The following is a 252,069-nucleotide window of genomic DNA, read 5'->3' as shown; positions in this document are numbered from 1 at the left end:
TTGGTTTGCTTTCATAACGTTGAAACAACGCGTTGATTTCAAGTTGATTTTCCGTTAGTTTTGAAAGAATGACGCGTCTGACGTTGGTTCAACGTTAATTCGATGAGCAAAACAATGTCAGATCAACGTTGTTTCGATGTCATATTTCCACGTTGATTCAATGTCAGTTTGCTATCTGGGTCCGGTTCGAAGTAAACAAAGCGCGACACTCGTTCATTCAACAGTTGACAGTCATTCAAGTTATAGCGATCCAAACTAGCTAACGATGTGGGAACACAACCTCAACGAAATTAAATTGAAATTGAAATAACAGTACCTTTACCCTCCGCAGTAATTGGTTGGGAGTATTATAATAACATTATTAATAATCAATACTCATCAAGGCATGGTGACAGACAGTTGTGTGAGCTGACAAACAATTAAAATAAAAAATACACACTTAGTTATTGTGCTTTGGAGTTTATTCAAAATTATAAATGAATGTGCTACTTGAATACATTAACTGACACATTTGGTATTCTGTCAACTGGGTTTGATCCTGAGTTTAGGTGTAACATCAGTAGCGAACATCCAATCACATGCTGATAGAGTTTATAGAATATTAAAGGGGTCATGAACTGGCTTTTAAAATGTTATTATATTGTTGTCTGAGGTCAACTTAAGACGTTCGCTTGGTTTTTGCATTCAAAAACATCAAAATGAAAAAGTAATAGGCTATTTTGTACCCAAGTTGTGAGCCTTCCTGAAAAAACGGTCGGTTTTTATGGGCGTGTCGCACTGAAGACTTGGAAATAAACGCCCACTGCTGTGAGTGGATAACAGTTTTGCATATTATAATGAGTTTCACTCACCCGTCGGTGTACGTGGGGGAAAACGTCCAATGTTGTCAAATGGCAACCGGATTCGCCCATACATGTTCGACCCAGAGTCCGTGTGTTGCACAATTCCTGTCAGATCCAATATAGACGGCACCGCACCGTTCTTTACTCTTAATCGGTCTGCAAATCCAGTCTTGTTTACAAAACAATCCTCAGTGAAATGAAGCGAACAGACGACGATGTTTTACCCTCACCAGCTGGAACCTCATTAAAAACAAATTTTATCCATTAAGTCCTAATCCAGAGGAAGCTTATGCAGCGACTGTCTTCTTCTACAAAGGCACTGCAAAATATTCTGTATTGCTCGGTAGAACGATCCGTTTTGTCATCACGAGGTAGCATGTATGTTAGGCTACTTAGCTATGCGTGTAATGCGCGAATCGGTGGGCGGGGCTAAACCGGCCGTGTTGAAGTAGGCGTTGATCTTCTTTTAACCCCTTCGACGTCATAGATTCCAACTTTTCAAAACGAGACGTTTTCAGAGGCTGGTGTAAATAAAAGCTTTTATTGGACTAACAAGGACGTTTTCAGTTCTGAAACTTACAGGATATAACTCTTATAATATGATAACCTCTTAGATATCAAAAGCTCAAGGAAAATTTGATTTCACAGATCACCCCTTTAAGAATTTAAACAAATGTACACAGGAAGATTCGTCGTCTTTTGGGAGGTGATGGAAACTACAGTCGTTGGCAGGATCACTCTGATTTCATTTTTAGCTTATGTTCAAAACAATCACGTTTAAGCCACTGAATTAGTTTAGTCCGGTTAAACGTACAACCGCGAACAGCACATGTTGTCCCTGAGCTCCGTAACGACATCTCTCATAAAGATTTGCGTCTTTAAATAGTAAAATAATTCTCCGAAAAACAGCTAGCCTCTTCGCTAACTAACACACAAAATACCATTGGAATGCTACTTCCGCCGCCTTGCCGAAAGTTTCACCCACTTTATTTTTTACAGGAGCGCCCCCCGGAAACTTGTGGATAGTGATTTCCATCAGGATTGGAGCTAAAAAGAAAAGTGGATCTCGATGGCCAGAGTTGAGTAGGTTTTTGGAGGTCTGATGTGTGGTATAATAAAGTGGAGAAAAGTTCAAACTGCTATGTTTATTATTTATTCAAACTGCTACCCTTACACCTTGAAGGTTAAGTTCCCCTGCGGGCTGTTTTCTCCAATACCGATACCGTGACTAAGCGCACTTTGCGCACAAATTGTCTATGCACGCGCGAGGTGGATCTAGAGGATTATGCGCATGACTTAAACGCAGGCAGACACCGCAACAGTAACTTGTAGCCAGGTATATTGATCATTAAATCAGAGTTTTGTTGTCTTGAATGAGTCATTCAGTCATTTTCATTCATTCATTGATTTATGTCACTTAAGTAATCTAAAAAAAAATAAAAATAAAAAATAACCCCGAAAGCGGCCGCTTAGTTGAGAAGTTCGCTTATGCCTCGGGCCGGCTCTGAACTCAACAGACTCAGTGCAGTGGCTCAGTTGATAAACCGTTGGGCTTTAATCAAGAAGACCTGAGTTTAATTCCCATTCTTGCTTACGTTAAATTGTTGTGATTATATCAAACAAAGTGGCCAAAACAACATTTCTTCAACCCGGTATCACGACAAGACGTGAAATAATCACTTTGGTGCACTTTTGAAAACGCGTAGATGTCACGGTTTAAACTCCCTCAAACGTGAAACTTACACTTAAACTGAAACTATTGGTTTTCATTAAACTGAGAAAAATGGAATTGTGTTTTATTGACGATTACTGAAATGGTCTAATATTTAAAATGCAAAAAACATTTATTATTTTCAAGATGAAAAGGATTCATTTGCCTCGATCCACGCTGAAAAAACGTCTAAATGTCACATTTTTAATGAAGCAGCCTAAATAGTCCACTTTGGAAAATGTGTAGATGTCACGGTTTAACCCCCTCAAACGTGAAACTTACACGTTTGCGTTAACACGCTCCATTGGAGAGATATCCGGATGTTTATTCGCCTCTGCCATAACGACCTATTGGTTTTCATTAAACCGAGAAAATGGAATTTTGTTTTATTTACGATCACCGAGAAATGTTCTATTATTTAAAATGCGGGAAAAAAAAAACAACAAAAAAAAACATTTATTATTTTCAAGGTGAAAATGATTCATTTGCATGGATCCACGCTGAAGAAAACGTCTAAATTTCAAATGGCACTTAGAGGCTTTTGCATCTGAACTCTTCATATATATATATATAATATATATATATATATATTATTTTCAAGGTGAAAAGGATTCATTTGCCTGGATCCACCCCGAAGAAAACGTCTAAATGTCACGCTTTTAATGAAGCAGCCTAATGAGTAAAATGTCTATTTTTCCGGCGTCCCCCAGCTCCTCGTTTAAGCAAAAGGTACGCTAAAACAACGTATTACATCGACGTTAAACCACGTTAACGATTTCTAAAGGATCCTCATCTAACTGACGTTAAAGGGTACCCTAAAACATTTGATGTTGACGTATGGTCAAAAGCGTCAGTTAGATGACGTCTTGGGATGAGAATGTGTTGCCATAGACTACCTTGTTTTGGCTAAATATAAGAAAATCCCAGAATGCACTACAATGAGCTAATTAGAAATTATTGCTTTCAAATGCTGTGTTACCCAAAACAATAGCATTGATAAAAATGACCCAATGTAATTATATTTTACCAAATTTGTGTGTAGTATGTATTTTTGTGCACATTGTGTCGTTAGCTTAGCAACATGTTAATTGTATTAGAATCACTTGAAATGAATCTCCTGTGCACTTCACATGGAAAAACTTAATTTACATAACGCCCTGAGTCACAGCCTATGAAGACTTCCAATTCAGTCATTTGTGAGGTTTTCATTTTATGTAGGTTGCTCAGCATGCTAAATTAAAAGGTGTGACACGTCAAGCCAACAAAGAACTAGCATTGACAAAAGTTGACAGTGTTGTCGCCTCACATCGTCTGCAACCGAGTCAAGAAGTTCCGCTTGAACCCACCGCAAAAACTACAGCCAATGGCCAATCAACACGTACATTATGTTCTGCATGAGATGAAATATGAGCAGGTGCCAGGAGTCTGTCTCTGTCATTCAGAACGGGGAATCAGAACTAGTGCCAAAGGTGCAACACACACCATCAATTCTGTGATTCTACTGATCCTGCTTTGTAGCCCATTACAGGCGGAGAGAAAATATCAGCACAAGTGCTTTCCGAGAACAGGGGCTTCACTGAGGTGGGAACTCATTAGCACATCATAGGCGGTTTTGATAAAAAGGTGTGAATGAGAACCAGAATGTACCAACCCAATGAGGATTCTTCTTTAAATAGACAGTTAATTATAGAGACTGATAACATACGTTAGCATTATTCATAATGGAATAAAAAAAATGCATGAGTTCACTCAAAAATGGACATCATTTACTCACCCTCTAGTCATTTCAAACCTGAATTATATATATTATATAACATTAATTTCTTTCTTCTGTTCTTTTTTGTCCAAAACATTAATAAAAAGTCGATAGGGTTCAAATGCTTTGTTCTGGACTCCATTGACTTTTTTACTGTTTAGACAAAAACAGTTCAAACAAATAACGGTAACAATTAACAATAACATTAGTTAATGTATTAACTAACATGAACTAGCAGTGAGCAATGCATTTGTTATAGTATTTATTAATATTAATAATACAGCAGTTGATTGTTTGTTCATGTTAGTTCACGGTGCCTTAACTGATGTTAACAAATACAACCTTTGATTTTAATAATGTATTAGTAAATATTGAAATTAATATTAACAAAGATTAATAAATTCTGACATACACTGTAAAAAAATAATGCTGTAAAAAAACGGTAAACTACTGGCAGCTGTGGTTGCCAGCATCATACCGTAAAAATACAGTTACTGTTTTTGAAATTAACAGCTAAATACCGTATTATCAGCTACAGTATAAAACTTTAATTGAACAGCTATTTGCTCTAACAAAAACAGTAACACACCGACCGTATAGATACGCTATGATGCTGGCAACTACAGCTGCCAGTAGTTTACTGCTTTTTACAGGATTATTTTTTACAGTGTAGTATTGTTCATTCTTAGTTCATGTTAACTAAGGTAGTTAACTATGTGAACTAATGAACCATTGTAAAGTGTTGCCCTATAACTTTTGAGTTCTGCAGTGCATAAAAGGAAGTCATACAACAGGAATGCCATGAGAGTAAATGATGACAGAATTTTCATTTTTGGGTGAACTATCGCTTTATATTTTCCTGTCTTATTTTCCTTCAGCTCGACGGATGCTATCAGCATCATGGTGTCCCGATGATGTCAAGTCAAGTCAAGTCACCTTCATTTATATAGTGCTTTTAACGGTATAGATGGTTTCAAAGCCGCACAGTGATAATAGGAAATTACAGTAACAGAGATTGTTTTGACTTGAGCTCTAGAATAAAGTTATTGTTCAGCTAAAGTTAGTTTTTATTAATTAATTCACTTCCTTTGCAAAGATAATTAGTTATTAACTTAGTCGCTAACACAACACCGTTCTAACAGAAAACACTCAACGCGCTCCGACCCGCTCATTTCCACAAAACAGTGCTTGGTGGCTCAAGAACGCAAACCATGACATAGAATTCAAAGTGCAAGCATTGAACAAATGTAAAAAAAGAGTAAGCCCACGAGAACGCTGACGGCGTGCACATGAGCATCACATGTTTAGTTTATAGGTATGCGCATTTGAATATATATGTGCGCAGGCGTGTAGTCAACAAACTACTTGTCTGGCCATAAAAATGTATAATAATTAATTATTTATCACTTTCGCATAGCGGAATTATCCCGACAAAGTTTTATCTGTACAGTGGTAAAGGGAAGGGAAGGAGGCCTTCACAAGGGAGAGACTAGTTGACACTTTCAGGTCCAGGCGCAGGTCCTTCATCAGATCTGGATACGGCCTGGATCTGGCGGACTGCGATAAACTTCGGATTAACAGAGAGACAAATATTAGTGTAGACGCCATCCTTCTTATGATGTAACGAGTAAATCAGGATTTATGGGGAGTGTTCCCGGTTCCGGATGACCTAATCTATGCAGCCCAACATTGAATTATAGAAGTCTATGTGTATGCTAGCTCAGTGCTTCCCGGACAATGTTATTCAAGAAAGATACACAGTGCTGTAACTTCCACAAATCCAGATCCACATAGGGTCAAGTGCACTTGTAAGCACTAAATGGCACACAGGAACATGTCTGGTACCCTTTTAGAGAATTACGGTAGACGTGCTTCAAAGAATTTTGGCTCTACTTGAACAACCGTTTTCCAGATAAATCACACAGGGCTGGTTTTGATCTGTGGCACCAAAAAGCCCCGAGCTCACGTAGTCTGCTTCTTAGCACAGACTATTGTAGCTTCATGATCTACAAGGCTGTTAGTGAATCAGATACACTAGAAGCTGATATGATGAGGTGTGGGAAATAACAGCCAAATGAAAAACAGCTCTTCGCCAGGAACAAGAATCGCCAGCCAGGTTTCCCAGACCCATTAAGAGCATCTCAAGTGTTCTGACAGAACTTGGTTTGAACAAACAAGCTTCCACCAACACCCCAGATGGTGTTGCTGGAGACACAGCACCCATGCTGGAGGCATGTCATGGAGGAATTTTGCCCTGAGGCTGGAGGGTCATATCATCAGCAACTGCTATCTGCTCAGCTCCTTCCAGAGGCTCTCCCAGGTTCGTATCCCAGCTCTTTTCCCACAGCTGACTGCCATATTGCAGCACTTTAGAGAAGATCAAAGCCAAATGGCTACTGAGCCGACAAGCTGGACAGCATCAGTCTTGCTTCACATTAACAGAGCATGCTCTTACCTTGCTTTCTCAACGTACTGTACACTGGGAAACTCCATTTCATAAGTGGCACAAAAAGGTTCAGCACTCTAGTTAAAAGGAAAGTTCGCCTAAAATAAAATAAAAATCAGACCATTTTATTCCTTTCATGCGGTTTCAAACTTATACTCAACACAAAAGTAGAATTCATAGTTATGTCTGTTAAGCTCCAACAAAACAAAATTAGACCATATGATTATATTCCAAGTCACAAACCATGTAATTATTCAATGATAGGTCCTTTTCAAGTACAATAAATATAACTTGAACTATACAATTCCAATACTATGAGAATAGGGAAGTCTACACAACAAATATAACAGTATAGAAACAGAGAAACAATATTGTTGGAATTACTTTCAGAACATTTTTTCTAACCAATAAATGATCAAAACATTGACAACCAGAATCCATCCGACTGAGGTAGATGGTATAACTGTGGAATGCGCATATAATAAACAGAATGTCATTGTCTGTTGGTGTGGATGCTAATAGTTGTGAGTTTAGTTATATTTGTACTTATCGCTCTTGGTGTCAATGCCAGAGATCTCAAATTAAATATGCTGCTTAAATGGCACAAAAATAGTTGATTTGTAGGGTTGGAAATTAATAGGCTTGGGGTAAAAATGCAACCAAAACGAACAAAAATACCCTCAACCTTCAAGGGATGGGGGCCTGTATGCCTCCTGTATGAGTTCTTGGTATCTAACAATCACAACTGAAATCCATTGGAAAGGACTTTAGGTAATAAAATCTTCAATTACTAATGACAAAGACACACAGATCTGTGAAAACAACTAAAAATGCTGTATTATGTTTGCCAGACCAATAGTTGACGAGGTCAGAATTTGAATTATTTGGCAATGATGGAATCTGGCGTATGTAAGAAAAAAAGCCACAGAAGAACCGCTTCATGTCTGAACAGCATGCAGTTTTGTAGATGAATCCACATTTTTACCAAATCAGTTGAGTGAATGATTCAATGACCCATTCATGAAGACAGTAAGTTGCTAGTGAATATTTTATATTTAGAATGTTATAATGAAATATTCATTGTAAATGTTGTGTAAATGCATTCATGCCACCTCTGGGCTTATTTTAATTTACTAAGTTTAAGAATTTTACATTTATTAAGGGTTCTTTTAATAAGGTTAGAACAATTGTCTTTAAAGGGAATGAAAGTGGGAAATTTAAGCACCTCTAATTGGAAAAGTTAGTTTCTGTCACTGCTGGATTGACTCTAATGCATCTTGTGACCATTTATGTCAAATCTGACATGGCACAAGCAAAGGAGCCTAAGTTGATTTGAGAGCTGCAAGTGGAATCAGATGTCTAGGAAGGTCTAGACTGCTCTTGTCCATTCAATGAGAATAAATAGTGACTATGACTTGTGGACTTTATTTCAAGCCTTAGTTTAGTCAGTTTAGTTGAAGTGCAGCATATTCCAGAATTAGAAAATCAGACTATTTTCATAATACATTTTTGTATTCACCACTCACTTTCATTGAATGGAAAGGATCAGCCTACACATTCAGCTTGCTAACTCCTCCAAACATGGCGAGATCCAAAAATGTGCACGTGCATCGAAACCATCCGCTGTACCAGGTCACCTTGATGTCTCTCATTTTTGATGATATGTTTTACTGACTTTGAGAAGAGTGCAGGTAAGTAGATTAACTGTACTGCAAATCAATAACCAATCACTTAGCCTGAAAGAAGCACGGTAAAAAAAGGCCCGGAGAGGGTGAAGGACCCTAATGTCTTCCACTCTAAGCACATGCTGCTAATGGAACAGACGGGGACAGTAGGAGATGAAGAGGACCTGTCGTCCTGAACCCTCCTTACGCCTTTGTACTACTACTCTAACTCTTCAAAAGTAGACTGGGGATTTCTGAGAAACATTTAGGCTACATTGCCATTCTGTACATGTTATCACATAAAAACTTAGACCATTTGTAGCAGACCAGTGTGTAGCATCTTTGTTTGGATTGTGATTAAAATGCAATGGTTGTCTTCAATTTCAAATGGCTACAGATATATTTAGTTTAAAGCCAGTTTGCCTGTTATAGAGCAAATAGACAACAAATAAATTTGCCTTAACAAAAGGGTTGAAAACGGCAATCAGGATCAGCCAATTTGCTTGAAAAAAAATCTGAATCCGACAAATCATGAACGGTGCATCTCTAAAAAAGGAGAAAGTAAAACACATCTGGCATTAACAAACACAAAACCATTGAAAGCAGCTGGCTGAAATCGATAAATTGCTATGGGAGTAAATATGGTTGGGTTTGATGTTAAAATACCAATGTAAACACTAAGCGGAGCAGGCCTATTTTTTCTTTTTTGGTCCTGACCAAACGAACCAAGCAAACCGAACTACAAGCGTGAATCTATTGTGAAGTTCGTTTCCAAAATAAAATGACTCTAAACTGATCTACTATTGTGGGAAAAAAAAGTCGCTGAGGAACCAATGTGCCGTTACCCATCCCTAGACTAAACAATGAACTGGAGAAGACAGTTGGGAAGCACTGCAGGGGGCTGGATGTCCCTGAGTGGACATGAACAAAAATGTGTGGAGAGAAGCTGGCAGTGTACAAATTAAGGTGTTTCTTCCACAGCCAATAGCAGAAAAGCAACCAGTTGTTTCCTGACCATCAGCCTTTGACCCGGGACTCGGTCCACTGCACGCAGGCTTACATACTGCTGAGACTTTTCTGCCCGAGAGAACTATGAGGTTCAAATGAGGGCTTGAAACCCTTTGACGAAGATCCTTGCATGAAGGTTTCAGAGGTCAAATCCCATAACATTTCTGGTATTGTGATTTCACATTCATTTAAAAAAAACAATTATACCCAATAGCAAGTACTCAGTAATCTTGAAGAGACATCCACCAATCACAGAAGTCATGTGTATGGCTGCAATAGAGCTCAATTTTGACTGCCCTCTCAAGTACCATATATTGAATATTTTGCAATGAACTTCAAAAACATCACATTTTATACTTCATCAACAACGAATATCCAATACTTTGCAAAATATTTTATGCTTCATGAGATCAGTGTTGTTATTGTTCATTACTCTAGGGCTGTCAAACGATTAATTGCGATTAATCGCATCCAAAATAAAAGTTTGTGTTTACATAATATATGTGGGTGCACTATGTATAATTATTATATATATATATATATATATATATATATATATAAATACACACACATGCTTGTATATATTTAAGAAATATTTTCATGTATATACTGTATATAGATTGATATATAATTTATATTATATATAAATATAAATATTTTATACATAAATAATATTTTTTTCTTAAATATGCATGCATGTGTGTGTATTTATTTATATACAAAATAATTATACACAAATGTAATGTTGTGGTTTTATTCTAAGACACCGTTGCACTCTCTATATAAATCTACAAAAGGGGCTTTCATAAAGTGTTCAAATAAATGTTGCCATTCTAGACTGCATATTCCAGCTGGCATGTCACGAGATAGGAAAACAATGATAGTCATTAAGGTAAACAATGTGAGAGAAGATAAAGGATCCACACCTTTCACAAGCTTCCAATCCAGACACAGCATTACCAGCTTTGAGCTTGTGTCCATGGCATCCCAGTCAAACATTTGTGTTGACCTCATCTCAACCTAATGACAATAACACAGCAAGAGAACAGCTGAAAAATAGCTCATGCATAGTATAACAAATGCATTTCTCAATAAGCAAGTGATGTTTCATTGCTACCAAACTGTAGCACTGTGCTTGTTGATAACAAACAAAAAAACCTATAAGAGGTCTAGTTGTTTTTAATGATTGACCCCTTATGGAGATATCTAGAGTCCAGACTTATACAAGCACCAGTCATGGTTCAGTTGTCCATCTGGAGCAATCTGGGCAACATTGCCAAGACAATGTCAATCATATGATTTTCTGTCTTCAGCAGAACACAAAACAAGTTAAGAACCGTTTCTGTGCGATGAAACACAATGGGGTCCAAAAGAACACAATGTCGTACAAAGAAAAATATGTACTTACATTATTGTGTTCATGTTTGTGGTGAGCAGGACGGCCGAGGGACGTGAGAGAAAGTCGCGAGGCCGGTGGTGCGATTGCTAATGAGCAGCACCTGCGAGGCACACCAGTCTCGCATCTCTCACGAAGGAGCGGAGGCATAAAGGGGGAGCGACGGAGTGGATGATCGAGAGAGGAACAGGCCTGCTTTTATTTGTATTTTATATTTTATTTGGTAAGCCAGCAGTCGTCCGTGAGGGGCTGCTGGCTGGTATTTGTTTTATTTTGGGTAGCCAGCAGTCGTCCGCGAGGGGCTGCTGGCAGGTAATTTGTTTGTTTATTTTGTTTAAATAAAGTTTTATTTTATTATTATTATCCGGTTCCTGCCTCCTTCTTCCCTGAACTTTGTTACAATGTTGTTTTGCAAAACTCTTGTGCTGCTATTGAGCTGAGATACAGTTAAGGTTAGAAATAGGTTAGGCGTTATGGGTAGATTTATGGGTAGGTTGAGGTGTAAAGGCCTTAACACACCAAGTCAACGGTCGGGCTGTCGTTGACCATCTAGATTTTGCTGTGTTTTTACAGTCAATGGTTACTATTGGCTCTATTTTTGATGTTGAATCACTTAGAAAAAATATCTTCTTTTGGAAAAAAAGAAAGAAAGATTTGGAACAACTTGAGGGTTCTGTGTTGAGAATTGAATATATATATATATATATTGTGAACTATCCATTTAAACTAATATATCCAAAAGCCCTCATCAGGAACTGGACAGTCAAACTAATTATCTGCTGGGTTTGAGTGAGAATGGTAAAACTGATGACACCGTTTCCCCACGCAACACTCTATCTCTATCTTTGGCGAAGCCATGAAGAAAACGTCAGCGTTCAATATGTGAATTACTGTTGTACTTCAAACATCTCCTCTGAGGAAGCACACTGATATGTTTTTCAAAAAGGTATGAAAATAAGAAGCAGACTAGCCCATTTCCTCCCCGGCAGTCTAGCACCCCTCCTGAACGTGGCCTCTTGAATTGTCTGAGACGTTAAAGGGACAGTTCACCCAAAAATGGAATTTCTGTCATTAATTACTCACCCACATGTCGTTCCAAATCCATCAGACGTTCGTTCATCTTCACAAATGAAGATCTTTTTGATTAAATCTGAGAGATTTCTGTCCCTCCATTGACAGGTACGCACACTGACACTTTGATGCTTAAAAAAAAGTTCACAAAGAGATCGTAAAACGAATCCATATGAATTGAGTGATTTATTCAGAATTTTCTGAAGAGACTCGATAACTTTATATGATGAACAGATTGAATTTAGGCTTTTATTCACATATAAACATTCCTTAAATCACACATCAGTTGTGGTAAACGGAAGCTCAATCATGTTCACTCGATGTGCCAATGGGGTTCATTCTTGAGTTACGCAGCACGTTTGAGCTTCAGCAAGAACCAATGAGGTTCATTCTCATGTTACGCAGCAAGTTTGAGCTTCAGCAAGAACCAACGGGGTTCATTCTTGAGTTACGCAGCACGTTTGAGCTTCAGCAAGAACCAATGGGGTTCATTCTAGTGTTACGCAGCACATTTGAGCTTTAGAAAAAACCAATGGGGTTCATTCTCATGTAACGCAGCAAGTTTGAGCTTCAGCAAGAACCAACGGGGTTCATTCTTGAGTTACGCAGCACGTTTGAGCTTCAGCAAGAACCAATGAGGTTCATTCTAGTGTTACGCAGCACATTTGAGCTTTAGAAAAAACCAACCCGGTCTCATCCCAAATCGTCATATAACTGACGTTTTGGGACGTCTTTTGACCATACGTCAATATTCGCCTTTTTAGGGCCCCCTTAAACGTCGGTAGATGAGGTTATGGGATCCTAACTCTACCCCATACCTAAACTTAACCCTAAACCTAACCCGTCACCTAACTGACGTTAAAGGTAAAGCGTCACTTGTATGACGGCCCGGGATCGCCATCTACCGACGTTTAAGGGGGCCCTAAAAAGGCGGATATTGACGTATGGTCAAAAGACGTCCCAAAACGTCAGTTATATGACGATTTGGGATGAGACTGTGTTAAAAAAACCAATGGGGTTCATTCTCATGTAACGCAGCATGTTTGAGCTTCTGTAAGAACCAATGAGGTTCATTCTAGTGTTACGCAGCACATTTGAGCTTCAGAAAAAAACAATGAGGTTCATTCTCATGTAACGCAGCATGTTTGAGCTTCAGCAAGAACCAATGAGGTTCATTCTCGTGTTACGCAGCAAGTTTGAGCTTCAGCAAGAACCAATGGGGTTCATTCTTGAGTTACGCAGCACATTTGAGCTTCAGAAAAAACCAATGAGGTTCATTCTCGTGTTACGCAGCAAGTTTGAGCTTCTGTAAGAACCAATGAGGATCATTCTAGTGTTACGCAGCAAGTTTGAGCTTCTGTTCACGTTAAGGTTTTCGGCACGTACAAAAATCCGCGTGCAGTATACCAGAAGTAAACATGGGAGACACAGCACAGCATACTTTTGTAACGTTACCAGCATCAAAGCGCAAACACAGGTAAAGAAATCGCTATCTGCCCCGAACTATTCATTATCCGCGTGCTGCTGTTGTTGTTGTCTTTGGATACAGGAAGAAGAATCGGAAATGTTCTCCGTTCATTGTTCTCTCTCTGTTCATGCATGTAAACTGGTTATTCCTAATGTTTCAGAAACCCGAATAATGACCTTAACCCAAACATAACCCGAAAATTGGCTGCATGTAAACATAGTCATAGAAACTAATGAATAATCCATGAAAGAGACCCTGGTGTTCATAACTGGGGTTCAAGTCATTTTATCACAATGTTCAATCCATGTTGAAGAATTAAGATTGCTTCATTGGTTAAACTGGTGCCAGACTCAAATGTACGTTATGAAATAAGATTGGAGTAAAACATGAAGCCTAATGCTAAATGTATACATGTACGACACGAGAACGTTTTTATATTTGATAATTAAACAGCACAATATAACAGTTGGAGTATATAACAATTATGAGTGTTTAGTCTAATATGGTGATTATTATAATGTTTAGACCTGTATTTACTGTTAAAAACTATGTTTGTGGATATCTGGTCCCATGTACGTAGATATGTATACTATGGTAAAAATGTTTCATAGATTGGAGCGGCTCGATCGCTTCAGTAAATGTTCTCTGCACAAGCTGTAAGTTTGAGTCACTCACGCTGTGGTCCAAACATTAGGCTTCATGTTTTTACGCCAATCTCATTTCATAACGTTGTAACAATGTAAAGCATATTGTTGATGTTTCGTCCTTACTAGTGAATGTGCCATTACTGGTTATCCGCCGTCATTGGTGTCCCTGCTTACTAGCCTGTGCGTTCACGACAGGCTCCGCTGTGGAGGGAGGGCTGTAGCGGAGAGGAATCTGATGGACAACCCGGAATTGAAACCTCTGTTATATCCTCATTTACCTGGAGAAAATTATTTGCCATCCACCTCTTGATATCATCTACACATCCCAATAACACATCAAATGAAGCACTGGTGCCAAGCCTTACTGGACGGTAAAGCTGAGAATCGTCTGCATAACAGTGATATGGAATTTTGTATATCATATAAAGGGAAAACAATAAAGGTCCCAAAATAGATCCCTGGGGCACACCAAACAAAACAGGCACAGATGACGAGGAACAATTTCATAAATTTACATAAAAAGTATCTTTTTGAGGTAGGAAGCAAACCATTGTAATACAGTGCCATTTATGCCTACCATACATTATAGACCATTTCACAAGATGTAAACAAGACTGGTCCAGAAGCACTTCCTGTTTCAGTTTGTAACTGTTTTCTTTATTTCACATGTAAAGAAAACATCTTAAAGATGTTGGTTTAACTTTTTTATTCAGTTTTAAATGTTCTGTTGGTTGTATTTTATCCCAGCTTTTATGTAGTGTTAAAAAACTGAAACAGGAAGTGCTTCTGGACCAGTGTTGTTTACATCTTGTGAAATGGTCTATAGCCGTTCAAGAAGAATGTTGTGGTCAGTGGTATCCAATGCAGCGCTCAGGTCCAACAGAACCAGCACAACACAAGAGTCTGAATCCAGAGCAAGCAAGATATCATTTGTAACCTTCAACTGAGCTGACTCAGTGCTATGTAATGTTCTAAAGCCAGATTGGAACATGTCCAAAATATTAAAAGAATTCAAATAAAACTCAAGCTGTGAAAAAACTACTTTCTCTAAAAGCTTAGAGATAAAAGGCAGTTTAGAGATCGGTCGATAGTTACTGCATATTTCTGGATCAAGTTGAGGTTTCTTCAACATAGGTTGCACAATTGCGTGTTTAAAATTAGCTGGAACGACACCTTTGGTAGGACTCCTACCATAGGACTAATGATAGAAAAACATCCTTAAAAAGACAGGATAATATCTAACTTAGAACCAGAACACTTCATAGTAGAGATGACAGTATGTTTTGGGTCATTGTCATGCTGAAAGACCCACCCACAACCCATCTTCAGTTTCGGGTTGAAGGAAGGAGGTTCTCGGTGAGATGAGTTGATGCCAAAGAGCTTGAATTTGGTCTTATCTGACCACCGCATTTTCTCCCAAGCCTTCTCTGAATCATTAGATGTTTTTTGGCAAACTTCAGATGGGCTTGTACCTGTGCCTTCTTGAGCAGGGGGACCTTGCGGGCACGGCAGGGTTTCAATACTTCAATACAGCGTAGTGCATTACCAATGGTTTGCTTGGTGACTGTGGTCCCAACTGCCTTGAGATCATATACAAGCTCCTCCTGTGCAGTTCTGAGATGATCCTTCACCTTTCTTGTGATCACCCCTACCTCATGAGGCGAGGTCTTGCATGGCTACAGACCAAGGGCAACTGATTTTTCATTTTGTATTTCTTCCATTTATGAATCATCACACCAACAAGTCTCCTCACCAAGTTTCTGCTGATAGTCTTGCAGCCCATTCCACAATTCACAGGTCTACAATCTGGTTCCTGACGTTTGACAGCTCTTTGGTATTGCTCATGGCGGTGGAGAGGTTGGAATGGAAGATACAGATTCTGTGGACAGGTGTCCACTGACATTACATTAGGAGTACTTTCTTAAAGTGACAGGGCTAATCTGTGTTCTACATGGGCACATAACCAATCAGTGGCAGGCAGAATTCTTGCTAGTTGGTAGGGGATCAATTACGGATTTCACTCGATCAAATGCTACCGTTTATACAATTTACAACCTTTATAGAAGTTTTTTTTTTGATTGTTTGGATGATATTTTGTCTTTATCCTTTAAAACAAACCTACCATAAAAATTATAGACCTTTCATTTCTTTGTAAGTAGGTGCAAACAAAGAAACAAAGACACCTACATCTTGAATGTCCTTGAGGTAAGCTAAAACATATCAAAAATTAATTTCAAAGTGAACTATCCCTTGAAGTAAACTGTCATGTACTATTTAGCACTTGCCTAATCCGCAGTGTTTGCAGTCCACAATTCACATTAACATTTAACCTAATTAAATGTACGCTGTTTCGAGCTGAATTCACTTTTAGTTGTTCCTCTTTTATATGCATCATTTTAAACTGAACTGTTGTTTAATGTTTGAAGTCAACATTAAGACAGACCCTGTTTTCTTTATGTTCCCGGTGTTGTTGTGCATGGTTAATTGATTTTGTGTTCCTAATCGTTTATCAGAAAGTAAAATCTTTTATTATGAAGGGACTTTTTTTTTTGTTTGGCTGTCATCACTGAGCAAATCCAATTTCCCACCAACCACCTGACTCCATTCTGGTATAGGTAAACGCCCACTTTTTACAGTCCAATCAGTCTTCCTGATTTATAAAAATCAAGTTCTGTAACCCCTGTTCTCTCTCTCTCTCTCTCTCTCTCTCTCTCTCTCTCTCTCTCTCTCTCTCTATATATATATATATATATATATATATATATATATATATATTTATATATACTCCATTTACTTACATTGAATGGACAAAAACACTCAGATGGCCACTGGTAAAGACATTCATTGGGCATCTCATTTAGAATCTGTCACTTGAATCTATCAGTAGCAGCAGGGGTGATGCCAACCACAGCGTCAGTGAGTGAAATCTGATAGTGTGTAATGACTGGACCATCAACAAAAACACATTAATTTTCCCTCCTATATCTGCCCGACTTTTGGATCCACTGTGCATTGCGTGAAGACCTTGGTACTGGAGGAATTTGACGAGACCGATCTGGAATGAATATTATTTCCCCAAAATTGAAAAGCATAGAAAGGAACCAGTCAAAACAATAAATTAAGCCCAAGTCTTCAACCAAGACCAAGGTTAAACTCTAAAAGGAAACCTCAAAAATATTTTACCTCGGACTGAACGACATTTTGCATTGAATTACATCCTGGATGGTTGTTATCTAACCTTGCAGTCTGCGACTGGAATAATATTTCCATTTAAGGCCTGCCTGAATGTATTCTGTGGGAGACTAGCGAAACTTGGGGGCAAGAAAAAACCCTGGACAAATTATTAACAAGTAGCTACAAAGTTTATGCCACATTTACATTCTACTATTAGTGTCTTACCTTAAAAATTGTTCTCATAATCAAATCATGTTCTTCTAATTCTTCTGAGGTAAATACAATCTTCAAATGCGACGAAAAGCAGAGCAGGACTGCTGAGTTCGCTGATTCTTTGTTTAGAGGCGATGAGGGCGGTAACAGCTCTGTGCTCCTCCGCGTGGATCATTTGCATATGAACAGCTTGTGCGCGTGGTCACATTAGCGCTAATCAGTTCGGCCTGGAGAAACTGTACATGTCGTTGCTTTCATACAAATTACTTAGAGAATATTTGTTTTTGATATGATTTACGTAATTTAAAAATGGAGACTTCAAGCTTTGTAAAGACGAATGTTTCATGTCACAGTGACATTCGACACCGAGTTACAGGTCATATTCTGTCACGTTTCAGAATGAACTTCACATTGAGAGAGAAGGGAGAACACGCATCATGTTTCATTTCTTTATTTTACGAAAAACACAACATTTTGTTTTTATTATTATATACAAATAAAAGAAGACATCTAAGAGTTTTGAATAATGTTTAACACTTACCTGTATGACAAAAATAGAGTTATTTGAGTCTATTTTGTACTGATAAGAAAAAAGTGAGACAATCTCGCCAGGGGGATAATGTAGAGTGTGTATGTGAAGTTTCCCCACAGATATTTTTATATAGCATGTTAAAGTTGTCACTTTTTGGGGGTGAGCAAAAACGCACAGTTTTTGTCAGTCCCTTTAAATGCAAATGAGCTGCTGCTCCCGGCACTGGAAATTTTAAAAACTTTTATGTACAAACCGGAGTCAGACAATGATGGAGAGACTCAAGCAGAAGTGACTACATGTAGAAAGTATTTCTGAATGGTTAGCAGATTACTTTATGTAGCTTATGCGTATTATAGTTATCTTCTACTCATTGATTAGTCTAGTTACAATCAACCACCTTTTTAAATATCTTCTTACTAACACATATTATTTGGAAAGAGACAACATTGAGAGTGACAACAGATAAATTATTCATATATGTTTTATGCAAGTAGTCTTTTATACTTTTATGAATTAAATTACAATTTCATTGTATGTTTTGGCCATATACATATCAGCAACTGCACTAAATGGCAAGATTTTTCTGACTATTATTCCATATGTCAGGCTTTACAAGGTTAATTGAATTAAATTGACAGCCCTAATATAAAGCCATGAATAGGAGTACTGATGGAATTCAAGCAACATTTCCACCAGATTAAGCCACTGAAGTAGAACTTGGACACGCCCCATTTTTTCAAAACCCCATCGTGTGATCAGAGAGAAAATGACCAGGCTATATAAAATAAAGGACAAATCTTTGTAGTAAAAGTTTCAAATGAAACCCAACCTGTAATAAGGTCATCTGACAAGTCATTTTCCTTCAGCAGAGAGGCCAAAGAAAAAGGGGCAAGTGGGAACAGAACGTTTCTTGGCTTCTCCGGGGGATAAAAGCAGGAAGGATTTCGTCTTGTTCTCGTACAGGGGAAAAAGGATTAAGTGATCTATTTATAGTACTCATTCACAAGGGCACAGGCAGATAGTGAGCAAGATAATGACATTACTTGTCCATTTAATCTCCCACAGTCATGTGACCAGCAGTAATGATGGCTATTTTGTATCTTGGCCAGCAATAAATGTTAAGTGTTGCTATGCACGAGTGACATTGTCTTGTCTTCTCTCACCTTAGAGTCCACCGTAAAAGCCAATATTCATGTTTCTTGCCAAAGGAAAGGTGAACAGAGTGAGTCTTTCGCACCAAAAACTCAAAAAGGTGCCACATTACTTTAATATTCCTACCAAAATCTCGCATTTTAAATGGTTAAACTGGTTAAACACCAACATACCTACTTGTTAATGCTTCTTACAGGACTTTGTTCTTACCCATTGTCAATGAAATGCATTCAAGGAGCCTATAAAATCTAAATGTTTTCACTTTTAGCCTACAGTATGTTAGCTATTTATGTTATTTACAATTTTAAACTTAAGTAAATGTAATGTATGTGTAAAAACTGTACTATAGATGGAATTTCTCTAGAAATGCTCAGTGGTGCCACTTCTGGATCTCCAGGCCCCCGCAAAAGAGCTGATATGAATTAACACATTGAAATAGAACTCAGAATGAGGTTAAATATAAAATGCTTGATCAAGGTCCAAACAGGTCAAACACATTCTCAGCACCAATGTGTGACATCCTGGTTCTTTGTGAAAGGATATGGAAGTCAAAATCATGATTGGTTGATTTGGTGGAAAATTGGTGGAACAATTTAATTGAATGAATTGAGTCATGGGAACAAATTCTTAAAAAGCTCTTCAGTGTGTATTTCTTGCACCAATGATAGTAATAAATTGTCACCAATAGAACTTGGTCAAAGCACTAACATATATTTAATATTTTCACAAATAAATGATGTTGTTTAGTCTAATATAATTCATTTATTTGACTATGATTATACAGACATCATTATGTAGTCTTTTGCACTGAAAACATTTTTGTTATATTGTAGATAAATAATCGTATGATGGATATCTCGCACCACCTACAGTATATAGACATCATCTCCCCTTCCATACATCCAGCATAATTTATCAGATCAGTCTTCCGACGAGTCTCTGGTGTAGAGATGTGTTGAAAATGGCAGACCCAGTCTCCCTGTGACAGAGGCACAGTAGAGCGAGTCAGAGCGCTAGAAGCTGCACTGGCTTTGGTGCGCCTCACCTGGTTTTAGTTTGCAGCGGCTTTGGCCACGCGGCTCTTATGGTGTAACATTAACTCTCCTTCCTGTTCCATATGAAAATTTAAGCGTGATCCCAGAGGAGCAGTAAAAGGTTGCGCGCTGGCCAAACCATGCTGCTGGTCGCGCACACTCGTGGTAGATCATTTAGACCAAACCACAGTCAGCCGACATCATCAGGAACGCCAATGGACTCGGCTCTTCGGTAACAAAATACGAGACCGATAGGAATGGCAGGAAAAACGATAGGAACTGTTTATTATCTTGCCACCGTTTTATACAAATGGGAGGGTTTTTTTGGTGGGAGAATCGAGTTATGATTCAGACTGTATTTTTTGGAAGTACGGCTGCAGGACGAGTCAAGCGTAACTCTGGTTTACTTCACTGCGGTCATGTGCGTCTTGCATTACTCCTGTTATTTAATGGACAGGTTGAACTCTGAGCTTTGTACTTGCTCGATTTAGGGCAGATGTGGAGTGGATCTACCCTTCGCACATTTTCACTGCTTCTGCAGAAGAGCTCTTTTTTACGATGGCAGTCATGCCTGTGAGATGAAGTAGAGATAAGAGACGCTAATATTATGTCATACGGCGGCATAGAGCTGGTTATTGAACCAATTAGATGGAAAATGAATAACTCAAACAGACGTTACACGTATATATACAAATATGCATACAAATATATCAGATAAAAAAAATAATAATATAATTTTTTTTCTATATTAATTACCAAAAAAATGTCTGTATTTAAACTATATTTTTAGATTAGTTATATTGTATAGAACCAAGGATTTTTTGTTGTGGGTGTGCCAGTTGGGATACAGGATTTGCAATATGCGGTGAGTTCAATTAAACGTCTATTTTTTTTTTTTTTTGGTGTCATTTGTGAGATGAAAGAATTGTTTCACGGCATGTTTTGAGGTATCGCAAATATTCTGGTTAGAGTAAAATAAGGTCATAATAACGTGATGAAACGACCAATTTAAACACCTAATGGATGGATTGATTTTTTTTTTAATCAAAGCATGTATTGTCACAGGCCTGTGTCTAACAAACTCTATTATAATCAGTGTAGACACTGTCATACACATTTATTTTTGCTTTGCGATAAACAGGGCCTGAAGTTAATTTTTTCGGCCACCGGCCACTGTGGCAGGTGGATTTAAAAATTCACCTGCCACAGAGACTTTTTACCAGCCATTTTTTTTTTTGCCTCATAAACGTAAAAAAAAACAAAAAAAAAAACGGGAATTTCACAATATTGTTCTTTAACTTTTAAGAACACACATTTAAGTGCTGTCAAGTAATAATAACTCTAATAACATACATTTAAAAAAAAATCTTTTTATTCATTGATTTTGACAGACACACGCACACAACATATATAGTATAGGCTATAATATACTCAACAGATAGACCTACCGCAGCTCGTAAACAAATCACACGTGGCTGTGTTGATGGCGGATTTAGTCACGTACAGGTCTTACTCTTAACAGCTTTTAGTTACAGCGTTCAGGAACGGTTAAATATGAACTAAATTAATACTGTTATTACTGATAAAATTACCGGGTACCGGACATTTTCTCACCGGTTCCCAACTCCCAACATGCACAGTTGCACACGCACACACATCTGTGCAACTGTCATTGTACTTTAACCTACAACAGCGACGCATTACATTATCTCATCCCATCTCATCAACAGTTTAATACTTGCACACGTAGTCAGAAAAAGAGCCTCATCTTCTTTCTGATCGCATGAACGTTACGAAACAACAGTCGCTGTCATAAATCAGCCGCTCACGAACCTTGCCATTGCCGCCGATTGTTTTTCTCATCCTCATCTTTTTGTTGGCTGTTTGTTTTGTTTCAGCTGGCCTCTTTACCCCAGTAATGTGCCGCCACATTTTAGCTAAAGTCCAACGCAATAGCGGACTTCGTTGAAATGTAAAAATCCTAATGAATCACTCAATTCTCATTGGCTACCTGCCAATGTGGCAGGTAGATTGACAGTGTTACCCGCCAATAGCAAAATTCACCCGTATTGGCAGGTGGTCGGGTGTTAATTTCAGGCCCTGGCGATAAATAAGTGTGAAATAATAAATGCTCAGGGTAGAATCTAAAATTTTATATCAACTGACGGTCACCTTACTCCCTTTGTATTGGCAATGGCAATCAGCTACTGTATGTGACTTTACGACTTTATGATGAACTGGTCTATGTAGATTGACAGTGTATACTTACAAACACGGTTTCCCCAAACCAATTGTGTGCAAGTGAATTCAATCAATGTGTCAGATAGGTCACGAAGTGAACAACAAAGCCTAAACATTAGAAATAAAGAATTTTATTACTGAGATGAAAATCTACACTCATTTTGAGAGCATGATCAAACCTGTCTATGAAAAGGTTTTTGTATGAAGATGCAAAAAATGCACTAAGGACTGAGCAGATGGTGTTGCTTTCCCTCTGTGGGTTAAAAACAGTAAACGCTAGCCATCTTCACAAGTATATCCAGTATTAGTAGGCAGGAATGAATGTCTTTTTAATAAAAAGGCTGAAAAGATGTCCCATTCACACTGACAGAACATCAGTTAATACGATTCCTCTCAGGAATGAATGCTTTTCCCCCTGATGTTGTGTCATTTCTAATGGCCAGACTCATTCCAGACGGGCAGTTTGAGGCTTAAGTAGCTGTAGTCTCACCTCCTGGCCTTCTTCTCTTTCATGAGTTTTTTGCTCTCCTCACGTCTCCTCTTGTTGACAGGGTTGCGTGGATCATAGATCTCGAATGTGTCTTCGTCTTGCATGTTGGCATCTTTTACCTTTCTGCTTTGTTCATCAAAGTGCAGAACATGGGCCAACCTAAATCACAAGGGGAAACAGAGTTCAGTTCAAAAGAACAGCAAAGCGCAGCTCACGGGCAAATAAATCATCAGAATCAGACTGGGAAGTTCCCAGTGGAAAAGATCAGATCAGAGATCTGACGAGTTTACTAACAGCCTGTTTCACAGCATCATTTTTAAAAGGCATAACTCATCCAAAAAGGAAAAAATTCTGTTATTTGCTTCCATTATGAATGGTGCCCGCCAAGTGAATAAATAAATATATTATAAATAAGAATATAACAGTAAATTACACAAATAACAAACAAGATAAATGTTTGCTCTTTTTAAGCGATATCAAATGTCCAGAAAACTAAAACTGGTTTTCTCTGGTTTTCTGTAGAATCAACACAGACTGATCTCATGAAGTAGCGTGTGTATGACACGCCAATTCACATTTCCATTTTTGGCGAGCTATCAAGACGCATAATCGCTTTTCAGCGTGTTTATGAACGCCGTTGACTAACGTTATTACTGTATATATAAATATATGACTTATACCGACCTAACCGTCACTGGGGTTAATGGCATTTATGACTGTTCCCTTACCATCCTAGGAAAAAAAAGATCGCTCCCCAGATGTAGATGTACATTTTGCTTCGTTTCGCACAGACATTTGACGGCGTGTACAGACACGCAGAATCACTCGGACGTTAATGGCGTAGACATACACGCATACACACGGATAGCTCAAAACGCATAGAGATAACACGCCACTTGACCCGAAAGTGGCGTTTATGTTTACGCAAAAGTCATGATGTCATGTTGATCAACAAGAGTATGTCAAAGCCAAAATGATCAATCCTACTAAGACGTGTCTTCAACACAGTAGCATTTTGTTCATTTTCCAGCTGTCTTGAGCCTACAGGTACTTACAAACGTGCTGTTTTCCAAACCAATTAAGTTTAAATATCGCTGCATGGCCAATTCTAAAGATCATAGGTCATGTCAATTACACTGAAACAAATACTAACCCCCAATTCTACCATAAACTCTAAACTTAACCTTAGTTTTGCATTGGGGGCACATCCTTTGCCTCAATCAGACCCACTCACGATATTTCTGAAGCATGATTGATCTTCAGCTTCTGCCTCGACAGTGACACCCCTTGTAGGAGGTCTCAATAATCCAGCACAGATGCATTTCTTCAGTAATGCTCTTTGCCTCTCTCTTCACGGCACGGCTGGAGAGGTGATTGGCAGGCAGACTAACATTCCGGGAGCATTCCTGAGTGCCAGCATCAGAAAGAAGAGCTCACAGCTGGCTAAAGTCCCTTCCTGAGGACTCCTGAAGACTGCAGCCCAATCCAAGACACTGTTTACACTAAGCCAACAGGTTTCTGAACACAGAACTACAGTTCTGTCATATCTGAGTGGCCTTCTAAGATTTCAGAAGTCCACGCTAAGATATTTATAGGAATAGAACATACTGTAATCATTTTGTCACTCCAAGCCAATATGCTTTATTTCTTCTTTGTCTTTACAATCTAAGTAAATGGGTTCCAATGCTGTTTTGGCACCGTATGCGCAAAAATAAAGGGTTTTTTGTTGACATTGAAGGCTCATGAAGAACCTTTAACATCCATGGAACCTTTCCATTCCACAAAAAGTTATTTACAGTGGAAAATTAGATTAGATTTGAAATGCTCTTTTGACTAAAAAGTTCTTTGGAGAAACTAAATTAGTTCTATTCCATCACTGCAAAAAAACTCTTTTGGAATATTTATTTTTGGATGTACAGGTTTGGAACGACAGGTTTGAACTTTCATTCTGTCCGAGGTCATATTTAGGGGATTGTTTTTGGAGCAAGGCTAGGATGAGGAGCAGATGCACACATCTCACCCCTTGCTCTGCTGACCTACATTTCATTCTGAGATGATGGCTACTGAGGAACTGTCTGAATCAAGACATGGAGAGTGCCTCAAAGAAATGTCAAGAAGGGTGAAACGGGTCATTGTTATACATCATGGACATGGCTGGATGGCTCTCTGGGGTCTCATCTGAACAACAAAAAAAGATTTGAAAGGAACTGACATTCCACACCTGTTTGAGCTATTCTGGTGAAGGTCAGAATCTCTGGAAAGACTTTATCCTTCAAGAATCCAAATCTGTGGCGCAGGTCTCGTAATGAAGGCGCTCGCCTCCAATGCCCAGAGCTGGTTTGTAAGAACAAGATGTGACGGGACTTTCAATAATTCAACGACTGACTGCCAGCAGTCATTCAATACGGTGCAACTTTTGGTGGTTTCGCAGAAGTGTGTCAGGCAGTAACTGTAGGACCTGAAGGAAGATTTTTAAATTGAGCTAGTTGTCTGAGTCAAGATGAATACATAAAGGAATGGAGAATGGAAGCGGCCTCTTGTCTTAAATTATGAGCCTTCTCGTTGGTAAGTAATCCGCCACGCTGCTATTTTGGAGCAATCGCAGAACCCCTGAATTCGGCCAAAGAGATGCATAAAGAGTCTGCGAGTGCATGCGAGCCCATTTTTAAGTGTTAAACCGAGTGTGTGCGTGCATGCTTGCATTCATTTGAAGTCCGTAGGAGATGTGACAGCTCATCTAGAATGTCATGGCTATACTCTGGCAGACCCACAGGACTCCCGTCGCGTAAGGCAGTCGGCACTGATAATTTGTCTAGCAGTCTCAGTGATGACAGCCCGTCGGACTCCTCGCCTAGAGTTATGGCTCGCACAAAAAAATCCCACCGTTTGATTGGGGCTCTTATCAGGGAGGGGCTCCCGCCATGATGCCGAGGCCCTCGGAAGCCTCTTCCTGAATTTATTTTTCTTTCGCTTTTGCATAAGAGGGGGGAAGCAAGAGGGGAGGCCTGGGCGAAGAGGGGTTTTTGTAGACGCAGACACAGATGGAATAGTTTACAATCTGGCCCAGACTTGACTTCCAGTGTCTGACCTGTTGTAACCCATGTTCCGTTCGTGGGGTGCACCAGGCGTTCAGAAAGTGGTACAGACTTCCCACTGCTGTTTTTCTAGCACTGGGGGCCTCCCGTCCCCTCCTCCGCCCCAGAATCAGTCCTGAGACGTCCTAGCGTCGTGGGGGTCCTTAGACGGTAATGACGGTCTATCCAGAGGACAAAGTAACTGATAGGAAACACATAGGAGCTCAAGCTCAGAAGATGGCGCCCCTTTTACCCTTACATGTGGTATTTGTTGGAGCATTTGAGTGAATATATTTCGACGAAGACTCGAGGTCTTTGATGAAAAGCAAATACGAGAGAAAAACACACCGTGTCGATTCATTTCCCTGCGGTGGCTTGCAGCGTGAAGAGGGAGGACGACGGTCCGACAGATCTTTTCGCTTTATCCTCAGCATTAACACTGATAATTCATCAAGCATAAAGCCATTAGTCACCGCTGAGGCATGCACTCGACCACATTCTTTACATTTGATTGTGATTTACGGTTTTCCTGCGAATGCGTGAAATAAAAGCAGTGGACGTCTACCAAACCGTTAAGGCCGCATCCAAACACTTGCAGTGGAAAACTACCCTGGGTTTGCAATGGACTGTATCTATATATGGATTGGGCATACCCAAAAAATAATACCCCAAAAAAGCAAACTGCTGAAGCTATACGTTTTAACGGAGAGCGAAAAAGCAGAATGATTTACCAGTCTGCTTCCCGTAATCCTCAGAAAAACGAGAAGTGCCGCCGTGTGACGCATTGGTCATGGCAGGGCTTCAGAAATAAAGCGTATCTATGAATCACAGTAATGTCCAATCACGTTGAGAGTTCATTAAATAGAAAAACACATCTTTCAAACTATGTGGATGAGCAAAATCAGTTTTTAAGTGCCTACTGCCATCTCAGAGGCTGTACTTACAAACACATGCATCTTCATCACATATGCTAGGGAGATTATGGAGAAAACAGAATCAAACTGAAACATCTCTAATTGATATTCTATTTGTGTACTTAAGCGCACAATCAGGGCCATAACTTTATGCCTCGCATGCAGCATTAAGATGGATGCTCCCTGGAGCCTGATTCGTTTTGCAGCATCATAAATGTTATCCTGGCCAAAGAACTCAGCTGTCAATAACACCCTCGGCCCAACATGGAAACGTTCCCATCAGATCAGGACAAAAAATAATAATCTAGAGGATGCCAAAAAGAAAAGCTAAGCTGTGTTTAGTCTTCATATTTAAAGGAGGGCAAAACTAAAACCGAACAGACTTAATATTTGCACAGTGAGTGGTGTGTGTGATTTAGTGATCTAGCACTGCTGTGACATGGTAATTATTTCATTTCTGTCTTCATAATCTCGTAGTATGCTGTTGGATTGGAATTTTCCAGTGACACACAGACAGCTAAGGCAGTTGTTACAGCTCACAACATATAATACTGCCTGACACAGTGCCTAGTTGTGAGTGATACCGTGAAAACAAATAGTAGGGGAGACCGGGGTAAGTTGAGCCACTTTTCACATCTAGGAGAAAATGTAAACAAATACTTGATTTTGTAGACAGATGTCTGCTACAGGAAAGCATTAATAACAATGACCTAAAAATATAAAAGTGGTACAGTGCCACAACTTGTTAGGGGTAAGCTGAGCCATTGGGAGCCATCTCATTCTTAAGTACTATTTGTCTGCACATTATTTGCATTTTCATAAATCATCCAGAAAAAAAAGGTTATATTCATGTAGTAAAAAAAACAAAAACAAAAACAAAAAAAAACATTTTTTAAAGCCACTGGCATGGCATTTGGAAAAAAAATTAATCAATAGTTCATGGTTAAAAATCTAGCCAAAAAAATTACACGATTTTAAATTATGGAAATTCACTAGGAAACACCATATATATATACAGTATATATATATATATATATATATATATATATATATATTGCAATAACAAATAAATCTTGCATCACAGGCAGTTGGATATGAGGGGATCTTTATAAATATAAAGAAAAAAGTTTTCTTGATATAGGGCTGCTACATCTTACCCCGGCTTTTCGCTGTGGATTTAATAGTGCTGCAAAAGTCAAACTAGTATGTGTCATTGGGAGAGCATAGACAGAACACACACAAAAAAAAACATCGGATTCAGCAGTGACACAGTGACAAGATTAGTTTTCAGAGCAGGGGATAAGAGGACACATGGGCAGATGGTCAGTGCTGGCTTGGTGCTGGTGTAGATGAATCCTGTTGGCCATCACAACTTGGCTCGGGAAGCAAACCAAAAATTGGTCTTCAAAGTGAAGCTAGAAGCCCAAGAAAGTCTCATTGATTGTGCTGATTAAAAGCCTGTTAGGGACACCAGCACACCCATATCCAAAACATATGCTGGTGGTGTTATGGAAAATTCCAACAATGGTTCATCGCCAAGCGCTCGTTCCGCTGGCACCCGTAATGAGCGTCTGCTAAAAAGACAGCACGCGTCTGACTGCAGGTTGACGTGCCCCGTCTGGTGTACGGGTGGGTGTGACACGTTCCATCTGGGCACTCGGTCTGCTGAAGCAGTTATTTACTCAGTTAAGTCAGCTGAGAAAACTACTTCTCCACAAGTGGCTATTGCAGTGCAGCAAAAACAAACACTGCATACTGTTCTAATGGTGTCAGTGCACTCCAGAGCCAAACGCATTACTTGGCTGGAGAGCAAGGTGGTTCAGGCACACTTAAGGCCAGCAGCTGTGCCTGATGTGGAGAGAGGTATGAACGTTTTGCTATGTTAGTCCAAATAAATAGCTCTGCTACCTTAATGTGAAACAGTAGCTGTGCATTAAGACAACCAATGAGGCGCGAGTTATTGAGAATGCATTTGATCACAGACAACTGCAAGTCAATTAGTGCGTTAAACCTCTGTAGGAATGGGGAAATACAGCGTACAGAACTGACTAAAATCCACTCACCAGCCCTTATCGTCTTCCTCGCCCAGTTCCTCCATGTTTTCCTCTGGAACACTTGGAGTCTCCATGATCGCAGATGATAGTTTGGTTTTGAAGCTTTCCAAAAGGGCAAGTGTCTTTAGAGGCAAGAGAAAGTACGTTATTTTGACTTTTAAAATGATATGATAAAAAAAGTATGATTCATATGTATGAGGCACTATATTGTGTAATAGTTTCTATGGAACACAAAAAATATATTTTGAAAAAAGTTCAAAAACTTCAGTGTCCAAACAATGAAATTCAATAGACCCTAGTGTTGTTCTGGACCCCATTGACTGTAATTGTATGGACAAAAACAGCTGGAACAGGCAGTCATGAGATCCTTAATCAGACTCTGTACATTATCAATAAATAACTAATTTCTCTGTTTGTCACAAAAAGTATGACTTTGGAGAAATTGGAATAAAGTGGGCCCCAATATTCTTCAGAAAATCACCTTTAGTGTTGCACAGAGTCAAACAGATTTAGAAACTGAAATCACATACTTCCCTACTCTATAGTAAGCGAAAAACTGTATGTTACAAATAACTTAATCCGAATTCAAAGTTCTACTAAAAAAGGCAAAAATGTTCCGCTATTTCCAGTGAGATTCTGAAGTGTGCATTCGATGGACGCTTAAATATCCCATGAGGCCACGGGACAGGATTTATGAATGGAGGTGAAGCGAAGCAAAGCAACTGGTAGGTCACATGATAATGACCGAGTGGCGTACGTCTGGATTAAATTCACACTACACACACCCATACTATATAGAACATACTTTTTTAGCAGTTGTAAAGTTAATACTAATTCAAAATAACCTACTCAAAAAAGTATGCGATTTGCGGAAGCAGCCATAGTGTCTTAAAGCAAAAACCCACCTGAGCCTCTCGACCAGAACCCTTCTTTAGTTTCTGCTTCCTTATTTCCTCATATTTCTTCCTGCTCTCCAGGTACTCTGTCATCGCCTCATTGGTCGGCTCACTGTCAACTTTGAGAAGGAAAGAAGAGTGATCACAATCTAGATAAGAGAAATTAACTCAATCTGTCAATCTGTCTATTAGTTTAGATTTTATATATTTATATATATATAGTGTGACTAATACACACTATATATATATATATATATATATATATATATATATATAGTGTGTGACTAACTTGAAAGGATTTACATGAAAAAGAAAAACAGCTGAATTCCAGAGCAGAAGTTATTACTATCATATGGACATAACTATACATAAAGTTTATACTGCTATAAACTTAGATGAAGATGACAGCTCCTTTGGGCCGATTCCTTCCAAGAATAATCGTATCACCAAAGCCAAAATGTAGGTCCTAAGACCCTCATCAGTGCAAAGGGCAAAATTTATGACTTTTGCAGTCCAAATGACTTTCTGTGCTATAAAGAGAGGGATTTTATTCAAATTATAAGGAAACACATGTGATATATATATATATATATATATATATATATATATATATATATATATATATATATATATACTGAAAGGATTACACAAATGAAATGGGGAAACATATCAAAATGTGTTTATGTAACGCTGAGGCCAACCCATTTTTCAAAATAATCACTACAAAATTAAGAAAAAAGAGAAAAGCAGAATGTATGCATCTAATAAAATAAAAGTTCTGCCATTTTTTCCATGATATTATAACAGGTATATTTGGTGGCAATTTGCAGCATACAGAACCATTTAAAAATTTGGAAACATTACATTTTTTTAATGCTCACCAAGGGTATTATTTAATGAAAAAATACATTAAAATATTACAAAATAAACTATTTCTATTTGATACATAAAACTGGTTTATTCTTGTGATCAAAGCTGAATTTTCAGCATCATTCCAGCTTTCAGGGTCAGTGATCCTTCAGATATATGATGAATTGATACGCAGAACACATTTATTATTATTATTATTATTATCAATGTTTTAAACAGTCATGCTGCTTAATATTTTTGTGATATAAAAGTTAAAAGGTATATAAAAGGATATAAAAAGGTCAATCATAAACAGCTTCCTGTAATAAAAAGCATTTTAATGCTGTGTTTTATTAGATTTTAAACCCATTGTTCCACAATTCAATATTTATGTTAATCAATTTACAGGTTTTTACCTGTAGCAATTCTACAGTATTTTACCATTACAGTTTTTTTCAAAATTGTAGGTGAATGGCTGAATGTTTTACTACATAGACTTTTCTGTCTTATATAAGAAAAAGCAAAAAAAAAAACTGAACCCTGCAAGAAGATAAAAGACAATGTCTTTTAAAATTCTCTCCTAATTATACCTACCAATTTAAGAAGTGCCTAAAAATAAAGTATGTTCTATTAATTCCACGCTAGAATTGCAGGAATTGGAAAAGTCAATAACATCAAGGCTGGGCTGTTGACACTGGTGTCTACAGGCATTAATGTGCCACTGCAAACCCCATGCTCAGACGGCTGGCACTGATGTCACAGATTGCCCCGCGGGTACAGTGCCTCTTTCGACTACACCTGCCCTCGTGGCAAATATGACTGAATGCTTCTCCACAACAAGCTCAAGGGGAACAAACTACATCAGACGGGCCCTCCAACATTTGGGTGATTTATTTCATGTTAGCACTGTCATGTAACGAAAAATCTTTTTCCCCTCACAAATGGAACGCTTGTTTATTCTTCGTATTTATGGTGCAGTGAAAACCGCATTGGAGAGAGGCTGGAAATTTGTTTTTCAGCAACTGAGAGAGCGTGCCATGCGTTAGTCTGAGAGCCACTGACTGTGTTTGAAAATGTTTAGTCTGTGGCATGAGCTAATAGAAAACTAGAAAGACAGAAAGAAAGTAATGAGCCAAAGACTATTAAAACACATTAACTGTGTAGAAAACTGAACACTCTACCACTTTTCAAATCTATAAAAAAAAGCCAGGGCTGCCAATTTGGGATGAAAAGCATGTTTATCGTGGCCGTAGTTTAAACAGTGAAAGATACAACCTTGATAGGACTGAAATAAACAAGTATTAAAACAAAGTACAAGAACTTTGACATTCTTTGAGCAGCTTGTCTACACTGCGCGTACAGGCCTATAAATCATAAAAAAATATTGCTGCAATAGTTTTAACATTTCTGTTATGATACACTACTGTTCAAATTACCGTTTGGGGGTAAGACTTTCAAATTTTTTTTAAATTCTACATTTTTTTCAGCAATAATGTATTAAATTGATCAGAAGTGACAGTTAAGACACAATAATTAAAACTGTTCCAAAACTCCTTTTCTGCGGTATCGAAACACCAATATCAGCTGCGCGTTCATGATCTCTCCTCCTGTCACTCATAAAATATTGCTTGTATTGCACGTAATTTTTTCTCACTCCAAAAGCGTGAGCAATACTGATCTATATAAGTGAAAAAATTGAAGAAAAATTTAAGTTTTTTTGTGGCTTACTGCACTTAAACGGTCAAATACATACAAAATTATGTCAAAGTACCTGTCTTGCAGAGTTTTCATGTAAATATGGTGAGTTTTGGAACGTAAATAGATAAAGATATTGCATGTTGTGTAACAGTATCCGTGCACGAGCTCTTAAAGTGACAGCAGCCTAATAAACCTGCTGCCGTCTGTCATGTTAATCAGAGAACAAAAGACAAAGAAAATCACTCGCTGCTCTTGACTGAATAACTTTAATTGTAAGCATTAATCTGTATTTCAGTTTTACAATGAATACTATCCAGTGTTATTTTACATTTGATTAGCCTAGCTGTACCATTTCTTACCTGAATATATTATATACCCACCTGAAAAATTTAAAGCTGTTTATTTAATATCTCTCTGTATTCTACAGTATTTATTTGTGCTATCTTTGCAATTACTTTATTTGTTCTTATTTTATTACTGAGTGTTTATTGGTCTATTTTTTGTTTTTATGTAGTTAAAAAAATTCAAATAAAGCCTCCCTTTGCTGCGTAAGCTATAAAAACAAAATTAACCAAATTATCAAAAAATTATGAGATGATAAATTATCTGTATGGCAGTTTTCCATGTGGTATCGAAAAAAGTATAAAATATAGATATTTTTCAAGGTATCGTATCGAAGTTGAAGATTCCAGTATTGTGACAACACTATTGGGACGTAAGATGAGATCATTTCAAACTCAATTGACAAAGCTTTTTATTCCAGCCCAAGATCATTGTGTGGCACAAAAATAAGATGCAGCTGACAATCTGTCATCGGTCATTTCTATAGTTCAATTATTAATTAAATTGGTAATTAAAAAAACACTAGGTAATTTTCAATATCAAGAAGCCCCTTCCCCCTTCAAAAAAGGTGAGATGAAGAAGCTCCAATTTAATTTGTTAAGGTAATTGAATTGATTGCTGTTATTAACTCTAAAACAACCTTTTAAGTCAAGACAAAAGCTGAATTATTGTGGAGTTCTTAATAACTACAGAATGAATCCCCAGAATAATAATTGTTAGATTAGTCGCTTATTCAAAAAACCCTAGACACAGCTTGAACTGGATCCAATTTACATGCCTGGCAGACAAACATCTCGTCCTTCAGCTGAAAATATTTCTGTACGAACTGGACGTGTAATGTTCAGGTAGAGTGGAACTTAATTGAGTAACTAAAGTTTGAGTGAAACAGGTTATTTGGCTGTCATTAGCTACTCAAACCATGCAATTACTCATTTACAGAGGTATTCAACGTATGAATGCCACAAATTCAGAGCAGTGATCAAAATCATCTTTTCTAAAAGTCAGCGCCGATAACAACCCTTTTCTTGGTGATTTATGTGAGCAAAAAGTGATGCCTTCCACTAGGCTTGCTCAACGCTCGCGCTTCGGCCCAGCTGCAGGACTGCTGAATGATGGCACCCTCAGGGCCCACAACAGCAGCACACTCCATCTACTCCAGCTGCTGCTGCTAAGTACTGTCTTTGAGTTTGACGGCTATTCTAACAACATTCCATCCCTCTCCTGTCACTCGGGCCGAAAAGAGCAACAAATCAAGCAACAGGAGGTTGATGGGGACGACTAACACCTCATCATTTGGGAGGTGGATTATTTCCCCTTTGCTGGTCAGGAACGAGTGGATGGATTCAAGGCTTCTCGAAGCTAACTGTGGTCCATCAGTCTACACTTAGCATCTTCAGAAGCCCAGCACAGGAGGATGGGAGTTTCTGCGAATAATTAGTCTGTGGATTTCAATGCTAAAGGTTTGAACTGAATCAGAAAAAACACACTAAATGGAATTAGTTAATCTAGTGTGCATTTGACAATTAGGATTTACAAGTATTTTTGGTAGCTTACATTTTTTATGAAGGTAGTGCGTCTCAACTGTACTATATCCAAAGTCAGCCATTGTCAAAGTCAAAACTTGAAGTTCCCAATAATCTGCTTAAATAACAAAGTTACTTGTTTTCTAACCTATTTTTAATAGAAATTCTGGCACTCAATACATCCCTTATTTTCTTTAAAAAAAATTATAAGACACTTCCGATAATTGGGCCAATTTTTGGGGCATTTAAAATGAGAAATATGTTTATAATTGTATAAAACCAATTCATTCTTCTGCTGAAATATTACATTATTGGAGCTATAAAGCTTTTTTAATCATTTTTACATTTCTTTTAAGGTGTTAGCATTGCATTGCCATGGTAACATGTAAAACTGGATACAACTTTAATGTTTAATGTAATGTTTCAACAATAATGTTAGTAAGCAATTTTTTGCACACTAAATACTAGTTATACATATTGTTTACATCTTGTGGCTATACTATATATCCAGACACTTCACCACGTGAGCAAGCAGCTAGGCTCCTGATTGGTTAACGCGGCGCGAATTCACGCCAAAGTTCAGATTTTTCAACTCGGGCGGCAGACGCGTATTCGCGTCAAACGCGTGAATGCACAAATGGCACTAACTAAATCATTCGCGCTAAACGCACCAGACGCTCAATTCACGCCATTCGTGCGAACTTGACGCGCGAATGAGGCGTATTCGCGTCTTCCGCGCCATGCTCAACGCCTCATCCGCGCCGCAGGAACTTTTTACGTGCATAATGCGTCTTTACATTGACTTAACATTGAAATCATTCGCGCCTGACGCGCTATTCGCGTCCGGTCTGAACGCACCATTAAAACTGTAATTTAGATTTATGGATTGGTCGCCTTCATTTCCATTTCGCCTCACTGTAAAACAAATATCAGATTATTCCACAGAAAAAAAGAGATAATTCCACAATTAACATTATGCCACACATAATTTGTACTGAACCCTGGATATTATCTACCCAAATACACTGACAACTCTTTTGAGGACCAAGTAAAATTTGACAGTTATATAATAAAAAGGCAGAGTCGCTCGAAGTTGTGAATCTCTCAAAGTAACAAAAAACGGTGCACGCGAGTTAAACCTGAGCACTGAACACATATATTTTTGGCTTATATTTTATGCTTTTTTTTCTTTTGATCAAAAACTAAAATATATATAACTAATATATATATATATATATATATATATATATATAGGGCAGATGTGGAGTGGATCTAGCTTTCGCACTGCTTCTGCAGAAAAACAATATAGACCATTTCAAAAGATGTAAACAACACTGGTCCAGAAGCACTTCCTGTTTCAGTTTTTTAACACTACATAAAAGCTGGGATAAAATACAACCAACAGAACATTTAAAATTGAATCAAAAAGTTAAACAAACATCTTTAAGATGTTTTCTTTACATGTGAAATAAAGAAAACAGTTACAAACTGAAACAGGAAGTGCTTCTGGACCAGTGTTGTTTACATCTTTTGAAATGGTCTATACACACGTACAATTGGGCAAAGCTTTTTATTTTGGATGTTTTTGAACAAAGTTTCTTCTGCTCACCAAGGCTGCATTTATTTGATAAAAAAACCAGCAAAAACAGCCATATAGGGCCAGTTGTTAAGCTGATCGGATTTTGGTTATCGGTTATCAATTATTTGGTAATCTTGAAAACTGTGTATCTGGATCAGGGTGATCCAGTCCAATGTTGCTTTGAAAAACCGGCATAAAAGTAAGATGGATTGCCTGATCCTGGATAGGAAAAAATGGGATTTCCAAATCTGGATCATTTTGATCCAGATTAAATGTTTTGAACAACTGGCCCATAAATATAATATTTAAATATAATTACAAATTATTTTCATTTATTTAAAAAATGTAATTTATTCCTGTGATCAAAGCTGAATTTTCAGCATCATTACTCCAGTTTTCAGTGTCACATGATCCTTCAGAAAACACTGATACTTATTGGGTGGCACATCTAGTGCAAGGAAACGAATGCACTGAAATGCTTTGATAGAAAATCATTTTCTAATGTCTCTTTTTATAGGATTATGCTCTGACAATTTCTCTTACACATCAATGTGTTTGACTGACAAGGCTCCATTGAAATGAAACACCCTGTGCACACAGGCATAACCTGTATAAATAACTCGGAGTAGTAGAAAGAATGTTGCCACATCATTTAGGGTGGGTAGAAAACGGACAGTGTTTTTAACATGTCTCTCTTATTTTTGGCTCTTACAAATGACAGCCATGCCAAGAAAGAGAAAACCAGACTAGACGAACATGCTATAATTTATGTCTTGAAAACTAAAGTGATGCCTGTCGAAAATAATAATTCAAAAAGGTACAAATGTCTTCTAGTTTGCTTGGTGAATTGCGGAGGAGACAATTGGCTTCTTCCTAAAATAAGATACCAGATGCCAAGAGAGCGGGTTGCTGTTATTAGAGAGAAGGGAGGAATGTGTTTGCTTTTGGGACTGAATACAAAGCTGGAAGTAGCCTCTGTGGACACATGAACACTAGAGAACCGGACTCAAACCCAAACATTGAGATTAGGGGGTGGGGACAGATGTCTCGATGGCAAGAGAGCCAACTTCTGGATATTGACATAGAGATGGAAGCAGAACATCGGTGAAGCTAGTTTAAAATGCCATGATTGAAGTTCAGTTTTAGACACGGTTTGGAAGTTTTAATCTTGCATTTTGTTGAGAATGAATAACAGAGCAACCATGTTGCAGAAAACTGTCACAGGAAAAGCCTTTTAACTATTTTTTTTATACTTTACTATATTTAATTTTTTTTAATATAGCAGTCATAAATGATTGTTCAGAAAGTTAAGAAATTAGTTAATATATTTTAATAATATTATATATATATATATATATATATATATATATATATATATATATATATACACACACATTTAATTTATTAAACTATTCCCAAAGAAATCTCTGATGACCGAGGCACTCCTTAATTAAAATGTCTTTATTGAAAAAATGACATGTCCTAAACGGACAAATTTAAAACGCCCACGCGATTTCTTTCTCTATGCTGTCTCCAAGATGTCCTACCTTGGACCGAAGAGCACCCAAATCAAACTTTTTAAAAAGGAATTGAGCATGCCATTAATCTTGAATCTAAACATTATATTATTCCAACATGTTTATTATATTAAGTTTTTAAGTTGTTTATTAGTTAGAAGTAGTAGTTGTCACGGTGTGAAATAAGTGAAATTGTCAAGTTCACATAACTTATTTTTTTCTATTATATGAAGTTTATTTACTTAAATTTATTGCAACAGGTTTCCTCACTTTTTTTAGTTGTCAACTGATCACTTTTTACACAGTGTAGCAGTAGTAAAAGAAAAATAATAAATTAAGGAATGACAATTATTATAAGGAATTCCTATTATTATATCAATATTATTAAGGATTTAAAAGTAATTTTCTTCCCACCAGAGCAATTCAAGCACAAAGTACTACTTTAAAAGTTTTTAATGGTTTTTAGCTTCGACAACTTAAAAGCATGGCTGTTATGTGTCTGTCTGATGCATAGTCTATTTACACAGACAAACAGTTAAAAACAATAGAATATAAAGAGCACAAAAATGTGTCCTGTGTGAACAGCCACCGAACATGCCTCTGACAGACTGACAAATGGGGCGCTGTGGGCAGACATGCATTTCTGACACTAATTTTCTTCTCGTAAATAATAAAATCAATACAAAAATATCTGCATATTTTTCAAAGTGACTTGGGAATTTCACGTGTCTTCAACAGTTTGGCCAAATTTGTCTTTCACAGTCATTACGAAAGCCCTTTCGAAACAAAGCTGACAGTCTTAAAAATATATTCTACCTCCGTCAGCATTACGATTTGTAACACTTACTTTTTCATTTATTTCTTTTCAATTGTACTGCAAACGCAAAGGCTGGTCACTCCACATTACCCACAAAAAATGTGGATAACGTCAACACCATACTGGCACAAGTTACTGTTTAAGCGTTTTGTCAAGAAACTGTCATAGCGCCAAATGAAGAGCCAATGAGAGAATGTTTAAGTTCTTCTATTGTACATTTGCGTGTGCTATTGAACAAACTCGATTTTTTACACATGACAAGTTCTAAAACTAAGTTCAAACTAATGATTATAGGGTGTATAGTTTTACTAGCGAAACTAAAACCATGATTGCAATTCATTCCTAATTCACTGGAACATCCCATCACACAAACTCTCCAAGACAGCTCTTTGTATTTAATTGTATAATAAATACTGTCCTGCTTGATAAAGCAAGTAGGCCTTTAAGGAGAACTCCGGTCAATTTTAACATTGTGCATCTTTTTTTTGTACATTTGGAGTGCTATCATCAACAAAAACGACAAAAAAACGGTGTTCCCTACACCGCATTATCGTCTCTTTAAAAATCGCACCCTGTTGACTTCAACGGGCCATGTTCTAAACCTGCTTTTAGCCTCTTAAAGAGCCCCTATCATAGCATTTGAAATGTTCCTATTTTTGTTTTGGGAGTTCCCAAAAACAGTTTAACGTGCATGCAAGGATAAAAAACACTTTATTTGTCTTATAATATGCATTTATTTTTACCCGATATGCTCAACGACTCCCAAATGATTCGTTCGACTATTCATTTTCCCAAACACCTCCTTTGAGTGACGCGAATCTGCGGCGATTGGTCAAATGACCCAGTCAGTTGTTATTGGTAAACCGTAGGCAGAGATTGTCGGCAACGGAACGCCCATAACCAGGATTATAGCTTGTCAAGTGTTGAAAATTGTATCACATACCTCTATTTGCTTCCTATTTGCGGTCGAAGCCCACAGTAGTTGATTGTTGATCTCACTCTATATCTTTATATCATCTCAAACCTCCTCCATGTGTTCAATATCTGATTCGGATGAACTATCCATTTGAGCTGATATTCTCAGAACACCACACAGTGGTAGGTTTGAGATAATATTCACCAATGATCACGGGCGTGAACTCGACAATCGACTACTGTGGGCTTCGACCGAAAACAGGAAGCAAATACAGGTATGTGAGCTGGTTGAATTAACATCATTTTTATTCATATCTTTCACATCTACTGCAGTCAGATTGACCGTGGTTTTAGCTTACCTCAAGGGCATCCAAGATGTAGGTGTCTTTGTTTCCACACTAGTTTCAATTTAGATTAAGGTCAAACCATACTTGTCTGTCAGTCATATCATATCATATGGTCACCACCTCAAAGAGCGTGCGTGCTTCAGTCAGCACAATCGCCAGAAGGCGGCGAAGGTGATCTTTTTTTTACATTGTCTGTTGATATTGAAATAGTCTTCCATTGTGATTTCCTGTATATCTAAATATGTTTAGATCTTCACAGTAAAAGGTAACGCTTCTGAAATCTCTGAGTAAACAATGAGTGACGTACACGCGCGAAAGATCACTTGCGGCGCTTTCCGTTGCTTGCGCAGACCACAAGAGGTTACAAGAGGTAAAAACGATATAAATACTGTTTGTTTTCTCACACAAACCGCTCGTTTCGCGTCTTAGGCCATCAATGTGTACTTACATTTACAAGTCATTAAATCATGTTTAATTTGGACTTGTCTGTGCATGCTTTTTGAGGTGGTGACCTTAGACCAGCACTAAATGACTGAAAGACAAGAACAGTTTTACCTAAAAATATAAAAACTGAAACCTCTAACGCAAAAACAAAGAACCTACATCTTGAGGTAAGCTAAAACATATCAAAAATTAATTTCAAAGTGAACTTATCCCTTTAAACATGAACGGGCTGCTAAGCGTAAATAGCACATTCCAGGCCACACTGACAACAACAAGGGTGAGGGGACACACCTTTGCCCCCTGAGAACACACAATGTGAAGACAGTGATATACAACAGGGCCATTGCAAAGCTCTACAGAGGTCAAAGGTTTGTCTGCGCAAATCTCAAGCATGCAGTAATCCTCACAGGAAGTAGGGCGAAAACCCAAGAGCGCTTTCTGCATCTGACAAACAGAAAAGCTCTGACCTTCTCTGTGTGAGCTCTGGGTGCACTTTGCAATGAAATGTCTCTTTACTAATAATGGATGTTCGATTGAATGGACCCTCTAAGAGAAAACTTAAACAATCTTATGAATAGATACACCTCTATCTTAAATCCTGGGAGGATAACATATTTGTTAATTGTCTTATCTGATTTGTCAACAACATATCAAGTTTGAGGAAATTAAAGAGATTGAATGAAAACAGCAGTGTTGGGGGTAACGCATTACAAGTAATGCAAGTTACGTAATCAAATTACTTTTCAAGTAACTAGTTAAGTAACGCATTACTTTTACATTTAAAAAATCATTTTACATATCAGCTATTTTTTCAAATAAGTAAAGCAAGTTACCAGTTACTACGCAGAGGTGTTGTGTGCAAACATGATAATTGTAGATCTAGGCTAAATCTGAGCATTTACTCATTCATTTGGAGTACAGAATCTGTTTTTGTGCAAGTTACATCTCTCAAATACGCTTTTTGTATTTAATCTCACTTTTTATTAAACAATGTCTATGCTGCTGACCTTGATGATCCAATTCAACCATACAAATAACCAAAAATGACTTTAAATAAATATCATATTTGAGTTTAATTTCTGTTTTTATTGCTGATGTAAGAGTGTTGAACTTTCCTGGTCTGCGTTCTTCTGCAATCCAGTTTGGTTTATTTGAGCTAAACAGACATGAATTTGCATTTTCTTCAGCCTAACGCTTGTTATCAAAAAAAAGCAATATTTAGAATTAGCGCAATATTGTGATTCATTTACTTTTAAAACTAGCTTTCCCCAACACTAGAAAAGGGACAAAAAAGTGTATTTGCATAAACCAGCAAAGCGGCACATTTTTATGGTTATGATAAATATTAGAAAGGAATGTTGCCAAACCACAGAAACCTTTGCAAACAGGAGAATATTAGAAACTACAGTAGACTTAGATCAAATGTATTGTAATAACCTGACCCAGAAATGCTGTGATGACTTGCACTGTTTCTTCACATGAGTTTGAGAGTTTGGTTTCATTTGCTACAAATCACACCAGTAAATGAGTGAATCACACAAAAATGTGTTTAGGTCACATTTGACTTCAAAGTGAACCCCCGCCCCGCATTGTGATTATTTATACTTTATTTCTTTGTATTATTAGATTATTTTTTATATTAAGAATTCCTTCCAACACATTTTCATTAGCACAAAGAATGTAACTTACATTCTTTAGTCACTGATTACTACAACACAACTGATTTACTGTACAACACTAATAAATGTAATCCAAACATCTTTGAATAATTTTAAGCACTATAATTTTAACAATATAATGAACTTTTTTGGGGGCTGAAATATGGCATGGTTATTGATGTTCATGCTTAAAAAATAAAATTAGAAAATGAAAAAAAATTTAGGGAATGATTGCTTCAAAAGAAAGAACAATACAAATCATATGGACCATTTCACGTGAGCTTTTGCCGTTTTTAGAGCTTGGCACCCACTGGGCAAAGCTGTTTTCATTGGGTATATTTAAACTTGGTCATTTTGTGTTTTTACTGATCAAATAGCAATGGGAAACCCAAGTAAACAGCAGTCCAATCAACACCATGGGGAATGATGTAAATTGGCCCATTTTTAGAATATTCTGCAAAAATTCTTCTTTTGTAATCCAAACATTACATTGATTTGGAATGATATGGGGTTGAGTAAATGATTACCGAATGATGACTGAAAAAAAGTTTCATTGCTCTCTTTAAAATGCTCACAAAAGGTAAGCAATCAACTAGGCACGTCCAAAAAAAGGACTAAATAACATCTAGAAATGGCAAATGTTTTCCACACGCTCACCTCACAGCCAACATTCAGGCTTTCAAAACACACATAAACACAGCAGCTTCAGATTTTTTTTTTTTATATGTATAAAAAAAAGCAAGGGCTGATGTACAAAAACAAACCTCCAAAATTGAACAATTCAGTACATGCTGATTTGATTTTGGGAGAGGTTGAAATGCTTTCATTACACCATGTGTGAGAAATAAATGACGCTTTCACTGTTAAAACACTACAAAAGGAATATTTTTACAGAGCTTTTTCAAATTCTGTCAATAAAAAGACAAACAGCTGTGATTTCGTGGCACAGACACTCACCCTCAGTGACATCCTCTTCTTTTTTAACACCATCTTCTTTTCGCTGTTTGATTGCGAGTAATTCTTTCTTCAGCTGGCGAGCTTCTTTTCGCAATTCATCACTGTGGAAAGACATTCAACCGAAATCTGGAATTAATTTCCAGTCTTGGAAGGAACACTTTCCCAATAAGTCTTGCAAAATGCAGAAGGGAAAAACATGTTACGGAAGGAAAAACATGTAGCACATTTTTTCATGCATAGCAATTGAAGATATTTTCCTGCTATCTGAGATAAATCATTCAAATAAACAAAATTTTCTCAAGAACAAATTGAAATTAAAAAAAATGGTTTACTGTAAATTAGCCAACGCATCAAAGACACAAAATATTTCAGTGACATACTTTTTTTTTTTAAACGAGTCACTATTTGTCCAGTGTAACTAGTAAAAGAGCAACAAGCTCATGAAATGCTTTCTTGTTTGGTGCAAATGCGAGTAAAATCTTCTACAAGTCTTTCTTTAAGTTTTTTGTTTAAAACAAATTTAATTGAAGTGCTGTATCTATAAGATTTTGCCAGTGCGAATTTCAGGATTGTAACTATAGTCAAGAAAGAAAAAACTAGAAAAAAATGAATGTCTGCAGGGTGCTGGACTCTATCCTTTATTAATATGTATTTATTTGAAACGGTTGATATGAAAACACAATCCCCAGAACAAAACACAGGATACGAACATCTCCTTAGCTCCGGGGTTTCCAACTGATTAAGCTTCTCATTCCACAATTAACGAGGGGATTGTGTGTGTTCACATTAAACGGGAATAAAACCAACAATTATCTTAGGCATAGTGTTCCAACATGTGTCAGAAACAAATATGTGTATTAGAAGTATAAAAATCTCTAATAAATCGTGTGGCGCCTTGTTAGATCAACAGTTCAGCGCGGTGTCCAGACAGTCCAGGGTTCTGGCACCTCAAGAAGGGATGTTGTGGCTGAACCGATACACCTCAACCCTAAAGAACTCCAGCAGTGAGCTCTCATTACGGTCTTTAGCATGGCTGTGGACATAATCTGTGCTCTCAAACTGGCAACAGAAACCCTGCGGCATCAAAGTACCGCACACAAGACTGCTTGAAAAATGGAGAGTATCGATTCATGTCGACTCCAGAGCTGGTCAAAATTAGTATGAAAGCAATTTGGCTCAATTTGTGGACGTAAACTGCTGTTAATGATCATCCAATTAGAAACCGTGCAGCTAAATAAATGATCATGCGGGACTCTGTCCTTACCTAGCTCCAAGGGTAAAGATAAAGACCAAAAAAAAAAAAAAAGAGGAAAAGAAAAGGGCCTGGGGCCGCATTCATGAATATCTTCTTAAGAAAGTTAAGAAACTTCCAAAGATAATATTTATATTTCTTAAGAACTATTTAAATCGCAACTGAATGCTGCCGAAAATTGAGGTTGAAACCAAGCGAGGTTTGACTCTCGACAAATTTGACTCAGCAGCATCTTACGTCATCAGCGTCACTGAACGCGGCTTGAAAACAGAACCGGAAGACAATACAATGCTGAATAAAGTCGTAATTTTTGTTATTTTTGGACCAAAATGTATTTTCGATGCTTTAACACATTCTAACTAACCCACTGATGTCACATGGGCTACTTTGATGATGTCTTTATTTCCTTTCTGGACAAGGACAGTATACCATACATACATTCTCAATGGAGGGACAGAAAGCTCTCGGAGTCGGACTAAATCTAAAATATCTTAAACTGCGTTTCGAAGATGAACGGAGGTTTACGGGCTTGGGACGACATGAGGGTGAGTCATTAATGACATTTTCATTTTTGGGTAAACTAACCCTTTAAGAGGTTATTTAAGATGACAAAATATTCTGAATGTTCTTCTTAAGTAAGAAAACAACAAGTTAATAGTAGTTAAGAAAAGTTTTACTCTTAAGAATACAAAGTTCAACCACGAGAAGTAGGCTTGACAATGGTGGCGTCTCCATCAGTCTGTTATTTTAAGGGTTGTCTCATTCGGTAAAAAGTCCCACAATGCACCGTGGAAATCAAGGGAAGTGGAAGTTCTTAGTGGAAAAATAAATCACATGAGCCAACTGACATAAAAAAAAAAAAAAGATTGCATACCATACAGGGCCAATCTTAGCTAAACAAAACTGGGCCATTGTGCAAGGCAATTTACCTCTAGTTGCTCAATTGAAGGTTTGAACCCAAAATGGAGCAACTAGAACAAGATGACGTCCCGCTGTCTCCTGCTCCATGGTAGCTTACAAAAGAAAAAGAAACTGCAGTCCAACCGAGCAAGTGATAATCAAATTTGTTTGAACTGGTCTTACACCTGAGGTAATCTAACCCCCCAAAACCGGATCTTTTAGCCAATGCTCTTGTTCAGACAATAGAGGCAGATGTCACAGGACAACTGATAAGGACAGGCCCAGGCAGACACACACCTCCAAGGTGTGAGGTCCTCATTGATAAACTGCCAAGCTCGACTCGATGAGAGGAAGTTGCTTCCATGTGCAAACACTGCCCCCACCCACAGCTGCCTTCTAGAGAACCAAACCTTCTGGCAACTCCCAAGACAGCATCTTCTATTAGGGTATAATAATATTTTCATAGGACTTGACAGCTAAGTTTTGATGCCAGGTTCTTACATGGCTACAAAGCACAGGTAAGCTGCAGAGCCTAGGCCTCCAGCCCAAAAACACGTGAGCCATTCAAGTCTGTAACAATGACTGCCTTTGTTCCATCCATTTGCTCCTCTCAGCTGACACACGTTCTCTCCGGCTGCTCTCTTCTGTTACTCCTGTTGAACCTCGGGTCCCCAAACGCCAGGTTCCTAGTTTCTAGGCACTGTGGATGTTTTAAAGGCTAACCTTGTAGAGGACCTCTTCTAGTGTTTGGGAGCTGAGGTAAAGGGGAACCTCATGGACACTAGCCTTTGTTTGTTCTCCTCTTTAGATCCCCAATCCTGAAAAGAGTGCATCACCTTCAGTGGAGCCACTCAACAGCTGGAAATCTTGGTAGCCGGATGATTACAAAGCCCTCAGTCTTGGTTAAAGCTTACATTCTCATTTCCTACACGTTTTGTTAGTTCGGACCAATAAGGTGACACAGAGTTAGAGTACAGGTCAGGTCATCTCAGCTGGTTCAGGTGCTTAGCAGTTCACTGACTTCAAACCTGGCTAGGGTGGAAGGTGTCTCTCACACAAAACTCTTGAACGACTTTACAAGATCTGGAATATTATGGTACTCTGACCATTGTATTTTTTATGGAGAGTTGTTGTTCTGACTTGTCATGGATAGGCTTCAGAAACATGAATAAAAATGAATAGTTGGCCTACTGCTCTAATACGCTTTAAAAATTGTGTTCCTTTAATAGCTTCCATTGTGTTGGAATGAACAAATGTACATTTTGGCAAGAAAACAAGAGAGGATGTGAAGATTCCACAAGGGTGAAGAGTTATCTATTAGAGGCCTACCATTGACCCTTAGTCGGAAATGAGCAGGCCATATAGTGAAACACCTCCGACTAAGTGATAATTTTGCTTGCCTGGACATGCTACCATTTACCAAACAAGAGAGGCATATCCTAGGCAACAGCAACACAATGGGTCTCTCAGTCAGAGAGGAGAAAGCTGAGAAAAATGCAAAGAGACAGGAACACCTTTCTAATTTACTCCTCGGGGCTCAACAAATTCCTCCGAATATCCTTTTGTGGAGTCCATCTCCACCATATTGGCCATGTTTGTGAAGATATCACAATGAGATGTGTTATTATTCAGGTATTTTTTACCATGGCAGTAGAAGCTTGTGTTGCTAGAAGCGTTTGCGTTCATGTACCTGTGTAGAGTATGTTTTAGGCCTAAAGCACCAAACTGAATTTATTCTCAGGAAAAGTAAAAGGCAAACAATGAAAATTATTTTGTGCATCAAGTAAAGGACATCTCAACAAGTACAAAAAAGTAGAGCCAATATAAAGAATCGAGTAAAAGACACAAAACAACTGCCAAACAATCCGTAGAAAGCCATTTGTACGAGCAGAAAAAGTAATTGTGATCCTGGTATTTAGAAAATTAGGCAATTTGACTGAAATAGCACAGCTATTAATAAACAGCACTGCGCTGAAGAGTGATGGGCTGTTTAAAATAGCAGAGCTGTGAGATATGCCCTTGTTAGACAGCAGAGCAAGATAAAAAGGTATTTGTTAACTCTAGAAAAGAAAAGAACAGTGTGATAAAGTGTCCCTGTGATAAAAGGAGGAGGGGATGAGAGTTTATTAACGAGTGAGCTCTTTGAAGAGGAGCCAAAGTGTGCCCACTGTCTTGCGGCCTCATCAGCCAGAGGGCACAGACGTACGTCCCCCCCTCCCCAGCCAGCACAATGACAGCCATTCACCAAACCCTCTCGGGCCGCCAGCAGGGAAGAGACCATCATTTCACAAATCAGACGAGAGGGAGAGAGAGGGATTGGTGATGAAGTGCTGGACGAGACCTGACGCACACATTTAATGTCTGAGGAGTGGGGGAAAGACTTTGTCGTCACTCACGGCTCTCCAGACCAGCCAGCAATTGTCGCTCATTCAGACAATTCAAATAAGCGAAACCCGGGGAGCTCTGGATGATTTACTTTTCATAAAGAAAGCATACAAAGTGACTGGCCACAGACCAATCTTTCTCATGAATCGAGACTTCAACATTTAACCCTCGCCCCTCCACCAGCCTGCTGTCGCGGTCAAAAAAAAAACTTCTTGAGAGCGGGTCGTTTTTGATCTGTTTTTCCAAAACGGATGCGGAGTAGCTCCTCACGCTTCGCAGGAGTGGAAATACTGTACCTCAAGCTCCACTCTCTACTGATTTTGACTTTTACGCATGGTTCAGAGTTTTATAATCAAGCAGTATAATCTCAGTGTTGCGTGGAGAGGGCAAATGTTTTCAAGGTCTTGAAGCAGATGGTTAAAGCAGAGGTGGTGTATAATAATCATATGATATCACATTTCAAGGAGGATAGTGAAGAATATTAGTTTTCCAGGTCTCCCTCTGACTCAAATGTAACGTCTACCTAAGTTTTGAGAAAGGAGAGAGTTGTTGAATAACTGACAGTTCCATAATAAATATTAATGATGGGGTTGATGTGTCCCAACACATGGCATAAGGCGAGGAGCGCAGAAATGAACCATAATTCAGAAACTAAACCTCACATCTTCCAACCACTAGTTTGCTAACAAATTAATACATTTTACCACAACTAAAGGTTGTAAATGTATTTCAACAATTCAAATAAAGCCTTCCGGTGCTGTGTGCGAGCTATGACAACAGATCCATGGGGAAAACTGCCATTTAAATAATTTGTCATTATCTCATTTACAAATTATCAAAAAATTATGAGATAATAACAAATTATCTGCATGCCAATATATATGACAGTTTTCCCCATGGTATTGAAAATAGTATCAAATATCAATATTTTTCAAGGTACTGTATCGAAGTTGGAATTTTCAGTATCGAGACAGTACTACATTAAATTAAGCAATGTTTGGAGCTAATAAAGGATTTGTTGTTCTATGCTATAATGCTATAACATATCATTTCCATTGTGTATTTAAATATTTTAATCTTAAAAGGTCATGGATAAAAAAATAGTTTTCATGATCCTTTTAAGAAAGAGTCATGTGAAGGAAACACTTTTCCAAAACTTGATTAAAGGGTTAGTTCACCCAAAAATGAAAATTAAGTCATTAATGGCTCACCCCCATGCTGTACCAACCCCGTAAGACCTTCGTTATCTTCGGAACACAAATAAAGATATTTTTGATTTAATCTGAGAGCTGGATCACTCTTCCATTGGCTTCCTAAGGGACTGGCTCTTGACGGCCCATAAAGTCATTAAAGAAAATGTTTAAATGTTCCATGTGCCTACAGCGGCTCAATTATAAGTTTATCAAGCGACGAGACTACTTTTTGTGCGAAAAAAACATAAATAACGGCTTTATTTGACTATTCCATTACTTCCTTATGGGCGCATGCGCGAGAACTGAGACGAGGACGATCTCCTTCGACTTGTTACCGGCTGCTCACCGCTTAGGAGTTTTACCGCCCCCTACCGTATAAGATGATGTGCTGATATAGCTGGAAGCGCAAAACTTTCTGTTTACAAGCAGAGGAAGATGCGCGCTGTACATACGCTTTTCAATTAGCGTATTTTCCGCACTACAAGGTGCACTTAAAAGCCTTTAATCTTCTCAAAAAACGACAGTGTGCCTTATTATCATCTTATACGGCAGGGGGCGGTAAAACTCCTAAGCGGTGAGCAGCCGGTAACAAGAAGTAGTCGAATGAGAACGTCCTCGTCTCAGTTCTCGCGCATGCGCCAATAAGGAAGTAATGGAATAGTCGAATAAAGCCGTTATTTATGTTTTTTTCGCACAAAAAGTAGTCTCGTCGCTTGATAAACTTATAATTGAGCCGCTGTAGGCACATGGAACATTTAAACATTTTCTTTAATGACTTTATGGGCCGTCAAGAGCCAGTCCCTTAGGAAGCCAATGGAAGAGTGATCCAGCTCTCAGATTCAATCAAAAATATCTTTATTTGTGTTCCGAAGATGAACGAAGGTCTTACGGGGTTGGAACAGCATGGGGGTGAGTAATTAATGACTTAATTTTAATTTTTGGGTGAACTAACCCTTTAAGTAATAAACAAAGCATGATTATTTCTGGTTAGTTAATTTATAGCGTTGAACAAATACAGAGATGCTCCGCCACGTCTTAGCTCTGCTCTGCTGATCGTCAATAGAGTCTCACATGCTGAAATCTGGAGCCATCCTGTCAGACTGCCCCAAACAGGGCACACATGCTCAGCCGGCTGGAGGTCCAGGAACCTGCAGATCCGAGGCACAGCTGTCAAGAATTAGATGATCCCTTCTGGCCTCCACACAAAAAGGGCCAGTGCTTTTACTGATCCGAATGACCTTTCCCTGACAGGCTGGTGGAGCATCGGATTATGACGGATGACAACTGACAGGTGCCATTTAGAAACATTGACACTGCACACAAATGTCATCATCTTTTGTGCATAATTGCTGTTTGGGCTCTCTTAAAAGAGACATTTCCATTGTGAAGACAAACTAGAGGAGCTTGAAAAGCAGATAATGACGAGACCACATAAGATTATTCAGTGGTTTGGAGGATTCTGGTGGCTGCCGATCCACACTGCCAAATAATCCACCTCAGGATCACTACTGCGCAGACTCGGGCTCCGAACAACGTAAATGCCAATGACTGTTTCTGGGATATTTGGCTTCATTTTTCTACAGTGGAAGTAAGCAGCAATGCGCGGTCCATCTTTTTTTTATGGTCTATGGTCTGGACAAAATGTTAATGTGAAGGAAAACATTTTTCAATTTGGACTTGTTCATTTACAACAGTGAGCAAATACGGAGATGCTCAGATGCTTCTCTGCGGAATAGAGCCTAACTTGATGAAATTCATCTTGAAAGTATCCGTAGCTGGTGAAAAAAAAACATCCATCTTAAATCTAAGTTTACTTAAAAAAACTCTAAAAAGTAATTCAGGAGACCTACTGCCATAATTGAAGTGCATGGTTGCAATTTAAAAATCTATTTTGGTGATTTAATTCAATCTTATAAGTTAAGTTCTGTAAAACTCAACTTCAGTTAATTTCTAAAAGTTAATTTCTACTTTACTTTTTTGTTGTAACTACATTGGGCAGTGGAACTACAAGTTTGCCATTAAAGAGTTTCTGTTATGTAGAAGTTTCTGTGGTTACCATTGTGCTGAAGGGTAAACGACATGAAGGTAAACCATAAGTTGATGCTATAATGACTACGCTAATGCCAGTGACAAGTAATATCTTGTTCATTAAATATACATGTTAAATAAGATACTTTAGAATGTGGTATGATACCGGTGGATTTTAACTGAAATAAATAAGATTAATTGGGTCCAGGGTTACAACTCAAGTAGTTGGAGTGAATACAAATTGTTTTTTAATAATGTTTAATGTTATAAATGTTATAATAATGTTATACTTTTTATTTTAATGTTATCAATTAAGTTAATCTAGCTCAATATAGTTTGTTGGTTGAACAACCTTATTCAAAGTTGTCATAACTCAAAAGAAATTTGTTGTGCCAACATTATTTTTGGAGTGTATATGTAAATGTTATTATACATTTTATATATAATTTTACATATTACAAATATTGACATTAAAGGAGATAGATAGATAGATAGATAGATAGATAGATAGATAGATAGATAGATAGATAGATAGATAGATAGATAGATAGATAGATAGATAGATAGATAGATAGATAGATAGATAGATAGATTATTTTATTATAAATTTAATAGATACAGCATACAAAATGTTAGATAACGTTGCAAAGAAAGTTGCCAAGTACTTGTTTGCTTGTTCTTTTGCCCAAGGTTTCATAGTTTTCTTTTTTGAATTGTGGCTGTGAGGTATATCATTCGGGTTTAAATGAAAATATTAAGAGCGTATGTCTATATCCAAGAGCCATATGGAAGCACTTTGTATCCTTAGTTATGCCCTGTCTGTCGGGTTTAGTGTAAGTGGCGGCTACCATATGTCGTGATGTCGGGACTCCCATAAGCATGCTGTTTTACTCATTAATACCACCAATGATATGGACAGCGGTTTATATATTTTTGTTAAATAAAAGGTAATCAATATCAAAGGTCACTATAAATTTACGGCTAAAGAAAATGGTTTGATTGTAGAACGCCAAAAAATATTAGGATTTTCATTAACAGGAATACCAGAAGCATGCCAAAAAACACAGATAGCCAACCAGGAAATGAAATACTATCTTAAGCAGTAGACATGGATCCAGAGGAGCTAGATTTCAGCTCGAGCCTCATAGACTTATTCCAACCAACATCAGATCCTTCCTACAGCCTGTGCTTCCTTCCAGGTGACTGGCAACCAAAGCTTCTCTCTTCACCTAAAAGCTCCTGTAAGCCTGAGTGGGAAAGAGCTCTGGGCTGCAACAATGCTCCCTTTGTCTTGCACCAACACTCTACCTACCAGCCAACTCTTTGATGGCAGGCCAAGACAAACCACTGTGTTGGGTTACAGTTCTTGTAGCCAAACACCACGCTTGTGTTTAATATACTACAGTCTTTCTGCATTTTGCTTCCTGTCAATCAAAGCTGCGAGACTCGGTGGGTTTGGCCATTACTTCATTATGTAGAAAAAGAAGAGAGCATGTTTATTATGATCGGAAAATTATCCCCACACATACCGGCCGATGGTGAGATAAGGCAGGTGCGCTTCCAGAAAATGGGGCGTGATGGAAGGCTTCTCCGCCTTTAGCGCCTCAATCAGTGAGGTTATGAATCCCTTAATCCCCACATTTTCAAAGGTCACATGCTGATTTCAAGGATCACATGAAAGAGATGAAACTGTGACAATGGGTCTGATATGAGAGGCTTTGAAAAATGGGTTTTAAAGAAGATATGAAAATGAGATCCAAGATCTTTGTTGAGTAGTTTTTGCACCTTGAACTTTGACTATAATCTCCCGCAGCATTATAATATTTTAACTTTTGGTCATGCTCAGGGATTTACGGAAGCCTGGCGAGGCTATGAATTATTATTAATTTTCTTGTGATCTTGACATAACAAAAGTTACACAACTGCGCAAACAAAAGGCAATACAGGACTGAATATATCTGATGGAGTGAGGTATTTATCCACCTTACTGTGTTAGTTCACACTAGCCCAGATTGCACGTGTTTGGGACAGAGAGAGAAGACCTAACTTCGAGATCACTATCATTTGTGCAGTATTGTGTTCGTTACTAACAAGTAATTAACTTAAAAATGTTAAATGCTTGAATCAATATGATTATTTTTCTTGAAAGCGTAGGCCTATCTGTTATCGTTACGCTAACTGCTAGATGCATGACTCGTCACAGTTTCCCTTCCGCAATAGCATTCGGTGTGATTCAACGTTAAAACTAATGTTGATATCACTGTATAGTATGTTTGCACCCATCTTTACTACGCCATTTTGGTAACTGTGGCATTAGTTTCCCTCACTGTGTCGCTTTTTGTTTTTGGAAATCTGGATATTTTGCACTTCTTTTAATGGAAGAGCATGGTTTGAAGGCGGAAGCCAGTGTAACACACATAATATCAGTCTATATCACAGCCTATATATGATGAATAAAAATCACAAATTATGCAATATAATTTTGTCTCACACTGTTTTTGCTACAAAAGTGAATTCAATTTACACTTACCAGCTTAAAAAAACACAGGGACAAATATTTTGATTCAGTATTAGCTGTATTACTTAGTAATATGTTAATGATATATGATCATTTTCAACAAACTGGGGTACGGGGGTGCGTTTCCCGAAAGCATCGTTAGCCAACTATGGTCGCAAGTTCCGTCGTTATCAGCATAGTTCAACGAGTCGGTGTTTCCCGAAACATCGTTCCAACGAACATTCGCAAACAGCATCGCAAAGTTTTGTGGTTTGAACAACAGCTCTCGACCTGTCGTTAGAGGCATAGTTTCTATATTGCAAGACATTTGGACGTAATAAATCTTATCTTGAGCAAAATAAGCAAGCAGACATTCAGTACAACCAGTGCCTTTTATTTCAGAATACATACAAGTGTAATTTACGTCTTTTAGTTTGTCAAAAGATTTAAAGTACCGTGTTTGAAGAGTGCGCATGTGCGAACGTGCTCTACTATGTAAGAACGAGCCAAATATTGAGTCTGGTAATAAAGCAAAACAACTGAGAACAATTAGAAATAGTCCTCAGATGGCATGTCTGTAATTTATTTTTAAAAATCTAGCGTTAATTGGATCTCAAACAGTTTCATTAAAAGTAATTATTACTCCACCACGTGCGAAACCAACGTGGTTGAACGATACTTTGCGACAATGGGTTTTGGGAAACAGTCGTGACTAGCTAGTTGATTTCTCCAACGATGCATCGTACTATGGTAGTGAAGCAGCGAGTTATATCGTTGTACGGAAAACGCACCCCTGATTAGTAGCCGATATTACAGATTCCAACACATTAACGCAACAACAGCGTTTTGGGGGCCTGAAAACGCCAACTTTTAAAAACGGGTTTCAAAGAGCGCGTTTTTTAAAATGACACTGTTATCGTCTCTGTGTAAACTACAAAAACTTGAATTTGAGAAAACAATGACGTCATGCGCGTTCAGACAGTCTATATGCGTGTAGAGTTTCTTTACAAAGTGACATCGCCATCTACTGGCCTGGCATGAATAATCCAGCATTTTTAGTCGCTTTTGGGGAACATTTAACACTGTTGTCGCATGTGTGCAAAACCTTTCTCTTTTTTTTGTAATTGTTGTGTAACATATCCATAATATAGATGCTTTATCAGTTATCAGCCACAAAATGAAAATAAATTACTGGCTCAACAAGCATGTCAAACTGGGATTTATAGGTGGAATTTTCTTTTTTCAATAAGTAACGACATTTCAACTACCCAGAATACCTAAGTAACCCCATAGCAACATCCTAACATCATTGCAGACAGTTTTGGACAGGCAAACAATAAAATTCTCAGTCATTTCTACTTTACACATTATTAAATATAAGAAAGAACTGGCCCTTCACTGAATTAGACAGCTTATACCTTTAAGCCATCATTTGCAGTACCATAGAAATACGCTACTCTTTTTCAGGGATTCATCAACCTCATTTGTTTTAGAATTTTCCAACCAACCCTGAGCAGAGCCTCTGTTTTAGTAATTGAGCGAAATAAATGCAAGGATGAAATGAAGCATCTTTGAGCACAGAGAAAAGTCAACAATAGCTCTCTAAGAAAGCACTGCATCGACAGAGACGTTCAAACTGTTTTCAAAGAAAGAAAAATACCCCAGAAGCACGTTTACAATTAATTTCTCTAATGTAAGACAAGGTCTCTCAGGAGCAGCAGTGCTGGGGTTGCCGGGTTGGCAGGAATAAGCCGTTTTCCCCTGCTGTGGCAGAGTAATTTGATTTTTGAGTAAAAAAATCTCCTTCACCTTGAGGGACCTGGCTGTGTCCACTGAAGCAGATCCACTGAGGACGAGGAGCAACTGTGCCACAGTTCTGATCCACTGCAGGTGCCATTGGTCTTTAGAAACTTCAAGAATCAGGCGTCTGGTCAACCAGCAACGAGATTACAGTGAGCTGACTGACAAAATAAAACTCAGTATATCCAACTATTATTGTGGACTTTATGTATCTTTGCTTTGTGGCACCTGAGAAAATTTAGTGGCAAAAATACATTTGCAGTTACCAATACTAGTAATTATTGGTAACAAATAATAATTAGTAGCCAATTAGAAGTTTAACTCCCTTTAAAACTCTAAAGAAATGTCTGTTACATTTACTCAATAACAAATACTAGTAAATTACTACCTACAATAGCTTTGTGCAATCAAAGGTTATTGATATTTGGCCTGTTTACATACATATCTGTGAGAATGCTGCTCATTCTTAGATTCGATCATCACAATTTTATTTAAATGTTGCTCTTGCTCTGTATAAATGCAGACATGCGTCAAATCTGCAAAAAGTTATTTTTAACAAATGCCAAACAAAGTTTTAGCAAGAGGAGCCTGTTTATTTTGTGCCATCTGAACAAGACTACTCTAAACACGTTCCTAACAAAAGTTGTTTTGTTCGATTCTTGCCACAATTTGGCCGTCTGAGACAAATTGTGTCTGATCCTAGGCCAGAATCTGAAGTCTTTGATCACTAGTTTGACATGTTCACCGACAGCCAATTAATGACCGTTGTGATCAGATTTTTACTCTGGCAATGTCAGAAGTTTTGAGGCACAGTCCTGCAATGTGGCTTTTCTTATGGCGACCGAAATCAAATCAAAAACCAATAGGAGCAAAGAACCTGATGACAATTAGTGAGACAAAAACAAACCACCACTTGCTCCACACACATAATTTTTTTCTTTGTTTTTTCAGATTTCCTTTCAGGAGATAAGCCATGATTTAAAATTAACGCTTCAGATTGTTTGTGTTTGCTAGCCAGCATTTCTATCCCGCATGTAATTGCTGCTGACACACAGTCACTGAACGTGTCACGGATTGACCGTTTTTAACGAGTCTTGACTGCTGTAGAGTTTGACATTAAAGTCAACTGAGGTCTTACAGTGTGACATAGCTTAGCTAAGGATCAAGTCTGACAAGCAATAAAAGACTATTATAAATCCTACAGTGTGCACCCGGCTTACAAATTACTAAATATGTTAAAAATAAATATTTTGTTCATATTTTTTACTAAACTAACATTTGATGATGATTTGTGTTTGAGATTTATGTGCATCTCACTGAAATGCTTGGGTTTAATATATTTGACAAACAAGGTAATGAGTTTACCTCTAGTTTTAAGAGGCAAATCAAACTTTACGGTAAAAGAACGAGGTTTGTAGCTCCTTGCACCTATTTTAGACACCTTTTTCATTAAATGAATTTTTTAAGTTGTCAGATGTTAGTCCAGTTAAATTAATAAATTGATAGTAATAGGTTATAGAGTGGTGCAGGTATGACATCACTCTGTAGGGGTCTCTCATATAAGGTGATGTGCCAAGTTAAAAATAGTTCAACTTTTAGAAACGTGTTCTGTTCGAATCTGTCAACAAACAGTTCAGATGTTAAAAGCATTATAATCAATTTTGAAAATATAAGAGTAATTTTCCACATCCTTAATGCGTGCACTTAATAACTTTTGGTAAACATGCATTTAAATATTATAATATAAACGCTACACTAGGGTCCAACATCACTAAAGTATCACATCTTTTTTTGCAATTAACTGCATGTTTAGTGCAAAAGTCTCTCTCAGGTTGTCAGACACAATGCTTACTGGAAAAGACTATCCATTTCAAAGTCGGGATTGATCGGTGTTTAAAATCAGTCAACCAATCAGTTTCCTATTTACTGGCCATGTAGAAAATAATAAAACATTTATATTGGTTACATTTATAAAATAAGTCAAAACTTTTAAGTGTTAGATTACTTAAATTTGTCATATTCAGATGAAAAGAGAAATACTATTTTAAAAAATGCAGAGGTACAGGGCTTCAGCCCAGTTTATGAGAACACGAAGAACACATAAAATATTTTGTGACACTTATGCCAAAGGAACTCATCCGCATCCCTGGAGAGAATGTGCGACTGATCCTGCAGACCAACAGTGCCTTCTGCTGGACACACTTTAAATGCTCCATCCCATTCCTTTTAAACGCTCTATCCCATTCCTGGTCCTGGAGCATCCTCCAACAATCCTGCCTGATAGTTTCTGTTGATCCCAAATCCTTGATTAGTTGGTTCAGGTGTGTTGAAACTAAACTCTTCAGGTCGTTGGTCCTCCAGGATGTACAGAGGTAACTGAATTGAAAACCCCCAGAACACTGATGCTAGTACACCAGGGACTGCTAGAGACTTTTGACACATGTTTATGCTTCATCCTATATCTATCCCAATATCTTCTTTAAGACTGTTCATAGCTTTTTTTTAACTGCTAGTGGGTCCTACTAGAACTTAAAATCCCACTCTAGTCAATCCTTTTATCCCTTAAAACTCATCTTTGATCACTAAAATAACATATTTAAATGTTTTTTCCTTGAAAAAAATTTCTTTATGCCTTAAAATAGCTTGAATGTACACCCTTGCCACATTTAGCATACGCATTTGTATGAATATGCAAATTGGCCCCGTCTCTACTCACTCACAGCAGCTCAGAGAGCCAATGGTTGACAATCACACGTTGACCTGATTGGTTATAAGGTAGTTTGTGACGTCAGAAACACCAACGATTTCAAGCTGTGTTTTTGAGACTGTCTTAAATAAATACTCAGCAAATGATGTTGACTTGTGAATTTGCACATGGTTTGTCCTATTAAAAGCATATTAAAAATAGGGCTGTCAAACGATTAATCACGATTAATCGCATCCAAAATAAAAGTTTGTGTTTACATAATATATGTGGGTAATTATTTTGTATAAAAATAAATACACACACATGCATGTCTATTTAAGAAAAAAATATTATTTATATATAAAATATTTATATTTATATATAATATAAATTGTATATCAATCTATATACAGTATATACATGAAAATATTTCTTAAATATATAGAAGCATGTGTGTGTATTTATACATATAAAATAATTATATACAGGGTACCCACATATTATGTAAACACAAACTTTTATTTAGTTTAACAGCCCTAAAAAAAAAACACTAAATAGACATAAAAACAACATTAAAACCTTGATTTTCACCACAGGGTTACTTTAAGCCACTGTCTTTTTAACATAATGACTATGTTTATGCAACAGACCCTGGATGTCAGCTGGATCCGCGTGTTGTGATTGGTCAACTGTTTCAACCGTGAGTTTTAACACACTAGTAATTAATTCAAATAGGCCCCGCCCCTTTATTCCACGTATGCCTTGGGTGGGACTTTTTTAAATGAGGAATATTGTGATGTTGACACCATTACATGAGAACCCAACTGGATGATGACATCAGCGTTTTCTCTTACTTTCTTTACCATAATAACTTCTATTAGTAATCACCACATGACATCGCTCATTTGCGGTCAACTCGGCTCACAAACACTCACTGAAAACAAATGATTCCAGTTGTTGAATGACATTTCAGAAGTACAATTCACAAGTATTATTAAACACTGAATGTCAACTGTGCAATAAGAGGAAAGGACATTATCAGAAGAGAACCCATGGTAAGACGAATGGCATTACCTGCGAGAGGTCTTCTTCACCGTGTCTTGATTGGTCTTCTCCTCATCCGTCTTTTCTTTCTTCAGTTTCTTTGCAATGTTCTCTCGGACCTTCTCTCTCTCCAGTTCACGATCGTTGTCATCCTCCACATCATCCTCTGCATCATCTCCGCCACTTTGGTTGCTTTACATACAACAACAAAATATATAGCAGTCACACTAGGGTTATTATTGTTCACTAAAATTGGGTAGGATCATGGGATGTAGAATATGGTCAGGCATTAATATGTGCTCTACATATTTATCTACATACATACATATCTACATACATATGTATATTAGTACTATAGTACTAATAAACAGCTAGTTTCCAAGTAATATGCATGCAAATAAGCAACTAGTTAATAATGAGAATTGGACCCTAAACTAAAGTGTTACCAATAAAATATTCTTAGTGAAAAAACATGGCAATACATTATATGTCATATGATATATACGCCAATAAAATAAGTTTTAAGGACAACTCCGGCGCAAAATGAACCTTTGGTCTAATTACACATTGTTACCTAGTCAACCGTTATCTGAGATTTGTTTTCATGATTGCCGAATGTAAATAGTTTTATCTCTAAAAACAGTTTAGCCTATAACGCTAGTATAATGCTTGTATATAGGGCATAGAGTAATGACAAATAAAAATCGCTTGTTATTACCACTAACAAGGCTCAAAATAGCCCCACACCAACACGACAGCATAACAAGGGTCCCTACATTCAAACCGAAGCATTGAGAACTTTGTCAGTGTCCATACAGTTTAATAAGAAGATATTTTATAGACACAGTCAACTTCGCGAATACAGGAAGAAGCCTAGTCCCTATGAAAAATAGTCCCTATCAGTCGATCTACGAGCGCCGATCCAAGTGCGCTGAACTGAGCAGAATCTCATATGATCCGTTGTTTCCAGAAGAAACACAAACACAAACCGTTTACTTCCCTTCAATATGTACACGTAGCCTACTGTTCGCGCTCACCTTATCACCTTATTCACATCTAACCAGCGCACTTGGATCGGCGTTCGTAGATCGACTGGTCGAGACTATTTTTCCAAGATGGCTTATTCGCGAAGTTGACTGTGTGTATAAAATATCTGCTTATTAAACTGTATGGACACTGACAAAGTTCTCAATGCTTCGGTTTGAATGTAGGGACCCTTGTTATGCTGTCGTGTTACTGTGGGGCTATTTTGAGCCTTTTTAGTGGTAATAACAAGCGATTTTTATTTGTCATTACTCTATGCCCTATATACTAGCATTATACTACCGTTATAGGCTAAACTGTTTTTAGAGATAAAACTATTTACATTCGGCAATCGTGAAAACAAATCTCAGATAACGGTTGACTAGGTCAGTGTTTCCCAACCCTGTTCCTGGCGGCACACCAACACTGCGTGTTTTCTTTGTCTCCCTAATCAAACACACCCGATTCAACCCATCAGCTCATTAACCCACCTGATTATTAGCTGATGGGTTGAATCAGGTGTGTTTGATAAGGGAGACAAAGAATACACGCAGTGTTGGTGTGCCGCCAGGAACAGGGTTGGGAAACACTGGACTAGGTAACAATGTGTAATTAGACTTAAGGTTCATTTAGCGCCGGAGTTGTCCTTTAAGTTGAAGCACTAAAATCATTAAATGAATATAAATAAAACTCACTAAAACAGTGAATATGTAACGGAATTACTAAAATTAACAGTCAAAACTACCAATTTAAAATTATATATATATATATTTGTTTAAACAAATATGGATTAAATCTGCATGCTTAAGATAATGCATCATTAATATATCATGACATTATTATTGTGAAGACGGAGGGATTTGTTTCCTGACCTGTCAACGACTGGAACAGAGCTTAACTTGGGATCATCCTTCAGCAGGTCGTGACTGCTTTTGCTTTTTCCTTTCATGGTCTGCAAGAAAGGACATGTTAAAAGTTTGTTTCCCCACACGTGAATATTCACCTCCGTAGAGGAATATCTGTCACTGAACACAAAGCCCACCTGGCTGACTTGTTTGACCATCTCCTCCTCTTCCTCGGCCTCCTCTCCGAACGACAACAAGCTGAAGTTCCTGTGATAAAACCTTCCTGGTTAAAACGTCATTGTTCAGCAGCAAAATACAAAATTAAAACAAAACAAAAAATGTAATCATTAGCTTAAAAAAAACAGATCATATAATAAGAATTAACCCTTTACTTTCTGTAAATATATGGGATTTTAACATCATTTTTTTAAGTCTGACTGTTTTTGATAAGATTGACAATCAACATGATTTGATGTATCATTCATGTTTGTGGTTCAAAGTTCAGAATGATTTCTGAAAGTAATGTTCAGAGCATGTGAAGCTTGCAAGAATCACAGTAATCACTATTGTTGTTAAATAATATACATTTTTTTAAAACGAAATATAAATTTAAGCTAAAAATGTTTGAAATAATTGTTATTTTTTGTTAAAGCACACAGCAAAATAACAAAATATGACAAATAACAATAAAAATTGAATAGTAGTATAAAAATAATACTACAAGAACACTAGATGTAAGATGCATTTTTTCTCTCCCAATAGCTAATGGTTTTATTCAAGGACATACAGTTCTTGAAACTTCAAGAATCAGAAAATGAATCATGGCTAATTCATTTTTATTTATTTATGTATATTTATTATAAAAAAGAAAGAAAGAAAGAAAGAAAGAAAGAAAGAAAGAAAGAAAGAAAGAAAGAAAGAAAGAAAGAAAGAAAGAAAGAAAGAAAGAAAGAAAGAAAGAAAGAAAGAAGTAAGTGTGGCATACTTGGTGGCTTTGGACTGTGATTTCTTCCCTTCTTCTTTGTTTTTTACTTTTTTGACTTTCGTTTCACGCGGAATGATGTCCTCAAAGGCCGAATGCAAGACCTGTGTAAGAATGTAAGACCAGTCAAAGACTGCATATGAAAACAAAGGTACAATTAAAATGGCAAAGCCAATTCAGGGGACAGAAACAAACCTCTGTGGTTCGAATTTTGTGTGGGTTGAGTGGCCGTTCATCACTGTTACACTCCACAGCCGCTAACCTGAGCATGTTATACACAGTGTCTCCTGTGACCTGCAACCAAAATCACAACAGACAAACTCACACATGAGACACACAAAATAGACAACAACAAAAAACTCTGTCTTTGGCTTTACTGTTTTTTGGGTTTTTTTTTTAGTTCCTCTCTGCTTTAGCTTGTTCTGAAACTTTGTTTTGCTAGCATTTCTCATGTTTATTGATTGCTGGAGATGAATAACTTGTTGTATTCCTCATTTGTAAGTCGCTTTGGATAAAAATGACTGATAAATGACTAATTCAGAAATGTTATAACAATTTAAAATGGCTGTTTCCTATTGTAATATGTTCAAATGTAATTTATTTCTGTGATCAAAGCCGAATTTTCAGCATCATTACTCCAGTCTTCAGTGTCACATGATCCTTCATTCTAATATGATGATTTGATGCTCAAGAAACATTAATGATCATCATCAATGCTGAAAACATTGTGCCGCTTAATATTTTTATATTTGTGAAAACAGTGATACATTTTTCTCTGGATTCTTTCTCTGGTTCAAAATAACATCATTTATCTGAAATAGAAATCATGTGTAACATTATAAATGTCATAAAAAAAAAAAATTTAAATCATACTAACCCCAAACATTTAAACGGTACTGTATTTTGAAGAAAGTCCTATTATGTTTTCATTTTTGGGTTGAACTATCCCTTCAAATGGGTCATAAGGGCATAAACATAAACATCACCTTCCCAAAAATGGTGTGTTTGTTGTTAAGTTCATCAGCCCGTCCGAGAGTGAAGAAGAACTGGCTCCCGTTATCATGAGGTCCTGCGTTTGCCATAGCAACCAAACCTCTCCGGTTGAAACGTAATCTGGAGTGAAATTCATCCTGCATTGGAAAGGATAAACTGTTTAAAACTACAGTAACATTTACAATGCTTTCATGCATAATCCTATAAGACTATTACAAATCACACTGTACAACGTGGATGTAACAAACTTGGGAACGACGTGTGTAGACAGTGTCAACATCCGTCTTTGAAACTTTCTCACACAGAAATCGCCACGATTGCTCATCCTTTATTTGGCTTTGGCCCAAAATTGTACAATGTGTACCCGGCATACATACTGTAGGTCTCTAATTGTATGCATGACAAATATATTTATACATCATAGATTTCATCTTGAAAAGACCAACCTTGAAAGGGCGACCGTAGATGGACTCGCCGCCTGTTCCTGAGCCCGTCGGATCCCCTCCTTGAACAATGAAGTCTTGCACAACGCGATGAAAGATTGTGCCATCATAGTAGCCTGCAAAACAGAAGCAATGTTTATGAAGAACAGTGCAGGTATTTGATTAAAAAAACTGGCATCGTGACAAATGCCTCACATTTTATATCTGCGTATTTTAGCATATGACAACACTTACCCTCCATACAGAGCTGAGTGAAGTTCCTACATGCCTTCGGTGCTTCCTTAGACCACAGCTCTATATCAATATCACCCGCCGTGGTCTTCAGCAACACCTAGATAGATAGAAAGTTGAGGTGTTTTTAGTATGAGCTGCAAATTCTCTTGCATCATGCCTGATGTATCAAATGTGATTCAGATCATGAGAAAAAAATAAGTACATAAATAAATGTAATAAAATGTAATAAAATTGTTTCCATGGAATATTGATTCGTTGCTTGATGACTATTGCTTATATGAACAACTAAAGTGAGAAGTTAAACACAGAAGTATCATTATATTTCATTGTTTTCCATGAATATGAGTTTGAGATGATGGTAACGTTACTCACCTTTCCATTAGTGGGTGGCTCTTGAATATATATGTTGCTCATCTTTAACGCGTGTTATTATTTAGGGTATATTTCTCTCGAAACTGTTTAATTGGTTGATAGAAAAAGTAACAAATATACGCAGATATTAGAAGACCATAAGCACGTCTGATAAATATAAACTCTTCTGTTATGTTTACAAGAGCATCCTGTCATGCCGCCAGACAGTGTCGATTACTCGCTCTTCTTCGACCTTATCGCCCCCTATCGTAACGGAGTAAATGTTCATTTATCATGTCAAAGACTAGAATTCACATGAATGACAGTAAACGATGTCTTATCTTTTGTGTGTATTTTTACATGTGTTAAAACCTGCGTATAATACAACATATAAGTGTAAATTCTTGACCAGACTACTTGCAGTCGTCAGGGTGTCCGTGTTACCTTTCTCCGCGCTGTCTACTCTAGATGGACAGAGTAAAAATATTTTCTTTAATTTCTTTGTATGATTTATAAATCACTGTAGTGAATATGTTTAGGTTGTGAATATCAAAAAATAAAACGAAACAGACAGGTTTTAGATTTCGATGCGACTCAAGGCAGGTTTCGAGCTAACTCTGACAGTAACTCTAAATGACAGTAATTATTATCTTATGACATTGTGCTCTTTTTTATCTATATTTCTAGTGTGCTTACATTTAGACATTACATTATATTTGTCAAACACATTTGAGGGATTTAACGGTCTGTAAGTGGAACCACAGTGTGTACCGGATGTTTCCAATCGGAGTCTTTTACCAGAAGGATTGATTTCATGCTTTGAAAAGCGGCGGAACCTAAACAACGAGTTTCTTATTGTTTATTTTGCTCTGTTATACTTCAGACCAATAAACAGTAAAGTAACGTAGATGATGGCTGCCCAAGGTATTCATTTGCAGATATTAATGGATTGTCCGCAAGTTTTAGTCATTTGTTGTTGATATGCTTCTAGATTGTTCTAGAAAACATTACTCCTCTTCATTATAAAATTCATATGAGCTGTAGATTCACATCAAGCACATATCGTTGCATGTCAGACTTCATATTTTACACCTGTTTAGGGTTACTGTTAACTCACGATTTGTACGAATTCATTAAATATACGTTGTTTTGATGTAATGTTGGCTGCTCGGTGTTTTATAAACGGTGAGCCAGATCATTCCTGAAATGTCTTTAGATATGAGCGTTTGTGTTAAATATCGTCCGCAAACACGTTTTCTTCTAGCTGGGGTTGGTTTTAATAATGTCTAATAATGTGTTCATGAATTGACGTCTTGAGGCGATATTCATTGAATTCCCTACCTACAGGTCCAAACAAAGACAACATCAGAGCTGGTTGTAAAAGATGTGGATATCGTGAGTATGACTATCTATCTATCTATCTATCTATCTATCTATCTATCTATAAAACATATAATTTGAATTGTATTTTGCCATTTGTCTGTCTTCTACAGTTAAAAACATACATATACAATTCAAACAGTTTTGTGTGATATATTTTTTTTTTGTCTGTCTATCTGTCTGTATCTCTGTCTGTCGTTTACACATATAACATACATATCATTTTCAGTTTAGTTTGAATTGTCTTTGTCTTTGTTAATTAATGTTCAGCCTCACCATATTCATACTTTATCTCCTTTGTATCATCCAATGTTTTCATCAGCCGGACACCTTACTTTTGAATGTCGTAATTTTGTTCGCGTGGATCCGAGAAAGGACATTGTTCTGGATGTGAGCAGCACCAGCACTGAGGAGAGTGACGAGGAGGAGGAACAGGAAGCAGTCAGTAAAGAAAAGATCTTCGGCAGCAGCCAATCAAAAGGTTCCTTCACCATTTGGACTGAAAAGCTTTATATTAGGAATTTTGCTGGCACATTTACCTGACTACTGAGGCTACGTCTACATTAATCCAGATACATTTCAAAACGCTGTTTTCGTTTCAAAACGCTCTCCATACACACCAGCGTTTTACAAATGTTTCTCATCCACCATTATATTTTTGGTCTAAAACGCAACTGCTCTTATTTTTTGACGCAGGATAGCAATTGCGAGTATATTTTCTGTCATCTTTGCAGGACAGTGATATGAAGAGTGAGCAAAGTAACATATTTGATCAACTGTGTGAAAGTGTATAGCACATAACTGGCACAATAGTGGTATAAACTTACATATCTATTGGTTCATTGTTTTAAAATGCCCCAGTTTCCAATTACTCTTGGGCAAGCTTTTTCAAAAACTTTCACTGGACAAAAATGCCGTCTCAGTGTGGACGGAAGGCCAAAACGGAGAGAAAAAGATGCGTTTTCAAGTGAAAATGTATTGGTGTCTGTGTACAAGGCCTCAGATTATTGTCAGTTCTCATGATTCAGCTGTAATCATTTGTCACTGAATGATTTTCTGATTGATTGGACGTTGTTCACAGGTTCTCATGAAGATACCAGAAAAGAAAAGCATAAAAAGAAAAGCAAAGACAGATCCCATCAAAAGGCCAAAAAAAGGTACATGCATTCAGTATTTGTAGTTATAACATATATTATAACATATTTTTTGTTACGATTACAAACAACCCTTTAAACTTGAATCATAGTTGCTGTTTTTAATATTTATTTGCTTTATTATTTTATATTGATAATGATGGGTTTGTTGTTGTATGTGTACTTGTTTTTCTGTGTAAAAAAATCCAATAAAGAATTTTTAAAAAGTTTTATAATTTATATCTTTTTTTTAAGTGGCGCTCATAGTCCTTCATAAATATGTACCTACATTTTCACATATGATACATTTATCGGTTTCATCTTTAGAATAGTGAAATCACATTTTTAGAAATGTTATGTCATTATTAAGAGGGATTTGATCATGTTTATGCTTTCATAACCTCAGGTCTCACTTATCAAGTGATGAGGAGGAGGAAGTGAACAAGAAGAAGAAAAAGCACAAGAGCCACAAGAAGAAAGGAAAAAAAGAGAAAAGAGAGAAAGAAAAGAAACACAAGAAAAAGCAGAAAAAGAAAGACAGGGGGTCGTCCTCTTCCGACAGCTCTACCGAATCTTCCGACACGGATTGAAGCCGAATAAGTTCATTTATTTGAGTCAGTTACAGGACCATACAATCACAGCCAAGCAAAAAAAAAACTATTGTGACGCTGGTAAACACCTTCTGCCAGCGCCATTTGTACATAATTCTGCAACAGACACCTCTGATTGATGGGCTTTTTTTGTGGTGTTTCTGTATTTTGTATATACTTTAGATGAAATGAAAACAACCCAAAATCCGGTGAATACTTTTACCATACTTGTGTTTTTTTATAATGCTTTAGTAAAACTGCTGAAAATATGACACATTTGTTTAACAATAAAGGGTTATGGGCAATTGGGCTTTTTAAATTTATTTTTACTCTTAATAAAAAATAAACAAGCCAGAAAAATAGCTTGTTAGAGCAGTGACCGGCAGCTATATTATACAGTTTAGAAGTCATTGTACAAAATATTTCACTAGAGAATGTCACAACCAATGACCAATCAGGATCAAGTGTTCCAGGGAGCCAATGAATAATGATTTTATCTTGATGTGACCTCACAGTTTCCTCTAGTTATCTTCGAGTATCTCGTTAACTGTTTTTGCTCATATATTTATTCGATTATTTATATTATTATTTAAAGAAGTGAAATAAATAATCCAAACAGGAGGCTTAGCTTTTCTAAATAGCTCACATTCATATTTTCCTCTGCTTTAAATGCTTTAATATCCTTTATTCTGTGGGTGGAGCATACATGCATTTGAGTCCAGCCTCTTAGACTTTGCCAGGGAAGGGAAGGGAAGGAAATGACCTATCTATGTACACAGATGACAAAACTCTTTTCAATACTGACTCTCCCTAGTCAGAAATGAGTTTGCTGATTTTCTAGGTCAAGGTCAAGGTTTATTAAGCACATTTGCAAGCATTCACTACTGCCCCAAAGTGCTGTACAAGTACAAGAAATAATAGAAATAAAACAATAAAATACTCAAAAACATTTAGAAACGAATATTCCTACAGACACCAATTAATGCAATGTCACAGCTCAGCTGATATTAAACGCCAATGCAAAAAAGGTGAGTCTTTAACGGTGATTTAAAACACTTGACAGAGGAAGCTGCTCTGATACTGAGTTCCAGGGCGTAGGACCTGCTATTGCAAAAGCTCTGTCCCCTTTGGTCTTCCGTCTTGACCTTGGACAGTCTAAGAACTGCTGTCCGGTCGACCTTAGTGGTAAATATAAGGTGCTAAACCTTTTAGGGATTTAAAAACGAGCAATAAAAAAAAAAAACGGATTCTAAAATTAACAGGCAGCCAATGAAGAGACGCCAATACAGGGGTGATGGTCACTGCGTTTATTCCTGTCAATAAACACGCAGCTGCATTTTGCACTAAATGTACTTGGCGGATTGAGCACTAATCAAGACCATAATATAAAGAATTACAATATAGTCCAAATTATTTGTGATCAATGCATGCATAACCCTTTCTAGTTGGCTATCATATGTGGCAGGTACGGCTTCACCTTAAGAAGTCTGAATTGAAAGAAGCTTGCTTTTACCACGGAGCTAATTTGTTTTTCGAGTTTAAAAGAATTATCAATTAAAACACCGAGATTTTTTACCCATGAGCAGCAGTTTGAGAGTTTAGGGCCAAGAACATTGTTTAAACTTGAGGTGTCGGACTCCCCAAAAATTTCTAGCAGATTATGGGGGTGGGGGGGGGGGGGGGGGGGGGGATGCAATCAAATCTTTTGATTGATGTCTAGAGTTTATTTCCTGAGATAATTCTAAAAGAAGTCTTTGATAATGACAAAAGTCATAATATAACATATAATAACAAATAATATAGGCTATTACATTCACAACGCAGGCTCACATTTAATATGTAGGCTATAAAGTGTTCCAGTACAGCAAGTATATTTTTAAAGATTATTTTATTAAAAAATATTGTCCTCCAAATCAAAGTTATTGTGAGATAACCTATTTATCTTTAAATATTAAAATATGTTTGAAAAAAGGATTTTTGTGAGTGTATGTGAGTAAAATAATTAACTTTTTAAATTACTTAAATTGCCAAAATCGATTCTACTGCAATTTTTAAAGGGTTTGAATCTTTTTATCTTATTATAATGTCATCACTGCAGTCAGGAATAAAGTTTTTATGAGTGTACGGTGTAAAGAAAATAATTGTTTGTTTTTTGACCAAATAAATGCAATGAAGGAAAAAAAAAAACAATTTTGGAAATGAACATATTTATTAGGTGAACTTTCCATTTAACATTAATGTTTTTAATCGTTTTAGTAAAAATATGAACCCTGGTATAAACACCTGCTTATAGCAGTGTGTCCAGTGTACTCTGGATCTTTAAAAGTCATAAAAATTGCATCTCATTACTATACTCATGGCAACAGTGTTTAGTTAACTAGCAATAAATCAATTCTGAGCGTCAAATTTTACTGAGTAAACAGAATCGACAATCACAAGTCACGGAGCATATAAGCCCACTGTCTGTCACTTTAATTTTCCGATAAAAGAAATAGCAATATCCATGACCTTATCTTATAAGAATAGCTTTTATTCATATTCAGAATATTTCAATCATATAGTCTGTCAATTCAGTTCATTAACTATCATGACATTGTATTTTTCGTTCCTCTGACTGACATGAGAGGTGTGGCAGAACAGTACATCAAGGTGTGAAAGCAAATAGCAACTAATAGCAAATTCTTGGAAAGACACCCTGGCTATTAATAACCATTATCTGCTACTATACTGTTGCAGGACTTTGAACCTATAGGAAAAAGGCAATAAATATTTTGATAAAAACAAGGTAGGCCTATACGTATTGACCCTTTTCCATGCATTTCCAAGGGCGTGCCTGAATTTTCAAACCATAAATATTCGGCATCCTGAGCATTTTTCAGTGCATTGAGGAATATCCTGACTGCAGTACTGCCAAGGGGGAAGAACAAATCAGGTAAAGCTACTTTTAAATATCACCCACCTTTTGGTATTTGTAAATTCTATATTTAAATGTTAAAAAAAAACTCCTGGTTATAGGTTTGAAAAATGCTTTGGGAAAATAAAAATAAAAACATTCTAAATAAACTTGATGCCCTAAATTTCTTTACCTGTTCTAGATCATGGAGGTCACATCTCAACCTACTGCATTCGCACCCAGAGACTTTCACACGAGCTTAATGAGCTGCTGTGATGACGTGGGCGTATGTAAGTGACTCCAATGACATTAAACACAAATATATAAGTAAATTGTGAGCTATACATCTATCCTGCTAATGTGATTTACTTCTTATTAGGCTGTTGTGGTCTCTTCTGCCTCCCGTGTTTGGGCTGCTCCATTGCTAAGGACATGAATGAGTGCTGCTTATGTGGCTTAGGAATGCCTATCCGAAGTGTATACCGAACTAAATACAACATACAAGTTAGTATCTATCTATCTATCTATCTATCTATCTATCTATCTATCTATCTATCTATCTATCTATCTATCTATCTATCTATCTATCTATCTATCTATCTATCTATCTATCTATCTATCTATCTATCTATCTATCTATCTATCTATCTATCTATCTATCTATCTATCTATCTATCTATCTATCTATCTATCTATCTATCTATCTATCTATCTATCTATCTATCTATCTATCTATCTATCTATCTATCTATCTATCTATCTATCTATCTATCTATCTATCTATCTATCTATCTATCTATCTATCTATCTATCTATCTATCTATCTATCTATCTATCTATCTATCTATCTATCTATCTATCTATCTATCTATCTATCTATCTATCTATCTATCTATCTATCTATCTATAGATCGATCTATCTGGGCCTATTATTTAGTTTTAATTGAATTGCATGGTTGTGTCTCCAGGGTACCATGTGTAATGACTGGCTCTCGGCGTACTGCTGCTACTCGTGTGCAGCCTGCCAGCTGAAGAGGGACATCAACATAATGAAGAGCACTGGAGCACTGAAACCATGAGATTTGAAGGAGTTTCCGAGTTCTGCTATCTGGCCGTCTATACTAGTGACTCCTTATGCATTTCTCCTGGAAACGAAAGATCGAAGAAAGTTGAAGGATTTAACCATTTAATACGCAATGACAATGTTTTAAATAGAAAGGCTCCAAAAGTTGTTTTGTTGTTGTTGTTTTTTTCGCAGAAGATCCATTTTTGGTTCCCCAAAGAAGCTTTCAGTGAACTGTTCTTAAAGAACCATGTTTTTTGTGTGTGTGAAGAACATTTTAATAATCTATACAATAATTAATAATCTAACAATCTTTTTTTTCCACTGTAAAGAACTTTTTCTGCAATGTAAAGGTTCAATGGATGTTAAAGGCTCTTCATGGAACCATCATTGCCAATAAAGAAATTAGATTTTTAAGAGTGTATCATAAGTTTATTTAAGCCTCAATGGGCAAAATGCTCATGCTTCCACGTTCATGTTATCATAAAATGTAGCTCAGAAAAGGTCCAGTGGTGTAATAGGTTCAATAAGTATATCAAATTATTGTCAGTCATCACACCCAAGTCTCTAAAATTGGGAATGTGTTTACCAGATCTAACAGTAAAGAATACGTTATAAATTTCATTGTAAGAAAAAAAATGGAGGATTAAGAATCAACTTGATGGACCTCCAAACTCAAACCATGTGGCAGCAACAAACAGGAAGTGACAACTCAGAATAGATCCACATCTTTAATATTTGCCAGAAATGTTTTCACACATATGTCATTGACCCCTTATCCTCAGTATTTCTGACATCTTCATTACATCCTCTTATCTGTTTCCATGTCATCTTTTACTTTTATTATTTCTTTTTTTTTTTCCTTTGGGGGTGGGGGTGGGGCTTGGGGGTGCAAAAACTGGACATGACAGGAATGTCTGGAATGGCCAACATTATGGCAACACTTCTCCACATCTGTAACCTGAGTCAAAAATCAAAAAGATGAGGCAATTTTTGTTTTATTTGAATATGGTTTCATTCAAAATTTTGAAAATGCCCTGGGCAAAGTGAGAAAATGCTATTTAGAAACCATCTCTAAACTCCAATTGGTTTATTTTGTGCTGACCTTATTCCTCTTTCAGTCAGTCAGTAAAGCCATAAACATTTGTTGACACAGTAACGTCTGGGCCAAGTTGAATCCAGCAATCTGGCGTCACAGCTGCCAAAGGGGCATGTCTGACTGTGACGCATTACTATCATTATAGTCAAAAAGAAATTCTTTCCTCATTGCTGGTCTTCAATGATATTATTATGAAAGTTATGCAGATAAATTATAAGGATTTAAGTTGATTGTCATTTTGGAAGTTGTTCAAACAACAACTAAAATCAATAGCTTTGAACTTTTTAATCAATGAAAAAAATACCATGGTTTCCACAAAAAATATGAAGCAGTACAACTGTTTTCAACAATGTTAATAATCAGAAATGTTTCTTGATAATCAAATCTGCATATTAGAATGATTTTTGAAAGATCATGTGACACAGAAAACAAAAATAAATTATGCTGAAAATTCAGCTTTGATCACAGGAATAAATTAAATTATAACATATATTCACATTGAAAACAGTCATTTTAAGTTGTAATAATATTTCATAATATTTTTATTTTTTATATATTTTAATGATGATGTTTCAATTCATTTAATTAGTTTGACTATAATGATGCTGTTGTTCTTGTAAAGTCATGGTTTCACACAAGGATGGCAGCAAATGTCATCAGAGGAAGGTGTGCCTTTTAACAAACAGAGCGCGTGCTTTTAAATATTCAGGACTTTGGACCTAAATGAAGTGCAATATAAATTAAAACTAATAAAATCTACCAGTAAAATTTTTATTGATATTTACTGTAGATTTGAAGGGTGTGTCTGAACTTATGACTGTATATAAAGACATCCTGTGCCAGTTTGAGTGTGTAGAGGAGCTTCCTGATTCAACAGCAACAAAGGTACATTTAAGTATCATCTTTTTGACCAACTTTTTGGAACATGTGTATATAAATTAAGCATTCACTTACTGTAGGAGTCATGTGACTTTTCTTTACCTGTAGATCATGGAGGTCACATCTCAACCTGCAGCATTCGCATCCAGAGACTTTCACACGGGCTTAATGAGCTGCTGTGAAGACATGAGCATATGTAAGTAATTCCAAATTCCATGATCTATAAAGTCTTAAGTAGTCATAATGTGATTTTAACATCAATAATACTTTATTAGGCTGTTGTGGCTATTTCTGCCTCCCGTGTTTGGGCTGCTCAATTGCTAAGGACATGAATGAGTGCTGCTGTTGTGGCTTAGGAATGCCGATCCGAAGTGTATACCGAACTAAATACAACATACAAGTTAGTATCTATCTATCTATCTATCTATCTATCTATCTATCTATCTATCTATCTATCTATCTATCTATCTATCTATCTATCTATCTATCTATCTATCTATCTATCTATCTATCTATCTATCTATCTATCTATCTCGCAAATTAATATAAATATGCATATTTTGTTTTTGCTCAACAGGGATCCATGTGTAATGACTTTTGTGTTGGTTACTTCTGCATGGCTTGTGCTGCTTGCCAAATGAAGAGAGACATTGACATTAGGAAGAGTACTGGAGAATTCTGAGGAAACTTTCTTACATGGTGCAAAAGCGGTGAACATACTGTAATTGTTTTGTTTTTTTCCAAAAGGCAACTGAGAAAAATGCTATCTAGTAGTCTATCTACAGCACACTACCATGTAGTCCTTAATTATTGGGAAGTAATCAAACTTTATGACTTTGAAAGTATAAAGTACAGGCTGTTGCTGACATCAGACTGAAAACAGCCTTTGGACCACAGACATCATGCCACTCAAAATGGGCATTGCTCAATGCCATGCTTGCACTTCATCAGATTATGCCATGTTGGCTGTTGTGTGAAACTATGAGTGACTGTAAGTTAAGAGTCTGTCCTTAGGAGAATATGGTATAGTAATTATTTTGATAATTAAATTGTATCATTTCTGACAAAATGGTCTTTTAATACAGTTAAATTTACTGTAATGTATATTCTTAGTACAGTTACATCCACATACATTGTCTTGGTAAATCTCACTAAATTATTAGAAAAGGCATCAAGCAAACAAGTTGTAAATATAGTGTCATAAATCTGTAAATGCCTTACTATTGTAAAGTTACTCAAAACGTTTCATAAAGCATTCTAATGTAACAAATAAAATACATAAAGAAAATAATTGCTTCTTGTCTTTTTGAACATTTTCAGAATTACAGTTGTGAATGATTTTGGCTACACACTGTCAGAAAAAAAGGTACGAAAGCGGTCACTGGGGCGGTACCTTTTCAAAAGGTACACTTTTGTACCTAAAGGGTGCATATTGGTACCTTCATGGTACATATTTGTACAATTATGGTACCAATATGCACCCTTTAGGTACAAAAGTGTACCTTTTTGTATCACACTGAACTTTAGATACAGATTTCAGAGCAGATTTCACATTTTAGCAAGCAGATTCATGGCCCATCAAGCGAACAAGACCTATGGAGCGGCGGGGGAGGCGGTGTCTGCGCTGCACGCCATGGCCGTGCTTTTAGGTGATGGAGACAAAACTGTTGAAATCTCTGGATGGCGCCATCGCTGACGCCATCTGGGACCTTCGTTCAACACAGTATAGAACTACACTTAAAGGGATAGTTCACTTTGAAATTAATTTTTGATATGTTTTAGCTTACCTTGGGCATCCAAGATGTAGGTGTCTTTGTTTCCACAGTATTTTCAATTTTGATATATTTTTGGTCAAACCGTTGTTGTCTATCAGTCATATAATGCAGGTTTAGGGGGTCCACCTCAAAGAGCATGCACAGAGAAGTCAAAATTTAACATGATTTACTGACTCGAGTCGTAAATGTAAGTACACATTGATGGCCTTACACACGAAACGAGTGGTTTGTGGGAGAAAACACAGCCCATTCTCACCCCCAAGGCGTCACTTAACTGACGCCTTGGGAAGCATTTGGACATGCTTCAATATCTGACGCTTTAGGCGCCCTTTAGCGTCAGTTAGATGACGCCCTAGGATCGCGTGTACCCTACCCCCACCCCACACCTAAACCTAACCGCGTCCTCTAACTGACGCTTTCCTTTAGCACCTAAAACGTCAAATATTGAAGCATGGTCAAAGGTGACGCCTTGGGGTGAGAATGCGTTGGAAAACAAACAGTATTTATATCGTTTTTACCTCGTGTAACCACAGCCATGTCCAACTGATCTGACGGTACGGGCGCTTCGGTCTGCACATGCATTACTCATTGTTTACACAGAGATTTCTGAAGTTTTACCTTTCACTGTGAATATCTAAATATATTTAGATATATCAAAATCGTCTTCCTTTGTAATTTCCTGTATATCTTAGATCTTCACAGTATCCAGGTTTTGCTGGGTTCAAGGCTAACAGGGGGTTTGGTGAGGCAAACGGATAACGTTAAACAGCTAACAACTCTGGTAACATTAGCAGCTATTCGTTTTCAGTGTTAGCACAACTGTTTTATTTATTTATTTATTTTTATCGGACTGAAATGTTATTTCACTCTTGCAAAAAGAGGCTTCGTGTTATCAGCTAGTACTTTGCACAATGGCACAAATTCTTTGAATGGCAACTAACTTTGAACTAGCCTAAATGATCAGTCACTCTGTCATAGCAAAAGCACGAATGTTAGTTGTCAAGACGGTCTGTTGCAGTCAATTATCATGAGCAAGAATGCAAATGGCATTTGAAAATATCGACCATTAAAAATATTAAACTGGAACATGCCATGTTTAACCGCTTGGGTCAACATTAAAACCAGATGCCACTTGGATGCTTAGCTTTATGTTAAAATGATTTTCCAGCACTGCTAATAACTGTAGGTTAACATTACTCCCAATAAAGCTATTTCAAACTTTTTGGATAGATATTATAGACAATAACCTAAATTTGCTCATTACCGAGTGGGGGGTTCAATCTTGGCTGGCAGGAGCCGCTACTGGCATCTCACGTGACCTGTCAGTGGCTGGCTATAGTTGTCTGTCAGTCTGCCTTTGCCGAGTTTAAAAAACCAAAGACAAGAGGACAGGAACAAATAATCAACGTCCAATTATTTTTACAGCGGACAGATGCAGGAACACATCAACAGCAGCATCAAAAGTGGGATCCGTCAAGAATCTCACAATCAACGTTGCAGGCCGGATCTAATCAAGCAAACCCAGAGCAACTATACCCATCTTCAGACACATAGCCTATACTATTTCCTTAGAGAAGTTCAAGGAAACAGCTGACAATCTACCTCTACTTGACAAAAAAATATAAAAAGACAATGGCCCTCATTTATTAAAAGTGCGTATACCAAATTTCCAGCGTAAACCTGCCGTACACCCAAAATCACTGTGATTTTGAGATTTATCAAAGTGGAGAAGAGTCTTGCGACGGAGACTCTATCGTCATCACAGGCGGTCATCTTGTCACAGCTGATGTAAGATGAGTGATCAGCACAAACACAAATACTCATATCTCGTTGAAATCAAACGGTTTTACAAACGGTTTGGTTTCTTACAAACGTTATTAACATGGCTATAATTCTGGATGATTATTTATAGACTTAGACTTCTTTAGAAAGTCTAAGTCGCTTTCTTGTCGTTTATAACAAACCAACCCGTTTGAAAATCAGTAGAAAATTGAACAAGTTATGGTTATTTAAAAAGTACATGCACCATTAAAACTGTTACGAGTGAGCAAGCTGCCTGTGACAAGATGGCCGCCAGGTGCGGTGTCTGCAGACGTCGACCTCCATTGGCCAGCAGTGCAGACGAGACATCTAGCCTTTATTATGGATATGGATATTATTCCCTTGATTTTCTCCCCCACTTACGTGACTTGTTACAGTTTTCACAATTGTAAAGATAACAAACCCCATTCTCCGAACCAAATGCTTAACGATCTAATGAATAAATCACTCCTCCTGCAAAACCTTAAACAAGTGCAGGCAGTTAGACTTTATTTGCAAATCTCATGCATTCTGTTTGCAAAACTCATCTTTAACAAATTTTGCATTGTGATGCACTTATGTTGCAAACCAGTACAACACAACTACACTACAGTTGTCATTGTTTACACACAACGACTGGGAGTAGAGGAGGAAGAGAAGCCTACATGTAAGAAAAAGAGGATAAGGACTAGAAAGAGCAAGGTGTGTTGTCAAAGCTGGATCTAGCAAACCAGAGGGTTCATCCCTTCACCTGGCAAAGGACAGCATCGCCGTTTCTTTCGTTAGATTTGAGGCCCATGCAAATGACCCTAATGTGAAATTAAACACTACTCTATTCCATTGGTTTGTTGTATTTCACTATAAGGTTTTCTCCTTTGTCACTTACATTGCATTTTGAAGTATTATAGAAGTTTTATATAGCAGCAAGTCTGTGAAGCAAAATGGGGACAACATTGTTGAGACACAAAGAAATTTTCCCAACGTTTATTGGATACTCACAAACCATAACTATGAAAATATTAACCTCACAGGGAGAAAGGTCAAGCTTAACAGAACATTAATATGCACCAGGAGTCTTTTCAGTTTTGACCAATGAGAGGAGAGAAAGCTAAGTGATGTAGACAACAGGATGAGTGTGGATTATTGTGTCATCTGTGCCTCGATGGCTTGAGCCGTCCACTCGGGGGCTGCCAGACTGATCTTCTCCAGGAGGTTGTTCACCTGGAAGCACAGCGACTGAATCTGCTTGTCCCAGGTGGGCAACGGCTCCCGCGCTGATGGAAATAAGAGATGTCAAATGTGTAAGCCTCTTAAACTGCATTCATGGCTATGCAATCTTCATCCAACATATTCAGTCAAAAATCAAACATACTTTCAAAATGGACAATGCCATCTATCTGGTCGATGAATCCATTCATGCGGCCCTCGGTAATCATTTGTGATGCTATCTTTTCTGCCTGTGAAAAGACAAAGATATTTAGAACATAATGAAATACATAAATTATTATTAAAGCTTTGAGTTGCTCATCCTTCTCTTTCTATATACATACAGGGCCTAAAACGATCTTTTTGCCACACCTGCCAATGGCCAGTGACTAAAAATTGAGTTTAGACAGTAGTTTTCAGGCACAAAAATTGAATTAAGCAAGTAAATGTAAAATAACACTGCATAGTCATTGTTAAAGATACAATTCAGACAAAAGCAGGGGATGATTTTCTATTTTATGTTTGATTAACATTAAAGCACAGACAGAAGAAGGAATATTAGGCTGCTGTCACTTTAAGAGCGAATGCACAGATCTAATATACTGATACACATGCGTTTACTTTCTTAGCTGTTTATGTTCACTTAAGACATAGCAGACTAGTGCTGGTTACGGTTCATACTGGAAACCGGTGAATATTTTTGTTATGATGTTAATTTTTAATATACCGCTATACGTTCGTTGAATGAACCAAATGACTCAGAAAAAGATTTGTTCATTTTGATGAACGAGTTTGAACAGGAGAGTCACAAACGTGCATCAAAGAACAGAGCAAGGCGAGCATTTGAGCTTATAAAACTTAAACTTTGTCATTTATTTCTTAAATGAGCGATTGTTTCGCTTGATAAGACCCTTATTCATCGTCTGGAATCGTTTAAAGCCCTTTGAACAGTTTGCAATTTGCACTGAAACTGTCTTTTGGACCTTGGACCGTTTGGTTCCCAGTGAAGTCCATTATATGGAGAAAAATGCTGGAATGTTTTCATCAAAAACCTTAATTTCTTTTCAACTGAAGAAAGAAAGACATGGACATCTTGGATGACATGGGGGTGAGTAAATTATCAGCAAAAGTTTTTTTAAAAGTGAACTACTCCTTTAAACTTTCCTGACGATAAACCGCTGGCCCGTCAACTGTCCTGAGCGTTGTTCACGTTTCCTTACATTCATGCATTGTAAGAATTCATAAAAGCCGGCCAACTGGCGAGTGACACTGCTTCATTAACTCGCCAACACCGATTTTTACTTACATTTGGCGCTTGGCAAGTGTGAATTTTAGGCCAAATATATATATGTTGATGAACATACTTCCATATTAGAAGTTTCCTAGCAAAGTCAGTCAACACAGCTGTACCTTTGCAGGTGGAATCTCCAGAAGTGCTCCTAACTCTTCAAAGGTGATATTATTGTACAGTTTGCTAGCAGACAGCAGGTTGTGCTCAATGACTGCTCGGTCTAGGATGCTTGAACCTGAAAGCATTAGACAAGTATTAGTCATCGCCTTTGCCTAGAAAAGAACACCAATGAATTGCAGTACTAAAGTAATGATTCAGATTCCCGATCATATGTATTACCGTCGGCTGTGGTGGCTTTCTGATGTGGCATCAGCATGGCAGCAAACTCTTGCAGCTGGTTTCCCCGAATGATTCGATCCAGGTACATTTTTTCCAGGATGCCGTAGGCGGAAAGTTGCTGACAGCGCTCGTCCTTGAAGAGAGTAGCCAACATACGAGAGCGCTGCTGACCTTATGGACACATAATAACTGATTAGATAATGCGAGCTAAAATGGCTAGTCGCAGTTCCAGTAGCGTAGCATTAGTGGTGTAACACATTAACAGTACCTGCAGAGGCCAAAATAGTGCAGTGAAGTGCATGTTTCAAGGCCTCCAGGCGCTCTGTCTCATGGACGATGGATTTGTAAGAAAGCTCGTTGTAACGCTGAGCTGCCTCAATGAACTTCCTCCGATAATCCAAAACCCTGGCATAGCATACCTGCAAAACATGATGGAACATATTACAGTTTCACAATAATCATAAAGCAGCCAGATATTACAGAATCACACACTGTCAAGCTAGTAATTAAAGGGATACTACACTTTTTTTGGAAATAGGCTCATTTTACAACTCCCCCAGAGTTAAACAGTCGAGTTTTACCGTTTTCGAATCCATTCAGACGATTTTCTGATATTTAGAAGAATTTCAGTAACCAGACAGTTTCTGGTCTCATTGACTTCCATAGTAGGAAAAAAATATACTATGGGAGTCAATGAGACCAGAAACTGTCTGGTTACTGATGTTCTTCTAAATATCAGAAAATCTGCTGAATGGATTCGAAAACGGTAAAACACAACTGTTTAACTCTGGGGGAGTGCTAAAATTAGCCTATTTCCAAAAAAAAAAAATGGAGTATCCCTTTAACAGAATTTCGTATTTGCACCAATGTAATAAAAATTGTCTCAACCAAACAACCATTATAGCCAAAATTATAACTACATACGTTTTAGCATAATAATGAATTTATACTTTAATTTATTTTTTAATGTACTTAGCTTTAATTTTAATTTAAAAATGTTTTCATAGATATTATGTAAACATACACACACATACATATTTGCTGTATGTGGTTGAAATATTTTAAAAATATGACAACTGTCTTTAAATTTACTAGTAAGCATTAGAGGGAAATAAAAGCCCTTGCATAGTTAGCATGTTATAAAAGGACAACATATTGTTCGATTGATGGCGCACCTTGTAGTGAATCTGCAGCTGTTCATTGGTGGATTCGTTCTGAAGTAAAGATGCACGATTGATGTAGGCCTCTGCCTGAACCGGGTCGTCGTCCTCTAAATACAGGCGAGCGATTTTCAGGTAAGTGTCCAATTTGTAGTCCACATTGTACTGTCTATAGAATCATAAAAAAACAGATAATAAGAACATAAATACACCATTAGCATTTTGGGTGACTTGCAAATGAAATGAAGGAGCTTGAGTTTGTTCCAAGAGAAAAGTGAGCTTACTTTTGACCCGTCTCCAGCGGGATCCCCACGAGAACCTGAGCGGCGTTCCTCCAGTCCTCCTCTTTCTCATAGATTGTGGCTAGATGCTGTCTGATGGAGGCCACCTGCAAGAGCATGAGATTTGCTCAGACACGATCCAGGTGGCAGCACTGAGATGAGAGTATCTTTCAGGACACATACCTGTTCTTCAAATGAGATGACTCTGGGCTGAATCTTCTCCAGAGTGAAGTGACACACAGCCTTCGCCGTGCCTTCCTGCAGGTTTGGGAGGTGTGAGCAGAAGTCTGTCAACAGCTGTCTGGATATGACCAGGCTGACGTTCTCATTGACCACTGCGCAAGTGTGTGAAATAGAGGCACTCATCGGTTTAAACAATGTAAACAGAGCAATTCCATACAAAACCATTTAAGCGGAATCTATTCAAATTATCAGACTAGTGTACTTACTCGCTTCCACAAATGCTTTCAGTGACTCAAGTTGTTCTGCATCAGTAAACTGAAGAGCCTTCTCTAATATTTGACGGTATCTGTCAGAAGAAACACATTCATCAGTCTAAGAAAATTACTTGAATTTTTGTAAAAGAACAACCATATTTTACTTGTAAAATTTTTGGTTGGATAACAAAATAAAATAATTGATTGCCGATTTATTGCTTGCTATTTCGCTAGAGAAAGGTGTATTGGGGGCGGGGCAGACCATTTTGCAAGATGTAAACAACGCTGGTCCAGAAGCACTTCCTGTTTCAGTTTTTTTAACACTACATAAAAGCTGGGATAAAATACAACCAACAGAACATATAAAACTGAATCAAAAAGTTAAACAAACATCTAAGATGTTTTCTTTACATGTGAAATAAAGAAAACAGTTACAAACTGAAACACGAAGTGTTTCTGGACCAGTGTTGTTTACATCTTGCAAAATGGTCTTATCAATATTGTTGGACACTTATTACCAGAAAAAAAGAGCTTAAAATTTGCCTTTCCTTTGTTTCATGAAATATTCATTCATCCAACTTTAAGTGCACAGACAAAGATATAAATTACCTCAAACCTATAAGACGTTGATTAAAAGCCTCTGATTTTGATTTCATGAGATCTTTAATTTAGTAAAGTGCTTTTCAAGTTAACTTATTGCCATTACTCCAGCGGCCAGCACTTGCACAATCAATGTACCATTAAATACAATTACCATACGACTATTTTATAAATTATTCTAACAGCGACTAACCATTACCAACTTATAACGTATTTCTATTGATATCAAACACATGTAGGCATGTTGACAGGTATGCTATCATCTGTAACGTTAATGCATATCCTCACGCTAGCTAATGCTAGCCAGCTGTCATCGCATCTGCAGCATCACATCGTTCATAAGAGCTTCAACTACACAATAAAACATTCATGCAATAGACATAAAGTAAGAACCAATACTGGCAAATTACTTGAAAATACATACTTCCCAGCTAGATCTTTGTGAGACCCACTAGAGTTCATCAGCTGCGCGAGCTCCTGCCTCACGCCGGACGCCATTTTGCTCGTCAATCTCGCAACCACAACACTTGCGGCGGACCACCAGAGGGCGCCACTCAATACCGGCCTGAGGGAAACTGCACATCACATATGGACCACCAGAGGACATCAGGGTGTTTTTTACTTTTGACTCTTTTAATACATAAATAAAATAAAATATATAAATACGTTTTTCTTTCAACCTCTACCTTTACCAGACAGACTTTCAGCCAACCTAAGGTACCCCAAAAGATTTACCAGTAATGCTTTAATACATTAATACTTAAACCTAATTCTAAAATATTAAATCTAAAACTTTATTATCGTACAGTGATGAAACTATTACATTTCGTAATTCTTCTTGCAATAAATTAAAAAAAAAAATCTCTTCAAGTTTTGACTGCTCTTTAGTGCCAGACTATTCTCATTTGCAGACACCGGATCATCACTCTCCTGAGAACGAGACTTCTATTCTGTAATATTCTGTCTGAGTCCAACTTTTACAGTCAGTGCCAAAGTGCAAGTCTGCAGAGAAGGGAAACTTCAGCAGACGCAATAGAATAGAATAGAATAGAATAGAATAGAATAGTTTAAACTGTCTAAATGTTATGGCAACAACATATACTATATTTTTTATTTACACAAATATGATATAATAATATTTTATAAAAATGTTATAATTTGTCATTGGTATTGTTTTTGAAATCTGATAGAAATGGCTACATCAATATTTAAAAATATGATCAAATATATTTTAAATTATTTAAATTACAATTATTTTAAATAATATATATGGTAAAATATGTAAATAAATATATATGGTAAAATGTATCAAAAATGTATACATACATATATATATATATATATATATATATATATATATATATATATATATATATATATATATATATATATATATATATATATATATATACATGGTAAACATTTTCTAATAATATTTCATTGGTTTTAAAATATGATACAAAAGGCTGTATCAATATTTCTATTGAACCCTTTGTCGTTACACACGTTTATCCTATTTATTACTTTATGAATAAGCCACATCATAAAACTACATCATATCTTGATATGGCACGTTAACTTGACTTTTTGTATAATGTACTCGAACATTAACCCTGATTTTTATTCAGAATTAAAATAAACATGTATACATACCAATTTTTGACCACAATCCATTCAACTTTTTATTTATTTATTTTATTATAATTGCCCAAAGATCACAAATGGATACATAAGTACATTTTCAAATAAGATACAGTAAACAGAGATTAATTAAAGAGATTAAACAAATTAATTTCTTTAAAAAGTTTAATTAATACAAATGAAACATACAATACATAAATATAAATAAATAACATTAAAAACTAAAACCAGTCCATTCAGCTGTGTGCGCTCAGCACGGGCGGAAGTTGTGGCGTGACGTCATTTGTTGTTTCCTCTGAAGGCGGGGCTTGATTATGGGATGTTAGAGGTGAAATGGCGCTCGGCGCGGTATTTTAAACAATCGTCTTCGTCTGAGAGCGGATGATCGACACGATGCAGCATCGCGTTGGATGTAGCAGCGCGTGATCGAGCGGAACGCGCGGCGGATTTCAGAAGAGCGTCGCGACACTCATCACCTCGAGCAAGTGTAAGAAGCGCTTTGAGCTCGGCTGGGGTTCGCAAGGGGCGCGAGAATATGATCGCGGCTAGTGGAGTTAGCCGCGCTGCTAACAGTGCAGTGTCAGCTGATGCCCGTCCGCGTCACACACACACACAGTTGGGGTCGAAAACGATCGCTGGTTAATCCCTTCTGGGCTTCTGAGTCATCAATAAAATATAGCCAAAGGTTACCGCACGCGTCGAAGCGTTGCAGGAGTTGATAGTGGCTAACTGGTAACGTTAGCAGTTGAGGCTACTATACCTGACAGTGAGTGACAGCCAACCCGATGCGCCTGTCTGTCATACATTTAGATGGTTCACTGTAGTATTAGCACTATATATAAATGTGTGTGTATGTGTATATATATATATATATATATATATATATATATATATATTAGTGCTAATAATACTAAATAGTAGTGGCATATCTGCCATAGTGGCAGAGTGAACTATATTATTGTTATAAAAGTTTATTCAAATTTATTATACTTCACAGTTTTCTAAGCTCTCTGTTTTATATAAATATATTTGTCATTAAGACTTATAGAGTAAGTTAGTAAAGTGGCTTTTGTTTGTCTGACGAACTATTACGTTTTTATTTCACATACTTTTTTTGTACTAATGCCTTTTAATCAAAATCATAACACTAACTGCACAAGTTTTGGAATGAAAAGGTTTTGGGTGTTTTACTCGTGTGTTTGGTTATGTTTTCTTAGTCCGGGTGAATGACAGCTTCAGTCTCCGTTCATGTTCACTGGATGAAAGACGTGCAATGATAGTTACTGGTGCGGCTGTCATTCTGACAAACACTTTTTATTGTTCCAGTGAAGATCAAGTTCAAATCGAATGACGACAGATTAATAGTTTTAACTGTCAAAATCAATAATTGCGAACGTCATTTGTCTACACTTCGCCCACGTTTGTGCTCTAACTATAACAAAACAATAAATTAAGTTGTTGTTTTCTTCTTCTCCTGTTTCTCGTTTCCGAACTGATGACGAGATGAAAATGGCGGATCTTTCGAAATCCAGCCCGGCCTGAAATAGACCCTCAGCTCGTGTTAAACTCTCTCTATCAGGACTCAAACCGAGAGGAAAACACCCCAGTCTACAGTAACTTTCGTGCTGTCATCCGTGTCTTGTAAATATCGATATTTCCATGACAACGGAATAGACAGGAAAGCAGGCGCGTCGAATATCAACAAACTCCAGCTGACGCGAAACTGACTGTCTCTCATTGAAGTCACTGTTAAGGTAAAGAATTAACGCGGATTGTTATTGTCAGGCATGTAAAAGAGGCCTGCTGTTGTTCCCCACTTTTTAAAACTGCTGTATGTTGCGTTTAGCGATTAAACGCGTGCACATGAGTGTTTTATTGTGTACACAGTATCTGAAGCGCATAACTGCTGTCTTTATTAGCAGATTTTCCGTTTTATTGCTGGTTAATGCTCGCTTTGAGTGACTGCTGTGTTTAACATGTAACTGCAGGTTAGCTCTGGTGCTAGTTAGCCACATAGCAGCTGTCCGTATAAACCGCTCGCCTACACTGCGAGCGACGCGATGAACGCCAGCGGCGGCGACTGTATAGGGGATTGGAATGGGAGCGGTCGCGTCGTCTCGTGTGCGGCGTTTAGTAAACAGTGGGATTTGAATGGCCCGCCAGCGGACCTGTGCATAATATTTGTGACTACCTGTAACTATTTGTGCTGATGTGCTTGATGCGATTAGACCTGCAAAGTGCTGCAGATTTTATGCGAGAATATTGTAATGTAATGCCATGTAAAAATTCGCTATATGTAAATGAACAAAGTTGGTCATTGTTGTTCTCAGTACGGTACTTTCAGATTTCATAAATGCTGTCTAGACATAAATATAAGGCTGAAGCGGTTATGTTTATTAATACATAGACGCAGGGCTGGAATTCACTGGGGCAACTTTAGTCGGGAAGATTTTATTATTAAATCTATATTACTTTCAGTGATTTTTCAGATGATTTTTAAATATAAAATCGTCTCTAATCTATGATGGCATGATACATTTCCTTCAAACAATGCTTGCTTCAGTATCAAGACAGATGAAAAGGTCAATGAACAACCGTTATGTGTGTGTGTTGCACAAACTCTTCATTCAACAGAATCTCTGCTTGGTGATTGATTATTATTATCTATTTGATTTTGACTCCAACCCTTTAAAAACCTTTGTCCTCTGGATAAAGAAATGTTTTGGATGTCAACCTCTCAGTTTAGTGCTTTAAAAATCAATAATTATTAAACGTTTAAAGGTGAATCCAGTTTTATAGGAAAGGGAAGTTAATGTGCATAATAAAAGTCATAACATTATAGATAATAATGTGTCTAGAATATTTGATAACATTGTCATTGACTCATCCCTTTTCTTAAACAATGGTTAAAAAGGGTTGAAATTTTGTTTATCTTTTTATAAAACTGTTTTGTGAATGTTACCTTTGACATGTTTATAAAAAACACACTCATTTCTACCTAAACATGTAGTTCTAATGTAATTCTCTGAAATAATTTCAACTGCTGATCGTTTTTCCCCTCAGAATTGAAAGACAATAGACAATGACAACCTGCACTCTTAGAAAAAGGGTTCTATATATGTAGCATAGGGTTCTTTACTCAACTCCAAAGGACATTTTATGCTAAAAAAAGGTTCAATAATGACAAGAAAGAACACTTTTGGCGCAAAAGTTCTTAAAAGGCTGTTATTCATTCATACATTTTTCTGCAACATTTTGTAGTTGTTATTAAATAATTGTTTATTAAACTGTTGTAACTTAATATCACATTTAATCATGCTGATTTTTGGAGGATAACTGAAATGGCACTCTTCGTTTGATATTGATTAATTAAATTTTTTATGTAAATACTGATACTGGATGAATACACTGATATTCATCCAATACATTGATACTGGATGAATCAGTGATTTTTAACAAATCTCTTGAATGGATGATTCATGATGGATCCTTTTAAGTCACTTGTCGCCACCAATTGCTCTTATCAGTTTCGCAACGTGCTGGTGGACCCGTAGAGCTGTGAAACGATTAATCGCATCCAATTTAAAAGTTTGCATTATACGTGGTGTGTGTACTGTATAAATATTTCGTATATATAAATTCACGCACATTTTTTTGATTATTTTTTTTTCACTGTGTGTGCGTTTTTTTTAATTTATTTATTTTTTACTCAAGTTGATTCATGAAACCATTTGTTTATTATATTGTATGTCGCAATCGCAATATTGACCTCAATACTCGCAATATGAAATTTCCCCAAATCGTGCAGCCCTATACAAAATAATTGGTACACATGCATATATTATGTATTTTGGGTGTGATTCATCGTTTCACAGCCCTACACCCGTGCGATCTCCAACTAAATAATCGTACCTGCAGGAAAAAAAGGTGGTAAAAGGTTTCAAAATGTGTGCATTTGATCGCAGTCTGGTGCCCTTTGCTTCCTCTACACTTAATACTTTATCAGTGATGTATTCTCATCTTTCTTGTGAATGTTTCTGGTCTTTTTATACATTTAAGAATTTTTTTTTTCTTTTCTAGTGTGTTTTGAGTATCTTTGTGCACAATGGATGTGGTGTCACCTGAGCTCAACAGCCTCCTGCCTGACGAAATCATGGACACGGAAGCTATCGCAATGGAAGAGGACCTTCCTGCCGAGCACCTCGCTCCTCCTCCTCCTAAATCTGAACCAGAGCCAGCGCAGGTTCCTATGGAAACAGAGGTGCCTGAAATCGTCAGCCTGTGTCCAGCCACCACGTCTGTGCAGATGACCTCCACCTCCACTAATGCTCAGTGTAGCACCAGCACGGGAACTCAACTCCTCCTCGCCTCGTCCGGACTCATGGCGGTCGCCACCACAACCTCTGCCAAAACCACCAGTCCTGCATTGACTCAAAGCCTCCCCAAAATCTCCAGCGTTACTGTCCCAGCCAACCACCAGCTCATCATCAATAAAGTGGCCAGCTCCCCCGCTGCGGATGGCAAGCCTCCAGGCGCTGCTGTGCTCAAGCAAGAGGGGCAGAAACTCCTGGTTGCTGGTCTCAGTAAAACAGGGCAGCCCATTATGTTGGCTCTGCCTCACACTTGGAACAAGCCCGCCACTACCCAGGGCACAGGGGATGGCAAGGCCCAGCCGACGCAGATCAAGATGGTGACGGCCGTAGGGAAGCCTGTGATTGCTGTGAGCTCAGCCAGTCAGCTGATGGGCTCCTCCACCACACTGCAGGCCCAGCAGCTGAAGACCCTTCAGGTGGGTGTTTATCAACCTCTCCGTGTTACACTGAGGAGGCAGATGCTACATAACTGAAGTGGCAGGCCACGCTGTGTTGGGTGGGTGTGAAATTACCAGTTTATATTGAGACCCTAAAGAGAACTTTAATTTCAAGGTTCTTTATCTTGGCATTAGTTTCTTTATTGTTTTTTGTGGGATTTATACATCTATATTACATGTAACAACGAGGATGTTAGCTAATATATAAACTGTAGCTGCTGCAGCTGACTGGTTGATAGTGAAAATGTTGGTTACACTTGTCCGTGTTAGTGTAATTATACATTTACTGACTTAATTAGGGTGGGTTTTAGGGTTAGGGTGATTATGCATAATTTATAGTTACTACAGTAACCATATGGACACTGTATAACACTCTGTTAACACTTTATTTTACACTTCAAGCATTGAAAAAATAGAAAAATCTGTAAAACATATTTTGCTTATGAATGTAGTTTTTATGTATTTTAAATTGATTATTGTTATTTATAATATAATATACTAGTCGTATATTATTACTCAATTGTTGCCTTTTAATAATTACTATAATAACAATAATAGCTCATGTAAAAATAATTGAATTTGTGCTATTATTATTTAATAATATTAATAATAAAACATTTATGATAATATTTAATTTATTTTTAAAACCTACAAGTTGAATGAGCTACTAAAATGAGCTACTATGATCTTTAGTATAATAATTTAATTTATAATTTTTTACAAATAATAGTCATATTTGTTAAATTCTATATGGAAAATGCCTTTTTAATAGTGATTTTAATCATTAATTATTATTTCACTTAATCACTTAATTATTATATTTAATATTTATGTTAGTCATATTTTTAAAAACATTTTTTCTGTAAGCACATGCTTTTTTTTAAAATGGGCTATTCTTTATATAATATTTTTAGTAATTTTATAGTATATTGTACAAGTAGTAAGTATTGTATATAGTACTATATTAATTTATAGTACATGAAATATGCTATTTTAATGCTGTATTTAAATCAGTGTTGTTGCTATTATTTATTTTAAAAAAAGAATACTCAATTCAGTTAAATACATATTAAATATCCTTAATAATAAGTAAAGCTAGATTAACTGTTACTAATTGTTAAAAAGATAGTTGACCAAAAAATAACAATTCTGTCATGATTTCCTCACCCTGAAGAGTTCCAAACCTGTATGAGTCTTTGTTCTGTTGAACACAAAAGCAGATATTTGGATGAAAGTCGGTAACCATACAGTTAACTGAAGCCATTGACTTCCAGGAAAGGAAAGAAAAAAATAGTTTGGAAGTCTTGTTTCCTGTTCAGTGTCTCGGTCTATCAAAAAAGCTACTTAAATAATCACCAAGTGTCATGTTTCTCCTCACAGATCACAAAGAAACCACCAGTGTCTACGGCTGGACCAATGATAACAAAGCTCATCATTACAAAGGCCCTGAACAGTAAAGCACTGACCAGCCCAGCTTCAGTGTCTCCTGTAGTGACTGGTAATCTCCTCTCTGTGTTTATAACATGAGCAAAAGTGCAGTCGTTTTATCTGCTCGATTGTCAAATCTAAATTGCCAACAGGGCGAGTTCTTACCCAGAGTACCCCAGTGACACCTCCACGCACCATCTCCATTGGCGAGGCCATCAGCACTGTGACACAGAATACATCTGGTAACAGCAAAGTCGCCATCTCGCCTCTCAAGTCTCCCAGCAAGGTCTTGAATCTTTCAAATGTAAAAACTTGCATCGCAGCTACATTTACCCCTCTTTGTGGTCCCAGATTCTTTTTCTGATGACCACACTCTGGTTTCTGATGACACCCTCTTCCTCGTGTTTCTCCTCTGTCTGTAGTTGACTGTGGTTTCGGTGGCCAGTCAGTCTCCAAACTCACCCCAGAAGTCTGTGACCCTGCCGCTCAATGTGGCTCTAGGCCAGCAAATCCTCACGGTTCAACAGTCTGCCACCACTAGTCCAGCTAAAGCAGGAACCAGCCAGTCCACCGCACGGGTACGCCCATATAGAGTTTTAAAAAAACCAAACCAGTTTGCTGTCCTGTCAAATATAGAGTTTAACAAAGCCTGTGTGACATTGTAATTTAGTGTACAACAATACAAAACTATGTTTTTATCTGTTTTCGTGTACAGGCTGCAAAGCCGATGCAGACAGTTACAGTGGGAGGGATGGGAACATCCCAGTTCAAGACCATTATCCCCCTCTCCACACCTCCTAACGTTCAGCAGATCCAGGTGCCGGGCAGTCGCTTTCATTACGTGCGGCTGGTAACGGCCACCACCGGCGGCGGCACGGCACAGACGGGCGCCAGCATCAACACCAATCCCTCCATCCAACCAGGTACAGGACATCATTTGTGCAGCGATTGGAAACGAAAAAATTTAACAAATTCAATTTATGATTCTGTTTTCATAGAAGAATTATTTACTTCTTTTATGGTATAAGAAATGCAATTCTATAGCCAAACAGGGCTGGGTAATAAATCGATGTGATCAGGTGCACGTCACTAAATCTGCATGCAAGTCTGCGTGTTTCAGTGTGATGTATGAGGAAGTGAACTTAATTTCATGAGCTGCTCTAATAGTCACTTCACCAGCTTTTAATAAATGCGTATAATACGTTATATCAATGTATCAAGCTTATTATATATTATTTCTCAGAATAGCATACAATAGTTTTTTCAGCAATTTTAATTTATTCAGTATACAAGTTTTATTGTGCCACACCATATTTGATTTGCAATTTAACTAGAAATTTGTTGAAAATTTAATTATTCTATTTGAGATTTTAAAAGATTGATTAAATTATTTATAATTGTTATAAATAGTAATTGATAACAGTTAAAATTAGAATTTTTATAAAAAATTATAAATTTAACTTGGCAAAAATGCTATTCAACAATTGGCTTTAACTACATGTTTAAGGAGTAGTTAACTTTTAAAAAAAGAAATTTTGCTGATAATTTACTCACCCCCATGTCATTCTTTCTTCAGTCGAAAATAAATTAAGGTTTTTGATGAAAACATTCCAGGATTTTTCTGCATATAATGCACTTTACTGGGCACCAAACGGTTCAAGGTCCAAAAGACAGTTTCAGTGCAAATTGCAAACTGTTCAAAGGGCTTTAAACGATTCTAGACGATGAATAAGGGTCTTATCAAGTGAAACGATCAGTCATTTAAAAAAATAAAATAAACAAAGTTTAAGTTTTATAAGCTCAAATGGTTGCCTTGCTCTGTTCTGTGATGCACGTTCGTGACTCTCCTGTTCGAACTCGTTCATCAAAATTAACGAATCTTTTTTCGAGTCATTTGGTTCATTCAACGAACAAAATGAATGAATTGACTCGGAAAAAGATTTGTTCATTTTGATGACTGGAGAGTCACAAATGCGCATCACAGAACAGAACAAGACAAGCGTTTGTGCTTAAACTTAAACTTTTTTTTTTTTAAATGACCTATCGTTTCGCTTGATAAGACCCTTATTCATCGTCTGGAATCGTTTAAAGCCCTTTGAACAGTTTGCACTAAAACTGTCTTTTGGACCTTAAACAATTTGGTGCCCAGTAAAGTCCATTATATGGAGAAAAATCCTGGAATGTTTTCATCAAAAACCTTAATTTCTTTTCGACTGAAGAAAGAAAGACATGGACATCTTGGATGACATTTTTTAAAAAAGTGAACTACCCCTTTAAAGGGGACCTATAATCCAAAATTCAAAAATGGACATTTACAACATGGTATAATAAATGATCTGTGGGGTATTTTGAGCTGAAACTTACAGATACATTCAGGGAACACTGAGACTTTTATATTGCATCTTGTAAAAAGGGGCATAATAGCCTTTCTTTGCTGTTAATGTGTAAAGCGTCATTGGGTATTGTGAAAGACGCTATATAAATATTAAGTTATTATTATTATTATTAATTATTATTTAAATACAAAATTGTAACATTTTATTTATTTTTGTGAAATAGTCAAAATGGATCATGTGCAGTACACTTTGAATATAAACGGTGAGCATATCAATAACTTAAAGTCTCAGGGTTACTTATAGCTGTTAGTTTCACTGATGTTCAGGAATTAGACTTCATTGATCACACTGTATTTTTTTTTTTATTCAACAAAGAAATGGGCTCATGAGTCATCCTGTAAGCGGACTATATTGTTTTGTGATATAGATTCTTTTTTTTTTTCAACTGTACCTCTGTGACTGTCTTAAATAATATTCAGTTAAATATTGTTTTAGGGAGTGGTCCTTCAATATCCTGCTATCTTGCCAATGCCATGCAATATTTGTGTTATAGTGGGTGCACTGCAGCGATCCATTTTTAAGAATGATTTTAATGCTATGATTGTATATGAATATGGGAATTTAAGAAAATCGAATAACATTTAGTTACTTTTGTCTTGTTTGCAAAGCCAAGTCTGTGATGATGAACACTGCGGTACGGATGTCTGTACCCATCGTCTCGGCACAGACCGTCAAACAGGTATACAGTGAAACGCCTAGTTTCCTCTCACAGCAGTTCTGCACACAATGACACCATTCTTACAGATGGCCGTGCAGCTTTTGATCTATATACATTTTTATTGTTTGTGCACAGGTTGTACCCAAACCCTTGACGTCAGCAGCTCAGGTGGTGACAACCAGTCAGACCCCCCAGCGTCTCATCATGCCAGCCACTCATCTGCCACAGATCCAGCCCAACCTCACCAACCTGCCGCCAGGCACTGTGCTCGCGCCCGCCCACGGCTCTGGAAACATGGGCTACGCTGTGTTGCCGGCCCCATACGTTGCGCAGGTCCGTATGTCAGTGCTGGAGCAGGACGGATGAGTTAGGTTGCTTGTTTTTGTTGCACACTCTCTCACTTTGCTTGTTCCCATAGATCCCCCAGCCTGCGTTTGTGACTTTGACCAGCAGCTCCACCTTCTCAACAGCCACTCCCATACAGACTCAAGCCAGGCTTTCACTCAACGGGTGAGCCGAGCGCCACATGCTTCGCTGTTACATGCATATCAGTTGCATCAAACAAAAGATTTCACTAAATCCCAGGTTACATTCTGCTTTATTACAGTTTATCAACGTCAGAAGCAACCTCAAGGCCGAGGAAACCCTGCAACTGCACACGGTCACAGTGTCTGAAATTGTATGTTCCCCGGCATTTGTTTACTTTCTCTGAAAATGGCCCATATAAGGTGTAATCTGTGTGAGCTGCTATGTTTGGCAAGGGCTTTCATAGTTTCCAAATCCAATTGTGTGATTTTTGCAACAGCTTCCTTCCTTTTAACAACCTGTAATTCAGTTCTCATACTGTCAAATTCACCAGCAAGGACTGTTAATTCTGACAGACATGAAGGGGATTATCAGAGGTGCAAATATAATTTTACATTTTATTGCTACCTGTCAAGCAGTATCAATATTGACATGAATAATTTTTTCAAGCTTTGCCTGTAGCATTTCATTTACTACCGTTCAAAAGTTTGGGGTCAGTAAGAATTGTATTTTTTTAAAAGAAATTAATACTTTTATTAAGCAATGATACATTTAATTGATCCGAAGTAGCAGTAAAGACATTTATAATAATACAAAATATTTCTATTTTAAATTAGTTATTTTTAAATGATGAGGCAAATGGCATGTGACACTGAAGAAAATTCAGCTTTATATATATTTATGAAGAGTTCAGATGCAAAAGCCTCTAAGTGCCATTTGAAATTTTCTTCTAGAATGATATTTTTTATCAAGCTTGCATATTTAAGTTCAGTAATTTCACATTTAAGTTCATGTATATTCACATATATACACACGCATAGAAAACATCCATTTTAAATTAATCATATTTCATAATTAGAGATGCACCAATGTATTAGCCGATTTAACAAACCAATATTAGGTAATATATAATATAAAATATTATGTATCTGCGTAAAGGCACTGAGTTGTACAATATCTTTCTATTTATTAAAGAAATATGTAAAGTTGTATAATAAAGTCAAATATGTTAATGTTAAGAAATATTTCATAGCAAAAATAACCTCAGAAGGTTGACGTCTTTATTAATTTATGCCTCTCTTCTCTTATAATGTTAGCCTGTTTAATGGATTCAATCCAAGTTTAAAGAAAGTGATTTAATGAGCAATAAACTAGCTACTAGGATACCTTAATGCATGTGTTTTTTTTTTTTACTTTGCTGATTTAAAACATGATCAAAACTGTAATGACAATTAAAACAGTAATTTTAATGACAAAGTTCAAATAAGTGAGCGTCTAACAAATATCAGTATCGGCCAATAGTTGTTTGTTAAAATCGGTATTGGCCAAAATAATTCCTTTAGGTGCATCCTTATTCACAATATTTCTGTTTGTACTGTATTTTCAATCAAATCAATGCAGGCTTGGTGTAAAGAGACTTTACCTTTCTCAAACTTTTGAACTGTAGCATATCTCTTGGGCAGCTGAATTTATTTATTTATTTCAATGAGTTGTAATTTGCATTTAATCTGTAAGAGTTCTATGTCTCTTGTCTCACAGGTATTGTGATTGCTTTGCCAATGGTGAGTTCTGCAATAACTGTAACTGTGTGAACTGCTTCAACAACCTTGATCATGAGAGTGAAAGACTGAAGGCCATCAAGGTAACGAATTGCTGCATTCCTATAGATCTACATTGGCTTTTTTTCAACTTGTCGTTATTTTCCATCTGCCTACAAACACTTAAAATGTGCCTTTATTTATTTATTTTAGTTTAGACTATCAGAGACTTACCAGACTTGCTATTTGCAATTTAACTTCCCAACACATCTTTGCAATAGCACATCATTGCCGTTGACATGTTGTTTGTCTCGCTGATCAGGGCAGTTTTGCTGTAATGCTTTGAAGTGCATAGGTATCAGATGAAGTAAGAAGTAATGTGTTTTTTTTTTTCCCAGGCGTGTTTAGACAGAAACCCTGTGGCTTTCAAACCCAAGATCGGTAAAGGCAAACAAGGAGAGTCGGACAGGAGACACAGCAAAGGCTGCAATTGTAAGAAATCTGGCTGTCTGAAAAACTACTGCGAGTGTTATGAGGTGAGTGTTTTCACAGGTCAAAGGGTAGTGGTTCCCAAGCTCTTGTGGAAGAATGGTTCGTCAGTTGTGATGATATTGTTCTGATGTCTGTTCGCATTAGGCAAAGATCATGTGTTCGTCCATCTGCAAATGTATGGGCTGCAAGAACTTTGAGGAGAGTCCTGAGAGGAAGACGCTGATGCACTTGGCCGACGCTGCAGAGGTGCGGGTCCAGCAGCAAACGGCAGCCAAAACCAAACTGTCCTCACAGATCTCAGATCTGCTCACCAGAACCACACCAGCCCTCACCAGTGGAGGCGGGAAGTAAGTCTTTCCTTTAAAGGCGCAATAGGAACAATAATTTTTGGATTAAAATATCTAAAAACCACTAGAAAAAAAATGTATATTTTGTTGACTTGTGTTCTTGCATTATCCCAGATGTTTCCAACAATGTTTAAATCCAGAGAAATACATAATTTTAACCCTTCTTAATGGCCAGTGTCATTGCATCGCCTGTCAATGATGTCATATCCTCGATTTCCAGCTTTACTTCAGTAGAAACTATAAACATGCTTTATACTGTAAACATTCAGTTAATAGCCAAGTCCTAAATAGACGTCTGTCTCTTTTACATGCCTGGTGTGGCTGCAGGTTTGGGTAAATAAAGGCCAGTCTCAAATAGACGCCGGGTCTGTTTTTTTAGTTTCAGTTGGTATTTAATCTTCTAAAACCCGTCAGATCGTCCACTTTTTGGTGGCCGCCAAAGCATATTTTTATCCTGCCAAAGCCTTTTTTGATCAGGCGCCCCAACCGCACCCGCCCTCACGTCTTCAAACAATACAAGTGCTGTCTTGCTCTCTCTCTCTCTCCCCCTCTCTCTCCCCCTCGCACATATTAAGCAAAATCAATTGACACGATAGTAAAAAAAGGTCGGGTTTTTGATAATAAAAGCCCGGAATATTATTTGAAGTTTTACTGTATATGTATGGCTGGTGACCAGAATTGGCCGGTTTTCACATCAAGCCGACTGTGGCATTTAAGCAAAATAAAAGCTCCGGATGCCATCGGACTGAAGACCGGTGTGCCGCGCTGGTATCTGTCTCTCATTAGCATTCGCTCCCACGGCTTCCACGCTCTGCTTCATACCACAGTAACCCTAATAAAACTTTTATACATTAGCTCATCCATGAACAAGAGTTCAGCCTTTTGTCTTGTCGGATTGCTCTCCATCATCTGTGGAGGTGAAGATGACAACTCCCATGATTCCACACTTATTAGCGTCATAAAGCTACGCCTTTGTTATTGTTTTGAATAATTGACCTGGAGGTTAAACTTGCATACTGTGCCTTTAATTTGTCAGCTCTTTATTACCACAATACCTTTTGGATTGTCATTTAAATCTGTCCAGCCATCCATAAATCCCACACCTTAGCAACAATACAGAACACTTACAATACAAACATCTAGCAACTCCCTAGCAGTGCCTGAGCAACAACCATCCAGAGCTTCTTAAAGGGATAGTTCAACCAAAAATGAAAATGTTGTCATTAATTATTACCCCCCCCCCCCCCCCATATTGTTCATAAGATATTTTTGATGAAATCTGAGATCTTTCTGTCCCTCCATTGACAGCTACGCAACTACCACTTTGATGCTTCAAAAAGTTCATATAGAGATCTTAAAACTAATCCATATGAATTTTCCAAAAGTAATCCAAAAGGATTTTCTGAAGAGAAACAATCACTTTATATAATGGTTCACTTCAAACAGGTTGAATTTAGGTTTTTATTCACATAAACATTGATCAACTCGCAAATCAGTTCTGGTAAACAGAACCTCAATCATGTTCACCAGGTTCATTATGTTCACTGATCAATGTTTGTATGAATAAGTCTATCATGTTTATCATATAAAGCTAATCCAGTCTTTTCAGAAACTTGGACTGTGCCAATGATCTCTATATGAATGTTTAAAGTGTCATAGCTCTAATTTCATAAATAAAATCTTGACGACAAATGTCTTACGGGTGAGTAATTAATGACAGAATTTTCCGTTTTGGGTGAACTATCCCTATAGCAATCACTCAGCTAACATCTAGAAAGATTTATCTGTTGTATTAGACACCCTCATTTGTTTTTGTTATTTACTGCCAATGTAATATAACACAAAGTATATTGTTATAAATGTGTATTTACTGTTTTTGAACAGAAATGCCATGGCAATGTTCTAGCAGCTGTCTAGAAACTTCCTGGAACACTTTAACAAAACACCCTTTGTGCTTTTTTTAGTGTTAGAAAATGGTCTTCCTTTAATAATTCAAATGTTGATGAATTTCTCTCTAGGTTGCCGTACACATTCGTAACAAAGGACGTGGCGGAGGCGACGTGTGACTGTTTGCTGGAGCAAGCGGAGCAGGCGGAGCTGGCCAACCAGCCTCAGGCCGTGGCAGAGCGCCTCATCCTGGAGGAGTTCGGGCGCTGCCTCAGGAGAATCATCAGTTTTGCTGGCAAAGCCAAGACGGACTGTCCCATCAACTGCTAGACCTGAGCCTGGCAAAGCCATGACAGAACCCTTCAACCCGCCCGCTTGGGTCCCACAGCCCGGTGCGCTGCCCAACCCAGAGTGGCGGTCCACAGAGGGCACTTCTGCCCGCCCCTCATATGGACTCACGGGGCTTCCAATGAAGAGAGACCAAGCAGAACTTCCCATTGGCCTCTGACACAGCAGATGTAATGTGTGTCCGTCGAGCCGGAGGGCACACTATATTCAGTAGGAGGACTACAGTACTCGAGTGTAGCCCCTGCAAGAGGACTTGCACTGTTTGCTTTCCTGGAAGGGGATTTATTTTAGAACAATCGATACAATTTTAAGGTAGTTTTGTTTTTGTTTGGCAACATTTTCCACTTTTAAATGTGTAATCATGCTATTTGTTTGTCTTTTAAAACTGGATTTTCATATTACCATTCAGAGTCGTCAGAACGCCCTTTTTTTTTCTTACTGCTAATAACCTCGGTATACGTCCGGATGCGGAAGGAACTTCCCTGCACATGTCATTAGCCGTCTGATCATGACTTGTATACAGTAAGTAGCCTGTACTGTAGCTTCAATATATTTATTTGCTTGCAGCAGATTTTTGTTCCTTGAGCAGAATCGGGTTCCTTCTTCCTCGTTCCAAGAATACGCACCGTACTCCATCCCGGACCGGACAAGCCTGAAGCAGAGCATGAAGCGGTACAGAGATCCTGTATCCTGAAAGTGCTTTTCAGCCATTATATATTGGATAAGATTAGATTGAAATCTTTACTAATGAGAAAAACGATCCGCTAAATAATAATCAGTCTTAAAGATTGTTTGAATATGCTTCTTCATCTCAGTTTACAGGTATATTAAGAACCTCCTGAATGATTGTGGGAATTGTTTTCTCTAGGTTTGTTTTTGTTTATTTTTTTGGCATTTGCTAGTTAATGAGCTTTGTCAGGGTTTAATTAAACCAGACCTTTGCATACATGAAGTCGACACATGGAGTCGCTGAAATGCTTTATGAAGAACATGTCCAGTCTATTTTATTACATCCCAAAATGAAATGAATATTTCGTTATTGAAGGAACCCCCCCCCCCCCCCCCATTATCATTATGCATAAAATGAGAATTATTATTTACTCATTAGTGTAATTATCTACAGTTACAGTTTGTTTGTTTTTTGTAATGTTAATTAAAATGAGTTTTTTGTTTGCAAACAATTTTTATAAACAATTTAAGATAATTGTGTATGCTAAAAAGAAACTCTTGTTCTCATTAATGTACAATTGCTTAGCAGTAATGATTGTAATTATTTAGCAGTGATGAAAATATCTAAAATAACCATTACAAGTAGTGATGTTCATTGTTATGATGTACAGATTTCTTTTTCATTTTAGTAACAAAATTAATTTAATAGTAATGAGAATCAATGAAATTTTCTTTGCTTGTATAAAACAAAATCCATGGTATATAAAGATAATCATCCATGATTATATTGATCTTATCTCTGATTACTGTAAGAATTTTATTAAAATTAAATTTTTTAGTGCAAAATTATATATAATCTTTATGGCCCTAAAAATGGGTGTATATATATATATATATATATATACACCATTTTTTAAAAAGTACCCTTTTTATCATTTGATTTTGGGGTGAAATATGATGTGAACATGTTCTCTTTGTGGCATAATGTGGTCAAAGTGAATTGCAATTTCTGCTATTTCTTCTTGAAGGCAGTAACAGAAACTCAAAGTTGATCAGGTCTAGGTTTGGCTTAAGCCGTGATTTGTTTGGCACAGGTGTTTCATTCTACATAGTGCCTTCTCACAAAACTACTCTCCTTCGCAGAAGTCTTACTTTCCTAAACGCATCACCCTAGAAGAATAATGCAAAATCGGCTGTGTGTAATCTGCCATAAACAGTTTTTAATCTGCTTTTACTCCATTTTATTTGTAATACCAGATGGCTAGAACTATGAATGAACATGGTAACTATTCATATCTTGGCCAGACTCATTTATGCTTGTTGAATGCAACTTTTATTTTCATCACTAAACTGACCGTCACACTGTCATGAAGCCATTTGCTTCTTTAAAGTGTTATAGCTGAAGGTCTCTGATCTAATCCATTCATTTCACAGCACATGTATTTATATTTCACTGCTAAACAGCTGGTTCAGTGCGTTTGTGCAAGCGGTTTAATAAGTGTCCGCTTCTACACCTTATGCCTTAATAACCACCTCTCAGGGCTTTTCATGTAAATATCTGTGCGTTTGTTTAGATGCATGACTTCAAGCGATTTAATAAGCGACTCTGCTAAACTGCTTCTGAATCACATTATTACATTCAAATCTTTCAACAGCTGTATTGGATAGAGCCTCTTTGGTCTTACAAATAATGCATATGCCCACAACATATATAACGGTTCTGCTGGCATTGCCAAGTCTAAAAAGGGTTCCTCACCTGTGCCATCCAAAACTTTTTCACCTTTCCAGTTTCAGTTGATTATTGGACATCTTTGATTGGATTTTATAGTGATAAACATCATATCATTTATTCCAGACCCTTCCTCCTATATATTTTTGACAGATGCAAATGATTTTCAGGTTGTACTTTGGTCAAAAAAGATGAACAATGGGTGCACTGTATCTTTGTATGTAGCCAGTTAATGTTATCTTGTATATAAATGTAAATTGAACATTAGTGCTCCTTTTTACCTTTTTCTGAAAATGGCCATTTTTTTTCTTTATAAAGTAAACCCTTCACTAATGTGTAAATGTTTTCCTGTTTGATTTCCATTTGGTGAGGTGCACAAAGGCAGGTGTTGTGTTCGAGTTTTGCCACAATTCTAATCTTTTCTGTTTGTCCACATGATTATAACACAGTGTATCAGTCAGGATTAAAATCCCTCTGAAGATACATTAGAAAGTTTATTTTCAGTGCATTGTTATACTCATTAAAAGACTAATGATAAGTTAACCAATTGAATTTCAATAAAATATTTTCAAAATAATGCATAATTTAGTCATATTTGCATCAGAAAAGTTACATTTTTAATATTTATTATTTAACTAACTATTTTCCTTTACTGTGATGTTTCTGATAGTCACATTCCCTTTAGTTATTTTTTCTTACATTTTCAATGTATACTGACTTTTGAAATGAAGCGTCGCCATGAAGCAGAAGTTCTGTCTGGTTGTGGCATATCTGAGTGAAACGGCTTCCCCATCAAGAATACGTTTATACGGAGCCCCTCTAGTCCCACTTTGGTAAAAAAAATTAATTATAACTATCTTGTGGCCTCAAGATAGTAACTCGTGGCCTCAAGATACTAACTCGTGGCCACAAGATAGTAACTCGTGGCCTCAAGATACACGAGTTACTATCTTGAGGCCATGAGTTAGTATCTTGTGGCCACGAGTTAGTATCTTGAGGCCACGAGTTACTATCTTGAGGCCACGAGTTACTATCTTGAGGCCACGAGTTACTATCTTGAGGCCACGAGTTACTATCTTGAGGCCACGAGTTACTATCTTGAGGCCACGAGTTACTATCTTGAGGCCACGAGTTACTATCTTGAGGCCACGAGTTACTATCTTGTGGCCACGAGTTACTATCTTGTGGCCACGAGTTAGTATCTTGTGGCCACGAGTTACTATCTTGAGGCCACGAGTTACTATCTTGTGGCCACGAGTTACTATCTTGAGGCCACGAGTTACTATCTTGAGGCCACGAGTTACTATCTTGTGGCCACGAGTTACTATCTTGTGGCCACGAGTTACTATCTTGTGGCCACGAGTTACTATCTTGAGGCCACGAGTTACTATCTTGAGGCCACGAGTTACTATCTTGTGGCCACGAGTTACTATCTTGTGGCCACGAGTTACTATCTTGAGGCCACGAGTTACTATCTTGTGGCCACGAGTTAGTATCTTGAGGCCACGAGTTACTATCTTGAGGCTACGAGTTACTATCTTGAGGCCACGAGTTACTATCTTGTGGCCACGAGTTAGTATCTTGAGGCCACGAGTTACTATCTTGAGGCCACGAGTTACTATCTTGTGGCCACGAGTTACTATCTTGAGGCTACGAGTTACTATCTTGAGGCCACGAGTTACTATCTTGTGGCCACGAGTTAGTATCTTGAGGCCACGAGTTACTATCTTGAGGCTACGAGTTACTATCTTGTGGCCACAAGATAGTTATAATTAATTTTTTTTTACCAAAGTGGGACTAGATGCCTACGTTTAGATTTTAATTCAGATGATTGGATGGTTCTGGTTTGCTATTGGTGGATCTCATGTGAGTGACAGGTTGCCCCGCCCTCTTGCCATTGAGCACATTGTCAGAGAAGAGACGCTGCAAAAGAGAGGGGATTTTGATTAAAGAATACGAGAACACATTCCTTAAAAATTAATATCATGTGCACGCATAAATCATTTATAATAAATACTGCAGTAGCCATATTCCATTGAATTAAGTCGATTTTGATTTTGTTGTGACTTTAACCCTTTCACGCATGAATTATGATAACCTCAGTAATTTTTGTATTGCTCTTGGCATTAAAAATAAGATTTGAAATGTTTTTTTTTTGTTTTGTTTTTTTACATATTTCTCAGAGATTTTCAGATGTCCACTTGAGTGGACAGCATACATTTATGGTTTAAAGTGAAGAGAGACTAATAACAGCAAAACTGTGTATTTAACAAACTAATCAATAAAATGAAATAAAATCATGCACACAATATAAAATAAACATATACAAAAAATATAGAAATGCGAAATATTACAAAGGCAGTTGAACTTCATTCTAGTTGGATTTATCTTTGATTTTTCTTTGATTTTTTTTTAACTTCTTTTGACTGTAAATAAATATATTTGTGTTATTACAATCTGGTGACATCAAAAAAGTAATGTGATTACATATGTGACTTGTAATGCATTTACTCGTAACATTAAAAGTAATCTGATTACGTAATGGACGTTACTTGGATCACGTTATGTTAGTTGGATCTGGATCCAACTCCTCCCCCTGGATTTCGTGTTCTGCAGTGCAAATGCAAGAAGATGCTTTTTAATGGTTGTCCTTTTTAGTGACCTTTATGCATGAAATAATTAAGAAAGAAAAGAGACCATCATTTAATTTCTTAAGAAAAAAATCCCAAATTGTGTTCCCCTTAAGTGTTTATGTAATAGGAACTAGCATCTGCTCTGAAATTTCTGTGATAGACGTAGGTCACATTTCTATTTACTTACATTTACAATGTAAATCGACTAAATACAGCGTTTAAACCATAGACTGTGGTTTAAACCCACCCAGTGGTTCAAACGTGAAGTTGCTCCGATACTCCAGATGGCGCTGTTCACACGGACACAGTTGTGATGCGACGAGCACTTACCGGAGAAGAAAGTGCTTTATTTATCAGAGGAGACCATCCGATTTAGGTTCTAATTATTGATTTTACTCGGTATTTTAGAAGTTGTTTCTTTTGTTTAATATTTAGATATAGAGCACATGTGGAAATGGCCGCAAATCCGCCCGGACAAGGTAATTGGTGTTGTATATCAGCTGTCGTAAACAGTTGTAGTTACTGTCATTTCTGATATTAAGCTAGGTGGATATAACATTCTGTAAGTTACTGTTTAAATAATTTTCAAAGTAACTCAATGATTACAACAAATTTAAGGTATTAATTTTAAGGTAATTTTTTAAGGTACTCAGTTTTAATATAAGAATGGCTTCAAATAGGCCTACAGAATGTAATATGTGTTTGTTTGCTTTAAATTAACTGTATCTGCATATCTGTTCTTGATAGGATTTCAAAACAAAAACAGGGTTGCTATTTTAGCCGAGCTGGATAAGGAGAAGAAACGCCTGATCCAGAGTCAGTCAATGAACAATCCAGGAGCCAGGTACTGTTTCATCTTTTTTTTTCCATTCTCAGAAGGTCTATACAAGTTATTCACATAACTTATGAAATATAATGTGTTTTCCCAGCATTCCACTCTCTAGACCAGCAGTAAATAAAGAGTTCAGGGATCAGGCCGAACAGCAGCACATTGCAGCACAGCAGAAAGCAGCTTTACAGGTACCGTAAGCTTCATGTTTAGAGCTTCAATATTTTTTTTATTATTGATAATGTCCCATCAGATCAGTATTTATCTCTGGTTTGGTTTCAGCACGCACATGCACACTCGTCAGGCTTCTTCATCACTCAGGATTCCTCCTTTGGTAACCTCATACTGCCTGTTTTACCAAGACTCGAGCCGGAGTCTTGATCAGTTTTGATCAAATATGCTACTCTGACATGGACTTGCTAGATGACTTTCATTTTTCATGAATTTTTTTTATTGTGTGGTGGTCTATTTTTTTTCATGAATTTACATAAAATGGAGAAAAGTTAACTATTACTGTCTTGTCATTTTTAATAATGTAATAATGTTTTTCCTATTGTCATGTATATCAGAGAATGACAGCTTCTCAAACAAGAACAAATGTTGGGCGCGGCTTGATCTTGTCCATTGGGAAATGATTTGATGGTTTTGGTTTGCTATTCGAACTCATTTGTGTGACCGGTTACTCCGTCCTCATGAGAGATGTCACTGCTAGAGGAAGGGGATCTTAAAATGAATGAGGCACATGAGTAAAAAATATATGTAAAGATAATAAGAATTGTGCATTTTGATTTTCGTGGTGACTTTAAAAACTAAATCTGAGACGTGAGATAAAAACCAGGAAAAAAAAAGTATGAAAAAATATGACTACTTATTTTACAGGGTTGCTTTATTCGTGGCAGTATATTTGTATCTCAGCGGATTTCTTTCATGCCTCAAACACCTTAATTTGTAAAATAGTCATTGTTGTGTATGTTAAAGAATAAATAATATTATATCAGGCACATATGTTGATCAGGCTATATCTAACACATACAGTATCCAATAATGTAACATCTGATAAGTGCTTTCTATTTAAGATAACAGCTACACAAACAGAACATTTCCAAGACAGGAATAAATGAAGGATAGCAGAATTAGTTCCACTACATTCATGTGTCTACGACATGTACGGAATAATTGAACTGACTTTTTAAATTCATCGTCAAACTCGTAACTGTTGGCATACACAGTAAAGACATGAAAATTGGCATCCGAATGCCTTTGTAATGTAGTTGACTTAACACTGGATAATGAATATTTTGCATTGCACATGGTAAGACAGCTGTTTTTACAATATAATCATGACAAAAAGACAACTTTATACATAGTCTCATACACATTGACAGAAACAACATTTAAGACTTTGTATATAACACTGTTAAATAACACTGACTGGCTGATGGAACCACAAGCAACTATCCTGAGCTGTGACCCAAAGGCAGCGGAAGGGGGCAAACAAGAGTCCATTTGAGGCTTTGAAGAAACCTTCAAAAAAAGGCAAGGTATCAGAATACACAGCTAATCTTAAAAAAAAAATGAATGGCACTTCATTAAGAAAAGATTGGCAACCCCTGGTGTAGACACCTGTCAGCAGGGGCTAACTGAACCGTCCAATCATTGACTCCTTAGTTTGAGCAATCTAACACATCAGCTTCTTACTCAATGAATGCAGTGCATTTGGAGTAGGAACGAGATGGCTCTCATTGCAGAACACGAAATCCAAGGGGAGTAGTTGGATTCAGATTTCCATATACCTAAACCTACCCATCTCTGCCCCTGATCCCTAATCCTACCCATCTCCACTCCCTGATCCCTAACCCCACCCCTCATTCTACCCATCTCTCCACCGCTTAAATCTGGATCCAACTCCGCCCCCTGGATCTCGTGTACTACAATGAGGTGCTACTGGTAGGAACAACTCTTTGTCCAAAAAAAATGGAAGACGGGAGTGTTTGAAAACAGTGGCTCAAAAAATGACTCTTCAGCTTTAAGCAGAGTCAGTAGAGTCAAAAGAACCAGCAATGACAAAGTTGGTGCTGCCGGGATGGGAACTCCCTGACTGGGCGGCTTGTTGCCTAAGGTCATTACAGATCAGAACGAGCTGATTGCTTTGGGCCTCGGACAAGGAGCTGCAACTCTGGTAAACGCTGAAATTGGTCTTTCTTCCTGGAATGTTGCCTTTCTCACACATGGTCTTCACCATCTTTGCTAATTTGTTCTTTCCCAGAGCTTGGCAGTTGTACCAGTGCAGGGCGGCCAGGTTGACCACAGGCTTGATGGACAGATAAAAGGGGGCATCTTCAAAGAGCATTGCTTGAGGTCTGCGCTGAGCGAAGTCCTTGTAGTCCTGCACCGGGCAGGTTTGAGGAGCGTGCGGGGTAGCGTAGATGCGAAACTCGGTCGTGGACCTTCTGTTTCTGGCATTTGGGTCACTAAAATCCTGGTAGGTCCACTCCAGACACTCTAGTCCTGTTTCTGTGGTGAGCAAGCGCACATCGCCCCATTTGAGAGTGGAGCTGTGGAAACCTGTGCAGTGGCCAAAAGCCTTGGTGTTGTTGAGCCACACCAGGTTGAGTAGACCCTCAGGGTTGAAGCGACTCAGGAGACCCCGTTTCCTTAGGAGCAATTCGTCAGCAAGGGTCAGCTTCATTGACTTGTGGGGTTTGTTGCCTTTCCCTTTGAACTTGAGCTCCAACTGCTTTTGCTTGAGGGCATCTTGGGATCTCTGAAACTCCCGGTCTCTTGTAATGCTGTAGGCGTAGCGATGCTCCTTCAGATAGCGTTCCAGGCCACACTGATAGTTGGCCAGGCTGTTGGGCTCATATTCCGAGCCATCCCTTTGGCGAGCATCTACAAAGAAGGAGGCCAAGTAGATGTCCAACTCATGGCAGGGGATGAAGTATATCTCTCTGGTCTCGGTTGGATACTTAGAAACCAGGAAGTCCCGAAAGTTGCGAAGAGCTGTTTGGGTGCTGCGAATGGTCTTCTCGTTCTGTTCTCGGTATGCTCTCTCATCCATCTCTGCTGAAAGGGAAGAAGGTAGTGTTTTCATATGTCAAGAACTTTATTGCGTTGAAAACAATTACCCAGTGGACCTTGGGCTAAAGAGGTGTGATATACTTGACATGAATGGAAATGTATTTCTGTCTCTCTGTGAGGGATACACATACAGTTACTAGTGAGTTACCATTACTGGATAGACCAATACTGGTCTAAGGTGTTGTCCAGAGATTTTTTCCAATGGATTTTTGAAGGCCAGGTTTTTGAAGGCTTTTGAAGTTTTGAAGATTTTCACCGTACAATCCATTAAATGGACTGGGCTGGGTTTCCCAAAAGCATCGTAAGCTTAAGTTGATCGTAGAACAATTGCCACCAATGGTGTCTACGATCAACTTAAGCTTACGATGCTTTTGGGAAAGGCACCCCTGGACAGTTCTATCTCTCCTGCCTTGACTAGTCCAAATCCAAGCATTTACACAGATACACAACGTTTGAAAGCAGGCATCTATCAGCAGATCCCTAATATATCCACTGATTGAAGCCTGCTTTCAAGCGCTCAGTGAAGATGTTGATCATTGTAGCCAATCACAGATATGTATGTTGAGCTCGTGAACACAATTGCCTATCAGAGGTGTTTAAGAATCTGTTAAACATTGCTTAAAATGCTAGAGGGAAATGCTGGTATAGTTACATTTTTATATTTCACTGGGTACCAAAGTCGGTACTTTTGACAACGCTAATTTGTACCATATGAAATATGATCTCCTTTATTTATAGCAAACAACAAATCTGCTCAGATACTGTCCAATCTTTAGGAAATATTTCTAATCCCAGATTCTATATTGATTGTATTGCTTTTTGAGTTTTCGCTTATCATCATAATGGTGAAATCATTTTTCCAACAAAAATAAACCAGGCAAAAGGGGTTTTAGGTTGAGATTTTCCATTTATTATTCACAATAACAGCCATTGAACCCACCAGATCATACAATGCAGTGTATGATATCATTAAGAGCTTATATTTCACAGTCTACATTTACATTTATTCATTTAACTGACGCTTTTATCCAAAGGAAGAGGTGTCGTGTCAGAAAGTACAAACATACACTGTAGTTTGTGATGGAAGTAAGCATGCAGTTATAAAATGATTATTATCATTATTTACCTAATGTTTAACACTGAACTAAATATTGGTCAGTCAATCTGATACTAATACAAGGGATACAAAAAATTATCTAAACAATTATCTAATATTATTTCATTTAAATTGGCCAAGAACAAGTACAACAACCGATTGAACGTTTTAAACAAGTGTGCTAGCATAAATAGCTCACTTTGTGACTGATCATGGCAAAAGAGGAAAAAAGAAGAACAAGGCCAAAATGTGATTGTGAAATCCAAAGTGTTCCCTCAGAGTGGTCCTCATGTCCATTGTAAATCAGATAAGGTAAATGTATTTTTTTTATTATTATTTGCTGACAATTGGTAGAAGTTCCCCCTTTACTTTCATACTTTTAATCTTGGCTTTGATACTGTCATCCATGGCCTGTCGGCATCTGACTGCATAGTGGGCCAACGTTTCCTCCTTCTCATCCCATGGAGGCAGAGCGTGGAAGACTTCAGGGGCCGCCAAGCTGAGTTCAGCAATGGCAGCTGTCCTGGAAATGGTATTACGGTCTACTCCGACTCTCTCAAAAGCCACTTTCATGGACACACAACGTCGAAACTCTTGCAGTGCAGCCATATATCGAGCAATCACGCCCACAACGTTTTTCACTGAAAAATAGTAACATCATTCTTTAGTGAAACAAAATTTTACTTGAATGACAATCAAAATCTGGCATCATTATTCATTATCTAGACCACTTCTGAACTCAAGCCCCCAAGATCCACTTTCCTGAAGGGTTTACCTTTAACCTCCATCAAACTCATCTCCCTATAACTTTCTAGGGCTGAGTTTATGTCCACTTTTTTACGCCTTTCCCTCACTAACTTACCTTCGTCTTGTTCACTCGGATGTAGCCTACATCATTGCTTACGTTGCACAAGTGCCCACTACTGGCAGAACCCTTGCAATGTATTTAAATGGAGCCCTAAACCCTTGATCACTGGAATCCGTTATGAAGCTGATTTATTATTTTCAGGTTTTTTCCTTAGGAATTTGTTTTACGCACCATTCTATAGGCCTGTATGTATACTTTGGCTGTTGGAGAAAATATAGTAAACTACACAAGCAAAAATGATAACAATAGAATAAGGTAGCTACAAGTATTATGCGACATCATACACAAGAGTTTAGTGGGGTGGGGTAAATTAAGCCTGACCTGCTGTGACGTAACACTCATGGTGCATTGTGGTCTATGGATCTACCTGAAGTGTACATGTTGAGTAGACTTGCTCCCTCTGTCTAAATCGAGGGGTCGAGGGTCTGTCCAAATAAACTTCCCTAGCCCACTTGACAAAGTCGAACGTACTTCAAAATGGTGGTGGGGAAGTGCTAAAAGAAGTTTGTGAGTGTGACTAAAAATGGTGTTAAACGCAGCCTGGTAATCCATAAGAGATAGGTTAGCTTGTTAAGGTGTGTTTGGTTTGCTGGAAAGTGGATCTAGAGGGCCAGAGTCCAGAACCCAGGCTCTAGGTGTCTAAGTTAAAGTAAAATTTTAGGTCAACTTTGGACCCAAATCCTTTTCTTACTTCGGACACGTGTGTTCTCGCCATCTCTGGTTCTCTTTGATGAAATTTTGATGGTCCTCTGCCTGTCCCGTGGGAGCAACTCCACTTCCTCAAAGGAGTCGAAGAGGGCTGGAGAGTCAAGCGGAGCGCCCTCTTCAGGAATGGAGGTGATTATCTGATGCGAGCTGCATGCCTCCATTTGACTTGACGAAAGTGTCCTTCTTTTATCTGCCAGTCAGAGAAAACAAGAGCGTTCTTATCCAAATCACAACCTACATTCTGATCTCCATGCCTCCCTTCATTTCATATACAGATTGTCAGGAATAGTCACCTGGGCGTAGTTGTTCTTGCAGGAAGTCACAGATGAGCTCAGCCTTCTTAGTGAGTTCCTGTTGCAGAAGCTCTTTGTCTTGTTTCAGGCTGCTGATGGTTTCACCCATCAAGTCACCTTTGCTTCTCTCAGCCTCTAGTAGTGCTTTCAGTCTCTCTATTTCATACACAGCTGGAGATACTGTTTGAGATAGAAACAAAGCTTTACCTTAGGAGTTCCCACTATCACTGGAAAGATATGTCTAAAAGTTGTTGTTTTTTGGTGCTAATCTGAGAAGTCATCTGAAATCTGATTTAAGAAAAAAAAGAAGAAAAGAAATACTTAACATAGGCAATAATATACATTATAAGCTTGGGAGTTAAAAGTAGAAAACAGAAGAGAAATACATGGCTGGTGGTGAACATTTAGGGCTGCCAGATGATTTGACATTTTAATTGAATGAATTATGTGTTGATCAATTAGTCAAATGAATCTCTATTAATTACCACAGATTTATCCACAGAAATCAAGTTTATCTGTGGTAGACCTTGGAGCCATTTACACAGGACGTATTTCATTCGGCATCTTGCGGTTAACATTATGATTTGCTGTTTTTTAGCTTCTTGAGTTTTGCACTCGACCAGACAGTAAGTTTTATATATACAGTATATATATATATATATATATATATATATTTCACAGCACAAAGATGTAGATGCTTTGGATGATTAATGGAAAAGGATATTTTTTATCTCGCTTAGCTTGACAAAGGGGTCCAAAAATTTATTTTTAATATAATTCAGAACACTTCTCTTTCCAGTCAGTGTTGGGAAAAGTTACTTTTAAAAGTAATGTTACTTACAATATAAACTTTATTCCCTAAAAAAAGTAACTACTTGCATTATTTAGTTACTTTTATGGAAAGTAATCCAACTTTACCGTACTTAATCATAGTTATCCTCAGATATTTTGTTGTAAATTAAAAAGTAATGCATTACTTTACTAGTTACTTGAAAAAGTAATCTGATTACATATCCTGCATTACTTGCAATGCGTTTCCCCCGACACGGTTTCCAGTAGAACTTATTCTGATTGATTGCCGTGTCACATCTTGAAATGTGATCCTTTTATCATTACTTGACGATTACCCTTTTAGACGGGGAGTTTTATTTGTCTTTGTTTGGGGTGGTTTAAACTAAGGTCATCTTTATAATACTTCTTTAAATGTCTTTACTTTTAGTAGGCTTATTTTACAACTTCTCTTCAAATATGATTATTTTGTGATAACATTAAAAATCATAATTTCTAATAGGAAAAAGATGAAGACTAAACCACCTCAAATGAATCCCACTGATGCTAAATGGTAAAAGCGGAATTCATAAATAAAATACACTGAATTAATAAGCAGTCAATAAGAAAATTCTACCTTATAATATAAAATGACATGCAAAGGAAAAAAAGCTAAATTGCAACGATTCATTCAAAGTCAAAAATGCAACACATACATCATTTGGTCATTGTTTTTATTGGAACGCATCATAAAATGACAAAAAAGACCACTTAAGACACACCAGGATGATTGAGTATTTACACACTTGAAAATGAACATCAGTCATTAGTCTTCGTAGAAGTGCTAAAATAAGGACAAGTTCAGCATCAAAGGTACAAAAACAAAACACTGTTAAAACTGGTCAGGTTAAGACTTCCTAACCATTACGAAAAGATTGACCTTTCATAAACATACTAAATGCTCAATTCAGTTGTTTCTTTTATGTTAAACATTTGTGGACAACGTGATATACCGGTACCTAGGTTCATAAAAAAACATAATACTTGGTTATGAAAAAGTGATCAAACTTACGGAGCCTTTCAATATTTTAAAGTCTGCTTTACTAATACCAAATGAACAATTTCATTATATATCAGAAGTTTGTAAGTCCTTGAGTGACCTTTTCACTATAGACTCATTTCAGCACTTCACAGACAGCAAGACATTTTTAGGAATATCTTTAACACTGGAATTGTTAATTGTCTGTTTTTTTTATACTAAATAAACAAATCTAACATTTCTGGCAGTAATTTTATATGTTGTAATATGCTAAGTGGACTATCCACCTTATTTGTGGAGTAATAGTGGCCGCGGCCATTTGTGAATTGAATGTGTCGAGGGGCTTCCAGTTATTTTTTTATATTATGCTGCTTGATATTGCAAACGTGTATTACTTGCCATAAAATCTTAAAGGGGCTATATGTAGAATTCCCTTGTTATTAGCGACATCGGTGGCCGTTAAGTGAACTGCAGTCAGCAACTTGCGCACGCTCGCACTCGAGACATACAAAAGACTGAACGTGATTCAATGCTGGTGAAGTTTTCCTCTCATTAACATAATGAATGCACAACAAAAATGACAGCAGTGGGAAAACAGCAGTTAAAGGGATAGTTCACCCAAAAATGAAAATTCCGTCCGTAATTACCCTCATGTTGTTCCAACCCCGTAAGACTTTCGTTCATCTTCGGGAACACAGAAGTGCTGCTCTGTTACACTATGTGAACTCACTCTGAGGCCCACAGAGAAGGAAATGAATAGTTGAATAAAGTCGTTATTTATTTATTCATTATTTTTTGCTCACAAAAAGTATTCTCAACGCTTTATAAACGCCACTGTATTCATTTGGACTATTTTATAACTTTTCTGGGCCGGCCAGTTTCAATCCCATAGAAGCCTATGGAGACTATGGACTAGTATGGAGGAGTGATCCAGCTCTCAGATTTCATCAAAAATATCTTAATTTGTGTTCCGAAGATGAACGAGGGTTGGAACAACATGAGAGTGACTAACTACTGACAGAATTTTTATTTTTTTGGGTAAACTATCCCTAAAAGAGCATCTAATCATATCGATGTGGATATGTTTGCACCAGTTCTGCGAGTCACCGGCTAACAAACTATCATAACAGTGTAATTTTAAAGTATATTTGAGACTAAATAGGTGTGGCTATGTGAGACTATAGTTTAAATTAATCCATTTTCTTTGCATGACACATTGACATTATAGAAAAGATCTTTCGCCATTATCCCGAATATAATGTCATTGAATGGAAGAGAGGCTCTCGGGAGCGTAAACAACACATAGTGGATTTTCCCATAAAAAAAAAACAACAAATCCCAAGTCCTTCACATAAAAAATAAGTCAACAGGCTATCACAGACAACCTATGAAGTTGGGGAAGATCTTGTTTTTTGAATTTCATTACAAGCTTTTCACACATTGGCAATAAAAAAGGGATATTTTCTTTCATATAGCGTCTTTAAATGTATTAACTTAATTAGAAACACATTGGTTTTTACGTTTTAACGTTTAGTGCACATTGCAAAATAAGGTGGATAGGATATCACCTAGGTAAAAATTTTAAATGTACGAAACATATGGAGTAATAAAAACTTTGTGGGATGGTTATAAATCTTTAAAATCAATTTCCGGTCAATCATCCACAAGCATGTAATGAGGCTATCCTCAATTTAGTGGGATGCTGATTGACAAATCAGAGCAGCAGAGGAAAAAGGAAGAAAAAAGGCAATAAAATACAGTTTAAGGTGGTTTTGATATGGTAACAGTTCACATTTTAATATTTAAAGATATCGGGTATGAGTAAAACCCATCAAAATGGTTTGACAACTTGTTTTGATTGTTACAATGCTACATGACTAACATGAATAAGCACTAGACTATTCTAACGTTATTTTGAATGGTTATAAACAGGTTTGTGTTGACTAAACAAGTCAATAGTCAGTAACTATCACAGTATAGATAATGTTGGTTTTGCTGAAACGAAAGAAATGGAAATAGTTCATTTGTCTGACGGTGAATCTTTCTTCTCTTAGTGCTGTAGCTGAACAGAATCAGATTTTAACGACTCCACGTTTAATCGTTCATGTCCAAGACACCGATCGGCAGCTTCCATTCAATCACTTGGCAAACAGTGTTTCCTTTCAACTGTATGTATAATAATAGCATTTGCCTGTGAATGGACATTTTTGGGTATTTAGCAATTAGATATAGGAAGAAGGGTCATTTTTGCCAGAAGATTGTTCGTCACAAAAAATAAAAGACTCTTGAGAAGATTCTTGCTTCTTTTTCTGGCCGATTCGAAGTCTGCATTTATTAATACAGGCCTTCTTCAGCTTCGATGATTCCACAGGAGTCCATCCGTCTATCGTAGAGCAACGCAGTACATATGCTGTGAGAGAAAATGGAAATAAATACATTTTTTTTAATCAAAAACATTTTAGGGTATTAAAAATTTTGAGGAAGTTAGAAAAAACAAATGGTGGATTAATGACAGCTCAGAGACCACTCAAAAAAAAATCACACATGAAAAATAAAAATATAATTATGTAAATATTACTGTTTATAGCTATTGTGCGTTGTTATATCAGTGCAATTTGATAATATAAAAAAATACATGTTTCCTTCTTTGTTTAGGGGGAAACAGTGAAGAACATACTTGATTATTTGTCTTAAACATTTAAAATCTACTAGAAGTTCTGAAAAATATATATATATATAAAAATATATAAAATAATTTATATATAAATATTAAATATCAGCAAAAGGATGAAGTCTCTTATTCTCACCAATGCTGCATTGATTTGAACAAAAATACTGTAAAATATTGAATAAAAACAGTAATATTGTGAAATATGTTTTCAATGAGATTATATGTTCAAATGTAATTTATTCCTGTTCCATCACTCCAGTCTTCAGCATCACAAGACCCTTCAAAAATCACTCTAATATGATGATTTGATGCCCAAGAAACATTTCTGATCATTATAAACAGTTTTTGCTGCTTAATATTTTTTTCTGGATTCTTTGATGAACAGAAAGTTCAAAAGAACCGCATATATTTATAACTTTTTTTGTAACGTAAATGTCTGTCACTTTTGATGATTAACTTAATTGAAAAAAAAATTGTCAAGTAAGAGTGAACCGTCCCATTTCAAATACTCACACATAATCCCATCCACTCTTCTCCTGTCCAAGATCTTTTTGCCGTCAGGTACTTTTCCCCTCTTCCCGAAAGCGACGGCCCCGTTAAGGTCCTCCTCGCTGAAGAAGTGCTCGAACAGCAGGTGGAAGAGTCTCATGCTGTCCTGCCGGGACTCCTGGAGCATGGAGGCCAGTTTGTAGTGCGGCAGGAAGAGTCCGCTCCCGGGAAACAGCTCCTGCTCCCCCAGTCTGGCCGGACTGGACAGAGGCATCTGCGTTCGCTCGTGAAACACCAGGATCCGATCAATGACTGTCTGCAGGTTTTGTAGGGTTATAGTATCTGCAATTTATTCAAAAGAATTGACCTGTTGACATTACTGATGGTGCATCAATCACAATTACATTCAACTGATATAGTTATCGGGCTTCTAGCTCACCTATGCTTGTTATAAACTCTTCCAGGTGTTTTCTCTCTTCAAAATACCTCTCACTGTTTGGACTGAGATCTGATGTGCAGAACTGCTCTTCTGAACTGTGTGCGGCAGGAACCAGATGCTCTGTAATACATCAAATAAGCGTTTAGAAGCGGATGAACTTTCCTCCCGACCCGATATTGCAATCAGCTGGCAGAAACACAACGCTTCAAACCAAACGCATTTCCCACACCACATCCCAGTAGAGGACTGGTCTGTACTTCGGTTCATACAATCGGTAAGTCCACAGACAATCAAGGCATTTTCATCAGAGACATTTTATTTTATTTGCCATGATGCAAAGTTTCCTCCAAATTCATTTGCCTCATGCAAATTCATCAATTATAAGAATCAATACAGAGGAAAAATTCTACGACTCTCACAAAACCTGTCAATAGGAAACACGTTGCTCTCAAAGAACCAAGACTGTTTGCATTGTGATATTCATTTTATGAAAAATAAGCACATTTTCCTCCCAAATTCTCAGATCTTTTTTCTAACAATTACAAAAAAGTATTTCTCATTACCAAAAAGCAATTAGACAGTAACATTTTATTGAATTAAATAAAAAAAAAAACATTTATTTTGTTAATATGTTTTTTTAATCAGCAAAAATTTCATCCAGTACAACAAATACTACCATAATGTAAATGCATTTATATATAAATGTATATGTATTTTTTTATACATAACATTTTTTAAATGTAGTTCCGAGAATGGGATTTTTGTTAGACTTTAATAAGAGTGTTTGTGCTTAATTCTCATGAAAATGTCACATTGCAAAAAAAAAAAAACAACAACAAAAAAATAGTTCTTATATGTTAAAAAAATAGTTCTAATGGTTCTTATAAAATAGTTTATGTGAAATGCAATTTCTTAATTGTTTTAATTTTGGGTAAATATGAGCTGGACATGGTTTATTGGCAGGTTTTGTGGGATTTACCCATTAATATAGTTATATAATATAAAACAGCAATACTTTTAGATCGTAAGTTCTTGCACAAAAAACTAACCATGAAGGGCTTTCAAAATCACAGCATAATCCATCTTCTCGTGTGAACCTGTAAACAGAATAAAATTATAGTTTGTCCGCAGAAAAAGAGATATGAATATTATCTTTTAAGCATTTGTATGCATGCTTATGATAAAACACATAATCACATGACACTTTAACAACGTTAAATCTACTGACATCTATTTTTCTCTCAGTAAAGAGAGAAAGTGTCAAGAAAACTCACCTGTTATTTTCGTTCGGTTTATTTGCAGTTAAAGAAATAACAGCGTCATCCATTTCCATCTGGACTGAAATGTCAAATATCCCCAGAGTCTCTTGGGAAAACAGCTTAATGGCTTATGGGAGAGGACGCGATCTCATTAACTAGCTTCCTAAAACCAAATAACTGCCTGTGTGAGATTGAATTCATTTATAATGCCATGTAGAGAGATACCCACTTCCCTGAAAAATGGGATTTCATCATAAAATGTACTCAGAATGAAGCACCAATCTAGAATTTGTAAAAAAAAAAAAAAAAGAAAAAGAAAAGATAGAATATTGTTTCAAATATATGTTAATAGTCGATAAAATATACAACTATGTAATAAACTAATAAAACTAATGGACTGATACAATGTTTTGATTATTATTTATTAGATACATACTGTGTTTTGTAGGCCTATTATATGGCTTTAAATTTGGAAGTAAATATTGATTTATGATTTATCATAATCTGCGCGATCCTTTCTTTGATGACGTTGCAAGGCATTCCATATGAGCGATTGTTGTCAACGAAGTCCACTTTGCTACCAACACGGTATATCAGTTGAAGTGGACTTTGCTGACAATGATCGCTCATTTGGCTATATATATATATATATATATATAAATATAATGTGACGTGAATTGAGAAGATAGTACCGAATTGCAGAGCTGGTGCAGAAACATCCACACCGCTATGATCAGATGCTTTCTTACCTGCCATTTTCTTACCGCCGTTATTTTTGTTGTGCGTTTATTTTGTTATTAGAGGAAAGCGCACAGCACATATTTACATATTCAATTAAACAGTGTGGACGGCGTCTGGATGTTCGTTAACAGTATGTCGCTGCAAAGATATTTCCAACTTTACGAAACATGAACTTAGTTATGAATATATCTCGGAATGAATCTTTGCTAACTCAGTTTCTCCACTCTTGCTTTTGATTTCTTCTCCTTCGTACTTAACTTTGATGTAAATAATTTCGTCAAATAATTAGGTCTACCATAAAGGTACACTATGCAGCGTTTGGCACACTAGCGGTTTATGAAAAAAACTGAACGCGTCTTGCTTAAACCGTACTCACATTCAGCATGCCTGCATTCATAAAGTTGTGTTATAGCTAGGGCTGAGTCACACAGAAAGTGTTTTTCCATTTCCACGGCATTCTAATAGAAACTGCATTTTTTTTTTCAATGAAATGAATGTATATATTTTAGTTTGATAATGTTTTTATTTTTTTGTATTTTTAAGGAATTTCATAAGTACTAAATTATATCTATGCAGTAGTAATAATCCATTTATTCACTTTTTGAACATAGACTTGAAAACTTAAACATAAATCTTCAATGCTTTGGAGCACAGACTTGAGTTGTCACTTTTTAAAGAAGACCCTTGGAAGATTATCGCTGAAGAAGAGAGAAAAAAAAGTTAACTTAAAAGTTTATAGTTTATTGTATTCACAAAAATATTTTTGAACTTACATTGAATTATATATTTTACTCTAAAACTGTGAGACAATCAAAGCCATAAATCTAAACAAGTTGTGCTCCAAATTTGAGTTTGACATCTAAAATTAATGAGCTTTCAGTAAGATTGTGTTTGGGCGCAGTACCAAAAGTTTCCACTAGACGAAATTCGTCTTCCATTAATTTCCAATGCGCTAATTTTTGAAAGGGCCATTTCACCAGGGACGTGCACAGGGGGGTTGCTCAGTTTGCCCGGGCAACTGCCCATATGCCCTTCTCGACTCAGGTTGCCCTTCCGAGGAAAAAAAAATCGTACAATGGAGAATTTCACGTAGGCCTAGACAAAAAAATAATATAAAAATCGCAAAGCCTCATTCACTTCCGTTCGGGCACTGAAAGTGAAAGTCAAACTGTTTACGTGGCTGCAGTGCCGCACGCGACCATAGACTGCACGCGACCGGTGTGTAGGCACCGCAAATTACTCAGGCCGCGCCTCCATCTCGTGTCGCGCGCTAATTAATGTGTACGAAGTCCATGACAAAATGAAGCGAAACTATCCTTCTCGTCACGAAAAGAGGAAGAAGAAAAACATGAGAGTGAATTGCGGGAACAGCAGTCAGGTAAACATGTGTTCTCTCCTCTCTAGTTTGATGTCAGCAAAATTTGATGGTTTTTGGTCTTGCTAACCTATCTGGGCAGGCAGTGCATCTCTTGCATCACTTTTTGCCTGACAAAAGTGAGAGTAAAATACCATTATTTATTACGTTTTGTTTTTGATAAACGACAAAGTGCAACAACCGTGTTTGTTTACTGCAGCTCGGAAAACATAACGACGTCGCGTGTGTTGCGTTCATATGCGCGTGCACGAAATGAAACTCGCATTTTTCAAGCAGAAATGTGGAGACCAGAAATACTGTACAATATGTGAATGATGGCACTCCCAATCAAAGTACACATTATAAAGACACTGATTATCTAGTCTCAGTTTAGTTAAAAACTCTAAACAACTGCACTAATTATGCAAGATAGAAACCAATGTATTGGCAATTTGACATTGATTGACTATTGATTTATAGGCTATATTGAATTTAAAATGATGATTAGCTGGACATTCTGGTCAATATGAATGCAAATCCCTCAGTAAATAACAATAAATCAAGATTTGCTTCAACATGCATAAAAAAAATAAATAAATAAAAATCATAGGCTACTGATTCCGAAAATACCCTGGCTGTAGAGTGAATCAAAATTAATCCCAAAAGCCAAAGTTCAGGGTTGTACTTTATTATTTTCTTCTTATTTATGTTTACGTTAATATTCACTTGTTATCTTAACATTCTATAAAAATGCTTTATTCAGTAAATATTGTTTGTTTGAACCTCATTCTGTTCTATATTGTTGTACTTGTTCTTTGACTGTTTTGTTTAAAGGAGGGAGGATTGTATGGGCGGTATTGAGTGGCAATGGCAAATGGTTTACATGGCTCACGGCATCACAGATCAGGTAGAGGGCCCCTTAGCAGAATTTTGCTTAGGGCCCCATGCAGGGGGAGGTCAGGATTGGCAAAAAAGGATTGTATTTTTTCCCGAAATCTAAGCGTTTTTTTCGAGTTTTTCCATTCAACAATATGAGGAACTCTTTTGCTCATTTGTCTCATCTCTGACATTTTGCAATCTTTATAAATAATAATAAGACCATAAGATGAGGCATTGCGTTTGGACATAAACACGGGCAGATAAGGCAATTTGGAAGGTGACAAATTCAACTGAATATATTCCTTCATATAGCCCATGAGGGGGGAGGAGGAGGGGGGGGGGGTGCCCTTTTTTCAGGTCAGAGCAACTGCCCCTTTTAAAATTCCTGTGCACGTCCCTGCGTTTAACCCTTTCGAATCATGTCCATGACATTTTTTTTTGTTCCCATAGAAAGTGCCAAAACCTTTACCAAGTTTTCTACCATTCTGATGAAGTAAAAAATCCTCAAAAACAAAAATGTAAAAAAAAAAATTTTTTCAAAAATGACCGAAATGCACCAGAGGGTAAATTCAACTTCTCGCGACCTAGTGTTTTTCCAAATTCCACTGCCTGTGTCTCTTGTTTTTCAAAGTGAAAATATCTTGTGCGTGAATTGTCCCTTAGGGCCGGTTCACACAGAATGTATTTTTTTGCGGTTAAAAATGCAAGACACAGGCAGTGCATGGGAAGAAATGCCAAAAGTTGAACTTCTTTTAACATGAGCACTGCAAAAGACAAGTGCAACAGTTAAACACGTCCATCTTGCAAGTGTTTGCGCTTATCTTCCATAGTTTTTCAATGTAGTGGAATGGAAAAACGTGTTCTGAGTGTATCACCCCTTATCCTTACAGTCATTCACTTTCCTTTTTAAAGAAAATATGTAGGCAAAGATGTTCACTCCTAGCCCATATCACTCCTTGAAGACAGCATTCTTCTTTTTGGCCAGGCTTGAATTGCATCTGGGGTATGTTTCATCATGTCTTTAGTGTAGTATTGGGTTACGCTTGTGCAGTGTGATAAATCTAATTTATGGCCTTGAATGAGACGACGTCATAAATGTAATTAAGAAGATCAATATAAGCCAGCACTCCACCCACAGGCTCGCTCACAAATATCACACACAGAAATGCATGTGCAATATACTAACCTTTTGTGTTTGTTTGGGATGTCTACGCAACTACATTATTAGTATGGATTTTTGTTCAGACTTTTTTCATTGGGTGTGTGGTTGCGGCTAGGGCACAAAAAGTGGCTTGCGTGATTAAATTATTATGCAGAACCATTCAATTTGCATTCATCAATGTTCAAAGCAAACAATGTACACTTCATTAGGTGCCGGTTTGCTTTGCCTCTAAAGCTACGATCTATTAAGCAATACTGGAATTTTACTTTTTACTATCTTTTATAGCACCTTCATGTTGCTTAGGTCATGACTATGAGATTAGTTCACTTCAGAATTAAAATTTCCTGATTTACTCACCACCACGTCCTTCTTTTTTTTCTTTTTTCAGTCGAAAAGAAATTCGTAATCACGTTGAGCGGAAGTACCGGCCTAGTGTTTACAAAGCAAACGTGCAAAGACCAAGTCAAGCGGCATTTACAAAATAATAAATAAATAAAAGTTAAAACAACGATTTCGGAAGATCTTGAAGTTGGAAGAGAAAATAAAATTGAGCTGGAACAAGCGTGACTTTTTCACATTTATGATTACATAACGCACGGCGCATCACAGTGCTAGTGCAGGATGAGCATTTGTGGTTAAAAAGTATATATATATATATATATATATATATATATATATATATATATATTTATTTATTTATTTATTTATTTGAAAATTACCAATGGTTTGGCTAGATAAGACTGGGATCATGTCGAGTCTTTAAAGCTGCATTGAAACTGCAATTTGGACCTTAAACCCGTTGGATCCCATTGAAGTCGCTATAAGGAGAAAAATCCTGGAATTTTCCTCAAAAACCTTCATTTCTTTTTGACTGAAGAAATAAAGACATGATGAGCATCTTGGATGACGTGAGGGTGAGTATTATAATTCTGAAGTAAATTAATCCTTTAAGTGGGTTTATGTTCATTTCAAGCACAAAGGCTCAACAGACACTCATAAAAATAAAATGAATTCATACACTGTACAAGTATTATATGCCATTGCTTTAGATAAATAAAAAAAGACAATCCAAAAGTCATGCATTTACTAACCTTGCAATGTAATAAAAATTTCATAATAATATCCGATTATTATATCCGATAATATTTTATGTTTTATGTACTTGTTGGTACCTTGCACTACATGCCTCTGCAGCAGTGATGTTATTGTGTAAGTCTCCCTGTAGTGAAAATCAAGCTATGTAATTTGCACATTCATAGAACCGCGTATACTAAATGAGGCAAGGGTGTAGAGTTACAGTCAAGCTATTTTAAGGCATAAAGATTTTTTTTTTCAAGGAAAAAAGCATTTAAATATATAATTTTGGTGATCAAGGATATGTTTTAAGGTATACAAATTTTGACTACAGGGGGACTTAAACTAAAATTAAAACTATAAAAATTTGTTTCACAAACTTAAAAAAATGCTTTGGAAAATAACTTGGAAAATACTTAAGTTTAAGTACTAAAATGACTAAAACTAAAATAAATAAAAATAAAAGTCAAATAGAAATATTTTTTAAACAAATAAAAATGACAAAAGCACAAAATTACTGAACATTAAACTAAAACTATAATGAAATTGACATTTAAAAAAATAATGAAATAATAAAAAGCTAAAATAATAGTATATAAATATAAATATATATGAATCTTCCCAGGCTGTCCCAGGCAGCAACCCTCCGTTTAGTTCCTGTCTCAATGAAGAGATTCAATTTTCAATTCTCAATTTTCCTTCTGAAAAGCTGAATGTGCTCTGATTGGTCGGCTGGACCGGTATGTTGTGATTGGTCAACCACTTTGTGTGTTTTGGAAATGTCCCACGAGTTTCAACACACTTCCAACTAACTCAAACAGGCCTCGTCCCTTTATTCTGTGTATGCCTTGGCATTATTTAAATGAGGAATATTGTGACGTGTTTGTTCTCGGAAGAAAACCGAAGACTACAAGCGAGACGTTTCAGGGAGTTTAAACTGATATGAACTTTAAATAATAAGCTTTGTAACTTTACAGACCTTTTTCATGCTCAAACAGCAACATTAAAGAAAGTTGAAGGTGTAAAAAGGTGCTCTTTAAAAGCAACCATAGCCACGTTTCCACCGCAGGAACTTTCCCCAGGAACTAGGAACTTTGGGGTGGTACTCTGTGTGTTTACACCACAGGAACCAGGGTCTAAACGAAGTTCCAGGTAAAAATTGCCCCCCAGAAAGTCCCTGCTGGCGAGGTGGTACTTTTCAGAGTTCAGGAACTTTCGGGGTGGGACTTGGGGATTGGTTCTTTCTTACCACGCTATTCTTTCTGCCCAATGGTGCGTGTTCGTCCCATCCATCTCGCGGTCAATGTCCGCTGATAACAAACGTCTACTTTTATATCTAGCATTACGAGCTTTCTGAATACGCTTTGGATGCTCGTCTCTTTTCTGCCGTTTTGTTAATTTCTTGAATCTCTTGAATTTCTTGAAATTACTTGAATCTCCTCCATACAAAACTCAAAACAAACACGCAGGCTAGGAAGAGCAGTCGCACGCAGTTCAACGTCGCTACATAATCTTCCCGCCCCAGACCGGTACTTTACGAGGTGTAAACGCAGTACGCAAGCGGTCTGGGGCAAAAAAAGTTCCTGTGAAAAAAGTTCCTGGGACAAATAGTTCCTGGTAATTGCGATGGAAACACGGCTCAAAATAAGACGTTCTGAGAAAATTGTGCAGGGTTTGTTTGCAGGCGTTGCTAGCATATGACATCTAACGAATTTACATTTTTAAGTGTGATTTCAACAACAACATTCTCAATCATTTCTCATCACAAACGTAATGACATTTATTGTAGATAAGGGTCTTTACCTGTGTTGTCTGCTCTAACTTCTGTACTAAGTGCTTGCGTTGCTAGAAGATCCATTTCAGGGTTTACACCAATGGAAGCCTCTCCGTAAGACGAAGAAGACCTGGGATATTCGTCCCGGTGTAGCACCCCCATAGCGTCAATCCTTCCAGAATGGGGAACGGCTGACAAACTTTGACTGCATGCAGGGTTCGAGTTCATGTGCATTTTGTTCTGGGTAACGTGGAAAGGCGCACGCAAGGGTTTGATCATGGACGTAGGGGAGTTGTCAAGCGGAGACGAGGACACCGCCAGGGCATCTCCGTCTACAGAGGAAGGCTTCTGGGACATCGAAGAACTAGAGGACGGCCTGTTCTGGAGGTTCGGCCTGGGCGACTGCGTGACGCCTCCAGAAGAGCGGTTCCCCTCCGAGCTGCAAGGCATCTGTTGGTTGGCCACACTGTAATAGTCTTCACCCCTCTCTTGTTTGATCTTCTTCAACGCCGGGTCAGTGCTGTCCTCGGGTCCTGGTCCTTTCCTGGCTCTTTTCCTGTGCGCGGCGTTCGAGGCGTGGTTGAAGTCGGAGTCGCCGTCTTCGTCGGTGGCCGACGACTCGCAGACGATGTCGTAAAGGTTGTTGTTGTACTCCTCGCCGTTGTCGTCCATCTCGGAGGCTTCGCTGCAGTTGGAGATGTCGCAGGAGTCGTGGATCTGACTGGAGTCGCCTTGGCTGGAGCTGCCCTTGTGTTTTCCGGCATTGCCGAGGAAGCGTTCGGCCGAGGTGTTCTGCATGACGGCAGCAGCCTGAATCATACGGTCCGTGTCGATACTGCGGCTCTCTGCGTAGCACATGCGTTCCTTGTTCCCGGTTTTGCAGGTGGTGTTGAGGGGCCAGTGGTAGGCATGACCGGCGCTGCAGCCCCACATGGCCGTCAGGGTGCCGTGAGAGCCCTCGTTCAGCATGTGTTTTAGGTTGGGGATCAAGGTGCAGATTGTTCCATGACTGTGGGCCCATTTCACCAGTTTAGCGAGGTTGTCGGAGGAAGTGTGCAAACAGTCCTCCATGTTGAGCCTCCTCCCCTTGGGATGATAAGATTCATTCAATTTTCAATAAAATTGCATGTGTGATAAACTTAAAGGCAACAAAAAGGCAGTTGCTAATCATTTTACTTCTATAAAATCAATCTAAGTTGCATTTAGAAATTAGGGTGAATTCATGCCAACTTTATCGCAAAAGAGTAAAACAAACCAATAGAGGGCAACAATGGCCACCTACTTTTTTTTTTTTTAGAGCCGCTGGTTCTGGAAATATTTTTTCCATTAATTTCTTCCATAGGGATTATTAGCCATGAAGCCAAGTCAACCAGCTACAAGGTGAATCATACAATTTTCTTCAAAACTTTGATTTGAAGCAAGAAAGTATTTTAAAATCGGACAAAATTACGAAGGTACAAGACTGTGTACTTAATGGCTTAAGAGAGGGAAAGAACTACAATCCTAAGACGCATTGCGAACAGCATAATCAAATTAAAAATGGAGAAATATAAAACTACTCATTAAAAAATGTTGATTTTATATACAATATGCATTTTTTTGCCTAATATGCATATGTATCGAAATATTTAAATATTTTGAGAGTGTGGGAAGACTGTACATTATTCGTAGTGCTTCATGGGAGTGGGCGGAGCTAAAGAGATCTTTTGGCAAGTTTTGCTTGTTTCGACTCTGATTGGGGTCATTTTCTGTACAGCATCATGGATAATGTAGTTTTTCACAACGAGTTCTGCTGTTAAACAATTATTTAAAAGATTTATAAGATGAAATAACGCGAATTCCTCTGGAATCGGCCTGTTGCCCTCTATAAGATATTCATATTAAATGTTCAATTCAACTTTTTTCAAGTTGTCATGCATCAACATTATTTTATCCTATGATTATGAGTATGATAAGCTACTACCTTACAATAAAGTACTGTTACTGTTAATTTATCATCAATACAAATGTTTTCTGCATACGATCAACTTAAAGTCAAAATTAAATCGCAGGTGTAGCCCATTTTACTTTCACAATGTTCACAATAAGGTCATTACGATGCATTTCAATAATTAAATGGCTTCATAGAAGGTGCTAGTTCATGGAACAAATAAAATTCTGTCACCAATTGGTCAACCTGAGCTTGTGTTTGACCATATTTTATGTGTTCTATGTATATGCAAGCAGCACATATTAATGTTTATGTGAATAAATCTGCTAATATAATGTGATCATCATCGTGTCTCCTCAGAATACTTAGATGAATTATCAATTAATAAATATAGACTGCTTTCATAATGGCTCACTTCTTTAGGAATAAGTTTTTGAATTATCAAAGTTATGTTGCAATGGCACAGAATCTGATTTCATTAAAAAGGTCTCTATGTGTTTCGGAGACACTATTAATACTAATAGTAAAAGTAGCCTATCTTTTTAAATGTTCTCAGGTGAGCATTTATGTAAATCACCATTAGGGTATCTCCAGTAGATTACTATACTTTTAAGTGTCCTTAGCTACTAGTCACTTACAATAAAGTACTGTGACATTATGGCATGTGATGGTAATGAATGATTAGCATATTAATTTACCAAAATATGTTCATGGTATTCCAAGGTACTTATGAGAATACCATCCCCAAGCAAAATATAAAAAAAATCTAAACAAAACCAATGAATTACAAAAGGTTATTTGATTATTACTTTTTTTATTAGCGAAATTAACTGAAGACACACCCCTGTCAAAAGCATCACCGCCCACATGCTTTGTTTGCTACATTAGCTCTATTGTGATCAGTTGTATGACACATGAATCCATTGATGTCTCTGTTTATGAATACCGATCACGCTGCCTCTATATAACCCGCAGTTTTATTCGTATTCATATTCGCGTAATACACGCAGAGGTCCGAATGTACATTATCAAATCCCCGAGATGTGGCGCGAGCAGACAGCTGACTAGGTTTGAGACAGAGCCCGTGAGTCTGGATCTGCATAAACACAAAGCCCGACAAAAGCATCATGTACCTTCATACGGGAGAATCCACTCCGATGTCCGTCACGTGTGCTGCTCGCTGGCTCTTCGCTCGATATCAAACATAATTTGTTAAAACAAACTCTTAATTTATCCGCGGTTCTTCAAAATTTGACAGCATTTTATACAAAAGCCATTAATTTTGCTTTTAATGGACGTACGGCGGGTACTTCCGCTACCACCGGAAGTACGTGTCCGAGATATATGATATGGCAGGCAGGCAGTGTGCATGTCATTGTGATTCTACAAAGAAGTTTTGGTCTGATTTAAATTATTTCATATTCCATCCTCCCATGAGAATTTATAACTTTTTTTCTCAAGGATGTAATATGTTATTATGATAATAGTATCATAATAATAGGATCAGTCTCTAATGTGGTGAACTTTCATATTTTATTGGGGAAATTTTTCATTCATAATTAGAAATTCTTAGGGTCTCAACGCTCATTCCCTTTATTTTTAGTAGAATTTAAATTAGGCTACTTTTCAATTATCTTACCCTGATAGATAATAAGAAGAGGAATAGACTTATAGTGTTATAAAATATATTTGGTAAGCTTCCCTATTATTGTGATTAATTTACTTGCTATGTATTGGCTGTGTAAGATGAATTTACAATTTATATATTCTGTGGCTAGCTATTTTTATTTGTATTTTTATTTATTTACTTAAGTGGAATGTATTGTATTGTATTGTATTCCAAAGACGTTTAATGAAAAAGTTGCATACAGAATTTTAGACTGTTTTGTAAGATAAATTCAAGCGAAAATGCATTTTACTAAAGGATCATCACACAATTTTAGAGAATCACAGGTTCTGTTCTGAAATGTTAGTCTTAAAGGCAGAAAGGCGATGTCAAAAAGGACAAATAATATGTACTTTAATAGTTACGTTCAAAAACATGGTTTTATAAGCAGTGGCTTAAAACCACTTTCAAGATGGATAAATCAAAATACATAATCAGTGTCAATGAGATAAACCTCCATCCCTCAAAGAATAATAGAATTATGATAGTAAAACCACAGTAACAAAAAGAGAGAGAGAGAAAGACATTTTTTACACTGTTCGCATGAGCTCCTATATTATTTTGGTTAATTATGGTTTTACTATAGCTATATTCATTATGGTATGTTGGTGGTCATTTTTTAAGAGTCTGATGCAATGACAAATCTATTAAGTGGAGACACTGGAGGCAAAACTGTCAATTACATCTGTCAATTTTGAGATTTTTGGCTTTCCATAAAGAGTTTTTTCAGACTAGTGGACAGAAAACTGCCTTTAACTGTCTCTTTTAGAGCACTTTATCTATTTGCATTGCAGATTTCGATTAGTATTGAGTAGGGATCAATAGTAAGGATTTTTTCTCAAAATGAGTTTGTCCTACTTTGAGCGATAAATCTTCAATTCAGTAACTTTACAGTTTTATTCTTATCCATATTATGAAGGTTTTTACAAAGGGGTTTGTTCATAGATACTTATGCTGATTTTATACATTTTATTCTTTAAAAAAAATGGCAGAAATGTAACCTTTGGCTTTAATATATCAAATCAATGAAACAATTTTTAACCTGACTTCATCCAATGTTCAGATTTTTGTTCTAGAAATGTATGCAAATCAGTGCATATTTAATTAGACAATTGCATATTTAAACATACAATTTCTGAAAACTTGTAATACAAAAAAGTTTGCTATTATTAATGTAATCAATTAACTGAAGTTTGGTGATATTTATTAGTTATTTTGTTTACCCAATTCACCTGAGGTGTCTCGCCTTAACTTGCAGTGAAGAAAATGTAACTAAAGGAAAATCCTTTATTAAAATTAGTATCATCTGGACAAATGGTTTAATGAAAACAGTGATATAGAAAAGAGATCATGTACATCATTTAAGGCAACAGAGTGAGTGATCATATCACAGCTTAGACTTCATCAAGGCCATCATCTTCTCCAGTTTGATGGCAAGGCCCATGTCACCCTTGATCTTCAGCTTTCCAGACATGAAGGCCATGGTGGGCTTTAACTTCCCTATGGACGAAGAACAAGGTTTTCATCAGTGCTTCCAGTTATGTCAGTAGTGTGTGAAGTCCATCACCAACACATTTTATACCTCCGAACATCTTGACGAAGTCTGCGCTGTCCAACGCCATGACGACGTCAGCTTTGACTGGTGGTTCCCCGTAGCCGGCACTTCCGCCATTATTCTTCAGGTCAATGTACCAGACTCCAGCATGCTCGCCTGCCAACCCAGCCAGACAACTTTGTTAAAACAGCACAGATGTAACATTGAAGGCCCCATGAAATGGATTCCCAAGTTGAAGTATTTCCTATTGAAACAGGAAGTTGGGACAGGACATATGCGGCTTGTCCCTTTTTTTATTAAGCCAGTAGCCTTTAGTTAAAGGGATAGTTTACTTTGAAATGGAACAAAAAAGTGGAAATACACTGGAATCGATACTAAATTATGATACAAAAATCAAGTAAGCAATTATTTTGACTCTAAATCTAAATTTGAACTCAAAATTAGTATGTGATTTTGACTTGGTGTCATAATTCCAAATAATGTTATGATTGTGACTTTTTGTGTGATTATTATAATTTACCAAAGCACGTTTTTTTTTCCTTATGTGGCAGAAATGGGCTTCCAAAGCCTATTTTTTATTATTCAGTGTAACAAAAAAAAAAAATTGAAAAGTGTTAGAAGAGAGCACACACTCAAAGCCACAAAACTGGAACTGGAATGGTTTAACTACCTGATAAATCGAATCTATACACTCCTTGTGTGGTTTTCACAATATCTGGATTGAGAATTCCCTTGATTATGTTGAACATCTCAAAAATAGGTCCCACGGGGGCAGAATCAGCTTTTCCACTTTTGAAAACCGGAGTGGCACCTGAAGAGTTCAAAATATCGACACTGAGTGGTCTTCCGAAGTACGCTTGAGAATGAAAGTAAATGAACCAAGTAGAACAAAAACGGATGAAATGTGTTGGTTATGCCTCATAACACACCATGCTGCTCCATTAGCTTGACTAGATCCTCAGGCTTTTCATCCAAGAAAAAGTCAGGAAGCAATGGATGACCTAAAAAAAAAGGAAATATATTGTGTCATGTCGACATTTAAAGTAAAATACTTGAAGGGCCTTTGAAAACCTTTACACAAACAAAATAGTAGTACATATATTAGTAATGATAATTTTAACATTTACCAACCTGGCTCAACAGCATATATATCCAAGTCCGTAATGCCCTCCTTTTTGAGAATGTCCTCATCAATAACAAACTGTCCCGTGAAGCTGGAGGGTTTTTTCAAGATGGCATAGGCTGCATCAGCCATGATCTCCACCTTCCTGCACTGTTTACCAACCCCAGAACCACCCAACATTTCCATGGCAGCCGTCTGGATAGCTGAAGGTTGAGTAATTCGATTATTATCATATTTTCAGTTATCATAGTCGATTTTGACTAAGGTTGTGTTCACAACTTCACACTTGGTTTGGTTCATTTGGTCCGGACAAAAACAACAACATTTAGTTCTTCTGGTCCGCTTAGCGTTCACAATTGGCATTTTAACACAGAACCTAAAGGCATAGATATGTTCATGTTCACTTGTGTTTTGAAGATGGATTTGGAACAACATGAGCGTGAGTAAATTATGTAGATATACAGTACATCACAGAAGACAATGTCCGCAATATCGACTCATCCATTAATGATCTCCTAATTTAATTAATTATTTAAGTATGAAACCCATTACCTGTCTTGGGCCATAAGGCATTAACGGCAATAGATCCTCTGAACTCTTCGGCCATTCCCAGTACACACATGGACATGCCATACTTTGCCATAGTATACGCTACATAGACATGATGGAAAACAAAATCAGTGGCATTATTTGTCACCAATGTTCAGTGATAGTTTAAATCCGAAGGCTTTAAGCACAGAATGTGAGAAGGCTCTTCCGCTCACCCGTGTGATTTTTGAACCAGACAGGATTGAGGTTGAGAGGTGGGCTGAGGTTAAGTATGTGAGGGTTTTTGCTCTTCAGAAGATGTGGGATACACAATTTAGATCTGTAATGAAAACAGAGTATTGTGTGTTCAAAACAAGTCATCCTTGTCTGACATTATCTGTGACGCAGAGTTTTTTGGCAATGATCTGTGAATTTCAATACATAATGCTTCTACTCACGTCAGGTACGTTCCCCTGAGATTGATGCCCAGCATAAGGTCGACCTTCTTCATTGAAGTGTCCAAAGTTCCTGTTAAATTGATGGCACTGGCATTGTTGACCAAGATGTCAATCCCTGTCATCAGAACCATGAGAAATGAAAAACTAATTAAAACGCAGCTGAGCGCTAAATACGTGCACCATCTAAGAAGAATAGACATTTCAAATGCTGTAACTCGCCTCCAAATTTTTGCACAGCCTGTTCCACGGCATCACTGATCTGCTTCTCGTCACGGACGTCCACGATACACGGCAGTGCTTTCCCTCCTGCAGCTTCAACTATCACACAGACAATATCTGTTCATGGTCTTTTCACAAACAATGATAAAAAAGTGGAACAATATACTTACTCTTTCTTCTCTTAGATCTAATACACTTATTAACCATCTTCTATTGGAGAAAGAGCTACTCATCCCACAAACCATTGAGAATGATGTAATAGACTTAAAGTCGGCACGAAATGGAAGTTGCGATTGCTTTATTGTGACGTACGAGGAAAAGGTAAGTCGGACTGGATTTCGTCCTCAGGAATTGATTGGATTGTAGGAAGTTGGGTGTTGCAGATCTGAAAGGCAGTTTGCGATCAGTTGTGGAGGATACTGAACGCAGAGACACACGTTATGAGGAGAACAAACGCTGAAAAAAAGTTGACCCCAAACTTCTGAACGTTACTGTGTGTTCTGTTCATGCTTTAAAAAGTCTTCTATGGGAACTATGTTAACTCACTGTCCTGAAACAAGTTTGAGACGTCCTGTTCTTTGTGACATGATGCTTGATCATGCTGGCTGAAGTCAGAAGATGGGTACAGTACATTATATGCATAAGGTGATGTATATGGTGAACCGTGAAACATTAACATTCAGCAGCATTCAAGTGATGTTTGATTGGTAGAACCAACAGCCAAACGCCAATAATAAAAGCCTCAATCAACAGCATGAATTCCTGGCCTTGTGACAACAGTCCAGGTAGTGTGGCAGTGGTAGGATGGTGCCTGAAATATTTTCTTGGCACACTTGACGCCTGTTAATACCAATTCATCACACTAATGAATGTCACGGCCCTTTTTCGAATGTAAATAAATCAATACGAATAACAAAACATACAATGATCAAATCATTTTCAATGCTTCAAATAATGTAGAATTATACTGGGAATTTGGCTTTTAAAACAAATTTTAAGGGAAAAAATCTCAGAACGGAGTTGAAAAGTTAAATACACAACATTTACACTATCAGAAAAACACTTGTCAATCATCCATTCTGTAGTATTCATTTTTAAGAGGGCTTTTAAATGACATTTTTGAGGCGTGAAAACGCAATCTTCTGAAAACTGGTTTCAAAGGTGCATGTTTTTGAAAATAATACCGTTATCGTCTTCATGTAAACACCAAAAATGCGAACTTCTGAAAACAGTGATGTCCCGCGCATGTGTATAACCTGTTCAGTTTATAGTGTTCTGTTTCTTTTCAAAGTGACCTCACCCATCTACTGGCCTGGCATCAATAATGCAGCGTTTTTAGTCGCATTCGTGGATCTGTGTGAACAGGGGTCGCTTTTGATAACGGTGTCGTCTGTAAGCTAAACTTTTCATAAACTCAAAGGAAAAAAGTTTCAGTGTGTACTACACTGTTGTTGTGTAAGCGTACCCTAAATCTGTGTAAGGGTATGCACTCACTTTCTGCTGCAGCTGTGTAGATGGTGCCTGGCAGTTTGGGGTGCACATCAGCAGTTTTGGCAGCGATGACCACATTGGCACCATCCCTCGCAGCTTTGAGAGCAATGGCCTTGCCAATTCCTCGACTCGCTCCGGTAATGAAGAGCGTACATCCAGCCAGCTTCCTAAAATGAATGCATAATCATATAATAATCTTATCATATTGTAATCAGTGCACTATGCGAACAATAATAGATAAACAAAACATAACTAATCAGAGATGGATATAATCATATTCTTATCTAATCTGAAGTCAAAGTCATCATATCATACCAAATTCTACAATTAAAATTGCAATTAGTTTTGAAGACGGAAACATTTGAAATTAAGTCATGTTTCATAATGATTTCCCTAATTTTTTTTTTGACAATGTCAAATATTTACACACACACACACACACACACACACACACACACACACACACACACACACACACACACACACAGTATAAAAATACACAGTACATAAACACACTCACACACATTAATAAGACATACAAAAGTGACATAAATATATAAAATATAAGGATACATAATCTATTTGCCTTGTATTTGTGACACTTTTTGTTATCGCATATTTTTTGTGTCGTTTTGTCCAATAATATATCACTAATCAAGAGCTGTATTTGGGTTGGCATTCCTTGATTCTTACGCAAGGGAAAATAGGGTAAAGGTCAAATTATTCTAGTTTAGAAAAATACTATAAATATGTAACGATGCATAGGGTTAATCTACTGAAATGCCAAATCAATGTCAAAATGTTGACATTGACTGTGTATTATGGCTGCAAAGTTTTGACGAAACAGTCCAGCTCTCTTATGTCATTCACAACAACATCGCGTGAATGTCTCGATACAGTCTTTTAATACTAGTCAGCAACAATCAAGCGCAAAATAGTGCAACATACGCCTTTATCAGCAAGAATAAGAGTGAAACTCACCCAGTGTTCTGCAGCATTGTGATGTCTGAGCTGTTCTGTGTCTAACATTAGACTCAAGCCAAGACCGAAATTGCAGGCTGTGAACTCGCCCTTTACTCTAGTGACAGATTCGTCTGCACTTCCGGTAAACTCATGAACGCGGAGCATCTGAAATATGCAATAAAAGTTCGAATAATCAGCAAAAAAAAAAAAAAAAAGATGGGTGGAATAAAAATAAAGAATACAAGGAGGATCAATCACATAAATAATGGAACAAATTATTTCTTGATGTACCAAGGGTCTCTTGTAGCATTAACACACTGCCTGTTCGGCTTGCATGTAAATATGAACTTCAGCTAAGATTACAATAAAGAAGGTGTTTCTAATATGCATCAGAGTTTGGAGGAATATTTTCCATTAATGCACAGCTAGCCGTGGATTATCCCTTACTTATAATTTTGTTTAATTTATGTCATGTTTAAAATCCTAATGTAAATGTTTTAATTACTCTTCAAATAAAAAGATAAAGTTAGTAGTTCCAGTAGATTATTGATCCCAGCAAAATGATAATGAGTCATTATCATGAGGTATTGTTACATCCCTTCTCAATAATAACAAAGATACAATGGTTATTGTTTATAAACACTAATACCATAAATGTACCACTGTGCTAGGTACCCAACAGGGTACCCAAAAAGTGGTACTGTTCGGCTTTTTGGAACCATTCACAACTTTTCACAGTGAAATATATATATATATATATATATATATATATATATATATATATATATATATATATATATATATATATGCTGTCTCTGTGTGAAGCACACAGAGATCCAAGAGTTGCTGCAGAGCCAAATTGAGCTCCAGCTCTCTTGGCATCATGGGCGGAGCTTGACAAGGTTCAGCTCTACCTCTAAGGGTCTAATGGGTGGAGGGATAGAGTTATGGGTGGGGTTGGACCATCTAGCTCCACCCTTTATGGCCAAATTACACCCAGAGCTCTTTCTCATTCTCTATGATAACATTACCAGCTTATAGCACCCTCTATGTGTTGCAGAGCTGTGCTCGTCATCCAAATAGACATTGTTGCAATTATATGTAGGCCTTCTTAATTAAATGGTTTACCTGGTTTTGCATTTTTGTTTTTTTGTGATTTTTTTTCATTCCCCTGGATTGCCTCAACCCCTGTGTCATGTTTGTCATCTATCGTGATTAATGATAGTTCCCTTTAAAAACACTTGTTATTTGGCTACAGTGTTACCATGGAAATGTGTAATTGTTTGAAGAACAATTTTTCAATTGTTTTAATTACAATCGTAATGTAAACACCTCCACCATGACATCCACCGTCTCTGTATAACAGTGATAGCCTGTATGATGAACATACATAGATATGAGCCAGGGGTTATCAGTCTTTTCCCAGACGTCCATTTGATGTGCGTTTACATCTGGAAGGCGTATTTTTTATAGTGTTTTTCAATTCGTCTATAGGATGTTTCCTGTAAGATGTCAAATAGACGTTTAGAAGATGCATTTAAGATGTAACGATTTAGAATGTATGTTAAACTGACATTTTAAAGATGTCTATCAGATGTTAGTAAACAGCAGATGCTTTCCAGATGAAGTGATCTTTAACAGACATCTTGCAGACGTACGTGTGCTATGCGGATTATAGGCCACAAACCAAATGATCATCCTCGTGTGAGGGAACCCATCCTAAAAATTAAAAGGCATGCTATATATTTTCATGTATAAACACCCCATTAATACTGTGATTAATATTAGAAATAATAAATGGGCCTATGAATATTCAGAAAATACTTGTTTTCTTTATATATTACTGTACTGTTAGATGTATTATTTATTTATTTAGAAAATGTATATTCTTTCTTTTTTTGATAAATGTTTTCACATTTATTTCTTTATATATATTTAAAACAGCCTTTATGTATATTTACATGCAGGCTAAGGTGCGATTACACAGTGCTTTTTGTGACAGGTTTCATGTGAGCACAAGACTGCAGTTCAGCTGGTCTAACAAGTGTAACAAGTTCCTACACGCTTCAGGTACTGAGTGGATAACATCTTTACTGCGGTCTTGATGTGAAATGTGTATAACAAATAGTCATTATTCAAATAGTCATCATTATTAAAAAACAAACTGCTTAATTAGGTGACATTAATTAGTTAATAATTCTGCACCAGAATGGTTCGTATGGTTCATTTTAGGAAAAAAACAGCTGGAATATAATATAATAACATATTTTAGTATAGCTAGGCCTATGTGTGTGTGTATGCTAAATATATGTAGCCAAAATATTTTCCAGATAATATTTTACACATTTCTTTACTGTATGAAAAAAAAGTCTTTACACATGATTAAACCCTGCTTTAACATATTCCAGGAACAAGATTATAGAGTTCATAGAGCTGATACATCATCAAATTATCCAAAAGCACGCGCTGCGCTTGAAAACAGTGAACGCGCGGAACTTGTTGTCGCGCGCAATAACGAACTCTATATTGGTGCTTTCAACAAAACGTCCAACAACAACAACAACACATATATTATTACGCGATTCTTCAAAGGTGTGTCTGCTGAAAGGGGGAGGCCATTTTGTACAGAGAAGCGTCTGTACATGTATGCATGTGTGTATGTGTGTGTGTGTGTTCACGTCAGGAGCAGGAAGTGTGTGCGTGCCTTTGTGCTTGAGAGAGTGAATTTGTGTTGGGGAGTCGAACTGTAGTAACAGCAGTAACACCCGTTTCATCATTTTCCTGTGCTTGCATTGTTATTTCATCTCGCCACTGTTTTGCTCTGTGCAATGGATGGGTATGTGAATTTACAGTGTCTTATTTTCCTATTACGCGCTTGTTGAGTTGCTCATGTATTGAAGTGTTTTCATTATTGTATGTAAAGATAATAATGGCACGTCAGAAATGGCATGGGAGGAAAAGTGGGGGAGGGAGCAAATGTGTAAACTGCTGGAGATTTAACCTGAGAGTGCTTGTTTATTTATAAATGCAAATGCAGTGGAAATATGAAATATCAATATTTTACTTTCGCGTTTTGATTTGTATTAAACTCGTGATGCGCTTGACGCGTGAGCTATGGGTTAACATTAATAATCGGTTGATGTTGTTGAGATGCAAAATATGGGCGTATGGCACTGTGAATAAACCATAATCAAAGTTAGATTCAAGGAAGTGCGCTTGTTTAGAATTACAGAACGTTTTGCTTGTAGCTTTTGTTATACAATCATTCCTCGTTTGCTTTCAACCCTTGCTATTCAATATACACGACATGAATTCGATGTGAATAGATCCGTGAAGTGGTAAGAATTAAGGAAATAAGAGCTCCTCGTGTGTTGCTGCCATTTTAAAGCCATTAAGGGGCGTTTCTGGAGCGAATCAGTCTGAAAACAGTGTTTCCTGGCGCTCTTAGCGCTCCCGTTTTCACCCACCGACGCTCTCGAGTGGGTTTTATGCGAGAATTGTAAAAGAAGAATGCTGTGTTTATCTTTATATCGCGATATTATGTTTAACGACTTTTGCACAAACGGCGACTCGACAGTAAAAGCTTCCATTGTACGCTGTCGCGCGCCGCGTCAGAGAGCTCGAGCGCTATTTATGGTTTATTTTGCGCGTTGTATATGGTGTTGTATTAGTGTGCTGAACTGTCATTGTTTACACTCGTGTGGGCGAGGGATTCCGTGGTGTTCAGATTATATTTTACTCACTTATTGTTGCTTTGCTTGTCGTCTCCAGTGACTCATTTCTCCGAATCGGTTCTTTTGAACTGGCCGTTTTTAAAGTCCCCATGAAACCAAAATTTAAGTTTTTTTTTTTACTTTTAGTATAAATGTTTGTCATACTGTTATCTTAAGCTAGTATCCTCCAAAACAAAGACAAAATTCACATTTAGAAGATAAACATTCAAAATGTAGTCTTTCATTTCCGCCAATATGATCAATGGTTTTGATGACATCACTCGGCACTTCAGCGTCTCATCGATTTGCTGTCCAATCAAATGCTCTCTTGAATCTGAAGCTCCGCCTCTACATTATAAATAGGCTCTGAAGCTGCTGCTGAAATTGCTAACTTGTTCACTCAATTACTGTTTTATAGTGAACGCTGTGAACAACATCCTCTGAATTTGTTGCACTGTGGGATTGAATAAGTGCACTCAATAATGTTAACTATGGTTATAAACACCAGTACTGTCTCTTCAAATAGTCCACTATATAAGGGTTTAGCGGGCAATTTCGTACGACATTTGTCATGTAGAAATTTGACCAACAGCATCAATTGCTTCGGTTCACGGCGATTCCCAACTCCTCTACCGTGGCCTCATGGGATAGTTAAGTGTTCATTGGATGCACACTTCAGAATCTCACCGGAAGTAGTACTTTTCCCCTACTGTTTTATGAATACTATGAATTCGGACATACTACTCGACTCGCATACTGTTTTTCACTTGCAATATAGTTTGGAAATAGGTATTTCTATGCAGGGATTCAATCCAGTTTAAACTGATTAATCTAAAGGATCAGTTTTGTTCAGGAATTGCTTTTAAAATAGGATTTAATCTAGTGCTGCACAGCGATTAACCGCGTTCAAAATAAAAGTTTGTGTTAATATATGTCCGTGTAGCTACTGCGTATAATTATTTTGTATAGCCTATATAAATACATGTATATAATTAAGAAAATTTGTTTTAATATATCATTTATGGATAAGTATATACAGGTAAATATATTCATGCAAATGTGTATTTATATATACAAAATAATTATACACAGTACACACACATATATTATTATGCAAACACAAACTTTTATTTTGGATGCGATTAATCACGTTTTATCATCGGCCAGCACTAATTTAATCAAAAGAGATATTCCACAGCTTGAATTGTGCAAGTTGGTTATGGTTTTGTTTGGTTAATGCTGAAGGGTCTCAATGTCTATAGGCTCATGAAAACATGTCACATTGTCCACAAAGAACAAAGAACAGTGGCAGTTCCCATTATAGCATTTTGCACCTTTTTAGTGTGTTTATCAGTTTGTGATCCTAGCCGGTAATGTAGTACAGTATACTATATATAAAGGACAGTTGCAGCTCTGCTGAAGTGAAAGCATTAGATAATTGTGCATTTTCACACTCCCAGGGGATTTCCACCATCAAACAACTCCCACATCTCCCCAGTGAGGGGATTACATTCTGCTTCTGAAAGACCGAACACCCATTTTTTACTTTGCCTCTCTGTCTCTCACTGGCTTTTAATAAATGTGGAAGCTTGTGGTGTCCACCTGGGTGGAGGTGGAACTGAGGGGTTCAGTTTGTGTCACTTTAATTATAACAAAGGCATCTGGTAATGCCTGATATCAGACAACTGATGCAATGGAACAGAGCTTTAAAAAAAAAAAAAAAAAAAAAAAATGATATAGCCTAATGTTGTTTCTAAACTTAATATGAAGAAGTGCTCTGTAAATGTTTGACATGCAGTTAGTTGGGTTTATACAACTCTAAACTGCAATCGTCATGAACCTTTTCACACTTTAATACAGAAGTAGGAGGGGAAAAAGGAAGGTAGTTGCTAAAATTCTGCTTTCGACACTGTTTGCAGCACAAATCTTTAGGTTAAGTGCTATAAGAGCCGGAGACAGTGTTGGGTAAAGCAAGTAATGCATTACAATATTGCGTTACTCCATTGAAATTGCAGTTTTTTTAACAACAAATAAGTCCTATTTTTGGCAAACGTAAAGGCCATTTCTCTCCAAAAGTGCAATGAATAGCCTCAGGCTGAAGGAAATGCAAATTCACGTCTGAATTTAGAGGGTGCAGCTCTAACAAACCAATGTTTATACAGTCATTTTTGCTTGATAATCAATGGTCAGCAGCAAATATACTTGTTAATATGCAAAAGTATATTTGTGTAATTTGACATATTGCAGGTATGTGTAATAAACACTTTTTAAATACATTTTGAGGAATGCTGAATCTATTTGTGTTCAAGTGAGATGATTACATTTAGTCTAGAGCTATACAGTATTCATCATGTTCACACACTGCGCACACACAACGCCTCTGCGCTTACAATTTCTCTCTACATGATGACAGGAGAGCTGTCAGTCAATGCATGGCAAAACAAAGTAACTTGCATTTACATCACATCAAAAACTATTGAGTTACTGAAGAAAAAGTAATCCAAAACTGGCTTTAAGCCTACTTATGCATTTCCCACAGTAATATTAGCAGAGCTTCAGTGGAGGTCTGTGTTTGTGTGTCATGGCCAACTGTTTTCACACGTCTCATTTGGAGCATTGTTTTTCTTCTCCTTTCGACCAACGAACCAAGCTATATCACAATGTATGATAGGTAAATATACACGTTGTGTGAAAATCTGCTAATGCTAATTGCTAATTTCTCTGAAAGTTGCAAAGACAAAGCGCTGCCTGTTCATTTTAAAATGGTGCCTAATTGCTCTTCACCAAAAATAGGTACAACAAATGTATACAAAGCCTTGATTCCTTCTGAGACTAATAACTTAATATAACGGCAGCTACTAAGAAAGCCACAATGTGAACGCAGAGCTGTTGTCCATCCATCCTGACAGATAACCGCTATGATTCACGGGAGGACGGTTAACTTGCACGTGACTTCTATTAACACATTTTGGTCCTTTTAAGAAATGTTGCCTTGTGAAAGCGAACCAAAGCAAGAAGAAAACACTGTAATCATTTTAATTCCTGTTTCAGAACAAAACAAATGATCTACAGGTCTGAATACGGCCTAAGGCCTATATAATTCTGAAATAAATTTTGGTCTGACCGGCATCCACATTCCAAAAAAGCAAGTGTCACCTTAAGCTCTAACTTTATAATTGACCGTGCTGAAGTAATGTCCATAGTGTACTTTAGAAATGTTATTCTGTGGGCTGTAAACTGGCCCGACCGGTCGTCAGCAGAACCAATGCCCTTATTTCAAAAGGGTGCTTGTTGTGCTCAAAACAAAACCAATATTTGTGGGTTTTGAGCATGGAAACATATATAATGGCATTTATATAATTTTTAATCTTTAATATTATATTAAACCTGAATCTCACTGAATGTGCAGGACATATTCACCTAAAATCAATAAAAATAATATTTTGCTTAAAGAAAATTAAGGCCATTTTTATTGACCATTGAGATTTTTTTTTTTTTTTGCATTGTCACATCCATTGTCATGCCAAAAATATATCTTTTCATATTGTATGGACATGTTTTTTTTTTTTTAAATGAGATTTTACAGGAAATTTTTCAAATCAAATTAAATTCAGAATAACAAATACTGTGAATCTATGGGTCCTTTTTGTTTCAAGGCATGTAAAATGTAATTTTAATTGATTGGTTTTAGTGTTAAATATACATACTGTAGGCTATATTTGCAGTTTTGTGAGATTCATCCAAATAATGCACTATTTTTTTCACTGTTGCACAAAAAAAGATTCCAGCCTTCTGTGCCACATGAATTAGAAATGATCGCTCCTGCAGTTCATTATAATGCATTGTAACCCAATCACAATAGCTTCAAAATGGAAACCATGTGATGGGCACTTTGCTGCCTCATGTGGGTGATTCATTTAGGACATTTCACTTTTAGACTAATGTTGTCTTCAGGAGGAAATGTTTCATCCTGTCAGTATCCTCCCGATAAGCCCGAGCGACGATAATTAGGCAAAGTGTGGGAGCAGGAATGACTCGCAGCATGATAGCCGAGACGTCCCACAAACCTGTGTGAGATGTTGGGGAAGTACCCCTGCTAGATCGTGGTGAGTGAGTTACATCATGAGAACACCATTATGCGAGTGAGGGTTGGAAAAACAACTGTCCTTCTTTTTATTGCATGAGGGCTTTCACATTCATCTCACGGTCTTGTCTTACAGAAATCTTTGATACTTTCAGGTGACCCTCTTTTTGTAAGATTCTAACAGACCTATTTCTATTTGTTTTGGAAATAGCAATAAATATGAAATAGCTGCAGGGAGTGATAATCAGGGGCGCATTAAATGTTTATGTAGATGATTCAGTGATACAACTGCAATGCATTTTTTTCTAATATAATTTTTAAGGATGATTTTATGGAATTTTTTTATCGACAAACTCAAAATTGCGAAAAGTTTTTGTGCGGAAATGGATACAGATATGCCAATTGACTTCACACTTGGCATGTTTGGTTGGATTAAACCTGAACACAGCATTGTTTTGGATGTTCGGCAAGCTTTGTCGTAAAATATATACAATATAAAAGCCGACCAATCAGGTTGTGAACATATCTCTATGCCTTTAGGTTGAGTAACTTTAGGTTCGGTGTTAATTTTTTTTTTTTTTGTAACCATTAGCAAAAATGTGTTGTAGTGCCACCACTAGACATCTTCTAAATCTACTAAATTTCTTAATGTCTTCTCAGATTTGACATTATTTTCTAATAGCTAATAAGCCGTGTTTAACCATAATATTTTTAGAAAATGTTAGCATTTGCACATTCGATTGATCATACGACTACGAAGTTACAAGCGTTTTACAGTTGTGGTGCCACTGGTGGGCAGAATTTGAGCTAACTTGACTGGCATGATTCCTCAGGCTGTCCGGTTGTCTGTGTATGTTAAATTTCATTAAGGCCCCGTCCACACTACTCCGTTTTCGTTTAAAAACGGAGAATTAAAACGAATACGATCTCCGTCCACACCATTGTTTTATCTGCGTATTAGAATTGATCTCCGTCCACATTAAAACAACTGAAAACGCGGATCACGTGACCATTCACCAACACTGGGCATGCGCGTGCCGGTGTAAACAGTGGCTGACGAATCAGGGAAGGACACGTCATTACTGATGACACCCAATCATAGAGCCGAGCGTGAGCCTCTGCGTCATCGTTTCTAAACTCCTCCGTTTTGTCCCATCTACACTAAAACGCCCTCTGGAGATTCAAAACGCAAAACGGAGCTGCAGCGTTTCTAAACTTCTCTGTTTTAGGTCTTCGTTTTTTCCGTTTTAGTCTGGACAGGAGGTGCAAACATAGCAAAAGGTCTCGAAACGAGACTAAACGAAAGCGCAGTTGTGTGGACGCGAGAACGCTCACGGTTGAAAACGTAAAAATATTTTTATCGGATGTTTTAAGCCCCTACAACTGCGTTTTTGGGGCTTAAAAATGCAAAAAAGTGATACCACCCTCTAGAGTGGAAATCTGAAAAACGCGTGTAAGGGTAAAGGGTAAAAACGCAAAAGTCTGCTTGACAGTGAAGGTTGTACGCAGGCACGCGGACTTGGTGTTGTTGTGTGGCAGTGCTCCACATTGCCACCTAGCTGCCTGGAGTGCATACTACATTGCATTTCACACACTTTTGCGTCACCATTATGCACACGGATTTCCCACCCAAAACGTGCTTCTAAACGCTGAATAAAAAGTGATAACGCAACGCCACTTTTGCGTTTTCTCTTCAGAATCGTTTCTGTGTAAACATAGCCTAAGATTGGACCTTGCATTTCGCAGATATATAGGTAATTTTTTTGGAACACCAGACCAATCTTCATAAAGCACCAACAAATCAATATACTTTTGATCACTTTTTGCCTGTATCTGCAAAACCTTTGCCTTTATGGTGCCACCTAGTGTCAGATAGATGTGTCTGTTTGCGGCTGAGTAGTGGGTGGGATTTCTGACCATCCCACCAAATAGGGTATCTCTACAACCTTCGATCTTTGGTTCTTGAACCCCTGTTGAATTGCAAAACGATCCACTTTACTAAACAAGAGGTTAAGTCAATGGGGTCCAATGTTGTTTTGAAATTGCTGGCACAATGCTAGGGTGATTGCCAGGGCGTTTTAGGGCATGTATGATTCTGTATGATTGCTAGGATTTTTCTTACCAATCCAAGTCAAAAGTCCCCTATCTCTGTGATATTCTGGCATCCCTCATTCAATGCAAGTCGAATTTCTTCTTTTGCCTGTTCTATTGTCTGCCAAGCAAAAATCACAAGTCAGATCGCTTAGAAATAGCACACCTCTTCTCAACAAGTTGGATGATGTTAGGTATCGCTTGTCAGCATGTGGGACGAGTTAAATAAAGAAGTTTACTACAATGACACATGAGGGCAGACTATTCAAAACGGCATCTACACCTGCGAGTCATATAGCATGGCAGGAAATGAGTGCTTATCAGGTATCAGCTTCTACTTGTCCATGTAATCAAACTGTTTTGGACATGGAAGACACGCACTGATCCTAGATCAATGCTTTTATTGCAAACCGATTTATTAAATGTAACGAATCTGCCGTTATATGTGGGTCAGAATATAAAGTTAAAGAGAGGTGGAACGTACGGCTAGATCCAAGATGAGAATGGAGAATGGTCTTTTCTCCACACAAGTCTGATTTTATTAAGGCCTAGAGCACGAAAGAGAAAAACATTGTCATGTGAGGGCTGGCCTCACAGGGCTTGGAGACCTTATGAAGATTTATCTGAAAGCAGCTGGTCTGTTTTTATTGTCGGCATGTGAAAATGGCGATGTGATAGAACTTTTATTTTAAGCCAGATGTAAAATGCACATCATAAAGCTGACCTGTGTTTTTAAATCGTCTTATAGGTGGCTCTTGAAAAACCTTAAAGTTGAAAAGGTCAGGGTGATACAACGGTCCTGATATATTAATTAGGGAGGATCTGATCAGGATTTTTGCAGATGATACCAACTACCTATTTCTTGTCATCATGATTTGCTGATACAGATCATTCAAGCTTTAAGTGATATGCACGCTGTCTGTTGGCTGTCACTTTAAACCCTTTACAGCCTGAAGGCATTTTTCATGATTTCACATGATTTGGAGTGGCATACCTAAAAGTACACTGCAAAAAAAAAAAAAAAAAAAAAAAAAAGTTGCTGGCTTAAATTGCCCTTGGAGATTTTTATGTTACAACACTGGTGAGAACTCAATTTATGACTTCAATGCAATTTATTGATTGTTCGTTTGAATCGAGACAACCTGCTCTAAATAAAGATGTGTGGTTTACTAATGTTTCACAAAGTTACAATGCAGAATATGACTCCTGATCGAATTTCTGAATGTGACATACATTTTGTGACTCCTGATCGAGTTATAAAATGTGATAATGGGATTACCTATTATGGGTAGGTTTAGGTCTGGTGTAGGGTTAGGGTTAGACCACTAGGGTGCGCCCTCTGGCCCATATTTTATATCTGCGTCTCATATTGACGCTAAAGGTGCCATGTGCGTTGGATGTAGCTATATGCATTGGCAAAAGCGTCAGTATATGATGCCTTGGGATGAGAACAGGCTGGATATTTATGAATAATTAATTATATTGGTACAAAATACATTTAACAAGGAATACTTTCTTAAAAATATATTTCAAAATCTTGATTATATGCATGTATTATACATTTTACTTGATGGTTACACCAATTACTTTCATTAAATTTAAACTTTTTGAAAATGGTACAAAACTTGAAGCCCAGGTTTTTCCTTTCCTTTATCTTGGACTCTTATTAATCATTTTGTAATGTCGCAGGAGACATCATGCATGTGCTTTTTTGTCAGTCTTTTTGCCATTTTCTTTAATTTCCCTTTTATTCTCTCATTTCTCTGTCTTGCATTGAGACATAACCAACCTTTACACACTTTGACAGGTAGTTTAGGCTTTATGAAATCTCTTGTAAATGTTGAATGCTGTAATTTAAAGTGTTATTTGCAGAGTCTATAGTATTTTCACAGATATGTAAATTAAAATAGAAGAGATGTTCGGAACCTACAACCAGTTCATATTTAAATGCTGTGCCATTATACCTCGGCTGTGCAGAATTTCAAATATACCCACGTTTTCTAGATTTCAGTAAGGCGACGACATGTTTCGCCCACTCACATGTCTGCCATATGGACACCAGCCTCATTTCCACACATACTACACAACTTATTTCCTTTATAAAACCCTGTTTAATCTGTGAGAGAGTGCATGGCATTTATTAGCTGTTATCATCAAATCTGCTTAATACTGGTGCTGTTGATCTGGCCAGTTTGAACAGTGTCACAGGAGACTGTGCTGTACTTCCTTGTTTTCATATAGTGCACTTCCTGCTGTACACTGGAGGATCTGAAGAGTGACTGCGCAAAGTGAGTCATTCTCTGTACTTTCTGAGCATTTGTATTGTCATGTTATCCGCTGGTCTCAAACATCACATCATTGTCTGTCGACATGACATAAAAATAGTTTTTGTTCTTTATATGCATGATACATTGGTTATTCCACTTCATGCCAAAGAAGCAATTTAACCGTAATATTCTTTCATTTCTTTTTAATAAGTCCAAAACAACAATCGTGTTGTTCAAAACTTTTTCATATTTTTCGCACTTAACCATCCAATCAAGTACGGCATAAAATTAGATTCTTTTCCCCCTCCTTTAATATCCCGTTTTGCTCGGAAGTACGTCACATTGTGGTCACAAGTAAATTGGTTGCGATCATTGCACTCACACATTACAGTGATTGATGAAGAAAAAAAAATGATGTGGAGACGAGCAACAATGGCTTTTGTCAGAGAGTTCCTTATTATGTTACCATGGACAATGACAGTATGCAGAACCAGCTCCTGTGCTTCAGTGTGCATTTAGTAAAGCATTATTCAAAAATTCAAATTCAGTGCAACCATTTTAATATTACATGAATTTCCCCTTGTGAGTTTGTCGACTATGTTACAGACTGACTGATTTAAGTGACTCAAATGTGTTTTGGTCTATTCTACACAGTTCTTTTGTCTATATAATATGTACAGTTATTCTTTAAAAAGACTAAGAATAAAATGTTTTTGCCATTATTTCAAATATTTCTCAATATTTCTCTGTCGCGAAGGACGAGAATATTTTTTTTAATCCTAAATCTACTTTAAAGATTATTTTGATAGTTTTAAGAATGTCAAACCCATACAATGTGTACGTAAACTACACCATAAAATATTAAAAGCAGCAGTCTAGATATTTAAAGTGTAAAAATTCAGTCAAAACATAGTTGACGATGGCAGTAACATTGTGGACATTTTGCATCATAATTTCAATGGCAGGCCATGTCTGACCAGCCAAATGTTTTTTTCTTTTTCTTGAATAGGTTAACCTCACATTATTCAAGTATTCAAGTAACCTCACATTATTCAAGTAAATATAAAAGATATTTACCATAATGTGTTTAAAATATCTACCACAGAAAAAATGACATCACATGATAGTGGTCACATGGTTTTGGGATAAACCACTTTTTAGTTTTCATGGGGGTGTTTGGTTAGTAACATAGTTGACATAATTTTTGCTTATTTGAAAGAAAATGTATTTAAACCAAATGTATTTTCTAAGGTATTTAGATTGTGTTTGTGTGTGTAAATTGAATAGAGATAATCTTGACTGGAACAGAGTCATGGACTACTTTCATGGTATTTTTCACAGAATGGTTTGCTTATATGGAAAAGAGCAGCATGAACGTTCCTCAAAGCATCTTGATTTGTGTTGCACAGCGTTTGGAATGACTAAATGTGAACTGTCCCTCCCTTTTACATTCAGAGTTCTTTTACATGCGAGTTTGCATTTTGTCATCTCGTCCCACAGCCTCTCAGTTGAGGTGTTCAGCCATATGAGTCTTCGTAATGGAACGATTCCCTTTTACCATCCATCCAGAGGATTGTTGTTGTTGTTATTGATGTCCGGCTTCCTGCCATTCATCATCTTCCTCTTATACGTACACCCTCACAAAGCCCCCTCCCCCTATCCCAACGATAGTCCTGTCATTCAAGTGCATTCACCTATTTGTTTAGAAAAACTAAATGACCATCATGTGACTAGAAGTGTTCAACATTTGCAGTTTAACGTGAAATGTGAAACGCTTTACATTATCCAAACAGCTGATGTATGTAGATGTAGTGCATTGCCTTTATGAGGGTTAGCAGGGCTGTTTAATATATTATGAGCTGAATAAATAGCGTTGAAAACTGTCGGCTCTGTTTTCATTCAGTGTTAATGTTGGAACACTTATGAAAGTACTGCATTTTCACCTAGTCCCGAGGTTCAAGGCATTAACTCCTTTCTACAGTCCAAATTACACAGCTTTCCCATTAAAGTGCATTTATTTAACAGTCTGTTCACAAGCACTGAGAGAGAATAGCCTCTATTTCCGTCTGTGCTGAGTTGTGAGATGAATGGCTTTTACCCGCTGGTGGTGAAAAACCTAATCATTGCCTGCCTGTGTCATTTTGGATATAAGGATCATGTATGAAACGCGAGTGTAACAAGGTTTTACATAAATCATTTGTAAAGACCATGCTTATGTAACAACTAAATCTTTAAGAGTGCATTTGGGTTAAATATGGACAAACCCAACCATTGGGTTTAAAAATAAAAATAAAAATTTTAAACCTGAATTGTTGGGTTTGTTCATATTTGATGCAAAAATGGGTTGAAACATCCTAGCTTGTTTGAGTGTATGCGTAGTGCGATCGTTTGGTAGCATGGCGTTCTGTATATAGTAAAAGTCATTGCTTCTAACTGAGGGATGCCTGGGAATGCATCAGGAGTGAAGTATGTGGCAAACACAGCCCAGAGTAAATTACAGGGACTAGATTTAGTGGGGTCGGCCACGCCAAACACACCCCTGTCTCCCCCAGTGCAAATCCCTACGAGTCTGCCAAACTCGGGCACAACAGATGCCATTCGGTTAACCAGAGCATCATGTCTGAAGCCTCAAACAGGTTCGCCCAATTCACTGAGCCTTCAACTGGCTTGGAAAACTTAGATAAAATCTCATATACCCATGTGTTCTATTATTATGCCAATATGCTCCATTATTCATGAGCATTGTGGTATGAAAAAAGAAAGCAAGCATTGTCAAAACATGACTCAGCCTATTGAAGAGAAAAAAAACCAATGGCTGAGGAAAGTGCTCTATTTTTTCCCAAATTCTAAGTTCCCTTGAATGATGGTGGGAAAATCCCAAATGCATCGTTTTTTTTTTTGTTTGTTTTTTTGCTCTCGCTAAGAGTACACCCCATTAAACGAGAGTCACTGGACGTCTTTCAAATATCCTCCCAAAAACACTTTGCTGCCTGACGCCATTTCATTTTCTCTGACAAAACAGCAAAGCAATTGACACAGCAACAGAGTGGGTGTCAATCTTACATTGCCATCTTACAGGTCCCATCACTGGGTGTCGTCTTGAGTGATGGGACCTGTAAGATGGTAATGCTTTTTCTCGTCATAATTTAAACACAAAAAAGGTAGTCTAACAAACCATATGTAGGTTAATGAGGTGATGTTATTTTTTTTTTTTTTTACTTAAATCTATTTATTCCAAAATACATTAAAAAATGCAATGCCATAAAAACTTCCCATATTTGTTTTAATATTAAAGGCATTATTACACTGCTTATTAATATTTGATTATTTTAAATCAAATTTGTTAGCCAAATCCAAGTCATGTGGCATGTCCAACATGCAGAAACAATATAGCAAAAACATAAAGTCGGCATAGCACCTTGGGATCATGGTGTAAAGTTGTGTTATGGGTTAACATTATTACTTCTCCCAACCCCAATCCGTCACCTATTTTCTCGTGACCGTTAATTTTTTATTTTTTTTGTTGGGTTAATTCTGTGAAGAATGCCTCAATCATATGACCAGAAAATCCTGTTATTTCTTTTACACTTCATACTCCATCAAAGTTTTTTTAACACTGTAAAATCCCACCCATCCACAGAGTCCATCTGTATTTGTATATTTTGTAATACCTGCAAAGTCAGACGTTTAAGGTATTATGAAAAAACCTCTCACTGTTGCTTCATCATTGATCCTGTTGTGTAAATTCACCTGCATTTTTTGCTATTTCAGCAGATGCCATTCATCCTAGTCAGCAGTTATGAGCGCACAGGCCTTATGTTGCTCCAGATGTATTTGAGAACTAACTGAAAATGTTGTTGTTGTTGTGTAGCCGTGCAGAACTCACTGGCACAATGCAAAGATGGTGCCAGGGTCTTTCTACAAGGCAGCTAACCCATTCAGGGTGATTTTAAGTTGGTCTCTATGCACTTTCTAGGGGTTCTGGGTAATGTCTGGGCCTTGGGGAGTTGATGGTGGTTTCTTCCTGAGGCAAAAAGTCAAACGCATCTTAGTCAATTTAGTCAGGCGTTTAAAGCCCAAAGTATTCTTTGGCTGTCTGCGTTCCACAACGGTCCGCGCAACCTAATTTTCACCATCGGTAGAGTCGGCAGCCCCATTTTTATGACCGCGTAAACGGAGTGCGTCCAACGGCGTATGCACAAAGTGAGTGTTGAGACAGAATAGTCCACTAGGTGGCATTACTCTGTTGTGATATACTGTGCAGTAGTCGAAGAAGATTGCATAAAGAGCGATACAAACCCGCATATCCTTCTCCAACGTTTTTGTTTTGGTTCTTGTTCTAAACTTTGCACACAATGGCGGATCCGCTGCTTTTCTTCTTCTATTCTTCCGAGCGAATGTCCTGACACGACATTATCCGGGCCTGTCTGTTGTTGTGCCTCCAGTAGTTGTTTGGTCTGTCTTTTTGTTTTGTTTTTGACTGAACCAACTGTCATTGTTGCCACCATGTGGACAAACTAATAAGTAAAAAGAAAAAAGTAAATTCTGGCTGTGTGTGTACTGTGCTGATTGTGATATTTAAGGTCTTTAAGAACTTGAGCATATCAGGGCTTTTCTGCCACAACTGTTGTACGCACACCCTTTGGTTCGCATCAAAACCAATGTATACTTTGGGCTTTAAGTGTCTCCATTGACATCAGGCGCCACAGAGAACCTGTTGCGTGTGTCTGTCCCTCATGTTGCTCTGTGTTACTGCAGTGCCTTCAGTATTTTCACTGCTGAGCATTGTTAGCGCTCCGTTGGCACTCTTGTCTGCACTGGCGGCCTGTGTTTTGGCTAGCAGGGCTGGGAGACGGGCAGAGAGGGCTATTGTTCTACTGTACTCCTTTGTTTCACCCAAAGATCTCCCCCTTCTTCCTCACCTCACTTCTCATCTGCGAGGAATGGGAACTATGCAGTGTCCCGGATGGACCTGGCTCCCACGTTGTTTCGCACCGTGTTTCTCTCCCGCCCTGTGAGGGAAGCTGTCTTTGCCCAGACCAAAATCCTTGACTTTCCCAGATTTGAATCAAAATGTGTGACTCAGCTTGTAATGTTTTGAAACGTTTGTTAGCTAGCTGGTTAGTTTGTAGATAAGTAGTGTTGTTTTACTGAATCTTTTTAGGTTTCGTTTTTCTTGTTCGATGTTTACGTACAGCTACTGTCCCACATCTAAAATTCTGGCTACACAAAATTGGTGTAGGATTTACTTTGATTTACTTTGATCCACTGGCACATGCCAATAATGTCAGTGATGCATGCCACTATCCACTGCCACATGCCAATAACGTCAGTGACACATGCCACTATCCATTGGTACATGGCAATAATGTCAGTGACACATGCCACTATCCACTGGCACATGCCAATAATGTCAGTTACGTATGCAACTATCCACTGGCACATGCCAATAACGTCAGTGACACATGCCACTATCCACTGGCGCATGCCAATAACGTCAGTGACACATGCCACTATCCACTGGCGCATGCCAATAATGTCAGTGACAAATGCCACTATCCACTGGCACATGCCAATAACGTCAGTGACACATGCCACTATCCACTGGCGCATGCCAATAATATCAGTGACAAATGCCACTATCCACTGGCACATGCCAATAACGTCAGTGACACATGCCACTATCCACTGGCGCATGCCAATAATATCAGTGACAAATGCCACTATCCACTGGCACATGCCAATAACGTCAGTGACACATGCCACTATCCACTGGCGCATGCCAATAATGTCAGTGACAAATGTCACTATCCACTGGCACATGCCAATAACGTCAGTGACACATGCCACTATCCACTGGCGCATGCCAATAAGGTCAGTGACAAATGCCACTATCCACTGGCACATGCCAATAACGTCAGTGACACATGCCACTATCCACTGGCGCATGCCAATAATGTCAGTGACAAATGCCACTATCCACTGGCGCATGCCAATAATGTCAGTGACGCATGCCACTATCTACTGGCACATGCCACTATCCACTGGCACATACCGATGAAGACCGGATGTGCCAATACGCATAGTGACATCATGTGCCATTGGCTTCTGTGCGTCAGCCATGTCACTTAATGTTAATACCGCCTCTCCAAAACGATGTTATCGTTTAAACGAATGGCCAAAACACAAATTTTTACGTTTTGAGTTGTCGCGTAAACAGCCCCTCAGTTTGGACTTTTTGTTTTCCTGTTTGCACTATTTCCCGCCACTAGTTTGTTGTGATGGTCACTCATTTGGGTTCATTATTCAGTTCATATGTGTGTGATTTAATTATCCTTGTTAATGTGTACTTAAGTTCCATTGTGTCTCTTCATTCTTGTCCGGTCTCGTCATAGTCCGGATGTGTTGTATGCTACTCTCACTGTGTGGATTTATTAAAGACTGCCTTATAGCCTTCGTCTTCCTGTTTGTGTGTGTGTTCTAGCAACACAATCCGTGGCAATGACATGCAAGTTTTGTTTTGATAATCCATAAAAAGACAGATTGACACATATTAGTCTCTCGTGTCTCTGTACAGGATAGAGTTGTTTATGTTTCTGCGTGTTGGTTATCTAGTTGCAGTGAAAGCATGTTGACATGGTCCAGCGTCAGGGTCGGTTTTTGACGGAACATCTCGCCGTTCTGGTTTCTGCATTCTCCCCCATGCACAGCCGCTGAAGCTCAGGTAAAAGGCATGCTCGGTTTGAGGGGATCATATGACCGTTCCTATCTGGCCTCACTGTCAGCTGGGCTGGTTTCAGTTCTCTCCTCTTTATTACCTCCCTACAATATTAAAGGGAAATGGACACCAGTCTAGCCCTCCCCAGAGTAACATGAGTTTGCAGTTCCTCTTTCTTTTTTGTCTTGCTGTTATCCGTGCTGTTGTTTTGTTTTTGATAGGGAGACCAAGGTTTTTGTCAGAGTGCAAACTCGACAGGTGGGAGTTTGACTCCTTTTTGGTGAATCTCACGAAAACCATTTCAGGTCACATCTCACCCTTAAATCAAAGCAAAAATTAAATATTGCACAAAGAAAATGAACCATATGACATTATTTTCATGGTAATTAAGGCATGTTTTACCCCCAGATTCTCATTACCGTAATGCATGCAAATACTTTATTTGCCTTCCGGCATCGGCAGGAAGATTTGGGGAGGTTTGGCGTGTAGTAGTGTCTATGAAACACCAACACAAGCTCAACTCACCTGCGTCCTTAAAAATACAGAGCATGCCATGCCTGTGCCAACTTGATTTATTTTTTTTAGGGTGTGGTTTATCCAGTTGTCTCGCTGCATTTCAGAGAGAAGGAAACTATTAATAAATTATAATTCTGGATGGATCATGACTGGTTGTTTTGAAAATAATCTCACAGACCATTTTCGCATTCATATTTTTGAAATATCACTGCTGGTTTAATGTTTTTTTTGTTGTTTTTTTTGTTTTCCTCTGTTTTTAATTGAAGTAAAATGACCTGCCAGTGTCCAAATACTTTACCAAGTAAGCTGTGGTACTCTGGACCTGTATGTTTTGTTATAGTTGTTTCCTTTTATACAGCCCTCTTCTCCTTTCATCTAACTTTCCATTTGTACTATATTATCTGTTGTTTGCATGTAGTGTCACACAGAGTAAGTCTGCGGCTCTTTCAACAGCGCTAGTTAATTGGAATGTTCTGTTAGCTGTGTTTGTCCAGTCGGATCCGGTTACTGACGAGGGGGCCCATCTCAATAATAGATATCATAGACAATGAAGCTAGAACACACACACACACACACACACACACACACACACACACACACACACACACACACACACACACACACACACACACACACACACCTCCCTTCATTCATCTCACACTCCAGCTACACCAGTAGTGATGCGACTCCAATGCTAACATTATAATTAACAGTGTTGATTACAGTGTTTATATTATATTTAATGATTTTGACGACAACAGAGCATGTCAAACCAGAAGACTTTTATTAAATTGAAAAAGATTGCAAGTGGTGATGCAATAAACAAACATTTCCATTACTGACTACACTGTTAAGATGCTTAAATTTTAATCAGTGACTTTTGCAATAAAAGCGCATGAATGGTGATATGCCAAACTGGGAAGCTATCTATCAGGATGGACCAGTTACATGATTTATTTAATGGTAATTTTAAGATTAATCAGCAACTTAAAGGATTATTTCATCCAAAAATGAAAATTCTTTTATTATTTAATCACCCTCATGTTGTTCCAAACTTTAAGACTTTCGTTCATCTTCTGAACACAAATTAAGATCTTTTTTGGGAAATCTGAGAGCTTTCTGTTCCTCCATTGACGATCTACGCAACTACCACTTTGACACTTCAAAAAGTTCATAAAGAGATCGTAAACTAATCCATATTTAACGCTTTCGTCCAAATTTTCTGAAGACTCGAACACTATATGATGAACAGAATTAATTTAGGTTTTTATTCACATATACACATTCATCAACTCACACATCAGTTGTGGTAAATGGAAGCTCAAGCATGTTTGCTTGACGTGCGAAAACCAATGAGGTTCATTCTCGTGTTATGCAGCACGTTTGAGCTTCAGCAAGAACCAATGAGGTTCATTCTCGTGTTACACAGCACGTTTGAGATTCTGTAAGAACCAATGAGGTTCATGCTCGTGTTATGCAGCACGTTTGAGCTTCAGAAACAACCAATGGGGTTCATTCTTGTGTTACACAGCACGTTTGAGCTTCAGCAAGAATCGATAGGGTTCATTCTAGTGTTACGCAGCATGTTTGAGCTTCTGCAAGAAACAATGAGGTTTATTCTCGTATAACGCAGCATGTTTGACTTTAACACATAAAAATACCCTCAAAATGTAAAAAAATATAAAGTCTACTTAACTTTCCTGCAAAAATATCATTATTTTAATTCAGCCAAGACAAGAGGCCATGCTGTGACTTATCGATCTTCTCGTCTTCACATGATGTGAATTCGGATTAGTAAAGTTTCTCATTTTGCTGCGTTGCAAAGTTCAAGTTTGGTGAACTCTGACCTGCGAATTTGCATCACGCGAAAACATGACCAGTAGAAGATTGCAACGTCACGGTGTGACCTCTTGACCGAATTAAAAGAACGATAATTGTTTTTCTTTTTTAATAATATAAAAGGAACTATATTTTTTCAGTAGCCTAAAGTTGAGTAGATTGTATTTTTTTTACTTTTTGGGTGTATTAGCCTACTATTTATGTTGAATTCACGTTTATAAAAAAAAGCAGCAGCGTGTAGTGTGAAGGCCAATTTATACTTCTGCGTAGGGTGCGCGCAGTAGGTACGGCGTAGCATACACACAGGCGCGTACCATACCGCATACCCTTCGCCTTAAGGCCAATTTATACTTCTGCGTAGGGTGCGCGCAGTAGGTTCGGCGTAGCATATGCGCAGACGCGTCCCATACCGCGTACCCTTCGCCGTCGCCTGACGCGCACCTCTTCAAAAATGTAACTACACGTCGTGACGACGCGGACCGCAAGATCGGTGATTGGTCGGCTTGGTAGCATCGCATTTCCTCCTACGCATTTCCGCACGTGCCTTCTCACGCATTTCCATCACTGTCTATGATTTCCACACGTACAATCTCCTCCGACGTCTTCTCTCTTTTCTGCCTTTCAGTTTTAGTAATTTCACTAAAGTGAACTGTTTTTCCACCTCAATAAGCTCCAACTCCAACATGATCAGCTCTCTTTCAGTCGATATTGCTTGTAGTAACCTAGCCGTGAGGAATCTAAACACAGTGGAACATTAAAACTCTCCGCCGCCAACTAGCGTTTTCGGAGCAGTACTGCAGAGCAACCAAGACCTGAACGCAGAAGTATAAATGCTCACAACGGCGTCGCCTACGTGCGTAGCCAACGACGTGCACTACAGCGTACCCTCGACGCAGAAGTATAAATTGGCCTTTAGCCTGACGCACACCTCCTCAAAAATGTAACTACACATCGCAACGACGCGGACCACAAGATCTGTGATTGGTCGGCTTGGAAGCATCGCATTTCCTCCTAAGCATTTTCGCACCTACCATCTCCTCCGACGTCTTCTCTCATTTCTGCCTTTTAGTTTTAGTAATTTCACTAAAATTAACTGTTTTTCCTCCTCAATAAGCTCCAACTCCAACATGATCCGTTCTCTTTCAGTCGCCATTGCTTGTAACCTAGCCGCGAGGAATCTAAACACAGTGGAACATTAAAACTCTCCGCCGCCAACTAGCGTTTCGGAGCAGTACTGCAGAGCAACCAAGACCTGAACGCAGAAGTATAAATGCGCCTTGACTGCTCTGTTAGGATCCATTTACACAGAACGCTTTTTTCCTTTCCATTGCGATAGTTTTTTCAATTGTATTTGCGCTAGACGGACGTGTAATAACGCGCCTCGCACATGGTTAAAAGTTTTTTGCTCAAGTTAAAAGAAGTTCAACTTTTAAATAAACGCTTCTCGAGACCTTGCGTTTTTTTCCCCATTTCACATCTCGCTTCTCGTGTTTTTCAAAGCAAAAACACGTTCTGTGTGAATGGCCCCTTAGTAGGCTACTTCTGGCTGGAAAATTATGGTGGATAATGGCAATATGGTGGATGTGACGGGAGTGTCTGTCAATTCAAATTCAAACTCAATTTCAATTCAAGGTGTCAAACCCAGAGTTTCGTTGATTATAATGACGTGTCGTTTGTAGTTTGTTGCGTCGCTCGTTTGCGGTGTGTGTCAGCCAGAGAGCGAACACGAAACCATCTGGACATCTGTTCCCCGTGCGCACTCCCGCTGTTTCTAGGGAGACTGATCATCAACCTGTTGCACTCCGTCTTTTCTTCTGCCTCTTTTCCAATATGATGCTCACGTCCTCTCAACAGCGGTATGAGTTTACGCTTTAGGACATTCGCTTGTTTGCTTTCAGTTAATATGTGCTCGCACATATTTCTTTATCTCGCTCTTTCTGTCCACGCACAGAGTCCCGGTTTACAATAGAGACCTGTGGTGGTGTGTGCACGCGCATATCCTGCCCCTCACACACACACACACAATACACCCTCCTCCTCTTCCTCCCTCCCTCCCTCGGTTCATCTTCCCTTCTGTCCTTCTGTCTGTGTCTCTCGAACCCTCACTGTTCTCTTGAGCTCCGTCTGTTTCACTCTTCCCTTCATCCCACATGCACTTCTTTCACTCTCCTCCTCCTTGTACTCTCTCTTTCTCTCTCTCTCTTTGTCTGTCTGTCTGTCTGCCTCCCTCTATTTAATTCTCTCTCTCTCGTCGCTTATGAACACAGGAATATTCTGACATGCTGGAGATGAGATTAAGGTACAGTTTTGCTCATTTTGATGGCAAACTTTTACATTTAGACTTTTTGACATTGAGGAAATAAGCATGTAGCAATTGTTGCAAAATTATTTTGGCTACATGAGAGTGTTGACTGGTTAAATGTCATAAACTGTTATATATTTTCAGTTTGCTTTGGAGAATGCTTTACATTTGATCTAATATTGACAATGATATCAGAAATACTCAATGCAAACCATGCATATATACACATTTGCAAACAGTTATTGGGTATGTGTGACTTAAAAATATTTGACTGTTTTTATACATGCAGTTTTTATGACCTAATTTGAGATACCTTTAAAAAAATTATTTTTTACTTTAAAAAAAGTGATTAGAATAGTGCAAAATTAAATGGTGGCAGCAACAGCATCTGAAAACACTTTCTCCTACATCCAAATACATTTAAAATTGAAGCTTTAATGCATATTTATAATTTTTATGAGGCATGCTATGCATTAAGAATAAGATTGTCGTCAAGCTCATTTATTTTTAATAAATGAACAGTACAATTTAGTTGTACTTTTTCTGCTTTGTTGCACTATAGGGTCCATCTGTTGATGAAAGTCCCTGTTGACACCACGTTAACTGTTCCATGTGTTTACAATATGCATATATATCTTGTATCAAAATGTATGTTTTTAAGCAACAATTCTTGGAAAGATTGTACGATTATCATTATTATTATTATTATTTCCAGTTATTAATGTTGCTAAGTGTTCTTGAGTTGAATGTGTTTTCAAGAAAGGTGCCTCATTAAAATCTGTTTGACCCAAAACAGTAAACCTTCTGTTTGTCTGAGCAATTGCAGACAGGGAGAATGTTCATTGAAAACTGTTTGAAAACCATTATTTTTGCAATGACATTTGTTTACGTTAGTGATCAAAATAATACGCTAAAGCTTTAAAAAAGCTAAATTAAAGCCTTATCAATCATTATCTCCTTTTTAGGTAATATTCCATCGTTGTTGATTTTGAGGTCTGGTGAGAGAGTGACTAGACGATTTCAATAAAAAGTGTGAGAAAGAACTAGGTTAAAACAGTTACTAGGCAGACTAAACATATTCACACACTCGATGCACACAGCGGGACCCTAGAAGATAAAAAGCAGACAGAAAATTAGTTCTCTGTAGAGATTCAATCGTAAAGAAAAAGATTAGATATGATGGCAGATGAAGAACGCTGTTTGTTCAAAAAGAGATTTGTCTCTTCACCCTTTGATCTGTTGCACTTACACTCCAAAAAAAATCTATTTTGTAATCAGTATTTTGTTCTTATGCATATCTCAAATCCAATATTATTGTTTATTATTTGTAACCTGGTTTTATGGATAAATTCATGGAGGTTCATTGCCAACGGGATAAGAAAAAATAAACCCAATTATCTGAAACCAAGCCTTATTAAGTTTTTGTTTTATGGATGTTTAGATAGACTTTTAACCGGAAAACAAATCCAAAACACAGTTTAATAAAATGATTTTAGTGCACCTGATAGGCTGAGCCTGATGCTTCCGAACATAACACCTTTACATGTTGCGGTGCATTCTGTTATTCAGTCACACAGATGTTTGCCTGCCCTATCAATAACACCCTAAATTCTTTCCCTCTGAGATATTATTGGGCAAATTTTCATGCCTGTCCCAGCATGCTTGATGCATAAATCCAATAACTTGAATAACAAGGCCATCAAAGAGACATCAAATAGGCTGAGGAATTATTCACACGTTGCATAATATCTCCGTCAGGAAGGAGATGGTCTGTTGTCTGTCTAACGCCTTTGATATTCATTTCTAAATCGCTGGTGCTGCAGGAGAGGACCGTCACTCCTACATCTCCCTTTGAGATTGCTAAAAACGAAAGATCATTTCAGCCTGGCGGGCATCCAGACGGCCCCGTTCCCTGCTCCGAGTGGAGAGCCGCTCGGCCACAGATTCACTCTTTAATTCGTCAATTTGGTCTGATGGAAAATGTTATTGTCTGGCAATGCCCGTGCTAACAGGGCAATTTGGCAGAGCAACATGTTATGGTGAAACCCAGCGGAAGCGGACGGCTCGAGTCTTGAGGATACTGATTCTCTCGCTGTCAGCTGTAATATTTGTGCCTGTCCGGCAAAGTGATAGTTTTTCTTTCACCGGCCGGCACAGGCAGGTGTGTTACTGCTTTTTCGTTTTATAGATGGGCTCAGCGTACTGGAGCTAATTGCATTACAAACGCTAGATTTGTATTGTGAATTTTAGCTGTAATTTTGGGCTGTGAGGGCAGTTTGCTGATATCCTCTTTGGTGGCATCGTTGGTACTGAATATTACATAAGGAGAAACCTCCCTTTGAAATACCCCCCCCCCCCCCCCCTGTTTCCATGGTTATTCTCTTTGCTGCTTTCAACATCACAAATAGCTCAGGATCAATAGCTCTGTCCAGTTTTGGGGTTTATGCACCATATTACAATGCTTTGAAATGGCTTTTTATAATAGTTAATCGTTTGTTGTCTGTTGTTGTCGTATGAATAAAGGGGCTTTATTGTTTTGCCTGAGCAATTTTATGTTGAAGGAACTTCCTTTATTTCATTCTTTCTTCCGTAGAAGACAAAAGAGGATGTTTTGAAGAATGTTCAGGCTGCTTTTTTCCACACAGTGAAACTGAATGGAGGGCTTGAGCTATCAGGATCATTTTTTATTCAAGAACTTTTGTATGAAATGTCTGTTTTGTATGAAATGTCTGAAAATCGCCTGTTTTTTCTTATAATTTTTCTTAACAAACTGAAGTTGTGTGTGGTTTGGAGTTTCAAATAATTCTGTTGATCTGGGTGATCTACCCCCTTTCTGTAAGCCATTAGTTCGAAATTTAGGGGTTTTGTTTGATGGTGATCTCAAGTTTGAGAGACAGATTTATTCTCTGGTTGAGTCTTGTTTTTATCATTTGAGATTATTAGCAAAGGTGAAACCATTTCTGACCATGCGTGGCCTCGAAAAACTCATTCATGCTTTTATATTTACAAGACTAGACTACTGAAACTCACTATACGTCGGCATAAAGAAATCATTCACTGTAAAAAATTTTTTCAAGATTTGTTATCACAACATTTTTTCTTTTGTCAAATCAACTTTATAATAATTTATTTAGTTGAGATAACTTATTATTTTGAGTTTCTGATGGTTAAATTAATCTCCTTCATTGTATTAACTCACTTTTTCCAGTTCAATGAACTTAAAATTTTAAGGCAACCAGGTTACTTACATTTTTAAGTTAAACCATCAATATTTTTTTTACAGTGTTGATTAATCGCGGTCCAAAATGCAGCTGCGAGACTCTTGATGGGTACAGAGCACTTTAAAATGGCTACAGATCGACCACAGAGTACATTTTAAAATTTGACTTTTTGTTTATAAATCATTGCATGGTATGGTTCCGCTGTATTTAGCAAATCTGATCAAGAAATATTAACCAAAACGGTCTTCTATCCAGCTGGTTTTGACGACTTCTAGAACTAAACGGAGAAGCCGAGATCGAGCTTTTGTAGCGATTGCTCCGAAACTCTGGAATGACCTACCCATTTCTATCTGATTGGAACCTATATTAACTGTTTTTAAACAAAAGCTAAAGAAATATCTTCTAGATTTAGCATTTAACGAGGTATAGTAGCTGTTCTTGTGGGCTTTCTAGTTGAGCTGTTTATTTTATTGTCATTTAACTGTGGTGTAAACGTCTGTATGGTTGTGTTTTTTTGTCTCCATTCTTGTACAGCACTTTGTTCAACGACCAGTTGTGTAAAAGTGCTTAATAAATAACAAAATAACAAATGTTTTTTAACAATAACAAATATTTTAATTCAGCCATTAGGTCACGCAGTAACATATCAATCTTCTACTGATCACATGTCTTCACGTGATGCGAATTCGCAGGTCAGAGTTCACCAAATTTCAACAAACGTTGAAAAAAAAAAACTGATAATCTCATTTGCATTTGTGGTAGGCCTGCATGATATAGACTATCAAAGTAAAATTGATATTGCGATATGATAACTCTTAAGTCAACATGAAATATTGACATCTTTTGTTCCCTATTGTGACATAAGTCTGAGTGAAACGGCTTCTCAAACTAGAAATGAAACGTAGGACTGGCCTTGATTTTGTTGGTGGGGAATTGATCGGATGGTTGTGGTTTGCTATTGGTGGATCAGTGCACACATCATCAGGGAAGAGGAGAGGGAGGGGGAGTTATTTTGATCTAAGATTATGAGGGGACATGAAATAAAAATTATGTGCCGGGATAAATCATTTATAATAAATAATGCAATATTCCATAAAAAAAACATGAACCCTTTTCAAGGGTTCACAGTCAAATAATGCCTTCAGCAAACAGTCATTATTCAGTTTTTAAAGCAATATTAATTCTCTTTGCAGATGCATTAATCAACAAAATCACCCTAATCATTCTAGCATTATTAATTCTTCCCAAATATAGCTATTCAAGTAATACGACAAAATGGTTTTTTTTTTATATATCTTAAGATATTTAGCAGAAAAACAAAAAATGGCAATGCTGTTGTTTCTAATATCATGTGTTTGCATGTATTCAAATATGACGCTTCAGGACGCATCATATGACACCACTGACTCCAAACAAAAATGTCTTTTAACCAAACATGATGCACAAAGTTTAATTAAGTGAAAGTGAGCTGAATTTTTCCCTTGATCATTAAAGCATGTTTGTGTTTGTTTTTAGTCTGCATCTTGTTTACTCAGATGCTGTTTGTTAAAACAATAGCTCGTCCACACTTAAATAAAAAAATCCTGGAGACAACCTCCAGCGATGTGCTCTCCAGATTAATGAACGGTGAATATTGCGCTTTTACATTATTAACTTCTGCAACCCTGACAACCTGATTTCATTTTCTCTGTCCCTGTTAATTACATAATATCCCCCAGCCAGGCTATAAAATGATCAAACCATTATTATTAACTATCTTTAAAGCCTTGTCTTCTTTTCCGCTCCATTTTAAAAAGATAATTTAAAAAGTTTTAATTTCCCTAGGAGATTTTTTATTTTTTTTTGCAACTGCAACACGTCTTATAACATTCAGCAACGAGTAGCAGCGGCTTTTTGTTTGTTGTGGCGGAAATGACATCTCCCCAATCAAGAAAACCAGTCACACCTGTGCATTTTCATTTGCATTAGCACCCAATAAAGCGTTTTGCGAATGTTTGGGGAGATAAACAAGCTGGAGGAACACAAACTAGACGACTTAGAGACAGAGATGGCTGGCAGGGTGAATCTCATGAACACGTTCAGGTCACATTTCCCCCCAAAATCATAATAGTAAAATAATAATAATAATAATAATATTCAAATGAAGCCTATTTATGACATTTTATTCATGAAAACGACACCCGTTATCTCTCCATATTCTCATTATCGTAATGATTCCAAATTTTTATTAGGGATGACCATTAGGGATGGCACAGTTTGGGGCCAGTTGTATCAGGCCAGTGTTAGGGCCCGTTCATAATATAGATGGTAAAAAAAATATCTTCCTTTCACTCAAGAAAAATGTTTTAGAAGCATTGTTGAGTTTGGCCCGCGTCCCATTGGATTACATGGAGAGGGCGAAGCTATACTGCAGCCTGCCACCAGGGGGGCGATCGAGATGTTTGGCTTAAATTTCCCGGGACATGCACGGCACACTTGGTTCACACCAAAAAATGTGAATTAACTAAAAAAATAACAATACATTGATATGCACTGATACTAATTTTTCAGTTTATTATAAGCACACGTCGCAATTTTGTCGTCTGTTGCTTTAAATGCACATGCAGACTCTGATTGGCTGACGGGTGGTTTTATCGTTCGTCAGCTGGAAATTAGTTCTGATTGTGATTCCAGTTATATTGTTTCTCTGTGTTTATTTTCCTGGAGTGAACAGACCTGATCATGTACGAATCTTACATCCATTGATATACAGATGTTTATGCCTCGTGAGGTGGGGTTTACACGAGTATGTTCTTTGCTAAATTAAACATTTGGTTTTCTGTCAAGTATTAAATATTGTTTTTTTGTTTTGTTTTTGTTAATTATTGTGAATTCTGCTGATTAAATATATCACCAGGATAAAATGATGTAGTTGGCTGACGTAGGTGACATTAAAGTAATGAGTGTTTTGCGTTACGGTAATGACTACTGGAGGGAGATGTGCCTAATTGTCATAAAAAATGATGGAAAACATAATGCAACAGATCTTAATGAGGTTGAAAATGGATTTTTTCCTCAGTGCAAAGTATGAGTAGTTATTTATTGTATTTCATTTGAGGCTGAAGCGTGTACAGATCCTTGACAGCCTTTGATGTACGAGGGAGCTCTGTTTATATCACATCAAGTATATACAGTGACTATTAACGATATCCAGTCTAAAAATATCTGACGATCAAATACTCACATATACTTTTGGACATTATCGAAAGTCAAAATTGTTTGTTTCTATAATGAGTAGCATTCCAGTTTTCATATGGAATTTGAGGCTGATGGGAGAATGCCAATGAAAGGATATAATTGCAATCAGACCCCCCCCCCCCCCCCCCCACCTCTCTGCCCTCAACTAATTAAAGACACTCCGCTATAATGATGGGAAGTGGGAAAATGGTGTGGTGGAGTTGGCGGCCGGTGCTGACGTGTTGCCGGTGAGGGCGTGACCCGTGACCTGTCCCGGCTCTCAGAGGGCGTGTTCAGAGAAATGCCAGTTATGACTCGGGCGCTGAACATCAGTGTCGTGTTTCATCACTCCTAGCCCATCTCCGTGCACAAAATGTCACATGCATCAGAGAGAGGCTTAGCTGTAAAGGGTAAAGAGATTCTATCGTTTTTGTGCCTTTTTTTGCATATTCATACTCTGCCTGGGCTCATTTGAATTTCATCTAAAAAAAAATCGAAGATAGGCTTTGTGTTGGTAGGCTGAGGGGACAATCATGATCCAATAGGGAGACAGCGTCGCAGTGGCTCCGCCTGTGAAGCCAGCTCTCCCTTACAACAACACCTGGCTGAGTTGAATAACACAAGCGCTGTGCTGAACTCGTACCTGCTGTGTGTGTGTGTCATGAATGACCCTGTGCGTGATCTCGTTTTTACCAATAACTACTTACTGCGTCATCTCATCTATATTGGAGGTGGATCTCGAATGTCTGGATGACTGCAGTTTATGTTTCTGAATTGGTTCAGTTATTTTTTCTATACACATGAGACTTTAGTTAAAGGGTTAGTTCACCCAAAAATGAAAATTCTGTCAGTATTTACTCACCCTCATGTTGTTTAAACCCCATAAGACCTTTGTTCATCTTTGGAACACAAATTAAGATATTTTTGATGAAATCTGAGAGCTGGATCACTCCCCCATACTAGTCCATAGGCTTCTTGAGGGATTGAAACTTGCCGGACTCAAAGTTATTAAAGACATCGTTAAAATAGTCCAAGTGACTACAGTGGCTCAATCTTAAGTTTATCAAGCAACGGCAATAGTTTTTGTGCGTATTCTGACAGAATATTCATTTACTGACAGAATTTTTCTTTTTGGGTGAACTAACCCTTTAACATTTGTGTTTGGATCCCAAAAACCTTTTGTTCATTTGGTACATAGGCCACATATCCATTTTTGGTTGTTTATTTTTGGGGATTTTACTGATTTTGACTGTGAGAGAGCAGACCGGAAACATGGGTGGGTGGGTGGATGAATCGGAGTGGGTAATGACCCAACCTGGATATTCGGACTAAACATCTCCCACGTACACAACATGTCGGAGCTCTTGCTCTTCCCAGCAGGCCATGTCTGTGACCTTTGGTAGCAGTTTATTTTTGCCCTCAAGTCTGAATAAAATGTTATTCCAGGCTTCTTGGAGCAAACTCCGTTGTAGTTTTGTTAAGGAACGAAGAAGCTACACAGTCTGTGGGTGTTATCCATTATTCAATTTAAGTTGATAATTGTATAGTCTATATAATTTAATACTAAGGCCCATGTGGGTTGGAGCTCTTGCAGTCTTGAATGCTGTTTCCTTGTAATTTCTTCAACGGGCAACAAATCTATTGTCTGATCCATTGACCCAGTGTGGCGCCTGACTGGGAAATCCATGTATTTTTTAGCAAAATAAGAAAATATTGTAAACATTTTTGGAAAGGGAAACTTATTTTCAATATCATAGTTCAATGAATATAGCATAAGGCATATCTTGCTTCTGTACCTTTAAGGCTTTTAAATGCAAATGACCTATGTTGTGATTGGTTAATTTTTTTTGTATGCGAAAACTACTGGGGAATAGCACAGACAGTGTTGGTATGTAAATGAGGTCGGTTTCTTTTTCATAACTTAAAGCAAAATCACAGTAGAAGTTGTGTAAGACCGAACCACAGCTCAACAGATATTCAGTCGCAAAATTCCACCCGTTATTTTGTACGTTTTTAATCTGCCAATGAGAATAGTTTCAACAGAAAAAAGGAGAGTTATGTTTTGTCGGGCAACACAAAAAGACGGAATAGAGTATATGAGTGGAGCAAAATGCATTTTGCTTTCCCGCTGAAAGCCTTCTGTAATTAATTCGTTCCCGCTCCACTCCGGGTTTTCCATTTCTTTCCCATCACCAGAGAAACCTATGATGAGTGATAATGGAATTAGATAAAACGCAAATGCTTTTTTTGATAATATCACACACTCTACTTCCCACACTCTCCACCGTCCGTAATCTCTGCTGAGAACTATCAGGAACAGAGAGGGATGCAGTGAAACATCATCCCAATGTTGTTAAACTAAATATAAGCACTCTTAAAGGTCTGCTCGGCCAATCAAATTCAAGGATAAAAAAAAAATCATGTGTTTTTAAATATTTGATTCACGATAATTATTTTTTGATCCGTGACCACAATACTCTTGACGGGATATTAATCCCATACTGTACAGTTTGACCCCCCAAATAACTTATTAAGTAAGTGATCATGATAATGATTTGATTAAACGTTAGTTAATATGGGAAGAAATTTGCTTTGTTTATACCAGTGTTAAAGAAATTCTATTTAATAAATAAAGTAAAATTAAATCTAAATATTAGATGGGGGGAAAAAATGTTGAAGCAGAAGTAGTAAAAAAATAAATAAATAAATCTAAATAGAAATATAAAAAATAAAACTGAAATGAAAATAAAAATAAAAGGTAATTTAAAGTATTAAAAGAAACAAAAATTAAAAAGTATATAAAATATACTTAAAGTATATTAAAAAAATAAAGTATACTAAAACAACACATATTTAAATAACTTTTGAAATGCCCAAAACTAGTTTTGTTTTTTAATAAGTAGACTAAACATAATATGTCTAAATTCTGCACATTCTTTATCGTCTAGCACGAGAAATTCAACACAGTCACAAAAAAGCTCTAAAATTAGAAACTGAGGAGGAAGACAATTACAGCGTGATTCCCTGAGCTGTATAGGAAACACGACACGAATGGACACGCTTCCTTTAGAGCAGGGCTGGGCAACTCCAGATCCATTTTCCTGAATAATTTCACTCTGAATAATTTTCAATCTGCCTGCATGGATGCACAAAACATGTCCTGCACTTAATAAAAGTTAGATACATCCCTGTACATGGAGGTTTTCATGGGCCATTGTGAAGAAATCTAGGTTAAAATTCAAAGAGATTCTAGGCATGACCGTCGTTTCATTTTTGATCCAAAATGAGGCAGTGTAAGCATTATGCAGCGCTAAACACTCATGTAATGCTGTGCTCTAGAGTCTGGCTACAGTATCTGAGGGCAGGATCACGTGTCAGCCATCTTGTAGCTGAATAGATTGTATTCTTGATCTGCTCACCTCACAAACAATTTGCGGCTAATGGATGCATTTGTGTGCTTGTTAGACTCCGTCCTCAAGGAATTGATGTGCTGCTGAAATTTCCCTTCTGGACTGAAAAAGCAGTCCTTTGATACGGCACAGGGCCTTTCGATCGGTTTTCCGTACCCATGACGGTCTGTGTTCGATTTTGAATGGATAATGTCACCATCCATGTATGCCGATGACAGAAGTATTCAGTGAAGCATTTAGTTTTGGAATGCATTTGAATACATTCCATTTTTTGTAATATAATCATCACTTAAATATGGTTGATTGTACAGGTTGGAATTCAGTATCGCTAAACATTTACGGCCAAGTTTTGAATATAAGGGTGTAATACGTGGTGTTTTTGGTGGTTTCTCTGGTTCCCACGTTGACTCGTTTTGACGAAGACTTTTATATTTGTGTGTTTCAGTGGGCATCTGGAGAGCCTCCTGTTTCCGCCTCCTCGTGTTGCTGTACTACCATGAGCAGTTCCACTCCATCCACAGGTACTGTCCGTTCATCAACATCACTTCCATTAACAGTCTAGACACTTTCATTTTCATTTTCAGATGATTTAAATTGGCCTTTTTGTTGAATTATTCATGTGAAGGATTACATGATTTAAAGACCACATGAAATCAAAGCTGTCCCTGCTTGCTTTCTTATTAAATGTCGGTGTTCGCGATTCATGTCTAATGTGTTTTCATTATCTGTTATTAAAATTGAATAACCTTCTCTGCCTTTGAAATTAGTTTTCTTTTCTGATAACCAAGGGTGCAAGTGCGGCAAAAACAATACTTTATTCTGATTGGTCAATTACAGCACTCTGCGGTATAATGAGCGATAAACAACTTGTCCCAGGCAGCCAATTTCCTACATAGTGGCTGTGTTAGTTTAATGTCTCTCGTATCTCTCATATAATAAAATAATTTTAATTTAAATCAATATTTTATGTCCATTTATTTATTTGCTAAGTAGCTGAGTAATAATGGGGAGCTACAGTGAGCTGTTCATTATCGCATAAACCTCTGCTTCAGCTCAGAGTCCTGATCAGCATGCTACACACTAACTGTATTAGCCGTATGTTTTTCACCTACACGTTTTTTTTTTCATGCTGAATATTCAGATTTGTTCCGATATCTTACAAATGTAAAAATAAAATTAAAATGTCATACTACAAAAGATAAATGGGTGGCAAACTCTATTTCGTCTTGACATTCTTAATATATTTCCATGAAAACTGTAAAACAGACTATTCAAACTGTTTTCATGGATTTTTCATGGGTTTGTGAACTTTATCCCACAGTCTATCCCACAGGAAACATCTTAAGATCTTTATAAAGTCTGTTAGGTGCCCTTATTGTGGTATTTTAAAGGCTCCTAATTATGTTTTGGAGGTCTTTTACAACCGGTTACACATACATCCAACAAGCTCAAAAAATACTTACATTTTCTCATAATATACATTTCAGCATCTCCCCTTTTCTCGAAACTGTTCGACAAAAGATCCGGTCTCTCCAAACCTCTCCTTTCTGAGTGTGCTCTCAGACCTCTCCGACTCTGCTCTGATTGGTCAGATGGCCCAGTCTGTTGTGATTGGTCAAACTTCGCTCTGATTGGTCAGATGACCCAGTCTGTTGTGATTGGTCAAACTTCGCTCTGATTGGTCAGATGGCCCGGTCTGTTGTGATTGGTCAAACTTCGCTCTTTGGTCGGATGACCCAGTCTGTTGTGATTGGTCAAACTTCGCTCTTTGATCAGATGACCCAGTCTGTTGTGATTGGTCAAACTTCGCTCTTCGGTCAGATGACTTAGTCTGTTGTGATTGGTCAAACTTCGCTCTGATTGGTCAGATGGCGCAGTCTGTTGTGATTGGTCAAACTTCGCTCTGATTGGTCAGATGGCCCAGTCTGTTGTGATTGGTCAAACTTCGCTCTGATTGGTGGGATTGGTCAAACTTCGCTCTTTGGTCAGATGACCCAGTCTGTTGTGATTGGTCAAACTTCGCTCTGATTGGTCAGATGGCCCAGTCTGTTGTGATTGGTCAAGCTTCGCTCTTTGATCAGATGACCCAGTCTGTTGTGATTGGTCAAACTTCGCTCTGATTGGTCAGATGGCCCAGTCTGTTGTTGTGATTGGTCAAACTTCGCTCTGATTAGTCAGATGGCCCAGTCTGTTGTGATTGGTCAAACTTCGCTCTTTGGTCAGATGACCCAGTCTGTTGTGATTGGTCAAACTTCGCTCTGATTGGTCAGATGGCCCAGTCTGTTGTGATTGGTCAAACTTCGCTCTGATTAGTCAGATGGCCCAGTCTGTTGTGATTGGTCAAACTTCGCTCTGATTGGTGTGATTGGTCAAACTTCGCTCTTTGATCAGATGACCCAGTCTGTTGTGATTGGTCAAACTTCGCTCTTTGGTCAGATGACCCAGTCTGTTGGGATTGGTCAAACTTCGCTCTGATTGGTCAGATGGCCCAGTCTGTTGTGATTGGTCAAACATCGCTCTGATTGGTCAGATGGCCCAGTCTGTTGTGATTGGTCAAACTTCGCTCTGATTGGTGTGATTGGTCAAACTTCGCTCTTTGGTTAGATGACCCAGTCTGTTGTGATTGGTCAAACTTCGCTCTGATTGGTGTGATTGGTCAAACTTCGCTCTTTGGTCAGATGACCCAGTCTGTTGTAATTGGTCAAACTTCGCTCTTTGGTTAGATGACCCAGTCTGTTGTGATTGGTCAAACTTCACTCTGATTGGTCAGATGACCCAGTCTGTTGAAATCAAATGTCCATTACCATATCTGAATTTCAGCTGCAGAGGTTTCCTCAACATTTGATTCACACTGATTAAAAACTTCCAAAGTCTCATACCTTGGAAGTGCATGCAAAGTAGATTTGCTTTCGCAGCTAAGAAAACAGCGTCTTCTTGACATGTCGACAACCCGAACCTCTTCCAGGCCTCAGGCACTACAGTAATGGAGGGTCAAAGTAGACGTTGTTTGCAAACAGACAATGAAGACCGTAGGCTGGGATTATGCAAATATGATGCAAATATGTTACAAACCTATGTGTGTTCATGCAGGAAGTGAGCCTGGAATTACTGACGACTCGTTTCAGGCAGTTCCGGATCGCTTCTTTCTTTTGGGAGACAATAACTCCACGTATCAAGCACTTTGATCTTTGAATCTTTGCAGACCTTTTACAGTCACAAACAACTATATTACACACTACATGAAAGCTAATTAAAGTATAATAGGGGCACTGATACGAAATATATTTTTAAAAAGAAATTACTATTGCTTTTTAACCTTATTAACAGCACTAAAACTGAACTATGCAATGATCAGTGTGTGATGGTGAAATGGTTGGCGAGTGTATTAGCTGTTATTTGAGCATCTGAATGTAGGGCAAAATGAAATGACCCCATCATCGGCTCCCCTTCTTCTCTTACCCCTCTCTGCCATTTCTTTACTCTCTTGCTCACTCATCCTTGCCCTGGTACACAATAATCCTTAATATGTTGTTGTGCTTTGGAAAGGGAAACAGTGTCTCTATTATTTTCAGAGTTTAAAGTGGAATGACCAGGGATAGCCTCCGGACAGCTTCTATATTTTGATATTTTCTGCTTCTCATGAATGCTCCCCAGTTAGCGCTTTTAAGATGTTCTCTGAATTTTAGGGATTCATTCGGCAAAATAATTGCAAAATGATGACTTTCTGATTGACTGAAATGATCGACTACCAGCCTTTTTACTTTTTGTTTTCTCAAATTTTGGGGGTTTATCGGCAGCCTAGGTTAGTTTGCTGGTCTTGCCCGGTTTATCTGGTTAAAACTATCCAAATAAAAGACCTGTCTAACCAGCTTTGTCAGGCTGGGAGATCAGCTAAACACCTTAGGTTACACAGTTTTTTTCCTGCAGGGTTTGTAATTAAAAAAAAACCTGTCTTTCAACCGCTAGTCTGAAATACACAGTCATTAGCATTTAGCCAAAAAATTAGCACAAAATACAATCTTGAATTGAACTTGACCTCAGGCATATTTGTTCCCTGTTATGAGATCAGTCGCATCATTGTTTGGGTTTCTTGACGCAAAATGGCCTTCGCAGTACATCGTGGTCGTTGCTACACATAACTAAGGAAGCCATAACAAAGCTGACCCTGAGCCTGTCTGCCGATAGCCCAATCAAGCTAGCTTACATCAAGGTCAATACAGTCCCTGCTGTTTAACTCTGATAAACATGCTTTCAAATTCCTCCCTGATGTTTTGTGTTGTTCACACTCTTTGAGCTGTAAATAGTCATTTACTGAATGGTAATAATTATTCTAGAACGCATATTCTTGTCTGACCACTTTAGCTGAAAACTTGTTGTTTAATTAGAACGTTAAGGTGGGAAGTTGTTGATATAAAATAGCTGAAATTAAATATTAGTACACAGTGTGAGGAAGCCACTTTGTATCTGTAAACGTTCCAAGCTACAAGTTAACCTATAGTCAAGTTACCATTTTAAAATAGTTAGCTACACTACAAGCTACTAACAAAAAGAAGCAAACTTCATTGAAGCTGTGTTGTTCACATTGAATTCACAGTTTAATTTATTTTTACCGTCAGAATGGCTATAAAGATCATGCAAAATGATGTTTATACTCATACTAGACACTTTTAAGATTAATTAAAGCACATAATCAGTACCTGAGATGATCAACTTCATTGTATGTTGTTGTTTCAGCCGCTATGTTGCCGAAATTGTTTTTTTAATAGAATCCAATGCCCCTGTCGTGTCAAAATCTCTGAATTAACATGGACAATATACCCTTTATCGCATGTCGCCACATCGCGTCTGGTTAGGACAAAGGTTTGGTTGGTTTGTTTAGTTTAGTTTGTTACTCCCTAACACTGGTCTTAAAGGGATACTCCACTTTTTTTTTGGAAATAGGCTCATTTTACCACTCCCCCAGAGTTAAACAGTTGTGTTTTACCGTTTTCAAATCCATTCAGCCGATTTTCTGATATTTAGAAGAATATCAGTAACCAGACAGTTTCTGGTCTCATTGACTCCCATAGTATATATTTTTTCCTACTATGGAAGAAGTCAATGAGACCAGAAACTGTCTGGTTACTGATATTCTTCTAAATATCAGAAAATCGGCTGAATGTTTTGGAAAACGGCAAAACTCAACTATTTAACTCTGAGGGAGTTGTAAAATGAGCCTATTTCCAAAAAAAGTGGAGTACACTGTAAAAAATTTGGAGTAGGATTTACTTGAAAAAACCTTGCTAAACGATCTCACTCAGAAAATGCTAGTAAATTTACAAAGATTTGCCAAGTAAAAACCTAAACATATTTATCAGTAGCTTTAATTAGAAATCTTTAAGTTAAATTTACTTGGAATGTGGAATTAAGTAAATTTTACAAAAAATAAGAAATTTTAACTCGGCTTGTAAAAGGTTGATTAATACCGATTTCCTTTGCCTTTGTATTACACTTCACTAAAACAGAATTGTATTAGTCATTTATAGTATGTTCTTTACTTAGATCATCTAAGTAATTTATATATACATCATGTCAGACTTTAAGCCTTATGTGAATGCAAACACCTCAATACTTGGTAGACAATACACAATGGTGGTAACATTTGATGGATCGTTTTTGTGTTTGAATGTGTCGTTTTAAGCAAAAAATTTACTCGAAATGTCACAAAATGGCAATTTACAAATACTGAAAACAAAAATCAATGATAAAACAGTGTAAATACAGCTGGAAACCAGTGAAAAATGAACCTCATTAATTATTCAAGGTCCAGTGCATGATGGGAACCCCAGTATCAGAAAAGTTGAGTAATTTTTGCTTAATTTTATTGAGTTGATATTACTCTTTCATTTATACTCGCTTGAAATAAGTACTGATATGGAATTTACTTAGTTTTTTAAATTCTTGCCTGAACTAACTTTTTCAAGTAAATTACATTGGGTTTTTTCACTTGTATTTACTTAACCAAAAAATCATTTTTTTACAGTGTATCCCTTTAAAGTCACTAATTTGTCCTTTATCACTGTCCTTTATGGCTGTATAACATCAGAGCTTGTTATCTGAAAAGCATGTAAGGACCGGATCCTTTTTTTCCCCACACGAAGCAAACCTTGTGTTCCAGCACATCAAGCATATGAGAGCCCAAAGGCTCGGAGTCGTTGCACCTTGGCAAACACATGCACACTTGATTGCGGTCTACTGGGACCACTCTGCCAGAACAGTGCAAAAGTATTTCTGCCCTGTCAAACCTGACATACTCCTTCTCGTCCCTGTCAAAGTTGGTAGTACAGCCCATAACCACGAGTAAAAGCTGATCAGACGTGTTTGACTGGGGCTATGATGTGTGTAAGTGTGTAACCAGCCTTTATCACTCTAACACATGATGGATCTTAAATGTTCAAGGACTTTTCATTGGAAGTGGTCGTTTGTGAGAGGACAGTGACAAAGCAACAGACAGGTAGAACTGCGCAAAGGTAATACTTGCGGTGAAGGATGGCATTTCAGGAATGTGAGATATGGGAATTGTTGACGGGAAGTCACAGAGAGCTCGGTTGTGAGCAGCATTCCGTGAATTCTGTGGTGTCCTAGCAACGGTTTTACTGTAGTGGGATTTCACAGTGCACCGATGAATTAACTGTGACAGCGAGGATAAGATTCTTCTCTAGTCTCTCGGGTGATGCATAGACAAATATCACGGAAAACGGATGCTTTCTGCAAATGGATAATGCTGCAGAAATCCTGTGATTCGCAGAACAACTTCCTCATCCTGGATCGGCTTTGTTTGTCGCACAAACATAAGTTTGATATTTGCCTAGTGTTTTAGAGTTGTTTGTATTACTTCAGTCTTCTTGAGTGTCTCATGATCCTTCAGAAATCGTTCTAATGTGCTGATTTGCTGCTCAAGAAACTTGTTTAATTGTTATCAATGTTGAAAAGAGCTTAATATATTTGTGGGTACATTGTTTTAGAGAGAAATAGATATTATATATAGATATATGTTTTTTTTAAACATACATTTTTGTAACATGTATTTACTGTAACTTCTGATTCACTTTATGCATGTTTGCTTTAAAAAAAATTAAAATGTAAGATAAAATCATGGATCATGTACAGTGTTGTGCAAGTTACTTCCAAACTGTAATACATTAGGTATTACTTGTTACTGTTATTTAAAAGTAATTCATTACCTTACAATATTACTGCCTCAGAATTGTAATGCGTTACATTACTCATGTATTACTTTTGAGTTACTTTTACCAAAATAACTACAGAAGTAGAACTTAACTTTTTGGCTGTAACTACATTCATGCGTGACAAAAAAATAGGAGGCAAAATATATTTTTTGTAATTCTGTTAATTACACTGTGCAAATCGGATGAGGAAGGGTTGGCTCTGCAGTCTCCATAGAACTTAAAATATTCATTTTATTTTAGTTTTCGTGTTCGCATTTATGAGGAAAAAACTAATTTACAGACGTGACCGCTCTGAACTGGCACTAAAAGACTGCTTTAAAACTTTCACATAGTCTGTTGCCTTTAAGAAGTAAAAGCAGACAATAGCCTATTAGATAAGGCGCGGGGGCGTGCTGGTGCGCGTCTCATAAATAGCCAATAGGCTATACCGAAACTCAGCGTATAAGTATAGCCTACTCCACAGACCTGAAAAATATATCTATACTGAAATGTCTACTTGTAAACAGAACAATTCAAAATGAAAGAAAACAGACTGCTCTCTGCTTATGAAATGAAATGTGCATTTCGCATTCACTAGCCTACTGCGAAGATCGCGAGTCAGCATCGTCAACTTCATCTTTATTACTAAACAATTCAAGTCTCCTTGCTAAAGGCATATTTGACATATTCATAATCTTTGCTTTTTCAGCTTTTAAGTGCTTTATTATCGCCACCCTTACTACATGAACACGTCACCACCGCATCAAAAACATGATTGCGTGAGGAAAACATGACAGATACCACCTATACACAGCCTAACTGTTTAAAAAGAAAACACAGAACGAATAGCCTAATGTGCATACGTCCATCTCACGAATATGGTCTTCTTCATGCCATGCTCACCCATTAGGCGCTTTTCCACTGGCCAGCGTGAACACAGAGGCCGAAATCATGCCTCACCGCACTCCTGTAGAAAATAAATCGCTATACAGATATATCAGCCTTTATTTACAAACTTGGACACCACACGTGGCTATTGACTGACCACGAACAGGTAACTTATTTTTTTTTTTACAATTAAAACTAAAAGTCAAGCCTCACTGTAATACAAATGTAATACAAGCCTCACTGAACATGTAACGAGTAAAATATTACTGAAAATTGATTAGTAATGCCTTACACTACTGCGTTACAGCAAAAAGTAATATGTTACTGTAATGTATTACTTTTGTAATGCGTTACTCCCAACACTGATCATGTATAATACTTCAGCCAAAACTGGTCATCATTTACTATTTTTATGCTCTATTTTATTTAGGCCTATTCCTTTTAAATGTTGTCATTTCTTGCCTACAAAACAGAATGATTTATCAAAGTTTATAAAGGGCAATTATTAAAAACTTTGGTAATCTTAAATACTATTGGAAATCTATCTAGATTTGCTAGCACAGACCATTCCATAGAGTTTATATGTGGCTAGTGCATTTCAAAGATCCTTTTTACTCATTTCCTCTTGAAAAGCCTGTGGCATATTCGATTCAGGGATGGTTCCTCTAATCACATTAAATGCACAACAATAAGATTTGTTAACGACACAATGAGATGAATTGGCATGGAGAAGCCAGATGCCTTGATAGGTCATGTGTATGGTCACCATGGTAACACAGGGTCATTGGAAAAGTGGACCAATCATCTTCCCGTTGTCCTGGTGGCTGATATGTGGCGAGATGCCTGTCTCTAGGATACGTCAGGGTCTCGTCCATGCGTCATATATAAATCCCCACTTGCAGTCAAGGTTCAGTAATATTAAAGGAAAAATGATGAAAGATTATGCATGTAAGGGCTTGCATATGAGGTTTTTAAAATGTGCTAAAGTTCCATAATTGAGCTTATTAAAACTTGAACATTTTCATATTCTCAATGAGCCTCCAGGGTGAAAAACTTGCAGACTAAGGGCTATTCAACATCAGTGTTATACTCTTTCAGCATGTTGTGTACTTTCTGCAGTGTGGGAAAATAATGTGAATACAATCTGCCTGTTCTGTAAAGGGATTATCTAGTTTCTTTAACGCTCTGCATGTGGTGGGCTACTGCCTCTGCCTGCATTGAGTTATTCCACTGCAGGTTTCGTTTGGTTGCCTATTTAATCGCACTCATGTTCTGTGTGTTAACAGTAGATGTCTTGCAGATGCAAGCTTGTTTTTCATTATCCATATTTCTTTCGACGAAATCTTGATGCCGGGCAGACCTCGTTAGTATTAAATACGGGTTTGAATTTGTTCCAGTCAGACTGGGCGAGACATTTGAAACCCTGATTATATTTGATCTGCATCAGTATGTGTATATGTTTGCAAACATGGTTTAAGCACACTTATTTTCCCCACAGTGCTACAGTATAGTCTCCTTTAGTTCATTTTATGATGTCATGGAAGAATTCAACGCTTATCATGGTGTTGAAAATCTTGAAAAACAACGCAAATGATAACACTCATAGGACTCCATGTTGTTGCTTAGTGCATGTTGGGTTGATCATTTTTTGTTGTAAATCTGTTCTCTGTGGTGAATTTCACATAGGTTCTTCACCTTTTAGTGTCAGTGTTGCATCATAAATGGGAAGTTGGCTGTAAACGTGAGCCTGTAGTGGTGGGAGTATAAGAAAAAGCCTATTGAGACCAGGTGAAGCTTGAAGATCTGTTTACAACAGAGCATAGATCTAGACCCGTTCCTCACAGCCCAGCACAGTGATCCCATCCCACCCCTCTTAACCCAGTCCTTCCTCTAATGGCGCTTTTCCACTACACAGTACCAACTCGACTCGGCTCGCCTCAGCTCGCTTTTCTTTCCGTTTTCCATTGCAGACAGTACTGCCACAAATAGTACCCGTTCGTCATAGCAACGCCTTTCGTTCCTCGTTGCCCTATCAATCTTTCGCAGGATCCTCTCTTCGGCCACCAAACAAAGGAAAGTCTGCACCTCCTCGTTTGACCACAGCGTATTTTTCCAAGTTTCCACAATAAAAAATAGCGGGGTTATTCTGGATACTCCATCTGGCGCGTGTAATGAAGACGCAGTGAATGGTAACGATTCTCTCTGACCAATCAGCTTTCGGCATTGTTTTCACGTGACATTTTAGTATCGCCTTAGCTCGCCTTGCTCAGAACCTCAAAGTACCCAAAAGCTGGAAATGGTACAACTTTTACACAGTGGAAAACCAAACAAAGGCGAGCCGAGCCAAACCGAGTTGAGTTGAGTCGGGTCGAGTCAAGCTGGTACTGTGTAGTAGAAGGACTGGGTTAAAAGGGGAGGTGATGGGATCACTGTGCTGGGCTGTGAGGAAAGGGTCTAGGTCTATGCTGTGTTGTAAAGATCTCTGGACTGTGAGGAAAAGATTGGATCACTGTGCCGGGCCTGTTAATTTTTTCAACTGTGGCTGGTCGTCGTGCTGATGGCAGCACTTTCTTTTGTGCACTGCTCTTTCTCGCTGCTTTCTCTCGTCGACAGGCTTAACTTTGGAAAGAAAGAGTTTATCAATGCGTGAGAAAGAGAGAGAAAGAGTTATCTCAGTCACTCATACTTGCACAATACTGCATTCATCATGGGGAACATGGTACCATTTTTACCCCAAATACAATCTGAGGAAGATTTGACCCATATTTGAATGAGACTGCAGACCTGTATTACAGTAATAGAGCTTTTAAAGGGATAGTTCATTTTGAAATTCATTTTTGATATGTTTTAGCTTACCTCAAGGGCATCCAAGATGTAGGCGTCTTTGTTTCCACAGTATTTTCAATTTTGACATTTTTCAGTCAAACCGTTGTTGTCGATCAGTCATACACTGGAGGCTAAGGGGGTCCACCAAAAAGCATGCACAGAGAAGTCAAAATTAAACATGATTTAATGACTCATAAATCTAAGTACACATTGATGGCCTAAGACACGAAACGAGCGGTTGTCAGAAAACGAACAGTATTTATATCGTTTTTACCTCTTGTAATCATAGCCATGACAAAATGATCTGACGGCACGGGCGCTTCGGTCTGCGCATGCGCCGGAAGTGATCGCTTGCGCGCCTACGTCACTCTTTGTTTATACAGAGATTTCGGAAGTTTTACCTTTCACTAAACATATTTAGATATACGGGAAACCGCAATGGAAGACGATTTCGGTATATCTAAATGTGTAAAAAGGTAAAACTGACGAAATCTCCGTGTAAATATTGAGTGAGGTCACACGAAAGCGATCACTTCCGGCGTAACATTGAACTGATTCAGTTCGGTTCAGTTGGACATTGCACAACTGATTCAGATCACTTGGACGTCACTGTGATTACACAAGGTAAAAACGATCGTTTCGTTTTCACAAAAAACGCTCGTTTCGTGTCTTAGGCCATCAATGTGTACTTACATTTACAAGACATTAAATCATGTTTAATTTTGACTTCTCTGTGCATGCTTTTTGGTGGACCCCTTAGCCTCCAGTGTATGACTGATAAACAACAACGGTTTGACTGAAAAATGTCAAAATTGAAAATACTGTGGAAACAAAGACACCTACATATTGGATGCCCTTTAGGTAAGCTAAAACATATCAAAAATAATTTCAAAGTGAACTTTCCCTTTAAGTTCATCACTCGTACATGGCCTACTAATGACCAGACAAACACATACGAGCCCAGTCTAAAATGCCCATTTGTGTTGTCTTCTGGAATTGCTTCACGTTGAAGTGTACAACTTTTCAGCGATAAAATGCTTTTTCCTGTCCTGTCCCAGTTTAATGTTTAGAGACAATTCTACAAAAGCCATTTGCACATTGACTTCCTGAAGAATGAGGGCTTTGTGGTGCTTTCAAACATATTGTGACATGTCATCTTTTGGCTCAGTGGTGTGATTTTTGGACAGTCAATGGGAAATTGGGCAAATTGACCACAAGTCTGCAGTTTGTAATCTGTGTAGGTAAAAAAAAATAATAATAAATTACGTATAATACATTCGGCTTTGATGCCGTTATCTGCAATCAGACGAACACAAGGATTGCATGGGCTTGCAAGAATGTGAAAGCTGTAAGTGTTGAAATCTGAGGCAGACACGACACCATGGTCTGTCTCTGTTAAACCTGTCACCAGCCTGTGATGTGCCCCTGGACATAGCCAAGTGCCAAACGCCCCATTTGGAGCCTTGACAGACTTCAGAGGTCTGCTTAATCCTGTTAGAGGCTTGTTGTATTGTTTCGGGGGGAGCATCAGAGAAAATGCCCACCACCGACATATTGTCAGTTTTATGTTTCTGCCTATATCTCTCTGTCTTGTGTATCTTGTTAAATTCATTCTAGGTCCTTCGTGAGGCCAAATGTTTTTGTAACTGTGACCTTTTTGGTGTCGTTCAATCGATAATAGTGGTGTTTGGTGGGTCTTGTTTTTGTAATTTCCATGTACATCAATGCCAGTTTTGGCATTTGGAAAACTGGTCAAATCAAAAAATGGATAATCTGTCTCTTTTTTTCCCCTTTTTGGCAGCTAATGGCACTGACAGTAAAACATACAAAGGAGACCGATCTCCCTGTGGCCCCTCCCGCGTCCTCCACGTCCGCAAAGTTCCCATCGAAGTGTCTGAAGCAGAGGTCGTCTCACTAGGAATCCCTTTTGGCAAAGTCACCAACCTGTTGATGCTTAAAGGGAAAAACCAAGTAGGTGCTCCATGAACCTGTGAACATATCTCTGCCATATCTTCAAGCTCTGTAAGTTAGTAGCAGGACTATCGGAAGCTGGCACCTTATGCTTTCAAGTTGGTTTAGTGGTGGAATTTCCGGATTAAATGGCATGAATAAGATCAGAGGAAGCCAGCGTACATATTCCCACTGTTAAACCTCTGTGTGGTTTAACATGGTGTAACTAACAGGATTTTGGAAATGTGGGTCCCAATGAGGACAATGGTGTGACAATGCCATTGTCTTAAGGCTGGGCCACACTAAAAGATTTCTTCAAAGTGATACTCCACCTTTTTTTTTAAAACTATGTTATTCCCTTAACTAAGACGAGTTGATGCATACCTCTCTCGTCTCGGTGTGTGCACTCAATCGCTCTTACACTTTGATAGCACTTAACTTAGCCCAGTTCATTCAGTAAGATCCAAGCAGAGAAGCGACCAAACACATCCACGTTCTCCCTATTTAAATACGGTTACACGAGTATAGTGACACAATAGTGACACAAAATAAAACATTGCGCTTTTCTAAGTGTGTAAAGTGGATAAATAATGTATGGTGGAATACCACAGCAAGTGCTTGGGAGCACTTCGACTCGGTGCATATATATCTATGGACTTGGCGCAGTAATATCATCACTCCGGAGAGGGAGAGGATTTTTCATGAGTTACCGAGTCGAAGTGCTCCCAAGCATTTGCTGTGGTATTCCGCCATACATTATTTATCCACTTTACACGTTTTATTTTGTGTCACTATTCTTGGTCGAGTTACACTACTCGTGTAACTGTATTTATATAGGGAAAACGTGGATGTGTTTTGGTCGCTTCTCTGCTTGGATCCTATTTAATGAACTGGGCTAATTAAAGGAGAACTCCAGCACAAAATGAACCTTTGGTCTAATAACAAATTGGTACCTAGTCGACTGTTCTCTGAGATTTGTTTTCATGATAATCGAATGTAAAGAGTTTTATCTCTAAAAACTGTTTAGCGTATAACGCTAGTAATGGGGGCATATAATAAGTAAAAAGAAATCGCTAGTTTATACACTAACAAGGCTCAAAATAGCCCCACACTAACACAGTAACATAATGAGGGTCCATACATGCAAAACGAAGCATTGAGAACTTTGTAAATGTACAGACCGTTTAATAAGAAGATACTTTATAAAGACAGTTCACTTCGTGGAGCCATCTTTGGAAAACAGTCTCGACTAGTCAAACCACGAACGACGTGCTGAGTGATCTGAACTGTATGAACGGCTTTGTGGTTCGACTTGTCGAGACTGTTTTCCAAGATGGCTCCTGTCTGTATACAGGAAGTGAACTGTCTTTATAAAATATCTATGACTATAGTATAGTATGACTAAGACGGCACAACACACACTAACGATTTAACAGTCCCGACTGTGAACACAGGAAATCTCGCAAAATCTCTTCCTGTCAAACATGACTTTAGAGTAAACAAACATAGCAAACGTAGACTGCAAACATAGCAAAAAAAGACTGCCAAAAAGAAATGTCGATAATAGTGTTCAGACTGCTTTTTACTGAAAATTTATGGTAAAAAAGAAAAAAGTTATGCTATCGTCAGCTCGCTTTCTAATTTGTTATCGGTCCATGTGACAATCTACAGAGCACACGTGCACATTTGTCCTCAGTTCCCCCCACAACAACAGGATTTCTGATCGTTAATATTCAACATGTTGGATATTTACGCTATGAGATCAGTATGGCCCTGAGTCCTGATGTTCTTCCGTCCAGATACAATCACTCTTAACACACCTTACACCACTGGAAAATTGGGACTTTATCTAGGATTGTCGGAAGGGGAGAATTGGGCTCAAAATCTGCCCGATTATCTTACAGTGTGTGGGTGCTTTTGGGGATTGTAGACGTAAAAAATTAAGCCTATTAAGGTTTTTAATGACAATTAAGCATGTTAAGTAGCCTCAATTAACTGTTATAAAAAATCATACAGATCTCAAACAAACAGAGTTTCTTATGAACTAACAGTCCACGAGTAGTTCATAAGAAACTCTGTTTGTTTGATATCTGTTTAACTCCCAGAAGAATGATTTTTTTTGTCATGAATGACCCGTAAAAACCCACTATACCAAGAAACGCCACCATCGAAGAATCATTTTGCCTGCATTTTCTCCTTTCTAAGGGATCCTGAGGACAAGGGTCCAGATCTGCTTTAGCTTCATTAGTGGTGGCCAGTGATAGAAACTGAAGTGTGCGTCCTTTCAAACACATCAAGGTCCATCTAATAACAGAAGCCCTGCAAAAACACCGCAGTCTCCCGCTTCTACTTGAGTGCCTTTTCATATTCAAATTTAAAATGGCATATTTAGACAATAAAAGACAGGCAGACAGATTTCTAATGCCCCTGTTGCATAATTTGCTGTTTGCTGGTTGATTTGATTGGGGCTTCAAAAGATTCAGTTTATTGTTGGATTCTGCATCTATAAATCTCACACCTTGCTTGATGAGGTAAGAATAATTATTAGTGGCGCCTGTTAAGACAAGCATCACTATTTTATGGCTCGGTCTTAGGATTAGTGATTTGAACAAAACTCCGAATATTAAACTTCGTCCCGTATTGTTTGTGCTACCGACATTGATTATGCTTGTACAAAGCAGCACTTATTATAATTCCTAATATTTATCTTAATTTTTTTTTAGCTTGATGATTTTTATTTCTATTTTTATTTTTATTTTTTATTTGATTTAGCACTTACAGTATGTCTCTGTTTGCACTACAGGCTTTTATAGAAATGGCTTCTGAAGAAGCAGCCATCACCATGGTCAACTACTACACCACAGCTACACCCCATGTCCGCAACCAGCCCGTCTACATCCAGTATTCCAACCACCGTGAGCTCAAGACCGATAATCTGCCCAATCAAGGGGTGAGAATTACACACACGCTTTAAACCAGCCCTTTCACTACCATAGTACGGTCAATACCAAATAAAGTTATCTAAGGTCATTTATTCATTTAAAGGAATCATTTAAAAATAATTGTTTAAATGCAGGTGTCAGGTTATTAATGTCCAGGTTATCATCGGTTATCACGATGCCGACGTCACGGTTTGGTGCATACAGTCAGACAATGAATATGGTCAGTCTCACAGGCAGAGGTGTAAAGTCCTGGGGTCAGAAAGTAAAAGTCCTGCCCTATGTTTCTTCTACCAATGAACTCTCCAGCTGATTTCAGCTGATCTCCTGGCTGAACAACTGTGCTAATTAGCAAATCCAGGTGATTGGAAAAAAAATACTGAGATGGACTTTTTCTTTCTGGACTGGACTTTACACACCTGGCCACAGGCGATCCACACTCCAATCCAGAAGGGGGCGCTCACGGTAATGCAACGCTGTTTGCTAACCACCACAACAGGAAAAGGAGCAGAAGAAGTTTCGATTCAAGTGCTAATCATCAGATCTAGGTTGAAAAAGACTATACCAGTTAAAAAAAGATCTCTTTTTTTTACTTTTATAACAGATGATTTTACTTTTATAAGAGATGCTTTTTCATTTTATAGCTGATTGTGACCAAATACCTTTTGCTTTTTTATCAGCCCTACAAAAAATATGACCAGTGCAAGAGTGTGTTCTGTTTACTGCTTAGTGCTTGAAACACTAAACGAGGCTGGACTGTACCAACTAGGGAACTAAATGCCGTTAGTTAGCACAATTGCACTATTGTATGTTCAAAATAAACCTAGTATTGTGGATTTGTTGCTTTTTCCTGTTGTACCGAACTCTTACCAAAACCATGACCCCAAAAACGAGGTATTTACTGAGTACTGACCCATGACTGCTGTGTACCGTTACACCCCTAGTAAAAAATAATTAAAGCTACACTGTGTAACTCTTTTAGTTTATTCTTAGCTAAAAACACTTAGTTCTTTCAAAAATCTATGTGCTCATTAATGTATCATTAATGTATATTCACTTCGTTCAAGTAATAAAGTGTTCACGTGAGTGTATAATATGCCATTGAAAATACATACGGGTCGGGTAAGGGGTTCTAATGTCGGTCGCCATGTTGCCCCTCCATCTTGAAAGTACGTTAGCCAAAGAGGGACATACCTGTTAATTCAAGCTTCGCCTTTCGCGTTTACGTTTGAGTTAACACTCATGGACGAGGTCGAACTGGAAGCCATGTTAATCTTGGACTACATTGGCCACCGTAGCAGTTAAAACGAAATTGGAATTGAGTGGAACAGAAACTAATGTTCTCTGGGTGGTCATATACCTTTTCACTGCTAGATGGGGGTAAAAATCACACAGTGTAGCTTTAAATATTTTCCTTACACCATGACTACATGCAATCTTACTCACTTTAAAAAAAAATTCAGATAAAGTTTTTTTTCTAGCCATCAGCTATCATGAATCAATTTCCTCTTTATACATTATGACAACTTGAACCAACCTCTGTATGTCTTAAAATGGCAAAACAATAAACTTTTTAATAAAACTTACTGATTACTTGATTCAAAGTCATGTCTACCCGGTGGAAAGTGCCTGAAAGGCAGATGAAGCTCTAACATAAAACCTAGATGTAACCCTATTTTTACAAACTCATACTTTTGATCCTCCTTTATACTTTTGCTTTACCCAGAGCTAATAGTTTTACAGTAGGCCTAATTAAATCGGCTCATTACAGAGTCATTGCTGTCACTGCATTTTAGTGTCCTTGCAATGCAGTAGTGAGATTGAGGTGTGTTTGTGTGTACTACTCTGTATGAGTGGAATGTTTTAGAAGGGTTTGGACCTAATATTAATTCTATGTCTTATTTGTAGAGGGCTCAGGCTGCTCTGCAAGCTGTCAATGCAATGCATTCTGGGAATATGGGTCTCTCTGGGACTGCGACAGCCAGTGATGGTGGAATGATGCCTGGGCAAAGTCCTGTGCTTCGCATCATCGTGGAGAATCTCTACTACCCAGTGTCTCTAGAAGTGCTACACCAGGTGAGACTACATTACACCAAAATTGTAAAAGGCAAAATTGATAATTGTTCTGTATTTGCTTCAGGTATCTGTACTTATTTTTGATTCGTAAATAATGACTTAATCAATATATCAAGTGATATCATGTAGTCATTTTTTTTACTCTCTGCAATATATCAAGCAATCCCCTGGATATTCAAGTTCGTTTGCTTGCTCTATTTTCAATGTTTACTCTGTACACTTCCTTCTTTGTTGTCACCTAGGAACCACATAAATTTACCCTTCCACAAGGTCAAAGTGTCTTAAAACACTTTAAATTTATTGAAGCCCTCACATGGGAACTCATGAGTTGAAATCTAGATCCTGAAAATCTAGATCCTTAAACCAGCCTGAGGTGGTTTACTAGTCTCAGCAGGTCTACAAGGCTGGAATCCAATGGTCAGATTGGATTCATGGTTTTAGAGGGGTTCTGTGCACTTATAAGATGACTGATCAGCTAAACCCATTAAACACCACCTTGGCTAGGTTGGGAGTCCAGCTGAAAGACCAGCCAAACTTGCTAAACCAGCTCAGATAAGCAAACCCTCTAAGGCTTAAACTACTCTGTTCATTATGGCTGACCTTCATGTTCTTTCCCTCTCCTTTATTTAGATCTTCTCAAAATTTGGAACAGTCCTCAAGATCATTACCTTCACCAAGAACAACCAGTTCCAGGCCTTGCTACAATATGCAGATCCAATGAACGCACATCATGCCAAAATGGTCAGTACCGAAATCGAACCGGCAGCCACAAAATGCTCCCCTTTATTATCTTGTTGGTGGGATGAATTGGGTTGGGTGGGATGAAACATGGCAACCAGCTTGAGTGTACACTAGTTTAGTTCCTCCGTCTGTCCGTGGAGATGGACGGTTTAGCTGTGGTCATCCTTCACCAGGGCTCCGTCCCCTATAATCAACACTTCATCAATCACACCTGTCTTACATCACCTCATTTTTGCCGCTCTCTGGTATTTTTTTGGTGCGGTGCCGAAAATTGATCAAAGCAACAGGAAGACAGCAGGAAAACCAGTTCCCAGTAGACCGCACAAATCAAGCCGCCCCTGTAATTAATATGTCACCGTTGAGGTTATCTAATGAATGCCAATGCAGCTCACCAGGGGGGAAAAAGAGCTCGCAAGTAATTACTCCTCTGGTCTGAGGGTGTTATCTATTGTGCGGCTGCCATGTTGCATTGCCTCCTTGCACAAAGAGAGTATTTGTTAGTGTTACAGGAGGGGTGGGGACAGGGGTCTCTTTTGAGATGGGCGATGAAGCCCCCCCCCCCCCCTTCCTCCCGTGTAAAATTGCGGCAAAAAAAGGAACAATTGTGTGGAAATGCACCTTATTTTCCCAGCGGGTTGGCTGGAAAATTGCAAGTGGTTCTCACTGGCAAATGTAGAACTAACTAAAACTAGAGCTTTACTTTTTATAAAAAGATTTACAAAAAAGTATTAAGCAGAAGAACTGTTTTCAACATTGATAACAATAATAAATGTTTCTTGAGCAGTAAATCATCATATTAGAATGATTTCTGAAGGATCATGTGACACTGAAGACTGGAGTAAATACAGCTTTGATCAATAAAATACAGGAATAAAATACGTTTTAAATTTTAATAATAATTCACCATCTTACATTTTTACAGTATCTTTTATCATATAAATTTAGCCTTGGTGAGCAGAAGAGACTATAACGGCACCATAATGCTATAGGGAGTTGTGGATGGATGCCAGGGCATTGCATTGCAGTTTTCAAGGTGTTCTGTGTGGGGTAGTGTCTCGAAGATATTTTAGTATGTGTGATATTTTAATATGGCTTCTATATATGAGGTAGACCTGGGATTTCCAGGTTTTACCATCCACCGTTCGGATTTAGTATGTCTGATGGCTGAAAGCTAATAGCACACAGCTCTTCATTCCTCAAGGCACTGTCAGCATTAGATGAGATTTGCATTTGTCATCAGAGCTAAGTTAAATGAAGTTAGTTCAAATTCCCTCCACCCTGCCAAATCTGCTTCAGGCCTACACAGACAATTCAATAATTAAAATGTTGTACTATATTGAAAGGCAAAATCATGTTGTGTGGAGTTCTTCTTTTATGAAACTAAGCATCTAAGCAGCAATCATACTGCAGGTTCATATATATATCTCAAATAGTCATAGAAAACTGACCCATTTCTATCACTATAATGGCTAATACGTTGGGTTAATAGTAGAACGGGTGAAGATTACCTTAAATGAAACTCATCATTTGTGTTGGGAATATGCTTTGCTAAGTTTTGTGGTTTGCAGGTTTGAATTTTTACTGCACATGTTGCTTTTTATTTTTCAAACCTCACTGTTCTTCAGTGGAGATACAAGCTTGTGCAATGTAAAAAAAAATATTTTCAAGATTTGTTATCACAGCATTTTTTCTTTTGTCAAATCAACTTAAACAATGTATTTAGTTCAGATAACTTATTATGATTAAATCAATCTCCTTCATTGTATTAACTCACTTTTTCCATTTCAATCAATTTAAAATTTTAAGGCAAACAGGCTACTTAATTTTTTAAGTTAAACCAACAATATTTTTTTTACAGTGTGAGCATGGTTTCTTCCATATCTGTTTTAGTAGTTTGTCTGTCGCTTACTTTAAGATATTGATTAACAGATAGAAAAACTGAGCTGAGATGTTTGGGCTCCATTAAACCCTGATGTAATGAAGCAGAGCAGGTGTAATCAATGAGAATGTGCCGGAATAGTTCAGTGTCCTGTGATCGGAAAGACAAACAAGCTTCTGTTACCTGTGTGACTGCATTAATCTAACAGCAAAAGGATAAAACATTTATAAATTGTATATAAATATGTCTAAATTAATTTTTTGTGTATATGTACTTATAACCCTTAATATGTATACAGTGTTGGGTGTAACTAATTACTAGTAATTACTTAGTAATTACTAATTACTTAGTAATTAGTTACTGTAATTTAATTACTTTTCCCTTGAAAATGTAAAGTAAGGGATTACTCTTAATTTATCTGTAATTTAATTACAGTTACTTCTGATTGAGGTAAATACTGTGTATAGATCAATCCGATCTCACAGCGATTCGTATGCATTTTATGAGGTGTCTAAATATTACGACCGCACTCGTAAAAATTCGTATGAATTATTGTAAAATATGTATGAAAAAAGTGTGAAATGTCATGAGATCAGACATAAAACAGTGGGTTTAACATCAAAATGTATTGTCTGATGCTAAAAAGTATGGTTTTATAATGTAACCTTCTCCACCTTGGTCAGATTAAGGATAATTCATACAATTTTATAGTATTTATTTGAAAGAATTAAAACAGATTCATGTCTATCCTTGTATGATTCAGCTGGTTGAGATTGATATGGGATTTTGAAAGTAATTAGTAATTAAAAGTAATTAAATACATCTTAGAGAGAGTAATTAGTACAGTAATCTAATTACACTGTTGAAGAGGTAATTAGTAATCAGTAATTAATTACTTTTTTAGAGTAACTTTCCCAACACTGTATGTATATGGATTCTGTCTGTCTTATTAATAAAAAAAGTCTAAGCATTAAATAGAAATGAAACACGGTTAATTCTAAGTATAGAAATTTATACAATAATGGATGCATCATATAATGTAAATTACACATGAACAGCGTTCCACAGGAAATAAAATAAAAGTAGGAGAAAGCAAATTAGTACCTTCAGTATACAGCCAAGTTTTACTTAAAATTATTAGGAAACAATTCACTGTAAGTTCCCATAGTTCATGTTATAAGCAATCCATTTGCTACAGTATTTATTCATCTTTGTTAGTAAAAATCAAACTGTTCGTTGTTAGGTCATGTTAGCTTCAAGTCCATTAACTTTTGATTTGTAATAATTTATTGTTAGTGAATGCTGAAATTAACACGAACTAAGAATAATAAATGATTCATGAGTAGTATTGATAGTTCTAAAATGGAGACTTATATAGACTTTAAAGGGATACTCCACTTTACCACTCCCTCAGAGTTAAACAGTTGGGTTTTACCATTGCCGAATCCATTCAGACGATTTTCTGATATTTAGAAGAATATCAGTAACCAGACAGTTTCTGGTCTCATTGACTTCCATAGTATATTTTTTTTCCTACTATGGAAGTCAATGAGACCAGAAACTGTCTGTTTAATGATATTCTTCTAAATATCAGAAAATCGGCTGAATGGATTTGGAAACGGTACTGTAAAACCCAACGGTTTAACTCTGGGGGAGTGGTAAAATGAGCCTATTTCCAAAAAAAGTGGAGTATCCCTTTAAGTTTTCTACCTGTGGTGGCCATCAAAACAGAAACTGACTCAAATTGTCCCCAATGTCTCATGTTTCAAAGGTGTGAGCCCTAAGTTTGATCATATATCAGTACTATAACGAGAAAGAGATCTATTTTTGCATTCATATTTTCTAAAAATGGAAAAAGTGCACTGAATTGCCCTAAAATAGTCTTCCTTTTATTTAAGAGGAATATACAGTAATTCCTTTGTGTCTTTGTAAGAGAATGGCATTGTAATGTTGTTTCCCCTGTCAGTCTTTGGATGGGCAGAACATCTACAACGGCTGCTGCACTCTGCGTGTCGAGTTCTCCAAGCTGACCAGTCTGAATGTGAAATACAACAACGACAAGAGCAGGGACTTCACCCGTCTGGACCTTCCCTCAGGGGACGGCCAGCCTACCATGGACCCCTCCATGCAGACCGCTTTTGGTAAGTCATATACACTTAGTCATAAAAGACATTTCTCTGTATAGACTTATTTAGAGCAGCTTAATGTATCTGTAATGGCTCCTAGATCACTCATAATTTCAAATATTCATATTTTCTGGAGTTTTTTTGTCTACTGAAATATCTCGGATCGGAATTTTTGTAGTGTTTCATCAGCAGAACAATATCCCACATTATACCAAAAACCACTTGAACAAGGCCACGTGATCATAGACAAAACGTGCTTTGAAGACATTTGGAGAGATTTTTAATAATTCCGATGAAAATTATATTTGTCAAAAGTTCCATTTAAATTGGACTTAAGTTTAGTGAATTTTGCACATTAGTGAGAAGAGACGACTTGTTCTCACACACACACACACACCATCTGCCTCTGTCTGTGCTTTTCCTCTAGCTCCGAGGAAGTTCTTATCACAAGCTAAAGGATATCAAAAGTATTTTTCATAGATGTTGATGTATAATAAGTAGTATATAGACTTGCGGGGTTAAGATTAAATGTACATTTTGATGTATGGCATGGAGACAATTTGCACTATTTAATTGTAAAATATCCACTTTGATTTCAGATTTTTCACCACATCATTTCGGCTGGAATATTCTGGGTAAAAAACACCTTAAAGTTGGCAATTGTCACATTTATCTGAGTGAAACGGCTTCTGGAACAAGAACAAATGTAGGGCAGGGCTTGATTTTGTGCATGATGAATTGATTGGTAGATGTGGTGTGCTATTGGTGGATCTGATGTGAGTGACAGGTTGCCCCGCCCTCTCGCCAGTAAACACATCATCAGAGAAGAAATGATAAGTTATTTTGATTAAAGATTAGGAGGGCACATGAATTATGTGCACAGATAACAATTACTGCAGTTCTCCTTATTAAACTAGTCATTTTCAATTTTTATTTCATGATGACTTTATGCTTTATCTGCCTTACGCTTTGTTGATATTTTACCCCGGAATATTCCCTTCATTTTCATCCGTGTGTATACTGACATTTTGTTTTGTTTTTTAATCAAACCTGTCCTTTTATCTATTAAACTTAGAAATCCCAGTGTAAAACAGATATTTCTCTCACTTCCTCATTACCTGTGTGTTTTATTATAATGCTATCTGTTCGTAGCGCGCTCACTATCAAAGGGCACGCCTTATCGCACATGCACACAAAGTTATGTGGGCCGGACAGTGTTTGCAGAGCAGATTTATTGTGTGTGTGTGTGTGTGTGTGAGATTGTCAGAGGGGGTGGCAGATAACTGTGTCTGTCCATCCACGCATCTTGTTGTCTCAGGCTCTGTAAATCACTTGTGCTGTTTAGAGCAAGAGGCAGTGTGGATTCTGATAAGGCGAGTGTGTGTGTGTGTGTAAATCAGAGCTGATGAATTGTTTCTGGGCGCAGGCAGGAATCTCAGGGGCGCTCTGTGACGTCTTCACAAACCCGCCACAGCAATAAAAGGTGTTCAAATGGCAGCTTTTATTAGACCAATGCCCTTTTGTCGGTCTTCTACCGCAACTCCCCTCGTGAAAAATGTTTTATTGTTGTCAATATGATTGTTTTGAAATGTATGCAAACTGCTTGTTCTGAGCTCTATAGGTTTATATCTCAAATAGGCTGGATAAATCCATTTTAAACAATGGCGTGACCCTTAAGCCCATCCCACTTGGGAATTCAAGATGAGCAAATTGTGCTTTACTTGAACGTACGTGTCTCAGCAAGCCATATTCAGCTTGAAATCAGTCGGTGATAATAAAACAGTGATGATATAGGGAGAACAAAACAAATGTATGTGCCCCTCTTTTATTGATTGTGCTTCTCATAATTTATTTCAGGCTCATGCTGGGTTAGTGATTTTATGTTAGGTTATTTTATAAAGCAAATTTATTAAGTGAGTCAATGACAAATTAGAGTGTCTGCAGGAAAAATTTAGTTTAAAACACATGTGCCATGTTATTATTAATGCGCTATTTGTGTTCATGTTGGTTTTGTAAGGTTTGAGAAACTGGTGTGCCATTTACATTTAATGGCTCATTAAATGATTAAAATGTAATGTGGTGTAACCATCAAATTCAAATCAATTATAATTCTAGTTATAAGAATAATTATTATAAGAATAATAATTATAATAAATAATTTTCCTGGCAAATACATACAGTATAGTTCTTATTAGTATTCATAACAGTACCAGTATTTAAGGTAAAAAGTATTTTTTTATGGATACATTTATATTAATTCATAAAGTGCATTTTGGGGAGTTCTGCAATAACCTTGCCATGTCATAAATGGCTAATTTAAAAAAAATATACAACATAAATAAAACATTTTCTTATATGAATCTGTTGGTCACACCATATGATTTGGCATTCCGCAAATATTATTAATATTAAAAACGAGTTTTTTTTCTTGTTTTTCCATGACATAATATTACAAGATTGTGCCAAACTACGTGATAACATTTATTTTCCATGAATTTCATCTTTGTAATGAGGCTTTTATGATGTCTATGACATTAAAACAGATGTAATAATGACATGTACAGTATTATTTTATGCTCCCAAAGAAATTCAAATCTTTGCCTCAAGTATAGGTGTCTCAAGTCATTTTATGAATCATAAATACATATTATCCCATCATTGTGTCAGGCAGATACACATACACCAGTATCCTGTTATGTGGTTGTGGTCTCATCTTTTAAATCATTTGTTCATTGTTGGTGTGTGTGTGTGTGTGCAGGGGCTCCTGGGATCATTTCCTCTCCATACCCCGGGGCGGCTGGTTTCGCCCCCGCTATCGGTTTTCCTCAGGCAGGTAAGCTTTCAGTCACAGTCACACACACACACACACACATCTCAGTAATGGAGGCGGTGTCGTGCGGCTCACGCCAGCGCTCAGACTGAATAATTGGAGGTATTACGATGTCATCACTCGAGTCTCTCGCAAGGCACATCTTTAGATTGACGCCAGCAAAGTGAGCAAACTGAAGAGGGAATGAACACAAACACCGTATCGAGTATCGACGTCACATTTGAAAACAGATTGTGTGCAGTTAAAAAGCTTTGCATTTTCAATTGGCTATTGATTCTTTTGCAACCGGTTTTGATTTATATGATCAATAAATCGAATCTAAGTGTAAATTTCAAAGTAAAGTTCATCATTGGGAAAATAAAATACTATTTAATAGCTAAAAGTTAGAGTATTACTTTATTTAGGGCATCTCAAATATAAAGAGAAAGATGTTAAATGTTTATATCTAACATAATATATACACTACTGTTTAATATTCTGAAATTATTCTGATATGAGGATATAGAAATATAATATGAAATACATATAGATACATTATAAATGTGTTTACTGTCTTTTGATAAATTTAATGATCAGTTGGAAACAAACAATCTTACTGACCTAAAATTGTTTAAACCGTGGGGAATTATTTAACAAATTTACTTTCTTATTTCTGCTGACATGATCAAGACCTCAACATTTAATAATAATATAACAAATAATGTAATATTATAAAAGTAAATCAGTGTACAAATGTACCGGCAATTTTATTGTCTTTAACTCCTTCTGTCTTAAACCTCTTACTACCCTGACCATCCAACTCAATATTAATTTGAACTAAAATTACCCAGCATGCCTGAACATGTTGATTTAATAAGCAATTACAAGAAGACCTTGTGTTGTTTATCTGAAGAAAAAAGGTTGTAAAAACGGATGATTGTTCTAGAAGTTCCCTTCCACTCTCTTACGTCACTTCCCGTCTCCCGTCTTCCCTCTCCCCACCGGTCCGGTCAGGTCTGTCTATGCAGGCGATGCCTGGCGCTCTGGGACCTCTCACCATCCCTTCATCAGCAATGACAGGACGGATGACCATCCACGGCATGACCCCCACCACCATCCACTCCGTGCTCCTCGTCTCCAACCTCAACCCTGACGTGAGTTTCACCCCCCCCCCCCCCCACCCTCAACACCACCTTCGTGAACCCTTCTACCACAAATATACAGTGGATTTGCCATTAAATTAAGAATGTCTTTAGGAAATGCTTCAAAATAAACTACATTATGCCCACACACAACATTTAGTACATCGTAGTTCAAAACAATTAATATAAAGTGGTTCCGAATGTACAATTTTAAGTGCCCTTCAAAAAGCTTTTGCCCTTTTTCCAGTGGATTTTCACAATCGTCATCGTCGAGTTGTTCTATTATTGTGACATCCTTAATTTCCTGTAAACGGCATGAAAAAATAAACGTCATTCTGCTCTGTGAGACCTGTGCATCTCTGCTTAATAGTATTTTCACCATGTCTCTCCTTGCCATCTACAAATAATTTTCCCAATTATATAATTGTTTATTATGAAATGCTCTATTCATGCTGATTAATAATGTTAAATCTGTTAATAATCACAAATCTGGTTTGAACGGTCAGATTATGACTGATAAAAAGAACTATATTTGCCGCATTCTCGTTTCACGCAGTGTTTTCTTCGGCTATTTTGCTTCTCACTGTGTTTCTGCTACTTTTGTTAAAATAACCGCGTCATCTGCAGCTCTTCAAGAGTTAGTTCACCCAAAAATCAAACTGTTCACATGATTTACTCACCCTCAAGCCATATGACTTTCTTTTTTCACTTATTTTTAAAAACAAATATTCTGGCTCTTTTGATTTTGAAGCCCAAAAGGCACATCCATCCATCTTAAAAGGGGGTTAATAAAGGCCTTCTGAAGCGAGGTCACTCCTTCGCTGGAACTAAACTCGCGCACGACCTCTACCGGAAGCCACTGATTATAGTTTGAGTTATAAATATGGATATTTTTCTTATAAAAATGCATTAGATGGCCTTTATTAACCCCCTGAAGCAGTATGGATTACTTTTATGATGATGGATGTGCTTATCTGGGCTTCAAAATCGAAGTAACCATTCAATCCCATTATAAAGCTTGGATCATTTAATATAACTGATTGTGTTTGGCTGAAAGAATAAAGTCATATACACCTAGGATGGCTTGAGGGCGAGTAAACTATGGGATCACTTAAATTTTTTGGTGAACTATCCCTTTAATTCAGTGCTTTAGCAGCTTTAGCAGGAGCGAGAAAACGCACAGAGCAGAAAGAGCTCGAATGAAGCGTGTTTGGCTCTAGATAAAAACATTAGAGAATTAAGCGCAGAAAGATCATTACCGTAAATGACCCTGAGTGCTTGTGGTGTGAACAGCTCTGTGGTTTTGATGCACTTTAAACTGTAGAAACGGTAAAATGGTGGTTGTCAGTATGTATGTCTGTTGTCCAGTTGGAACCAAGCAGGAGTCGGGAATAAGCACTATTTAAGGATGCCCGAAACATATATTAGTCTAATCTATCACTAATATGATCCATTACCATAGATTATAGTATTACAAGAAGACTATCCAGACACTAATGCATAAAGCACCATCACTGCTGCCTTTAAAAATGATTCCTTTTAGCTAATCCAAAGGTATTCCCATGCTTCTTTATTCAGTCCAGGCATTTGATGTCACAAGACACTTCCTTCATTTAATTGTGCAGCATTAGCGGTCACTGGTCATGAATGTCGAAGTGCATCACTGTCAACATGTTTCATAGCAAATCGCCACATCTGTTAATGGTCCTTGATGCATTTCACACTTACTCATTCAACCTTATTCCAGTCATGTCTTTGATAATGTTTCATCTCTTGCAGAGTATATCGCCACACGAACTCTTCATTTTATTCGGTAAGGACGAATGTATTACTTCTCCTGCAGATTAGATGTGCAGACTGCGGTTTTTATGAAGGCAGTAGAGGATAGAGAGTGAGCGATGAGACCATTTCCTTACAAACACACAGTCTGGAGATTATTTGCAGATTGTGTGTTGTGTGTCCCATGATATGAATGGGAGAAATTCTCAGTGTTGCGCACACACTCAGTGTGTGTCATTTGCTATTGTCCCCGCAATTTAATAACTGTCAACATCAGAGACGGACCTTAGTGTGACTGATATCCTTTAAAACCGCTCACTCTATGAGCATGTGAGCGGTTACTGTCGCTCTCTGCCTTCAATAATGAAACACCGAGATCTGCAGATAACGTATTATTTGTTGTAAATTGTGTTCACGGTGTGTTTGAGTACCAAAAAAAAAAGATGTAAATTTCTCTTTTATCCCGACAGGAGTCTACGGAGACGTTCACAGAGTCAAGATTCTGTTCAACAAGAAAGAGAATGCCTTAATACAGATGGCGGACGCCACGCAAGCCCAGCTCGGTACGTCAGGCATTACACACAAATCCTTTCATCCTTTGATCACATGTATCTCTGTATTCTGTGGCTGTATTAGAGTTACATTTCAGTGTGGTTGTATGTATCTTTGGTGGATTAAGCCAGTAACATAAAAAGATTATGTTTTTCGGCGAAATGTCTCATAATAATTCCTTGTGTAGATGCGCAGAAATATTCTGATGCAATATTTGCAGGATTTTATTATAGAGTATAAAAGAAGCGACGTGTACACACTGCCAAGGTTTTTGTTGTTTATATATTTATTACATATTTAACACACATGTTTAAATGCAGGAGCGAATGCTTTGATGTATCTGCCTCATCTGTTAACAAAAAACATGGATTTAATTTTTAGGTTTTTTCAGTGAATTGAGTAATTCGTTTGTGAAGCATGAGCAGTATTAATTTGTATGAATCATTCAAGAATACATTCTCGCATACATTTTTCTATACAATTCTTTGTTTATAATTTGCATTTGGATTTTGTCAACTATTCACATAAATGTATATTAAGGTAAAATGTTTTGTGCATGATTTACAAAGAAATGTATGTAAGAATGGTTTTGCGATCAATTTACACATAAATTTAAGAATAGTTTTGATATTGATCTATATATAAATGTATGCAAGAATAGATTTACACAGAAATTTACGCATGAATGATTTAATCCACATTTAATTCAGTAATTTATGTGAGAATCATTTTGCGAACATTTTACACAAATTTACATAAAAGGTTTTTTTTTTGCGAACTATTTACACAGAAATTTACATAAGAATGGTTTTATGCACGATTTACACGGAAAGTAACCTGAGAATGATTTTATCCACATTTAATACAGTATTTTATGTGAGAATCTTTTTGCATAGGGTTTACTCATGTATAATAAGGTAAATTTAGTTTTTAAATTTAAATTTTTGTGCATGATTTACAAAGAAATGTATGTAAGAATGGTTTTATGCATGATTTACACAAATTTATGTAAGTGAATGAATTGGTTTGATATTGATTTACACAGAAATTTACGTAAGAATGAATTTATTCACATTTAATGCGTATTAAATCCGTAAAAGGGTTCTGCGAACTATTAAAACAGAAATGTACGGATATTTTTGAATAATATTGATTTTCACAGAAATTTGCTCTGCTTGTGTTTCACGATTGAGGCAAAATGTGTGTACAAAATGGGATTAAGCACTCTAAAAACGAGTGATAGCCATATTTAGAGGCAGTGTGTATGTGCACAAAATGTGTTTGTTGAAAACCTGCAAAAAATCAATCTTATGCTTGAGTTTTTACAGTTCAAATGTTCAGCATGATGTGAGTCAGGGTTAAATGTGAGTCAGCTTATCTTTAACACATCATCTCATGGTTTGTTTGTTAAGCGATGAGCCACCTGAACGGTCAGCGTCTGTATGGTAAGGTGATCCGTGTGACCATCTCAAAGCACCAGACGGTGCAGCTCCCCAGGGAGGGTCAGGAGGACCAGGGCCTGACCAAAGACTTCAGTGGGAGCCCGTTGCACCGCTTCAAAAAGCCCGGCTCCAAGAACTTCCAGAACATCTTCCCCCCCTCCGCCACCCTGCACCTCTCAAATATCCCGTGAGTGACTGGCTAACATGCACACATGGGGCAACAAATACAGCATGTTACAATAAATGCATGGTTTGGTCAACGAAGACCCAATTTTGCTGGACTAACTTAAGCATTTAATTTTTGGAGAAATTTTGGGAAAAATTTCTCATTTTTTATTGTGTTTATAATTTAAAACTTGATTTAAAACTTAGGAAGAATCATTATTTGTATTATTTAATTCTATTAAATTAAACTATATTAATTAAACTATACTACAGTTGTCACTTCAAAATAGACAATGACATGGTTATATAAAAATATATATATTATATAGTATTAAATTGTAGATGTTGAATTTCCAGAAAAGAAACAATATTGTAATGCATATTATTAGAGCGATGTAAAATGACTCATACTATGATATATGATTATTATTATCAGTATCTCCCCACCCATATTATATTATATCATATATCGGTTGTTTCACTCCACAAGAAGTCTTCCATTATTCTTGGAATTGTTGTTGGCATCAGATAAGGTGCTGGTTTTGTCCTTTGTAAACATAATATTTTTGTTCCTTTCCTTCCACGCCCCAGTCCCTCCACCACGGATGATTTTCTGAAAGACCTGTTTGTCAGTTCTGGATACACGGTCAAGGCCTTCAAGTTTTTCCAGTGAGTTCTCTTCACATTTGTTTTCTTTGTTCTCAGATTTATCATCACACTGGGAATAGTCTGCTTGTATCTTACTTCCAAGACAACACGGCCGATAAGGATGAGTTGTTTTGGGAAAATACGAAACTCGTATTTGAGAAACAATATCCATACCATCTGCTGGAAAGAGGCAGACCCTGATTTCACCGAGTACAACATGTTCCAGGAACAACATTACAATCAACCATTCAGATTTAAGGGACAAGTTTACAGTGCTTCTACACCAGTTATTGGGATAACTTAGGTTTAGAGGTAGATATATGGAAGAGGGTGGCCCTCTAGGAGCTTTGACTGAAGTTCATGAAATACTTTATAGTTAAACCACATAACATTTTTAAGTCAAGTCACCTTCATTTATATGGCGCTTTTAACAATATAGATTGTGTCAAAGTATTTTTTCAGTGATAATAGGAAATTAAAGTAGCAGAGATTGTTTTGGCTTTACAGCAGATATCTTCAATAAAGATATTGTCCAGATAAAGTTAGTTTTGATTGATTAACTTCCATTACAAAGATCATTAGTTATTAACTTAGGGGGCGCTAACACGACACTGTTCTAACAGAAAACCCTTAATGCGCTCCGGCACGCTCATTTGCACAACAGTGTTTTGTGGCTCGATAACACAAACCTTTAAATAGGTGCCCAGGTGCAAGCCTTGAAAAATTGAGAAAAAAGTTATCACCTCCACAAAAACTTCAAAAACGCAAACCTGTGAAAATGTTGACGCCCTGCAGGGCTTGCGATGTGGCCAGTATCTAATTCTGACTCTCCATATCTGATTGACAGGAAGGACCGCAAGATGGCGCTGATCCAGTTGGGTTCGGTGGAAGAAGCCATTCAGGCTCTTATCGTCCTCCACAACCACGACCTGGGAGAGAACCACCATTTGCGAGTGTCCTTCTCCAAATCCACCATCTAGCACTCCCTTCACTACAAACACACCCTTTCCCCATCCTCCCCATTCCAGCCCTTCTACCCTCAGCAGTCTGACTGTTTCATTCAGAGAATAAGACTGACTGACAAACTCAAAAAAAAAAAAAAAACATTACAGATATTCATGGGGTAGTTTTAGAGATTTTCCCAAAAAAAAGAAAGAAAAAAAAAAAGCAAATAAGAGACTACTGCTGAACCTTTAGACAGTTTGAGAGTGAGTTACTCTCGATTCCAGGGCTGGAGACACATGGGATATCCATGACAATGTGACGTTTCTGGGAACTTCTGTGTCGAGGAAGTAAGATTCCCTCTAGAGTCAATTGGTGAGGACTTCGTTGATGTGAAATGCAAACTAACACGAGATGAACATTCTCAACAATAGTCAATGCTGAGGAAGTTTCTTTACGCACACTTGCCGATTACATTGGAGACTGACACTCCTGTAGCCCAATGGCCTTGTTACCCCAGACCCAGTGAGGGCGGAGTCTCCTCTGCTACTCCCCCAAAACCCACACCTTCATTCTCATTGGCTGTTTCGACGGAGAGCCCCATTTCCCGTGGGATGTTTTGGACGCACGGTCACCGTTTGAATGTCGCTGACATCGTCATCAAGGTGCTGCTGGAAAAAAAAAAATCTGTAGCGATGGCCTCAACCAATAGGCTTGTGCTTTTCTTCTGAGTAGCATTAAAACAAGACTGCCATGGATTCAAAAATGGGTGCATTTTAAATTCAATTCGCAGCTGTTTCGGCTTACAAACCTTTTTGTTTCTCTGCACTTTGATTGGTTTGAATTGAAGACAGGCACCTTGGGGAATGTTAGGCATCCTCATATCTGTTTACTGTGCAAAGATGTATAGCCAGATGGTAGGCATCTGTGAATAGATAGTGAATGGCGTGATTTGTTTTGTTTTTTTCTTGTATTATGGAAATTTTATATTGGACAGACCAGCCTTTTGTGGGCTCTCTGCACCTGCAAAGCTGTCAGAGAACATCTGCGTGCAATGGCGCACAATTTCATTGTCCAGTCGATCGGGTTCCTCTGAAACAAGGCGACCGTTTTCAAACATGCACGATCATTCCTGAACACTTATGGCCAGCTGTCAACCCTACTGGAACGCTCCAATCAGCAACGCCCAGCCTGACAGGAGGCTCCGCCTCCTCCTAAGTGAAATTCTCAATGTGAATGGTATAGCCCGTGATCTCGATTGGGAAATTGACAATTTCCTCCATTCTGTTCCCCTTCTTGCTCTTAGTTGAGTCTTCTCCTTTCGTTCTACTTGTTTTCTATCTTTCCATGCAGGGGCAGAAGTTTCTATCCTCTGCTCTTTCACTCCTCGGCTCTGTCCACAGGTGTGAGAGTGCGCAGCCATGGGCTCTGTAAAAACCATAGTGAAGACCATTGAGTCATAGAAAAAAAGAGGGCGGCACTCTCTTTTGCCTTGCAGTCCCACACTAGATGCCTCTGCATCCGAGCAAACCAAATATAAACGGATTTGAGTAAGTCGGAAAGTTCCACCAAGTTCCTAAAACCTAGTGAGATGCTGCATAGGCAGCTGCCTTCTAAGGCCTAATCTCCATGAAAGCCCATAAGTGACTGATCTGGAATGCTCTAGAATTGACTAATAGTACAGAAGTCCACAGCAAACTTGACTCTAATAGAGTTCAGATCAGAGGTTTTCTTCTATAGGTGAAGATAAAATCTGAGTCCGTACCATCGGAAAGAAACTGTCAATGTGAATCTTGTAAGCCGATAATACAAGACTCTGATATCATACAAATACTCACTCCAAAACTAGCATTTCCTCCAGGAGGCATTCTGATTTGATTGATTTTAGTGGAGTTAGATGTTTGCATGTTAACTTCAATAGTAGAAATACATATCACATGTGAATGGTGTTATATTTAGGTAGATTGCCTTATCTACAAACGTTGAGCATGTGCTATGTATTCTTTAAGCTCATTACAGTGATAGTTTGAGGTTAGCATGTTGCTAAGCTAATAACACTGTGTCTACACTGGACACAAAGGGAACCCATTATAATCAGTTATACTGTCTATGCTGGATGCATTGTGACGAAACAAGGACAGTAAACAGATTACTGTTCGATTTCTAAGGCACTCCTTAGAAAGTGCTTGCGCTACTTCTGACAACAGGATAAACTTTCACTTTGACATCCGTTGTAGAAAGCCTCAAGATGTTGCGGAATAATGCGGGAACTGTGTAGACGTCCTGTAATAAATGTTAAATTTTACAGCACATACTAACATTAGCTTAGCAACATGCTAATATCAAACTCTGATCATATAAAAGATTTTAAAGCTTGATTCTATCATCAAACTAGTTAAAATAATACATTTTTAATTAAACAATTTTATAGATATTTCAGTATTTTAGGAATTCAAAGTATATTTACAATCGACTCGCCCTCCATCTTGAATTTTAATGAGCTTATCACAGTGCATTCTGAGATTGCCTTATCTACAAAGGATACCGGTACATGTAATTCTGCCATAGAGTTTGGCCAAAAGTAGATATCTTTGAAGGCTGGAACAGCCTTTGTGTCGGGATCGTGCCTGTGATGCCTTAAAACGTTGTCTAAGTAGGCAGCTTACTAGGTTTTGGAACATGGCGATGGTGAGCACATACAGAAGCTGATTCTGTATGTACGCGTTTAGTTAGTATTTGTGCGGCTGCATTGAGACTCTCTAGGATATATGATGTCTCCCTTGTGCGTACGAACGAGGTGCTGTCTCATTTAGCGAAATCTGGCCTTAACATTCCAAGGAGGGTCACCATAGACCCATTGAGTAGCATCTAAAGGGAGCAGCTCCTGTGCCTGAGCACTATATCCTCTGTCAAAGCCCGTTTGAAATCACATCCAACAATTCAACAATCTTCATGTTCATGCAAGGCAAGGGACAGTGACAATTTTTTTTTTTTTGTCTTTGACTGATTTCACCTGAAGCGATCTGAAATTTCGCTTTCACTTCTCAAAAGAAATTTAATTTTGTTGAAGTTTACAGTCTTAAAGCAAACTATTCAGGTCTATATATCTTAAGGATTGTCAAGATTTTTTGAGAAAAAAAAAAAGTTACTTATTTTTGCTAATTTGTTCTTTTTTATGGAAGATTAAAAAAAAAATCAAATTTGAAACCTCATCGGGTTTTTGTACCACTATAATCATTCAAGAAATCATGGTGAAAAAAAAATCATATTTACTGTGTATTTACCTAATTTCTTATTACGTGCCTTATTATGTGTTCATAATCAAATAGGTTTTAGACATTTTAACTGAAATATCTTATGTACTATTTTGTGGGATTGGTGAGAGGGTTGATTTATTTTGATCTTGATTTTTCTTTTATTATCTTTTTGTTGTGTAGCTCTTATAGATGTGCATTTTGTGGGGACTCAGTACCATGTGGTCTTAATATGATATGAGATGTAAGTTATGATGTATGGTGCTGTGAATGCTCTTATTAGACAAATGAACGGTGAACCCAACAATGTTCAGAGCATGCTGTGGGTCTCTATTCTCCCTCGCAGATGTGTGTGTGTACACATGTGTGCCAGACACGCGTACCATTGTTACGTACAGCCTTTCTAGGCCAAAAACAAAGTTCCTCCATCTTTGACGTAAATATTTCAAGATCAGAGACTGAGGTTGCTGTAAACTTGCTTATAGTTCTGATTAAAAAGTATGAATTTAACTGAGCCATTATGAGCACATCTGTGAAGTTTTTTTCATTTCTAAGTGGTCACACGCAAATTTCGTCTGGCGAACAATAAAACGTGCGGGAAAAAAATCCCATAGACGTACATTGAAGGATTCGCCGAAGCCGTGTCTAGAGACTTGCAGTTGGGTTCTTTTTACTTTGGGCCAGTTAGTAACCAACTAGGGACCATCTGGACATCACAGCAACGCATTAAAACAACTCCGAACATCTTTGCAACCACATAGCAACCTCCAAAAAACCATAATGTGATGTTGCCGAGTTTTTCATGGTAAGGTCCACTCAGAAATGAACATGTATTAATCACATCTTCTAATATGATTATGATCATGGGTGCACATAACTGGTGTGCATGCGTGGTAAAAAATACACGATGCACAGCAAAAAACGTGGAGCGAAACGCTTTTTAGTACCAAAATTTTGAGGGACAAGGACACGTTTACTTACTGGAGTAGGATTTTTCTCCATCTCTGGTAAGTTTAGTTTAATCATCGTAGGCTGAAAGTTTATCATCGTGTTTTGTCTTGCCAATGATTTTAAATGTGAAAGAAGAGGCCTAAATCGGGATTCGTATGTTCGATCCGTGCATTCGGTCTTAAAGTGACTGCAGCATAATACTCCTATTGCGTCATTAATGTCAATAAAATAAAAAATACAGCTTGAAACTGTATTTAACTTCTACAGTGAACAAATAGTGTTATAGTGAGGAGAGCAGGAGGAAAGTGATGACGACAGCTTGTAGGATAAGCGTAAAGTATGAGTACCAAGCAGCATCTCTAGGTTCTCCCTTGAGAACCAGACCAAAAGAAGTTCTGTGCACCCCATCTAAATTATCCTCGTGGAGACCCAGAAGCCCACAGCATAGGCTCTGAGTGTTCAGGTCTGCCTTCTGTTTTGCTATGGAGTGATGCTGATGTCTGAGACCTCCACCTGTGTGTGTGTGTGTGTGTGTGTGTTTTGGAGTATCTTATTTACTGTACCTTATAATTGATTCAGTTTAGGGGTTTTGGCCTGTTTCGTTCTTGCTCTGTTGTGATACTTTTTGTTCTTTTTTGGGGGTTTGTTGATTTTCTATATTAAGAGCGTGAAAACTGGTTCAAGATTGTTGTCTGTCACTCTGCCTCTTCACAACAGCAGTTCCGGGTCCGTAACGTCCACCGACGTGTGCGATGGCGTCCGTCGGGAGGTGAGATATATGCAGAGCGCCGATCTGCTCCCGGCTACAATGCTTTTTATGTATCAACAGGAGAAAAGCCAGACTCCATAAACGTGTCGCAGTCGCAGAAGTCATTCATTTTAGTTTTTCGAAGCGAAACATGTTTCCAACCACGTCTTGACTCAGGCAACAACGTTCCGCTGTGTTGTAAGACATTTCCTCGTTGATATCCGCGCTGACTCGAACAGTTAACACACACGTGTATGGTTTTTTCCAGGTTTTTTACTGAAAAAAAAAGTCACAAATAATGCAGGACCAAAGTTTATGTGCCTTTCATCTAGCTTATTTGTAACTCATTTCCTGGCTGTAAGTTATATCAGAAACCGACAAACTTCTTGTATTTTCCACTCTCGGTCATGTTACGAGTCTGTTTTTCCACGCGTCTCGCAGTCTGTTTTTTCGGATTGTTTTCCTCAGAAAGGTCAAGCCATATCCTTTCCCCCATCAAACTAGACTCATTTACGATTGTGAATGTTACCGGGCCCTTATGGATTCATTTGAACAGCCTTACGCTAGTCGCCACCATCTGGATAAGCGGTTACACTTTTTGTCTTATTTAGTCATCAATTCCATTAAAAAGCTTTACTCTAAAAACGTACAAGACCGTGACGATAAACCAACCACTGAAACCAAAGGACTTGATTGAATTGGAACTGATGCAGCACTGTTCAGACTGAGATATTTTGTTGCTTTATTACAATGCAATTGACCCTTACAATCTAAACTTCAAATTTCAGCCGTAATGCTTTCTATTCTCTTCTCATGACTAAATTTATGGGCTATGAATATGCTAATTGACATGTGTAATTTGCATAAAGGGAGGGGCTAGACTAAATTAGCTAACTGAGGTGTCGCTCAAGCACAGCGCACATACAGAAGTGCCTGAGTTGATCTCAGGATGCTTTGAAATACCTAATTTATAGTTTTTATGAATGTTTCACTACCAAAAGGAAACAAATGCTGTACATATGTGTTCCCTTATTATTTTTATTTTAATGTTTTTTTTTTTTTGTTTGTTTGGTTTTTTTTTTTTTACCTGGCCAAAAAAAAAAAAGGTTTTGGGGAACAAGATACATTACAAACACACCAATATGAACTGGTTTTTATATTTATGGAAATTAACATGAAAACACAATTTGTCTTCTGTTTTTTGATATCATACCAGTACCAGCTTTCATTTGTAAAGCAGTTTATGTGACTTGTGGGAATTGGGGAGAGACATGAGCGTATCCAGTTTATGAGTTTGATGTAATAAATGCAAATAGAAGATAAACTATTAAAGAAACATATTTTCTAATTTTTTGCAGTGCATGACTGAGTGGAGATTTTATTTGTATTTTTTGTAGAAAGCATTTTTTCTGTTTATGAATGGCTTATTATTATGCATAATCATTATTAGAATTATTATTCGTATTACCCACCCTGCTGACGTTTTTTCCTAATCAAATTTAATTGTAGCATGCCTTGAATAAATGTCATGACATCTGTACTTTCCTATGTCCTCTGCGTCTTCATGTCTTTCCTTCTGGATTTGTCCTTAATTCAGCAGACTTCTTTCCATTTTCAATGCTCTGCAAACTTTTGCTTCTTTCTGTGCCTGTATAAACAGAGAATATGATTTATGTTTGTACGAGTATTGGAATGGTTGTAACCTTCTTCTTCCTCTAACCTCTTCTGTTTATGACTAACTATCTCTCCGCTATCTCTTGCTCTGCCTAAACCTACTCTGCTTAACTCTGGACAGAAAAGTATTGTATTTAAACAAATGGTTCACCCAAAAAAAATGTAGCCTATAAGCAACATATTAAAATCTCTTCTTTTGTATGGAAGCTTGTGTCCGCCACAGAATAAAAAAATAAACATTTAGCAATTGCTAGTTTATATCTCACAATTATGATTTTCTTTCCTCAGAATTCTGAGAAATAAACTCGTAATTTTTAGAAAAATAAAAGTCACAATTCATCCTCAATGAGTTTTTCAGAAAAGTAGTCATAGTTGGGTAAACTTTTGGCAATTTTTTTTTAAATGTGTTCCCATTTGCTTAAATAGCAAAAGAAAACATCACAATAGAGTTCACTACTTTCAAAAAAAGAGGGGAAAATAGAGAATTTTATAACAGCAGTCAGAACAGAAAAGGGTTCGACTGATGTTATTACCATCACTTCCAGAAGAAACACAGCAGCGTAGTTTTTTTTTTTTTGCAATTTGATGATGATGCAAAGATAAGGTAATACAAAGTATAGTGTTATAACATACATTAAAAAAAATTATAAAATAGGCTATAAGTAACTTATTTCGTAAGCAAATTTACGATGCTGACTTGGCACTGACGACCGTTAAAATGCGTCATCGCAGTCTGTGAAAAGGTCAACTTTAATATTTTATTCCGTGACGGAAACAAGCTTCCATACTTTTGTGTTTCACAGAAGAAAGTAAGTCTCAAATAAGTTTGATATGACATTATGGTGAATGATTACAGATTCAGAATTTACACTTTTGGGTAATCCCTTTCAAAGGCATTCAACGTTAGCAATTGGCTTTAGCTTTGTCGTGATAATGTTATGGTAAGAAAAACGTGCATTATGTAACCTCTCAAGTCGTTACTTCCTTATAGGAAAATAGCTTTTCGACAAGGAAGCAGCCATTAAAAGACAGAGTCAGTGAAAGAGTAAACAAACATGGTTATATTAGAGTTTATTAGAATAACGTTACAGTGCACATTTTCCGAAGAACAGTGAGATAAATGTCAGACAATCATCACAAGTAAAAACTCGCTTGTTTAGTAAATCATTAAATAATATTTCACTGTGGCTAATAATGAGCTTCAGCGAGAAATTTACTTTGACACAGCCTACAGTGGACCGCCACGCCACGCACACACAGACATAATGATTTTTATGCTGTAACATACATACCTATTCTCTCTCGTTAACCATAACCCTAAACCGAAAATCACAAAAAACTTTCTGCATTTTTACATTAAATCCCCCCCCCCCCCCCCCAAACAAAATCATGAAACAAATCATATCTGATACGAGATGATAACGAATTCGCCCAACTGAGCTTGCAATGTAAAATTACAACAATGTAGTTATACGGTGCATTGCATATTATATTGGTTAAATAGCGTTCATTGGAGACATACTAAAATATAATTTTATATAATTTAATTTAAGTATTTAGATCCTATTTTTACCACTCATGTCATCTTATCAATACGTTTCATTCGACCACTAGAGGGCAGCACACACACACATACACTTACACTTGCACAAAGTTCCGGCCAATTATAATATACATAAAATAACTGATTCAAAAATACATCTATGCTTTTTGCACAAAATTGTATTTGGTATATCTGAAAATTCAGTTAAATCCTGCGTTACGCCAATATACCTATTACCCCTTTCTTGAGATTGTTTCACATGCTCATTTAAAGACCCTTCATAATAATATATTACGGATGACTATTGATTTTCCACATCAGCAACTGCCGAAAGATGAAAGAAACTAGATAGGCCTTCTCTAATGAATGCTTCAATAAAAGCTTAAATAAAAGCTCACGGTTTCATTTCCTTTTAGATTCATTTTCTCAAAATTGGCCTCCTCCATCTCTGCCACGCATGTACAACACTTTTATTGTTAACAGACCAGTTAAAAAAGTAGCAAATATTATGTATGGTGTCTACAAAATAAATATACTATCTCAAATATCCCATATCATCTCAGTTCAGTTCGTCCCTGGCAAATGTAACAATATAATACATTATTATTATTATTATTATTTACATATTCTGTTAAAAAACAACCATTCAAAAGTTTGTGGTCAGTGAGGCTCCTCTCCATGATATTGTTTCCATTTTCATTATATATAAATATGTTGATGCATGGAAGAGATCCAGTCAGATGATTAAGTCAAATTTTATCAAATAATAAATGAAGAGTGAAAATAATCCGTCCATAATCAGGAAATCACTTATAATATTTCTAAATAAAATATAATTAAAACACTCAGTATAGCCTAATAGTCTTAGCCTAAAGATTAAATTTGGTTGAGAGATCTTTCTTTGAAAAGACAGGTTGTGAAGGAGCAAGGCCTGAGTCCAGGGGATAGACTGAGCTATACAGAAATTGATCTCCCTATTATACAGTTATTGAAACAGAGCATTCGGAATTGAATTGAACTGGAATTGAATTTTCATAGTATATCGCATTGAAGCAGACACACAAGACACAAACAAAAAAATGATAAAAATGAAACACATCAACAACAAAATGATAGTAATGAGAAACACATCAACAAAATGATAATAATGATTTCTTAAAGGTGCCATATGTAATAATTGAGGTAAAAATATCCAAAAAAATGAGCTACACGCATCAAAAGAATGAGAAGAAATAAGTGCAATGATGTAATTAAAAAACTGACAAGTTATAGTGCTGCCGAGATATAAACCTAAATTAGCATGTTAAATGACTAGCCCCGGCCCGGCAGGTGTCGTAATACCAGTTCCGGCCATGGGAGGCGGTATGCGGCCGGGCAACATTACCACCGGCCAAACTGCAGTACACGAGTGAGTCGCGCTCGCGCCGCTTGTGTGTGTACTTGAACCTGATGTCAGTCGTGTGGAAATACAGCCCATTACTACATTTCAGTTCAGGGAAGAGTTCAAAAAATGATTGGTTGACATTATGCATGAGGAATACATTTTGGTAAGTTGTAGCATACTGTATCTTTCAACAGTGTTCGGGTTCTTTTTCCATTAGCTAGTAGAGATGATCGGTTCACGTGCGCTAGGGATCTGTGGTGTAACATGTACAAGCGCCAAAACGGTATTTATTGTTTGAATTGCATAATAAAATTGACAGAATCTGAGAGCTTAACTAACCTGCTTGCTAAGTGTTAATTGCATGTGTCTCACGGTCAGTGGTGTAGTGCAGGGTATACGCAGGTATACGGCGTATACCCACTTCCTTTTCAGTCGGCATTGCGTATACCCACTTCTAAATCCCCTCTGACGCGCATCTTAACGTTAGTTGCTAATCCAATTTCGTGAATAAAAAAAAAAACACCCAGTTAGAGTCGTACCCGTATTAACTCTAATTTGTTGCTGCAATGATTCGCGACGATAACTGACCTTTTCATCTGATCTGCTTCAGCACTCAAACACCTGCTCGTCAATGTTAAAATGTTCGTGAGACCAAACAAAGAATGCAGTAGGCTTATTTCTGTTCACAGAGGCGCGAGCCGAGCGCGCATCCCAACGCGACGCTTCACTTCAGTTAACGATCATACAGTGCGAGATAAGATGCAAGTAGCTCAAATTTACGGCTGTTTTTCAATAGACGTTTTAAATGACCGACAGAAATAATCAGTTTGATAAAAGACAATGGAAATTATAAGCTCAATTTAACAACACAATCACCCTATTAAATATATTGCTATTGTTATTGTATAAATATATTTGTATAACGTTTTTTCGAATGTGTTTGACTTTTCACTGTTTGTATAACTCCGCTTGTCTGTGTTTGCGCCACTTGCATCATTAAGCCAGAGGGTGGCGACAAGTGACTGTCTTTTTGAGTGAGCAATTGAACCAATTATTAAATTAACAGATTAGTCCAAAAAACATTGATTAGTTTAGGAAAGAAAAGTCGCTGAAACTGGAACTGATTCTCATGTTTAAGAATCTGATCAAATAGGCAACTTCATGATTTTAAAGCTACTGTTGTCAATTTTTTTGGCCATCAAAACACCTTAAAATTCTCATTTCGTGCATGCCCCCGAACCCCCCTAACAATATAATTTATGGGACCTGGCACCTGGGTATTTAGAAAACCATATGTGCGATCCTGATATGCAAGGATACTACTGATTCTATGTGTTCTATTGTATTCATTATACTCTATTCGTCTTGCATATTGAATACTAATGCAAGACTAGTAGTCTTACACGTAACTGTTTATAACACAGGGCGTTCATCCTTTGCTTGGACGCTTAAAAAAATATTGGGGGCATAAATTAAGAGTATAGGCTACCCACTTCTCCAGGCACCACTACATCACTGCTCACGGTGAATTCGTGAGAGCTGGCAGCTCTGAATTTCGCTAGGTTGATCAACATCAGCGAATGCTGTCTGTCAAATTAATTCAAACTAACAATAAAAGTGTAATATGAACAAAACGAATACCGCAAACTTAAAATAATAGCCTGCAGGCTTTTATTTTCCCATATCGTCGAAATGCAACAGCTTGTTTTTGAGACAGGCGTCTATGAGTCGGTCTTCATCATTTAGTGTTGAGATGTTGTTCATTTAGTCTCTGATCTCTAAAAATCTCCAAATGCTCCACGTGAAACTGCGGTCTTCCGACCTTTTACTATCGTGTCAAATGATTTGAATAATATGCGGAGAAAGAGAGCAAAACAGCGCTCGTTTGTGTTGTTTGAAGACGTGAGTGCGTGCGGCAGCGGCACAACACATTTTCTGGAGGTATACTGCCCCTATCTGTTATGGAATATGGAATATTTTTTGATTTTTAGTTCCAGATGGCACCTGATGATGATGACATTTGATTAAATTATATTTAAGATCTAAATGATTAACTGGTGAAACATAAGCAAGAGATTTAATTTTGTTTATCTTTTTCGGATTCATCTAATATAAAAACCCATATTGTTACTGTTATGATATGGCTCTTTTTGTTCTTCTTAAAGCTTGGAAGCACGATCCACTTTCATTGCGTGGAAAAGAGCGGCTAAGACATTCTTCTAAACTTCTCCTTTTGTGCAACAAGGTGAGTATAATGACAGACTAGCGTAGGTGATCTGTGGGTGTCCTTCGATGTGACAGTGCTAATGGGTAAATGAAGCACTGAGTCAATCATTATCATCTATTGGTGCGATAATTCATAATAATTCAATAAGAAGTAATAATTCTCAATAGAAGTAATAATTCTGCCTGCAATGAGATCCTTTAACTCACTGGCCTGAAGTGTGTGTGTGTGTGGCCGTCAGTCATCCGTTGTTCAGATCGTAGCGTCTGCAGCTGCAGGAGACACAAACTGTAAAGGAGCAGTCGTATCTGACACAGCCATCCAGCCCTAATTACAGTGACACATTGCTACAGCAGATGGCTCAGTGGGACTGCCAGCATCCAACACACACACACACACACACACACACACATGCCATCTCCGATTTCTCACTCCCCACTGGAGACAGTCGCTAGATGAGACAAAGATACCTCTATGTGTGTGTGTGTGTGTGTGTGTGAGAGAGAGAAAGATGGATGCCACACCCAGATTACATTACCTCTGCCTCTGTCTAAAGCTTCACCTGCCCTTATCTAAACACGTACAGGCCAAAAAGTGCAGACAGAATATGATACAAGAAAAAATTAGAACAATCCATAAAGGAATTTGGACATACTTGGATGGAATATTTACTGCATATTTACTTTTAATTTTTTTATATAAATAATAAAATTATGTGAAAAGTTTCCATAAATCCAGTGTCTCTTAACTGGTGGGTCGATAAAAGAAAAAACAACAAAAAAAAAAAACGTAAATCTAAATTTTTATTTTGAAAGACGAGCATGTGAACGCTGTTGAGTCTTCTGTCAGACGCAGTTTAAGTAAAGTTTCTGAGGAAAACCCTCTGTCCTGATTCAGAATCTGCAGTAAGTTGAGATGATGTCAACATTATTTTCTCTACTTTTTTTTAAATTAAAAGTCTCTCACCTCATAAAATGTTCTTGTCCTGTCAGATATTAGCTATACTGTGATCGCGGCATGCGCAAATGCGGATATCACTTCACTTATATAAAGAGCACCTTAAATTACTAGCATGCAACGTCAAAGTCAAGTCATGAACATACAAAAAAGTACCAAGCAATTATGTAAATGGTACATCATGCATTAGCTGGAAAGGATTTGCTTGTTCAGTTTAGTCATCAGGATCAATTTCCATGTGTTAGTGAAGTCTCGGGTTACTCATGTAACCATGATTCCCTGAGAGGAGGGAAGGAAACATTGCGTGTAAAGCCGACACGTTGGGAGAACTCCCATTCTCCGAAATGCTGAAGCCTGATTGAATCACACTGCTTGACCTGCCCGGCCTATAGGTCCAGGAGCGCTAGTGTCTTTGGATCTTTTGACTGAGCGATAGCATACAAAACAATACTTGTTTGACTTACCATACACTGTAAAAAAAGAAGGATGACGCGATATCAAGGTATCAAGCGTCATGGTATCAAGGTCCCGCCCGCCACACAATCCTGCAGAATCGGTTTGTACAGTTTACTGCTGAACAACTCATTGTATTGGTGTCCAATAAAGTAATGGAAATGTTAAAGCTCCAATCTCCTCTCGAAAATCCAGAAAAAAGGTCTCAGTGACTACTATCAATCATGATGCCACACTCCCATTTTTATAACATCAAATAACTAACTAAAACCAAACTTACTTGATAAAATGACAGGAGTCATCTTTGGAAAAAAAGTTTATTTGAAGTGTAGTTTGATTGTTTAGTTAGTCTCACGTCCCATTAAGCTTCATAGTTATGAGCTACACCAGTCCGTTCTCATCCTTTAGCGTCATCTAGGTGACGCTATATAACAAAACGGCGAAATACTACGCACATGGCACCCTTTATCGTTAATATAACACACGAACCCAAGGCGTCATAAATCCTTTAGTGTTAATATGAGACTACCCTACCCTATCCCACACCTAAACCTACCCATCACAGCGCGTGTTATATTAACGATAACGGGTGCCGTGTGCGTAGTATTTCGCTGTTTTGTCATATAGCGTCACATATGACGCTAAAGGATGAGAATGCCTTGGCTACACTGCATCCAGCCATCGATCAAGACATTTTTGCACACTTGTTTTTACACGCCAGCTTACGCAATGTCTCGTTCCCTAGTTTTCATTTCTCTTTATTTGAAAGGGGACAGTGGTACATTAACCAACTTTAACGCAATGTAAATGTACCCGAGTTAGCTCAAAAGTGCTAATTTTCATCAGTTTTCAGTTTGTGGTCGGTCTCTCGACATTGTCTGACGCGTTGGGGAACTTATAAAATCGTAGCCGTATAAAAGCAAAAGCACTAAAACTCTAGCTCAAATCTAATAGAAAGAGTTGAATGGGAGTGAATGTACTTAGCCAATGACCACGATGAGTGTGAGCAGTAAGCAACTGCCACGCCTTTCCCAGATTAACTACGGGACCTAGTTGAAACACTCAACCAGCCAGTTGGTAGCTGGCCAAGATGGCGCCCACGCCTTTATCACCGCCCAATAAAACAATAATATAATTGGTATGGTTATTACATAAACAGCTTTGGCAAGCAAGTTGAGAAATATAACAATATACAAATATAACAAATATATAACCAGCACTGAGAAGCGGATTATTATATACAGTCATGAGTTTATATTGCAATAGAAAGCACAATAGAAGGGCACGCAGCTTTCTGCTGGAGCCCTGTCATTATACACTAAGCAAGCCGCAAAGTGAATGTGGTTTGCTCAAGCACACAAAGAGAAAGGCATGTAAATCCTTACTTGAAACGCTTGTGCAGGTGCTTATAAACACATTTTTGGCTATACGCCATAGTCGAAACCACTCGCTGAAGAGCTCAGCCATCCAATGGCAGCTCATTAAACTGCAGACAAAACATGCATGCTCTTGTGTGTCCCTCCAGCACCTTGTGACAGGGGTTGAAGCAGAGACCGTTGTTGCCGGGACTGCGTGCCAGCCGGTGGCGATGCGTCACTCGACATAGACTGGGAGAGAGACTGGCTCGTGGCTTGGACCACGGGAACGTTCTCGCCCTTCATTCTGAACAGCACAGAGCTTGCGCTCAGCGAATGTGGCAACACAACATACAAACATTTAACTTTGCCCACCGCAACTGGCAGGGGGTCACACATGTCTGTCAAGGTGAGCCAAAGATGCCGCTGTGGCTACACCAGACTGCCCATGCCCATGCCAAAATCCTTGGATGACCTTCTTAGCAGAGCGATGGGGGAGGTCCCCTGCCTTCTTACACAATGTCGAAACAGATCATGTTAGTTCTGTCAGGACCACTATCATCAAATACGATTGACAGTTAGCATACAGTTTGGATTGGTGGTATGGTTCTGTTCTGGGCAAAAACTCCCTGCGCATCCATGCAGCAAAAAAAACTCAGGGTAAACAGAACAGAACCAACATTAATGAATTGCAGATATCAATTAATTTTAATGTAGAACATAATTAGGGAATAGGTCTGATTCAGGGGGAATCAGAAGGCCAAATCCTGACTGATGAAAGGAGGAGCTGGGGATGGAGGAGGGTAATGAGTGCGATAGCTGCTGATATTACCAAGGAGCTTATATACAGTGATAGGCTTCGTATTCCTATTGGTAGACGTGGATCAGCTGAGAGTCAGCTTGACTAACGTGACCTGCCAGAATGGACACTACGCTTGATTAGTGTGTATTTACCACAGTAACTGTAGTTTCTGCAACCTTAAACTAAAATACCACTTTATTTTCACGTGTTATTTTGTATATTTTTAAATGACTGGTGGCTTATACCAACTTACTAACTTTATTGTATTAACAAAAACTAGTTTGGGACTGCTATTTAATAATGTTACCTTTTACTGTTATTCATCAGTGTTAAGCCCCTTTCACACAGCGCGTTGATCCCGGGAAATTGCCATTTTATCAACCGGGATTGATACCGGCATCGATGCCGGGTTGGGGACCTAAGCCCCTTTCACACAGAGATTCCCGGAAAATACACGGATAATGTGACCCGGCATTTGTCCCGGGATTGTTTGATTTCGGTTCATTCACACTGCCAGTGATTTGCCGGGATCTGTGAGTGCGTTCACACACAACCCGTAAAGATCCCGGAAAGACACATGACGTCAGGATGAGACGTGTAACTTACGAGTTTCTTCTAAAAGCAACAGAGTCGCGCAATGGCACAAGCGTTATCACTACGACACACCCCTTATGGCATTGGTCCTGGCTTTTGTTCACACAACGAACGTTCTGGGACTGATTCCAGCAATGTTACTAGGTCCCCAACCCGGGATCGATGCCGTTATCAATCCCGGGTCGTGTTTGCGTTCAGAAGACGTTCTGTCAATTTCCCGGGAATTTTCTGGGATCTACGCGTTGTGTGAAAGGGGCTCTAGTAACATTGCCGGAATCAGTCCCGGAACGCGCTCTGTGTGAACAAAAGCCAGGACCAATGCCGTAAGGGGTGTGTCGTAGTGATGACGCTTGTGCCATTGCGCGACTCTGTTGCTCTTAGAAGAAAGTTTGTGTTCGTCATCAACAAAGAAAGGACGAACAAATGTCTGCAAACTGGAACGAAGCAGAGACCAGGAGCTCCTCACTATCTGTACTGAAGCTGAGATCGTTCACCAGCTTTGTGGAACGGTATGCGTGTGTACATGTTTTCGACGCATACGTTACATGTCTCATCCTGACGTCATGTGTCTTTCCGGGATCTTTACGGGTTGTGTGTGAACGCACTCACATATCCAGGCAAATTACTGGCAGTGTAAATGAACCGAAATCAAACAATCCTGGGACAAATGCCGGGTCACATTATCCGTGTATTTTCCGGAATCTCTGTGTGAAAGGGGCTTTAGTGATATTCTTACAATTAGTGTATGTAAAGTAATAAGGGAAGGTACTTGTGTGTCTCTCATCCTGATCACTACCGCCCACACCTGCACACAAGTTACAGCTTGTAAAAATATTAGGGCTATGCCAAAGATAAGATAAAGTAATGCTAGCAACAAATGACCAACACATCCGGACAGCTTTTAATTAGCCTTATAAAACATCACAACTAATGAAGCCTAAAAACATATTTAAATATGTGAGTAACAACACATAACAGTTAAACTCTGGAAACCTAACAAGGCACAAAATTTAATTGAATTACATGTTGACTTCTTTCTTGTTACGCGGCACATCCCGCACTGTATTTTTTTGACTACCCTCTCCCATCCACAGCAAAGGTAAAATCAAATCACCCATTCATGGGCCCTCTACACTGCGTTATGTAACAGTAAAAGTAGCAAAATTATGCCGCATTGTTGTCCCATGAATTCATCATGTTGCATGTTTTACAGTTTTTTTTATTCGCTTTGGTACTATTTTCACAAGTAAGGTGTATATTTTCAAAACTCTTAGTACAAAAACCCAAACTGATCACACTTGTAACGCAGCTAGTCATTCTTTCAAAACCTGATGTAATGATTTCAGTCAGTTGCACATGTTTTCAGTCCACATAATTATTAGTTCAAACACAAGATTATTGTAATATGTAATGAGAACATTTGGTTTAATCACTGAAACACAACAATATGATCTTCTTTCAGTTTAGTACTTTTAACAATCAGTTCATCCAACAGCAAACAATGCAAGATACATGTTTCAAATCGGCCTTAGAAGTGCTGAAATGAATATGCTACAGTACTATAAAAGACAGATCACACAGTTTTACTGTAACATTAGGCAATACACTTACAGTACCCAACATTTACATAATCTATAATTTATAAATATCCATCATATATGTAATCAAGTGAAGGATCAATGAAGACATCCTCTACAATCATTTAGGCAAATTACTGTATAGTTTTTATTTTTCAGATATAATTGTAACATATGTATACTTTCTGTAATCAAACGTAACTAAATGAGAACAAAACATAACATTTAGTGCACACATTACAGTAAATTACTGTAATTTGGATCAAGCCTGTCCTGAGCATTTGGCCATAGATTCTTGTCCACATCACAATGAATATTACAGTATATAGTGGCCAATTGTGGTTACCACTATGTGAAATTAATTAGCTATTACGAGTATTCATCAGGTGTGGTTACATGTAATTTAAATATTCATGCAAACACACATTTTATTTCTGTAGTTCTTCAAATCCATATACTGTATATTGCTGAAATGAAAATCTATAGGTTTACCAAATGATTAATTGATTAACCATTAAGATCTGTTGGATTAAATAATAGACAAAAGTATTAAACTGAACAAAAAGAGATGCAAATCAAAAGTTTGATAGCAAGAGCTTTATGAAAGGCAGTTACTGTGAATGAAACAATAATGTAGATGAAACACTTATTTTGTGTTGTGAAAAGGATACTTTGCGATTGTGTGAATTGTACTAACACAGTTGAAAACATGATGAAATGTTTGACAAAAGTGCACTTTTGATGATCTGTTGTGATTTAAGCACTAAGGGTTTTAAAAATGTACACCTTACTTGTGAAAATAGTACCAAAGCGAATAAAAAAAACTGTATTCAGCAAGTGGCATAACTAATGGTTATTTTTATATTTTTAATCCAATTTTGAATTATTGTGAATCGAATTGTGAACTGAATGGAAGGTGAACTTTAGCACAGCATATTGGGAATGTACAGTATACTGCACACCCGTGTATGCTATTCCAAACTTAGTCATTGCTTTACCTTGAAAAAACAGGGTTAATCCGCATACCAGTGTGGCTAAAGTGACACGTGAGCTTGAGGCCTGGATTCCTTACATTTTTATTCTGGTAATAGGCAGGGGAAAACCACTAGTACTATACGTCCCATGACCTCCATAAGCTCTAAGACATCATGTGAAAGTCATCCCTCTAGACTTGTAACAGCAGCAGCCAAGACCCAAAACCCCATTCATTCACATTACACAAGTACTCCAAAGCATTGTGGCATGCTTTCGCATCAGTGGAAACATCCGTAAATGAGAGTGAATGACTCTCTATGTGCTCTGCTACAGATTTTAAAGCTTAGAATAGATCAATTTTTGGCGCATTAATATCCGTTCGCATAAAATATCACAAATCATTAAAGCATTTTGCCCTCTGTCAATGGAGAGTGAACCAGAAATGCTTTTTAACACATTAATGCTATAAATCAATGCTTCTCCCTGTAACTCACAAGAAGCCCTTGAATGTGGAGTGTTTCTGCTGGAGGTGACGTTGCACTAGTGTGCCACTGATATGCCGCTGTTAATTAACTGGTCTGTATTTCAAGGGTGTGTGGATAAGGTGAAATTGGTTTGAAATGAGACCTACCCCTGCACAAGGGCTCCAAACACTCAGTGTCTGAAAACTGATCCAACCTTCTGGAATGTAATTTAACCCACCAACTCAAGAGCAGCTAATGATGGGGGTTTATGCTTTGGCACACACGTCTGTCATTGAACACGAGTAAATCTTTGCTTACGTTAATACTCGTGACGCATATTCAATTGAAGACCTGACAATATTTCTGAACTGCTGACTGGCAGGCAAGCAGAGATTTCTTTCTGTAAGACAGACTAGATGGATGGATGGATGGATGGATCGTTCTTTCTGTACGATAGATAGATAGATAGATGGATAGATGGATGGATGGATGGATGGATGGATGGATGGATGGATGGATGGATGGATGGATGGATGGATGGATATATAGATAGATAGATATATAGATAGATAGATAGATAGATAGATAGATAGATAGATAGATAGATAGATAGATAGATAGATAGATTGATAGATCGTTCTTTCTGTACGATAGATAGATAGATAGATAGATAGATAGATAGATAGATGATGGATGGATGGATGGATGGATGGATGGATGGATGGATGGATGGATGGATGGATGGATGGATGGATGGATGGATGGATGGATGGATGGATGGATGGATGGATGGATGGATGGATGGATGGATGGATGGATGGATGGATGGATGGATGGATGGATGGATGGATGGATGGATGGATGGATGGATGGATGGATGGATGGATGGATAGATTGTTCGATTGATTGCTATAGAGGGAATGCGCGTGACGTCACCGTCGGCTGGAGTGCCTGCAGTTACTCACAGTGAGTGGCAAAAAGACTGAGCGGCTGTATTTGTTTTCAGCGTGAATGCCGTGAAAAACAAACACAACATATATAAAGTGGGAAAGAGCTTCGCGATTGACTATACAACTAGATTTGACAAAAAAAATCGGAGGTATATTTTTACAGACTGCTATAGAAAGAGGAGCAAATGGATCTCTGCAATTCACAGAAACAACTGGACTCCAGTCAGCGAAAGGTGGATTTGCAGTTATCATTTTGTGTCAAAATGCTGAATTTAGCTGTAAAACCATACCCATATATTTTGTATTGGTATATATATATATATATATATATATATATTAACAACTCATCAATTAAATATTTATCATTGCATATTCTGCATTACACTGACCAAAAAAAGTTTTAGGGCTGGACGATAAGATGTTATATAGGCTATATAACACTTATATCACCTGATCACCTGGATTTAGACCTAGCTATATTGTATTTATATAAAGCGTTCACAGGAAAATTTGCTTTATATTTAGGTCTATATTGCTTTTGTTTCCCCGGTGTCGAAATCAGGCAAACATAAATGTCAGGCAACACGATTCCTGGCTGCATGTCAATGGGCTATATGCACGCATAAGTTACGCATTTGACGTAAGGATGCTCGTCCATTTCCGGTTGTGTAGATTAAAGCGGAGGAAAACCGGAGAAAACGGGATTATAGCAGAGTCATCAATATTTACTGTCCTCCCGTCTTTGAAACGAAACGTACATACGTTTAGATGTAATTTTATGCATAGTTATGTTTATTTAATATAATTTTAAAAAGAAGCATAAACACAACGAGGGGTGTCTGTTTTATCTGTTTTTGTGACTAACGTTTCATTAGTATAACCATGGAGTATAAAATTCAATATAAATTCTCGGTATTGCATTGGACTCTATGATCGGCGGAAGTTATCGAGCATCCTTAATCCTTCACCGGAAATAACGCCGTGCATAGAGCCCATATCCACGGATCACTGGATCTTTAGTAAGTTGTAAGGAACACTATATTGAGTCCAACATTTAGTTAAAATTGATAAAATTGTTAGTTTTAGTCGCATTTTCGCATTTTCCCCTATTAAATCCAGTCATGCAGCAGATCTTTTGCCACTCAGTCAGGCTGAGGGGGGTTGTTCCGGCGGGAAAGTGACGTCAATGCATTCCCTCTACAGTACGTTGCTACATTATGATGTGATATGAATAATTCAAATGTAGGGGGTTAGATGGGATTAATGTTGCTAAACTCCTCTTCCGCTCGGAGTTAGACAGTAGATTTCTTAGTCAGAGAGCAGCTGGGGTTTTCTGGATCATGTCCCTTAATCTTCAAGAGTGTGTTGATTGCATGATGGGACGAGTCCAACAAAGAGAAGCATTCATAGGGAGAGGAAGCTTTCGAGCAGCAGCAGAGCTGTACTCAAGCACTTGAGTTTGACCAGCGCCTCTCTGAGCCCTGGCACCAACCCAGAGACTCGGGACACTTACAGACGCCATTGCTTCTGCAATACTGTAACAACTCATATATCCATAATCTGGTGTACTGATAGAGAATCTGATTTCTCACAAAACAGCTACTTTCTTTAAACAATCAGGCAAGACAGGGTGTGTATCTCTACTGTACAAATTCTAAGAAGAGAGTTGTTCTGTCTGTATGTTTGCCAGCTCACAAGAAATTATGCAATAACCTGTTTAGTGAACAATTAAACACCCTCAGATGTATTTAGCGATAAATTACATGGACAAAGCCGTTAAGATAACATGTAGTTTTTTAGTTAGCTATTGGGTTAGGTGTATTCTAGAAATACACTGGAGTTTGGACTTAGGGAAAAGCATAATAGACAGCTTTCAGCAGAGTCATCTTTTGAGTTATTTATAGAAATGGTCTAGATGACTTTGGTTAGTGAATAACTGAGGGTGGCCATTGTAATTGTTGGCTTTCTGTCAGTGATCTGAAGTATTTATTCATGGGGACAAACATAACTGCCTTGACACCACAATGAGTAAGCCCATCATTCACTGTTAATTGAGTAGATACATATGTAGGAAAAAATGTTGTACAACTGAAACAATACACGCCTACTAGCCGACAATGGTTGAAGGAGGACTCAAGCCATTTCTTGTGACCAGATTTCATAGAAACTAAGGGCGGGACTCTTTTGGGCTTGTAAGCAGCCACCCAAAACACCTTACTACCTCATAACTCTCAACATCTTAATAGTACAATAACAGCCATTCAGAACAACAATTGCATGGCCTACCATTCAAAACACCTTAAATTCGGCATGAAATCAAATTTGACAAATCTTCTTTTTATATGTAATATTGTAGTGTTTATTATAAATGATTTATCTGTGCACTTCATTGTTTTTTTTTTTAATTCATGTACACTTATAATCTTTTATCAGACACATTACCCTGCCTTCCTCCCTCGAAATGACCTCTCTTCTCTTTCGGTCACGTGCCATGGCAAAAGGGTGCAGCTATCGGTGCACCGCCTCTCAAACTGAATGTAAACCAACTGGCATTAAAATCTGCCTCCATTTTGTTTGCAACGCCCAACCTCCAACGATCCAATCAATTCCCGAAGGCCAAAATCAAGCCTCGCCCTACATTTTTTTCTAAATTCAGAAGCCGTTTCACTCGGATATGCGTCACAACAAGGAAAAAATTACAATCACAACATCCGTTTCATGCCGACTTTAACCACTACACAGTCCAGCAATGCAATAACAATCATTCAGAACAAATTGTCGGCATAGCTTGTCTGGCAACCACCTAAAACCCCCTACTAATGTGGTAACAACCTTTCAGAATGCCTAAAAAATGCATAGTAACACAATGTTAATCACCCACAATACCCTAGTAATGCTGTATCTACCTTTTAAAACAACTATGCCCACCAACACCTTGGCAACCTCCCACAACACCCTACCAATGGGGTAACAACCACTGACAATGCCTTAGCAACTTAACAATCTTATAGATTTCTTTGTCTGACGAAGAACAACATGGTTTGAAACGTGACATTTGGCAAGGACGTGCAATATAAATACATTTTCTATTTTGGAGCCGTGGTGTTCCAACTTTTACTTTTTCTTTTTGTGATTGGGATTATTTAGTGTTTAGCGATGTTGTTGATCTTGTGTTGTGCTACTTTCATGTTATCAGTGTGAAGCTGCTTTGATACAATCTGTATTGTGAAAAGCGCTATATAAATAAATGTGACTTGACTTGACTTGATTGAGGTTTCAATAATAGATTCAAAACACAGATTGTCTTTTTTTAATGTTTAATTTGGACACTGACTAAATGATTAAGGAGACTGTGTCTGTCTCATAACAATAAAAGAGTTCCAACATAGCTTCGGCCCAGGTCCGTTGTTCTGACAATTCATGCTACCCGTCGAGATTTGCTATTACCGGTTTTGCGCATGTGCAGACTCACAGTTTTTTTTTTTTTTTTACAAAAGGTACATTTTCCTGTTATAATGTATAATTTCCCTTTAAAAAATGCTTACTATCATATGAATATTTGTACGGTCAGCCAGCTGAAAAGGAATAACTGAAAGTTTCAGTTACTATGAGGAAAGGTGTACTTTGACAAGTCAAAGATGAATATTTTATGATAATTTTGACTTTTCACAACGTTTTAAAAATAAAAACAGTAGTCTACAGTATACAGTAGCTACTCATAACTTAGAATTGTATTATAATTGTATTTCATACGACTTTAATCGGCATTCTGTGATCAATTCAAGCTACGGTAGCATTTTTCGACAAGGCAGCAAAAATCGGCAGAACACCGGCCCATTGGTTTCACACGTACCAGGTGTGGGCCAGATCTGGGCCGACACTATGTTGCTGTTTGGGTTGCTTATTAGTTCACCATTTACTGTAGTACTTCCAGGCCAATAATTTTACTAAAAATAAATGATAAACAACTCATTCTCTCTAGACCACCCAGTATTTTATTGGACTCATTTGTGAATTGTATCTGCTTGCTTGGGGCTTTATTAGTGTTCATATATTACTATTCATATTTACATATGGAATTTTTCAAAACCCCTAATGCAACTGATTACACTTCAATGTAAAATAATATTAACTCTCTACAGACCTTCATTTCTTTTTAAATCTTTACAGCTGTAGTACAAAGCCATATACAGTATAATGCAACCATTTGCATAATTTGAATAGAGAAAACTCTCTCTACGGACAATGGAGCCTTACATATTAAAATTGTGTTAGCAATGCCTACAGGGAATAGCATTGAGCTTTTCAGCAAGATGGCATTTTCTTCTTGTGGCGCCAGATCCCCATCCATGCCCTGTTCCCCTAATAATGGGCTGCTGTCCAGAGAGCTGAGATAAGCACTGACAGGCCTCCTGCAGGCAAGAACACAAACCAGATAATACAGCAGATAACACAAAGAGACACAACAGTAGGACATGAACTACATAAACACAGCTCTGGCCTCAGTGTGCGGGCATATTTGTGCTTTTGGGTCAGTAAAACACACTGAGACAGGACTGGGAGACCAGATGGTTGGTAATGATAGAGTTAGAGTAGTGCTGAGCGAGAGTAGTACAGTAAGTGCACATAATCTGGAGTGAATCACACAGCTCAGCAAACACAGAGCTCTGATCCGCAGCGCACTGTCATGCCTGCTGTAATGGCATTATTTACAAAGATACGCACTGAAACTATTGGTCTGAAAAGCTGACTAGAATCAAAAACTGATGGGATCAACTGGAAATGATGTCATTGAAAATACCAACCAAATTCCAAGAATTATCTACTAAAACACACCAATGTACATTCCAAACCTGTTGAACCTTTCTTAGATGGTATACATATCCGGGCAAACTATCCAGGAACATATGGCTCAGTTCAGCAAAGATCACATGGGCCGTATCTGGCCCACACACATAGAGCCGGTTTTAGTGTGAGTTGTGGCTTGCTGTATATGTGGCCCATATTTGACCTTTGCCGCTGCCAGAACTGAGCCATATGTGCCATAGTTGTCCCAGATGAGGCCCGGGTGCCAGCCACAGTCGGGATGTGTTCACACAGGATCATTCCATGCGGTATGTGGGTTGTGGGAGATGTGGGCTACAACTGGGCCTGGTGTCATTTGCTATCTGGGTTCTTCTGTTGAACACAAAGTAAGACATTTTGAAGAACTGTTTTGTTCATGCAATGCGAGTCAGTAGGGTTTAAAACACTGACTTTCAGTGTATTCTCAAAAAACATGTTGCAGTTTTGGCGAACTATCCCTGTTAAAATCCCTTATGAAAATTAACCATGATTTTACTACAAATGAAACAAAAAAATAATAATGCTGAACAGATCACCTTCTGACAGAAATGTCATGAAATTTTGATACATACTCTACCGTTCAAATGCTGTTCTTCCCATTGTGGTGTTGTCTCGACATTTATGCTTCTTTGCTGCTAGCCGCTGCCTTAAATGCGCTGGATCCTTCATTGGAAACCAAAATCAGACCGTCGGGGAACAATACAAGTCGACACCATTATGACTAAAAGTTTGCTTAGAGTATTTCCTACTAAAGTATTTGACTCTGGTAAGTGTCTCCATAGCAGACTAGTGGGAGTGTCTTGGATGGCAATATGCCCAGTGCATTATGGGTGAAGTTTTCCAGCTTTTTCTATTTTCTGTAATCAGGTGGCACTGACTTAAATTATTATTATTATTTTTTTGCCTTTCTACTATATAGGCAGCCAAGTGGTATTGAAAGTCCATTTTGCCAAAGTGAAGTACCGCTTCTATGATGGTGTCACCATGGTGGAGAAGAACCAAGTCCACCCTTCATATAACAAATATATTTGTTACATAAAATATTCATTTTAACTCCTACGGTGGCCAATGTAGTCCAAGATTAACATGGCTTCCAGTTCCACCTCGTCCATGAGTGTTAACTCAAACGTAAACGCGAATGGCGAAGCTTGAATTAACGGGTATATCCCTCTTTGGCTAATGTACTTTCTAGATGGAGGGGCAACATGGCGACCGACATTAGAACCCCTTACCCGTATGTATTTTCAATGGCATATTATACACTCATGAGAATACTTTATTACTTGAACGAAGTAAATATACATTAATGAGAACATATATTTTTGAAATAACCAAGTGTTTTCAGTTAAGAATAAACTAAAAGAGTTACACAGTGTAGCTTTAAGAAAACACCATTTTAACTACTTTGGCTTTGTTCAAAGTATCATGAGAGAATCGTTCATCGAACCAAATCATGGCATGAGTGTATTGTTACACCCCTAATGTTATCATTGCTAAGCTGTTCTGAGTGGGTTTTAGCAAATTGCTAACTGGCTGCTTAATCAATCCTAAAATCTCTGATTTTCTGGTCTCGGGTCCCTCCTTCTACACTCTAAAAAATGCTGGGTTGTTTTAACCCAATTTTGGGACAAATATGGACAAACTGAAACATTGGGTTAAAAATTGTAATTTAAAAATTTAACCCAATGGCTGGGTTTGTCCATATTTGACCCAAAATTGGGTTAAAACAACCCAGCATTTTTTAGAGTGCATCTAATTGCATGAAATTTAAACACTAAATGCCTAATTTTTAAGGTCAGGAATTTTAGAAAGCAGTGTCTATAAAATGTCTTCTAGCTTCAAATGATATACCAAGTAGGGTCATGCCCAGATCCTGTGAGTGATATTGCATTTGACAGTTTTAAACATGTGATATGGTGCATGAATGGTGGCTCACAAACTCAAACACACAGGAAGTCAGAAAGAGGGTAAGGAACTAATTGCATCTGCTTGAAAAGACCTATTGTTTTTATAATGAAGCTAAAAGCCCGTTCAACAAGTTCTAAAAATCGTTCTCAATATAAAAAAATAGCAGAGTTCCCACCACAGCTAGAATGATAACGGCACAGCAAAACAATACCATTTGAATTACGTTCAAAGTTTTTCCAGCTGATGATGAATAATAAAACGTGTGTCTGGTAACACAGACAGCAACATGGTGTCGGCCCAGTTCTGGCCCACATCTGGTACATGTGGATTCCCCACCGTCCAGATGTGGGCCAGATCTGGGCCAACACCATGTTGCTGTCTGGAAAACAACTCTAAGGTAAAAATGAGGATAACACAGAAGAGATTCAGGAAAAAAAAATGGAGGAAACATGCACTTTTTATATTGCTTGATAAAGCTTTAATTTATCTGTAATGACACAGTTTCCAGCTGTGGATTACGCATTCAGCATCAAGAGTACAGCACACGACATCTACGAAAAAAAACACACAAAATATTCAAAAACTGAAGTCTGTCCAGCCATACCTTTACACTGCCAGAAAAAAAATGAACAAGCTCATAGGGAAAAACATAAATGTACAACTTGATGATAAATTAAGCCTCAAGAAGCAGTGTATGTAATGGTTATCAACCAAACTTCATAAATAAACTGTACATACTCTTTTAAAAAAAAAGTTAAAAGCTTTTTCCTTTGCTCTTTTGTCAACTTACAGCACGTAAAATAAAAGCGGTGGATCACAACTAGACTTTTTTTTTTTTTTGCTCTCTGATTGACCGTGGATGGTAGACATGTAGCAGTAGTTTTGCTTGGTCGTTTTGTTCAACCTTGAGTCCAGGGCTGTAGTAAAGACTGATCATGAGTGAAATGTAGTAGTTTCAATCATACCACAGGATGAGTCACACATTGTCTGTTTCAAAAGGCAGCCCAGAAAGTCCCCAAACATAGCCATATTGTTTCAGATCCAGTAATTCCAACCCAATACAGTTCATGTAGACTGCCACACTTCTTTAGACTGTAGTTGCGAGTAAACAGCTGCTGGTACTCAGGTTGACAAGTGCAGAACACACACACATTTTCTCATGTCCACATGGCACCATACGGGTCACCAGTCTTCTACAAAACATGTTAATCCAACAAACATACAACTGTACACTTATGGAGAAAAAAAAAAGTCCAGTTCCCCACAGAACTTAACGATAATACAATCCTTTCAGAATTGACATATCAAAAAAGGCCATAAACAGCATATTTCCGCAAACACAGCATTCTCTCACAGCCAGGGAAAAGTCTAAACAGGAAATTTACAGTGCATTGTAGACTTTTCATAAATGAGGTGAATTTACAAGTTACTTTTTTGACACAATATTTCACATATATAAAATAAGAGCCAGCAGATATGGTTGAAAGTAAGAGCAGAAGTTGGATAGTTGCAGAAAAAAGCTGGATTTCCCCTTCCCTAAACAAAATGTTATGGTTTCTACAGTGGAATTTCAAGTGGTACTGTAGAAAAAAAAAAAGAAACATGTTAAGTCACATGTTTATGCAAACGTACATTCAATTTTACCAATGCTGCCGAACAACAACACATTGGGCCTTATTCATTTTTGTTAATCATAAAACCATTCCTATGTAAAAACCTTTCCTAAAAGCGTTAAATTGTAGCACTGAATTTAATTTATGCAAAAATGGTTTTAACTACTATTTCAATCTAATTACGCAAGAATTTTTTTTTGCAAAATTATTCAATTCATGGAATAGTCCGTAAAACCGTTCTTGCTTAAATTGGAAATAATTCATAAAACCGCTCATATAAATTATCACCTTCAAGTGAATAATTTGTTAAAAACCAATTCCAATTTACGGAAGAATGGTTTTGCAAATTATTCAATTTAACGCAACAATTTTTACAAGAATGCTTTAACAAATGAATTCCATGTAACAATTTAAGAATGCCTTTTAAACAATTTCGTTCGTGTTTCATAATTGATGCCCATTGTTTGTATGAGGAACAATTCATGTGAAACGGTCAACAAAATCTGAAATGTTTATTATTCCACAAGTGGACAAAGAAATGGGTTTGGAAGCTTGCTTTTGTTTCACAGCCTGAATACAGTATAACAGTTTATAATGTATAAGGTTATTGCTTACTGTTAATACTTTAACTGCAATGTTACGAACAAATGGCATTCATTTTGTGGCCTCATGCACAAAACACAAGTTTAACTATATATATTTCCATTAGTCAGCCCAAGTGTTCAGTAGAACAAACTCAAATGCATTCAAATTAGAAATAATAAACCAATACCATAAACTCAATCAATGGAAGGTTTGGCATTGGGCTGAAAAAGTGTTAATCACTTCCTAAATGGCAGCTGATGGACAATGAAGACGCATGGCCTTCCTGAATCACATATTATGGTTTTATAATAACAAGAAAGGGTCGAACTGTCCAGGTAAATGAGTAGATCACCTATTAAACAATACTGCCAATGCTAGCATGGGTATGTCACTTACAGCGCCAGGAATCATGAACACACAGCAGCACATGAAGGCGGGCAAGACGGTTAAGAAATGAGGGAAATGCAGAAAGAGCGGTTTAACAACAAAGTGCTGACAGTACGAAACACACAAGCAGTTCCTCGAAGATACAAGGAAAAAGGCGGAGAAGAATGTCAATTGTTTCGTGAATAGTGTTTGACTTTTCGAAGATAAGGGGGTTTACGTTGTTGGGGGAATTAAAAAAGCCAAAAGGCACACTGTGCGACTGCAATGTTTTGAAATGTCTCAGAGCGTAAATGCAGATGTTTGCCAATAATTTTGCACAATAACTCAAAAAACAAACAAACAGTGTATATATTAACTTGAACTTCTCAAATTCTTAGTGACAACAGAATTTGGTTTAATTAGCTGAAATGGCGTTGGATGAAATGTTCGGACAGTTTAGAGGTAAATCTGAGCATTTATATCCAGTCAAACATTTGCAGGAAAATACTGACAGAGCTTCTCAAACAAACAGCGGCTGCGGCACGGGAGGAAATGTTTTAGCAAACCCTGATTGTGGTACGAGAGCAAATAGTGCAGAGAAAGAAGCACAGGAAGATAAAGTCCTTGAAGAAAAAACATGGTGTCGGCTTTTAAGAAACCAACAATTTATAACGTTTAAAACGTTTGCTCTTCAAATGGCACGAAATTTCACAAGATATGCAATTAAATCGGCTGATATCATGTTGAAGATAACTCGGGCTCAAACTAGGCCTTTATACCTCTTGTTTGAATACTGCAGGGTGGCTGCAAAGACTGTACAAGCGTTGCGTTGTTTCAGGATAGTTCGACAGTATACGAACCTCTGCCACAATTTCCTATGTATAACCTCTACAGAAGATATTGCTCTGTCCAGTAAACATAAAATGGACCTGAGTGGATCCGTTTTGAGCATCCAAAAATGTATAAAATATGGCAAGAGTGCTGTATGTTGGGAGCAACACTGTGATAAGCAAGTGATCCATTCATGCGCTAGTGCCATTTTAAAAGGCTTCAGTCATTCTCTACCCCACTTCTGTGCCGATATAACGTTTAAAAACCATACCGTTCATCCGAACACATGATAAAACGGATATGTCTCAATATACAGAGTTGTTCAACCACCACTAAACAAGCTGCAAGGACCTTAGAAAAAAAAAAGTTGAATTTAGATGTGATTTCATCAGGGTTCTGATGTCTCCTTAAGTGCCACCAGACATCGTTTCCTCGTAAATTTTCTCTTCTTCACCCCTTCATAACATTTGGCTCATCTAGAATGAGGTCTCAAATTGTCAAGGAACCTCACAGGAAAAACAAAACAGCACCAAGGACATAAATAATCTATTCAAGCTTGCTAAAGTCACAGGATAAAAACTATCAGGAGTTGGAATAAAACCTAGAACAAAAAAAAAACAAAACAAGTTTCAGTTCATTTGTCCATCTGCGCCCACGTCTTCTCGCAGTTCTGTTTCCTTGTTTACACCAGTGCATAGTCCTTGGCACACGGTGCCGTTTAAACATCCAAGATTTCCTCTGCTGTACCTCCGCAACGCAATCGGTAGCGTCCCGCCCTCCAGCTGATGGTGGGGTCCCAAAGAGCGGACAAGAAAATCTGAATGGTCATAGACTCCCTGATGAACCAGGCCACTGCATAGTCCAGCTTAGAGAAGGATGGAGGGCCGCCCTTTGAGGAAAGAGAGTAGAAAGACAATTACAAAAAGGACTGACAATTTCGGCAAATCAATATAAAATGGCTGAGGAACAACTTGTGATTTTGCTTGTTAAAAATGAAAACCATGTCTGCTTATAAACTCTCCCAGGAAACTCGAGAAAAAACCCAATGAAGAAACAACCAATGTTTCCTCAGTAATGTGACATTTCTGAGTGGAATGAGGTTAGCGATTGGATTTGAACCAAGAAAAAAAAATGGCCAGGACTTGATTAGGGCTGTAGCGATACACTAATCTCATGATACGATACACGATATTCAGCTCACAATGTGATATAAATCACGATATTCATCCAACGATACGATTCGATATAATTCGATACACTTACAACATTTTCTGCAAGATTTAAAGGGTGAAGCTGATGGTTGGTTCTTGTCACATGAACTGCGGTGTGCTTGAGGCATTATCTCGCTGCGCCTGGAAAAAATGAGCGCGTCGCTTCAATTATTAGCGCGCGCCTACATTTGAAATAACGAACTTGAGTGCGCAAGACACGATATGTCAACGGCCCTTGAAAAGCTAGGTTAAACAAGGGGATTTGAATGGGATTTGAGCCTTAGACTTGACTTTATCCATTTGGAATTGATAGGATCATCAAAAATGGTTGTTTTATACCACAATACTGTAGAGCCAGAGCTGAAATGCAGATTTGTTGTGCTTTGTTTTTTTTTTCTTCCAAACTTAGTGTCTTACCTGTACTCCTCTGAGCTGGATGTAATCAGAAATGAACCAGGCCAGACAATGGCACAGGAAAAACACCATGATGTCCCAGCGGAACACATGGTGCGCGGCCCAGCCGATGATAAGGCTCGCCACAAAGCACTCTGAGATTGGCTCAATGATGGTGCCTGGCAGCATGTTGATTCTGAGCTTGGCCCATCTATAAAGAGTGGATAACAATGAAATGTTTATATGAAGAAATGATACTGGATAGCATATAAAAAAAAAAAATATCATCAAAATATTCAAGATATGATCGTAACCAGGGCTTGACATCAACACTCGCCATTGGATTTCAGCAGTGGAGTGTAATGCAGTCACTCCTACTAGCCAATAGATGGGCTGAATTCTATAACATGAGGGCTTTTTGACTTGAAATAGTTAATTATAAACCCCTGGTAAAATGAGTCCTGAGTTATCTTGCTTCAAGTTTCACACTGCTCATAATTTAACCGAGATTAACAATTAATAAGCTGATGTTTCATACTGTACATTCCTAAACCCTGGGTTTATAATGTTCTTATTTGCAGGGTCAGTGTCATTGATTGGATAGACGCTGCAAAAGACATGTTTACATAAAAGCTCAAGCTCATCCTCGTATTGCCGACTGCACTATCAACTTCCGACTAAAAAAAGGTAAGAATGAAACAGTCTCTTATTTACTCAAATTGTCTGCATTTGACGTTCTTCCTCTCAAACACTAAATGTACAGTTTATTTTTATGTGCAGTGTTTCCAAGACATGTACAAAAGCACGCAAATTTCGACGTGATTGGTTGTCTGTTGCCAAGCGTCTAGTTTCTAACACCACATGGTTTCACACTACACAAGTTTGGCACAGCAATGCGGGGTTAACATTGCAAACATAGGCTTTCAAAATCCTGGGTAAAAAGTGTGAAACGTTCCTTAAACTGGGGTTAAAAGCGGCGTTTAGAACAACGACAACCTGGGTGAAAAGCCCTATATAGATTTTTTACTTTGGTCTTTTTCGTTACTGAAATACTTCCCATACTCATTTCCCGCAGATTAGATACGATACCAGCTCCATGTTCTTGCTTGAATTTGGGCATGCGGCACATAAAGCCTCCTCTCAGTACCAAATTTTGTTGTTTTTTTTGCTGCTTATTGTGCTTAAACAGTTAAATACACACTAAATAATGTCAAAATGGTGAGTACTTGTGTGAGTACTTGGTGAGTACTTACATAAACACAGTTATTTATGTTTTAAGTGAATGTAAACAAACAGTTGAGAAAGAAAGCTAAATGTGTAACAGTATAATGGATCTATGCATCAGGTCTTAAAGTGACAGCAGCCTAATAAACCTACTGCCACATTATGAGATATTAGAAAAAGATCTATATGGCAGTTTGCCATACTGTGGCCAGTGAAAATGCTGAGTGGCTGGTAACTATGGAAAACCACTAGTCACAGTGGCTGGTGAGCAGAAAAGATGTCAAGCCCTGATCCTAACAATGCTGCGATATAAATAGGCAGGGATCCATCTGCAACTCTATCAGAAAAGTGCAAACAACATCAAAAATAACCCAGTGTCATCACTACTCTGGAGGTGGTCCCATCAGGCAAACAGATTGGTTTCACTACCGAACATAAAAAGCTGATTGAACAACTGCCGCCGTACCTGATCATGCGAGACTGGAATTGTGCGATGGAGTATGAGCCAGAATTCTGCATGGCTACCTGCGTTGCCATGGAAAACTTCCATCCTCTGAAAGAGAAACAACATGTCAGTGAACGAGCAAATAAAGGGCAATTTTGCTGAGACTGATAAAAAGACAGTATGAGAGATGTAGTTCAAAGCTAAACATTCTGTCATCATTTACTCGCCCTCATGTTGTTCCACACCCATAAGATTTGGTATATATTTTGTATGGATGTTTTATCATACATTAATGATGTTTGACAGCCTCAACCCCATTCACTTTCATTGTATGGGAAAGAGCAGCGTGAACATTCTGCTAAACATCTTTTGTGTATCATGGAAGAAAAAAAAGTCAATGTTTTGGTACTGCACGAGGGTGAGTTAATTAGATTTTTTATTTATTTATTACATTTTTTTATTCAGGGATATATAAAACAAATATTATAGCCCGTAAGCCCGACAGAATATGATATAGTACGCCATTAGCACTGTACTGATGTTTAAACAGTCCGGCTAACCTGTCTGCGATGGCCTTGGCCATGAAGTAATCTTCAGCGATGTACTGAGCGAACGCAATCAGCCCGCCGGCCTGGTCCAGGACGTCCTTCCTCATGAGACACGACATCCCGGTGACGCACTTGATCCCCGTTACATTGGCTGAGATGTAGGAACGAGGATGTGACGTTCCAAAATAAACCTGTAGGATTTCACATGGGACAAGTTTAACATTTTATAATCCACATAATTAATCTCTAAAGATTTGATGCACTAAGAAATCGCATTACGTATGTAATCACATAGGGCAATTATTTATCTGTAGGGCTGCCAATTTAACCTGTTCAAATATTGACTTCAAGCCTGTTTTTTAAGCGATAATCGACAGAGATATTTAGCAAGTAGAATTTACTTTTGAGCTTCATAAATAAAGCAATAATGAATTTAAATATTGCATTAATTTGTCAAAAGAGCTTTAAAGTCCAGAGGCAAAGAGGAGCTGCTCCACCATACGGTCGGTGTCCCATTTCAAGTTTGGTGTCTCTACTAGCAACACAGCCACAACTCAGCAGTTTTATTACTGTGTGACATGACAGAACACAGCCCATCCACACACATACAATAAGCAATGATGTCGGCTCACAAGCAGTCTAATAAAACCAAGGCAAGACAAAGGTCTTCAACACCGTTCTGACAAAAAATTTGGAAGGTCAGTTGTGAAGGCTTCTGACCTGCTCCAATGTGGCGGCAAATCCTTGTCTGTCTGCCACATAAGGAAGGCCGTGAACCAGTCCCACCTTCTCCGTCATCTGATTAGCCATATCAGTGAGAGTGTCTGGCTTCACTGTGGAATATCAGTTCATGATCAGCACTGACAGCATTTCAAGGGTGTACCTCTTCAAAACATGCTCATTTTTCACCATTATTGCTCTAAGTAATAGTAAAGAATTGTTTTTTTTGTACAATTTTCACCCTTAAAGACAACTTTACAAAAGTCGGTTAATGTACTATTATTCACTGAAACACTTTGAAGAGGTTTAGTTTTTTAATAATCGGAATAATCTTAGATCATGGGGTGGGCAAACTTACCTCGAATGCCACTGTCACAGATCCAGACGAGTTCATACCTTGCCCCTTCATAAGCTGGCATGAGGTTATTTATTTTCGGATTGATGCCAACTTTCTTTCCTCCTAAAAGAAGATAAAGAGATAATAATGACCTCCGTTATGGCTATAAATGACCAAATTTGGAGGTGGCAATTTTAAAATAAATACATCTTTTAAAGTTTCTTTTTCTTTTTTAAGATACGTTTTCATGGTAGAATGGCATGAACGATAATATTCTAGATTAAGAAATATATTTAAAAATATTTTTTGGACCACTTAAGCTTCACAGTCCATCTTAAAATTCTATTATAGTAATAAAAAAAAACAGGATTATTCCTGAATAATTCTGCCATAGAGATCGTAACTCATTTCAGTGGTGTTTTAGTATTTATAACTTTATTTTTATATTTTCAGATTTCATTTTAATGTATATATATATATATATATATATATATATATATATATATATATATATGAATGTTTATACTTATAGTATATTTATACAACATTTCTATTTTTTTTGTTTTGTTTTTTCAGCTAATCTTTACATTTATTTCAACCAGCGAAATGTTTTTAATTAGTGAATTATGGAGTGAGTTATGTTCATACTGTTCGAATTTAATTACGATATACTCAATTAAAATCTATGACTGGAAACCAAATTGCAAAATGATTAGTTATATTTAAAGACAATATTAATAAAAATAATAATAAAAGAAGAAGAAATTTGCTTAAATAAACATGATCAAGCAATTACGTAATAAACCACAACAGACCTAATGTCCATCAATAAAACAGACCCAATAAGTTCGAATGAAGATGTTCTTTTGAGGGTCGAACACCTGAAAGTCGTTTGCCGGCGAGGCCTCTGAGAGCACTAATGCACTTCACACCGCACGCTTCTCTGCCATCTGATTGGCTGGTTTGGTAAACAACTTGGAGATGTTTAAACCAACACAACCTGGCAGACATTACATGTTTTCTAACATGGCTTCAGGTTAGTGCAAAGCAGCGGATGCCATCTCCGGGACAGCCCAGCTCCCCTGACTGGCTGGAGGCAGCGGGGCGTATAACAGCACCCCGGAGAGGCACCAGCTGTTCCTAATGAGCAAGAATCAATATCCATTCCAAGAGCTGCATTTGCATATACACAGCTGAGTTGCGGTGTACACGCGGGTGGCCTTCGCTCCTCTGGAGACACTCCTCAGAGACACTGCCTTTTCCCTGCGCACGCCTGAACAAAACTGACAGCCAAGCCGACCCGTGAGGGACGTGATGTACCTCAGCATCAAACTGCCTGATGCGTCTCCATTACTGGCTTCATTCGACAGAATAAGAGTTTATTAATCAAAAACTCACCTATAAATAGCCTGGCATCAACATTCGGATATTTGCCCAGAAGCTTTTTACAAACATCGATGGCTGGATCGTCATGGTCTTGGACACAGAGCAGAATCTCATACTGTGGGGAAAAAAGAGAGACAATTTTGAGCAAGTCAGTCCATTTGTCAAAGAGATCGCACAGTTCAGACACGCTGGTGGTTTTAAGGCACTATCAAATTCCCAACACTAAAGCACAAGCACTATATTGGTTTATAATTGTGTAAAAGATTAAAAATGCACTTAGTATAAAACGTATTATTATTATCAATGTTGAAAACGGTTGTGCTGCTTCATATTTTGATGAATAGAAAAGTTCAAAAGAACAGCAAAGAACCATCTCATGATCATCAGAGTGACTATTTTCACCTAGATTGAATTAGCACCTCAGTTAGCACTTTTTCTTTTAGGAAAATCATGCATGAAGATCCAGAGCCCTGTTGTGATTTCAGGTTAAATAGGTTCAGCTTACTGATCAACTTCTTTGTGAATTAATACACTGACGTCAGTGTCATCTTAACAGTATTTAACTGCCACTAAATGTATGATACGTTTCAAGCCATTTTGGTGATGATTATGTGGCTAAATACAGTTTTTGTTTTGAATGTCAGACATTTTTTTTTTACATGAGAGGTACACTTAGTTTTGTCAAAAACAGAATGTAAGTAAATGCAAATAATATGCATCAAAATAAAATAATTTTAATATTGTGATGTTACAGATGCTTCCAATTTCAAAAGCAATAACTTGATTGCACCTTTTGTATGAGGAATATGCTTTTAATTTCTAAATTAATCCATTCTGATATTTTTTGGGGCATTAAATCAAAAATGTCAGGGTGATGCCACCATCCTGATATTATATAAAAAAAGGACTCATTAAAACCATTATTTTCTTAAAAGGAAATCCTTAAATGGTTTGGCATTTATTTACATTTATCTATCTATATCTATATCTATATCTATATATAACATCGGTAAGATTTTTTTTTTATGTTTTTAAAAGAAATCTCTTCTGCTCACCAAGGCTGCAATTATTTGATAAAAAAAGTAATTGTGAAATATTATTACAATTTAAAACAGTTTTCTATGTGAATATATAGTGAAGTGTAATTTATTCCTGTGATCAAAGCTCTTCAGTGTCACATGATCCTACAGAAATTATTATAATATGATGCTCAAGAAACATTAATGATTATTATCCATGTTGAAAACAGTTTTTTACATTTTTATTTCAGAATTCTTTGATTAATAGAAAGTTCAAAAGAACAGAATTGATCTGAAATGGAAAGCTTTTGTAACATTAATCACTACCATTCAAAAGACTGTTTCCAACATTGAAAATAATAATTTGTTTTTTGAGCATAAAATCAGCATATCAGAATGATTTCTGAAGGATCATGCGACACTGGAAACTGATGTGTAATAAGCAACAGTAATGTCGTTGAAAATTCAGCTTTCAAAATACATTTTAAAATATATTAAAATAGAAAACAGTCATTTTAAATTGTCATAATATTTCACAATATTACTGTTTGTCTTTTTTTTTTTTCGTCAAATAAAGCAGCCTTGGTGAGCAGAAGAGACTTCATTTAAAAACATAAAAACGCTTACTGATCTAAAACTTTTGACCGGTAGTGTATACATACACGCACATTTTTAAAAACTTTTGTCCACCAAATAAAAATCCGTTGGTGCAGTGTAGTGATTGTCTGTCGATAAAAGTCTCTAAAAATATATATATATGATAAATTGAAGTTCAGGTTGTCATAAAAACGTCATATGGAGCAACTTTTATAAAACTTGTGTAAAAAAATTACCTTGAAACGTGCATTTACACTTATATCATACGACAAGCGACATAAAATGTATTTATCTTATCATTGAAACAATTCAATCAAGAGATTCTTTAAAAAAAAATGCTGATTCATCCAGTAATGAAACAAGTGAAGTGTCTGTCATTGAATTAATTAATTCAGGTCCAAATAGACTGCAGCAACTAACATTTTGTCAGAACCTCTAGTGAATTACATGCTATTTCATTTACTTGTCTAGTACTCAGAATTATTGGAGAAGGATTAGAAAAAAAAAAATGTGATTCTCAATTTCGTGAATCAAAATCCCAATCCCAAATCGTGCAACTCTACGGCACAGCTTACCCCTCTCTCCCCTGCGCTCACCATTAACAGAATAATGATACGCCCAAAATAGCAATAAACACGAGTGCAAACAGTATCTGCCAATAATATAAAAGTGTGAAAGACTCGAATCTGTCCCCTACAAACACTCATACATTTCAAAGTAACCCCGAGTCTTGTTCTGAAACAGCCACTCGTTCTTCTACTGATCTTGCTCTCTGTGTCTGAGCAGAAAACACTGAACTTCCAGCACTCTATTGAATGCACCAGTAAAGAGAGCATGGCAGGCCAAGTAACAAAGGCTTTCAGGAGAGTCTGTTTGATGCTTGGAGTCGCACCAGGGCCGAAGTGAGAAAGAGCAGGCCTGCGCTCTGACAAGAGACACCAGTCCCCCTCGCAACCCTCCATGGCGACCCTGTTGCCATGGCTACGGCACCGGACACGAAGCAGAAAGACAAAGGGACTTTTCTGTGCGTCCAGAGATGTGGATATACGACAGTAACCTCTCGAGCGCTGAACTGAAAGAGTGGGAGGCTTTTACTCAATCATTTATAGACCCCTCTGGGAGCAGCCCCTCCAACTTAGATGCAGTGCGAGGAAATCTGATGAACTGTGGCGGCATCAGCTGACCCAGTCTGTTCTGGCTGAATGAGGGAGCTTGTCAGACTAAACAACAGCTTGCGAAACTATAGAACAGATGACACCAAGAAGAATACTAGCGTCAGAGAGATGGGTCATGGAAAACAAGGGGAAATCCAAGCGCACAACACATGTGTCATCATCTTAAATCTCATCACATTTGTGTCACAAGTGAAACTAAAAATGCATTTGCACTGGTTTTAATCCTGGTAAAATCCGATATTCCGATATATCGGCTGATAATGTTTGTTTTTATTAAATATTGTTGGATTTCACACACGTGTAAAAGAAAAGCTAACTTTTCTGCAGAAGATACGTTTGATACTTTTTCTCTACGTCTAAATGTTCACTCCTCGCTAGTATAACTTACATTTTACAATGCAGGGACTGTAACTAGAGATATGCTAGTTAGAAATACAGTAATCATTACTTTATTTAGGCAGAAAAAGTTCAATGTGGTTTCCAAGCTCATTAATGTTAACGTTAGCGGTCTTCCACTGATGATAGTGACATTAGCTAGCTTTGTGGTTAGCTAGTCTATGATGAGCCATAATTTAGCAACGGATAACATCATACTGCAAATTGTAAAACATACATTTTCAATATAACAGGCCAAAGAGAGATGATTGAAGCGTGTTTCATCCGTTTTTATTTTATTTTTTAAATACTAATTTATCGGCCATTATAACTGCCGATACCGATATTTTGGAAAATGCTTAATATCGGCCGGCCGATATATCGGTCTGGCTCTAATCCAAGGTTTAAATTAAAATGGCATGTGGTATACTTAACCATGAAGGAAAGGGTAATTCATTTCAAAGACATTACATTTAAATGTTGTTACCAAATCATTTGTTGACACGTGTTCACTACTTTTAAAGAGATCTTTCACTTTTTTACCTTAAAGCTACACTGTGTAACTCTTTTAGTTTATTCTTAACTAAAAACACTTAGTTCTTTCAAAAATATATGTGCTCATTAATGTATATTTACTTCGTTCAAGTAATAAAGTATTCTCATGAGTGTATAATATGCCATTGAAAATACATACGGGTAAGGGGTTCTAATGTCGGTCGCCATGTTGCCCCTCCATCTTGAAAGTACGTTAGCCAAAGAGGGACATACCCGTTAATTCAAGCTTCACCTTTCGCGTTTGAGTTAACACTCATGGACGAGGTGGAACTGGAAGCCATGTTAATCTTGGACTACATTGGCCACCGTAGCAGTTAAAACGAAATCGGAATTGAGAGGAAGAGAAACTAATATTCGCTGGATGGTCATATACCTTTTCACTGCTAGATGGGGGTAAAAATCACACAGTGTAGCTTTAATAATAAAATAAAATACAGAACTTTTAAAATAGTAAGATATTTGGCAAAGCTAAAACTGTTTTAATTGGCAATAAAAGTCTTACAATCTTAGTCGAACACAAAAGTGGTAATTAAAGAAAAGGATGCCCAAGGTTTCTAAATGTAATAGAGTAATTACACTAGAAAAGGCACAGGTCACCTTCGGCTATTTTCCTGACCTCCGCTGTCTGTTATAATCACCCCTTCTCCCTTTTAAAGCCCAGAGCTGATGTCCCTCCTGGCATTATTCATTCAGAGGTCTAGATGTCTATTCCAGGAAACTTGATTGCCAAAAGAACAGTGCTATTTCCTGCTCTTGAATAAAGCCGAATCAAAACAGGGAGTGGATTGGAAGGGTTGACAGCAACCATACTGTAGGTTAGGTGTGTCCTTCAGCAGAACACTGAGCAAACAAACATAGAGCCAGGCAAACCACCATGACACACAGTAACCCTGGCTTCTGTAACGCAAAATGAAAGCGCCGCTCAAGCCGTCAGATGACAAAACCTACAGCAAACCTTGTGTTCTTACTTCCACCGAGTCATTGTAAGAGAAGCCTGTTCCTGAATTCAGAAATATTTTTAAAGCATGACTGATTTTGAGCAGTTCTCTATGAAAATTAGCATGGGGGATGGATTATGTTTGTTTGCTTAAGAACAAGCACGTATACTATGCAACAGTATATATGGTATTCATCAGTACATTGGCCCACATGAACACATGTTGCATGACCAAGTTTTCAGAAACAATTTGATCAGAGATTAACCTCAACTCGCGCTCTATGGACAAATTAGCAGATAAACGTGATAAAATGACTGAAGGAAGTTGCACATTTACCATTGTGTGTTACTTAGTTGTAGGTGTGAATCCATTAAGGAAATGCTCATAGGTTTTAAATTTGATACATCTGAACAGCTCTTAACAGCTGAACATCTGGCCCTCATGACATCCAGATCTCATTCCAGTGTGTTGTGCGTCACTTGCTACATTCCTGGGAGCCTGGGCTGATCGGCACATTTACTAATAATCCTCAACTGATTTTTCACAGACTCAATTTGTGGACTCCTGCAGTAACTGGTGAAAAATTGGCTAAACTCAGCTGGATTTAAACATGGTAAAAAAGTTGAGAGTAATAGAGTCATATTGGTAGCTGAAAGCATTATAAATCATAATCAAAAACTACAGCTTTGGCGCTCTTTGGTAACAGATCGCTGTTGCAACCAGATCAAGAGAAGTGCACGTGAAATGATCATCTCTTCCGCTTACTACTTACTTAAGGCACGAAATAAACATGAATGATGAACATCAGAAGGTGTGTTAGAAGATACAGTACAACTTACAGAAATCCAAAAATATCCATAGTGACTTGCATGCATAAGTTTCAGAAAACCATTACAGAAGTGCATCGAAGTTCAAAGAGAATACATGTTGCTTGCCATGTGCTGAAAATGCAAATAGTAGCCAAATCCAAAAAAATGATCGCCAAAATAAGGCATGGACTACTTTGTAGCTGCATTTCTTCAACTTGTTATATTTTATTTTATTATTTCATTTCACGCAAGTTATTAACAACATTATCTATTATTTCTAGACATTGCCTGGTACACGATGGGATTTTCAATGCACAAGTTAAATCAGGTTATCTTAGTGGAAACAAAATAATAAGGAAAATACCTCTGTATGCCCATGTTTAGGTAAGACAGAATGATGGCGGTTGCTCAACATGACATCATGACTTTTGCGTAAATATACATTATCTACACGCATTTTGAGCTATCCGCGTGTATGTCTACGGCGTTAAATGTCCGACTGATTCCGCTTGTATGTACACGCCGTTAAATGTCCGAGCGAAACGAAGCAAAATGTAGATCTACATCTGGGGAGCGATATTTTTTTCCTTTGATGGTAGTGGAAGACTCATAAATGCTATTAACCCCAGTGACGGGTAGGTTTAGGGACAGGGTTGGGGTATGCGATTATGCGTGTTGATAGCACGCCAAAAATGGAAATACGAATTGGCGTGTCATACATATGGCATTTCATGAGATCAGTCTGGGTTTCTTGACATACAGTAAAAGATAAGAACGAGTGCATGCTGAAAAAGTCTGAGAAACAACTTCTCAAGAAATGTTGGCGCATATCTGACATGTACAGATACAATCTGAACCACAGATCACAACATGCCTTGAAAATAGAAATGCTAAAAACGGTCCTCCTGAATATTGCATTGTAATGGCTTTGAAGCTCAATGTAGAGTCACAAATCTTGCAAGGCTCGTGAACACAAAAGATGATCATCCATGATCCACAGAAGGGAAAAAGGAAAATGTAAACTGTCGTTCTGTGAAATGCCTGAATACCCAGCCAGGAATTAAGTCAAGAACGAAAATATTGTGATGAAAGAGGCTTACTGGCATATCAGTTTAAGGCAATTCATTTTTTTTTCTTCCCAATGCATTTGAAACGGAGTCTGTTGGAACAATTTAATTGGACATGAAGCTTTTTTTTTTTTTAAACAAAAGCAAGAACTGGCTGAAAATCTGCTAAAGAGGGAACCCATTCAATGTCTCAAGAGAAACTAAAGATGCATTTGCACTTTTTCTAACTCGATTAGGCCTGATGTAAAAGAACTGGAGAAAACTGCCCTCGTTATATGGACTCATCTAGTAATGTTGAGGCTGAATTGGCTTGTGTGGTCTTGAAGAGCTACTTCACTTTACAAGTATTGTAATATTGTCCAATATTATCCTCAAACCTACTTCAAAAAATACTTAAATTCTTAAGGCCAACAAGGCTTTAGTATTATCAATACTGTTATATGAATAATGACATTTTTCATGTTACAACACATTCTAGAAATATATCATAGTTTGGATAAATAACTTGAAACTAAATAAAACACTAAACACTAAAATAAGGAATCACACAATTATACTGTACAGTACAGAATGAAAAATATATGTTCAATCGTTTGCTAAAGATTACAGAAGTTCTATTTAAAGATAAATTCTGCCATAATCTAAAATAGGAGAAATCAGAAAGCGCAAACACATATCCGACATAATGTGACACGAAAAAACTCATAAATCATTTAAATGCATACCAATTTAGTATGCTACCATAACAATAAGGGAAAAAAGTTCCAGAGAATTATACAGACTTGTCAGGAACACAGTGAACACAGATAAGCGAGAACTTCAAAACATTCCTTGTCCAATCAGATCAATGGACGGAAACTAACAGTAACTGTTGCATCAAAAACATCCAATATCTTCTGATTGGTTGAGATTGTGTGGCATCAGTAGTGCAGTGTGGACAAGGAAATAGCTTGTTTTGGAATGCTGAAGTAAAAATTAGTGGAAATTTTCTAGATGTTCCCATCATTCAGATGACTACTAGATATCCTTTGTTCACAGTAACTGAACAAGTGTTTTCACCTCATCTTGTTCACTTGAAAAGGAATGCTTCTGAACAGGGGAAGCACTTCAACCCAACAAGCAGCAGCAGGAGTCGCCTCCATCTGTGGTGCTTCAACAGCTGTGTGATGGGAAGTAGAGCAGAAAAGCCCATCTGCAGAGTCTGAACGCACCACTGCAGAAATAACACACCCCGTCATCTCTGTTCATACTCGTCACCCCAAATCCCTTGAGTGGAGCGCAGGTTCATCCTCCTCCATCAGTGCTATAGTCGCCATTTCACTTCTTTAATCAGAGGAACGCACTAAAAAAACAGTCGATCTTCACTCACACACAACTCAATCGCTAGGTTTCCATTCAAAGTTGCCAATTTAACACTTGCGAAATAAGCATCATTTCCATCCCATGTGTTCAAGAGTACAAAGCTTAATGGGAAATTGAAGCAAAACATCTAATAATAATGGAAGCTGCTGCAATCAGGAAAGCCACTGGGGTTCCATTATCCCTCCATCATAAATGAGTCTCAGAGCGCAGCTGAAACTCAATAAATGCGGTCATGTTCTTGTTTGGGATGCTGGTGTTTAGGAACACATTAATGCGAGACGCTTCTGGGAGGGAAATTAAACCAAATCATTCTGCTGACAGACTTCGGTTCAGGCATTTCAGAGCGACCAAACCAAGATTTGAGATGCTGTGATGCGATTGGGTTATCGCAGCTACCCAAAAATTTTGTTGTGCTTCAAGGGATTTGTTCGATAAATGTGTTTCCATTGTAGTTTACGCGCATGTTTTCCGTTTTAGTACTTGATTGATGGGACTGGAGTTTCTGGTCAGGGTTGGTCCATTATACACCAAATGTAATTCATTTTTAATTTAGAAGCACTGACAGATGACTCACAACAGAGCACTGATCGTCCAATGGGAAATCGGTTGTTTCTCAGAGCCGCCCCACCTGGAAAAGCATCAGTGATTTATCCTAAGCGTCGTGCTCAAGTCAGGATGCAAAATAGAAACACTGTCATTAGATGGTGTGCGGTGCCCAGCAACAAAGATATGCATTATCAGGGGACGCACCCTGCCCGGTTCCTTCAGGTCTACGGTAACCACTTCATTACTGAAGCACACAGCCAAACCGGAGTCAACTTCCTAGATGGGGGAACCTCATGAAATACATCCGGATCATAAAAAGTAATGGTATATTTTGCTGTAAAAATATACACTAATTTAGAATTGCTGTACAATTTAACATGTTATACATCACGCGTTCTGATTATCAAAACTGAAATGTTTGTTGAGCATCAAATCATCATATCATAATTATTTCTAGGTATAGTTAAGGATCGTGCAGCTTTGATCACTGGAACGAATTGCATTTTTCAATATATTTTAACAATATTTTTTACGGCAATAATGCTAAAAGCAAGCTTTAGTTTCTTTATGTAAAATACAAAGTCTTATTGGAGTAACCTGGACATGTTTTTGTGATATTCATTAAGGTTTAGTTTTACCTCTGAAAACGCTCAGAGCCTGAAGTGAGTTTTGGGATTGGGTTTCGAGACACATAAATTTGCCAGGAAAATGTAAACATCTATTCAAAAGTGCCTTAAGAATGTAAGGCATGAATTTCGTGTAAACTGAGAACATAAACTATCTACATAAATGCAAAGTAGGAATTTAGTTGAGTTGTGTTTTGACTTTGTATCATCTCCTTGTAGGTGGCTTGGTTCAATTCAAGCTTTTTGTTCGAAAACGTACACTTTCTGAGTGTGGCCACAAGAAAAAGAAAGTATTATAGCACGATAACAACATTGTAGTGCATGTAAACATAATGAGAATTTCAAGAAATTTTGTTTGCAATAATGTCCGACTGACTGTACATTATGCCATTCATGGGAATAAACTGTATTTAACCACATACATTTTTACCAAAAAAACATTTTCATGAAAGCCAAACAAATCACAGCCCTGAGAGTCGGAACTCAGAAATGAGTTTGTAATGTGTTTGATTCAACAAATGGAAAGACTTAAATGATCTAAATGAAATGCTCAAACTCAAAACTGAACTGCTCAGATTGGGTTTCATTAATCAGAGGCAGGAAGTCTTTGCAACATTCTTAAAAAGATCTCAACATCACGAAAGGACGTCAGTGGTTTTCACAGGATATGTGCAAGAATAAATGAGTAAATGACACCCGATATCTTTTAACACAATCAAAAGCAAATTAAAGTATGAGATATTTGCTTAAATTAAATATTTCATCTTTAAAAAGTTAAGAACATCCATTCTTTCATTGTTTTTCGGTTTCCAAACACATGATAGCAAACGCATATAATAATAACTTGAACTTTAACTGTCAGAAATTGGAAACAGCAGCACGAACAACATCAAGGTCAAAGAGCTTAGAGGATGGTACCTTGGGATAGTCCAGCTCAAAAAAGGTCTCAAGATTGTTTATTAGATTGGGGTCCACCCCCTTGAGGGGCTTCAGCAGCGAGACACCAGCCAGTTTGCTGTACGGCACCTTGTCTGGGGTCTTCTTGTTGAGATGAAGACGGCTGAAAAGAGAGAGAAATACAGGTCAGCTTTAATAATAACATTGTGTGCAATTCATAAATCCATAAGGTGTCCATCCTTTTAAGGATGTTATGCTTCATATGCTTCGTATACGAGTCGGATAGTGAATTTCATGCGGATGATTCTGGCATCCCAGGGAAGCTGGCCAACTTTAATAGTAGCAAATACTTTTTAATATTTATTCTGGGTTCTTATAAGTGGTAAAGCAACTGGTGACGTTAAGGGTGACGTTAACCGATTTTATTTTATTTTAACAGATATTCACACTTTTCAGCTAAATCATTTATTGATTTTTTATTATTATTATTGGGTGCATCAACAACATATGACAACATTTGGTGCATTTTTTTTTAAAGAAAAGGACCCAAAGACTGTAGTACCAATTACAGGTAAATCCACTTATGTCACATATTGTTTAAATACTTTTTGGAGAAAATCTTTCTAAAAATGAGCTTGACAGTAACACATGACCACAAACAAATACATTTATTTGTGACTATCAATAATAACAAGAAACTTTTAAATAAATGTCATAAAAAAATAATAATAAAATATATTTCTTTAAATTAGTTCAATAAAATAGTTATAGTATAATGATAATTTGGTTATTGTGTCAATATTCAAAATATACATATTGAATATTGCACTCTCAATCAATATTTCAAAACACTGCACTATTGTATCACTATTCTCGAAACAAAAATAAAATTTATGTCAAACTTTACACAAATTCACATTTTGTTAAACAAGCGAAAGTCTGAAGACGCTAAGAAGTGTGACTGAAGACATATGCAGAAAAATAAAAATGCAAAATGATTATACTATCCCAATTATTTATATTTATTTGATATAGATATATTGTATTGGTTTGGTTCCAATTGGTTTGGATCAAAATCAACCTTTGTAATCATTTACAGAGAGAATCACATTTGGCTGTGATGCAATAATGAAATATCAAAGGAAAATAAACAGGTCCATGTTGTACATATTGATTCTGGTTACTCGGATGCAGCACATGCACATATTAATATATTACGAAGGTGTATTATTTCAATACAAATCTATTGTGTGTACTGTTTGCAGTTTGACAGGCAGCTGAAAGTTCATCAATGTACCGAAGCTGATCCAACTCGTTTAGTTTCCTAAGTTACGGAAATTTGTTTGTTTCACATAATTGTCATACTTTGATGAGGAAAAAAAGCAGTCTATGGGGTCAAGCGGCCATCTTCCACTATAATTAATTTGAAAACAGATATAATGACTTCACAAACACATCCCTGGACCAGTTTCAGGGTGCAAATCACACAAAGCTTTCCTGGAAGACAGTATTCTCTCAGAGAACTGTTCATGTACTAGTCTTGCTTGCTTTTAATGATGAGTTAACCAAGAGGCATCAATGTTGGCCAAATTTTGAATAGCCATCTCAGCACCAACTCCTTTGTGCACTTCCTATATGTTCTTATCTGAAGGGAGTGGAGTCTTTCCGGACACAATCGCCATCCGCTCCACAGAACCAGCGGAGAAGCTTCCAAGACCGACACAGCTATTAAAAGCTGGAGGAAAGATTTATCTGTTGAAGCATGTTTGCTTCTGAGAGCTAAGTTTGTATATTGCCTGCCAAAACATCACTGTTGGCACTTTCTTGTGAACGTCTATAACAACATGTCAAGCTTCATCTAATAGAAAGAAGGAGCGATAGAAAAAAAAAAGAAAATAGGAGATAAACCACCAGAAATTGCTGTTTCTATTGCATAATAGACCTCATATATATATATATATATATATATATATATATATATATATATATATATAGGCCAGGTTTTTTAATCAGCATTTTTGAAAATATCTGACTAACTGATTAAGTAGAAATCCCAATTGACTTAAAACATTTTGAATGGAAGCACAAAATTCTATTATACATAGAAATGTAAATTATAGAGACCGATAATCAATTTTTTATAACCGATATTTGTTACAGCTATTCTATTTTCTTCTTAATCGGTTTATGTGTAGTCTACCTATAAATGCCAGTCGCTTAATGGTAAAGTAGCAAACATTGTGAGAAATGAAAAGCATTCCTTGCTTTAAACCGGTTTACCATCAATAAAAAAACGATACAAGCACTTTCTTGATGACCTACAAAATCATGTAACATACATTAGTGAAGGAAAGGCATCTTATTCATGCATGTGTAATACGTTTACTCAGCTCAGCACACGAGGGATATCTAAAAGCTCTGGGATCAGCTCTTCCTCATCGCTCATGTGAGAGACGCTCCTGTTGGAGCTCTATTAAATATGGGGGGGAACACGACCTCATCGCCTCAGACCATTAGTGGAATGGGAACGCAACAGTCCAACGGGCAGGCCCAGTACAGCAAACCTCCAGTAACAACAACACGTTCTTAAAATAACAATGACGAAATTAATGAACCATTAGGAATTCATCTCGTTTGATTACTCATACATGCATGCCCCAAAGGCTGAAACTCGCCTTGATAAAAATAAAGCGTTATTTCCTTTATCGAGTTTGTGTTAAGGAGAAAGATTTCCCAACGCAGATTTTCACAACTGATTTGACAAATTGAAAGGTGAAGCCAGCTTGTGTCTTCTGTGTGAGCTATGCTTCATATATCACTATTGATTGGCATTAGACAATGGACCTTACAAAATTTCATATTAAAGGGATACTCCACTTTTTTTGGAAATAGGCTCATTTTACCACTCCCCCACAGTTAAACTGTTGAGTTTTACTGTTTTCAAATCCATTCAGCCGATTTTCTGATATTTAGAAGAATATCAGTAACCAGACAGTTTCTGGTCTCATTGACTTCAATTCCTACTATGGAAGTCAATGAGACCAGAAACTGTCTGGTTACTGATATTCTTCTAAATATCAGAAAATCGGCTGAATGGATTTGAAAACGGTAAAACTCAACAGTTTAACTCTGGGGGAGTGGTAAAATGAGCCTATTTCCAAAAAAAAGTGGAGTATCCCTTTAAATTTCACCGCATCTTTTTCTTTACTTCAAAAGAGATTCATAGATACCAAACTGAGGGCTGGTTTTGAGTAGATCAGCGAAAATCTGGTAAAATCTTGGGGTGTAACAATGTTCAAACCAAACTGAGAAAAAAATACAATTTTATTAAAATATTGTTTAAGAAAATAAAATAAATGTTTAGTTTTCTGCCCCCAGCTATACCTAAAACGTACGTTTCGAAACTGTCAGTTATGTCTACCGTTACACCTCTACTTATGGGAAACTATCAGTAATTCCTCTTTGTGGCAACCCTATGAGCACATGACATGCACAACCTTCCTACTTTACACAAAGAGAAAAGGATTAGATATAAAAAAAAAAAAGATTTTACTAAACAAATCCTATGGGTGAAACGTCACATTCCACAAGGCGCTGGAGCTGAGGAATCAGGAAACGCATCGCATAAAGGAGGATGCAACTTGGGCGAGGTTCCCACAGGACGAGTATCACACGATCCCCACACCTGACAACCTAAACTCAATGTCATCACAGTTCTCAGAGACATCACTGAACCTGTATTTCTGCACCCTAACGTCTCTCTGGTGCTGCCATTGAACCATTACTCAACCAGATAAACAATATAAAAGAATGTTAAGGCGTTATAACTTTTCTCTCCGATTGAAATGCACACCGTTTCATTTCCGTGGACATTCCATGTGAAAAAATGTAACCTTACCAACCGTTTCTACTTTGCGACATTATTAAGACATTTGTCAATGACGCATTTTCGCTAATTGCAATCCAGAAGATCTCTCTGGCACAGTCTGTATCTATCACACACACACATATAAAAGCCCCTGCTTAAGTGAAAAAGAGAGCTACATGACAAAAGTGTGATTACACTTCAGTTGAGTCGATTCGCACAAAGCACTGCCACAAATGCAACAAGACTTTGCTTGCAAGAGGAAACATACACAATCTCACCAAACATGGCAGTTCACTTCTGGTTGCCCGATGTTGAGGCATGCAGCATACTTGCAGTCTTCGCAGATAACAGTGGCATATAATCATCACATAATCAAGGTCTGTCACGGCAATGGCATAGAAACAATGTTGATCTCCGACATTGAGCAAAAAAATTGATGTTGCATCATAAGCCATGTTGAATCAACACAATTCTTAACAGTTAAAAATCAAAAAAATTGAGTTGGTTGAACTTTTCACTTGTACAATTTCAACTTCTTTTTAAAATCCCTTACTTTAAAAAAATGAGTGGGAGCGTAAGGCTGTGTGTCCACCAAAGCGTTTTTCCACACGTCTGGCGTATGTTTTCAATTGTTTTCAATGGGAGTGCCGCGTTTTTTTGAGCGCACCGAGGCGCTGAGCGTTTTTTTTTCACGCTGAAGCGCCGAGCGCCCAGCATTTTTTACTGGTCGCTGGGAGTTGAAAAATGTTCAACTTTGGATAAAACGCAGCGCTCATCCCTGTCACTTTTTACCCAGCCGTCCAATCACAGTGGAGGAGGGGCGGGACTAATGCCACACCGACCAACTGTCACAACATTCAACTGCTGTGGATATTCTGTATCATAGCAACGAAACGTCTCAACGGAAAAAACGCTGCGCTGCCAAAATGCTCTCAAGCGCCCAAAGCATGGCGTCTTCAGCAGAGCGTCTAACGTTTTCAGCTGGCTAAAAACGCTTTGGTGGACACAAGGCCTAACCGTGATAGAAAGGACAGTCCATAATCTCTACCGGTTAACAATTTTCAACCGTTTAATCAAGTCTACTGGTATATCGATCACCCTTACTTAATGACACCCATCAGTGCCCGAGCGGCAACAATTGAACTACTTTCTATTACAAAGAAAGCAGTTGACCCCAGGGTACAACCTGATCATGGAATTCAGTCCTTTCATTCTAGTCTCACAGCAGATCAATGCGAATGACCTCATGAATGACTCGTGGTGCTGGACTCATGACCAGCTGTGTGGCTTTATGTGGTTTCAAAGAAAGACCATGAGCCTTATTAAAAACATCATGATTATCTTTCGGGCCAGAAACCATTTAAAAAAAAAAAAAAACAGAAGAAGTGTATTCAGTCAAATCACTGCGACTTCAAAAAGAGCTCTTCACTCCAAAGCTTTCGTGAAAACACACTTTAAGAGTCTTATAAACCGGCATAGGATGGTTGAGATCTAGGTCAATAATTAGGAACCCAAAACTCTTCAGCTTGTTTAATGGTAAACCATGAACCGCAACTCAAACGCTCACAAGAAGAGCAGTCACCGAAAAAAACTGCAACTGCTTTCCTGAAACAGCATTTCACAACACATGAACAAAGGGAGCTGACGTCTCGAGACTCTTTTGAATGAATCGAATAACCCATGATGACTTTCTCTAGAACCCTGGCCAATTTTGCATTGGCCAGGTGAATATGAACACATCATTTGGGAGTTTGCAAATGTCCAAAAAATATAGACAGAGTGACACGACCCGACCCTAGAAGAGCCTCTCTAATCAGTCTGACACGGATCAGAATAGTAAAAAAGTCACACACGAAGTCTAGTTTACGAAAACCGTGTGTATTCTGCAGCAGAATCAGGGCATGATACAGGCAAAGCCAACTCACATGACAGCGTTCATGTTGCAGGTGGAGGAAACTCCTGACTCAAAGTTCCCTACTAGTTACCAAAGTTCAGTTCATTATAGCCTTATTAGGCCTACCATGATAAACACTGGCAGTCAGAAGATCATACACACTTGACTTATTTTTTTTTTTTTATCATAAATGCTCAAGAATGTCTGAATTTTAAATATGTGTGTCTCAAGCATTCATAACAAACACGGCTCTTCTGACTGGCTGGTATGTACATATGATGGCTCGATATACGACTATTTGATACTATATAATCATTAGGAGACAATACGTTATGAATGAATAATTAACAACATTGGTGAACTTTACAGGAAACTGAGGGTTTTAACAATGAAATGCAAACGTGTTGGTGAGCACAAGCTTTCAAAACATGACATACCTATTGAATATGTAAATATATTATATTTAAAACCAGGAAAGCCGGTTGTCTGTTGAGGCTGACAGACGTAAGTTAGCTTTAACTCCCACCACTGAGATTAAATGAAAGCCCTTTGAGAAATGAACCACAAAAGTGATTCAAAACCCATTAGACTTCGTAAATTTACGAATAAAATAACACGGACAGTGAGCAGTAGCTAACGTTATGCTAACGATCATCGCTAGCGACAAGAAACGAGATTACTGAAGGACAAGCCAGAGGCTAATGTGTGTAGGATAGTATTACGAGTTCTTCTCCCGCCAGCTATACAGTCAATATGAACATTTCGATAGATATACATATGCTTTCACGCGGAAATAACAGCGAGGCGCTGAAGAGGAAACCAGTGTTCCTGTTAGCCAGCCAGCCAGACAGACACATAACGTTACTACACCCCATCTGCAACGCTCCGCGTCGGTCTACAACGCTCCCGTTACAATCAACGACTCTGCCTACACGATCAGCGTCGTTGAAAATAACGGAAGCGTTCTGGGCGTCGCGTTTCGTGGTCTATTTCAAATCAGTGATGCCGCATTCACTTACACGTAGATGATTGACACGAGGTGCATGAGCCAGAGGACGATAAACAAGAGAAATCCGAAGATGGAGAACCCCTGCAAAGCTAGATCGAGCAGGGCCATGGCTGTCCTGTGTCCGGGTGCGCTGACACCTCAGTGTTCGGCCCTTATGCTGGCTGGAAGCTCTCTCTCTCACACACACACAACACACACACTCTTACACACATTCAGATGACTGGGTTGAGTGGGCGGGTCTGCGGGGAATCGGCGCATAGCAGTGGTGGGTGGAGCATGATGACGCAGACAAATGGGCGCAGTGTTGCCAACTATTTTCAAAGGACAGTATGTTAGCTAATGCTGCTGTAGATGAGATTGGATGTGGGAATATCCCAAATTAAATGTCCCTCTTCAGACCCCTCAGTGAGTTCCAGGTTCACACATTGACCACATGATGTCGCCACGACACAAGAGTGTCCGTGTTGTTGTGGAAAGTTACTTTTAAAAGTAATGCATTACAATGTTGCATTAGCCTACTCCCTAAACACCTAACTACGTTACTTTATGAAAACTAGTTACATTACTTTTTACCTTTTCTCATCTGAGCTGGGCTTTCTTGTTTGTTTTTTTAATAACAAAAAAGTTATTCTATTTTTAGCAAATGTAAAGGCCCTTTCACACCATAAGTGAAATGAATAAGCCTCAGGCTGGAAGAAATTCAAACCTGTAGAGGGCACCACTCTGACAAGAACGTTTTGCATAATATTGAATATTCTGAGTTTGCGTTTCACTGTTTTATTTCATTTTGAGGAATTACAACTCAGTGCCTCTGCACTTGCTCTCTATTTCTCTTTCTCTGTTAGTCAATAAAGTAACTCAGATATTTTGTTGTAAATTTCAAATGCGTTACTTTACTAGTTTCTTGGAGAAAGTAATCGGATTACATACCTAACTGAATAATAATCTGTAATCTCTGTA

General features: G+C 37.6%; 11 protein-coding genes and 1 long non-coding RNA gene across 22 annotated transcripts; 7 read left to right on the top strand and 5 right to left on the bottom strand.

Moving 5' to 3' along the window:
* Nucleotides 1–22,466: 22,466 nt before the first annotated feature.
* cwc27 (CWC27 spliceosome associated cyclophilin) lies at nt 22,467–63,334 on the bottom strand. Its single transcript, XM_039678032.2, has 13 exons — nt 63,107–63,334; nt 62,735–62,831; nt 62,504–62,616; nt 62,051–62,194; nt 61,260–61,358; nt 61,068–61,168; nt 60,280–60,349; nt 60,110–60,189; nt 58,245–58,406; nt 42,430–42,530; nt 29,793–29,902; nt 28,897–29,009; nt 22,467–23,004 (listed from the first exon to the last, which is right to left on the bottom strand). The coding sequence occupies exons 1-13, from the start codon at nt 63,146–63,148 to the stop codon at nt 22,842–22,844; spliced, it is 1,395 nt and encodes a 464-aa protein (XP_039533966.1). The 5' UTR covers nt 63,149–63,334; the 3' UTR covers nt 22,467–22,841.
* Nucleotides 63,335–63,861: 527 nt separating this feature from the next.
* On the top strand, nt 63,862–66,402 carry srek1ip1 (SREK1-interacting protein 1). The gene is made up of 5 exons (XM_039675826.2): nt 63,862–64,009; nt 64,433–64,480; nt 64,788–64,946; nt 65,547–65,622; nt 66,005–66,402. The coding sequence occupies exons 1-5, from the start codon at nt 63,994–63,996 to the stop codon at nt 66,186–66,188; spliced, it is 483 nt and encodes a 160-aa protein (XP_039531760.1). The 5' UTR covers nt 63,862–63,993; the 3' UTR covers nt 66,189–66,402.
* Nucleotides 66,403–69,013: 2,611 nt separating this feature from the next.
* On the top strand, nt 69,014–70,509 carry LOC120482008 (placenta-specific gene 8 protein). Its single transcript, XM_039675917.2, has 4 exons — nt 69,014–69,120; nt 69,284–69,371; nt 69,461–69,585; nt 70,050–70,509. Exons 2-4 carry the CDS (start codon nt 69,287–69,289, stop codon nt 70,158–70,160), a joined length of 321 nt encoding a protein of 106 aa, XP_039531851.1. The 5' UTR covers nt 69,014–69,120; nt 69,284–69,286; the 3' UTR covers nt 70,161–70,509.
* Nucleotides 70,510–72,052: 1,543 nt separating this feature from the next.
* Nucleotides 72,053–73,403, top strand: LOC120482006 (placenta-specific gene 8 protein). The gene is made up of 4 exons (XM_039675915.2): nt 72,053–72,128; nt 72,231–72,318; nt 72,398–72,522; nt 72,700–73,403. Exons 1-4 carry the CDS (start codon nt 72,057–72,059, stop codon nt 72,802–72,804), a joined length of 390 nt encoding a protein of 129 aa, XP_039531849.1. The 5' UTR covers nt 72,053–72,056; the 3' UTR covers nt 72,805–73,403.
* A 3,262-nt stretch (nt 73,404–76,665) lies between these two features.
* On the bottom strand, nt 76,666–81,586 carry cops4 (COP9 constitutive photomorphogenic homolog subunit 4 (Arabidopsis)). Its single transcript, XM_039677989.2, has 10 exons — nt 81,436–81,586; nt 80,424–80,503; nt 80,158–80,309; nt 79,978–80,081; nt 79,709–79,862; nt 78,802–78,952; nt 78,534–78,704; nt 78,314–78,429; nt 77,070–77,154; nt 76,666–76,971 (listed from the first exon to the last, which is right to left on the bottom strand). The coding sequence occupies exons 1-10, from the start codon at nt 81,507–81,509 to the stop codon at nt 76,838–76,840; spliced, it is 1,221 nt and encodes a 406-aa protein (XP_039533923.1). The 5' UTR covers nt 81,510–81,586; the 3' UTR covers nt 76,666–76,837.
* A 1,358-nt stretch (nt 81,587–82,944) lies between these two features.
* On the top strand, nt 82,945–98,502 carry lin54 (lin-54 DREAM MuvB core complex component). Of its 4 annotated transcripts, none has more exons than XM_039677108.2 (14): nt 82,945–83,139; nt 86,733–87,441; nt 88,843–88,960; nt 89,043–89,176; nt 89,313–89,468; nt 89,606–89,813; nt 91,895–91,965; nt 92,080–92,277; nt 92,363–92,454; nt 92,552–92,623; nt 94,009–94,111; nt 94,406–94,543; nt 94,644–94,846; nt 96,865–98,502. In XM_039677108.2, exons 2-14 carry the CDS (start codon nt 86,758–86,760, stop codon nt 97,061–97,063), a joined length of 2,376 nt encoding a protein of 791 aa, XP_039533042.1. In that variant the 5' UTR covers nt 82,945–83,139; nt 86,733–86,757; the 3' UTR covers nt 97,064–98,502. The 4 variants fall into 4 exon arrangements, with proteins under 4 accessions (XP_039533042.1, XP_039533040.1, XP_088982305.1 ...); XM_039677106.2 differs by having other exon boundaries at nt 89,043–89,194; XM_089126179.1 differs by lacking the exon at nt 82,945–83,139 and adding an exon at nt 83,175–83,418 and having other exon boundaries at nt 89,043–89,194.
* Nucleotides 98,503–102,401: 3,899 nt separating this feature from the next.
* inip (ints3 and nabp interacting protein) lies at nt 102,402–103,448 on the top strand. The gene is made up of 4 exons (XM_039676540.2): nt 102,402–102,591; nt 102,860–102,956; nt 103,042–103,132; nt 103,224–103,448. Exons 1-4 carry the CDS (start codon nt 102,567–102,569, stop codon nt 103,320–103,322), a joined length of 312 nt encoding a protein of 103 aa, XP_039532474.1. The 5' UTR covers nt 102,402–102,566; the 3' UTR covers nt 103,323–103,448.
* Nucleotides 103,449–104,820: 1,372 nt separating this feature from the next.
* kiaa1958 (KIAA1958 ortholog) lies at nt 104,821–125,899 on the bottom strand. 5 transcript variants are annotated; one of them, XM_039676538.2, is made up of 6 exons: nt 125,697–125,897; nt 122,663–123,719; nt 115,440–115,487; nt 114,391–114,510; nt 113,976–114,293; nt 110,470–113,201 (listed from the first exon to the last, which is right to left on the bottom strand). In XM_039676538.2, the coding sequence occupies exons 1-6, from the start codon at nt 125,700–125,702 to the stop codon at nt 113,014–113,016; spliced, it is 1,737 nt and encodes a 578-aa protein (XP_039532472.2). In that variant the 5' UTR covers nt 125,703–125,897; the 3' UTR covers nt 110,470–113,013. The 5 variants fall into 5 exon arrangements, with proteins under 5 accessions (XP_039532469.2, XP_039532470.2, XP_039532471.2 ...); XM_039676537.2 differs by lacking the exons at nt 110,470–113,201; nt 113,976–114,293; nt 114,391–114,510; nt 115,440–115,487 and adding exons at nt 106,907–107,756; nt 108,675–108,881; nt 108,985–109,164; XM_039676539.2 differs by lacking the exon at nt 115,440–115,487.
* Nucleotides 125,900–127,502: 1,603 nt separating this feature from the next.
* On the bottom strand, nt 127,503–136,348 carry hsdl2 (hydroxysteroid dehydrogenase like 2). The gene is made up of 12 exons (XM_039676999.2): nt 136,310–136,348; nt 132,585–132,731; nt 131,607–131,770; nt 130,113–130,211; nt 129,894–130,008; nt 129,672–129,775; nt 129,460–129,558; nt 128,916–129,110; nt 128,714–128,785; nt 128,455–128,595; nt 127,812–127,940; nt 127,503–127,729 (listed from the first exon to the last, which is right to left on the bottom strand). Exons 2-12 carry the CDS (start codon nt 132,599–132,601, stop codon nt 127,617–127,619), a joined length of 1,248 nt encoding a protein of 415 aa, XP_039532933.2. The 5' UTR covers nt 132,602–132,731; nt 136,310–136,348; the 3' UTR covers nt 127,503–127,616.
* Nucleotides 135,260–198,256, top strand: ptbp3 (polypyrimidine tract binding protein 3). 4 transcript variants are annotated; one of them, XM_039676996.2, is made up of 14 exons: nt 135,260–135,402; nt 166,389–166,464; nt 178,667–178,836; nt 181,619–181,765; nt 183,663–183,830; nt 184,461–184,571; nt 188,417–188,591; nt 191,335–191,409; nt 192,400–192,539; nt 194,307–194,340; nt 194,777–194,869; nt 196,271–196,487; nt 197,057–197,134; nt 197,961–198,256. In XM_039676996.2, exons 2-14 carry the CDS (start codon nt 166,440–166,442, stop codon nt 198,091–198,093), a joined length of 1,566 nt encoding a protein of 521 aa, XP_039532930.1. In that variant the 5' UTR covers nt 135,260–135,402; nt 166,389–166,439; the 3' UTR covers nt 198,094–198,256. The 4 variants fall into 4 exon arrangements, with proteins under 4 accessions (XP_039532930.1, XP_039532932.1, XP_088982512.1 ...); XM_089126386.1 differs by lacking the exon at nt 135,260–135,402 and adding an exon at nt 144,713–144,742; XM_039676997.2 differs by lacking the exon at nt 135,260–135,402 and adding an exon at nt 156,068–156,093.
* A 7,034-nt stretch (nt 198,257–205,290) lies between these two features.
* LOC120482263 (uncharacterized) lies at nt 205,291–230,398 on the top strand. Its single transcript, XR_005623434.2, has 3 exons — nt 205,291–205,491; nt 209,775–209,854; nt 230,294–230,398. It is a non-coding gene; the product is annotated as an uncharacterized LOC120482263 (long non-coding RNA).
* On the bottom strand, nt 225,166–251,334 carry ugcg (UDP-glucose ceramide glucosyltransferase). The gene is made up of 9 exons (XM_039676382.2): nt 251,120–251,334; nt 244,360–244,501; nt 234,385–234,487; nt 233,008–233,109; nt 232,650–232,762; nt 231,942–232,120; nt 231,403–231,489; nt 229,737–229,923; nt 225,166–228,997 (listed from the first exon to the last, which is right to left on the bottom strand). The coding sequence occupies exons 1-9, from the start codon at nt 251,215–251,217 to the stop codon at nt 228,827–228,829; spliced, it is 1,182 nt and encodes a 393-aa protein (XP_039532316.1). The 5' UTR covers nt 251,218–251,334; the 3' UTR covers nt 225,166–228,826.
* Nucleotides 251,335–252,069: the final 735 nt, after the last annotated feature.

This window comes from Pimephales promelas, chromosome 23 (genome assembly GCF_988280905.1).
Source record: "Pimephales promelas chromosome 23, fPimPro1.hap1.1, whole genome shotgun sequence".
Lineage (NCBI taxonomy): Eukaryota > Metazoa > Chordata > Actinopteri > Cypriniformes > Leuciscidae > Pimephales > Pimephales promelas.
This window is presented reverse-complemented; position numbering and strand designations above follow the sequence as displayed.

Bases quoted from the DNA above. Each gene is read 5' to 3' on its own strand.
- cwc27 (XM_039678032.2), bottom strand. From the start codon at position 63,148: ATGAGCAACATATATATTCAAGAGCCACCCACTAATGGAAAG. The intron at 61,359-62,050 runs GTGATGTTTATG...TTTTGGTTGCAG, and splicing joins AACACACCATTTTTGGGAAG to GTCACAGGAGACACTGTGTA. The intron at 42,531-58,244 runs GTAATGCCATTC...GTCTTTCCACAG, and splicing joins GTGAAGAAGACCTCTCGCAG to TGATGAATTGCGAAAAGAAG.
- kiaa1958 (XM_039676535.2), bottom strand. The intron at 106,005-122,662 runs GTAAAGACCCTT...CTTCCCTTTCAG, and splicing joins AGTTAGAGCAGACAACACAG to CAGAGATGGATGAGAGAGCA.
- LOC120482008 (XM_039675917.2), top strand. From the start codon at position 69,287: ATGGAGGTCACATCTCAACCTACTGCATTCGCACCCAGAGACTTTCAC. The intron at 69,372-69,460 runs GTAAGTGACTCC...ACTTCTTATTAG, and splicing joins CTGTGATGACGTGGGCGTAT to GCTGTTGTGGTCTCTTCTGC. The intron at 69,586-70,049 runs GTTAGTATCTAT...TTGTGTCTCCAG, and splicing joins GAACTAAATACAACATACAA to GGTACCATGTGTAATGACTG.
- hsdl2 (XM_039676999.2), bottom strand. The intron at 129,559-129,671 runs GTGAGCGGAAGA...ATGTCTATGTAG, and splicing joins CTGGTTCAAAAATCACACGG to CGTATACTATGGCAAAGTAT. The intron at 127,941-128,454 runs GTAGTTAAACCA...CTGGGTTGGCAG, and splicing joins GTATAGATTCGATTTATCAG to GCGAGCATGCTGGAGTCTGG.
- ptbp3 (XM_039676996.2), top strand. From the start codon at position 166,440: ATGAGCAGTTCCACTCCATCCACAG. The intron at 181,766-183,662 runs GTGAGAATTACA...TCTTATTTGTAG, and splicing joins ATAATCTGCCCAATCAAGGG to AGGGCTCAGGCTGCTCTGCA. The intron at 188,592-191,334 runs GTAAGTCATATA...GTGTGTGTGCAG, and splicing joins CTCCATGCAGACCGCTTTTG to GGGCTCCTGGGATCATTTCC.
- ugcg (XM_039676382.2), bottom strand. From the start codon at position 251,217: ATGGCCCTGCTCGATCTAGCTTTGCAGGGGTTCTCCATCTTCGGATTT. The intron at 233,110-234,384 runs GTGAGTTTTTGA...ATCTTCTTTTAG, and splicing joins TGATGCCAGGCTATTTATAG to GAGGAAAGAAAGTTGGCATC. The intron at 228,998-229,736 runs GTAAGACACTAA...CTTTCCTCAAAG, and splicing joins TCCAGCTCAGAGGAGTACAG to GGCGGCCCTCCATCCTTCTC.
- inip (XM_039676540.2), top strand. From the start codon at position 102,567: ATGGCCGCAAATCCGCCCGGACAAG. The intron at 102,592-102,859 runs GTAATTGGTGTT...TGTTCTTGATAG, and splicing joins CGCAAATCCGCCCGGACAAG to GATTTCAAAACAAAAACAGG. The intron at 103,133-103,223 runs GTACCGTAAGCT...GTTTGGTTTCAG, and splicing joins AGCAGAAAGCAGCTTTACAG to CACGCACATGCACACTCGTC.
- lin54 (XM_039677106.2), top strand. From the start codon at position 86,758: ATGGATGTGGTGTCACCTGAGCTCAACAGCCTCCTGCCTGACGAAATC. The intron at 89,469-89,605 runs GTACGCCCATAT...TTTCGTGTACAG, and splicing joins CCAGCCAGTCCACCGCACGG to GCTGCAAAGCCGATGCAGAC. The intron at 94,847-96,864 runs GTAAGTCTTTCC...ATTTCTCTCTAG, and splicing joins CTCACCAGTGGAGGCGGGAA to GTTGCCGTACACATTCGTAA.
- cops4 (XM_039677989.2), bottom strand. From the start codon at position 81,509: ATGGCGTCCGGCGTGAGGCAGGAGCTCGCGCAGCTGATGAACTCTAGT. The intron at 79,863-79,977 runs GTAAGCTCACTT...ATGATTCTATAG, and splicing joins CCGCTGGAGACGGGTCAAAA to ACAGTACAATGTGGACTACA. The intron at 77,155-78,313 runs GTACAGCTGTGT...GTCTTTTCACAG, and splicing joins TGGAGATTCCACCTGCAAAG to GCAGAAAAGATAGCATCACA.
- LOC120482006 (XM_039675915.2), top strand. From the start codon at position 72,057: ATGACTGTATATAAAGACATCCTGTGCCAGTTTGAGTGTGTAGAGGAG. The intron at 72,129-72,230 runs GTACATTTAAGT...CTTTACCTGTAG, and splicing joins CTGATTCAACAGCAACAAAG to ATCATGGAGGTCACATCTCA. The intron at 72,319-72,397 runs GTAAGTAATTCC...ATACTTTATTAG, and splicing joins CTGTGAAGACATGAGCATAT to GCTGTTGTGGCTATTTCTGC.
- srek1ip1 (XM_039675826.2), top strand. The intron at 64,481-64,787 runs GTGAGTATGACT...TGTTTTCATCAG, and splicing joins TTGTAAAAGATGTGGATATC to CCGGACACCTTACTTTTGAA. The intron at 64,947-65,546 runs GTTCCTTCACCA...CGTTGTTCACAG, and splicing joins CGGCAGCAGCCAATCAAAAG to GTTCTCATGAAGATACCAGA.